This window comes from Panthera pardus, unplaced genomic scaffold (assembly GCF_024362965.1).
Source record: "Panthera pardus isolate Hobbes unplaced genomic scaffold, ASM2436296v1 HiC_scaffold_13, whole genome shotgun sequence".
NCBI lineage: Eukaryota > Metazoa > Chordata > Mammalia > Carnivora > Felidae > Panthera > Panthera pardus.
The window spans coordinates 202,270,555-202,535,523 of NW_026526688.1; the positions used below are offsets into that span (position 1 = coordinate 202,270,555).

Genomic DNA, 264,969 nt, shown 5'->3' on the forward strand with positions numbered 1-264,969 from the left:
CCCCAGTTCACCAGCTGTGCTGGGGCAGCGGGATTGGATCTGTGACCAGCCCGGTGCCGGCGAGAGGTCTCTCCCCTCGGCCCTCTATCAGCACCAGGCCTGCAGTGGTGTTACCCGCCCCAGTGTTCCACTTTCAACCCCCTTCCTGGCACCTTCCCTCCAGGGGCCCTCCGAACCGGCAGCCTGGCTCCACCCCACCGCCGCCTGGGAGCCCCCTCCCCGCACCCCTTCCGGAAGGACAGCCAGCCAGAGTCCTTCTAAAGCCAGGGTCGCCCCCAGCCGCGCCCTGCAGACCACGTCCCGTGGCCCCCGGCTGGGAGGCGGTGGGGACAGGGGGCCTCTGGCCTGGTGCTGAATCCCGACTCTTACGGACAGGCCTGGGCCCTCCCTGGAACCCAGAGGGGCCCCGGCGTCTGGGCGGCCGAGAAGGGCTATGTATGGACCTGGGCTGTCTGCCCCCAGGCGGGCCCCCGCGGGACGTACTGGGCGCCAGGCCACGGCAGGCCCCACCGCGCTCCCACGTGGGGAGAGATGCTAGGGAGGGAGGCTGGCCGCCAAAGCGTCGCTGCGAAAGGCAGTGAGTTGTCACTCGGGCGACAGCGTCCGTGTCTCTGAAAAGAAGACACGCCCTTTGCCCTTTATGGCCAGTCTTCTTCTCCCTGGTCTGCCTGAGATGTTATCTCTGGGCCTGGGGCCTGGGTTATATGTCCTCTTCCTTATGACTTCCCCTGAGACAGCCCAACGAGCAGCATTTATGGACCACCTCCTGCATACCTGGCCCTGGGTTAGGGCAGCATTTATGGACCACCTCCTGCATGCCTGGCCCTGGGTTAGGGCAGCATTTATGGACCACCTCCTGCACGCCTGGCCCTAGGTTAGGGCAGCATTTATGGACCACCTCCTGCATACCTGGCCCTGGGTTAGGGCAGCATTTATGGACCACCTCCTGCATACCTGGCCCTGGGTTAGGGCAGCATTTATGGACCACCTCCTGCACGCCTGGCCCTAGGTTAGGGCAGCATTTATGGACCACCTCCTGCACACCTGGCCCTGGGTTAGGCAGCATTTATGGACCACCTCCTGCACACCTGGCCCTGGGTTAGGGCAGCATTTATGGACCACCTCCTGCATACCTGGCCCTGGGTTAGGCAGCATTTATGGACCACCTCCTGCATACCTGGCCCTGGGTTAGGGCAGCATTTATGGACCACCTCCTGCATACCTGGCCCTGGGTTAGGGCAGCATTTATGGACCACCTCCTGCATGCCTGGCCCTGGGTTAGGGCAGCATTTATGGACTACCTCCTGCACACCTGGCCCTAGGTTAGGGCAGCATTTATAGACCACCTCCTGCATACCTGGCCCTGGGTTAGGCAGCATTTATGGACCACCTCCTGCATGCCTGGCCCTAGGTTAGGGCAGCATTTATAGACCACCTCCTGCATACCTGGCCCTGGGTTAGGACAACATTTATGGACCACCTCCTGCATACCTGGCCCTGGGTTAGGGCAGCATTTATGGACCACCTCCTGCATACCTGGCCCCTGGGCTAAAAAGAAAGGGGAGGTGCCACGTGTAAAACATGGTGTCGGGGGACGCTGCTAGTGTTGGTGACAGGAGCTGGACGTTGAGATGGCCAGAGGCCAAGAGGCCAAACCCCCGGGCAACTGTCGCTGCTGCCGATGGGAAGGTCCTGCCCTCTGGCCCTTCAGGACAGAGAGTGGCCTCCCTGCTCCCCAAGTACTGACCGCGGCAAAAGAAGACCCTCCAGCCCAGTCCCCCATCAAGACACGTGGTGGGGACAGCCGTGCCCCCCCCACACCCACACACGAGCATGCACACACCTGCTGCGGTCCTGTGTGCACGCGCACGTGCCCGGGGCACACACAGTCACGCGCACACGCGTGCTGAGGTCCTACACACAGGCTCTCCTCGCCGCAATCTTGGGGGAAGTGCCGGGAGACTGTGCCACCCGCCGCATCTCCGCGGTCTCCTTGGCAACCTCCCCGACGCAGTCTCGGCTGGGGTCCCAGAGCCTCCAGGAGGAGCGTGGCCCTTACCACCCTCTGCGGCCTTCCCAGGAGAAGACCTCTCAGGGCCGAGGGGCAGGTCTTGGGAGGGTTTCGGGCGCAGCACTGGGGGGCCGCCGCAAACCGCCCGCACCGAACCCGCTCTGACCCCAAAGCACCGCTCGACCCTCTGCGGGCCGAGGCCTCACTGGATCTCAGCCTCTGCGAGTCACGGAGCAAAGGCCTCCGCCTGAGCAGCTGGCCCGTGGTGGACCCGGCCGTGGCACCAGGGTTCTGGGCCGGCGGCCCGGAGGAGGGGCTGCTCTGTAGGGAGCCGCCTGCCCTCCGTCAGTGAAGGTGTCAGACGGGCTGAGGCCGGTGAGCCAGAGCCCCGGGCTCGCATCCCGGCCGTGCCGTGCAGGGGCTGGGCGACTGTGGCCACGAACCTCTCCGACCCGCCGACCGCGAGTCCAGGTCCGACTGGGGGAAGGGAGCATCTTTCGGAGACGAGTTCGCCGAGCCAGAAGGACCAGGCTGCGGGGAGCCGGGTGGGATGGGAGATCACGCTCCCGGCCGGACGCGTAAAGAGCTCCTATGAAATGTGAAAACAAACGACCAAAAGCTAACAGAACAACGACAGCAAAGAACAGAAGACGCGAACAGACCGGACACGGAGAGAGAAACGCAGACGGTCCTCCGACATCCAAAGTGGCTGAGCCTCACCTGGTGGGAACGCAAATGAAACTTCTTCCCGAGATCCCGCTCCTTGGGGATCGGAGCGCGGCTGTCCCAAAGCCTCACGGGCGCCCCCTCGGCAGGCGTGTGGGGACGCAGGCGGCCTCCCCCTCTGCGGGCAGGGACACGAAACGCTGGTTGATCCGGGGAACGGTTTGCGGCATGACGAAAGCAGAGATGCGGTGACCTTTCAACCCAGCGATCGGCAACTACCCTGAGGACACACACCCAAGCGTGAGACGCGCGAACACGGGGACACCGCCCGGGGTGTCTTCACAACGGGAACGTGCCCGCCGTCCTTCCACCAGGGCCCGGCTGGGGAAACCGAGGTCCACCTCCACGGCGGGGCGGGCAGCAGCCCCAGGAAGGGCTGGGGCTGGGCTCTGTGCCCCGGCAGACGGCTCTCCAGGATGCGGCCCGCCTTCCGTGAAGGCAGATGGCACACCTCTGGGCTTGAGTCTCTGCCTCGGCTGTGACAGAGCGGCCGGACGGGACAAGGCTCCGTCACACGTGCGTGTAAGTCGGGACCCGACCCGAGACGCGGCTGTTGGGGCTCAGACAGGCCAGGCAGGACTGTGGGCCCAAAAGGACGCGAGGAAGCCGCACGTTCTCCCCGCTTTCTGCCTGGAGGGACCGTCTGGACCACGTCCGGGGAGATGGGGCCCAAAGCAGCATCGTGGACCCACTGCGCTCTGTCAGAGTCCGGGAGACCGAGGGGCCGGAATCCGAGGGGCAGAGGACGGACCAGAGAGGAGGCTCAGGATGTGCCCGGGGTTGCCTCTATCTTCTCAACACCAAGCCCCCCGGGCACATGGCAAGGGGAGCAAAGCTGGATCGAGAGCGGCTGCCAGGGAACTGGGGGCCGAGGGGAAGGTCTGGAGGCCACGCGGTGCCGGGAGCCGCTCTCGTCCCGACCGGCCAGGCTCTCCCCCCGCCACCCCCCGCAGCGAGGCCCCGGCCAGATCCCCCACCTCCCCGCCCCGGCCAAGCTTGCGGCCAAGCATCAGGAGGACCGTGCGGACCGGCCGGGACGATAACTGCCAGGCAGGACACAGTCCAACTGTCCAGACTCAACACGGGAGGGTCCCCAATGTCCGGGCTGCATAGAAAGATGGGACTCGAAGAGTCAGGACCACGCGACCACCCCCCGCGGGGGAGATAACGAACAGGAAACATCGGCGGTGCTGGAAGCCGCAGTCCAGCCCCCCGAAACGGCCGTCACACACACGCTCAACAGCTCCAAGGCGTGGATGTCCATCGCCGGGAACCAGGGGGAGAATCTCGGCCGAGGGCGCGAGGTTCCAGAAAGAACAAAATGGAAATTCTCACACTGAGAAGTATCATCGGGTGAGCTCTCCGGCAGTGGAGGCTGCAGAAAAAAAGGGTTAGTGGACGTCAGACAGAAAGCATCCAATCTGAAGGAAAAGGGGAAAACAGGATTGAAACCCAGAGATTCAGCCCCACGGGGAGCCACGGCCACGTGGCCTCACACAGGCATTCGGTGCCGAGCCCGACTTGGGGTCCGGGAAAGAGAGGAGGGAAAGGATGTAGTAGGAAAAAAATAAGGATTGGAAGAAATAATGGCCCCAAATTTTCCAAACATGATGACAAGTACCAACCCACTAAGCAGAACACACACACACACACCACACCAAGGCACTTCATAATCAAACGCGGAAAACCAAAGCGAAAAGTCAAGTCTTAAAAGCAGCCAGAAGAAAATAAAAACATTTCATGTAAGTGAAAACTAAGAAGCAACTTCTAGCTTCTCGTTAGAAACGACGTGCTATATGGGGCACCTGGGTGGCTCAGTCGGTTAAGCGGCCGACTTCAGCTCAGGTCACGATCTCGCGGTCCGTGAGTTCGAGCCCCGCGTCGGGCTCTGGGCCGATGGCTCAGAGCCTGGAGCCTGCTTCCAATTCTGTGTCTCCCTCTCTCTCTGCCCCTCCCCCGTTCATGCTCTGTCTCTCTCTGTCTCAAAAATAAATAAAACGTTAAAAAAAAAAAATTAAAAAAAAAAAAAGAAAAGAAACGACGTGCTATGATTTGCATGCACATCCCACCAAAATTCACGTGTTGAACCTAAACCCCCAAGATGGTGGTCTTAGGATGGGGGGTGCCCTTGGGAGGTGTTTAGGTCATGAGGGTGGGCACCCAGGCCCCCCGGTGCAACGGAGTTCTTGTGAGAGACCCCAGAGAGCCCCTCGCCCCTTCGGCCCTGGGAGGGCTCAGCGAGATCTGTCTATGAACCAGGAGGAGGGCCCACGCCCTGATCTTGCTCTTAGGAAAACCTCTAAAAAGTTTTTCAAAGAGATATAAAATAAGTCAATAAGAGACAGAATGAAATATGAAAAATGTTCTAGCAACTCAGAAAAGGCAGGGAAAGAGGGGGGATAAGAAAAAAACCAAATGCGATCAACAGTCTTAAGTTGTGCGCCCCCTGAGTGGGGAGTAAAGGGACCCTCCACTCATGAAGGACTCTTTTTTCTTAAAATTTATTTATTTATTTTGAGGGAGAGAGAGAGAGAGAGGCAGGGGCAGAGAGAGGGGGACAGGGATCCAAAGCGGGCTCTGAGCTGTCAGCACAGAGCCTGATGCGGGGCTTGAACCCAGGAACCGCGAGATCATGACCTGAGCCCAAGTCGGACGCTCAACCGCCTGAGCCCCCCAGGCGCCCCACTCGTGCAGGTCTCATTCGTAACTTCCAGCTCACAGAACACGGGGCACGAGAGCTTGCTGAACAACACCAGGAGGGGACGCACGGTGCAGGGTGGTGTGGCCATTACCGGAGACAGCGGACCCGGCCCTTCCCAAGTAGAAGCGGGGCAAAGGGCAGAAGGACACTTCGAGCCTAAAACTTAATCGGGAAGGAACTCTTCTAGATTGAGGGCACGAAAGAGACAACCAAAGGACCCAGGGCATGATCTTGGTTCAAACTAACAGCCACGAAAGAGACTTGGGGACACGGGGGACGCTTTTCTTCTGGACAGGACATCAGACGCTACGCGGGAAGTGATTGTTAAGCTTCTCAGGTGGGATCATGGAGCCGTGGTCCTGGAGGGAACGTCCGTCCTTTTAACAGACGCGGGCTGAGGGACGAGGGGTCGAGTGTCACGGTGTCTACGGCCCACGCCGATTCGTCCCGCCGCGGTTAGAGGACAAAGGAGAGAAAGGACACGCGTGGCAGCTTGTCCGGTCCCTGGGCCCAGGCGGGGGCGCTGCAGGTGTTCATTGTGCTACCCTCCCATGTTATTCTTCCATGATGAAAATGTTCGTAATTAAAAAAACTCCTGCAGTTATCCAGACCAGATTTCCAGGAGACGCAGCCATCTGGTCCCCGGGCCTGCGCCCAGAAGCAGGGAGAGCGGCTCGGCAGCCACCGCGGCTGTCCCCACGCACTCCAGGCCACCACCGCCACGTGGGTCTTTATTGCCCAAGCCCCAGCATGCCGCGCACCTGCCCATCAGCTCTGATTGTCCTCGAGGGATCCGTGTGGTTTACTCACTTCACCCTGATCCGATCATTCTGTCCTTGGACCTCAGAGGCGAGTCGGGGACCCAGGATGACAGACTCGTCGCTTTGGAGTGGGCAGGAGGGGGCGAAGACGCCAGAGCCCCGGGGGCTGCCGGCAAATGGCTCCAGAGCACAAGGGATCCGCGCCAGGGCAAGCTAACGCTGTAGGAGCCGCACGCGGAGGTTGAGGACTGTCCTTGGTGACATCTGGAACCACTGGAGCATGCCTCTCCTGAAGCTGCCACTGCCTTTCTATTTGTTTTTAATTAGAGAGAGAGAGAGAGCATGCGAGTGAGAGGGGCAGAGGCAGACAGAAACAGAGACAGGGACAGAGAGGGAGAACCTCAAGCGGGCTCCGCTCTCCGTGCACAGCCCGACCCCGGGCTCCATCCCACGACCCTGGGGTCACGACCTGGGTGGAAATCAAGAGTCGGACGCGAGCCCCCGAGGCGCCCCCCGAGCCGCCCCCACCGCCAGGCTGGTGCGTCGCAGAGGCCAACGGATTCCCTTACCTGCACTCACTTGCACCCCAAAGCACCCTTCTGTGCTACCCAGTTCTACAGGGGAACCTTCCAGGACCTCACTTACAGCCTTCACTCAGGACACCGGTTTGGTGCGTAATCCCCAAATCTGTGTCTTGCCTCCCAGACCCCAGGAGTGTAAACCCTAAAAGGCAGGAAGGGGAGGGCGGGTGCAGGCCGGCGTGCCAACGCCACGGAACCGTGAGAGCTGGCGGCGTGCAGACCGGCTGTCTGCAGAAGGGAAGCCAGACGCTCCCCCGCGTGCAGAGCCAGGGGAGGGCGAACGAGAACCACAACAAGATATCGCTTCACGCCCACCGGGCTGGCGAAAGTTCAAAACGAAGATAATACCAAGTGCTGGCAGGGATGGGCTGTGCCTGGAATGCATGCACACCGCGGTGGGCGTGTAAATTTGTGAAGCGCACGTTGGAAGGCACGGGGCACAGACGCGCACACGTATATGCACATAGCTGTGTTATTTGCATGCGTGTGGGGGGTACGTACACGTGTATAGACGGCAAGATATCGGCAGCCGGTGGCTCTGCCTGGAGGGCATTCAGGCGATCGTGGTCCCGTTCCCTCAACTTTCCTGTTTGCTCGAAAATGCTCGAAAATAAGCCGGGGAAAATAAACTAGAAGAAGGCCGGTGGGGGGAGAAAATTCTACGCAGAACCAGTGGACAAATAGCACGAAACAGAGCAGAAGCTTCCAACTTAAGTGAACCAGAAGCTGCGCTAAATAGAAGTGGACCGGGGCGCCTGGGTGGCTCAGTCGGTTAAGCGTCTGACTTCGGCTCAGGTCACGATCTCGTGGTCCGTGAGTTCGAGCCCCGCGTCGGGCTCTGGGCTGATGGCTCCAAGCCTGGAGCCCGCTTCAGATTCTGTGTCTCCCTCTCTCTCTGCCCCTCCCCCACTCATGCTGTGTCTCTCTCTGTCTCAAAAATAAATAAACGTTAAAAAAAAAATTTTAAACAAAAAAAAAAACAAAAAAATAGAAGTGGACCAAGCTCCAGTTAAAACCCGACATTCGCGGGGCACCCGGGGGACCCAGTCGGTTAAGCATCTGTCTCTTGATCTCAGCTCAGGTCTCGATCTCGGGGTCATGGGTTCAGGCCCCGCGTGGCGCCCCGCACTGGGAGTGAAGCCTACTTTAAAAACCACAAACGTTTGCAGGTGGAAACGGTCGGCTGGAGTTAGAAAAGGCGAACCGATATCCAAAAGATTCTGCGCGCGGCATGCATCGGGAGCATTCCCTCCGAAACGACTCCGGGTCACTTGTGTGACAGAGGCCACCTCCAGACACAGGGAGAGCTGGGGTGGAGGGAGGGGCGACCCTCCCTCACCCTGCACATGGCACCTCTAAAGTTCCCTGGGCTTCTCAGTTGACTTTACAAGGGAAGAGTTCCCAGCAGGCGGCTTTGGTCCTTTCCTTCAAGTCAAACCTTTGTGGGTTCCTCTTCCTCTCACTTCACCTCCATGTGTGCTCCCTGCTGGCCTGGAAAAGCTCACTACCTAAGACATTGCTCGGGGCCAAAGGTCAGGAAAAGCCAGGCACCTGTGGAATGCAGTCTGGAAATTCACCTGGGAGGCTACATCTAGAAGTTTAGGGCGCCGTGAAGTCTGACCCGGAAGTGCAGGCACACCAGGGAACGTACACCCGGAAGGACAGGTGCACCAGGGAAATTACACCCGGGAGGACAGGTGCACCAGGGAACATACACCAGGAAGGACAGGTGCACCAGGGAAATTACACCCGGAAGGACAGGCGCACCAGGGAACATACACCAGGAAGGACAGGTGCACCAGGGAATATACACCCGGAATGACAGGTGCACCAGGGAACGCACACCCGGAAGGACAGGTGCACCAGGGAACGCACACCCAGAAGGACAGGTGCACCAGGGAACGCACACCCGGAAGGACAGGTGCACCAGGGAAATTACACCCGGAAGGACAGGTGCACCAGGGAAATTACACCCGGAAGGACAGGTGCACCAGGGAAATTACACCCGGAAGGACAGGTGCACCAGGGAAATTACACCCGGAAGGACAGGTGCACCAGGGAAATTACACCCGGAAGGACAGGTGCACCAGGGAACGTACACCCAGAAGGACAGGTGCACCAGGGAACGTACACCCGGAAGGACAGGTGCACCAGGGAAATTACACCCAGAAGGACAGGTGCACCAGGGAAATTACACCCGGAAGGACAGGTGCACCAGGGAACGCACACCCGGAAGGACAGGTGCACCAGAGAGTCTGCTCCTGAAATTGCAGGTGCAGCAAGGAATGACTCTGTGCCCAGCAGGGCATGGGCCCCAGGGACACTGCCTGCTTCACCTGGGGACATGCCTGGGCTCTCTTTCTAATTTCACAGCGCTCGCAGGATTCAGCTCATCCCTGGGCTGGCCAGTCACACTCACCTCGGAAGCTGCCTATTCGGAGAGACACAGGAGGCTGGGTCTGGCTTTCTGCCCGGTGGAGGGGACCCGAGAGGCCCCGGAGACCGAGGGGCCCCTTCTTTCCAGGGGCCCTGAATTTTCCGGGCCGCTGCTCCCAGGCTTGTGTCTCTGCCCCGTCTCAAAGTTGGCCCCACTGCCCCCACACGTGGCCAGGAGGTGAGGCTCCCCCACAAGCACCCAGCTCCACGGGAATGCGGCCCCGGTCGTCTCCAAAGACTGAAGGACGTGGCTGGGCGGGGGTCCCAGCTTTGCTGTCCCGAACCCGCAGAAAACTCGCCACCCCTCTTCTCTGAGCTGTGACGTCCAGGACACCTGGTGCCCCAGGGCGGGTACCTCCGTTCCACCCGGAAGCTGAGACTGAGGTGGGGCCACAGGTGCAGAGGGGAGAGCCCGCAGGGCCCCGGCCCGCGCAGAACCGAGTTCGAAGCCGGGCTGCCCCGCGGCCCACGGACGGCAGGCGGACTGTTGGACTCCACGTCCATGTTTACGGCGTGGCGATGATGATAGGTCCACGTCCCGTGCCGTTACGGGAAGTGAAGAGGGGGAGATACAACTGACGTTTCCGGCCGGGCAGTCGCGGCTACGGTGGGACCGCCCTGCCGCGCCCCTCGTCCTCACCGGCCTCACCGCCTGAGCCAGGTGGGCACTGAGGGACCATCGTGAGGCGTGCGGCCGCCTAGCTCCCAGGGCCGTCCGGGCCGTTGTGAGAGCAGGTTCCCCACGATCGAGGGAAGGAGGCCTTTCGCTGGACGACTCTGTGTGCCAGCATCTCCTGTTTTCCTGCGGTGGTGCACTCGAGCCCCCATAAAATACAAAAATATAAACACAATATAAAAACAAGATACAATGTCGTGGGTAAGATGTGAACATGTTCTTAAAAGTGACGATCCACTGGTGGGAAACCTTCTTCCCCGTCACCGGAAACCAGACGTCCTTCGCCGGGGGTGGGGGGCGGGTGGACGTGCAGTGGCCCGTCTGCCGTGGATACAAAAGAAATCGCAAGATAAACCTTAAACACTACCCCGGGGAAGCCAGACTCAGCCGGCTACATGTCACGTGAGCCCGTCTCTGTGACATCCTGGAAAGGCAAGATGATGGTCACGGAGAAGGGAACCGTGGGGACTCGGGGGGATGGCAGAACGGCTCTGTTTGGCGGGGCGGCCGGACGCACAGCTCGCTGCCCCCGTCCGAACCTGCAGGATCGCGCCCCACTGTCCCCATCGGGTCCGGCGGCCGAGACGAAACACCCCAGGTTCGGGGCTCGAAGCAGCCGAATTTTGTTTCTCACGGTTCTGGAGACCAGAGGTCTGAGGTCGGGATGCCGGCCGCCGGGTTCTGGTGAGAGCCGCTTCCCGGGTGGACACAGCATCCTCCCGCTGTGCGGTCGCCTGGCGGAGACGCGGAGAGAGCTCTCTGGTGTCTCTTCCCAGAAGGGCACTGACCCTGTTGGATCCGGCCCCACCCTTACGAGCGCTTTTCATTTTAATTACCTCCGCAAGGACCCTGTCTCCAAACACTGTCACCCGGGGGGTGGGGGGCTTGGGCATATGCATGGGGCGAGTGGAGGGCCACCCCGGAGCGCATTTTACCGTATGCAAATTTCTTTAATTTAACCACCTTACCAACTTCCCCTCCCTCCACTCCCTTACCTCCACCGAGAGAGCAAGGAACTGAACCGGACTGTCCTTGCCCTTGTCCGTGGGCAGGAGGGTGAGAACCCACGACCGAGACTGAGACTTTGGAACCACAAGCCAGCCCTTGTGACGGGTTCACAGGCTGACCTCACAAGACTGGAGGGGTCCGTGCAGGGCACTGCGCTGAGTGAAATAAGTCAGACAAAGACAGATGCCGTGTGATTTCACTTACACACGGAATCTAAAAAGTAAAACAAACACCAGACACAGAATCATAAGTACAGAGAACAAACTGGGAGTTGCCAGAGGATACGGGCTGCAGGCATGGGCAGAGCAGGTGGAGGGGATTAAGGGGTACTAACCTCCAGTTATAAAATAAGTCACAGGGATCAGAGATACATCGCAGGGCGTCTGTCACGCTGTCCGGTGACAAATGGGGAGCATGCTTGTTACGGTCAGCACAGCACAACGAAAAGAACTGCCAATCACTATGCTGAACACGTGAAATGAATGTAACACTGTAGGTTGACTACACTTCAATTAAAAACAAACTCACACAGTCCAACAACTCACATCAGAGTGGAGCTGGGCTGGCAGGCCTCTAGGCACCCGGCAGAAGCAAACACAAATCTCTCCACACCCCGGGATCACCACCAACTTGTACTTTATCTAGTGATGCCCCTAGAGTAATGCAGTGCACAGCCTGCACAACTGTATGCAGCCCCCCCCCCACAGGCCTACTTCATCTTAGGCTTCAAAGAATTACCACAAATGAATTTCACTTCCATGAGCAGCTTATAATCAAAAATGCCCAAATACACCAGGAGAAAGGCCCCCTGAACTAGAATGGGCAGGAGGGAAAAAACACAGCAGGCAGACCCTTGAGGACTTCAGATAATGGCATCGTGAGCTACGAACAACGAGAAACCAAAACATCAAAAAGATTTGAAAAATAACCCTGGCCGAAAGACTCGTAGACGGAAAATATGTAACGATGGAGATGCACACTTCATGGATGCATTTTAATCGCAGACGAGACACAGCAAAGGAACAGATGGAGAATCTAAAGACATCGTCCTGACCGCTGTGTGGCGAGTCACAGAGACAGAAGGCATGTGACAGAGAACAAGAGAAGGGGAGCTGGCGCAAAAGCTCTGGCATTCATCTACTTGGACCCCCGGCAGGCGGGAGAGGATGAGGCAGAGGAGACGTGAAAAGAAAGTGGCTGAGCACAGCGGCGTAAGATCGTGTCGTGGAAAATCCCAAAAGAGTCCATGAATAAGGCATCCGAATTGATCAGTGAAGTTGGCAGGCTCGCTGGATACAAATCAAAACACAGACATCTATTACCTGCTGTATGCCCCCAACAAACACTCAGAAATGGAATCTTTAAAAAGACACTGCGTTAGCTTTCCGCCCAAACGGAGCCCACAGATGTGTGTATAGAGAGAAAGGTTTATCTCAAGGAATTGGTTCGCAAGATCGTGGAGGTTTGAGAAGTCCAGAATCTGCAGGCTGGGAACTTGGGAACTTGGGAGTCCAAAGGCTGTCTCAGGCCTCCCTTCTCCATGAAGGAGATCAGTGTTTGTTGTATCGAGTCCTTCAACTGATTGGATGAGGCCCACCCCCCATCGTGAAGAGGAGTCTGCTTTACTCCGAGTCTGTAGATTTAGATGTGGATCTCAGACAAAATGCGTCTTTCACAGAAACATCCTGACCCACTATCTGGACGTCACGGCCCAGCCAATTGCACACATAAAATTAACCACCACAGATACCATTTATAAGAATGCTGATAACACGGAATCCGTAGCAATGACCCTAATGTGCAAGATACGGAGGGGAGAAAATGAAACTCCGTCACCTGTCACTAACGGAGGCTCGAGTCAGCGGAGAAAGAAAACAGGTGTGTGACCGGAAGACCCAAAAATATCGTAAAGACATCAATTTCCCCCACAAGTGATTTGTAGGGCCAGTGCAAGGCCATCAACAATCCCCAGTGCCTGTGTGCACACGTAGAATTTGACAACCTGATTCTAAAATTTCCACGGAATTACAAAGCACCGGGAAGAGCCAAGACACCCTTGGGGAATGACCTGCTGGCGGGAGAAGACAGAGATCAACGGAGACGGGGCAGGTTTTTCCTGACAAGCACTTTGGAGACCAGACCATCCACAGAGGAGAAACGATCCCTCAGCCTCCTGCTTCACTCTGTCCACAAAGTTCAATGTCAGGTGGATGAAAGACTTAACTGTGAACCACAAACCCACGGATTGTTTGGAAAGGCATGTGGGGGGCGGGGGGGGGGGGGGAGGGTGGAAACCACGTGACTTCAGGGTAGGGAGACGTTCTTTTAAAATTTTTTGTTTAATGTTTTTATTTATTTTTGAGGCAGAGAGAGAGCATGAGCAGGGGAGGGGCAGAGAGAGAGGGAGACATAGAATCCGAAGCAGGCTCCAGGCTCCGGGCTGTCAGCACAGAGCCCGACGCGGGGCTTGAACCCACCGGCCACGAGATCATGACCTGAGCCGAAGTCGGACGCTCAACCGACTGAGCCACCCAGGTGCCCCATGGTAGGGAGACATTCTTAAGCAAGACACAAAGGGCACCTGTAAAGAGAAGTAGGAATTAATTGGGCCACATCAAAACGGACTACTTCTCTCTGTTCACCAGACCGCACACAGGACATGAAGGCGCAGACCTCGGTGGTGCCCGAGGAAATGCGCGTCAAAATCACTAGGTTCCCCAAAACGTTAAAATCTGACAAAACCAAGCGTCGGCGGGGACGGGCAGGGACCGTCCGTCTCATCAGGGGCCGGGATGCCACAGCGGTGCCTGCAATTCAGAAACTCAGTCCACGGTCTCCGTCGCGTGGAAGGTGTGCACGGCGCGGACGCGTTTGCGGCTCCAGGGCACCTGTCACGCGTGCACCGCAGCGCTGTTTGAGAACGCGGTGCGGGCGTGCGACCGAGCGGCGCGAGCCCGGGGAGCGGGACCTCAGCGGCACGCGCCCCCCCGCAGCCCAGCCAGTGGCCGAGTCCCCGGGGTGGGGAGTCAGGTTCCGGGTTCCAAAGCTGGGGGCGGGGCGGGGGGGCGGGGCTTCTTGGGAGCGGCGCCAATCCCGTGTGTCCAGAACGCACTTCACTTCCCTCCTCCCCTTCCTGCCCCCCTCCTCCCCTCCCCCTCCCCCTTCTCCTTCTCTCCCTCCCCTCCCCCTTCCCTCTGCCCCCCCTTCTCTTTCCCCCCCACTTCCTCACTCTCTTCCACCCTTTCTCTCTCTCTCTCTGAAAACTCCCCTCCCAGGGACCCTACCAACCACATAAGCTGGAGCCTGGCACACAGTAGGTGCTCAAGCAATGCTTTCTCCCTCCAGCCAGTGCATCTGCTCTGCACACAGCCACTAAGCGCCTATCACATACAGGCTCCAATGACCCAGGGGTCCTCCTGGGACCGTCCCAAGCAGGTGGCCTGAAGGCGGGCAGAGGGGCCAGGCAGCTCCAGGCACGGGACCAGCCACGGGCCGTGGGATCGTGGGAGGGCAGCTGGAGCTCCCCATGCCACTAAGCCTGGTGTCCTTCAGGAAGGGGCGGGCTGGACAGGGGGCTTCAGGCGAACCTGGAGCAGACGGAGGTCACTGTGATGCGAGGGAACACAGGGGCCCCGGGACCCAGGGAGTCAGGCCAGACCCTTCAGGGAGGACGGCTGACCCACTAGGACAAGGCACGAGTTGTCACTGCTTCATCAGAGAGAGCAAACAGGCCATGATCCCCGACACGGGGCCGGCACCTGCCCCTTTCCCGCAGCTTCTCTGCCTGCCGTGTTCCGGGCGGGGACCGCAGGGCACGCTGCCCGGCTCGGGTTCCCAGGCCAGCTCACTGTCCCAGACCTGGCTCCTGTCGGGCCCTGGGGACGCGTGAAGGGCATGGGCACTGAGCGGCATTTGGGGATGGCCCCACTGCTTGACCGGGCTCCCCTGTGGCAGCGGGTCTGTGCACGATGGAGAGCTGCCCCTCTTCATCAGGTCACGGTCACCACGTTCCTGCTCCCGTGACGGCTGTGGTTTTACATCTGTGTCCATCGCCCCCGCAGACCACGCACTCCACGAATGCACACCCGTGCCGGGGCGCCTGGCCACGCCCCACGTGCGCCAAGCCCACGGCCCTCATCCTGAACCAACGTCACACGGCAAGTAGGGGGAGGAGCCGGATTTACATTGGAGGCCTTGGCACGAGGTCCCAGGCACCTACCACTGCACTCGGGATCCCAGATCTTTGTGGGGGCAAAGCGGCCCAGTGAGGGGGGAGGGGCAGAGAAGGGGGCGGGGGCCCATGCCTCCCAGCGCTGAGATGCCTGTGGGTCCAGAGGGAGCTCCTTTGGGTTGTAGATACGCTTTCTAGTGTCGTCTACCTGGTCCTTTAGTAAATAGTTATTGAACGGATGGATGGACGGATGGACGGATGGACGGATGGATGGACAGAGAGACAGAGGGATGGATGGATAGATGGATGGACAGACGGATAAACGGATAGAGAGATGGATGGGTGAGTGGATGGATGGATGGATGGATGGATGGATGGATGGATGGACGGACAGATGGAGGGATGGATGGATAGATGGATGGACAGATGGATAAATGGATGGAGAGATGGATGGGTGAGTAGATGGATGGATTGGTGGATGGATGGATGGACGGATTGATGGATGGATGGACGGATGGATAAATGGATGGAGAGATGGATGGGTGAGTAGATGGATGGATTGGTGGATGGATGGATGGACGGATTGATGGATGGATGGACGGACGGATAAATGGATGGAGAGATGGATGGGTGAGTAGATGGATGGATTGGTGGATGGATGGATGGACGGATTGATGGATGGATGGACGGACAGATGGACGGACGGACTGACAGATGGATGGATGGATGGATGGATGGATGGATGGATGGATGGATGGTTGGACGGACGGACGGACGGATGGACAGACAGATGGACAGATGGATGGATGGATGGACGGATGGATGGACGGACGGATGGATGGATGGACGGATGGACGGACGGACGGACGGACAGACGGACGGATGGACGGACGGACAGACGGACGGATGGACGGACAGATGGATGGATGGATGGATGGATGGATGGATGGATGGACGGATGGACGGATGGATGGACGGATGGACGGATGGATGGATGGACGGACAGATGGATGGATGGATGGATGGATGGATGGACGGACAGACAGAGGGATGGATGGATAGACGAATGGACGGACGGATAAATGGATGGAGAGATGGATGGGTGAGTAGATGGATGGATGGGTGGCTGGCTAGGCAAGTGGATGGTGAAGTAGTGACTAAATAAGTTTCTAGTCTAGCAGACCAGTGTCCCTCTGAGGTCCCGGTCCCAGTCCTGGCTCCTCCGCGAACTTGCTTTCTGACTGGAGTGAGCGCCTGCCCCTCCCTGGGCTGTTCCCCGGTCTGCTCCGTGGTGTCACGGCATAGATGCACTTCATCCGCTCCAGTCCTCCAGCCCAAGCCCGGGCGCCTGGGACTCCACCCCGGACACGGCCCTTGCCACGTGGGGCCAGGGTCAGCAGCTGCTGCCAGACTCCTCTCTGGGGACAAGCTCAGACTCAGAGAGAACGCTCTGCTCTCTGGTGCTTGCCATGGAAAACCTTCGCGGCTTGTTTTTCTCCTCCACTGATTAAGGGAGAGACTCATAAAGTGACAAGCGTCACTGGGCCTCGCCGCTGGCCGGCTCTGACTTATTCTCTGACGTTTCCCAAGAGCCGACTAACCTTTCCTGCCACAAATAGACGGATGTGGGTCCCTTGAGGCAGTCTGGCCTGCACAGGCTCCTGTCTCAGGGGAGTCGGGGACCCAGGGGACACAAAAGGGAGGCGGATACTGATAATAGTCAGGCAAGAGGGCAGACTGTTCTGTGGGGCCAGTGAGCACAGTGGGGGCCTCTGGGGGAGCCGCAGGAAAACAGACTCCTGACAGAACGATTGGCTATTGGAAACCTCTGCCTCGTGAGGTGGTGAGCTCCCCGTCCCTGAAAGTGTACAAGGTAAAGCCAGTCGACTGCCCAGCAGGCAGGTTAGAGAGTCCAGGGGACAGCGAGTTCTGGGCATTGCCCCCAGATCTCCCCTCCCTCTGCCCCTCCCCATCCCCTTTCTGCCCCCTCCCCGTTCCTCTCCCCCTTCTGCCTCCTCCTCCTCCCTCCCCCCACCCCCCTTCTTCTCCTCCTCCTTCTCCAGCTCCACCTCCCCAACCACCTTCTCCTTCTCCCCCCCCCCCCCCGCCCCCGCAACTACCAGGACTCGGCCAATCCCTGCCACATTCCCCACCCGTCCCTCTTTGGTGACGGAACAACAGCCCCTACCCCGGACGTGGCAGGGTTTGACTCTGTCCCCAAAGAGAAGGGTCCCCAAGGGCAAACGCTTCACAAGCCCAGCCACACGCAAGGCTTCCGGGGGAGGGGCGGTGGGCGGCAGTGGAGGACTGCTACGTCTGGGCTCAGGGGCGCGGGCCCAGCCGGGCCACTTGGGGAAGCCTCCGTCCCTCTCTGAGCCGCATGTCCCTCCCCTGAAATCGAAGCCAGCCTGTCTTCTGGGGAGCACCGGGCCGGTCAGCCAGGCCACAGCCGGGACAGGGCTTTGTAAGCCGTAGGGTGCCGTCACCTGCCGGGCCAGGCCCCTCGCCGTCGGGTCGGGTTCCCCGTGAGTGGAGTACACGTGCCATTCCGACAGGACGCGATGCGGATCCCCGGCCGGTATGGCCCACGTCCCTACGATTTTCATGATAAGACTGGAGACGTGGGAGACCCCGGGGGCTGGTGCCAGCCGTGGGGGCGTGACCCTGGGCTGGTGGCTGTGGCAGGCCGGCTGGCTGCGCCCTCAGAAGTGTGCCGGGCAGGTGCAGGGACCCGGCACACCCCCTCTTCCGAGCGTGCAGACATCTCCTTCCCGGCGTTAAATCTGTCTCTGCTGAGGCTCCCGCTCTGAGCCCTGCCTAAAACCACAGCGGCCTGGAGACCAGAAGCTTCCGTGCCACTGTCCCCCTGCCCCCCGTCCCCCCGCCAGCACCCTTCAGGCACCAGCATTTCCCCGCTGGGCCCACCCTCACCGCGTGGGAATGAAATACACGAAGGTGTGTCGGGCCCTCAGGTGCTGGGTGCTAAGTGCCAGGCAGGGAGGGGCGGGGGGGGGGGGGGCGAGCGGTGGCCGCGCTGTCCCGTCCCGTCACCCGCTGCGCCTTCTCAGGTACGGGCTGTGTTCCAGGGTCTGTGAGCGGCAGACACCACAGTGGATACAGAGCGTCAGGCCTTGTTGAAGGAACACCCCTAAGAGGTGTTGGGGACAGAAGTGTGACCTCACTCCAAGGGTGGGTCGGCTGGAAGGGCTGTCCTCCCTTCTGTCTGCAAACCTCCGCCCGTCCCTCTCTCCCTTTCTGTGGATAGACAGATGACAGATGATGAAGACAGACACATACATACGGCTGAAGAAAATTGCCCAGAATGCAGCACAGAGAGGCAAAGAGAGAGAAAGTGCGAGAAGCTGAGAAGCCTGGAGCCAGCACATCCCAGGGTCCAAGGGAAGTTTGGAAGTGTGAGCAGTTATGCTCCTGCTGGGGGGACCCTGTGAGGGAGAGGGATCCCCCGGTGGTTCGAGAGTGCAAAGTCCACCTCCGACTTGGTCCTGCCTCCAGATGAGGGCGCTGCCCTCGCGCCAGCCCGCCATTGGTCAGGGGTGACCCCCGGGGACATAAACCCCCAGCAGGAGCCACTCCCGTGGCTGGAAGAAGAGCCCCGGGGGAGCCCCAGGCACAGGGCAGCTGGCAGAAGGCCTGTAGGAGGAGTCATGAAGGGGAGACAGGGGTTCGGGGTGGGGGGAGCACTGGAAAGGGAGGCAGCGATCCCCAAAGAGCCTGAATATTTTAAAGATATGAATCCCATGGAAGGAAGGCTGAGAAATAAAAGTAAATCCAAGTCCAGATGCATCAGAGCGGACGGGAGACCCATCAAAGACAAAGGGGAGGTTTGCCCAGGCTGTGGTCAGTGCTCCCCACGCCCCTCCCTGCCCGGCTCCCGCCTCGAGGCTCCATCCGTCCTGGGGAGGGGCACGGGGCAGCGGCACAGACAGACAGGCTGTGGGAGCAGAGCAGGGGCAGTGTGGGAGTTGTGGGGTCACCCAGGCAAATGCAGGGGTCCCCATTTCACGTCTGTCCTGCTCCAGGCCTCTCTCTCCACCAGCAGAGAGGAGAACTGGCAGTCGCAAAATCACACGCAAACCACACATAAGCCACGACACGCAAACCACGTGCAAAAGAGGGGAACAGCCAGAACGGACTGGGGTCCTCAGTCACAGCCTGAGTGCTGGGTACCCGGAGCCACAAACCCCAGACCACAAGCCCCGAGGGCCACCAACACATTCTGCACCCACAGCCCGAGGGTCCCATCACAAGGAAAACCTTCCGACGTCACAGCCAGGAGGAGCTTGAGGGCCAGTGGCTGGAGGTGTGCGTCCTGGACGGGATCCTGGCCAGAAAAGGACATTAGGGAAAAACAAAGGAAATCTGTTAATAATAGCACACCGATACTGGCCCTTAACTGGGACAAATATGCCATGCTAACAAAAGGCAGTAATGGGGAAACTGGTACGTGGCGAATCTCGGCATTATCTTCCCGATTTTGATCTCAATCTAACCTTTTGCTAAAACATAAAGTTTTTTCTTTTCAGTATAAAATAATGCTTTTCAAAAGTCAACAATCCTGTAAACAGTCTCCTGCTGGAACCCTCTGGTGGGTCCCCCAGGCAGGGAGCCCCGCGGGCCTCTTCAGCCACAGGCGCCCTGCTCTGCCCACCTCCCTGCTCCTGCGCAGGTGGGCGCACTGTCTCCCCCGTGGGCACCCCCGGGAGCTGTGCCCAGGAGAGGAAGCCGCCGCTGGAAAGGCCAGCCTCCGAGGGTACCACGCGTCTGCTGGGGGTGGACACAGCAGGCAGAGACCTCTGCCTCCCCAAAACCTCACCCGGCAGCTGAACCGCAGCTGTAAGAGCCTCTGGGAACGGTCAGAAAGGCCACCAGAAGGAGGGTGGCCAGGGCACGAAGCGGTCACGCCCTCCCCTGTGTCGGGGCCTGGCCGACATCCTCAGGAGAGACACACACATCCCTGGGAACCTGCTGCAGCGGCCCCAGCCCCTTCCGCGGGACTGCGGGGAACAGGGAGCTTGGATAAGGTCACTGGGGACTTTAACGCAAAAGGGTGGGGCTTTGGCTTTTCATCCTTGACAGCAAGAAAATGGATTTTCACATAACGCCTCTGACCAGTAGTTGGTGGGATTCCATCTTGGAACTATTTCCATCCAGAGACGTGTTTGTGGAGGCTGGACGCCTCCATGCTGTTACGGAAGGCTCTGTGTTGTCGCTGCACGACCTCTTCCACGCAGGGGACAGTGGGGCAGACACAAGGCGGGGGCACAAATCGTCAGCCCCGGTACAAAGGGGCCTCAGGGCCGGCTTCCCTAACCCTGGGAGTGAGCCCGCACTGCGAGGACGCTGGGGACACAGGCAGGTGGCGTCCCTCCCAGCAGACTGCAGCGGTGGTGGTGGGGAACTTGGGGCCCTTCTCCCCAGCTCTCGAGGCTCCCTCTACGGAGGAAAATGGGTCACTCTAATTCCCGCCTCTGCTCCCTGTTCTCATCCCACCCCCATGCATTGGTGAATTGGGGCGGGGTTCACCCAGCTGCTCAGCCAGCGACCGCACGCCGTCTTATGCTGGGGTGGGAGGCCCACCTGGCCTTCACACTAAGGAATGTTCTCTGACCAGCCTCTGTCGGGAGTAGAGGGCAAACCCACATGGTGACCTCTGTAGCTCCCTTACTTTCAATGCAAACATCAAAAAATACATTTCACAACTGTGTTGGTACAAAGATGAACATAATCTAAGCTGGATTGTGTTTTCTTCTGCTTTTAAAAGGATTTCAAACGTTTCCGTGACCCTAAAAGTCTCATGGATGCTGGCACTGAGCCTGCTTCACTTGGGGAAGAAATCAGCCTAGTAAAAGTTTTGAGGTTTCCAGCTACTGCTTTTTTGACTCATTTCTCCATGGGTTCAGGATGCAGAACAGAAGAGCAGGCTATTTACTGAGCCCCTCAGGGACCTCACAACTCTCTATCCCATCTCACTATTTTATTTCTTTTACATGCTTCCTACCATTGGAGACCAGCTGCTAATTGTCTGTTCCCCCCAGCAGAAAGCCCAATACAGAGTATAGGACCAATGGATATCCTGAGTAACTACTGGGCCCCCAGCACCTTGGCATGGTGGGTGATCTGTAAATGACTGCTGAATGGATGGGGAATGGGTGGAAGGATGATGGATAAGTGGATGGGTGAGTGGATGATAAATGGATGGATGGGTGGATGGTGAATACATAGACGGATTGATGATGGATGGTGGATAGGTGGATGGCAGATAGATGGATGAATGGATGGATGGGTGGTGGATGGATGGATGGATGGATGGATGGATGGATGGATGGATGGTGGATGGACAGATGAATGGATGGATGGATGGGTGGTGGATGGATGGATGGATGGATGGGTGGTGGATGGATGGATGGATGGGTGGTGGATGGATGGATGGATGGATGGGTGGTGGATGGATGGATGGATGGGTGGTGGATGGATGGATGGATGGATGGGTGGTGGATGGATGGATGGATGGATGGATGGGTGGTGGATGGATGGATGGATGGATGGATGGGTGGTGGATGGATGGATGGATGGATGGGTGGTGGATGGATGGATGGATGGATGGGTGGTGGATGGATGGATGGATGGATGGGTGGTGGATGGATGGATGGATGGATGGGTGGTGGATGGATGGATGGATGGGTGGTGGATGGATGGATGGATGGATGGGTGGTGGATGGATGGATGGATGGGTGGTGGATGGATGGATGGATGGATGGGTGGTGGATGGATGGATGGATGGATGGGTGGATGGGTGGTGGATGGATGGATGGATGGATGGGTGGTGGATGGATGGATGAATGGATGGATGGATGGGTGGTGGATGGATGGATGGATGGATGGATGGGTGATGGATGGATGGGTGGATGGGTGGATGGATGGATGGATAGTTGGGTGAGTGGATGGGTAGGTAAGTGGATGAATGGAGGGAGGGAGGGAGGGATGGATGGTAGATGGATGGATGGTGGGTGGATGAATGATGGATGGGTGGATGGATGGGTGGTGGGTAAGTGGATGGATGGATGGATGGTGGAGGGAGGGAGGGAGAGAGGGAGGGATGGTAGATGGATGGACGGTTGATGGATGGAGGGACGGAGGGATGGTAGATGGATGGATAGTGGGTGGATGAATGATGGATGGATGGATGGATGGACGGATGGATGGATGGGTGAATGGATGTTGGGTGAGTGGATGGGTGGGTAAGTGGATGGATGGAGGGATGGAGAGAGGGAGGGAAGGAGGGAGGGACGAATGGGCGGGTGGATGGAGAGATGGGTGAATGGATGTTGGGTGAGTGGATGGGTGGGTAAGTGGACGGATGGATCGTGGGGTAAAGCACGGCACCTAAGCAATCGCTGTCAGTCCCTGCATCTCAGCCCTGGGAAGAGCACAGTGGGAGTTTACTGAGTGGTGATGGGAGACCAACCCAGGCATCAGAGGGACTGAGGTGACCCCCAGGGCCTACCCCCAACACCCATCCTTGGGGCTGCCCCAGGCTCTTCCTGGGTGGTGCCCACAGCTTTCTTGCTCCCATTTGCTCTCACTTCCTACCAGAAGCAGAAATTCGGGGTTGACAATGACACAGGGCCACACCTCAGTGTGGACATCTGCAGAGCCGACCGTGTTCATTTCTGCCGTGCTCCTGGGAAGCTGGACGGGGGTCTTGTGACTCCCCCACCCCATAGAGGGTCCTTCTCCAAGTGCCCACAGCTCTTCCCACGTGTCCCTCACGGCCGTCACTCTGTGCGGGGACCCAGCCTCCTCCTCAGGGCCTGGCTCAGGCCTGGCACAAAGCAAGCACTTGCACAGGAAGGGATGAACGGTCCCCGAAAGCCGGAGACTTTACACAGTGATGAAAATGTTCCTGGGGCACCGCCATGGCTTCGAAGGTCTAGGAAGAGAAGGGGGTTCTCCAGGGCGACCCCAGAAGCTACACGTGCAGCTACGCCCACCAGCACAGGCAGGTGGCACGTTTCCACCATCACGACGACGGTGTAAACGGCATAAGGGGCACAGGGCAGGTGCCGCTAAATGTGCACATCCTTGTCACCCGTGGAGGCCAGAAAGTGACACAGCAGTTATTTTGCCACAAGGAACAGCCCCTCGTCTCCAACGCCCCCCCCCCCAGCATCCCCTACTGGGTCCACAAAGTGGGCACGCCTCCCTTTCCGAAGCACCAGGAGGTGGCTCGTGGGCTCCTCGCTGCCCCAGGAAGGACTGACCGTGGCACTGGCTCAGTCCCCAGGCCGTCCCTGCGGACTGCCTGCCCCAGGCTGCTTCCCCCGCCCCCATGGGCGGCAGGTAAGCTTGAGTCTGCCCAGGAAAAGGCCAGGTAAGAAGGTTCTCGTTATCACTAAGCTCGTCTGTGTGTGTTTTGGGGGGCTGGGGGGGTCCCATGCTGAGCCTACCCTTATCAGTGATAAAGCTATCCTGTCCTCCATCTACCTGTCTCCTGGGCCTTACTTCTCAATCTGTCCAAACACAAGGAGGAGAGGGAAGTAATTCTCATAAAACCCGCTCAACAGCTGGTGGGGAAAAGAGCCTGCCCCTGAGCAGGTGCTCTGTCCCCAAACCAGGGGGCCCCTCCAGCCAGACTTCAGTAGCTAGGGGTGGTTTGCCAGACACACTGGCCATCGTGTGACTCACAGAGAGCCACCGCGTGGCCCCCAGGCCCGGGGTCCCAGGAGTACCGGGCAGACACAGTGAACCACGCAGACCTGGGCTGACCCACCACTTCCAGCTGTGTGACCTCGAGCAAGCGCCTTTCCGAGCCTCAGTTTGCCCCTCCAGTAGGAGCGCGGTCACGATTATGGTGACTGCCGACAATAACGTATCCATTACGCTTTGGTTTGGCTGCTCGTAATGGACCCATCACAACAAAAGAGACACAACAGGATAAAAACGCGTTTCCTGCCTAAGTAAAAAAGCGTGAAGGTGACCGATTCAGGGTGGCAGCTCCACAACGGCCTCAGGGACCCAGACTCCTGCCATCTGGTCCTCCCCATCCTCGGTGCACGGCCTCCATCCCCAAAGCCACTTCGCGGTGCAAGATGGCTGCTGGAGCTCCAGCCATTTAAGCCGTGGGACGGGCGGAGACGTTTGGAGAAGGACAGGACGGAAAAGCATGCCTTCTGCTGGTTCTGTCCCAGGGACCCATCTCATGGTCACTCTAGTGCCTGAGCGTGTCCCACGGGCACTGCAGCATTGACTGAGAAAGAGAGCCCCTCCCCTCAGATAGTTGTCATTTTGCTTGGTTATTCAAAGACACCTGAAATGTCTAGTTAAACGCCTAGGTTTTTTCAACGTTTTATCCTGCAAATCTTCCAGCGTGCAGAAGAGAAGAATCATTCGCTGAACACCCACATGCCCTACACCCAAACTGTCACCCCTTCTTAAACTTGCTGTATCTCATCTCTGTCCATTTGTCCATCCCTCTCTCTACCCATCAACCCACCCGATTTCCGTCTCTAAACAATTCAGCACGCGTTATCATTTCCTGGAGTTCAGCCTTTACTAGAGTCTACAAGCAGCGACCACGCCAGCTTTCTGGGGCCTCGGTTACTAAGTACAAAGTGCTTGAACAGCCGTGCGGAGGCAGGGGTCCAAGGTCAAGATGTGGGCAGGGCTGATTCCCGCCGAGGCTTCCCCGGGCCTCTCCCGGCTCCTGGGGGTTCGTTCCTGGCTTGTAGATGCATCCCCTTGAATCTATGCCTTCATCCCACACGGTGTTCTTCGTCCGTGTGTCTGTGTCCAAACGTCCCCTTCTTATAGGGACACCAGTGGTACGGGACTAGGCCGCACTCTGCTTCAGTAAGACCTCGTCCTAGCTAATTACACATGCAAAGACCTATTTCCAAATGATGTCACGTTCTGATGTGCTAGGGGTTAGCACTTCTACATATGAATTTGGGGGCACACAATTCAACCCGCAATGGGACAAATATCAGAGTGCAAATAAGAGAGTTTTGACAAATGCAAATCCCATGAAGATACAAAACATGACCGTCGCCCTGGACGCTTCCTTCGGGCCCTCCTGGCCGGTCCCCGCCGCCGCGAACAACAAAAATGAGCATGCCCTCCGCTTTTCTGTGGAACTCTGTGTGGTCTCCCTTTGGAGCTCAAAGGCATACTGGAATATTCTGTCCCAAGTTTCATCAGCTCGTGGCAATGCTCATCTGGTGAGTTTTCTGCATCTTGACGAGTAGCGCTCCTGGGAAAAGTGGAGGTCGTGCTCGTTTTTGACGCTCACGTCTCTTTGTTTTTTTAATTTTTTTGGTGTTTATTCATTTTTTTTTTAATTTTTCTTAACGTTTATTTATTTTTGAGACAGAGAGAGACAGAGCATGAATGGGGGAGGGTCAGAGAAGGAGACACAGAATCTGAAACAGGCTCCAGGCTCTGAGCTGTTAGCACAGAGCCCGACGCGGGGCTCGAACTCACGGACCGCGAGATCGTGACCTGAGCCGAAGTCGGCCTCCCAACCGACTGAGCCACCCAGGCGCTCCTGGTGTTTATGCATTTTTGAGAGGGGGAGGGAGGGGCAGAGAGACGGGGAGACACAGGACCCAAAGCGGGCCCCAGGCTCCGAGCTGTCAGCACAGAGCCCGACGCGGGGCTCGAACTCACAAACGGCGAGATCACAACCTGAGCCGAAGTCGGATGCTTAACCGACGGAGCCGCCCAGGCGCCCCTGTTGCTCATATCTGAACAGGAAGGGGTACTCGAACACCAAGGCCACATCCTCCCCCAAAGTGTGACCACTCAGAACAAACGCTTAAACTATTACTCAAGAAAGCTTCCTTGAAATAAAGGAAGATGTGTGTGCCCTGTTCTTGGGTGGCCGGCCCAGAATGGTCAACGGCAGGACCCCGCCACGGAGAGATGCACCCCAGCCGCTAACTCGGGCAATGAGCGGTGAGCCCTGGTGCTTCCCTGGCCACCTGCTTCCAACCCGCGAGGGGGCTGGGCAGGGAGAGAGCGCAGGTCCAGGCCGGGCCTGCCCACACTGTCGCGGAGCAAACTCGGACAAACTCATGGTAAGAGAAGCCAATAACTCGAGCCACCAGGTCTTGGACGAGACGAGGGGAGAGAGGTATTTCGGATGCAGCAGCTGGAGGGCATGCGGGGAGGCGGCGGGCTCGGGCCTTAACACCCGACCTCTCTGCCCACAGGATGGACGCTATTTTCCTAGGGGAGAGGTTCAGGGGGCACGGGCAGGAGAGCAGGCAGGGAGCGTGGTCGCAGGTGGGGCCGGAGGCGTTCAGCCCGTGACCTGACCGTGGGCAGGAACAGGGACGTTGGGTGTGGTGTTTTAGGCCTGCTGTCTCTATCAGGGCTTTTCTGGTGGGGGTTGGAATGTTCCAGTCCCTGCCTCAGGGAAGCAGGATAAGAAATAGCCACGGGGTGTGTGGCTGGGCGAGAGGGCTCACTGACAAAATTCCTGGACTTCTCAGGTAGAGACATAGCCCTCCGGGGGCATCTGGGTGGCTCTGTCGCTTGAGCTTCCGACTCTCGATTTCGGCTCCAGTCACGATCTCACGGTTCGTGGGATGGAGCCCCACGTCCCCACGTTGCACCCCATGATCTCGCGGTCCGTGGGTTCGAGCCCCGCGTCGGGCTCTGTGCTGACAGCTCAGAGCCTGGAGCCTGCTTCCGATTCTGTGTCTCCCCCCTCTCTCTCTGCCCCTCCCGCACTCACGTTCTTCTCTCTGTCTCTCTCTCTCAAAAATAAACATTAAAAAAATTAGACATGGCACACAAGTGCATGTGGTCCAGCAACGGTAAGCCAAGGCACCGGGGAGACACGGGGCTCCTGGCCAGCTCTGTCAGATGAGCCGTGGGTCAAAGGACAACGAGCGGACAGGCGGAAGCACGTTCCAGACGGAGCTAGAGCCTAGGAGAGCAGAGGAGGGAGGGGCCAGGAGACACAAGCTGGGCGCCACCCCTGCCTGCACCCAGACAGACACGGCCCCCAAGCAGAGGGGGGTAAGTGGAGGCCCCTCCCAAGGACTGCCCCGCGAGACCACCACCACCGCGCGGGCAGAGCGGGACATCACAGCTGTTGGCGCCAACCCCCAAACAGCAGGAACGGAACCCCCTTCTGGTCCAGAGACCTCGCCCCCCACTTTAATCCTGGGCTCTGCCCCAATCCCTCCCCGTGTAACGTCCCAGACACATGAACTCGGGGCCCACGGGAGCCGAAGGGACCAGGACCCCAGCATGGAAGGACCCCTCCCCCACAAGCTCAGGGTCCCCTGCCCCAAACCCAGTCATCACCGCCCGCAGACCGGCCACGTCTTCCTGGGAGCAGGGACAGTGAAGGGCCCTGGGGGGGTTCCCCCAGCAGGGGTAGGCTGCAGGCTCTGAGACTGCAGGTGGGGGGGGCGCCTCGCTCACGGCACGCGGGGCCACACGCTTACCATGAGTAAGGAGGAGACGCTCCTCCGGGGCCGCGGGGGGGCCCCCAGGCTGGCTGCCACAGCTGCCTCCCCGGGAATGCTCGGTGACAGGGCTCTGGCGTTCCCCAAGCCACCAGGAGAGGGAGCGTGAGCAGGGGCCGTGGACAGAAGAGGGGGCAGCAAGGCCTCTGCGCCCTCTGATGGGAGACGTACGCAGGCATCATCTTTGGCCGGCTGGCCTGGGCTGGGCTTTTCCGGTCGGGAAAGAGGGTGACCAGGCAGACCCCAGAGGCAGCCCTGCAGGGCCGCGTCCTTCCCCCGGGGCCAAGAGTGGGGGCGCAGGGCGGTTCCCAGAACTCAGCCAGCTCTCGGTGGGGAAAGGCCCGATTGGTAGCGTTTGCCTCTTTCCGGGGTGTAGACTCCCACCAAAGCTGATCAGCCAGTAGTGTGCCACCACTCACCGTCGGCTTTGAACCCGTTAGCGAAAGGCTGGAAGGAAAAAAACCTGCCTCTACAGAAGCCTGCCTATCACGGTTCATAGACCCACACGTGCCCAGCTTCCCTGGCCCCTGGCACCATGTTCCAGAAGCATCCACCCGGCCCGTCCACTGCAAGGGAAACAGAGCTGTCTTCCCCGGGGGCCAGGGAACAGAATTCAGGCAGCGAGCACAGGAGCCCAAGGTCCCCCCAGCACCAGGGCCTGCCCCCCCCCCCCTTCCCTCCAGCCCCTCCGGCCTTCCCTCCCAGGCTGTTCTCACTCACGGGTCATTGGAAGGGCACAGCCAGGGATAGGCAGGGGTCCCACCCACCCCCGAGGGGTCCTGGTGTTGCCCTGGAGCCTCCGCCCAGCCAGGAGCTACATTCCCCCCCACCCCCAGCTCAGTCCCTCCCTGACCTGAAGCTACTCTGGAGAAACCACCCTGCCTGCCCAGACCCCCCCACCTCAGGGCCCCTGATGCACTATTTACACTTAAGCAGCTGGTGTGGCACAGACGGGAAGACATCCCAGCCCCCTTTACAGATGGGCAAACCGAGGCCTGGCTGCAGAGCCGTGGAGAACAGAGCCCACACCTGGCCCTGCTCGCAAACCCCAGCCCTGCGCCCAAGGGCAGTGCAGCGGACAGGCCGCGGACAGGCCGACACACCCTGACGGGGAAGCCAGGCCTGGAGGCTAGAGCAGGCAGGGAGACCTCTCAGCCCTGCCTTGAGTGTGCTGTAGCCCAGGGGGTACCGGTGGGCCTGGACGGACCTCCACCACACCCTCATCCTGCTCCCCCTACAACTGCACCTCATGGCCATCCCGCAGTCTGGTGTTACACTTAATTCCATCACCCCTGGAAGACCTAAGAAGGCCCCGAGACCTCCTGAGGGTAATTTTCTTTCCCAATTAGCCAACTGCTATGTTCTGAGAGATCTGAGCAGCTCCCCCTTGTCAGGGTCCTGAACCAGGATCTCGAGGCCCAAGCTCAGAGGGTCTCCAGGACCCGGGGCACAGCCTCTGGCCGAGCAAGTCCTGGGGCTGGGAGCGCAGGGGGCTGGCAGCCGGCTGGGCTGGCGGTGGGAGGAAAGTTCTGCCCCGGCCCATTTTCCTCGCCTGTAAAGTGGGGAAAGGTAACTTGCTTTCTGAATTCCCAGAAGCTGAGAGCACAACATAAAAATGGTTTAGGAAGGTCGAGTTTCCCCACACACAGGAACCATTCTTGGGCAGAGTAACTGGGATTCAAACCCTGAGCTGTGGTGTTGGGCCGGCCACGGAAGCGGACACAGCCCTCCCACCTGTGAAATGGGACCTTGTCCCGCCACCACACTCTCCCCCGCGGGAAGTCAGACTGCTTCTGGGGCCAGCAGGCCAGGCGAGTGGCCAGAGCACCTCCAGCCTCCAGGCCCTGGGACCAGCCACGCCTCGGCTCGGCACGGGGGCTCCCCAGCCCGTGCTCCTGCTGCCGTGGCCACAGCCGGACGCTTAGCGGTGTCCCTTGCTCTACCCCTAGAGATCAGCAGCACGGCCTCCACCCGAATGCAATGATCAACTCATCTCCAGGCGATGACACCTGTCCGCTGGGGCAAAACTGCCCCCAGTTGAGAAGAAATGATCAGGAGCCAGACGGTCCCGTTTACCGTGTCTGACCCCTTCTGCAGCCTGGGGCATCTCCAGCACAGTCCTGGCCCAGCTCGGCTCCTTATGACCCCTGTCCAGCGTGTTGCGGACACCTGGCAAGGGCTTGGCAAGGAAGGAAGGGAGGCGCACAGGGAAGGTGGCCACCTCCAGGCAGGATCCCAGGACAGCCACTCCCACGTGGCCCAGCCGGCAGCGGCAGGCACAGGAGCCAAGCTGGTCCGGGGCTCCTGTAGCCGACGCAAGGCACCCTCTAAAGAAAAGAATACAAACCTATGGAAATGAAGCCAGGCATCAGAGTGGACGTCGATTCAGAGTCAGAAAAAAAACTAAGACAACTTCCAAGTTTAGAAAACCCAAAACATGGGGCGCCTGGGGGGCTCAGTCGGCTGAGCGTCGGACTTCGGCTCAGGTCATGATCTCGTGGTCCGTGAGTCCGAGCCCCGCGCCTCGGGCTCTGTGCTGACAGCTCGGAGCCAGGAGCCTGCTTCGGATTCTGTGTCTCCCTCTCTGTGTCTCTGTGTCTCTGTGTCTCTGGCCTGTGCCACATCTCTGTCTCTCAAAAATAAATAAACATTAAAAAAAAAAAAAAAAGAAAACCCAAAACATACAAAACGTGGAGGGAACGGCGTCTTTGCATCAACGAGCCGCCTGATCCGTCTCTATAATCCTTTGTCCTGCCCTTCTTGGCCACATGTTCTCAGTCATCTCGGCGTACGACAGTGTTGCGTCACGTTCCACGGAAGGAACAGAAACAGAGCCGCAGTTGTGTTTCTTCCAGCATGGCTGGTCGAAGCGCGCTGTCTCTCCTGCGTGGTCGGGACGTGCAGAACGCAGCGCCCGGCCCACGCCCAGCCTGGATCTGGCGCCCACGCGGGAGGGTCCCGCTTGCGCAGAAAGGCGTGGTGCGTGGCGCATTGTTCCGGCCACGGCGCTTCCGTTCTGACCAGGTGCGGCTGCGCGCCGGGCTGCTGACGCCTGCGCACATCCGCAAGCTGCGTGCTCGCCGCGGGGGGCACACGGATGTGCTCGCCCCAGCTCCCCATCTCCGCCCTTGCCCCGCGCCTCCAGGTCGTGATGCTGGAGGGGTGTCCTGTGCTGGGTCTTCATGTATAAAGGTGACTGCGTGGTGACACAGAGGTCAATGCCGCTGAAAGGTAAGCTCAGTGTCACAGATCCCTAGAGAAGAGAGGCCTGAGGTTCCAAGGGCCGCGGGGGGGGCGCCAGGCTTGGAGCAAGTGCTTTTCACGGGAAAGGAAAGGTAGGGCAGGGGAACCGCTTCGGATTGGCCAGGTAAGTACTTCCCGCAGGCTCTGCGCATGGGGCTTTTCCAGTTGTCGCTACTCGGCCCCAGGGTGACACGGACCGAGAGACGGCAGCTTGGTGCGTGTGTCCCTGGATAAACGGGTGGGTCGGGAACGGGCTCTGGATCACGAGGGAGGCACCTGTGCGAGAAAACGCAGCAAGGGAGGGGCTGCGGGAGGCCTGCTGGCGGGGGAGGGGCGCTTGTGGTCTTCACTACCCCCCCCCCCCCGCCTCCTCCCTCCCCCCCCGCCTCCTCCCTCCCCCCCCCGCCTCCTCCCTCCCCCCCCGCCTCCCTCCCCCGTTCCTCCCTCCCCCCCCCCCGCCGCCTCCCTCCCCCCCCCGCCGCCTCCCTCCCCCCCCGCCTCCCTCCCCCCGTTCCTCCCTCCCTTCCCCCCCGCCGCCTCCCTCCCCCCCCGCCGCCTCCCTCCCCCCCCCGTTCCTCCCTCCCTTCCCCCCCCCCGCCTCCTCCCTCCCCCCCCGCCGCCTCCCTCCCCCCCGCCGCCTCCCTCCCCCCGTCTCCTCCCTCCCCCCCCCCGTCTCCTCCCTCCCTTCCCCCCCCTCCCCTCCCTCCCTTCCCCCCCCTCCCTCCTTTCCCCCCCCACCTCCTCCCTACCCCCCCAACGAGCTGCGCTCCCCTCCCCAGACCACGAGGACGCTCAGGCACCAAGGAAGGTTCGCGCGTTCACGTGTTGACCGTCTCCGTAGACACTGAAGAAGCGTTCAGAAAACGCGATTTCTGCGAGAGCAGCCGAGCTAGAGGAGGGGCCGCGGCTGGGCCGGCGAAGGCCTCTCCTGGGAACCCAGAGCGCCGGTCCAAGTTAGCGGGGAAATGTCGAACGCGTTCCCTCTCGGATTGGCAAGGAAACCAAGAGGCCCGTCGGCGCCCGCTGCTCTCCGACGTCAGCCCGGATGCGGCGGTCGGCCTGCGCGGCCAGACAAAACCGCCTTTGCTCTCCGGACGTGACCGCGTGTGTGTGTAAGAGGCGCTAAGGAGTCTTGGGAGAAGTGACGATCGTTCGCAGTGGGTTCGGCAAAGGCGGGGGATACAAAGTCTATGTGCAGGACTCAAACTTTATCTCTATGTGGTAGCAACGCTGTTGGGAATGTAAAGTTTCATAAACAGACGTCACAGCAGCAGCGAAAATATCAAAAATCTAGAACTAAGGTATAAGATCACTACCAGGAAAATTACAAAACATCACCAGAGACATTAAAGGAGATCTAAAGAATTGGAGAGACCATGTTTGTGGAGTAGAAGACTCGATACAGATTCTCCCCAAATTCATTAATTTGCTCCAAATCAATTTATAGAACCACAGAAATTTGGGGGGCACCTGGGCGGCTCAGTCGGTTAAGCGTCCGACTTCAGCTCAGGTCATGATCTCACGGTCAATGAGTTCGAGCCCCGTGTCGGGCTCTGTGCTGACAGCTCAGAGCCTGGAGCCTGCATCGGATTCTGTGTCTCCCCCTCTCTGCCCCTCCCTGGCTCACACTATGTCTGTCTGTCTGTCTGTCTGTCTGTCTCTGTCTCTTTCTCTCTCTCTCTCTCTCTCTCAAAAATAGATAAACATTTTAAAAAAAATGAACCAAAGAAATTTCTATCCAGATCCTACCTAAGTTTTTGTGGAACTTAACATTCTGATTCTAAGATCTACATGGAAATACAAATTCGACTCAGCAAACATTTACGGTTCCTGGTACTTGGGATACATCAGAAAATACACTCATCAGAGACCCTGCCTTGTGCAGGTTTCGTCCCAGCAGCAAGACCCTCGAGGAACATCACCCCAGGAAGCGGCTTACCCAGCATGGCCGAAGGGTAATATAATAAAGACTTTGTGGAAAATGAACAGCGAGGCAGGGTGAGGGGCAGGTGGGCTGCTGGGGGTGCGGGGGTTGGGGGAGAGTTTGCCGAACTAGCAGATGGCTGAGGGGGACCTCACTGAAGGTGACCTTTGCAAAGCACGACAACAGCTCAAACACAAAGCCAGGAAAGGTGTGAGAAGACATGTTCCTGTGGATGCCAGGGCACGTCGTGAACCCTCATAATCAAGACGGTGTGGGGTCGCTGTGGGAAAGACTAACAAACAAGCAGAACACAATTGTCTGCGTGGACTCCTGATTTAAGACGACGGTGACACAGCCCCGTGGTGGGAAAAGAGAGGGCATCTCGGTAAACATCACTGGGACGACAGGTTGCGTGTGTGATGGGGGATGAGAAATTGTGCTCCCACCTGAATCCATCCTCAAAAATGCATTCCAGCTGGATTAAAGACCGAGCCATAAAAAGCGAAGCATTCAGAAGATAACATACAAGAGTGTATTCATGATCTTGAAGTAGAGGTTGGTAAATCAACGAGAAAAGGCAAAAGCAACAGGAAAACTAGAGAGCCCTCGGGTGGGATCTTCCCGGGGGGGGAAATCCAAATGGCTGGCCGGGGTGAGCCAGCGTGTACCTGTATCACGGCCGGAACTGTTAGCGAGCCCCCTGGGAACTGCAGAACCACGAGGTGGGGACGGCCTGAGGACATCAAGGGCCGGCGGGAACGTGGGTCGTCCGTCCTTTGACCCCCTCGGGAAACTCTGTTGCCCCATCTGCTGAACCCGAGGAAATGCAAACCGTGTGACCCAGCAAGTCTATTCTATGTGAACTCTCCGTACTCCGACAAGGCACGAGCTTATACAGGCCTGTCCTTAGCAGCATTGCTGACAGTCGCGAGGTCGGGAACAAGCCAGACGGCCAGCGGACAGGGTGAAGGGAGTGCAGTGTGTTCCCCAGGCCGAATGATGTCCGGGGGCCACGAGAGCGCAGGAACCAGCGCTGCTCGGAAGGTGGGTGAGTCTCACCGACGGGACTTTGACGGAGGAAGAAAAACACACAAAGGGCACACGCGGCACGATTCCATCTCCATAAAGAGCACCCCTAAACGGTGCCACCAGTGGTGTAAGACTACAAAGAAGGTGACAAAAAGCCACTACCGGTTACCGGTTACCGGCAGGAAGGGGAAGGCGGGGCTTTGTGGTGCAGAGGGGGTGGCGGGGGCCGGTGGCCTTCTGTAACTTTCTTAACCGGACTGGAGCAAGGGCTGGACCCTCCCTGGAAGGCAGGGGTCCTGATGCAGTTCACGATCACTGCTATTAACGCTTTCACCTGCGCCCCTTGAGGGGCCCTCAGCGGGCCAGCGGCCAGGCATCTCCACTTAGAGACCAAGACTCAAGTGTCAGCGCAGAGCACTCTCTTCAAGGTCCGGGTCTGGGATCCACAGCGACTCCCTCCATCTTGAGACGACAGCCGTCAATACCAGCTGGCAACCACTTACAAGAACTTGCGTTTTCCTACCTACTTGCCTTGGGAGGGGAGCCCCGTGAGGGCAGAGAATCCCGTGCCTGACACACAGGGAGTGCTTGGCAAAATCCGCCCTGAGGACGAACAGGCTCCTGGTTTACGGCAAACACCGTAGAAGCCGGACTTAGAAACGGGGTGCAGCGGGGCAGGAGGAGGTCGGAGAGAGTCGCCACCGTCACGCACCCTCGCCTGCCGGGTGACATCGGCCGACGTGGGTTCAGATCCTGCCTCTGCACCTGTATAGCTGTTTGACCGCCAACAAACAACCTCCCCTCCCTAGACCTTCATGTCCTCACCTGTGAGCTGGGGGGGGCAGTCCCGCCCTCACAGGATGCTTCCCAGCAGGGTACCAGACACAGCCCACCCCTCGCAGCCCACGCAGCCCTCACTGCCTCCCTCGTGGGCAGGAGGCCGGCGGCCCCCGTCCCCATTCAGGAGACGGCCACACGGCCCCAGGAGGGGGTGTGAGCTTCCTGAGACCATGCACACGTCCCTCCCTCCCGTCATCATGAAACGAAGTCCCTTCCCCACATTCCACAGCTCGTTGAGTCAGGGCCTTGGGCACCGGGCTGCTTCGTAAAGCACTGGGCGCCCAGGTGGCGGCGGCCGGGGCACCGAGCACAGGTTCACCCCGAGACCCGGCGGCACAGTGGGGACCTCGCGGCGTGGTGGGCCGGGGGGGGGGGGGGGGGAAGGGGGGCGGGGGGGCTGGGCCCAGAGCCATTTCAAGTGCACCTCGCATCACAAAGTCAGAGTCACACGAAAGGACCTAAGTATGTGCCTCCCTGGGGGAGGCTGGTGCGCAGAGGAGGGTGAACTCTTATAAGAACGTCAATTTTTTTAAAGCCTATTTTCAGTGATTGCTGTTCTGCACCAAGTTTCAGCCTGGTGGGAGTTTCATGTCGGAACTACGAAGTGGGCGTTTATAGCGGACAAGTTAATTGTCCTTGTGTGGGGTGAACAACCGAGCGATATCCAGGTACCCGGGTGGGGTGCTTCCCGGCTCGGTCAGCACAGGATGCTCCAGGGAGGGCGAGGGGCACTGGTGCAGGGGCCCAGGGGAAGACGGGGGAGGGGTCCCCACATCCCCTCCACAGCTACCTGCCCGGGGAAGGCGTCTCCAGGCCAGCCCCCACCTCCTTGGGAACATGATGCCTGAATGGGCAGAAGCACCGGGTGCAGGGGGAGTGGGGGACCGTCTGGAGCCTGGAAAAGGAAGCTTAGAGCTGCCAACCTCAACCAGCCTCCTTTGGCCAGCAGATCCCACTTGAGTCTCTCGTGGGCCCGTTCTGGATCTGAAGTGGGTATGAGATCTTCACCATCCATTCCTTTTTCCATCGTCACCAGGGATGTGGCACCTAGTTTTTGACAAAAGGCAGCCTATTCTAGGACTGAGCTGGGAACAAGGGAGGAATTTATCCTTCATCCTTCCATCTATCCATCTGTCTTCTGTCTTCTGTCTTTCCATCAATTTATCCATAGCCCTTCATCTATGCATCCATCCATCCATCTATCCACCATCCATCCACCCACCCACCATCCACCACCCATCCATCCATCCATCCATCCATCCACCCACCCATCCATCCATCCACCCACCCATCCATCCATCCACCCATCCATCCATCCATCCATCCATCCACCACCCATCCATCCATCCATCCACCCACCCATCCATCCATCCATCCACCCATCCATCCATCCATCCATCCATCCATCCATCCATCCATCCATTCTTCCACCATCCATCCACCACCCATCCATCCATCCACCATCCATCCATCCATCCACCATCCATTCTTCCACCATCCATCCACCACCCATCCATCCATCCACCCATCCATCCATCCATCCACCATCCATCCATCCACCATCCATCCATCCATCCATTCTTCCACCATCCATCCACCACCCATCCATTCTTCCACCATCCACCACCCATCTATCCATCCATCTACCACCCACCCTTCAATCCTTCCATCCATCCGTCGATCCATCATCTACCCATGTATCCATTCATCCATCATCCATCCTTTCCACAAACTTTCACTGAGCAATAATTCTGGGCAACGGGAGACAGAGATGCAGGAGAAACAACTGATCTCAGAGAGCACACGGTCCAGAGGAAAGAGGACGCAGACATAGGCACAAGACAAAGATGCAAAAATGGCCAGCCTGTGGTCCACATCCTGGGGGGACAACTTGGGTCACTGGTCTGAGGAACAGAAGACTCAAGGAACTGGACGTTGTTGCCAGCAGTGTTTGATGCCCGCCATGGCAGCTGGCAGGGGAGAAGGTGGACAAAGGGGGTGATAAGCGGTAAACACGTGGTGAGGGGGTCAGCAGTGGGTGAGATTGGGGTGTGGTGAGTCCCAGCAGCTGAAGTTGCCGAGGCTGGGCACGGGGCAAGTCAACCAGACAGAGACAGGGTGGTGACTGCTGAGTGGGTGCTTGAGACTGTGTTTAGGGAGCAGGGAGAATTCACGGTCACAGTCACAACGCCTGGTGTGTGGCCATGAGAGTGGGCGACTGGCATAGTTGGGGTTCCAGAGGAGAGCAGGCCAGGGTTGTGGAGGGATCACCCACCTGGGGATGGAAACCACCAAGGACCACAAAGGGAGAAGCATTAGAGAGAGAGCAGTGCTGTTTTTGAAGGACCAGCGAGCACCCGTTTTCCGTTAGAGCAGGGTCAAGGGCACGTTCCGACAAAAGGTTCAGGAAAAAGGGATGTTGCTCGTGGCTGGTCATCGGTTCAAGAGGGCACCATGGAAGGTTTTAGGGGCTAGGGAGTGGTGGGACAAGGGGTCAGAGAAGGGGGTATCCAGAGCTATAGGGCAAGAGCTGGCCTGGGGGACTTGAACTTGACATCCAGAGGGAGAAGGAGCAGACCCAGATCAGTCCTCGGGTCTGCCAGGCAGATGGCAACACGGGCCTCACTCCTGCCGGGAGCCAGCTGAGGGTGACCTTGCCACAAGGCGCCTCCTGAAGTCATGCGTTTGTTTTGCTCAGAGAGACGTCCTGCAAGCGAGCTGCCCCTGCTTTAGCAGGTGACACATTCGGCCTGGACGCACCTCTTCCTGCAACACAGGAAAGCCTAGCTGTCTGTCCTCCTGAAAGGCGGGGGCCCTCGCCCTGGGGCTCCCTGGCACCATGTTTGTGTCTGGACATACGCCCCTTCACCCTCACTCGGCTCCACCCGGAGCCGTCTGCATCCAGCCTGGGCCACGGGTGTGGGAGAAGGGTGGTTGTGCCGCTTGAAGAAGGCTTTGGCTCTACTGTGGCTTCTCTCTCCCTGCGAGTTTTAGGCCTGGTCTCCATTTTTTTTTAATGTTTTTTTTTTTTTTTTTTTTGAGAGAGACAGAGACAGAGTGCAAGCAAGGGAGGGGCAGAGAGAGAGGAAGACACAGAATCGGAAGCAGGCTCCAGGCTCTGAGCTGTCAGCACAGTTAAGAGACTCTTGTTGATATTTACATACTTTCTTGGTAGTGTGGCTGGGTATAGAATTCTAGGTCACAGGTCGTGATCCTTCAGCAATTTAAGATTCACTGGAACTGTTGCTATCAAAAAGTTGCTATCAAAAAGGTTATTTTATACCGTTTACTGATTTTTCTCCTCAAAAGCTTATGAAATTTTATTTTTGCCTCCAGTGTTCTGAAATGTCACATTAATCTGCCTCAGTGTGGGTCTATTTTTATTCATTGTGAAAGTCACTTGATGGGTCCTTTCAACCTGGCAACTTCTGTCCTCTGGATCTTGAAATTTGTCTCGAATTATTTCTTCAATAGTTCTACCGCTCCTCACTTTCTCTCTCCTTTCTGAAACTTCTGTTAATCAAGCTCCAGGTCTCCTGAATTGGAAATCTAGGGTTTCTTCTTGTCTATTCTTTTCCTATCTGTCTTCTCTTCATTCCTTCAATCTCCTTTATCAGAGATTTCTTCAATATTATTTTCCTATATTCTACTTGGGTTTTTATTTCTGCTCTCATGTTCGTAGTTTCCAATAGCTGCTCTCGTTCTCTGAATTATACATATTTTCCTTCTAAGACATCATATGTTACATGTAATTCTACAATTGCGTGTGCGTGCATGTGTGCGTTCTGTGGATCTCACACCTTCTCCTGTCTCTGTGAGGGTAACAATAGTCATTTTTGCCCCTTTTTTCTCCCTGCATGGTTTTTGTTTTCTCTTAGTTGTTCTGTTGTTATTGCCTATTTGTTTTAGCCCCTCTATCTGTACGTGTCTCTGCCTCTCTCTTCCACATTAGGAGCTGTCCTTAGATTTGCACGAATCCTTAGCTGACTGCCCATGACCCTGCATGCTTGCATGAGACTTGTTGACGTAGGACCTCTCAGCGTAGAGTGATCTTGGTGGGGCCTCGTTGGGTTAACTCTGCTACCAATATCTTTGGTTCTTTCCTATTGAGATGGTCTGACTCAACAGAAACATTTCTTCTAATCTCCGATCTGGAGGCTGAGGACCCAGCTGAGCAGGGAAAGAAGACAGGAGCCTCTACAGTCCGCATTCAGGATGATTCAGTCCCTGCTGTACATGTGCACGTGTGAATTTTGTCGTAAGAGAAACTTTATACATAATGAAACCACAGATCTTAAACATACAATTTAATGGATTTTCACGAAAAATACACCCCTCTAACCGATATTTCAATCAAAATATCAACCATTTCCATCACTCCAGAAAGTTCTTTTGTGCTTCCTTCCAGTTCATCCCCAACCACCCACCACCCCACCATAAGCAACTAATGTTCTGATACCTAGTATCATAGATTATTTTTGCCTGATCTTGAACTTCAGAAAACGCAGTCATATCCAGTGTTCCCTTTTGTTTCTGGCTTATTGAACTCTTCATAATGGTAAGACCGGTCCATATCACGTAGCAGTTCGTTTTTCATTTTTTTCTTTTTTTTATACGCGTCTACCACAATTGTTTAACCATTTTCCTGTTGGTGGGCGCTTGAGTTGTTTAAAATCTTTGTCTGTCATGAATAAAGCTGCCAAAAACATTCTTGTACAGTCTTTTTATAGATACATGTTTTGATTTATCTTGGGCAACTTAGGAGTGGAATCGCTAGGCTTGATGTGTTCTTTCCAGCTCAGCTCTTTTTTAATTAAAAAAGATTTTTTTTAAGTTTATTTATTTTGAGAGAGAGAGTGCATGCGCATGAGTTGGGGAGGGGCAGCGAGAGAGGGAAAGGGAATTCCAAGCAGGCTCCTTTCTGACACGGTGCAGAGCCTGATGCAGGGCTCCAGCCCACAAACCGTGAGATCATGACCTGAGCTGAAACCAAGAGTCAGATGCTTGACTGACTGAGTCACCCAGAAGCCCCTCCAGCTTAGCTCTTAACTCAGGCAAAGGACTCAGGGAGCAAAGCATCCTGATGGGAACCGAAACTTCCCCTCAAGCAATAGCAGCTGCCCTGGGGCTAGTAAGACCCCTCCTTTCCTCTCCCCCCACCCTGGCCACTGACCCCAAGACAGTGATCATCCTGACCTTCACTGCCCAGCCGCATGGACCCACCAACCTTTATCCCACATTTCCTCATAGAAAGCTGGCTGTATCTCCAGCACTTTGGAGACAGTGTTTGAGCCCCTCGTCCGCTTTCTTCCAAGTGTTGTCCTCCTGCAATAAATCCCTTTCCTGTTTCCCCACCACTCGGCTCTCTGCCTTTGGATTTTGTCAGCAGCCGAGTGGCCAAACCTGGTCTGTTTGGAACCCCCCGAGTCGGGTGCTCTCACACCCCTGCACCCCGGTTACAAATTCATAGAACTGAGCCAATTGGATTGGGTCATAGAATAGGTATTTAATTGTATAAGGAACTGACAAAGGGTTTTGCCAAGGGGTTGAGCAGTTTCCACTCCCGCCGGCAAAGTATGAGAGCCTTAGTGGATTCATATTTTTCTCAACATACGACGTTGTGAACCTAACTAATTTTGGCTTTTCTCGTGGGCATGAGGCAGTGTGCTGAATACTAGGGATACGGGGGAGAGCGTCCTTACATTCTTTTTAAGGTGAAAGTGCTCAACATTTCCCCAATGAAGTATGATGTGCATTCTGCATTTTTTGTAGATGCCCTGATTCAACTGAGAAGGTCCCCTTCCGTTGCTAGTTTGCTGAGTGGTTTTATCGCAACGAACGGGTATTGGGCTCGTCGAGCACTTCTGCTTATTTGTGAATGTTACCCATTGGGTTTTTTCTCTTTTATTCTATTAATAAAGAGAATTACATGGACCCATTTACAAATATGAAGCCAAACTTCTTTATGTACTGTGGAATCCCATTGGCTAATATTTTGTTACGCATTTTTGTGTTCGTGTCCGTGAGGAATGTTGGTCTGGAGTTCTTTTGATCAGACTTGTATTTTAAAAGGCTAATTCTGTGGGCGCCTCGGCGGCTCAGTTGGTTAAGTGTCCGACTTCAGCTCAGGTCTTGATGTCACGGGTTCGTGAGTTCAAGCCCCGTGTGCTGACAGCTCAGAGCCTGGAGCCTGCTTCGGATTCTGTCTCTGTCTCTCTCTCTCTCTGTCCCTTCTCTGCTCATGCTCTGTCTCTCTCTGTCTCAAAAATAAACACTAATAAAATAAAATAAAATAAAATAAAATAAAATAAAATAAAATAAAATAAAATAAAAGGCTAATTCTGGTTGCTGTATCCAGAACAGGACTCCTCAGGAAACAAGGTAGAAGCAGAGAGGCCAATAAGGAGATCTTGAATCTGTCCAGATGAGAGGCGGCTCAGTAATTAGGTGACTTGGCAAGTCAAACTCCATCTTGTGGCCTTCACTCATCAGTCTGTGAAACAAAGACGGAGTACAAAGGAGTTGCTTATAGGAAGCAGGGTAGGGCAAGAAGTTATTAGCAAAATAAAAGAAAGGTTTGTTTCAGGCAAGGTCACCTTCCCTTAGGCGAAGGGCTGGTGTCTCACTACATACTTGATCTCAACATCCTTTGGAGGATGGAGTTTTATTTCACTGGTGCTGACCGGAAAATTCCTGGCTGGCCAGTTGAAACTACATTTCTGGGGGAGGGTGGAACTCCAGTTAGGTTAGATGTTCAGCCCTGGTTTGGTGACCTGGCCTACCACGACTCCATTTTCGATCTGAAGTTTTCGTGTTAACAGAGGTGGCCATATGATTGCTTCTAGGCAGTAGAACGTGCGCAAAAGTGATAGGCCTGGCTCTCCGACTCCCTCCCCTGTGATATCCTCTGTGCGCTCTCCCCTCGTGCCCAAGGGGAAGCGATCTTAGAAGCCCCGTGTTGACAATGGGGCAGCCTGGGTCCCCTTATCACCACCCAGGGGACAACTGCCTGTTGATCAGTCTCGAGCAGGGAAAAGAAAAAACCTCTATCCTCTTGGGGCCTTTATGCATTTTGGAGTTTGTTATAATAGCCTAAGCTAAGTAATAAACAGGATAAGTGCGTTTAATGCTAACAGCAGCTGGAACTTGCGCTCTGGCTAGAATGGAGCACAGGGACTGAATTTAACCTTTGTTGGAAACAAAACTGAACAACTGAACAAGACATACGAAATGATTGCTCCCACGATGCTAGGCATCAGGCGGGAAGGGTAGCAAAGCACTCCTTGACCGTGACCCTTTCGGACAACACAGGGCCCAATTGTAAAGTCCCGGAGGCAGGATTCCTCCCAAGAGGCCCAGGTACTCTCCACCCCCTTCCTTTGTCCTCCTCTTCCCTCCTGTGGGGATGTCCTCCCTTCAAGGCACAACACTGCCACCCTGGGAGGCCTTTCAGGTCCTTCTTAGCATATGGGTTCACCTGCCCCTTCTCCAAGCCCCAAAGCCCCTAGCTGGTGCCCCTACTCAACCACCTACCTCAAGCTACCCGAGGGCAGCGGCCTGAGGTTGGCTCCAGGGCACCACCCAACCCCAACACGCGGGCTCCCTAGGGTGAACTTTGCTGTAACAGGGTGGGGAGAAATGAAGCAGGTACGCACGTATCTCTAACACAGAAAAAGTGCGCGGAGTTAACTGTTAGGGATGCAGTTCGAAGACACTGTTGGGGTGCAGGTGCCCCCCAGTCTGGGGGAAAGGCTTCGGCGGGGCGGGAATGAGAAGCCCACACACCTGGACCGCCCTGGGACTCAGCTTGCCTTCCTCTGTCGAGTGAAGGAGTGGGCTGGGTGGTTCGAAGCGTCCTGACCGCCAAGCAGGGGCCACCTTCCAGGAAACCCACAAGGAAGGCTCCCTGTCAATGCCGCTGACGCGGGAACATATCTAAAGTTTCAGCCAGACAGGGTCCCCGTCTCTGAACTGTCTACTCTCCCTGCGGAGCAGATGGGACAGGGGCCCGGGGCCATCCCGGAGTCCGCGGCGCGCGTGGTCAGGGCTCGACCCTCGCTCAACCTCGCAAACCCAGGGAGAGCAGCCCAAGTCGCACTCCGCCTAAGCACGGGCGCCCGGCATCACGAGGCCGCGGCGTGGTTGTCTAGGAAACACTCACGTGCCCCCGCAGGGCTTCGCGGGCCTCGTAGTCCGCCGGCGGCCTCGCCTGGGCCGACCGCACAAGGAGGGACTACAACTCCCAAGAGGCGGCGCGGCGGGGGCGGGGCCGGCGCGCGGCGGGGGCGGGGGCGGGGGCGGGGCCTCTTGGGCTCGAGACAGGGGGTCTCGGCTGGCGGAGGAGGAAGATGGCGTCGTCAAGGCTCGGAGTCGGGTCGCGCGGGCTCCCGCCGCCGCCGCCGCTCTTGCTGCTGCTGCTGCTGCTGCTGCTCGGGCCCTGGCCGGCGGCGGGCCACGGCGGCAAGTACTCGCGGGAGAAGAACGAGCCCGAGCCGCCGCCGCAGCGCGAGCCCGGCGGGGAGTTCCGCATGGAGAAACTCAACCAGCTGTGGGAGAAGGCCCAGCGGGTGAGCGGCGGCCGGGACATCCTGTCACCTGTAACCCTGGGGCCGCGGGGCCGGGGCGTCCTCTGTCTCCTGCGACCGAGGGGGCCGCAGCCCGCGCTGGCGCTGTGATTCCTCCTTTGGCACGCAGATGCCGTGGTTGGGGGTGGGGGTCCTTTGGGAAGACCCTGAAACTCCCTTCCGGTCTTGGGAGACCCGACCGGGGCACTCGTGCTACATCATCCCACCTCGGTGTCTTGACTTTCTGTGAGACTGTCCAGTTCCCGTTGGAGACCAGTGCTTAGAGCTGTAGCCTGGGGGATGGGAACCAGGGTACTTCTGTCCACCGCTGTGGTCTTGTGACATCTTCCAGTGTTGCAAGACTGCAGTGGGGGTGGCCGAGGGCTGTCCTTGGAGCTTTGGGGTTGAGCGGAGCCCTGGTGGGTGCCCCTGGGCAGGAGCCACATGCGCACTGATCCTCTGTGGTCGGTGTTGGCCCTGCTCAGGGGTGCCTGGTGGCCCGGTGGGGGGACACGGGACAGGATGGGGGGGGGAGGGGGACACATCCTGAGCAGACCCACAGAGTGCCAGACCCCGTTCTGAGTGTTCCTATCGGGTTCTTATCCTGGTCTTGTGATTAAAACGTGTTGAAGCCTTGTCCTCAGAGGTGGGAGGGCTAGAAGGGGAGGGGAGATGGAGTCTCCTGTCCCCTGTTCTCTGCACACCACATTCCTCTGCTGCAGGTGGGACTTAGGAAGGGCAAGCTAAGGTCTCTGCCCTGACAGCAGCTCAGAAGCTGGCAGACCTCCTTGAATGGTGCTCTGCACACAGTCACTTCTGGCAGAGGTTTGAGTGGACCCTGGTTCCAGGTGACTTTTTTGCCCCTTTATTGAGATATGACTGACGTATGAAAAACTACGCATTTAATGTATTCATCTTGCTAAGTTTGAAGTTAGGTACACACCTGTGAAACTATCCTCCCCACGTATGCCGTAGACATATCAGTTGTTTCTGATGAGTGGCTTTCTTCTTGTGTGTTTGCTTGTCTCTTAGTTATTGATGATTTACTTACCTGTTTAATATTGAACAGGTTCTGTTTTGCGTTTGATTTTCTGCTAACTAGTTCTTTTCCATGTGAGGCGTTAACATTTAACTAAGTTGAAGAGAGTAAAACAATCTGGGGAGTGTGCCAGCTGTTTGCATATGAATTCTTTTCCTTTTCTCCTCTTTTTTTGAAACTTTTTTTCTGGAGTGTGGTGGGTGCGGCCAGAGGGAGAGAATCCCACGCAGACTCCAAGCTCAGTGCAGAGTCCGGCGCGGGGCTCGATCCCACGACCCTGGGATCGTGACCCGAGCTGAAATCAAGAGTCAGACCCAGCCAGCCGAGCCACCCAGGTGCCCCCCTTTTCCTCCCTTTCAGTAGGACTCGATGCTGCCGTGTCTGGGGCGTTACACGTGGCACGTCCCACACTGAACTCAACAGGCCTCGGTATTTGGGAGGAAGGGCGGCACCAGATCAGAACTGATCTTTGTGAGATGCAGCGCGTAATTCAGGTCCCCAAAGGCTTCCAACCTGAAGCGCAGTCACACGGGGCGTGACCGTAACGCACAGGTGGGCCCGAGTCTGCAGCTCATGGGGCTCCTGGCCGGATGTAGGCCCACTGATTCCCCCCAGGGTCCCGGAGAGGCGGACAGATGAGAAAGTAGGAGGTGAGTGGGGACCACAGCGGAGCCGGCTGGCGGTCAGAGAGCACTCCGGTCCTCTCCCCCTGAAGTCCCCAAGAGGAACGCCAGTGCCATTGCACCATCCACACGGCACTGGGCCGGGAGCCAGGCCCTCGCCGTCCTTGGCCGTGGGTCCCGATGCACACAGCCCTGCGCTTGCAGAGGGGAGACCCTGTGGGTGCCTGGGCTTTGGTGCTGTGTCCTCGGCCTGGGTGGACTACAGGCCCGCCTTTCCCAACTCCTCACCACCCAGCGCCCGATGTGCCCTTCCTGGGAAATCGGTGTGCCCCAAACCGTTGTCCTGTTCCTCTGCCCCGGGAGCCACGCAGGTCAGGCAAGGCTGCAGCCCCAGCTCCCCAGGGGCCTGGCGTTCTCCTGCGAGTGTCCACAGAGGGCATCCAGGTGACCACGGGGCCTGGGATGGAGCCCGGGAGGGCAGGCGGGTGCCATTTGAGGAGACTAGGGCATCTAGGTGGGGGCACACCAGAGGCTTTGAAAGGAAATGTTTTGGGCTTGGGAGCGGTGGTAGGGGTGTGGGTCCCGGGGAGACTAGTGCCTGCCCCAGGACAGCCAGCAAAGGAGGTGGTGAACCCACAGAGCAGGATCAAAGAAACTTCTAGAGAGTTGGAAGAGTTTCCTGCCCTAGGCCCTGCCATTCATGTGGTGCCATCTTCTTACTCCTGAGGAACTTTCCCTGGCTGTTTTTCAAGCTGGTGGACGGGGCCTGAGCTGACAAGTCCCAGGGAAAGGCGGGAGCAAGCTCTGGGTCTCCTCTTGGCCTCCCTGGGGGTTGGGCTTCTTTCCGGAGCCTCGGGGCCACTTAAGACAGCCGCGGGGCTCGTCCCGCCTCACCCCAGGCTGGGTCAGGGAACAGAGACACAGCACCGAGAGCCTCTTGTCGTTGTGGCGTCATTAGCGAGTGGCTTGCGGGTGGGGGCATCCGTGAGCCTCGTTCACTAACTGGTTTTCTTTTCATGTGGACGTTGTCCGTAATTTAGTGAGCCGGTCCCCCCAGTCGCGGTTTATTTTCTATCCTAGTTACATAACACAAGGAAAAGGGAAAGGTTTCCTCCCAGTGCTCTGCATTCTGTCCCTGCATCCCCCCACCCCCGTATCGGGGGCCCCACGGAGGCCCCCAGCCTCCGGGTGGGAGGCGGGGCGTCCTGGTGCAGGAGCCAGCCCGTCGCCGGGGTGGTGTCCTCAGGAGGACTGGCAGCCCCCGGGCTCAAGCCGCTGGCGGTGGGCAGGCCCTCACTGGGCGTTTCTAGGTCATGCCATGCAGTGGACATCTGGTGAGGCTGGCGAGGCTCCGTGTGCGAAGGCCAGTGGTCCTCGTCCCGCAGGGCGGCAGTGCCCTGAGGTTCTCGAACGGGAGCACGTGGGACGTGTTGACTGCCCGGGACCCTGACTCCTGCTGCTCGTGTCTTGTTGTCTCCTGGCCACCCTCTCTCGGGTCGCCGTCTCCGGGACTGTCCTGCCGGTTCTTCCTGTGGCCGGTTGTCCGAAACCTTCTGCTCTCGTTCCGTAGCTCCAGCTCTCCCCCGTGAAACTGTCCGAGCTCCATGCAGACCTGAAAATGCAAGAGAGAGAGGAGTTCGCCTGGAAGAAGCTGAAGGCTGAGGGCCTCGACGCAGACGGAGAGAGAGCAGCCAAGCTCCTACGCAACCTCAGCGGTACCTTCCTTTCCTTTTCTGTGTGGGGGGAGCCCTGGCCGCCGATTCTGACGTGGTCCGGGGCGGGTCCTCCGAGGAGCGGCCTTCAGCCGTGGACACGGCTGCCGGGCCGTTTGGGGAGGCTCTCGGCAGATTGCGGGGAGAGTCAGGGCAGGGGTGCCCGGACGCGTTGGCACTCGGCGGCTGACGGCCCCGGAGCTGCGTGGCCTGGGAAGGAGGCCGGGGCCACCGAGTTGCCCATGGTCACCAGGCAGAGTCCATAAGGAGGTTCCCGGAGTCTGGAAGGTATGGGGAGGTAGATTTCAGGTCTGTACTGAAAATAATCTCTTTTTTTTCTTTTAAGTATATTTCTGTAATTTGAGGGGGGAGGGGCAGAGAGAGACAGAGAGAGAGAATCCCAAGCAGGTTTTACGCTGTCCGCACAGAGCCCAACGTGCGGCCTGATCTCATGAGATCACGACCTGAGCCGAAATCGAGAGTTGGATGCTTAACCGACTGAGCCCCCCAGGCGCCCCAAAGATAATTTTCTAACAGTTACGGTGGAACGTAGTGAGCTGCTTGCTGCAACTATGTATTCCAGAAGAGACAGCGGGCGTCTGCCTCCGTCTCCCACTGTGCAAAAGACCTGCATCCTCGGGGCCGAGAGGTCACCTTCCTCCTGTCTGGCATGACTCAGCTCGCCGCCTGCATGCCCCGGGTGCCCCACATCGGCTGTGTCTTGGGGTCTGCTTCCGAGCTGACCGGTCTGCTGTCACTGTAGCAAAGAGCAGAGAGTAGGAGTCACGTCCCTGTTCGCCTGCTCGCTCCCGAGCCTGGAGGCCAGCGGCGCCCTGGCCTGTCACCTGCCCCGGGACGTGGGCGCCCTCGCCAGTCTGAGCCTGCTACAGCTCCCCACAGCGCAGCGCCGGGGCGGGGACGGTCGTGGCTGCAGGGCCGTATGTGGCCGGGCCCGGAGGCTGCCCGGGAACGCCCCCCAACCCCTCACGCTCGCGGAGCCGGAGGCTGGCCTGGAAACACGTGGAATGCTCGTCCTCTGTGGAAACAAGAGTCCTTTCTTGAGACCAGGTGTTCTGTGTCCACTCAGGTCTCTCTGAGGTACTTCCTGTCCCTACTCACAGGTGACAGAGGCTCAGAGGGTAGGTAACTTGTCTGTAGTCACAGCCGTGAGCACCGCAGGATTTGAAGGCAGGGTTTTCTGACCCAGCTGGTGATGTTTACCCAGCTGCCCTGCATCTCTTAACCCCATGAGACCCCTGTGGGTTGTTTGGGTCGTACTGTGCATCTGCTTCTGTGGTGAGGAAAGCGGTCTAACTGCTGCTTTACATGTGGCCGCACTCGAACGTGGCAAGACACATAAAAGGCCAAGGCAAGGGGCGCCTGCGTGGCTCAGTCAGTTGAGTGGCCGACTTCAGCTCAGGTCATGATCTCACGATTGTGGGCTCGAGCCGCGTCGGGCTCTGTGCTGACAGCTCGGAACCTGGAGCCTGTTTCGGATTCTGTGTCTCCCTCTCTCTCTGCCCTTCTCCTACTCACACTCTGTCTCTGAAAAAAAAATAAAGATTAAACAAAATTAAAAAAAAAAAAACCAACCCAAGCTGAGAGGACACTAGGCATGACTGCCCCCGGCCAGTGTTTGGGGGGCCGCCCCCCAGGGCCTGACCTGGAGCTACCAGCAGGAGAGAAGGCACTAGAGGGCCCGGGAACCTTCGTACGTCCTCCTTTCTGGAAGGAAGCAGCCCCCAGTGGATGGCGCAGGGCTGAGGCAGGAGAGCGGGAGGGCGTAGAAAGGTGGGCCGGCCCCCCGGCTCCCTCCGGCCTCCGTGGCCTCCTGGGCGTGGCTCCCAGTCCCGGTGGAGCCATCTGTTTCTGCGCGGGTGGCACGGGTTGCTCACATGCTGAGGTGATGTGGAAGGACTCCTCGGACCGGCGAGCTGGAGGCCTCCCCCTGCGCAGGCCGCTGGCCGCATCCTAGAGGTGGCCCGGGAGCCTCCGCGTGCCCTCAGTTCCCCCCCCCCCCATCCCAGTGCCATTAGCACAGCTGATGCCACACCTGGGGGACCACAAAGTGCAGTGTCAGACCAAGACTTGAGACAGGAAAGGGAGGACCAGGCATAACCGGATCTGTCCCAGGCTCGCCAGCCTCGTGGTCACCCCGGCCTTGCACCAGCACCTTAGGGAGCAAACCACACTGGACCCGTCGCCTTGTCCAGGCCGTTGGTTTTGACGGAGGGCCCTCCTGTCCCACGTTGAGTCCTGGACGGGTGGGTCCTGTTCTGTCCGCTCTGCTGCCCGGCCCTCACCATGGCCACCACAGTGTCCCCCGGTGCCCGACGGGGACGTGCCAAGGCTCCAGCGGCCTCACCCGTGAGGTGGGCTTCCTGGTCCATGGGGCCTCTTCCGGCTTGAATGCTTGTCTCTGGCTCCACTTCATGCTGAACCCAGCACTACTGGAATCCAGAACCCTCTGCCTTCCGGGGTGCTGAATGCAGCCTGAGACTCACGTGACCTGTGTTCTGAGGGGGTCCGGTGCGGCGTCCCCGCTCGGACCTGGGAGGCTGGGGCCAGCCCGAGCCCAACGACATAGTTCTCCCTCCTTCCCCGTCGCTCCTTCCCGTGCTCGGGGGCTATTGCGACTGCCCTGTGGCCGGGTGTGCGGAGCCTGGGCCCAGGGTCCTCTCGGCGCCAGTCGGCCGGTGGCCGGACGGAACACCTGTGTCTCTCCTAGTGATCCTGGCCAAGTACGGCCTGGACGGCAGGAAGGACGCCCAGGCCGTGAACAGCAACTACCTCAGCGACACCGCCGAGGACGACAGCCTGGGAGACCCCAAGCTGGAGAAGCTGTGGCACAAGGTACCCCTCGGGGCTCCCCGAGAACCCCAGAACGTGCGCCCTGGCGTTGAGAGTCAAGGGGAGCTGCTGGGGCTGCCTCTCTCTGCATGGAAGCTCATTGAGAGGGACTCCTGGGGGGCAGTGGTTTCTTCGTGGACCCATGAGGCCTCCCTGCCTTCCTGGGCCCCCAGCCAGGGAATCCCACGAGCCGTGTAGCTGCCGGAGTGAGGAGAGCGGGCCGATCACTCGTGAACACCCGGGCTCACGCGTGACACGGCTTTGTGGTTTTCTGTGTCCGGGTAGTTGGGGTTTGAGCCTGTGTGGTGTCTGGTCCAGAGAGCTGTGCTCAGCGCGGGACGGGCGTGCCAGGGCGGTGCTCACCCCCTGTGGTCTCCTGAGGGGGGCGGGGGTGGGCAGTGCGGGCGGTGGGACCGGGCGGTGGCCGGGGCGAGTCCCTCCACTCCTTCATCCCCCAGCTTCGGTCTGGACTACAGTGAGTGGGGCCAGGAATCGGGATTCTCACGCTAGTCCCTTGTCCTTGGTCCGAGGGGTGGAGCCGTGCAAGAGCAGAGGGAGCGGGGGTCTGCTGTGGCCACCGTGTCGCCTCGGCCCGTGGGGCAGGTGGATGGCGAGGAGGTGACTGGCCTGAGGTCCCTCCCCGGGGATCCTGCCGCTCCCGCACCTTTGGTGACCGTGACCCCTCTGCTGAGCCTGGTGACGTTGCTTTGTATTTTCCCGCCACGTCCCCTGGTCGGACGGTCATCGGGGCGAGAACGGGCCGCACACTTGGCCCGGGAGCCGGGGTCCCGCCTGGTCTGAGGGGCCGGGCGGGGGCGCGGGCAGGCTCACAGAGCGCGCTCCTCCAGGCGAAGAGCTCGGGGAAGTTCTCCAGCGAGGAGCTGGCCAAGCTGTGGCGGGAGCTCCAGCACCACAGGGAGAAAGTGCACGAGTACAACGTCCTGCTGGACGCCCTGAGCAGAACCGAAGGTGCGCGCGAGACCGCGGAGCCACCCCTGCACGCGGTCCCGCCCCGCCCCCCGAAAGTCAGCAGCCCCCAGAGTTCCCGGAGGGCCACCGGGGTCGGCCCGAGTGCGCCACAGACGGTCCTTCCTGCGGAGGGCGGTCCCGGGCAGCGGGCGCGGCGCGGCCAGCCCCTCACGGCTCCTGTCCCCGCAGAGACCCAGGAGAACGTCATCAGCCCGTTGGACGTGAGCCGCGTCAAGGAGGACGTGCTGCACAACAAGCACGCGGAGCTGAAGGACAGGCTGCGCGCCATCAACCAGGGCTACGACCGCCTGCGCCAAGTCAGCCACCGGGGCTACGGCGCCGAGGCCGGTGAGCGGGCGGGCGGCCCCCGGTCCTGCGCCCCGAGCGCCCGCGGCCCGGGGGGCGGGTCCCACGCCACCCCTCTGCGTGCTCCGCCCCCGCGCTGGTCCGCCCGCCCACGGTCGGCTCCCGCCCACGCCCCCCGCCTCAGCCCGCGGCCGGCCAGGAACCCTGCCTGGGTGCCCCTCTCCCCAGGCTTCTGGCTCGTCCGTGTGTTCTCCGTCACGGGCTCGGGCTCGGGGAGCGTCAGTGTGGCAGGTGCTTTCCTTGACCTGCGGACGCGGCAGGTCGGGGACATGGTGCTGGGGCCGCCCACGCGGTGCGGGTAACTCTGACCGCCCCTCCCCGCCTGAACCACTCCCTCCCAGGAGGGACCCGGCCCAATGACTCTGCTTCCCCTGTGGTGCGCCGGGTCCTTCGAGAACACTCCCCGCGAAGCCCGTTGAGGGCCCAGGGCAGGAAGGGTCCGCTGAGGGAGGGGCGGGCGGCTGGGCCTGGCTTGCTCCGGGCTTCCTCCAGGGCTGGAGGACAGGTGACTGGCCCAGCAGGGCCCCATCGCCATGTCTGCACAGGAGTGCTGGCTGGGGTCAGGGCTCCCTTCCAGGTGCTTGGTTTTGCCCTGGAGACAGGACAGGCAGTGGCCTGAGTTTCAGCCCAGAACCGTGGGTAGCCTGACACAGTCCTGACCCAGAGGCCCCAAGACTCCCGCGCCCTCTCCCCCGACTCCTGCCCGAGGTGGCTGTGCACCAAGGGAGACCCTCCCTGTCAGAGGTGCGGGTTAATGCTCGTGCGCAACCCGGGGCAGTGAGAGCGTCCGTCGCCAGGGCCGCGTGCTAACGGGGCCTTGGAACGCACGTGGGAACAACGCTCAGTGTGCTTCCCGAGGACACCGGACGCACGCGTGTCCAGACGTGCACGCTGCCCCGGGCATCATGGGGGGTGCCGCCGGAGTCACCCGGCCTGCTTCTGCCTTTCTGCCAGAGTTCGAGGAACCCCGAGTGATAGATCTGTGGGACATGGCCAAGTCCTCCAACTTCACTGAGAAGGAGCTGGAGTCCTTTCGGGTAAGCAAGGTGCCGGGAGACGCCGGCTCACGGTACCTGGTAGCACCTTTTAAGCTTTGGGCTGGCGTGGCGAGACTCTTCCCCGCACTGGGATTGACACAGGCCAGGGTTTTCACAGGTTTTTTTCCCTGTTGTCCCCCACGTCCCTCACCGTGCTGGCTGGCAGCCATGTGGGACCTCCGTGTTCACGTCAGGACAGCGCTGGCCTCCAGGGAATGGAGGGTCCGGCTCAGCTTTGGGTGCGCTGGGTCTGGGGACAGAGGGCTGGTGAGGAAGCACGCGGGTCACGAAGGCCGGGAGGAGAACGGCAGACCCTGCCTGTGGCCCTGGCAGTGGGCCCAGGGGGAAAGGCCTTTGGGTTCCCTGAGTGTCGCCTCTGCGGGTCATGCTGTGACCAAGCCGCCACAGGCCAGCGGGTCGGGCATCAGAAGGGCACAGGCGAGAGGCCGCCGTTCGCTAGGACAGGAGCCTGGGGGTGTGGGGCTCCGAGTAGGGCCCGTGGGGTGAGAGGTCATTCCGAGATGTGGGCCCTGGAGGCCGCTGCTGAGCTCACGTGTGCGGGGTGGGCCCACAGTCCCGGGGTCGGGGAGGGCAGAAAGGGGGGCCTCCGAGGAGTCCTCGGCGGGCGGGAGAACCAGGACGCTACGGCAGGAGACGCAGCAGGGAGGGCGGCGGGTGCCCAGCAGAGGTCCCTGTACCGGCGTCCGTCTGCAGCTGGGTGGGCAGGCCCGTCCTTGTGGAGCTCGGCCCAGTTCAGAGGGAAGCATGTTGTTGGCTCTCGTGGGCCCTGGGCAGGGCGCTTGGCCCCCGTCTGGAGGTCCCGAGGGGTTGACCAGTTAGCCGAGATCAGGATGTGGGGGATGAGCCAGCGAGCCTGACCCGAGAGCGCTGTGCGGGCAGGAGAGGCAGGAAGGGCAGTGTCACAGAGCCTTCCCAAGCTGGTGGCTGCTCCAGAAGGGACAGACGGCCACGGGGACAGAGGAGAAGACCGAGCAGTGCAGTCGTGGTCGAAGCCCAAGCCCCAGGTGTCAGGCTGCATGTGGGGTCGGGGCCAGAGGGAGCCAGATGCCCGGCAGGTTCCGTTCGCTGAGGGCAGGGTGCAGGTGCCAGGTGTGGGCAGGTGGCCCGCGAAGGCCGTCAGGTTGTGGCGGGCGCCTCCGCCCGTGGGCGTGCTCCCCTTCCACCTTCCCGATCAGGTGGCAGTGGGGATGGCCCCCTGGAGCTGCCCCGTCAGGCCGCACGTGGAGGGGCTCGGTGTGTGCGCCCTCAGGGGGCAGCCCCCTGCTTCCCGCGCTGAGCCCCATCCCCAGCGGGACCGGGTCCGAGCCCCAGGCGGGCGGCTGCCGCCCATGTTCTGGGGCAGCGGGAAGGTCTGCCCAGGGAGTCCGCTGGGGGACAGTCGGCTGTTCGAACGTTATTCTAGGAGGAGCTTAAGCACTTTGAAGCCAAAATTGAAAAGCACAACCACTACCAGAAGCAGCTGGAAATCTCTCACCAGAAACTGAAGCACGTGGAGAGCTTCGGGGACCAAGAGCACGTGAGCCGGAACAAAGAGAAATACGCCATGCTGGAGGAGAAGACCAAGGAGCTGGGCTACAAGGTGGGCGCAGTCTGCGGGGGGCCGGCAGGTGACCGTCACGTCCGCACCAGGACTGCGGCCTCCCGGAGAGCATCCCTTCCCTGGCCCCGCGTGTGCACTGCTCCCTCCTCCGCGGGGGGGGGGGGGGGGGCGGCGGGGGGCGTCTGGTGGGGGCACCTGCTGCCACCACACACCTCCCACCGGGGCACGGCCGAGCCCTCTCCTCTGGGCCTGTTTAGAGCCAGGGACACCTGTGGACCAACTCGTACTCTCGATCGGGTGACCCTGTGTGGGACGTGAGCCAGGGCCCGCGCGTGTGGGGCCATGGCTTTGGCACATTCGCGTGCTCGCGGCAGGGGGTCCCCCGAGAATCTGGTGTGGTGCGTGTGGAGGCCTCGTTTGGTCTCATGAGGATGGGAACCGTCCCAGGGCAGCGGCAGGTGGCCTGAGCAGAGTGAGGTCACTCTGGGGCCAGTTCGGTTGTTCCCGGCCGGTGACCTACGAATCACGTGCCCGTCCAGGCACGGAGGTTGGGCTCTTGACAGAGGAGAGCCCCTGGGTCAGACTCCACAGGAAAAAGAGGCAGCAGGGCAGTGTGGACGCTTGGAGGAGGGCTCGAGCCTAGGCTGTTCCCAGGACGCATGGAACACTCTGGAAACAGATGGGATGGGTTGTCTCTGGAGGGAGGGAGGAGGGATCTTCTTCTGTGCCTCTGAATCTGGAGCCACGCGGTGTCCTACCTGTTCACACTCAAAGTTTTAAGTGAAACAGGGCAGAAGCGGCACCGAGCGTGTGTGTGGGTCTGTGCCTGCGTGTGGTGCAGCGTCGGGGAGGAGGCAGGTGCCCGCGGGGGGCATCGGTTGTAGAGTGACGTCGCGGGGCGAGAATTTGCGGAGGGGAATCCGCTGTCATGGGGGAGGGCAAGCGAGCTTCGCCGCCGTGGGAGAAGGGCACGTGCTGGGTGGGAAGCATGCGGAATGGACTCCGTGGGGCCGGGGCCGACGGCGGGTTCCCAGAGGGAGCCGCTTCTGAAAGCAAGCGGGGTGGACGACGGATACGTTTCTCTTGTTTTTCGGGGCAATCTGTCTCCCGCTGCGTGTCGTTAGTATTTGGTGGTGGTGTCCCGGCCGGTGTTCGCTGCTTTTGGGATTTGGTTTTGGCCGTTTCCGGATGGGTGCAATTGTAAGTTAAAACAAGCAGGGAGCCCGGGAGTTTGCACTTTGCAGACTGCGCGTGTGGTTGCCGGGCGGATTGCCGCTGGGCTCACGCTGTGCCCTCGTTTCCAGGTGAAGAAGCACTTCCAGGACCTGTCGGGCCGCATCTCCAGAGCGCGCCACAACGAACTCTGAAGGCCGGGGAGGAGCGGGGCGCCGGGCGGGGTCCGCCCAAGGACGGGCCCGGGCGCTCCGTGGCGACGCTTGACGCGCACAGAACCTTGGAGGAGGCGTGCGGGGGACTGGCCGGGCGTCCGCGGTGCGGGAGGACGGCTCCGACTGCCCGAGTGCCCGACGGGGGCGTGTCGGACTCGTGAATCTGCCCCTGGAGATGCCGCGTCCGGAAAAACGTGTCGCGGGATTTAAATGGTCTGACGTGATCTGACGCGTCTTGGTGGTCTCACTGCACCTGCGTCTTGTTTCTTTTTTGCCCCCGCACCTCACTCCCCGGCTTCTCCGTTACGTGATGTGGGAGGGGCCCGGGGCCTCAGGGCCTCAGGGCCCCAGGGCCACGGTCCCCCTGGTTTGACGATTTGGAGTTGAGTTGGGGGTGACCTGGCCCAGGCCCGCTGGGGGCTCAGCCGGCACCTCCCTGCCCACCTCTGTGGCTGGACTTGGGAAGAGCCCACGAGCCCACGGGGCCTCCGTGTCCAGCACGAGTGCCTGACTGTGTCGGGGGTGATGGCTCTGCGGGACCATTCCCTGGCCTCACGGCCGACGGTCCACACAGGGACCTGACACACTTCTCAGAGCTGAACCTGGAAGAGGCTTGACCCCAGTGCTGCCCCGCGGCATCAGCCACATCCGGGTCTCAGCGGGAACCCTGGGGTCCGCCAAACAGTCCATCCCTTTGGCGGTCACTGCGGGAAGAGTCCAGTGCAAGGGTGGCGTGCCAACTGGGTGTGTCAGGACACGGTAAAGCTGAGCAGGGGGGTGGCCCCACCACAGGCTCCTGCGTGGGCCACTGGGCGAGGGGCGGGCCTTCCTGCTGTGCTCCCCTGCCCAGGAGCCTCACCCCGGGCCCCTGTCGTGTCTCCTGACCGGGTCTGCCGGGGTGGCCCTCCCAACACTGCGCACACGGCTCTTGCCAGGCCTGACGGGCAGGGCAGGGCAGGGTGAGGGACGGCTCAGGTGACGGCCGAGGCCCAGAGAAGGGCCGGTCGCCAGGCCTCCGCACTCCAGGCCACACACATTCTGAGCGCCCCTGTGTGGGGTGCAGGGCCCAGGAGGAGGTCGGGCCCAGGACATGGAGGCAAACAGAATAGGACCTCTGACTCAGTTTACCATCCAAGAAACCGACTTGAGGGAGCTCTTGGCCTTCAGTCAGAGGTGCCAGAGAACCAGACGGGTCTTCATGGTTTGTCGTTGCCTCTGCCACTGGAGGAAGCCGGTATGTGTCAGGCCCCAGGCCGGGCCCAGGAGTCCTCCCGAGTGGGTGCTCAGGAACCCAACCCCAGGTCGCCAAGTGGAGATGACCCACCACACTCCTCTCCTACAGCTGACCACGCGGCCCCCCCACATTCATACACCAGAACCTAATTCCCACGGTGAGGGTGTCAGGAATGGGGCCTTGGGGTGATCAGATCACGAGGGAGGAGCTGCACACAGGACCAGGGTCCTTGTAAGAAGAGGCCCCAGAGAGCCCCCTGGCCCTCCACGGTGCGGGCACGCAGCAGGAAGTCTGCGTCTGTGGTCCAGGAAGCAGCCCCCGCCAGAACCCCGTTGCCCCCACCTTGATCGTCACTTCCGGCCTCCAGAACTGACAGACGCCTGCTGTTCGAACCACCCAGTCTGTCTCTGACCCAGGCATCGCTTTCTTGATTCAGTAAAGCTGGGCTTCCCTGTTTGAACTTCATGGGCAAGAAATGAGAGCGCACAGTTGTGTGGGGTTGGGGGCAGTGTGGCTTCTAGCTGGCGTGTCGAGATGCAATCGTATCATTTCACGGAAGCGTGTACCTTTCCGCTGTCGCGTAGTAGTCCGTGGTGCGCTTGTTGGACGTTTTGGAGTCGAGTTGTTTCCGGGTCTGGGTGGTAACACAGGCTGGGAGCCCCGTGGTGAACGTCCCCGTGTGCGCATGCGCCCTGCAGGCTTCTGGTGGTAGCGATGGTCCCGCGGGATGCGTTCACCCCCAGCGTGCAGGACGGCCCCGACTGCTTTCGCGGTGCCACTGGCCGGCAGGAGGCCGCGAGAGGCTTGGGGTCCAGTCTACTGGACGTTCTGGCTGCGCGTTGGAGGGCTCCGCTGGCGGGGTGGCCCGTCCCCGGGGTTTGGTTACTTTTCGAGCGCCGAGGAGGGGGCGCGCGCACCCCGCAGCCCAGGCACGCGTCGTTCTGCCCCGTGTGCGCTCACGGCCGCAGATGCCCGAGGACGAGCCCCCCGCCCGCGGGCGAACCCGCCTTTCTCCCCGGAGCTCGCTTCTGCCTGCGCTCGACCGTCCGCACACGGAGCCCGACCGCGAGGAGGCGCTTCGCTGCGCGTGTGCGCTCCGTCCAGCGGTGCCCTGCCCCTGACCGCACGCCCTCGGCCGCTGAAGGGCGGGGCCGCTTGCTTCCTTACGTTCCAGTGCCCTCTTCATACAGGCGTCTTCCTCTTTGTTTCCTGGGTTGGTGCCTTTGTGAAAACTCAAGTGACACACAGGTGTGGCTGCTTCTAGACTGTCCTCGTGCTATCGCCGTCCCCATTACGGTAGCCTTAGAACAAGGCTTGGAATCAGGGGGTGTGCGTTTCCCTCCTGTTTTTAAAGATTCATTCCGGGTCTTAGCATTTCCATGTGTATCCTGGAGTCAGCTTCTTGGTTTTTGCAAAAGCGACTAGAATTTTGACAGGGATCACCTTGAGTACGCGGCTCGCTCTGGGGAGAATCGACATCCCGGGAGCAAGTCTCGAGCCTCTCGCGTTGCGTGTACCCCGTTTATTTAGCCGGCCCTGTGTCTCTCTGTACACGGACGCTGCACGTTTTCATTACATTTCTCCCCGCGTGTTCCATACCGAATGCCACTGTCTGTAGTGTCTCCTCACCTCGGTTTGTGGTTTTCATATAATGACCTCACGCCCTGTGTGCCGGATCCCCGCGTGTCGGCGCGCCCTCTCGTGTCGTTTCTCCCTGAGCGCCATGCCTTCGCTTACATGTACCCACGAGGGACACGGGCCCGTGGGCCTTGTTCTTGCCGCGTGAAGCGCGTCACACTTGCTGTCACATCGGACTGAGGCGAGCCGGGAGCGTCCCTTGCCAGGCTCTGCCGTGGCCGGCGCAGGAGTGGCATTCCTTCCCCCTTGACGTGCCCCAGCCTTCCTGCTGGAGCCTCCTGGGCCCACGGTGTCCCTGGTGCCAAGAGTTTGATTAAGAACTCGGTTTTTAAGGCTAGATACAGGGCTGTATCTGAGCAATTTTATCTGAGTTGTCAAAACAGTTGGCGTAAAGTTGTCCCCTTGATGCCTGTCGGGTCTGCGGTGGAGCCCCATTTTTGTTCCTGCTGCTGGATTCTGCTGTCCCCCCTTTCCCCCACCCCCCGGTCAGTCTAGCCGAGGCTTTGTCGAGTTTTAGACATTTTCCCCCAGAGCCAGCTTCGGCTTCGCTGATTTCCCCCCATTGTTTGTTAGTTTTCTTTCATTGGCTTTTACCCTCTATGTCTCATTTGCGTTTAATTCGCCACCCCTGTGCCAGCTTCTCCGCACAGCAGCTCAGGTCACTGACGGAGGACACAGATGGATGCACTGCAGACAGCAGGTGTGATCTCCTTGTGCCCTTTGGAGAGAACATGTGCTTAGTGCACACGAGCATTTTAAAAGCTGACCGTGTACCAGGACACAGAAGATTCCAGTAAATTAGCAGCAAGGTTAGATGATACAGATCACGTTCTTGGACCTCAGTGCAACAAAGGAGGCCCTCAGTAACAAAGAGACAATTAAAATAAGAACATTTAGGAACTTTAAAAGCACACGTGGGCCAAAGAAGAAATGCTATTTGAAGTTAGGAAATACTTTTAATTGAATGTCAGTGAAAATACTACACATCAAAGGGGGGGGCATGGTCAGAGTGAGCCTCTGGGCAAATGTGCAACCACAGGTGACAGTGTGACTGGGCTAGGGGCTCTAACTCACTGCAAGGAGCCACCACACTGGGGAGTCGGCCTCCCTCCTGAGGAGCGGTGGAAATGGGACAGCCTGGGAAGATGTGACCAGGGCGAGACAAACCACAAGAGCCCAGGAAGGCAGTGCAGTGCGAGACCCCGCGTCCATCCCGCGGATGTGGACATCCAGGGCCATGAGCTGGGGTGCGGTGGGTGCCTAAGGGGAGGGCCTCCACACGAACCTGGACCCCTCCGCCTGCCCCAGGAAGTGGGGGCTGGCTGGCTCCTGTGCAGAGGGGGGGACTAGAGGGCCAGAGTCCGTGCCTGGGTCCTGGGCCTCAGACCACAAACAGCAGGTCTGGTGTTTCTGGGCCGGCAGACGTTAAAAGAACCCTTTCTGGAAGGAACTGCCCTAGTTCTCAAACCGAAGCATAATTGTTCACAAATGCAGAGTTGAAAACAATCAGGGGGGCGCCTGGGTGGCTCAGTCGGTTGAGCGTCCGACTTCAGCTCAGGTCACGATCTCACAGTTCGTGAGTTTGAGCCCCGCGTCGGGCTCTGGGCTGATGGCTCAGAGCCTGGAGCCTGCTTCTGATCCTGTGTCTCCCTCTCTCTCTGCCCCTCCCCCATTCATGCTCTGTCTCTCTCTGTCTCAAAAATAAACATTAAAAAAAAAATTTAAAAAAGAAAACAATCAGGCACGAAGACGGGAGTCAACACAGGCAGCCACAGGCTGAAGACAGATTGGAGTGACCATGATGATCCCAATGCGTGGGGATACAGCAGTCCTGTCGTTGTTTGTTTACGGAATACAGGACAGACTCAGAACTGTCTCCAAGAACAAGCTAACAGACTCCAAGAACCAAATAGAACCTCTAGATTCTGGAGGAAAGAACTGGAAACTTCTAGTTTGAGGAGAGAAACTTTTCAGTAAATGAAGTTGGAGAAACTCATGTTTGGGGGAAAGTAATCCATGGTGATTCATGGACCCAGCTGTGGAAGCTTCTAGAAAACAAGAGAGCATCATTCTGACCAGAGGGATGCAAAATAACCCACGGCGATTCATGGGCCCAGCTGTGGAAGAAGCTTCTAGAAAACAAGAGAGCATCTTTCTGACCAAAGGGATGCAAAATAATCCATGGCGATTCATGGGCCCAGCTGTGGAAGCTTCCAGAAAACAAGAGAGCATCTTTCTGACCAGAGGGATGCAAAATAATCCACAGCGACTCATGGGCCCAACTGTGGAAGAAGCTTCTAGAAAACAGAGCATCTTTCTGACCAGAAGCATGCAAAATAATCCACAGTGATTCATGGGCCCAGCTGTGGAAGCTTCCAGAAAACAAGAGAGCATCTTTCTGACCAGAGGGATGCAAAATAATCCACGGCAATCCATGGGCCCAGCTGTGGAAGCTTCTAGAAAACAAGAGAGCATCTTTCTGACCAGAGGGTAGGCAGAGACTTCTAAAACAGGCCCCAAAAGGCTCCAACCATAAAAGAAAAAGGAACAAAGACTGCATCTCATCAAAATCAGAAACTTCTCGTCAAGGTGTATCGTTAAGACTGTCAACCGGCCAAGCAGAGAATGAGGAGTGGTCTCAAGGCCATGTCTGAGACCGGGCCCAGGTCCAAAATTCCACAAACCCGCTTTTTTAATGGACACGAGACTTCAACAGGCCCTTCACCAAAGGACACATCCAGATGGCCAGCAAGCACACGAACAGGTGATCAAGGCCATTAGTCATCAGAAAAATGCAAATTCATGGGAGGGGACAGCCCTATACACCCACGAGGACAACTGAGATGAGAAGAGTCCACGGCCAGGGTCGGCAGTTCCTTCCTGAAGTTAAACGTTCGCTCACCGTGTGCCCTGCTGATCGCGTGCATTTGCGGGAGAGTTAAGCGGGTATGTCCACCAAAGGCCTGTACAAGAATGTGGTGCAACTTGCGCTCAAGTTTATTTCATCCGGTCCCACACAACAGGCAGAAAAGCTCCAGTGTGGGAGCAGTTTAAAAAGAATGAGCAGCTAAGGTAGCAATGGAGAGGAATCTCAACATTCTGAACAAAAGAAGAGGAATGTGAAAGAGACAGAGTCAATTGCTAGGAAAGGAGGTCAAAATAGTCACCTGCTGGGGTGGGCGTGGCCTCGAAAGTGCCGGAAGGAATTTCTGTGATGGGGAATGCCCTCTATCTCCTGGGTGGTGGGGACCTGGGTCATACATGTGTAAAAGTGTGCCAAGCTGTGCACTTTAGATTGGTGTGGCTTTCTGTTTGTAAATTGTAACTGAGAAACTCGTCGGAGAGAGAAAAGTGCATCCGTGCACTGTTACAGTGCGTAAGAAGCAGGGACCAGCTCTAGGGAATGTACGTTTGATGGCGGAAGTAAATCCCCAAACGGATGTGAAAAAGGAGGGCATCGCACAAAGAACCACAGAAGGAGATGGAAAATCACGTACAAACTGAAAGGACAAGCCAGTGGCCCAGGAGCCAGGAGAGGAGAGGAGCAGGACCCAGGAGAGACCAGAGAGGAGACCTCAAAATGTCCAAGAAAAGCCCCTGAAACTGAAGAGCAACTTTCCAGAATGAAAGACCCCAGTATAAGATGTGAAAGTAGTAATTGAAATTTTTTTTGGAGACAGGGTGTGAGTGGGGGAGGGGAAGACAGGGAGGGAGACACGGAATCTGAAGGAGGCTCCGGCCCTGAGCTGGTGGCACAGAGCCCAGAGCAGGGCTCGAACTCACGGACCCAGAGATCATGAGCTGAGCCGAAGCCGGATGCTTAACTGAGCCACCAGGCTCCCCGTAACTGGTAAATTTAAAGCAGTGGAGGCAGAGACAAGATTCTGAGTGTCCCTCGGAGAGGAGGACGGGGCTCAGAATGAAGAGTGGCGCTGGGAGCACCGCCAGCAGCGGGAGCACGGAGGAGCGCGGTCAAGAGTTTGAAGGAAAACCCTTTCCAATCTAGAATCGTACACCCAGCCAAGCTCACAGTAAGCGTGAAAGTGGAGGTAGACGTTTCCTGAGCACATAGGCTCTCAGACCTGCCCTCACACCCTGCCCTCGGCTCCTACCGGGGGAAGCGTTCCTTAAAGGAAGAATCAAGTCGGGAAAGAAGACACTGGACCCAGGAGAAAGGGATCCGACCCAGAGAGACATTGATGGGGGGGGGGGGGGGGTTAGAGCTGCACAGGAGGCTCCCAATGGGAGCAGGTCAGAACGTTCCAGAAGAGACTCATTCAAGAAGATAAAGTTTATCAAGAAGATAAAGTGGCCTCATACGTTGGACTATCCTGAGATGTACGCAGCCGTGGGACAGCTGAGCGCGTGCGGGTGGCGACCGTGAGGAGAGTGGCGCTCCGGAAAACCTGCGGTGGAGCTGGAATCCTCACGTGCCGACAGAACATGCCGTTGGAATATTGATCTGACCAACATCCCGGCGTAAATGCACCGAGGGGAAGGAGGTAGGTGTGCACTTAGTGTGAGGGCGGGCTGCGGGGGTGTGGGTCTAGAGATGAGGAGCCCAGACGTCCGGCGCGCGCGGGTTCCGTGGTGGCTCCGAGGACCTGGTGCGAGTGTCTGTGGAGTTGAAAGGGCGGGGGCGGGGCTGTCCTTGTAACAGTCCCGGTAGGAAGGTTTGGCTTGAAATCACGTGGGATGGATCTCCGGTACAAAATACTTAAACATCCCACAAGCCAGTGTTACTGTCTCTCGATAACTCAGTAGGAGAGCAAAAGACCAAAGTGGGCAACTCAAGGACAGAAAGTCCCTGCGTCCAGTGAGCGCGTTCGTCCCACTAGTGATAGGGGGAGGGAAGGGAGTGACCCGTGAGGTGCCCTCTGGGCACCACGGCGGCCCGTTCAGGGCTCTTCTCTCGGCATGCGTTTACAGCCGGCTCGGAAGGCGACGTGGCAAATCCCAGAAAGCCGGGACACGCGGGCTCCGACCCACCGCTCCCTCCCACTGCACCCCGGCCCGCCCGAGTGCCCACTCCCAGAGGCCGTTTCGGGACTTTGGAGCCACATTGTCCATGGTGGGGCGGGGCCCCTGGGTGTCCATGTGGACCCATGACAACTGGGTGGCACCTCGAGGTCGGGACTGCAGCAGGATGGACGCTGAGAAGAAGGGGGCCGCAGGGATTCCCACCGGAGGTGCTGTTCACACAGACCGACAGTGTGTGAAGGGATGGTGAGGAGGAGGTGCGGGGAAATGGGGGAGCACCGTCACCTCTGGGACAGAGAAGGGAAAGACCTGGCACGAGGGGCCTCGGCTTCCCCTCGGCCGGTGGGCGGGACACATGTGTGAATCACTCTTTATTCCAATCTGTGTGTCCTAGCATCTCGGCGAGGCTTCCTTGCCCCTCCTGCAGCCCCCTCCCCAGAGACCAGGGGCATGGTCCTCCTGCTGGGTCCTCTCCAGTGAGCACCCGTGTGTACAGGCGTGGGAACAAATGGAAGGCTGCTTGTGCGCCCCTGCACACCCCGCTTTGTTCCCCACCGGCGTCTCGTGGGGTTCTCCCATCCGGGCACTTAGCAGCCTTTGGTTGTAGCAGCTGCACATTGCTTTCACCGCTTTCCTACTGGTGGGCAGTCCCTCATATTCTGCTTTTCCAAGATGAGGTGTCCTCAGTAGAGGCCCTATGTGACAAGCCGGCCACCATATTCAAGTATGGATGGAGGTCCTAGCCGCGGCCGTCAGGTAGGAAACAGAAAGCATCCACATTGGAAAGGAAGAAGTGAAACTCACTATTTTCAGATGACATGATAACCGTATATAGAAAACCCTACAGTCTACACACACACACACGCACACACACACACACACACACACACACACCCCTGTTAAAGCTAATTAATTTCAGTAAAGTCACAGGATAATAACAAGCTGTCAGGGAAACTAAGAAACTCCCATTTATAATTGCATCACATACATAAATTGTGTAGGAATAAATTTAACCAAGGAAGCAGAAGACCTGCTCACTGAAAATTATAAGACATTGATGAGAGAACTTGAAGACACATAAGCAGAAAGATACTTTGTCCTCACGGATGGGATGAATTGCTATTGTTCAGAGGTCCGGACTACCCAAAGCAATCTGCAGATTCAGTGCAGTTCCTACCAAAATTCCAATGGCATTTTTCACAGAAATAGAACAAATCCTAATTTGTATGGAACCTCAAAAGACTAAGGAACCAGCACAATCTTGAGAAAAAAGAATAAAGCTAGAGGCATCGCCCTCCCTGATTTCTAACTATATTACAAAGCCGTAGTAAAACAGTAGGGCATCGGCATAAAAACAGACACATGGATCAATAGAACGTAATAAAGAGCCTAGAAATAAGCCCACAACTTAAATGGTCAATTAGTTTACAACAGAGGGGCTAAGAATACAATACAAAAATGAGAATACAATAGGGGAGGGACCGTCTCTTCAGTAAATGGTTTGGGAATACGGGACAGCCTCTGGACCCCTACCTCACACCATGCACAAAACTAACTCAGAATGGATTAAAGACTTGAAAGTAAAACATGAAACCGTAAAACTAGAAGAAAACACAGGCTGATAACTCCCTGACATCACTCTTGGTGGTGATTTTTTGGATTTGACACCAAAAGCAAAAGAAAAAAAGTGGGACTACATCAAACAAAAAAGCCTCTGCTCGGCAAAGGAGACCATCGAGAAAAATGAAATGACAGCCTTATCTGATAAGGAGTTAATATCCAAAATATATGAATAACTGAGACAACTTAATAGAAAAAGTCGGGGGGGGTGCCTCCTGGGTGGCTCAGTCAGTTAAGTGTCTGACTCTTGATTTCAACTCAGGTCATAATCTCATGGTTCGTGAGTTCAAGCCCCAAGTCAGGCTCTATGCTGACAACACGGAGCCTGCTTGAGGTTCTCTCTCTCTCTCTCTCTCTCTCTCTCTGCCCCTCCCCTGTTCACACTCTCGCTCTCAAAAAGTAAATAAACATTAAAAAAGGAAAAAAATTTTCATTAAAAAACGGACAGAGGACCTAAATAGCCTTTCTTCCCCAAAGACCTACAGATGGCCAACAGACACGTGAAAAGATGCTCAACGTTACTCATCATCAGGGAAATGCAAATCACAACCACAACAAGAAATCCCTTTACACCTGCCTGAATGGATGTTACAAAAAAGACCGGAAGTAACCTGTGTTGGGGGGGAGGCAGGGAAAAGAGAGCCCTCGGGCACTGTTGGTGGGAATGTAAGTTGGTGCATCTGCTGTGGAAAACAGGATGGAGGTTCCTCAGATCTCAAAAAATGAAAGAGGAAAGAAAGAAAGAAAGAGAGAGAGAGAGAAGAAAGAAAGAAAGAAAGAAAGAAAGAAAGAAAGAAAAAGAAAGAAAGAGAGAGAGAAAGAAAGAAAGAAAAAGAAAAAGAAAGAACTACCACATGATCCAGCAATGACTCTTCTGGGTATTTATCCAAAGGAAACAAAAACGCCAACTCAGATACCTGCCCCCCCATGTCCACTGCAGCATTAGCCCCTGTAGTCGAGGCACGGAAACAACCGAAGAGCTTAAATGTCCTTTGATGGATGAGTGGGTTAAGATCGTAGTGCATGTGTGCGTGCACACACACACACACACACACACGCGAATACCGTTCAACCATGAAAAAGGAAGTCCTGCCATTTGCAACAATGTGGATGGACCTGGAGGCCGTTATGTTAAGCGAAATAAGTCAGAACGATGGATACCGTATGCTCTCACTCACACGTGGAATCTTGAAGAAAAACCGCAGAGCTCATAGGTGCCAGAGGTGGGGCCGGGCAAAACGCGTGAAGGGGGTCAAGAGGTACAAAGTTCCAGTTACGCAACGGTGGGGGGACGTGCACAGCACGGGAACTGCAGCTGACAACACTGTGTCGTATCTTTGAAAGTCGCTAAGGGAGGCAAAGGGAAACCTGGTAACTCTGCCGAGGTGGACGGTTAAGGATGGACGCGCTGTGGTGACGCTTTCGCGGCACACACAAGTAGCGAATCCGGGTTGTATCCGAAACCGATGCCAGGTTGTGCGTCCGAGACGATGAGGTCTCCCATCTGACACGGATGTCCCAGAGCTAAGACACTAAACCCAACCCGGCCTCCAGCTGCGTGCGCGATGCCGCAGGGCCCCAGCCTGAGCCCGCAAAGGCCAGAGGGCACCCGAGGGCGCGACAGGGAGGTGGGGCAGGCTGCGGGGATCCGGGCCGGGGTCGTCTCTCACCTCTCCACAAAGGCGGGAGCCAGCCCTTCCCGGGCTCGAGTCGGGGTCCCGGTGAAAGTGGCAAACCAAAGCATTAATGGGACTGATCACAGCCGCAGCTTCTACCCAGACCTTTTCCTCCGCCTTCAGACTTCCCCCGACCCCCCTCCTTTGAGGAGGTGGATTCGAGGCTTGCCCCCCAACCGCCACCCCCTACCCCCTTCACACCCCCTCCCTCCACTCCCGTCTCCTCCTTTGGCTGCCTCTTGAACAAACCCCTTTTCCTGCTGCAAACCTGACGTCTCAGAGATCGTCTCTGCTGTGTTTCCGGCAGATGGAACTTGGGTTCGGCTACACAGGGTCCCCCAAACCCCTCCAGGGCCACACACAGTGGCCTGTGCACCTCGCCTTCTGGCAGCTGCAGCCGCTCTGCCGGATTGACCCCAGTCTTGGGCTCTGGCCACTGAGCGCCGTGCAGCCCTTCACGGCTCTGGAAGGACGGGGGGCTGTCCCCCTGCTCTGCCTGTGTGGCCGCCACAGCTGGCTGAGCCCCCCACACTCTGAGGCCTCCTGGGCTGGAGGGCGGTCACCCTTGGCCTTGGCTGAGGCCCTCCGTGCCAAAGCACACCTTCCTCACCCACGCTCATGGTGGCTGAGCCCCTCGGGGAGCTGTGAATGCCTAACACATCCATGACCCTGTTTCAGTGTCACAAAAACACAGCAGCCTTATTTCATTTTGAGTAACAGTGGACCCCAGACACCAACCACTCAAGGTCGCTGGTAAGGCCCAGGACCCCGAGTTGCCTGTCCCAGAGCTGATGTGTGTGGACATCTGAGCCCCTCTCACCCAGAGGGCAGCCCCTCACTGCTGGAACCCTGGACCGCGGTGTGCAGGCCACGCTTCCGCTCCCCACCTTGTAATTTGAAAGGGACGTCTACCCCAGAATCTTGTTCAGGGCGTGCTAGTGGGGGCCTCTCAGGCTGACAGCCTGACTTGTTCACAGGATCAACCTTGAGGCCTTGGCATCCCGCCCAGGACATTTGCCCCTACAGGCTCAGGGCTGAGCCTCCTTCCTTCTGCCTTGACTCACAAGCTTCCCCGGCAGTCAGGTGTCAGCTCAGAAGACCGGGCGAGGAAAAGGGTGCTGGTGTTGGGAAACCCACCAACCCGAGGGATCTCAGCTGAGGAGGACATACGGAGTGTCACCCACATGTGCTACCCTTGTACTGGCTGGGCCCTTAGTGGATCAGGGGTGTGGTGGGGGGGAGGGATATGAATGGATGTGGATGAGTGACGAGTGATGGGTAATGGGTGGATAGACAGTGGATGGGTGATGGACAGATGATTGCATGATAGATGGGTGGTTGGTGGACAGAATGGATGGTGGGTGGATGGATGGATGGTGGGTGGATGGATGGGAGGCATCTGAGGGGGCTATGGTGGAGACCCGGGTCAGGCAGAACAGACCCCATCTCATCTCTGAGATGAGGGTCAGAGGGCCCAGCCCGGTGCTTCCCTTTCATGCCTAAGGAGGAATGTCAGGAAGCCCCGGGAATGTCTGGAAACTTCCCAACACCCAGATATCCATCGACCAGTGGAGCCACGACCACCCCCTCCAGCTCTCTGAGCCATGAAAATGCCACACAACTTCCCCAAGGCCCCAGGAACCACTGGGAGGAAACACCTATGGACGCCCCACCCAGACCCGCCAAGGTCGGGGGTAACCTCGGCCCTGAGCACCTGTGCTGTTTCAAGATGACAGAACCATGTCCAGGGTCAAGCGAAGCCACGGCCCACTACAGACACAGCACAAGAAAGAAGTCGCCTCATCCTTCAGGAAAATAATGTGCGTATTAAAAATAGAACATTAACAATTTTGAACTATTTACATGACTCACTGTAATGGGTCTTAAGAAGCCGTGCAGTCAGGTGACCACATGTGGGGGCCACGCGGGCAGCCTGACAGGTCTGAAGGTGGAACAGTCCTCCTGCCCCCAGCGCTCATTGGCGCCGTCACCCCGCACGGGACAGGGGTGACCCAGGAGTGGGCGCAGCTGGAGGCTGCTGCAGAGCGGGGGCAACCGGGGGGACGGCAGGATGCTCGGCATAGGCGGGGCCTGGTCTGGCCTTGCTGTGGCTTGGGGACACGTGTTTTCCGAGGACATGTCTGTCATCAGTCGGGTGGCCACCACGCCCGTGGAACGGGGGCAGTTTGCATCCCAGCGCCACGGAAACTGCTGTGCGATCCCGCGGCCCCCTTCGGCTGAGACGCGGCGCCGGCCCAGGTAACCAGCGGCAGGCTGGCACCTGGACGCATGGCCCTTCCTGACCTGCCTGAGCTCCGGCGTGACTTACGGAGGCTGGGTCTGGGCGCCAGTGACCGCGGGGGCGGGGTAGCGCGTGGGGTCGCGGCCAGGAGACCGCCGTCACGGAGCCCAGACCACCGGGGATGCGGCAAAGATGACGGGCCCCCCGTGCCCTCGCCCGCCGCCCGCCGCCCGCAGGAGGGAGGCCTGCTCTGCGCGGAGCCGTCCTCACCGCGGGGCCCCCTTCCTCCTCTGCTCCAGCTCGGGCAGCCGCTCCTCCCGGGTCTGCGCGTGCTGGGCCCCCGCCCTGTGGGCCGCCTCGGTGGCCGTGATGTCGATCTGTGCGTAGCGGGAGGCGCCGGCCCCTGAAAGCAGCCCCGGCCTCCGGTCAGCCCCGCGGGGCCCACGCCTCCCGCAGAGGCCCCCGCCCCGACGGCCCGGGAGGGGCGATGGGGGGCAGGGGGGCCAAGCTGGGAGGCAGGTGGGGTGACGCCCTCAGGGGACACAGTCAGCAGGAGCGTGGACTTGGGGGCGTTGGGGGAGGAGCTCCCCCCGGAGGGGAAGGCCCCTGGGGCGGGGGGGGGGGGGGGGGGGGGGGGGGGGGGACCCACCTCGGACCCCCGCGCCGGCGCCCTGGAGCTCCAGGCCCATGTAGTGCAGCTGCGTCTTGGAGGAGGGGCTGACGGGGATGTTCACGTAGGGGGGCGCCTCGCCCCACGGTCTCTCAGGCCCCGCGGCTCCTGCGGGGAGAAAGGACAGTGAGTCTCCGGGGGCGGCCGAGGGCTGGGCTGACCCGGCCGGTAGACTATTCGGCAGAGAGCTCCCCACCCCCCACCCCCGGCACCCCTCCCGTCCTGCGCCCCTCCCATCCCGAGAGCTCCCCACCCCCCCCAGCACCCCTCCCGTCCTGCGTCCCCCCACCCTGAGAGCTCCCCACCCCCCTCCGGCACCCCTCCCGTCCTGCGCCCCCCCCCCCCCAGAGAGCTCCCCACCCCCCCCGCACCCCTCCCGTCCGGCGCCCCTCCCACCCAGAGAGCTCCCCACCCCCCCCAGCACCCCTCCCGTCCTGCGCCCCTCCCACCCAGAGAGCTCCCCACCCCCCTCCGGCACCCCTCCCGTCCTGCGCCCCCCCCCCCCAGAGAGCTCCCCACCCCCCCGCACCCCTCCCGTCCGGCGCCCCTCCCACCCAGAGAGCTCCCCACCCCCCCCCAGCACCCCTCCCGTCCTGCGCCCCCCCCACCCCAAGAGCTCCCCACTCCCCTCCGGCACCCCTCCCGTCCTGCGCCCCCCCCCACCCTGAGCCTGGGGGACCTCCTGGCCCCCGGTTCCTGGACTCCCCCAGAACTGCCCAGCACCCGCATCCCTCCGGACCCAGCACCTCCTTTCTCTCTCCTTCACCACTGAGCTGGAAAGGGTGTGCCCCTCTCCCCGCACCTCTGCACCTGCAGTGGGCTAATCACTGCTGAGTTGCCCCCGTGGATGTCCCCGTGGATGTCCCCGTGGATGCCCCTGTGGCCACTGCAGTCAAGTGACCCATCGTTCTATCTTCAGCCCCCCCACCACCCACACTCAACCCCCTCGGCTGTCCTCCTGGGTCACTCCCTGGCTCCAGGCTTCAGAGACCCCCCTCTGTACCAGTGCATCTCCACAATAAATCCCTCTCCCATCCACAGCGACACTCCTCCGGGATGGCCCCAGCCACTTCAAGTCCTCCCTACCCAAGAAATGTGTCCCTGCTCCTCCCCCATTTCACTCTGCACCGCGCCCCCCCCCCAGGGTGTTGGAGGGGCTGTGGCACGAGCCAGGGGACAAAGGAGTGCGGCCCCTTAGCGGGCTGCCAAGATGCACTTGACCTGGCCCCACGGCCCTGCACACTGGGCCACAAGGAAGGACCCCAGCCTCAGGGGACCCAGGGTGATGTCCTGTCTGGCTGTTGTCCAGCAGACTCCCCCACACTCCTGTCCTCAGGGTCCCCTCGGGGCACAGACACTTGGGGTGGGCCGGCCAGCTCCCTGCTCCTCGGATAAAGGCGGTGGAAAGCCATCCTGTCTCTGAGCTGCTGTCCGCGGGTCAAGGGAGCCAAACCCAGGGCTGGGAGCTTCAGCAGGTAGACCCCGGGTGCCTTTCACCCTCTTGCCCTTTAACCGCCCCAGCAAGGCCAGGGGTGGGGGGCACAATACTGCCTGCTTGCTCCCAGCGGGGAGGTTGGGGCCACAGAGACCCTGAGCTCCGGCCAAGGCCATGAGCACGTGGTGGCCAGGCAGAGCCAGACTGGGCCCAGCCGTGTGGGGTCACTCACCAGACTCCATGAGCCAAAGCAAGTCACACGGTTCCTGCCCCTCCCGGCCTGGGGGCCCCCGAGGGTCCCCCCTTCTTGCAGTGCAGGGTGGGACCCCCTCGGGATGCTGCCCCCACTTTACTGATATAAAACACATTAACACTGATGCCCGCGGCCCTCCAAGCCCCGAAAACTGCTCCCGTGTTCCTCTCACTGACCCCGCAGGGAGACCTCGAGTCCACACGCAGATGGGGCTGCCCGTCAGTGCTGATGAGCAGGCCTGGAGGGCGTGGGGCTCCCAGGAGAGGCTCCAGACCCCCATGGAGGCCTGTACGTGGCGGGGGGGGGGCGTGCAGGAGACTGGGAGCAGGGATGGGTCCCAGATGAGGGAGACCCACGACCTTGCCGCAGAGAAGGGGAGGGAGGGCCCGAGCATCAGGCAACGGCCGTCACTGACTGGCTGCACCGAGCTGACCAGGGTCCTCGAGGAGGGAAGGCAGGTTCCTGCTGGACGTGGGGTGGCCACCTTCCTGGTTTGGGCAAAGCGGGATGTGTTGATCCCGAGGAACAGGGAGAGGGCCCTCTGCACACTCAGCTTCTAAGCCAGGCTTGGGGCACTTGGTGCCCGGATCCGCTCGGGGCCCAGCGAGGTCATGCCACCAGGCCTGCTCTGTTTGGCGGTTTGAAGAGCGTGTGTGCCCTTATCAAGCGAAGAACGGGCTGTTTTCAGTTCCCGGAAGATCTCAGCTCCGAGGTGAGGGGTTCGGTGGCCCTGCTGCATTCGTAGCACACAGAAACTACCACAGGTGAGGAAGCCTCCTCCTAGCGGATGGTGGCCTTGGCAGGTGGCTCAGGGCCAGGGCCCTCTCCCCTCGCGGGCACCAGGGAAGGGCCCAGCCACACCGTGTCCACGCGGGCTCTGCACACCAACAGTGTGGGACTCTCCCCCAGCCAGCCTGGGGGGAGGGGGCTGGCACACAGAGGGTCAGATGCAGACCCTCCCCCACGTAACCCGAGAGGACGGGGGAGACACCTAGACTAGTGAGGCCAGGAGAGATCAGGGCAGGCTGCCTGGAGGAGGAGGCATGTACCGAGGGATAGAGGACAAGAAGGAATAACAGGTGAAAGGCAGAGGCAAAGGCCTGGGTGGAGCTGGGAGAGCCCCTCAGGGGCTGAAAAGGGATCTGAGGGGAGACTAGGCAGGAAGCCCGGCCTCTGCACAGGGGCTCCTCAAAACCAAGAAGGGGGCTGGGCCTTGGCCCGAGGTCACGTGAACAAGTCCCTGAGACTCCGCAGCTACTTTTGGGGTTAGACCCATGTCTTCCCCAGTTCACAGTCTACTGGGGGTAGGAAGCAGAAGGGTGGAAGGTTCTAGAAAGCCCAGAACTGTTCTAGAAAGTCCTTGGCTGCTCCTTCCTGGCCTCAGCCTCTAACTGGTGTTTGTCAGGGAGAGGGGGGTGCTGTGCCCTACCACCCCCTGCAAACTGTGAGCTCCCCCCTGGTTCCCTGCTGCCCCCCACTCTGCCCCCATCTCATCCCCCTCACCCCGCGCCCCCCTCCTGCTCCTTGTGTTCAAGCCGCTCCCACCATCTCAGAATCTCCTTAGATGCTTTCCGGAACAAAGCAGATCATCAGTGAGTGCTGCCCTGCCCCCCCATCCCCCCGACCACACGGCAGGCCCAGTCCTGCCTGCCCTGGGCGCCCCCCGCCGTCACCAAGGCTCTGGCCACACAACCCTGGGCCCAGTTCGTCTCTGTCCCTGCCAGACCCGGGGCCCCAGTCCCCAGCCCCTGGCCTCAGTGGGAAGGGCCCACATCCTCTAGCAGATCCTGACACCTGTGCCCCCGGCCCCACCTGCTGCTGCTGTGGGCACACCCTGTGCCTGGGTTACAGGCGGCCACAGGCCCCTATGAGGAGGCGGCTGGACAGCAGGGGAGGTGTCTAGGACGGTCTGTGAGTGGATGTCAGGGGACGGTAGGGACAGAGGTGGCCCCCCAGGACCCTATCCCCGCCCAGGGAGCCCCAAGGTCAGCTGGCGTGGGGCTTTCCTGTGGGCCCTGCTTGCCAATGGCCCTGCCCGCCCCCTCCTGCCCCCAGACGTCCCCTCCGGGTCAGCCTGCAGGCAACGGCCCCAACAGGTGTCCTGTATCTCCAAAGAAGGATGGAGAATCCGAGCTCATTAGGGTCCCCCAGCCCAGAGGCCCTGCCAAGAGCATAAGGTCAGGAGCCCTGACCTCCAGCTACCCCTCCCCACCCTGCCCGAGGCCAACCTTGCCCGAAGTTCAGCTTCCCCCAACTTCCCAGGCCTTTCCCGGAGTTAGAGCCTGCTTCTGCCCAGCGCTCACCTTCTAACTGTGCTTGGGGGACCCCAAGTCTTCCCCTCACTCCCTGCCCGTCACTGGGACCCCTCACCTCTGTTCTCCGTCACCTCAAGGACAGGGCTCCCTCCCGAAGGCTGAGGCTCCAAGGCGGCCCGGGCCTGCCCGCTCCATCCACACCCCCCCCCCCCCCCCCAGGCAGTCTGGCCACACTCAGCCACGCCACCCTCCCCTCACTGCCCGGGCCTGCCCCCCGCTGGGGCCAGGGCCCCTCCCGGCTGCTCACTGCTGTCCCACCACCCACAGCCCCCTCCGGCCTGGCTCCCACCACTGCCCCTCTTCCACGTGCTGCCCCGTCGGGTGCGGTTTCTGGCCGGCCGTAGCCACAGCCACCGTGACCCTCACTTCCCCCGTCCCGAGGCGGTGCAAAGCTGGGGCCTACCTGAACGCGTCATCAGAAGCCCAGGGGGTGGGGCAGCTGCTCCCTGGACCAAAGAAAACATGTGTCAGTCTGTCCGTCCGGCTCGCACTCATCCTGCACCCAGCCCGAGAAGCAGGACGCTAACCCAAGTGTGACATGGGGTGCCGGGGTCGGGCCACCTACCGGGGACACAGGCCCAGACTCCTTATCTCCCTGGGACCTCAGCTGGCCCACCAGCCCCGACACCAGCTTGCCCTGTTCTGGGGAGAGGGGTTGGCGACTGTGGCCCCCAGGCCGAGTCCGGGCCGCCTGTTGCGATAAACACAGTCTTGCTTACGGCCTCTGCTCGCGGCTGTGCCGCAGGGCGTGAGGCCACCAGACGCGCAGGGGCTGGGACCCGTACCCCCTCCAGACGCCACCGGCCGGCTGCCAGCAGCGGCCGCCGGTGGAGGGGCCACGGAGGCCACGGGAGATGAGCCAGATCCCCCAGAACAGCTGAGGGGCCTCTTGGCGCCTCATTCGACATGCGGGCCCGGGGGAGGAAAGGGCTTTGGTGGCCTCGGAGCTGAGGACAGGCTCTGACCGGGAGGGAGGGACAGCGGCCCATGACGCACATCCATTGCCACCTCGGCTTCAATCTCCGGAAGCCCTCAAGGAACAAGCCCCCGCCAGGGCCAAGGGCAAGGGACTGAAAAGGGTCCAGCATCGCCAGCGGTCTGGGGATCACAGCCCGACAGTGGGGCCTGGTGGGCAGCTGCAGATGGGAATGCGGGTGCGGAGGCCCGAAACGCCGCTCCCGGGGACACAGCTGGGTGCCACAGACTCGAGACACGGCACCCCAACCCTGGTCCTGGGCCAGGCTCGAGGACCCCTGAGCACGCTGAGCTGGTCTGACCCGTCACCTGGTGTTAAGGAACCCTTGTGCGGGCCTGGAGCTTGGGCAGGACGCGTCTGACCTCCAGCACTGCGACGGGAGGCCAGCTGCCCCCCAGGAGTCCCCACACACCGCCCTCCGACGTAGGAGGCCGGCCGTCTGCCCACAGGAGGCCAGGATCAGTCGCTAAGTGCCGACAGCCCCACCCGCGTCCAGGGGCCAGACCCGCAGGTACAGCCTCAAACCCAGCCCCAGGCATGGGCGGGACGCGACGAGCACCGTGGAAAATGAACAAACGACGACCTACCTCCCCCTCCTTGGGGGCCAGGACCCCTCACCCCCTGGTGCACACGGCCCCAGAGAGACCAGGAGAAAGGGCTCCTGGTCCGCATCTGCCCACTCTGGTTGCGCCCAGCCCCACCGGGTAAGGCCCCTGTGCCCCCACACACAGGACCACCGCGGGGTGCGGGGCGGCTGACGCACACGGCTGTGGAGGGCCCGGCCCTGCTCCCCGCCCTGCGTCACCCCATCACACCAGATGCCTGAGCCGCCACCGGCCCAGGCCACGCCCCCGGCCAAAGCCCCACCCCTGGGCGACCTGGCTCAGCCTGCCTCTCCTGCCTCGCCCCCCAAACGGATTTCCCCTGAAGTCCCAGCGGTCTCAGTGAAGGAGACCGGAGTCCGGAGCCAGGATGCCCGCAAGGGGCAGGTGTGGTGGGGAGGGGCCGAATCTTTCCACCACTGGGGCCTCTGTCTGCTCTGGGCGGAGGGACGCCTGTCCAGCCTGGCCGTCGGGGGGCAGCAGGCCCGAGCCCGGACGACGAGGGGCCCTGGCAGGAACAGACGCCAGTCACCGCCTTATTTGTCCTGCAGCAAGACTGGCCGGGGAGCCTCGGGGGCGGGGGGGACGATGGGGTGTCTGGTGACAGCTCCCCTCAACAGGCACCTACTGCACACTTGTGTCTGTCACCTCGTTGGACCCTCTCCGTGTGCCCAGGGGAGGAGGGACTGTTGTCCCCATCCATGGAGGAGGAAACTGAGGCTCAGAAAGGTGTAGTCACTGGCCTGAGGCGGCCCAGCTGGCGGGGCGGGGTGCCGCTCAGCCCCCAAAGCCTGGCCTTGCTCACACAGTGGTGCGGCGGGAACCCCGGCCAGAACTCCCAGCTCGGCCTCCACGGGGACCTGGGTCCTCCCGGCTCCCCTTGCGGAGCTGCCCCCCCCCCTCCCCCCGCCAACAGGGTGGTGAGCAAGGGCGGAGATGGGGGTGCCAGAGCAGGGCGTGCAGGCGTGAGATGGGGTCCCCGGAGCTCTGCCACCAAAGGGGGGAGTCGGCAGGGGGTGGGGGCCCCAGGCTCAGAGCCGGGACTCACTAGCCCAGAAAGCCCTCACTTGGACACAGGGAGCCACTGCCTGAGCCCGCGTGACCACCGAGGCCCTCACTGTGGTCGCGAGTGGACAGAGGAACATGCACACACATCACACAGACCACGCCCGTGTGCATTACACATCGCACACAAACCTCACACCACACACGACGCATGTGTGCGCGTGAACACACACACACGTGCACACGCTCCACACCAGACGTGCAAACGCCATGCACACACACGCATGCAAATGTACGCAGCACACTTACCACACATGCACACGCGCTGCACGTGCACAACACACACGTGCAAATGCATGCACACACACACACACACACAGACGGCTGTCAGGAGCCGCCTTTCCTTTTTCAGGTCTCTGGTGCGTTCACACTTGAGGCCACTACAAGGCGAGGCCTCATGCTGCTCCCTGGGACCCACAGGCCCCCAGATTTCAGAGCAGGGGCCCCGCCGGGAGGGCCGGGGCGCGAGGTGGAGAGGACGGGCAGACGGAAAAGAACGAGACCGTAAGAAAAGAAAATTTTATTTCCAGTCTAAGGATGTATTACAAACAGCGTCAGATTCAAAAATGTAAAAGAGCGACAGACGTCTTCAGCCGACGGTGAAGGTACAGAGCCACGTATTTACAGGTGAGCTGTTTGCCCCCCGATGGGGGTGACTCCGGACAGCGCGGGACGGCGCCAACCGGAGCCTGGAGCGGCACAGGCCCCGCCTCTCGCAGGTGCACGAAGCCGCAGAGCGATGGGCAAACCAGGCAACGCAGCCGCACCCCATGCAGGCGAGCAGACAGACGCGGAGGGCGCCCACGCGCCCTCCGGATGCCAAGGGACGGGCCCCGGAGGCCCAAGCTCAGCCAGGGGGTGGACGAGCTTCCCCAGGGGCCCCCTGGCAAGCTGGCCCCGCCGGGCTAGCCGGTGGAAGGGACATCACCACCCCGCCCCCCTGCTCCAGGGGCTGCGGCCGCGCCCCCCGGCCCAGCCCTCACCCCGGAGGCTGCAGGTTCAGGGAAAGGCTGGCGGGTGAGCCGTGGACACCCAGACCCTACAAGCCCCTGTACCTCCTGAGCCTCAGTTTCCTCCCCTGGTGGACGGGCCAGCAGTGGCGCTGCCTTGCAGAGGAGGGGCGGGGCGGGGCAGATCGGTAAAGCTCTCGCACGCACGACGTGCCGTGCTCCCGGCCCGGCAACCGGGGGTCTGCGGCGGCTGCAGGGGGACCTAACTTTTGTCGGGCGGGGTGACTGTGCACTGGAGGGGACGGATCTGAGGCGTGAGAGTGGCCGTCCAGCAGGCAGGCAGTGGCACAGGCCGGCGAGGGGCGCCCCCAGCCTTGCTCACCCCGAGGGCACGGCTTGAGCCACCTAGGACACAGCACCCTCCTGTGCCCCCAGCACCTGATCCTCGGGCTCTGGGACTCTGCCAGCCCCCGGCCTGCCCCGCTTTTCCAGAACGTACTTCCGGCCGCATCCCGGTCAGTCCCGTGGGCCCCCCCTGCAGGCCTCACGCCCAGAGAGGAGGCGGCTCTGGGGTTGTCGCCGCTGTGCCCTCCCCACCGCGCCACACAGCGGCTGGCTCCGCCAGCAGCACAAAGGGTGCCCCCTCCCCTCCTGTCGGGAGAGACGAACCAGCCCCCCGCAGCAGCGGGCCTGGGCCACGGCTCTCAGGGAGGGGGGTTTACCTTGAGTCCTCCACAGACGGGACAAGTGGAAAAGAAAGCCGGAGGAAGCCCCGCGTGGGGACTGCCTGCTTCCCAGGCCCCGCCGGGGGCCTCGCTGCCCGGGGCCTCCGCCGCCTGTCCCCGCCGCCTCACGCCCAGCCAGCCGGAGGGACACCCCGCGGACGCCTGGCCACCCAAGTCCCCGGCCCCTCCGTCGTCGGAGCTGCCTTGTGCGGTGGCGGTCTGGTCCCTGGCGTCCCGGCACAGGCTGCGTGGCGTGTCATAATGTGGCCGCAGGGCAGCGGGCACTTGGTACTCGGCCGTCCCCGGTGGGCAGGCGCACAGGCTGGGGTCGGGCACCCCGGCCGCGGGCGGCAGGCTGAGCGAGGACCCGAACTCGTCTCCCGCGCGCCACACGTCCAGGCTGCTGCCCGCGCAGGACGAGAAGCTGCCCGAGTAGGAGGAGTGGCTGCCCGTGGCGATGCCGCTGTCCGAAGAGCTCTGGCGGCCGACCTCCTGCAGCTGCCGCGGCCGCAGGGGCTTGGGTGGCGGCCTCGAGGCGCCCGGCGCAGCCTCCCCGGGGGCCTGGGCGGCTGCCGGCCCCGGGCCCTCCTGCGACGTGCCGGCCGAGGACGAGGACTGCTCGGGCCACGCCGTGAGCCGGCTGCCGGCACTGACGTCCGAGTGGCTGGCCTCCGAGGACGAGCTGGACAGGCTGCGGTCGTCCCCTGAGACAGAGGGCAGGGGCGGGGCTGTCGAGGCTGCTCCGGGGCTTGGGGCCTGGGGGCGACGGCAGGCAGCACCCCCTCTCCGGGCTCCCCCTCTGCCCGGAGGCTCACGCGGGTCAGGCCGCTGCCCACAACAAGCCCCTCACCTCCTCCAGCCCCCTCTACAACCTGAGCCCTCCTCCCGCCCCCTTGGCCACCACCCTCCGGGAACCGACACGAGCCGCCGTAAGGTCGCTGCTCGGTACAGACTGAGACTCTGCCTCCGGGGGCAGGCCTGGACGGGAAGGGGAGGCCCCGGTCCTCCCGGTGCCCGGCATGGGACTGGCAGCAGTCAGAGAGGACAGATGGGCTCCCCACCCCCACCCCCACCCCCAGGCAGGCCCCTGGCCGGCTGCCAGCCCCTTCTGTCTGTTTTTCCGAAAACCAAGAGTCGCCGGGAGCTGAGAAGGGGCCCTTCTGTCTCAGCACGAATGGTAAAGCTGAGGCAGGAGAGGCCACGGCCTCGTCAGGCCACGTGGCTGGTGGCCGGCAGGGATTCAGACCCAGCTCTCACCGGCTCTCAGGCAGCACCAGGCCTCTTCTCAGGGCCCAGGCTGGCAGGTGGTGTGTGTGGCATCACAAGCAAGGAACAAATGAGTGAGCACAGCAGAAGGAATGAACGAATGAGCACAGGGGAGGAACAAACAGGAGCCCGGAGGTCGACCCCTTCCCCGCGGCAGGTGCGGCCCACCTACCTCCGCTCCCCGGCCGGACCACATGGGAGAGGAGGCTGAGCCGCTTCTCCAGCTTCAGGGCCTCCAGGGCCTCCTGGGCCACTCGCTCCTCCGCGGTGGGGGTCCCCCCAGGGCTCGGGTCTGCGGCAGAGGGAGAGTCAGCAGAGACGCGGCTTCAGCCCCATCCCCACGGGACCCCCAGCCGCAGGCCGCACGCTGTCCAGGACATCACGCGGGACCAGCACCGCCGGGGCCACGCTTGTGCTGATTCTGCCCCGAGGCCGCAGCAGGGCCACAGGTGACCCCCAGGAGTCCCAGCTTCTCCCTACACCTACTCGCCAGCTACTGGACCCCAGTCTCAGGGCACCCGACCTGCCCCCTCCAGGCCCCCCGGCCACCAGCCTGTGTCCCTTGCCCGGAGCGGGCAGGCCCCTACAGGGGGCATGGGTCCTGGCAACGCCCGGGGCGGGGACGCCCGCGTGTCCTCCTGGCCACTTGCTGTCTGGCAGCCATTGGGGCAGCAAGACACCGGCATCAGACGGGCTCCCCGAGCCCCTCGTCCACGTCTGCAAAGTGGGACCGGGCCAGGAACGCGCAGGGTATACTCAGGGTGGGGCGGACCCTGCCCTCCCCTCCCGACTGTCGGCATGAGGAGGCCAGCCTCCCTGGGTCTTGGTGTCCACGTGGCTCCGACCGAGCAGGGTCAAGGCAAGAGGACCCTGGACAGCCCGGAGCCTGAGCTGCCGACACAGTGGAGACTGCATGTCAGGAGAGCCTGGTGATCGCGGGGCCTAGACAAAACTCCAGCCAGACGCACAGGGCAGACCCCACCGGTCCGTCCACACCGCCCGTCCGCACTGTCCTGTGCACCCCTCACTGTCCACACCGCCCATCCACACTGTCCTGTCCACACCCTGCTGTCCACACTGCCCGTCCACACTGTCCTGTCTACACTATCCTGTCCACACCACTCGTCCACACCTCGCTGTCCACACCGCCCGTCCACACTGTCCTGTCTACACTATCCTGTCCACACCACCCGTCCACACCTCGCTGTCCACGCCGCCCGTCCACACTGTCCTGTCTACACTATCCTGTCCACACCACCCATCCGCACCTCACTGTCCACACCGCCCGTCCGCACTGTCCTGTCCACACCCCATGTCCACACTGCCCATCCACAGTCCTGTCCACACCCGCCCATCCACATCCATCATCTACGCCACACCTGTGGTTGCAAGGCAGGAGGGTGCCAGCAGAGGGCGCCACCACACCGTCCAGCGGAGCCCAGACTGTGGAGGTTCAGGCCACAGGAGCTACCCCCTGGGTCCCCAGCCCATCCCCGCTGGGCCTGTGTGGGGTGTGGAGGTGGGATGAGGGGCCGCACCCTGGCTGTGCTGCCCACACAAGGAGGCCACAGGTGTGAGCTCACTGACCACGTGCTGCACGGCCAGGGGCTGTTGTCTCCCACCTGGACAGCGGGACAAGTGCCACCTCACGGGGCTGCGGGGAGCCCCGGCTATCCTGTTTACGTGCCACCCGGTGTGGCTCGGGGACCAGCCTCTGCCCCTCCCGCGGCAGCTGGGCCTCAGGCCTCCACACCGGCCCCGAGGGGAGGGCAGACCTTCCTCCAGTGGGAGAGAGGGGCCAGAACCTAGGGGTCCAGCCCTGCTCTGAGCCCCCCAGTGCCTGGGGCAGCCTGGCCCTTCTGGGCTCCGGCTCCGCCCCGGCCCAGGGCTCGTGACGAATGCGCCCCAGCCACACACCCCCCCCCCCCCCCCAGTTGAGACTCCGCACACCAGGCAACCTCACAAAGCAGCCTCCGCTCCAGCTCGGACCCGGCCCGTCCTGACCTCAACCCACAGCACCTACAGCCGTGTGGGGCCAGGCCCCCACCCCAGTCTGGCCCGGAAGGGCAGCGGGGATGCAAGCGGTCGCCCTGGGAGTCCGGCAGCGTGAGCCCTCACCGAGGTCAGCCCACCGGACCCGGCGTCCCCCCTCCGACACAGGCCACCCTCCTACACGCACCTGGGAGAAGCGGCCGCAGCCCAAAGGGGCCCTTGGTCGGGGAGATGCCGCGGACGATGCAGTCGAACAGGAAGCTGATCTGCTCTCCCTCGGCTGAGGACAGGAAGAAGACTCCGGCCCCTGCAGGGTGGGGACAGACCCTGCTGGCAGCCGGGCCCAGTGGCCGCCAGGAGGGACGGCGCGGGAGCCTGGAGCAGACCCGCAAGACGGCCACGCGGGGAGGGAGAGCCCCTGCCGGGCCCCGGCCAACCGCGCCCCGTCCTTCAAACCCACACGGCGCGTCCGGGCGGCCCCGGGGAACCTCGCTGCCTCTGTGCGCCCGGTCCCCACTCTTTCTGCCAGCCTCCACGGGCCAGCAGGGAGAGCTGGGCTGCTTTGGGAGGATGTGGCCGCAGGAGGAAGCCCGTGAGGACGCCCCCGGTCGCCGCAGGGGCAGGCGACAGGGCCGCCTGGGGCAGGGTCCACATCCCAGAACGCAGCCAGGAGACCTCCGCCTCGGCAGGTGCCCCCGTCCCGCTCTCCCGACCCAGGGCTGCTCTGAGGGGGAGGAAGATGCGAGAGCTGGGCCCGCCCCACAATCGAGGCGGCCACCGCCGCTGTGGCCGGTGACACGTCCCCCCCACCGCACAGGCCCCCTTCCCGGCCGTGTTCTGGGGCAGGAAACCGGGCCACGGCGTGAGGGCTGGGGCTGAGGTCTTGCCCACGGGGCCCCTGCCAGCAGAGGGCAGGCCGCGTGAGTCAGCACAGCCCACAGCCTAACCCCGCCAGGGTGAATGAAATCCCTCACCACCCGCCCAGTGAATGGGGACAGCGGGCCACGTGGACACTGGGCTGGTGTCACCACACAGGAATCCCTCAGCCCCGCCCTCTGCCCGCCGCCCAAAGAAAGGCAGGCGTGCCCGTCCCTTGGCTACAGGCAGACCGGGGTGGGCAGGGGGATGCGTGGGCCGCCGGCCACCATCACGGCCTGCCTTCTCGGGCTCCCAGGGACGCAGTCCAGCCCCGACACGTGGCAGGGCCCCGGTGCCCCTCAGAGGCTGCACCAGGGCTGGGGGGGCGGGGTGGGCGGGCAGCGCCCTCCAGCTGTGGGCGCTCCATCCGTCCGACACCCCTGGACCAGGTGACACGCCTGCTTTAACCATGAGGAAACTGAGGCCCAGAGAGGCCGCCGGGCCACCAGGGCACGTGCCGGCACCACGGGGCCTCGGGCCGGACGGATGGGCCCCCGAGCCGGGCCTTGCCAGCCACCGGCTCGCGCCCCGCCAGTGGCTGAGGGGCCGGGGAGAGGAAGGCCGGGCCGCCGGCGCACAAAGGGCCGGGCCTCTAATCCCGAGCTTACAGTCAGCTGGCAGAGGTCACGGCACAGCCAGTCCCCCGACTATAAAAAACCACGTTACGAGGGGAGCGGAGCCGGCAGCCTTCCACCAGGCGTCTGCTGAGCGTCACGCTCCCCGAGGCGCAGCCGGTGAGGCCCGGGAGCCCGGCCGCTACCCCCACACACGCCAGCGAGCTGACGCCAGAGGTTCCCTGGGGACGGCACACGTCTCCCGCCCCCGAGGGAGGCGAGGCCTCCGGGACACAGCTCGCGGGGCGCGGACCGCTGGCTGGCGCTCGGGCTCCCCTCCCCCGCCCCAGGCTCTGGGACACCCGGAGCCCCCTGAAGTGGGCGGCACACCTCCCTGTCCCTCAACACCCCCGGCCCCCTGTAATGCCACCTCACCTGTCGGGACCCTGCGTACGTAACGTTGCCTTTCCGGACCCCTGACCCCAGATCGCTCACTTGGGGCCGCTTTCGGGGAGCACCTCCTCTGGGGCGTCCCCTGTGACACCCCCTTATCCGGGTGCCGTCCTGGCCGCCCAGCCTGGTGTCTTACAGGCAGGGAACACTTCCAAGGCACTGGGCCCCAGTGTCCAGCCCAGGGGACCCCCAGCACTGGGGTGGGGGTGGAAAGAGGGAAGAGGAGGCAAGCCGACCCCGCTCCCCCGACCCACGAAAGCGTTGCTTGAATCTCATTTGCTTGCCTGTTTGCAGGGCCGGAGGACGTAGGGCCACTCTGCCACCTGGTCACTACAGAGACAACCCCTGCTCCGCCTTCCGTCCCCATCCACAAAGCCCCACCCGAGGGTCCGTGTCCGCGACCATCCCGGGCCTTCCGGCCGGGGCCGCCCACCGAATGCCACTACCCGAGCGATCTGTCTGCCACACGGAGCAGGGACGAGCCACCCCACCCAGACCCCTGACCCACAGGGTCACCAGCAATGAAAGAACCACCGAGTTCTGGGGTGTCCCTTGCTCTGCAATAATCAACACAGGGAGACGGGGAGGAGAGTCTGCTGAGCGGGAGGCCAGCCCTTTGCTGTGGGCAGACACTGTGGGCTCCAGGGGCCACAGGCAGACCTCACAGGCTTGGCAAATGCAATCACCCCCAGCCACGATCCCCAGTGGCGTGGGTGTTGCACCCCACGGAAAGGGCCGCCAGCTCCAAGGGGAAGAAAACACGCTTTCATCCAAACGTGCCATGTTCCCACTTCTGTGGGCTGATGCCCGTTGGAAGTTAGTCCTCAGATGACCTCCCGTGGCCTGACTCTGCCAGCGGGTCGGTATCCCGGCTCCGCAGAGACAAGGACCACACGGTGAAGTCCCACCGGGGAGAGAGTGTTGAAAGCATCTGGAGGACTTCCGTGCGGAGAAGGTTCTAGAAAGCTCTGTCCAGGCAGCACCAGACCTGCCTGGAGTTAGACTTTCACCTGTGAGATACCCATGGCCTGTGGGTTTCCTAACAGAGTCAAACCTCTACTGATTAGAATTTCATTTTTCTCTGCCCTTGTTTTGGGAGGAAGGATCAAAGTTCAACTAAAGGAGTTCACTTGAAATCAAGTTGTAAATTTCACCCGGTCATCTTGCCCACTAGGAAGACTCTGATTAAAAACAAAACAAAAACGGGGCGCCTGGGTGGCTCAGTCGGTTAAGCGTCCGACTTCGGCTCAGGTCATGATCTCACGGTTTGTGGGTTTCAGCCCCGCGTCGGGCTCTGTGCTGACAGCTCAGAGCCTGTTTCAGATTCTGTGTCTCGCTCTCTCTCTGCCTCTCCCCTGCTCATGCTGTCTCTCTCTCTCTAAGATAAACATTTTTTAAAAATTCAAAACAAACAAACAAAAAAGAAGAAAACGGGCATTGACGAGGCGGAGTGGGGGACCCGGAACCCCGTGCACCGCCAGCGGGAATGCACCCGTTCGGTGCAGCCCCTGCAGAAAACGGCGCGGAGGCGCCTCCGAAACTCAAACACAGAACCACCGTCCGGCCCAGCAATCCCACGTCTGGGGGCCCCAGAAGGAGCTGCAAGCAGGATGTGAAAGAGGCACCCGACCCCCACGTGCACAGCGGCATTAGTCGCAAGAGACAAGGGAGGAAGAAACCAGGAGTCCACCGACAGAGGAAGGCACACACACGGCGTGGTCCAGCCACACAGTGGGATGTCAGCCTCGAGGAGGGACCCCCTGCCACCTGCCACCGCGGGGATGGGCCTGGAGGTCACGATGCTCACGAAGGCACAGATACCGCGTGGTCCCACTGCCCCGAGGAGGAGCCAGGTCATCGAGACAAAGTGGACGGTGGGCGTCAGGGGCCGGGGGAGGGGACACGGGGGTTAGCGCTCACTGGGGCCAGTGTCAGCCGGGGAAGACAGAAGACTTCTGGGATGGAGGGTGGGGACGGCCGCATGACCCTGAATGTACCTGATGCCTCTGAGCTGTCCGCCTAACTATGGTTAAAATGGTAAATTCTGTGCTATGTATATTTTGCCCCAGTAAACAAACAGAACAAACCCCTCCTCCAGGAAGCAGGCTCTGTCCTGCCCGTGCCCAGGAGGCCCCCCGCACCCTCTTCACAGCCACCAGTGCAGGACGGAGCCCACACTGCAGGGCACTTAACGTCCTGGCAGCCACTCCCGCTAAGTGCCCGGCACGTGCCCTGATCGCTGTGACAACCCGGCACACGCACATGCACACACACGCACACACGCGCACACACCCACGTGCACACGCACACGTGCACACCCACATGCACGCACACGCACACACCCACGTGCATACATGCGCACACACACGTGCACACACCCACGTGCACACGCACACACGCGCACACCCACATGCATGCACACGCACACATGCACACACCCACGTGCATACATGAGCACACACCCACGTGCACACGCACACACCCACGTGCACACGCACGCACACACCCACGTGCACGCGCGCACACCCACACACACCCACGTGCATACATGTGCACACACACATGCACACACACACGTGCACACGCACATGCATACTTGTCCCTGGGGCACAACAGCCCGGGCAGGACCCAGCACCACCCTGGGCAGAGTGTAGGGACATTGCCGGGTGAGCCGCGGCACTGGGCTCCGTCCCCGAGTAGGGGTGGCCTGTCTCCCTCGACGCCCAGCTTCCTGTGAGGTCCAGCTGAGGCCGCTCCTCGGTGACCCACCTTCCTCTCGGGCAGCCGGGTCACCCTGGCCCCATGGCCACACTGGGTACCCGGGCACTCCCGGCTCAGGTAAGAGGCTCCTCAGGGCAGGTCTGGGATCTTCCACTTCTCTGCGTCTCCCCGGGGCCAGCTGAGGGCTCTGTCCGTCAGCCCGTTCTCTTAAATGGTGTCCTGAGTGACCCAGCAGCCAGGAGGCCAGAGGCACCCTCCCAGCCTCCAGAGGCAGCCCCCGTGCCCCAGGTCCGGTGTTCAGGGCTGCTGTGGGAGGGCAGCGGAGGGCGTCGGCCGGCGTCCTCCCCATCCCTGCTGTGGGACACAGAGCTGAGCCGTGGGCCGGGAGCCTCGGGTGGAGACGCCAGCCCAGGCCCTGCGCTTTCCACGGAGCCCAGGGCCTCCCAGAGCCACGCCAAGGCTGGGAGACTCAGACCGACTCTCTGCCACCAGGAACGTTGTATCAACAGTGACCTGCTGACCCAGAGCCATCGGGGAAGGCGGGGCTGGTCCCATCGCCCCAGTCTATGCAGGGGGCCGGTCGGGCTTATCACAGGGATCTCCCCCTGAAAGAGCGGGACTCGGGGTCCCCTCTGGGGTGCTGGAGTCTGTGCCCCACCCACAGCCGCCCTGGGGACCGGAAACGTCTCATACCTGTCTCATACGGGCTCTGAGTTCTCCCTGCCTGGCCACGTGCTCCCCAGCCCCAACCCCCACTTGGCTTGGAGAAGCCACCGAACACGTCCCCTCCTCTGCCCACATTCCTGGGCTCAGAGACCAGGGTTCCAGCCAGCTCTGCCGGGACCACCCAGCATTCAGACCAGCAGATGCCAGGGAGGCCGAGATGACTTATCAGCTGGACAGCACAGGTGCTTTGCAAGAGTTTCTCCCGGTTTAAGCCTTCGTCCTTTACTCACTTAAAAGTCATTTAAAAATGCTCACTGTGCCCCAAGAGGCTGAAGCAGTGAGCTGGACCCAGAGAGCGGGGCAAACGAGCGGAGGAGGGGCAGCACAGACGGAGGCCACTCCCAGGACATGGGCGGGGTGTTCCTGAGGGTCACCGTCCACGACGTGCCTCTGCCACAGGCTCGGGGACCTTTCTGCCACCTGCTGAATTCCTCAGCTTCCAAGGACCCTGAGCCTTTGCAAATGCAGCTGGCTCACGTGGATGCGGAAGTGCCCTCGAGATGCCCTTGACGGGGGTGGGGGCCGCCAATGCAGGGGACAGAGACCTCCTCTGGGCCCCTCCTGGACACTTCCACCGGCCTTCAGGCCCAGCTCGCGTGCCCATCCCGGGCTCTGGGTGGCCCCCTTTCTCCCATTCCCTTTCACGCCCCTGAGCCCTAACCACACACCGTGGGCCGTCCCCAGAGACAGCGAGGCCACACTGGGAGACCCTGGACTCCCAGCCAACGAGCCCACTCCCATCTGACTCCGAACAGGCCACTGTCCACGTGCAGGCCGCAGAGAGAAAATGCCCACCGGGAAGGTACCCAGAGCCGCACGGAGCCCCCACGTACCCGGCCTGATGCCCCCCTACGCCTTCCAGGCCAGGACCCCACCTCCACACCCTCCAGGGTCCTGACCCCACCCCTGACAGTCATACCAAATGTCTCAGCTCTCTGAGAATTTCCTGCCCTCTGGAGAATGGTCTGTGGCCGAGGGCCAAGGGGGTGTAGTCCTGGGGGGCGCGGCGGCCGGGCTCGGGCTGCACCAGGGGAGGGAGACGATGTGAATTCCTTACACCCCAGACCTCCCAGGACCCCCCATGATTCCAGCCCAGCTCTCTGTCCTCCAGACTAAACGCGCCCAGGGCCACGGGCCTGTCGGGATCCAAATTCTAAGGCCTTCACATCACGGGTTGAATGGTGTCCCCAAAGGTCGGTTACACCCGAAAATGTGTCACTTGACCCTATTTGAAAAAATGGCCTTTGCAGGCATAAGCGAGGGAGGCGAGGCGAGGGCATCCTGGCTCGTCGGGTGGCCCTAAATCCGGTGACTCGTGTCCCATGGAGTCGGAAGACAAGGCCCCGGGAGACAGCCAAGTGACGACAGAGGAGAGACTGGAGTCACGTGGCCACAAGCCCAGGGCCTCCTGCGGCCTCCAGGGGCCGGAAGAGGCGGGAGGGAGGCTCCCTGGAGCCTCTGGAGGGAGCCAGCCGGGCCCACACCCTGACTTGGGACAGAACTGCGGGGGAACCGTTTCCGTTGCTCTGAGGCTCCGGTTTGGGATAATTCGGTCCGGCGACCCCGGGACACCGACTCACGCCCCGCCCTGGACCTGAACTACCCTCCCTCCCCCCGGGACGCCCGGGCCCGAGTGGCCTGGTGGTCTGAGCACACGTGCAGGGGTGCGCCGTCCCTCCACCCGCAGCCCTGCATCGAGGACAGCGTAAAGCCCAGCTTACGTGGGCAGAGCCGCGAGAACTTGTCCCTGACAACAGAGCCGCACGCGACCTGTCCCCCCAGGCGTTTGGACGGCGGCCTCCGCAGAGCCGGGGGCAGCAGGGAAGCCTGAATCCCCAGCACGTCTGCGCTCCCGGGTCAGCGTCCCGCAGCGGGGCGGGCGTCCGGCCCGCCCGGGAACAGCATCAGGACGGCCCCAGAAGGGCTCCCACTGCATTGCCGGCAGCCCAGGGAAATCACAGCAGCCTCTGCCCACCAGAGCCAAGGCCCGACGTCTGGCGCTGTTGATCGGCAGGAGGGAGCCCACCCCGCTCTGAGGCCTCCGAGGGAAAACGTCAGTGCGTCCTATCACATGGCGGCTGGTCCTCCTGACCGGCCTCCCTGGGGGCACACGCCGGCACCACCCCCGGGCGGCGTGCACCCCGTCCTCAAAGCAGCCCCACATAACGCCCCCTCCTCCAGGGGAGACCCAGCGCACCGTGGCCCCCGGCTCTGACCACCCACACAGCTGGGTGAGGGTCCCCTGCCCCCCACCCCGCTCTAGACCCCAGAGCGCTGGGACCTCCACTGTGCCAGAACCAGGGGCCCCAAGGGCGCATCCAGCAGGGGGCACCAGCAGGTGTCTCACCCGTCCCCGATGCCGGCCCAGAGGAGGCTCCCCGGCAGCTGGGCCCACCCCGGGGCTGCAGGGGCCACCACCCAAACTGCCCCAGCCCGCGGACCCGCCACAGCCAGTGACGGACGCCCTGCTGCCCCGAGCGAGGGCTCCGGCCTCACCTGCTCATTGGTCTTTGAGGCTGATGACTTTTCTCCTGGACACAGGGCCCCGCGGGCTGCCTGCCACACAGGGCCGGCCCCCACCTCGAGACCTGCTGGGACACGGCCCCGGCCGGCCAGGTCCCCCCTGCCCACCCTTTGCAGAACGAGGGCCCAGCCGGCCGGCACGCACACGGCCTCAAGCACAGCCCCTCTACCGGGGGGATCCCGGCCGGACCCAGGTCCCAGAGCCCGGTGGACGCCACCCAAACCTGGCCGAACGCGTGTGCCAGACCCTGCTGTGAGCCCCTGCGGTCGTCACCCTCACATGAGCCTGTGGGGTGGGGGACTGGTGCCCCCTGTGGAGCACGCAAGGGAGCGGGCCCCAATCGCCATCCGGGGGGGTCCCAGGCTGAACGGAGATGGGGCGCACAGCTCCCCCCGCCCCCAGCACACCCGGCGGCCCTCGGGGCTCTGAGGGGGGCGCATCTGTAACATGGGGACAGCTTTTCACCTGCCCCGCCCCCGGGCATGGTGTGTCCACGGGGCATCCTTGGTCCACACGTGTCCCGGCATACCCCCCCCACACACACACACATTCATTCTTCCCCCCTTTTTTTGTTTCTCACTCAGTCCGAACACCGTGACTTCAGGCACAAGGCCACGCGTCGTGACAGGCAGGCCTGGCTGCAGAGGTGCGGGTGGGCTGCAGCCGGAGGGGCCGTCCTCCCTCCTCGGTGGCCGCAGCGCTGAGCACCGGGCTGTGAGACACCTGGCCTCGCCCACCACGTTTCCCAGACGCCAGCCAAGCGAGCACACGGGTGGGGCGGGCGGCTCCAGGCCGAGGGTTTTGGGGTGAAGCCGAACTCCGAGCGGCCCCGCATACTTACAGTACCCACACCTGGTCCCGCCTTCGAAGATGAATCCGCTGGGCACAGCCCCGTAGCGCCGGAGGTCAGACAGCTTCCACTGCCCCGTGACAGCCGGAGGGATGTCCCTGGCCAGGACGAGGACGTCGTTGCAGAGGTGAAGGGTGGCGGGGCCGCTCTCCAGCTTGGTGCCTGGAGCCACCGTCACGTGGAACCTGTGCACTGAGCGCAGGGCAGGGGCGAGAGGGCATGGCTGGGAGCAGAGGCCCGGCAGAGGGGGCAGCTCCCAGGCGTCCGTCCTGAAGGCGGGATGCCCTCAGCTCCCGGCCCGGGCACCCGTCACCACCTCTGTTTGGAGGCAGGCAGGCCCTCGGGGGGGGGGGGGGCTGCCCTGCCCACGCCACTCTCCCCCACCCCCGTCCTCACAAGCCGGACTCGGCCTCAGCCGGCTCCCGAGAGAGCCCCCTCCTCGGGCCCCCAATGCTCAGCGGCAGAGGACCAGTGAAACTGTAACGATTATTTTAAGCAAATAAAAATTAACGCAAAAGTCCGTGAGGAGCCAAGTATCAAAGGTTTGAATAAAGACGAGGCTGCTCAGGGTTTCGGGGTTGGGTCAGGAAGGAAGGGGAAGGGCCGTGCAGGCTTGCAACCTGTCCTCCCCCCAGATGTTGGTACTGCGTTCATCACGGGCTCGTGCGAGATCTTGACGTTTCTAAAGGCTGTGCTCCTTGGCGTCCGCTGTGAGGGCCGCCCGCCCTCATCCGGGCCCTCCTCTGGGCCCGGCCTGGCCACCCTGCCTCCCTGGCTCTGGCGCCCCCAGCGGGGTTGCAGCGGGACGCTGACTGTGGCCTCGCTCCCCCAGAACCTGGCTCCGGGCAGGGGAGGGGCCGAACGGCAGGCCTGTGGAAGCTCCCTCTGCTTGGCCAGCGCTCCGCTCGGGGTAACGGCTCTAGTTCTGATGGGATCGAGTCAGGAGCTCGGAACGTTCCGGGGCCCCGGCTGCTCCCCCCCCCCACGCCCCTCCCCTCACAGGCCCCGAGCGCGACCACAGGCCCCAAGCGCAGAGCCTGGTGGGGGTGGGGGGGGCTGGTGCTCGGCAAACCCTCCCGCATTGCACCCTGGAGTCGCATCGCGGCCCCTGCGGCCTGTGGATGAGGGCCCCGCGGGACGCGGGGTCTGTCGCCCTGGCCTCACTCACCCTCACCGAGCGCGTAGCGGATCCGGGTGTCCCAGGCGCACATGGCCTCGCGGCTGTCGAAGCCCAGCATGACGGCCTGGGACAGGCAGACGATGGCCAGCGTGTGGGCCAGGCCCTCGTAGGGCAGGCCGGGCTCCAGGCCGCAGATGTCCTCCAGCATCAGGCTGCTGCGCTCCCGCAGGCCCTTGGCTCGCTCAGACTTGTCCTTGTAGGCCAGCATCAGGAGGCAGTCTGCGAGGGCGCCGGACGAGGCACGGTGGGCCGGCAACACCACGCCCCAAGCCCCCGGCGTCCCCCGCCCGGAGAGTCCCGGCTTTGAGGTACGACCCCAAGCGAGCCCCCCAGCCGCCCTGAGGACGCACAGTCTCTTCATCTTCCAGGGGCGTCGCCCACCCTGCACGGCCCACGGGCCACAGGGGCAGAAGTGGGCCCGGGACATTGGGCCCGGCCCCATCCCCCCACCCTGCCCCAGGCTCCGGGACCCACAGGGGCCACCCTCAGGGGCCGCCGGGCCCACGGGAGCTGTGGCCCGAGGCCCGCGGGGACGGGCCCCCTTCCCGTGCACCTCCTGGGTCTCTCGTCCTCCGGGGGGTGTCGGGGAGGAAGCCACTGCCCCCTCGGGCCCACTGCCGGACCCCACGCCAGCCCGCCCGCAGGACTGGCAGGTGCCACGCCTCGGTCCTAGAGTCCCCGTTTTCCCTCAGCATCATGGTCGCCGGCCCCGTCATCCCAGCGGGACAGCAAGCCAGAGCCGCTGAGGCCGCACGCGGCCCCGGGCGCAGCCCCCACGCCGTCCACCTGCACCAGTCCAGGCACGCCACAGAGGATCAGATGGCCCTGGGCCCCCGCGGGCCTGCCTAACGGGGCGTCCCCACCTGTCTGGGCCCCGGCCACCCGTTCGTCTGTGAGGGTGGGGGGCTCGGGGGCCCGACGTGACGCCGAGGCACCTTTCAGTGTGAGACGCCCCAAATCCCACGAGAAAGCTGGAGGAATCAGGCCCCTGGCGAGAGCCAGAGAGGGTGGGGGAGGAAGCCGTGGGGACCCGCGGATAGGGGTGCGGTGACGTTCCCACTCTGGCCTCTGAGAGCAGGCCGCCCCAACCCACGTGACCACCAAATCCCGCAAGGACTCGACGCACACAGATCATTGAAGCCGAATCGGGGACAAGTCACGGTTGTGAGCCACGTGCTTCCTGCCGTGCGAGGCCCGGCAAACCACAGCAACGGCCCCCTCCGAGGGCCCACGGGGGTCCACAGACCTCCCTGGTCAGGGCCAGAGGGCAGCGCCAGCCCCCGACGCACCTCTGTCCTTGCGGCACGAAGCGGCCGCAAAGTCGGGGGGACCGCGAGCCGGCTGCCCGTCCCGCTCGCAAACCCGTCCTTCGTGTCTGAGACGCTCACATCAGGAAAAAGCAAACACGTTTCCCGTTTTTGAGGGGGAAAAGCCCAGAAGCCACAGAAACCCACGTGCTCCCCCGAGCCTTCCGGTGTGTGTTCTCTCCCAGGACCAGCCCGGGAAGAGGCTGTGGCTTCGGCCACTCCCTTTGGAAGCTCACCCGGGCCACAGAGAAATAAGGCACACGGGCTGCAAAGGACACGTGTCATTGCAGACACATCCCCTCACGTGTCACCAGAGAAGTCAGGCCCGGGAGCCAAGAAAAAGCCCGGGTAAGGGCCTCCGCACAGGACAAAGGGAGCCAGGGAGGGCTGCAGGGAGGAGGTAGCACATGTCAGGACAGCCCCGCCACCCGGCCCCCCACAGCCCCGCACACAGCGACAAACAGCTGCCACCCGGTCCCTGCGGCAGGCTCTGCGGTCCCTCACAGCACTTTTTCTAGCCAGGTCTGTGCCTTGTCCGTTTGCTGTCCCCACTCCCACCAGCCCCGCGGGTGGGCTCTTGAAGGCAGGCCCCCTTCCGCTTGTGCACAGTGACATCCCCAGTGCCCCTCATGAGGACGGTGCGGGGTGATCTGTCAAACAAAAGACTGTCACTTTAGGCCCGGCTCGACCTGCACGGCAGAGTGAGACTGTCACCTCCTTTGTTCTAGGAGTTATGCTCCCAGGAATATAGCCACAAGGAAGGGTCAGCACACCTTCCTGTAAAGAGCCAGACAGTAACTGTTTAGCTTCATGGGCCACACAAGGTCTGTCGCGGCGGCCCGACTGTGAGGACAGCAGAGTAACACGCGAGTGAGTGGCCGTGTTCCGATACAACTTTACTACAAGCGGCCCGCCGTGGCTCGGGGCTGCGGTTGGCCGACTCTGGGGCTAGAGTCGAGTCGGCTACAAGGGCCACGCCCTCCGGCTGCCTCCCGCGGCCGGGCGGGCGCCCCCATCCCAGACCTGCGCACCCGTGGGACAGGTTTTGGGGGCCCGCGTGTGAGCGCCACACGCGTCCCCGAGCCTGTCCAATCTCCTCGGGCCTGAGCAGCCGCCATCCCGTCCCGTACGGACACAACCGCGGGCACCCTCGCCCATCCGCCGGGGGCCGATCAGGCCCCGGAAGACGCGTCCACGCCTGACCCCAGAGCGTGGGAGCACCACCTTATTCGTCAAGTTAAGGACCTCCAGGTGAGGTGGTCCCGGGTCGTCTGGGGGAGCCCAGATCTAACCGCGAGCATCCTCACAAGGCACAGGCCAGAGGACAGACGCAGAGAGGAGGAGGCCACGTGAGGACAGTCGCAAAGTGATGGGGCCGCAGGCGGAGCGCCTCAGCCGCCAGGAGCTGGAAGAGGCGGGCGGGAGCCTCCCCAGGGCCTTCCGCGAGGAACGTGGCCCTGCCGACACCTTGATTTTGGACCCCCAGCCCCGGGGACCGTGAGAGAGCGGGTGTCTGCAGCCCAGGAACCTGGGACGTCCTCCAAGTCACTTGTCGCGTTTCTAAACGTGGACGGAAAGGCCGGGCACGGCCACGGCCACGGCCTGGGCTCGGCCGGAGCAGCTCGGGTCCACCCCATGCTCGGTGCTCCGAGCCCCCCGGCAGCTCGGCTGGGACCGTGGGGAGGGGGCTGGGTGGACGCAGTGACTGTGCGGCCCATGGGGCCCTGCGACTGCAGCTGCTCCCGCCACGTCCCCGCCACGTCCCTGGGGGCAATGAGTTGGTCTTATTTTTAAAGCCCGCCCCGGGGGGGGGGCGGTGCACCAGAGGAACAGAAATTCTCCCTTCCTGCCCGTGACAAAGCAGGGTCGGCCGGGGTGGGGGGGCACTGACACTGCCTGCACCCCGCAGACACAGGGCTGAGGAACGCACGCCCCCCGCCAGACAGCCCCACGGGGCGCCCCACGGCCGCGCCCCTCACAGGAAGCCCAGAGGGACGGGTCCTGCGGTGAGGCCTCCGGGTCAGCGGCCCAGGGAGCACACCGGGCCACCCACTGGAAGGACCTCCATCCAGCTCCTGTCCACGCGGGCCGGGTGCACCCTGCTCACAGCAGGAGGGCCGAAGGGTCTCTGTGACGTGGCTCCAGGCGCGGGAGACAGAGCCGTCCACGAGCCCGGAGAGGGCGTGGCCCAGGGCAGTGGGCGCCTCCCTGGAGCATGTGGGGCCATCACGGTGAAAGGAGGCAGAGGAGGCAAGGAGGTAAACCAAGGCACCGAGGGCTGACAGGCGCACACACACGTGCACTCACCCACACAACACGCACGGACATCCACGCGCGCACACACTTCCACGTGACTGCTGTGGCCGCCGGGCCCCTCCCTGTGCACGGCTTCCGGGGTGGGAGGCTGGCTGACCCCGTCCACGGCTGTCGACCCACCCCCAGCGCTCAGAGCCCCCGCTTTCCGCCCGCGGGATGGACGCCACCCACCGGGCCCAGGCCAGGTGCTAACACGGCCTCGCCACCCTGCCGGCGAGCTCAGGGTGGCCTGGCAGGGGACCTCAGCGCGGGCCTGGGACAGCCCCACAGCATCACTCGGCACTGGGGAGATGGCTCGCCCTGGGTCCGCCCCTGTCCTCCAGCAACTTCCACCTCGCCGGGACCCCTCAGGGCCTTCCCACACCTCCCACCCTGCGCCACAGGCTGGTGCGTCTCCCCAGAAGCCCTCGGCCCAGTTCATTGTGCTTGTGAGCAGACAGGGGACCCGGGGGACAGAGCCCAGCCCTCACAGAGCTGACACCCAAGAGGGGACAGGGTCAAAGGAGGCCACCATGGGAAGTACCGTTGAGGGGACGGCAGTGGCTGCGGGGGCCCCAACGCGGGGCCGAGACTCTCCCAGAGGGCACAACAAACATGACTCCCAAGTGATGCAAGGAGCCAGTGCAGCAGCCCTGCAGGGATCAGTGCTGTGCTACAGGGAACAGCCAGTGCAAAGGCCCAGAGGTAGGAACGCAGAGGGCCTGCGGGCAGGAGAGGGAGGGAAGAGGGGCCCACGCTGTCTGCTGGTCAGGAGGGCCTGGTGAGCCCTGGGGGCTGTAGGCAATGGGGGCTCAGCCTGGCTGTGCCCGGAGAAGACGCCTGGGGCGAGAGCAGAAGCCTCCAGGCTCCTGCGGCTGGTCAGGCAAGAGGTGCCATTGGCCCAGGCTGGGCGGGGAGAGGGGGCCAGGGGCAGGCTCTGCACTAACCATGATGACAGCCTGACGGGACCTTCCCCACAGGACTTCTCCGGGGGCAGGAAGAGCAGGCATCACACTGGATTGGGGGCGGGCAGGGGACGCCCTGGGAGGGGGCTGCGGGGGCGGGGCTTGGGCCACTCCGTCCTGGACACGTGAGCTGGAGAGGCCCATCGGACACCGCACACGCAGGCGGCTGGACGTGGGCGTCTGGAGATGTAAAAATAACCGTGGGGTCATGAGCCCTCAGATGCGCTTGCGGCCAGGGCCGGAGAGCCTCGGGGAGGGCCGGCTGGGGACAGGCAAACCTCCGGGCCTCCAGGCTCAGGGAGAGGCCGGCCCAGAGGGTGGAGACGGACGCGGACGCCCACGAGACGCGGCAGAAGCGGCTGCTGCATTCAGCCCTCGTGTCACGGTGACCTTGACACGGTGCCTTCAGCACAGCAGCTGGAAGAGCCCAAGGGGACCCCTGCTGAGGGGGCGGCAGCCTGGGGGCAGCTGGGAGCAGCCGGGAATGGGGCCGAAGCCGGGAGGGCCCTCGCTGAGCCTCAGGCGCAGGATGGAGTGTGGGCCCAGCCCGTCTGGGATCCGACCCAGGAAGGAAACAGTTCACGGTGCCGGAGGGGGTGGGGGGGGGGCGTGCAGGTCTGTGCGGCTCACAAGGACGGGCCGCCCAGAGAGCACAGGCATCAGCGGGGACACGCAGGCTGTGGGTGCTCAGCCCTCCCGCCCGGTGGGCCACACAGGCGCCGTCAGCCGGGAGCGCGGGGCGGCACTGAGATCTGAGCTCGGGGTTCCCTAACTCCCGGTCCTGAACCCGGGGCTGTGGGGACCCCAGGCCCCTTCTTCGATGTCCCCACGGGGACAGGAAGGCTGGCCACCACTCACACTCCGTCCTGGGCTGCCTGTCCGGCCTGGGACTGAGCCCATTCCCGTGGGACACAGACCCTCCCCGTCACCAGCACCTGGTGCCTGGCCCACCTCAGAGAAGCTGCCAGCTGCACGGGCCACGTGCCGAGGCCCCGCTCCCGGTGAGTCTGCGTGGCCCCGGGTGTTGCCACGGCAGCTGGGCTCACAGCCCCCACCAGGCTGCCTCTGGCTGGCGATGCGGGGCCCTTGCCATCCAGGACTGCGGGCAGGGATGGGGGTGGGGGGGGCCATCCTGGGTTCAGGGACACGAGGTGACAGATGCGCGGCCCAGAGGGGCGGGAGGGAGCCTACCTTCCATTGCCCCTAATCCCCTCCCACCCTGCGGGGGCTCAGGGGCTCTCCAAGGCAAGGCCCCGCCTGGGGTGTCCTGCCCTCTCTCCTCCCACGGCCCCCCTCAAATCCAGAGCTGGCTCCTCTGCCGGAGGCTCCTCCCTCCCCACATCCTGAGGTGCTCTCCGCACCGGCCCCGCACTTCCTACCGCTCCTATGCGCGTGGGAGAGCACAGGCAAGGCACCATGGACACCAGGTCCTACAGACCCAGATTCTGGGTGCCGGGGACCCCTGCACACTCCGCGTGTGCAGAAGGACCCTCCCTCCTCAGGCAGACCCACGCCAGGCTCCAGCAGGAAGCTCTCTTGGATCCGGAGGTAAAATCCACCACCAGGGGCTGCAAATCACACCCTCCCACGTGAGAGAGGGAGGAAGGCCACAGAGACCACCGGTGGGGCTGCTCCTCAGGTGGGGCCGTGCAGGTCCCCCCTGCTCCTCCCCCATCCCACCAAGCAACCTGCCGCCAGCCCCCCACAGCCACGAGCCTCTTCAACGTTTCCGAGGGCCTCTGCCCCGCTGCCCTCAGCCCGGGCCTGCCTCTCCATTCCCTGCCTTCCAGGGGCCACTCGGTGTCCCCACCCCTATGCCTCCTCTACCGGGCCTCCCTGGAGCTTCCCCTGGACAAGACCCCCGGGGCACCAGGCACAGGGTCTTTGCATGAAGAACTGACTGGCTGAACGAGCCGTCAGTCAAGCCCGGGACCCCTTGGAGGGGAAGCTGAGGCCCAGGCAGGAAGAGGGTGTCCAGGACCAAAATCAGGCCCTCGGACTGCAACTGTGGGCAGGCGCAGGGCAGGGAAGGGGGAGGGGACCCGGGAGGGGGGACCAGGGAGGGCGCCCAGCCCCCACCCCCTTCCAGGGAAATGGCAGACACCCCAGGCGGCCCGGAAGACATTCCAGCAGTCCCACATGGGGGAGGCAGCGTGCACTCACACCCCCAGCACCCCACACAGACCCCAGGGTGCTTGGGTCCGCTCCAGGGCACCTGTCTCCCCAGACAGCTGCAGCCACACGGCTGCCGATCCTCCCGAACGCACAAGAATGAGAAGCCCGAGTTCGGGGCTCTCCGCGCGGGCCTGGCCTTCCCCGCCCCCCCACCCCCCGCCCCCAGAGCTGCTCCCCCCAGCCAGGGCAGACTTTTCTTTTCTCGGGCACAGAGGCAACACAGTTCCCACCTGGTGGCCCAGCCTCTGCCCACCTGGGGAAGGTGGGAGCGCCCCCGGGTCAGCGCCGCCGGCAGTGTCCACGCTGGGTTCCGCGGCACCACTCGCCCCCCCCCCCAACCCAGGGCGCACAAAGCCGGCCCCTCCCCCCCGGGGCTCCCTGCTGCGTGTTGGGGGAGGGGAGAGCACGCCCGCACCGGCACTCGTGACCCCTCCAGCCTCCGCCGCCCCGCAGGCCCCCCCCGGGGAGGTGCGGGCGCCGGCGGGTCCCGGCGTCGGGCAGGAGCAGGCCGAGGCGGCGGCGCTCTCCGGTTACAGCCCGCGCGGCGCCGCCGGCTATTTCGGGCGAGCTGGCCGCGCTCCGGGCCGGCGCCCGAGGCCGCGGCGCCCCGCGTCAGCCCCGCGCCCCGCGCCCGCGCCCCGCGCCCCGCTCACCTGCCACCGGCGACGGCTTGCGCAGCACCAGCCACCTAGTCTTCCACTGCGGGGACAGAGGGAGCGTAAGCGGCCGCCGCGCCCCGCGCCCGCCCCGCGCCCGCCGCGCGCCCCGACCTTCTTGCCGTCCCGCAGCTTGACCTGGCCCTCCACCAGCGCCGCCTCGGTCATCTTCTGTCATGGTTCCCGCGGCGCCCGCCGCGCCTCTCCCCGCCGCCCCGCGGCCGCCCGGCCCAGGGTCACTTTCAAAATAGCTCCGGGCGGGCCGAGCGCAGGGCGGCGGGGGCGGGCCGGCGGGGGCGGGGCGCGGGCGGGGCGCCGGTCTCCCCCTGCGCCGCCGGCCCCGCGGGGCACCTGCGGCCACCTGCGGCCCCGCCCTCCGGAACCCGGCCGCCTGGGTCTGACGCCGCGCCCCCACCGCCCGGATGGGGGCGCGGGGTGGGGGGTGGGGGTGGGGGCGGCTTCTCGTCCAAAAGCAGAGGCCGCGACCTGGCAACCGGAGACACGTTCACGGGGCGTCTTCCCCCCACCTGGCTTCTCCCTCCGGCACCTGCCCCTCCCACCGCCCCAGGGCTGTCACCAGACACCCCTGACAACCCACTGACCTGGGACGACTGGGGCCTAGGAGGCCGCCTCGCCCCCCAGCCCTCCAGCCCCCTCGCCTCTCCCAGGCAGGGTAGTGGAGGGGGAGTCCATTCAAGCCCCCTGGCGGCATGGACCCCAGTGCAGGTGGGACTGCTGGATTGCTGGGGGGGGCAGGGGGGGTCCGGGTCTCTGTGAGTGGTCTCCCCCACACCCGGCTCTACTGCTCGGTGGGAGACCCACCAGGAGCCCCCTTCACAGCAGGAGGTGGGGGGCTCTGAGCTTCTGGATTTTTCCTCCTCCACCCTGTAAACCCTGTCCAGCTGCCCCTGGTTCTTCCAGAGCCCAGGGAGTTTGGGGGGCTCGGCAGGCCTACACTTTGGACATCTGCCCCCATTTCTAAGATGGCTTCCAATGCCCATGCCTCCAGGAGCATCACAGGATGAGGGGGACAGCAGCAGAGGGGACGGGGCAGTGCCCTGGGAAAGCAAGGAAACGCAGAGTGTTCCCAGCCTCAGGGAGGGAGAGTGGGGAGGAATAAACACTGTTCCGTTGACTCCGATCGGCACGGGCAGGGAGGCCGGCGTTTGTGGGGCATGTATGCGAGCCTTCGCCCTGTGCAGGCCCTTCGGGCTAGGGCCTCTCACTGAGGGGGATCTAATGTCAGAGCGGTGTGCAGGGGGTCTCATGGCCAGGACTGAGCCGGTCAGCAGAGTCTGTAGCCGAGGGGGGAGCGGCAGGGAGGGCCTGCAAGCCCTGGTTCGGAGTCCCCACTGAGCAGCCGCCATGCCGGGTGCAGAGAGCCAGGCTCACCCCCTTTGGGCACACGCTCCCGCTGCCCCTGGGGACCTGACAGGGTGGGTCCCCGGTGGGCCACGGGCTCGAATGTGGTGCCGGGGTGCCGTCTGGCTGGGGCCTGATGTGCAGCAGGGTCACACCAGGCCCCGAAGCGGCTCTGTTTCTCCCACGTCCCCCGGCTCCCCCACCCCCACATCACCTGTGCAGCCAGCAGCCGCCCTCTGTGGAGCAGTTGCCTAGCCACAGAGCCCCATTCATGCCCCCACACATCTCAGGCCCCCAGGGGCCGGCGTGGGACAGCCGGCGTGGAGCCGGATGGCGGCTGGGGGCTGTGGCCAGCAACACATCCGCCGCCCCAGGCGCCTGGCACTCGGTCATCCCTGCAGGGAGGGGCAGGGCCCTGCTGCATTCCCAAGAGCTGGCCGAGACCCAGGCTCCTGCCATGCCTGGCAGCTGCACCTGCTCCCGCACCGGCCGGAAAATGCGGGCTGGAGCAGGACAGACAGCCTCCTCCCCTCCACGTGGCCGCCGGGGCTGCAGAAGTGGGGAGAGCTTCCTGCCCGGCTCCTACTCCCAGACTTCGGGCCTCTCTGCTCCTCCGTCCCTGCTGTGGTCCACATGTTTGTGTCCCCCCAGATTCACGTGTTGAAGATCAAACCCCCGCTCGGTGGGATGGAGTTAGGAGGTCGGGCCTTTGGGACACGATTAGGTCATGAGGGTAGAGCTCCCATGACCCAATTACAGATGGTTCGACTTAGGATTTTTCAACTCCAGGACAGGGAGAAAGCAATCCACATCCCGTAGAAGCTGTACTTCAGATTCTGACTTTGGATCTTTTCCCAGGCCAGCGGTCTGTGAGGCACAGTCTGTAAGGCCCGAGGCCCCTGGCCAGCCGCTCCCGGCCAGCCACCCAGTCACCGGGGGAACAATCGGTGCACTGACAACCGTCTACACCCACAGAACCCTTTTCGCCTTCAATGAGACACGTGAGATGGTCGACACTGTTATAAAACAGACTTTGTGCTGGATGATTTTGCCCCACTGTGGGCTGATGTGAGTGTCCTGGGACAGGCAGGCCAGGCTGAGCCACCACGTTCGCTAGGGAGACGTATTCAGTGCGTTTTGGACTTCTAGTATTTCCACGGTAAGCTCATCGTAAGTTGGGGAAGATCTGTAGTGTCCTTATAGTGTCCTTGTACGAAGAGACGCAAGGAGATGGTCTCTCCCCGCTGTGTGAGCGCATAGCAGGAAGGTGGCCCTCCACGGCCAGGAAGCGGCTCTCGCCAGAACCCGACACTGCCTGTGCCCTCATCTCAGACTCCTGGCCTCAGCACTGTGAGAAACAGCCCCCTGGCCTGCGGCATTCTGGTACAGCGGTCCAAGGGGACTGAGACAGTTTCTTCAGCTGCTCCAGCCCCGGTTGCTGGGTGAAACTGACTCTGGCCGCTGGAGCAGGAAGGAATTTGCTGGAAGAATGTCAGGCCTCTAGTAGAACCCAGGGGAGGCTGGAGAGCCAGCAGGAGCTTTGGGAGGCAGGGCGGTAGGGAAGCACAGCCACGTTCCTAACACCAGATGCCGCCCCGGCCCAGCACCACCACACAGCTGGACTCACGGCCACGGGGCATGGCTGGCCCCTCCCAAGAACCCCATGGCCGCTAGTGACGTTAGTGACGTGTGGTCATCCCTGACTGACCACACGGCCGGGGGTGCTGCTGCTGGACATCACGGCCAGGGACACTGCCACTGCCACTGCCACAGACTTGGGCCACAGGACCTGGCCCCAGACACCGCACCTGCCACTCACTCACCACCCAAAGGAACTTTAACCGTCACGTGACCTCTGGTCTCTGTTTCCTCTTCTTGCCTCATATTATGATGATGAGCCCCTACGTGAGACAGTGTGTGTGAGGGTCTTTGAAAATGATCACGGGTTCACAAACACACAGCGACGATCGGGACCAGGGCCGGGCTGCCTCATCTGGGATCTCCAGGGGCAAACACCGTGCCCTGTGTCTACCCTTCCCCTGTGGATAGGTGGGGCTGTACGAAGGGGTCCTGGCCAGTGGAGTCCGGGCAGAAGAGATGAGCCCCACTTCCAGGCCCAGCTGAGGGCACCTGGCACCATCTCCCACACTCTACCTTCACCCCACAATGAGGGGGTGTGACATGGCTGAATCATGTCCCCCAAAACACTTGGGTTGAAGCCCGAACCCCCCACGTGGCTGTATTTGGAGATACGGTCTTTACGGAAGCAGTTAAGGTTAAATGAGATCATAAGGGTGGGGTCCCAATCCCACAGGACTGTGGCCTTCCCAGCAGAGGGAGAGACACAGCAATGTCCCCTCTCTCAGAGCACGCGCAGAGCGGGAAGGTGGCCTCTGCAGCCTGGAAGGGAAGCCTCACTAGAAACCGGCCCTGACGGACCTTGATCTAGGACTTCAGCCTCCAGAACTGTGAGAAGTAAGTTCCTGTTGTCTAAGCCCTACCTAGCTGGTGGCAGTCTGAGCTGGGACAGACAATGTGGGAGATCGTTTGAACAAATGGCTGCAGTGACTCCTCCCGCCACACCCGCACCCTGGAAGTGTGACCGTATACGTCCTCCCACTGAGGTTGGAATCTGTCTGTCCACCTGGAATATGGCTGGCTTCGACAAATGAAGCACAATGGAAATGCTCACATCCGCTCCTCTTTCTTTTGGAGCCCAGCCTCCACCACGCGAACAAGTCCAGGCTGACCCCCTGGATGAGGAGCGACATGTGGCCTAGTCACCCCATGGCAGGAGCCAACAGCCAGGTGACTCCCAGAAGCAGAAGAGCCCAAGACTCACTGATGCCTCCAGCTGTGAGAATGAGGCAGCCCCCGCCCAGAGAACCGGCCAGCCCCGCCCATGCCAGGTTGCCAGCCCCGCCCAGAGAACCAGCCAGCTCCGCCCACACTAACCCCACCCAGAGAGCCACCCAGCCCCTCCCAGAAAACTGGTCAGCCCCGCCCAGAAAACTGGTCAGCCCCACCCAGAGAACCGGCCAGCCCCGCCCATGCCAGGTGGCCAGCCCCGCCCATGCCAAGTGGTCAGTCCCGCCCAGAGAACAAGCCAGCTCCGCCCACACCAACCCCGCCCAGAGAGCCACCCAGCCCCTCCCAGAAAATTGGTCAGCCCCGCCCAGAAAACTGGTCAGCCCCACCCAGAGAACCGGCCAGCCCCGCCCACGCCAGGTGGCCAGCCCCGCCCATGCCAAGCGGCCAGTTCCGCCCAGAGAACCAGCTAGCTCCGCCCACACCAGCCCCGCCCAGAGAACCAGCCAGCCCCTCCTAGAAAACTGGTCAGCCCCGCCCAGAGTACCGGCCAGCCCCGCCCACGCCAAGTTACCAGCCCACAGAATGGTGAGCTCAGTACATGACTGTCGGATCAGGACCCTGAGTTTCGAGGTCAGTGGTGACACAGAAAAAGTGTCTGGGGGTGGACTCCAAGCCTCACCGGACACCGGAAGCTCCAGATACAAGGAGGCTGGATCCCTGAGTCACCACCCAGGCAGGGTGCCAGCCACCTTCAAGCTGAGTGAGGTTCCAACAGACAGCAAGCAAGGTAGGAGACAGGGAGGAGCCCCACGTCGGGGAGAAGCCCGACGTCCTAAAAGCCACCAGAGGATGGAGGGTCCTTATGAAAGAACAATTGATGTAAAGCAGATTTCTCGACCTCAGTGCGGGAGGCCAGGAGGCAGCTGACGCAAAGGGTGGGCTCTGGTCCGTCTGAATTAAGTGACGGGGGACACCGTCAGCAACTCCACGGCCACAAATGTGACAATTTAGACAGACAATTTCATAAAAGTGCAGCCTCCCATAACTGGTGCAAGAAAAAACAGAATCCTCAGGGCAGCAACTACTGACATACTGAACCAGCAGTAAAGAAAACTCTGGACCCAGGGAATTTTATACAGGATTCTACCAAACTTTCAAAGATAGATCATTCCAGAGTCCTCCAGGGAACGATAAAAGAAGGGATACTCCTGAAGTCATTGTGTGAGTCAAGGAGTGTAAGGAAGGCCGATCTCACTCAGGAGCATAATAAAGTCCTAAAAAAAAAAAAAAATGAGAGTAAATCCCAAAAAGCTTGTAAAAAGTAAGGCAGCATGGATCAGCCAGGGTCCCAACAGGGTGGCCCGGCATTAGGATAATCGGACAGGTGGTGTTGGAGGGGAGCCACCAAGGGTAACTCGGTGGCCCAGGGCTGGACGGGGGTGCGGTGGGGTCGATACTGGCTCTAGGCCAGAGGAAGAGGTCACCCCACGAAGGCAACGGTCATTCCCATCTTTGAAAGGAGCGGTGACCTTCAGTCAAGGGATCTGGGTGTGTCTGTCCTCTAGGGTCCCAGGACAAGGTGCCAGAGACAGGGCTGAAACAGCAGAAATCGATGGTCTCACAATTCTGGAGCCCAGAGTCCAAGATCGAGATAATCGTCAGGGCTGGTTCCTTCCGGGGCCGTGAAGGAGGGCCTGCCCCAAGCCTCCGCCCTTGGCCTGTCGAAGGCCACCTTCCACTGTGGCACTTCTGTGTGTGTGTGTATGTGTGTGTGTGTGTCCACGTTTCCCCTCCTTCTAGGGGCACAGTCATACTGGATCAGGGCCCACCCTGGTGACCTCGTTTCTGATTGATCACCTCTGTAAAGACCCTCCCTCCAAATAAGATCACATTCTGAGGTCCTGGGGGTTAGGACTTCAACATATGAATGTTAGGAGGACACAGTTCAACTTAGAACATCGAGGTGGCCCCAAAAGGAGGGAGCCAGGGAAATCGATATCCCAGTCTCACTCTCCTCCCTCCTCTGAGCTGCTGCGGGGGCTCCCCCATGTCCCGAATAACCCAGCGGGCACAGGAGCCCTTTGATGCTGTCCAGGGGATCAGCTTCCTGGGACGGAGCTCCAGGTGGAGAAGGCGGAGAGTGAGTGCACATCTGGGAGTGTGTACAGCAAGCGGGAGAGGCTGGCTCGCTCTGACTCAGCACAGTGCCCTCCAGGAATGCAAGGTCGGCTTCGTGCTAGACAGTCTATAATCGAGAGCCACCTCTTTAACAGATCCAGGCCAACACCCACAGGGGAGAAGGGGCGGGGGGTTATGGTGGGGCGGAGCCAAGCACAGGTGCCGGAGGCCCCACATGCCCCACGCTTGGAGCTCCTGTGGCCACGGCAACCAGACTCCGCGGCCCTGGGCTGGGACCAACACGTGGGGGCTTCAGCAGGGCACTCCGGCCAGCCGGAGGGGCCGTGGGGAGAGGGGCCAGGGCTCAGGACCGGGCTCTCTTCTCTGGTCTTGCTTGGAGCGGTGCGTGTCCATCGTGATGTGTCTGATCCAGTCCTGACAACCCAGTCCCCTGCCGTCCCAGCCTCCTCTGCAGCTACGTGTGGCCTTGGGGCCCCATTCGGGCAAATGAGAGCTTAGTGCGAGAAGTCTCAGGGAAGGGGGCTCTGGGGCGTCTTCCTCTCTCGGTACAGGAACGGATCGCTGGCAAACCAATGTCAGCAAGAGGCCGAGCGCCGCACCGGGTCACAGGAGGAAGACAAAGCTGCCTTTGTTCCCGCTGTATCCGCCCAGCCTCGGGATGCAGTCCTGACACAGGCTAAGAGCAGAGGCGCCTGGCAAAGCCCATGTCCTCTGCACCCACGTGCACACGTGAGGACGGGAACGACTGGGGCAGGACCCGACTAGCCTGGCCTCTCAGGAGCAGCCTCCACGAGTAACCTGAGCTCCACCGAGTGAAAGGGGGAGGGGTGGCCTGGGAGAGAACATTCTAGAAGCAGTGGGAACAGCATGAGTGAGGGCTCCGGTCAGTTGCATGGACAGAGGGAGGCCAGAGTGGCCAGAGCACAGACTGGGGGGCGGGGCGGGGACAGAAGAGGGGTGGGAGGTAGGTGGGGTCAGGCCACAGGGATTAGGGGAGGTTCCGAGGTAGGAGGGCAGTGACATTCAGAAAGCCCTGGCCTGTCACTTCAGAGAGAGGTGGTGAGACCTGGTCCAAGGCGGGGGCCGTGGAGACGACAGGGGAGAAAGAGGCTTCGGGGGTCGAGGAGCAGGAGAGGTGGGTGGGGACTGCGTGGAGGACCGTGCGGAGGCACTAAATGTGGGGCCATCCCCCGGCCTCTCCCCGAGACCAGGGCCCCCGGCTCCCTGAGGCACACGCTGCTGGGCACCAGGGCTATGGCGGCAGGGCTATGGGTCTGCTATGGGGCAGACCCAGGTCTCTCCCCCTGGCCACAGAGGTCTTTGCGTGTCCACCCTGCCGAAGCCCTGTCAGGGACCCCAGTGCGTACCTCACTGCAGCCCACAGCAGCCCCCCATCCCTGCCTCCTCTGGTCTCCAGCCACACTTCCTTATTTTGATTCAAACAAGCCACGTCCCCTGCCTCAGGACCTTTGCAGCTGCCGCTCTCTCTCTCTCTGCCTGGAATCCTGGGCTCTTCCCAGCAACTGTGAATCCTTTCCCAAGGTGTCCTGGCCAGCTGCTGCAGGAGCTTGGCTCCTGGAGGTACCTAGCAGTAGTGGCCCATCGCCCTGGACGCCCTTGGCGGTCTCTGGGCCTGCTGGTCTCCCTCAGAGGGAGTCCCTGGCCTTCCCCCTGGGGACAGCTGCAGTCAGGTTGCCCTCTTGAAGGAAAATGAGGGCCAGCAGCCATTTCAAACGAACCTGTCGTAAGTCTTAAGGTCCCATGCACTATTTGGCTTGGACTCTGCCCTGGGACAACGCGGGGAGCCTGGGCCCCAGCCCTACCTGCCTGGGGGTGGCCTGAGTGGGGTGGCTAGAGACAGCTCGGGCTCTGGACAGGCTCCAGACTAAGTCCCCTGCCCTGACCCCCCCCCCCCCCAGGTCTTGGGGCCAGACCCCTCCTGGGGGGTTGCAGGCTTCCTTCTCCACTGAGCAAAGGAAGGTGGGGTCCTGGCTCCGGGAGCCCTGGCCCTCAGCCACGCCACCTACAGACGTGGGCCGGGGGTCAAGGCCCGGGACGGAGGGCTGAGCCGGGGGCAGAGGCACGGGCAGCGTGGGCCAGGTTCGCGGAGACATCTTTATTGCAGGAGTTTGGGAACGGTGAGAGGCGGGACGCCCACGCCAGGGGTGGGGTGCCTCAGGAGGGATCCGCAGGCCGCTTAGGGGGCCGGATCCGGTCGTTGATCCAGTCCACGTAATTGGCCACACGGGTGTAGACACCAGGTTTGTTAAGCCTCCCACAGCCGTCGCCCCAGCTGATGATGCCATACAGGTAGGCCAGGCCGTTCTTCTCACAGGCCAGGGGTCCGCCTGAGTCCCCCTGCAGCAGAGACAGGCCGGCTCAGCCCCTCAGCAGCACAGAGGTGCTCCCGCTCCCGCCTCCCGAGCCCCAGCCCCGAGAATGTCTCCAGAGGAGCCTGTGGTGAGGACTCCCGGGAGCTCCCGATGCAGACTTCCTACCGCGTGGGGGACAGAAGACAAGGGTGTTTCAGGTGGAGCACTGTCCCCCCTCCCCCAGCCTCCTAGACACGAGGTCACCGGGTTCCAGGGCCGCTGTGACCGCACCCGTGCCATGGATCCCTCTCAGCCCCACGCCCAGCAGTGGGCTCCTCGATCGGGCTCCCGAGCCGGCCCGCCAGCACGCGCCCTGCACGGACTGGCGGGGGGGGGGGGTCCCCGTGTTCTGGCTCAGGCTCAGTCCCCCCCTTGAAATGCCCTCCCAGCCACCCGGCAGACTCCTATTCATCCTCCAAATAAGTGCAAATGCCCCCTCGTGCAGAAACCCATCCTGACTTCCCCCAAAGGTGCTCGTCCGATCATGTGGTCCAGTGTCAAGGCCCCCCCACCCTGCCGCTCCTGAGCTGTGTGACCTGGGAAGAGTGACAGGACCTCTCTGAGCCTCAGTTTGTCCGTCTATAAAATGGCAAGTAAAGCTGTTCCTCCGTCTCGGGGTTGACGTGTAGCCTAAACAAGACAGTGCTCGCGGAGCCCTCGATAAATCAGCTCTGGGGACGGGCTCGTCGACCGAGCCCACTTGGAGGAACTCTGGACGAAAAGGGACTTGGCCTTTAGTGTCACGTGCCCACCTGTGGCTGGGCAACTGGGACACGTCCAGGCTTTGAGACCCTGCCCCTCCCTGGGCCTCAGCCTCCCCATCATGTGAGAGGGACGCCCAGCCTGGGGGTGCGGGCCACTGACTGGGAGGGGCACGCTCTGCCCGGCTCCCCTGCTGGCTCTTCAAGTCAAGGTCCCTTTCGGGGTGGGGGGCCGGCATCTTTGAGAGCCCCGGCTCACCTGGCAGGCGTCAGACTTGCAGTCGAAGTAGCCAGCGCACAGCATGTGGGGGCTGATGTCGGCCCCATACACCTCGGGGCTGCTGCACTTGTGGTCTGCCACCAGGGGGACCAGCGCCTCCCGCAGGGAGCTGGAGTAGCCACTCACGTCTGCGGACAGGTGCCCTGAGGCTGGGTGACGCTTGCCGGGGCGGGCCGCCACACCCCTGGCCGCGACGCTCCCACCCCCACTCACTCTCATCCTGGTGGCCCCAGCCGGCGATCTGGCACTTGTGTCCGGCGGGGAAGGGGCTGCTGGGGTCAGGCAGGCAGATGGGCTGGACGAACTGGGAGCGGACGGCACAGCGGTCCCCCTTCTTCTTCAGCCGGATCAGGACTGGGCAGGAGAGAGACCAGAGGTCAGCCTGGGGCACGGGGGGGCCCTGCCGGACAGAGGGTGGTGCCAGAGACGGAGGGGCCGTGCACTGGGAGACCCGGGTCCTCCTCCCACCAGGCCAAGGCCACTCTGCCGTCCCGGGCACCCTTGCTGCCCTGCACCTGACTCCCCTCCCCTCCCCCATCCTCTCCCTCCCCTTCTCTCCATGCCCCTCTCCCCAGGTCGGCCTCGTGCCTACCCCTGCCCCTCTCCTGGCTCTGGCCTGTTGCACCCCAACGAGCCCCAAGCCTCACTTACCCAGGTCATGGTCACTGGGGTTGAACACTGAGTACATGGGGTAAGGGATGTACTTCTCGATGCCAAACGTCTGCGTTACGTCTGTTGTCTGGTTGAAGAAGTGTTGGCCTAGGACCACTAAGACACTTTCCCTGCGGGGGCTGTGTGACACGGCTGGTGACAGCAGGACCCGGGCCCTCCCCTCAGGCTCCTGAGGTTGGCTCTCCCCATGACCCATGATGGCTCAAGCGTCCTGGAGATCCAGGACTGTGCAGGCCCCCTGCAGCCCTTGGGGGGCTGAGCAGGGGCAGGAGAGTGCTGGGCTCTGGCCACACACACACACACACACACACACAACCTTTAGTAATTCTGGGGACCTCACGCAGACGGGGGCATGGGGGCCGTGCTGATCGGGGCCTGAGTGGGTGGAGACCCCAGCCCTGCCTGGCAGCCCTGACCCAGCTTCTATCTAGCCTGTGGGGACCCCCAGATACAGCCCCTCACTCCTGCTGGGCACAGCCCTGGGCCCCCATGGTCAGCTTCTCGGTCCCCTCTCTGGGCCTCTGTTTTCCCATCTCCTGTGGAAGCGGTCAGCTCTCATGCTGGCTTGGCCCTCCTGCCTTGGACTCCAGCTCCAGGCCACTGTGGGACCTTGGCCACTAGGCTGTCCCAGGCCGTAGGCCCTTCTGGAAGACGGGCTCCTGTGCCATGAGCAGCCAGCCAGATGCTCAGCACACAGTAGGGCTGGGTGCCTGGCCTCTGGACAAGGCCATCAACCCTATCCAGGGCCAGAGCCGGCCATTCTTGGGTCTTGCTCAGGTGGGCTCTCAGGGTGGATGGCCAGTGAACTGAGGGCTTGGAGCCCCCAGGCCTCCAGGGACAGGAGGAGGACCGGGCTGGCCCAAGTGCAGGGCAGGGAGGAGCGGGCTGTCTGCCAGCTCTGGGTGCCAGGTTCTGCCCTTTGCTAAAGGAGCATGCCCCTCCTGAGGGGCACCTGGGAGTCCAGGAACCCCCCTCTAACACCCCTGTCTATCTCATTGCCCCTGCCTGGCCCCTCCCCAGCCCTGCCATGGGTGGGAGGGGTGGGCCCCTGCTCTCCTGCCCCAGCCTCTTTTTTTTTTTTTTTTTTAACATTTATCATACTGCTGAGAGACCGAGCATGAGCGAGGGAGGTGCAGAGAGAGAGGAAGACACAGACTCCGGACCAGGCTCTAGGATCTGAGCTGTCAGCACAGAGCCCCACACGGGGCTCGAAACCCCCAAACCATGAGATCCTGACCTGAGCGGAAGCGGGAGGCTCAACCGACTGAGCCACCCAGGCGCACCCCCTGCCCCAGCCTCTTAAACCCTCGCCCGACTTGAGCCCACTGCCCCCCACCCGTGCCATGGTCCCTGGCTGACTGAGGGGGGCTCAGGCCCATCCCCTCCCACTGGCCTCCCCCCAGGGGGGAGCCTCCCAGTCTGGACGCCCAGATGGGGAACCTTGTCCCCATCACAGCGGGTGGAAGCTGGGGAGGGGCTGGTCTTTCCCGCTCCTCCGGTGTGTGCCGGTGGGCCCCACGCCCTGGACCCCCACTGCCCCAGCGGCGGCCCGAGCCCCAGCCCGCCTGCGGGCTCACTGAGTGGGCGAGGCCTCCGCGGCCCAGAGGGAGGCGGGGTGGGCGGGGTCTGGGTCGGGGAGGGGCGGGATCTTCACAGAGAACGGCCCCGCCCATCGCCCTCTCGGCACCGGGCCACGCCTCCGAGAGCCGCCCCGCCCCACCCCCGACGCAGGACTGCCCGGGCTCCCCGGGGCGCAGGGGTGGGGCTGGTCTCTGCAGCTTCCACGCCCTGCACCCCTGCACCGGGCTGATTGCCGAGTCCCTCCTGGGCCTGTGGGGCGACGGTCAGATGAGGGGCCAGACGTGGGGGTTACACGGGCAGGTGGGGAAACGTGGGGGCACTTGAGCGACGGGCGGCGTCAAGTGGGTGAGGACAGGCAGCCGGGTAGGTGGCAGGATGGGGGGTGAAGGGTGGACGGGCACACGGGCGGCAGCTGGCGAGCGCAGAGGCGTGGATGGACGGTGGCAGGGCGGCCGGGAGGGCGGAGTGTAGATGGTGGGAGGGGGACCGGTGGATGGGATGAAGCATGGAGTGGGGGGTCCTGGCCAGAGGCGCCCACCTGTTGGAGAAGCAGTGGGCCGCAGACACCACCCAGCAGGTGTGGACAAGACTCCCCGCGCAGAAGTCGTTCCCGATGTAGATGGCGGCCAGCCAGGGGTGGGAGCCGGGCAGTGAGGACGAGCCACCAATGATGCGTGGCCGGAGGAAGCTCCTTTTCTTGTGCCTCTTGCCACAGGTCTGGTGTCCCGTGGAGGCAGGCTCAGGCTGGCTCAGCAGGACCTCGGCGGGTAGGGGGTTAATTCTGGCCAGGGATTCTGGGAGCACAGGTCACTGGGTCGCACACCCCGGCTGCCATCCTCAGGCCCCCAGGCGGTTCCCCCCGCCTCCCAGCCCACCCCAGGCAGCTCATCTGGAAGAGGGTCCAGGGCTGAGCCCAGCTCCGCCCTCGCAGGCACCCAGCTTTCCTCCTCTGCAGGAAGGGGAAATGACACCCAATCACAGGGTTTTGTGGGAACCAAGGTGGGAGGGAACCTGGCAGGTGTTCCTGTCCCTCCCAGCAGCCTGGGACCTGGGAGCCCAGGAGGGTCAGACGGCCCTGGGGCACGGGGCCCCCTGCCCACTCCCAGGGGTGCCCGCTGGACCCCCTGCCCACACTATGCACCCCTGCTCGGCACTTCCCTGTCTCTGGGGGCCGTCGGGGGCCCCGTTGAGGCCGAGTGGGAGCCGCCCCAGGGGACCTGCTCTGACCCCTGGCCGCATGACCTTGGCCGCGCCCTGCTTCAGTGAGCCTCAGTGCCCCCATCTGCCAGACGGGGCAGTGGTCCTCCAAAGAGGGGAGGCCAGGCACGGGAGGGGAGCAGGGAGGCCCACGGGGGTCTCCACCCTTGCGCACCGCAGACGTCCAGGCGGCAGTACTCCCAGGAGAGCGCGCTGTCCTTCACCACGTAGCACCAGGGCCTCTGGTCCTTGTCTGGGTTTCTGGCGCGTGGAGAGGCGGGTGGGCGGGCGGTGAGGGGGGTGGGAGGACCCGGCAGGGTGGGGCCCCTGACGCCCCCTCCCCAGCAGCCTTCCGCTTGGGCGTGGACATAGCGGCCCTGGGCCCCGTGGGCCTGACCTCTGCCCCAGGACAGACCCCACCCACGTCGTCGCATGAGGTGGTGGGGGGTGGGGCAGGCCAGTGCTGACCGGCAGTAGGCGTGGGGGCCCAGGCCGAGCAGGGCGGCGGCGCCCACCGAGTCCACATGCAGCTCCTGGTACAGCAGGTCGGAGTTCCAGGCCAGGCAGCTGAGACCCGAGGCCGCTGTGCTGGCCACGCCTCGGTACTCGGCACCGCTCCCCACGAAGCAGTGCTGGCCGGGCACTGTGGGCAGCACGGTGGGCGATGAGCCCGGGGCCCCAGGCCGCGTCACCCCGACGCCGGCCCCGGGGCGCAGGCCACAGGCGGACGCACTCACCGATGTTGCAGAGCCGCCCAGCGTGGCCCGGGGGGCAGGCGCATACGGTGGTCCCGGTGGCCACGACCAGGTGGCAGGTGCCCCCGTTCAGGCACGGGCTGCTCAGGCAAGCTGGGGGGAGGGCTCAGAAGCTAGGCCTCAGGCCTTGAGGACGCTGTCCCTGGGGGACCCGGCGAGCCCCGCCCCCTGCCGTGGCCTACCTGTGTGGCGGGTGCCCTCGCAGCGGATCTGGCCCCCCGCACACCCACACTGCTCCACTCGGCCCTGGCTCACTCGGGCCCAGCGATCGCCCGCCTCCAAGTGCTCATAGCGCGTCTCATCGAAGCATCTCTCTGGGGGTCGCAGAGTGCCCTGCACCCCACTGCACCCGGGCGGCCGCCCTCCCGCCGCCAGAAGCCCCGGTGGCCCTGCTCACCTGTGCCACAGTTCTTGCCTGTGAAAGCCACGGGGCAGGTGCAGTGGTAGGACTCGGGGTCCTGGGTGTTGGAGCATGAGCCCCCGTTGAGGCACGGGCCAGAGGCACAGGGATCCAGGGCAGCTGGGGGGACGGGGGGAGGTGTAGGGGGCAGGTGTACCCCAAACCCTGCGACCCTCTCTGTTTGCCAAGGACTGCGGGGCCTTCATCGGACCCACCACCTTAAAGGCGCCCCTTCTGGGTTCCTTGGGTGCCGTTGTCCCGGGAAGGGGCGTAGACCTTCCCCCGTCTCCCAGCACCCCTGCCCAGCACTCAGACCCTGGGCAAGCGGGCCTCTGGCCCTGTACCGGTGTGCCGTCAGACAGCACCGTCCCCACCTGTGTGCCCTGGGACCCTTGTGCCCCGTCGACCCTACGGGCCCTCCTTTCTGTCCAGGACTCGGACTGTGCAGCCGCATGGTCCAGCCACACCACCAGGGGGCGCCTTGGTCCCAGCAATGACTGAGGCAGCACCGTGGTGGCTCCGAGAAGGCAGGGTCCTGTCTGGGAGGGGTCCCACCTTCCGCACTCCTGCAGGCCCCTGGGCTGATGACTCCTCTGTCCCCTCCCAGCCCCCCAGGGCTGCAGCGGGGTCAACCCCGAAGTCCCCTCACGTACTCCAAGCAAGCCCCCAGTTCCAGGTCAGCTCTGTCCCCCTGGCCCCTGCCCCATCGGCACGTTGCCCTAATAATGCTCCCCTGCGCTCACCGCCCCCAGCCCCCTCGTAGCCTGGGCTCAGGACCCCCCACCCCGTTCCCTGGGCACCCACCTGGGTCCTCCCTGGGCGCTGAGGCCTGCGCACAGTAGCCCCAGGCCCTGTCGCGGTCATAGTTGTGAGTGGTGGCGCACCTGGGGGAGAGGAGGCACCTGGGTCCCCCGGGCCGGGGATCAGCCCGCCCCAGTGTGATGCCCACAGGGTGGCCCCTCTGACCGCCCTGGGGCTCGTTCCCTACACCTGCTGTGTGCCAGGCTGTCTGGGGGCGGGGGGTGTGTGTGGAGGGCGGGAGGGTCTCCGGATTGGACAAGGGGCCGTGGGGACTGGGAGGAGGGGAGGCGGACGGTCTGTGCATGCGGGCCTTGTCCCCAGAGGCGACCCACCACTTCCTGTGGGCGCTCCCCTCCGAGGTGCAGGTGTGCAGCATACGGCCACCGTAGCGGAAGGGGAAACTACAGGGCTGCCCGTCCTCTGTGAGCACTGCAGGGGGAGGCGAGAGGGGTCGAGGGGCTCCCGTGCTGGGCACCTCCTGACCCCACACCGCACACCCCACTCTCCAGCAGTCCCCCGCGCCCCTCCCAGCCCGCCCATCCAGGTGCAGCCTCCCACCTCCGGGAGGTCTCCTGACCCACCTGGGCTCCCAGGGCTGCTGCTGGAGGGAGACCTGGGCGGGGGGCTCAGCCCCCTACCACGGGGTCCCTGTGTCTCTGGAGCACTCGTGGCCAGGGTCACAGGGGTCACCGAGGTTACGGGGGCCGTGGGGGTCCCCGGGGTCACTGTGGCGTTAGGTTCTGGGGGTTCTGTAAGGTTCTGGGAAGGGCAAAGAGGGCTGAGATCGCGTCGGTGTGGGATGGGCGCCCCTCACACTCAGGCCCTGCTGGCTGGGCTGGTCGCAGTCCCCGGCCTGGTTTCCACATGGCGGCTCTCAAGTTTTAGAGGAGAAACCAAGGGGACACTGGCCGTCCTGAGTTCCTCAGCCCGGCCCCGTCCCCTTCCCTCCTGCCGAGCCCACAGGGTTAGACAGGGTGGGCTCGGCATCTGCCCAGGCTGGGGCACCCCTGCCTTCTGTTCTGGGGGATTAAAGAGCAGCCGTGAGGCCCTGAGAGGTCCCCCACCCAGTCCCCAAACAGTGGGACCCAAAGACAAGGCAGTGGCCCTGATGCCCCCGGGCGGGGGCCCAGCAGGTCAGATCCCCAGGCCCCCAGGCCCCCTAGGCCAGCCAGCATGCCACCTCACCCGCCGAAGGCCAGCTTTCACCAAGTTGGAGCCCTCCCACGTTCCACAGCCCACCCCGGCCCCAGGACCCAGGGTGGGCCTAGGGAGGCCGCGGCCACCGTGCCATGGGCTCAGCGCTCACCCTGCCAGCCTGGGGCTGGGCCCCGCAGGGCACCAGCAGCAGCAGCAGGAGCAGGGCCATTCCGGGCAGGGGGCAAAGGCTGGGAACCCAGGCCCAGCGCCCTGTGGCTCCTGAGCTGGCGTGAGGGGCAGCAGGAGGCGGAAACAGAGCGGCCAGGGCAGGTGGGGGGTCAAGGCCACCTGGCAATGATTAACCTGGCTGTCTCCAGTGCCGGCCCCACGTGGTCCTCGTGTCTGCTGCCCCGCTCTCCCCACCTGGTCCAGCTGTCCCTCTGGCATCAGCCACGCTAGTCCTGGACCTGACAATATCCTCAGACCCCTGAGACACACAGCCAGTGGGGACCTGAACTCCTGGCCCCAGCATCCGGTCCCCGCCTCTCCGCAGGGCTGGTGGCGGTCTGTTAGTGAACTATCGATAACCAGAGTGGCCTCGAGTGCTGAGCCTCCCAGGCCTGGGGGGCGGGTGCTAGCCCAGAGGAGGGTGTGTGCGCTGGGCTGAGTGTTGCGGGCAATGAGCCCAGGACAGGGGCCCCTGCTGTCCCCAGCACTCCAGCTTGGCCCCTCCCAGGATAAGCCTGGGGTGGGGGCTCTCATGGGAGTAGAGCTGGGGAGGCGGGCAGCACCGGAGCCGGCAGTCCCCCTGCCCTAACTCTGCAAGCTGCCCGGGAATGTCTCCTCCCCCGCCTGGCCTGGACCCCCGGGGCACCTCCTCCAGGAAGCCTTCCCACCCCTGGACTCCCTGAGCCCTGGGCTTCCCCTTCACAGCTTAGCTGACGTGACGCTGTCCCCGTTTGTGTCTGGGTCTGCCCCCACCCCGTCCTGAGCTCTGGCTGGGGCCAGCTATCTCTGGGTGGCTCAGGTCCCCAGAAGAGCCCCAGCCAGGCACCCAGGGCCCCCCAAGGCCACAGAGACATGGCCTAGGATCCTGCCCATGTCTGCATGCACCTCGCGCTCTCCATCTGGGACCTGGGGCAGGCTGCCCCCTGGACACCATGGTAGTAGGTCCTCCCCACCCCTACGAGTCCCAGAACGCGTGACTGGAGGGCGCCAGACAGAGCCGCCCCGGGTTCCCTGTAGATTAGCTCAGTGGCCCACATGGGGAGGAGGCGAGGGCTGGCCCTCACTTTGGCCTAGGGATCAGCTGGGCACTGTGGCCACCTCGCTGTGTGCCCCCAGACCACTCTCTCTCTGGGCCCCATTTTGTCATCTGCACAAAAGGACGGAGAGTGGAAACTGAGTGTGCACCCAGCCTGGTGCATGGTGGGGGTGGGGTTCAGGGGTGGGGGGAGCGTGGTGGGTGCTGGGGGGAGGGGAGCATGGTGGGTGCAGGGTGGGGGAGTGTGGTGGGTGCGGGGGTTCAGGGGGGGCATGGGGAGCATGGTGGGCGCCTGGGGGGGAGGGGAGAGGGGTGAGTGTTGGGGGGTGGGGGGGACATGGTGGGTGCTGGGCCCTGCTCTCCCTTCTGACCCCTCCCAAGGCCCCATCCAGAGCACTGCTCGCTGGGCGCTGCCCCCTACAAGCATCTGGAACCACCCTGGGGGCCTTGCTGAGTACTCGAGTTGGGCTCCTCCCAGCAACCCTGGAGGGAGGGGTGCCGGGCCCCTCAGCCGCTCCATGTTGGGGTTCCACTGAGGCAACCTGGGCCGATGACCGTCTCTACCTGCTTCAGCCAGCACCATACGGTGGCCCTGCCCGATGGCTTGGCCTGCCCCCCCCCTTCCCTGCCCCCCCCCCCCCCCCCAATGAGTCTCAAGCCGCTCTGTAACCAAACTCACCACGGCCTCGGGCCGGCTGCGCCCAGGCCTTCTGGGCGGTCAGGTTTCCTCTCGGCGGTTCCTCCGCAGACGGCCCCGCCAGACCACCCCTCTGGGGCCAGGCGCAGGGGTTGAGGCGGGGCCGCCTGAAGAGTCCCCACTGCGCGTGGGAGCCACAGCAGCCCAGTGCCCCGCCGTCTGTGGGTCTCCCAGGCTGAGCCCTGCCCCCACCGGTGGTGGCCCCAGAAGGAACCCCGCACTGACCTGCAGGGCATGGTACAAAGCGGACGTGACCGGGAGCCCTGACCCAGAAGGGTTGCTTCCTCTCACGCTCCAGAGCACCACGACCTTGGGTCCCGTTAGGTTGCCTTCATTCTCTTTGCCCACCCTTGACCTCAGCACCAAGAGCCATTTTCTTCTCAACCCCTCCCCTGATTAGCCCCCGAGACGATGGCTTCCCGAGCACAGGGTCTATGGCCCCCGCACCCAGCATGAGGCTGACACTCGGGGGGTCCCCAAAGTTGATTTATTGAGGGAAGGCCGGAGCCAAGGGGCAGCAGGGGACAGGGTCCGAGGAACCCGCTGAGCCAGCTGTGGCCACCATCCGAGGCCGGGCCCCCCTGCCCTCTCCTGGTTTGGCTCCCGAAGGTGTGGCGGCCAAGGTGGCCCCTCCAAGGCCCTCAAGATGATATGGGGCTGTCCCCACGAGATCATGGGCCTCTGCACACGTGTCCAGGTGGGGAAGCTCAGACGCGGGGTCGGGCCTCGGGGCAGCCTCAGACGAAGGTCGCGCGGTGTGGGCCGGCCTTGGGCTTGGCAGGCCCACCTGGGACGGGGCTCGGGCTAGGGAGGTCCGAGGTCAGGGGCCCACTGGCCCGTGACCTCTGGGGGCCCGTCCGCACCCTGGGGATGCTGCTGCCTGGCCCAGGTGCCAAGCCAGCAACGCGGTCCACGTCGATGATGGTGTTGACTGGGAGGCCCTGGCTGCCTCTCGCTCCGCCTCCTGTCACAGGGAGAAGAGAGAGACTGTCACCAGCCTGCCCTGCCCTGGGCTCTGGAGCCCGGCAGGAACCCAGGGCAGCAGACTGCACCACCCTCGTCACACAGGCACAGGTGATCCGTGACCCTGGGCGCCCTGGGCCTGGGGCAGAAGTGCCGGGAAGGTCTGCCCTGCAGACAGCTGTCTGCAGGGCGCCAGCCTCAACCTCTTGTTAAGTAAGCACGCCCCCAGGCCCTCACGGGCCCCCCGCCACCCAGAATGGCGGGGGGCTCTCAGCAGATGTGTCGCATGGTGTGGAGGGCCCAGCCAGGGGGCTTGGGCCTGAGTCATAAGAGGCTGGTGCAAGGGGATGGCAAAGGTGGGGACCCTGGGTCGGGTCACCTGTGCCCTTCAGACACTCCCGTGGCCCTCCCGTGGCCCGACTGTGGCTTGAGAACAGAAGTCAGCTACCTGCTGAGGTCCCCAAACCCCTTAGCCCGAGCGAGTGTGGCCCCCTGATCCCTCCTGCTGGGGCTGTCTGCAGGGCTCACCCTCAGGCCGGGGTGGGTGGGGGGTCTCAGGGAAGTGGGGGGTGGGATGGGGCCCTTGGCCATGCAGGGGATTCCGGGGAGCAGCTCTCCCGAGGCTGGTGGGGGGGACGCAGCACTGGGTGGGGGCTGTTCCTCAGGCCAGGTGCTCCCGGCCTCCACCTGCGGACCTCAGTGTGGGGCTTCTCCGCAGGCTGGGGCTCAGGCCAGAGTCGGGCAGGGGCCCAAGCCTGGCTCCTGGCCACCACCACCACCCCCCTCCGCCCCAAGCCCTCCCATCCTGGCCACCTGGTTGTCCTCCGGACTGCTGCTTCGGGGACACGTCTTCACCCTCACAAAGTCTGGTCCTTCCCAGCCTCTCCTCCAGGTCCTGGGCACCCCTTGTCACCTTCCTTCCACCCGACCCCTGCCCCGGGCTGCCTGAAACCACCTCGGAAGCTTCTAGACCCTGGGGGGCGGGGGGGGAGTCACGTCTCCCAGCAGGGCCACTGGAGGGCAGAAGTGTGTCTTCCGGATGGAGCCCCGGGGACCAGCCTGGGGCGGCCGTGGGTGTGCTTGGCCACACCCTCGGCCCCCCTCACCACGCTCCCGGCTCACCCTCGGGGTGGGACCAGCGGTGCCACCAGGGCTACTCGCGCAGGCAGGACTCTAGGGCCCTCGTCTGCCCAGGGACAGGCGGGAGTGCTGTCCTATCTGCAGGGGTGACCTTGGACCCTCAGGTGCCTGTGGGGGGCAGGGGGAGCCCTAGGCCCCAAGCCCCGGCCCACAGTGGACAGGCTAGAGAAGGAGTACAGCCCCCAGGGACACGGTGTCCTGCTCTACTGACTGCCCGTCCCTGGGCCTCAGTTTCCCCAGCCTTGCCGTGGAGGGGAAGACTGTTCCCTCCCTGGTTCTAAGGCCTACAAGCAAGAGTGGGGATGACTGTGGAGGTCAGGAGTCCAGGCTTACCAGCGGCCCTGTGGCCCCCAGTGTCACCCGACCCCACCGCACCCCACACCTCTGGAGGCGCCTCCGCGCCCCCCCCCCCACCCCGGGGCAAGTCCGGGCTACGGGCAGAGGCACGCACCCCCCCCCGTGAGGGCGTCCAGCCCGACCTCTCAGCGACAAGTCAGGGAGGCGGAAGGAGGGCCTTTCACCTGGGCCTCCAGGCATCAGGCGCCTGGCCCGCGTGGGTCACCCCCGACCCACAGAGGGCTGCTCGAGGCCCATCCCGTTCAGGCAGGTCCAGTGGTGGCAGAGCAGTTGGGGGGTCGGTGGAGCTCCAAAAAGCCTGCCCTCCAGAAGGTCCGAGGGTCCACACGCCACAGCCCTTCGGGTGTTCAACAGATACCCTGCCGGGGCCTGCTGGGGTCTCCCCGTCCCGGCTCGTCACTGCGTTCCCACAGCCCCAGCACCAGGCTGCGGGGCCCGGGGATGATGAAGTTGCTCTTCTCCTGGGACTGGGGGCGGGCAGAGAGGCAGGGATTTGCCCCCCTTAATCATTTGCCCCCAGTGTGGGCATCTGTCCAGGGCATGAAAGGGCCTGTGGCCCCACACGGGCTCAGGAGCCCAGTCTTCTCCTGTCCGGCCCCATACAGACCCCCTGGGAACACAGGGAGCTTCGGGGGTGGCGGTCAGGTCTTGGCCGCGGGCCCCAGGGCAACTCAGTGGGCTCAGGATGGGGAGGAAGGAGTGACTGGTTCTGGAGACAGGGCAGTGGGGGGGGGGGGGGGTCCACAGGTCAAGGGCACGAGTGTCACAGGGAGGGTGACAGCCCGCCCTGCTCAGATTTGCCGCCCTGAGGGAGGGGCGGCCCCGGGCCTGTGACTCAGGGCAGGACCCGGGGCCGTGCAGCAGGCTTCCCCGGCAGGGCCAGCGTGGGGACCCCACAGGGCCACACGGCGGCCATTTCTGAAGGGAACCTGGTTCTGCCCCGCGCGCGAGGCCCGCGCTTGGCGAGGCTCATGGAGGTCCTCTGTCCCGTGTCCCTCAAACACCCAACACCTGGTCTCCTGCTCACTCGGGCTGCTCTGCCGACCCCTCCTTTTCTCAGGGCACTGGAGACCCTGCCCCCTGGCTGACCCCTCCGAGCGTGACCCTGCTGGAGGTCCCCCTGCAATCTGGAATGCTGGGAGCTCCCCTGCCCCTCGCGTGCCGTCCGTGGGCCGTCCGTCCCTGGGCCACCCCTCCGCTGTCCGCTGGCATTCTCTGTGCCACCAGAGTCAGGTCTGTTCTGATTCTCAAGGCTCCGAGTGAGGACACCGGGACAGCAGAGCCGGGCCCCTCCTCTCGGGGACAGCAGGGCACAGGGCTGTAGAGTGGGGCCGGACCCAGAGGCCTGGCTCGACCCCTCGGCCACCTCCAAGCTCTCCTTCGGGACCCAAGCCCAGCTGCCTGTCCCATGGCCCTCCCTGGCCAAGAGGAATCCTCTCTGTCCTGCAGAGCCTTTGCTGGGACTTCTGGTGCCCGTGCTCTGGATCACCTGTGAGGCTGCCCCCCAGAAGCTCCCACAGCCCGAGGAGGCGTGGGTGCTGCTGAACTAGCAAACTCAGGGGGGAGGGAGGAGACCTTGGCCCCGGGCCCTTCCCAGCCCTCTGCTGGCCCCGGGCTCCCTGTTCCACCACTTTCACAGAGGCTGACTGGGTCCCCAGGCCCACTGGACTACGTGATGTGCTGGGCGGGGAGGGGGTTACTGGTCTAAGGGTCTTCATTCAGCAAAAGCCTGTACCGAGCACCTGCACGTAGCAGCACGCAGTCGGGGGAGGGGATGACTTCAGGGAGAATGGAGGCCGTGCAGTCCCGGGGCCACGTGGGGTGCAGGCGTGGACATGGGGTCTTGGGGGGTGCCGCGGGTAGGTGCTCTGGCTGTGCCAACCCCAGGCGGCCCCTGGCGGCTTGTGGTTCCCACTCAGACCCAGAAGTCACGTGGAGCAGACCTATGCAGGCATGGTGGGAAGGACGCACAGAAAAGGCTGGTCACCGAGCATGGCTGCACCGCGGGGGTTCCAGGGCCATCTCGTCCTCAGCAGCCGGGAGGACGACGGACTTGTCACAGCCTGAGCTGGGGCTTGGGGGGGGGTGGGGGGCTGGGCAAACACAGTCGGCCCTGGGAAGCCTGCGGAGGCTTCCGCCCGGCATCCAGCTGGGGAAGGTCTGCTTGGGCCCACCCCAGCCAGAGCGGGGCCGGAACGCCAGAATACTCCCCTGGAAAGGGGTGTTCTGGCGAGGCCCCCAGCAGAGGGCTCCCTCCGACTAGTGGCCTGAGGTTGGTGGCAGGCCCCCCGCACCGACGTATCCCTGAGAAAGCCAGTCGCCTCCATGCACGCCACAGTTTGTACTGGGGAGGACTGGGCTGTCTGCCCCCCCAGGAGGCAGGTGTGCTCAGTGTGGGGGATCCCTTGGTCACCCGGACGGAAGGGACAGGCTTTTGCTGGAGAGAGCATTCAGAAAGAGTAAGCGCAGAGGTGGGGCGGGGCGGCGGGGGGGGGGGGGGAGGAGGGGGGAGGGTGAGACGGGGTGGGGGGGCCCTGGGACCATCCCAGGCCATGCCAGGCCTCCCTGTGGCTACCGTGGACACGGCTGGAGTAAGGCAGGGCTTCCACATCACCTGGGACTGAGCAGATGTGACCCATCAGGACTACGGCTGGGGAGGGGGAGGGGCCGACCACCGAGCAGCTATGTGCAGACAGGCTCCCGAGCCTGCAGCCGCGACAAGGGTTGTGGCGACCTTCATTGCCAAGGTCAAGGGCACGCCCCCCCCCCCCCCCCCGCAAGTGCACAAGGCCTCTGATGAACTCTTCAGCTCGTTCCCATGGAAACCACATTACTGGGCCACAGCGACCCCCACTGGATGGGCTACGTGTTGGTGGACCGAGAGCTCCAGGTGTCTGCTGGTAAGTAAGCTGTGGGCCCCCGAGGGCTGTGTGCCTTTGGGGACCCCGGACACTGGAACAGTGGAGCAAGGTGTCCAAGGGAGCCATTTGTGCCCCCCAGACTGCTCAGACGCTGAGCAGCGTCCCCTCACACCTGAGCCCCCCAGACTCCGGGCCAGAATGGCCAAGCAGGGCCCCCTTCCAGGGAGGGGTGCGTAGCCCCACTGGCCGTGCCCGTGTGGTCACCGAGGGGCCCCACAGTTGCTAAGGGCAGCTGGCCGGTGGGGTCCCTGGGAGCCTGGCCTCCTGAAAGGGGCCCGAAGGGGCTCAGCCAGGACCCTGACCCACACCCCCAACGCCAGCACGGCCAGACAGCGATGAGGAGGAAACCTGGGCTCCTCCCGTGACCGCCTGATGCCTGGGTGAGGGGTGGGGGCATGGGGCCCTCCTGGCCCGTCCGTCACTCAGACATGGGGGCAGATAGGGAGAGATTTCTCCCAGCCCAGACCATCAGGGAGCGGCTCCACACGTCCCCTCGCAAAGACCTCTCCCGAATACCACACGGTCAAGCCCTGTTCCCTGGGGTTCCTGGCCACTGACCCTCTTCTCACGAGCGGACCCCAGCCAAGGGTCCAGCACCGCCTGAGGGTGGGGGAGGGCTGGGGGAGGGGCTGCTGGGGCTGCCAGTGCCCTGCCGGCTCTGAGCACTCTCACCCAAGATTCACTCCAACAGATCGTTTTGCTGACTAGGAAGCAGGTGCCCCACAGGGCACATCCCGACGCCCTCCGTGAGGATGTGGACGTGGGCATCTTCTCACACCAGCCAGAGGCCGGCACCACCCTGTGCACGGCCACGGAGGGCCTACACTTGGAATCTGACTCTCCTGCTGGGACCCGAGGACACACAGCCCCCCACTGGTCCTCTGCAGGACAGGAAGCGCCCAAGGGCGCCCACGAACTCCCGGGGCGTCTTTGGGAATTAGGCTCAAAGCAACCACAGACTTCATTTTCAGGCTGTGCCTAGGGCAGGGGCGCTTTGCACCGGGCTCCCTTCTCAGTGCACACGTCCTTTTGAACTTCTATGCTTTGGCCACGCAGGCGCGGACAGCCTCTTGGTGCAAGGGTGCTGGGGACTGTGGACCAGGGTGGGCGGGTGGTGTGGTCCTCAGAGGGACACCCCCCTTGCCTGGGGGTGTGTGGCTGGCAGCTGGCCGACCGGCTGGGTGGCCTGGATGTGGCCGTGAGCTGGGGAGCCTGGGCCGCGGGGGCATCAGCACACTCTGCGTCTCCCGCGCGGATCCACAGCGGCCACCGTGTAGCTAAAAGTATGTCACGGCAATTGTTAGAATCTGAGAGCGACTTGAGGCGGAACCTGTCCTCCGAGCTGAGAAAATTCAGTGCTTAGCGAGAGACGCTGTCCGCTCACTTGACGGACGAATCTCGGGGGCGGGCTTCCTTCCATCGCGACAGGGAGGCGCCCGACGCAGGCCTGTCGTGGGGCCGGAGATCCTCATGAACAGAGAGCCCACGGACAGCCTAGCTCGGAGGCCCCCACGAGGCTGGCCCTCGTCAAGCTGGGTTGGCGCGTGTCGCACAGAAGGAGGCCCGGGCCCCCTCCCGGCTGACAGGCTCATCGGCTCCGGGAAGACACGGGTGGCCGCAGACCCTTCACCACCCCTCGTGGCCCGCGTCTCAGCGGAGCCAAGAGCTGGGGGGGCTGGGGAGGCCTGGCTCCACAGGCCGGAGGCGCCCAGCACAGGGCAGCTGTGACATCCCGGGGGCCACGTCCGGGGCACGGAGGGCGCCGGCCCGGATGCACTTCCCGAGCTGATGGTAGTTCTGTGGGAAAACCGCCCCCAGCGGGGTGAACCCTGCGGGCGGGACACCGCGAGGCAGCCTCGGAGCGCACAGCCCCACCCAGGGCCGGCCAGCCCGGCGGGCTCCAGGCGACTGACTACCACACGACGCCCGACTCTCGTCTCCTGGAGGTAATGGCAGACAGGGGAGGCCTAACTACCCACCGATGGCATCGGTGCTCTCGGGGAGAGGAGGCCCCTACCTGTCAGGCCACCGTGTGGCCGGGGAGTGGGGCCGGATCTCCCCGCACCCGCCCCGAGGGGCCCTCATTCAAACTGCCCCCTCGCCATGCTCACCGCTAAACAGCTGTGTCTGTGGGTATACAGGAGGCGCTCAAGAGTATCGCCTGAGTGAGTGGCACATCTTTATAAGCCACTGTACTAAGGCAAACCCACTGAAAGTGGAAAGAAACGTTCAAGAGAAAAAGAAGAGAGCTTTAAACCAGTCCGATGACAAGACCCAGAGTTTATTACTCTTGGAAGAACACAGACTCGGAACAAAGAGCAGAGAGGGAGAGTCAGCCGCCGCGCAGACGTGCGAAGGCGCGACACGGGGAGGGACCGGGCTTCTCCCGGTTTGGCGTCCGTTCGAAGTCCGTGCGAAGTCAGTGGGCAGGTGCCCGGCGAGCCTGCCCACGTGGCACGTGCCCTCCAAAGCGCCCCGATATGTACATATCTACAGAACGCACACGACAAGCGCTTCCCCGGCCCCCTGATCCCGCGGTACAAGTCGGACGGCCGTCGGCAAGGGGCCGGAGCAAAGGTTGGCATTCGTGTCACCCCCAACAGCCGACCGCAGCCCGTGTCCGCGCGTCACGGAGCACACAGAGGAGAAAGGACAGCCACCAGTGGCCCTATCCCAGCGTCCACTGAAAAGGCTCCTCATCTACAGCACAGAGACGAGGGCCGGGGGCCGGGGGCCGGTGACGCATGCACACACGTCGGGACACCGGTTCCGAGCGGGGCGGAGCTGCTCCGAAGGCCAGGAGCCCTGCTTCATACACCTCACACTCGTGGCTCGCGGGCAGCCGTATCGCTCACCTCCACACCCGCTAACTCGAGCATCCGTCCGGAGGACACCTGTGCACATTCCAGGCCCGGGAACCCCCAGGACTCCCGAGCCCCGGCCCGGCCACGCGGGGCCGGACACGGCTGCAGTCTCACGGCGTCGGGCGAGCGGGCGCAGCCCTCCCTACGGAGGACCTGGACGCCCTTCCGAATCACACGGGGCCTCACCACTTGCTCAAGACAAATGCTATTTGGTTTCCAGTCTCGAGACTAAAACACCAAAAGCGCCAGCTATGCGCGTTTTAAGAACGGCACGTACGTTTTCAGAAACTCCCCGGACCTTGCGCAGAGGCAGCAGGGGACCCGGGAGCGAGGAGGAGGCTGGCGGGAGAGCGCCGCCGTCTGTCCAGGCGGGGGCCACTCAGATGCATCACCACTCGCGGAGCATCGCGCGGCCTCGCCCGCTCGCCCTGAGCCCCTCCGTGACCCGTCCCGGACACACGCACACGTGCTCCGAAAGGAAAGGCAGAGGCGGCCGGCCCACGGGGACCGTGACGATAGCGGCCACGCCGGAACGCCTCATCAGCTAGAGGACTGGGGTAGAGGGTGACTTACCATAACTGTTTCTTTTTTTATTGGAAACTGAGTGGACAACAGCGGGCGGACAGCGGACTAGCAGAGACTCAAAGGTGAGGGGGGGGGGTCAAACCTGGAGGTACCTGGTCTCGGAGGTCCGGCCGAGTCCTGCGGGGTGGGGGTTGGCGGCAATAAAGTGCTGTTGGGGCTGCTGATGTCCCCCTCCCCCGTGAGCGTCAGGTCGGCCACGTGCTCGCCCTCCATGGTCTGGACGCCCCCGGCCTCGGCTTCCTGGGCGTGGGGCGTGGGGGTCTGGGGGGCACTGAAAGGTGGGCTGTCGGCCGAGCTGGGGCTCGTCCCCGGGCTCTCGTGGCAGTCTCGGACGGGCCCCCACGGCTCCTGGGCCCGGGGAGCCTTTTCCTTGCCGTTGCTGGTGAAGCTTCTCTTGCCGAGGCCCTTAGCCGCGGCGGGCGGGGGGAGGGCCAGCTCCAAGGGGCCGGGGGGCAGACGCAGGAACTCGGGAAGAACCAGGTCCTCCTTCCTTAGCAGCCCGCGCTGGTCGTCTGCTCTGTTGCTCTGAGCTTTGGAAATGAGCTCAAAAAACTCTATTGGAAAAGAACCCCACAGCGACCCAGTCTTAGAGAGGTTCAGAGCTGGGCACGCACAGCAAAAAGTTCACCGTCTGGAAAGCTCTGGTCGTGGGCTGTCCCACTGCCCTGAACTCCAGGCCACGGGCTGACCGGGCGCCGCCCTCCATCACCACCTGCACCCTCAGAACTGCGGGGAGGCCCCCTCCCCAAAACTAAGTTGTGTGAAGTCCAGACCCGAACAGACCAAAGCACCTGCTGGACATGCTGTGTGCGGACGGCTCTGGTGATGTGTTTGTCGCCCACACTCTGATTACACTTGGAAGCCCGGACCCTCCTGATGATTGGGGGGTGGGGCACCGGAGGCATGAGTGAGCCCGCGGCCCCCCAAGACGGCAGCGTGTGAAAGCTGGGCCTCGAGGGGTCACCACCTTCTGGCAGAAGGTGGTCTGTCTCCCAGCTTCCTGGGGGGGAGGCTGTGGACAGCCTGCCCTTTGCCCCTGGCCTCCTCCAGAGCTCCTGCCCTCTTACCTGGGCCTCCGCCAGCCGTCACTGGAGTTTACCGTTCAAAGTAGACAGAGTCTAAGCTGAGCTTTCTCCAGCATTTAAATTACACTCTTAGTTTTCAAAAAATGACCAGGAGTTTAAAATCTCAAATCGTAATGACTCTCAGCAGTGAGCAGGCGTATGTCTTACTTCTGCCTCCTCGGTGGCCAATGGAGGCCGGGGGAGGCGGAGCGAGCAGGCTCAGGTTGGCCTTCATGGGGGAGCTAGCTGGGAGCCCAGCTGACTAGGAGGCCCTCCCTGGATCAAACTTCAGGCCGCTGTAACAGCTGTTAGATTTGATTCTGCTGTTACAGGCTTTCAGAAGAAAAAGAAGTTCCCATGAGAGATCACCTCTCCTAGGGTCTCTTGGACCACCCTTTCTCTCCCCTGCAGGCCCGGGGAGTACAGGGCATCCAGCCCAACAGGCTAAGGCACAGCCTTCCTCAGGGCCTCTGACCGGCAAGGTGAGCGAGCCCAGGGCCCTCCCAGCTGCCTCCTCCCCACCTGGCACCCGCCCTGCTGGTGGGGACTCTGGCCGGGGCCCTCTGACACTAGCTGAGCCCTCATACAAGTGGGGAGGGAGGGGTGCAGACGAATCCTGGGGGACCGCTTGCTGTGCCCCTCAAGGGCAGTCCCTGGCTCCTCAGGGGCCTGATACTCAGTCTGAAAAGAGGGAAGAGTTACGTCGAGAGCCACAGGCTGATGCAGGGGTAAGGCAGGACAGCATCCTTCTGAGGTCACTAACTCAGAGAAAGTTCTAACGGTTGCCCTGGAAAACTGACATCGCATTCACTAGAAAACACGGAAGTTTTAAAAAGTACACATACCCTCTGCTTCGTCCAAATTAATTTTCTGATATTTTTTTTTCCCAATCTTTGCAATAGATTCTTCTCTCTTTGAAAGCCGGGGATCCCTAGCATTTTTTCCATTTTCTCCTTTTATTTTAATAGAATTAGACTTGCCTAGTGTTCTCTCCTCTCCCTGCATTAGAAGGAAAGTCAGAGTACACACAACCCATCAGTTAGAGACAGAAAGGACCCCTGAGACACATCGCGTCGACACACGCTTTACGTGCCTTGCGGAAAAAGCAGTCGCAATGATGAAGTTTACAAAAACACCCCACCCCCAACGCAGGGGAACAGAGAGCCGATGGCCCAGGGTCAGGGGGAGCCGGGCACCTGCAGGGGAGCAGGGGTGCGGGGCCGGCCCAAGCAGAGAGCTGGTGGGCACGAACAGGCGACAGACAGAGGGGCGTGAGGGGCCCGACCTGAGCTGCGCCAGCCAGGAGCGAGGAAACCGGGCGGACGAGGGCAGAGGGGAATTACCGTAGCCGAGTGATTTCTGGAACTGGAATTTACAGCTGTATTCTGTTTGACTGGTGCACTTTTCTGTTTATCTGTGGATACCGAACACAACGAGATAAGCTTTGTAATTACAGTGAATTGTAAGTCCGCCTGAACGTTTAAACATAATCACATTTATATCTTTTCGAGAAAAAGCTGTCGAGAAGCCAAAGCTATTCAAGATACTTCACTTCGTATGCACACACAGGCCAAAATGCCGGTTCAGAACAAGGGACGAGGGACCACCGTCCCCCACCCACCGCGTCTGGGGCAAGATGGCGGGACGGGGGGGGGGGGGGGGGGGGCGTGGCGGCTCCACCCTACAGTTATGGGGACTTCTTGGACGTGGTGAAAGAAAGGCTCGTTTCAGGTACTGTCTGGCATGAAAATTCTTTAGACAGCAGAAGATTCTCACATTTATGACCTATCTTCAAACATGGTTGTTGCCCCAAGTCAGGGCTACAGGCCAGCCTCTGCCGGCACCAGAGGTCCAAAGCCCACTCCGCTGGCCCGGAATCACCTAGAGGAATAACAGCGCTCCTGCCTGAGAGCAGCTTTGCAAACACGCTGGGTGCACCCGCCTGTAATGCCACCATCACCCCACCCCACCCCGTCTGGCCACCAGGCCCCGGAAAGAGCGCAGCATTCTCTGGGACGGAGGGTGGGCCCGGAAGATCCCTCCTCCGCCACCAGGGGGCAGAGAGGAGCAGGACACTGCAGTCAGGAAGGCCACCCGGGGTGGGGGACAGAGACCTGTGAGCCCAGCTACATTTCAGAGCAGAACACGCCCCCCGCCGGGTGGGAGCCTAGGAAAGGGAAGACGCAGCCCTGAGTCGCGTCCGGCAGCTCCTTGCAAAGTATCTCTGCGCCCGGGGACTCAGCAGACGGTTCCGGAAAGCCCTCTCCAGGAGGCATGCTTCCTACTGCCCTGCGCCTAGGTGGGGGCTGGGTGTTCTGAGGAGAGCGCCGGCCCCTGAGGCGTTGGGGCGAAGCGTGGAGGACTGACTGCTGACCCCGAGGCTGGGCACCCGGCTGTGGGGACCCAGCCTGTGACCCTCGGGCCCAGCACCTCAAGGCCTCCCGGGAGGGAGCACTCTGGCCAAAGCCCCGGACACGGGGCACGTTGGACCTGCGCAGCCATCCTGTGGGGCTCCTGGCAGGCCTGTCACCCGCCCCTCTTACAGCCGAGAGGACGCGTTCAGCCGTGCCAGCAGGCACGTGGCTCCTAGAACGAGGCCCTCGTGCTCGCGGTCCCCGTTGTTGGCCTCCTGCCCGCGGTCAGGGCTGGACCAGGCTGGGGTTGGATCCTGCCCTGTGAGGCCCTAAATGAGACCACGGGGTAGCAGGGCTGGGGGCTTTCAGGAGGCAGAGCAAAGGGGACCCCAGCAGGCCGGGGACAGGGGCCTCGCTCACCTTTTCCTCTGGAGGGGTCCCTCTCCTCCAAGATGACCCGTTGCCCGTCCAGACTGGATATGGGGGCGCCGAGGTCCAGGGGCTCCTTCTCTCCACTCTAGAAGCAGAGATGGTGCAGGGAGTGACTCACCCGGGTCAGAACTTTTTGGAACATCTGTGTGTGTTCCAGCCGCTGACGGGAAGGCCGTGCCGGGCCTGCTGGAGTCACGTGCCAGGTGCCCCCAGGCCCTATCACCTGGGCAGGGCTGCCTCAGAGGGCGCTCGCTAGGTGCCCAGCCAGCAACGCAGGGGACCGACCTGGGGCCGGCCACACACTGCCGACGTGGATAACACGGGTTCCGAGCAGTGGCTGGCCTTCGGGGAACACCTGCGGCCCGAGGGATGTGCGTGTGCAGGGCTGCTGGCCTACAGCTCGTGGAACAAGACCCAGGATGGGGTGGGGGGGAGGGAGAGCGCTCGGGGAACGCGGCGGACATCTCAGTCCACAGACCCGGCGTCTCACGCGTCGCATCCACTCCGCACACCTCTCCTCACCTGATGAGGCGAGCGTCAAAACCCGCCTCCCCGACCCTCAGAGGCGGTTGGGGGGCGAAGGGCGAGAGCAAACTGTTTCCTCTGCAGACAGGCAGAGGCGACCGCTCGCAGAGCCACTTGAGGTCCCGGGCGGCACCCTCAGCTGTGGCCACAGGGCCCGCCCTTCTCTCCTCGGGGAACCACCCTGCTGCCCAGGCCACACCGCTGTTCAAAGAAAGGAATCGGAACTGGCAGTTTGCCTTCCTAAGTTCCGTCGGTCGAGAGGACAATTAAAGTGACCAGATGCCAAGTCGGAGTGACTGGTGCCAGACCCGAGGAAAAGGACCGATGGCTGATGGGTCTGCCCCGCTCTCCATGTTCCCCGCCTAGGTGGCCCTATTCACTGGCGAGGCCACATCTGTCACAAGCCATGCCACAAGAACTGTCCGTGGCCGGAGCCCCAAGGCGGCCGACCCTCTCTTCCCAGTGAGGGTCTCAGCAGCCAGAAAGCAGCTCACCCAGCAAACAGGCCCATTCTACAGACAGGGAGACTGAGGCAGAGAGCAGTGAGGCGCCAGCTCAGGATCTCAGAGTGAGAGCAGGAGGCCGGGTGGCGCCCAGTCCAAGTCCCTCTCCGTCCGGCACAGTCTAGACTCCGACGGCGGCCCTCCCTGCCGAGCTGGGGAAGCGGCCCCGGGCTACCCTCAGGATCCCGGTGAACAACGTAACACGGCCCCCTCGTTCATTTCAAAGCTCTTGAACGATCTGGGGCCCAATTCAGAGACCATTAAAATCCTCAAAATACTCGAAATCATAGGTCGCTCTGATAAAGCTCCTTCTACGAAGCGAGAACACAGGGCAAACACTGTACCGTTAACCACCACGCTTCACGGTAAGCGGGCACAACGCGCCACAACACATCGGTGATTTCGGCACAGACCGGGTGGCGGGAGTGCCAGCCTCCTGCCCTAGGACGTCCCCCGCGAAACCGTCTGGTCACAGGGGGAAAGGACCCTGCCCTGGTTCACTCCGGCTTCTTTGTCCCCGCGTGCGGTCTCCCTCAGTTGCTCACATTATACCCCAGGGGCCCTGCCTGGACACGGCAGATTTTTAGGTCTCAGGAAATGTAAACGAGGGGGGCGCACCCAGGGCCGTCTGCCAAAGCCCGGCAGCTGCTCAGGGTGCGGGACGTACCCGTGCCCCTGGCTCCCTGCCAGCCCATCAGATCTGCAGACGGTGGGGAGATTCCAGGGTTTTTAGTGGTTGGTTTCTCATTTTTGTTTCTCTGGACCCAAACCACATCTCAGCTAATCACCCAGAGCTCCCTGGGAACCATCAAGGTGTAAAGAAACAGGGAGCATTTCCACTCACTAGGACACCTGCCCCCCAGGGCCTTGGCGTGCCCCCAGGTCACACACGCACGTACGGGGAGCTCCAGAGGCAGGCCTGCACGCCGCACCCCCTCCCACCACCCCCCGCCCCAGCCCCAAGCAAGGGCTCACACACCCGTGTGAGGAGTGCCAGAGGCAAGCCACGGCAGCAAGCAGGCGCCGGGCATGCCGCGTGGGGAACACGGCTGCAAGCCCCCCGGGTCACTCACCAGCCTGGCCACCAGCTCATTCAGGTGCAGGCCGTACTTGGCCACCACGGGCCGCAGGACTTCCGTGACGGGCTTGGTGGGCTTGGCCTTGAGTCCCACCGACCGGTTGATCGGGACCAGATCCAGCCTGGTTGGAGGGGGAGGAACACGAACATATCTGCCGCAAATATACACTCAGATGTTCCTTCTCAAGGACGGGATGACGTGGCACCCACAGGCGACCCGTGGCACCTCGGGGCTCAGCAGCTCGTGCCAGGCTGGGGCCGAGGAGCACCCTCAGCACGAGAAGGAAGCCGGGAGGGGCGTCTCCGAGGTTTTCAGTGGGCTGTCATCCCGGGCAAAGAGGGGGCCCGTCCTGGCGGATGGCCAGCACTGTGCTGTCCCGCCTGCCCACCCCTGGGGACACCTGTGAGGCAGGACAGACAGTGACCGGCTGCGGGCTCCTGGGGACTCGGTGCGGCCACCGCCACCCCCACCCCCCCCGCCCCACCCCACAAAGCGGGTGCCTGCCTTCCCTTCCCAGCCGCGCAGGCAGGGCTGGCAGGGACGCCCCCGGAGACGGACGTGTGGCCCGGGAGACCCCGTGGAACAGCAGCGGCGCTTTTCGTACCGAAACAAAGTCCGCTTTTCCAGCCGCAGGTCCCGAGACTCCAGGATGCTACTGTCTTGGTGCAGCACCAGAGGCTGTGCAACGCGTGGAAAGAACAGAGACCCGAGTCGGAGCGGGGGCGGGCCAAGGCCCCCGGGATGCGCCCCTGCGTCCCACGCGGCCGCTCAGAGAAGGCGGCCCCGCCCACAAGCTAAGGCAGCGCCACGCGTTCCTGCGACCGGAGGGCCCAGGCAGCTCTGGCCGGCAAGACAGACAGACAGACCCGCCGGCACCCCCGCCCCCGGGCAGACCCCGTGGCCAGCGCCCTGTACCTTGTCCCCGCCCACCAGGAAGAGGTCCACCGCCGCCCCGTTGAGGCTGTGTCGCTCACAGAGCCCAGCCAGGACCTCCTTGATGGACAGCCCCGCCTGGACCGCCACCACGCAGGACGTCCCGTCGGGGAGCTGGACGCTGCAGTGCCTGGCCGCCTTGTCCCGCTCTGGCACCGAGGTCCTGCAGGCGTCCGACTGGGGAGCCGGGAGACGAGCGTCACGACGGGTGCACAGGCACCCCGGGAAGCACCCCACCCCCCGCCCCCCCCACCCGGCCAGCACCAAGGAGCCGACCAAGTGGGCGGGGCTGCTAAGTACGCGGGAGAAGGCAGCTGCCTCTCGTCCTTCCCGGCCTGTGACCCACTCACAAGGGCCGGGCTTAACGAGCCGCTGGGCTCTGAACCGGACGGGCCCTTCGCGTGTTGTTTTCAGGGGGCTTGTGTTGGCCCCGGCGCTGGAAGCAGACAGGGCCGCCCTGTGGAGGCCGCTCCTGCCTCGCAGACGGTCGCACTGGGGACCCACGAGGCGGGCCAGATGCACGCGGGGGGCCTGAGGCCCCGCCCGGTCTGGGAGGCCCCTCGGCTGCCCCCCCTTATCCTTCTGGCCGTTCCCACCTGAGCCCCCACGACCAGAGGCCTCTGCCAGAGGACTGGACTGTGGACTGTGGACTGTGGAGGGCACGGGGGGCCCGAGGCCGGGGCCGGGGCAGGGAGCAGGGCAGCGCGGGCAAAGGCTCGCAGGCAGGAACACGCACCCGAGGGGTGACGACCCCTCCCGCGGACACCGGCCATCGGGTCAGAGAAGCCAGTGAGGGGCGTTGTGTCCTGACAGTCCCACACGCTATGCGACGCTCAGCACGGGACGCGCAGGGGGCGGGGCTGTGAGGGGCACAGTAGGAGCCTCGGCTCCACCCTCCTTTAGCGGCTGGCAGATCGCCCCTCGCCCCGGGCCAGTGTGAGGGACAGGACCGGGCCTCCTCGGGGGCCCTTTCGCCCAGAGGACGCTCGACACCCTCCCCGGGTGAGGACGTGGCCCCAGCCGGCCTGCCCGGCCCTCGGCAGCGAGACACCCGCGCGGAAGGGGGAGGTCGGGCGGGGAGAGGCGGGCTCCGGGGCACTGCGGGCCGAGGCTTTCGGAAACAGCAGTCTGTGATTTCATCGTCTGCATTATTCACGGACTAAGTCGGGGGCTCGGGAAATGGCTACTCAGCACTCGGTCCCGGTACCAGGACCCACACCCGGATGTGGGGGCTCCTGAGCGGGCAGGACGTGGACGAGGGGCCAGCCCGTGGCCCTGTTCTCGCGGCAGACCTCAGGTCTATCCGTGACGTCTCCCCTGGTCTCTGCGGGTCAATGGCGTGTCCCGGCCGCCAACGGCTCCTGCGCGTGTCCTTCTACCGTGCCGCCTGCCTCGGCCGCCACTCTCCCGTGGCTGTCTCCTCCTGAAAATCTCTGTGGCCCTGACACCGCTTCAGAAAACGGAGCCCGTAGGTGGTAGGCTGATTATAAAATGGCCCCAGCTACTCCCTTCCCCCGGATGCAGGCGCAGTAAGGAAGGTTCTTTGTTTCTTAAGCTGGAGTTTGGGCGGTTTGCTGGCCCGCGGCAGCTCACTGGCTCAACCCTCCCAGCTCTAAGTGTGGCACAGTGTCCCTGGAGAGGAGAGGATACTCTGCGAGCACAAGCCAGGAGGCTTTCCACGCCCGCTGTGAGACAAGAGCTGGCGGCCAGCAGGTGCCCCCAGCCGACTGACAGCAGGGTCACGACCAGCAGCCAGCCTGCCACACGGGCCGGGGTGAGGCCGGAGCGGGGGTCCCCTCAGGGTAGCCCCCGCGAGCAGAAGCACAGGTGCAAGGAGGCAGGAGGTGACGGGACGGTCACACGCGAGACCAACGGAAAGCTCTGTTGGCTCTTAGTGGGGCTCACACAACGGGAGCTGGATGAGAACAGACGTCAGCAATAAAGCCAGAAATAATCTAGTGCACAAGCAGCAGCCCTCCCCCGTGTCCCCACGCGCCCAGGAGCCCCGGCCCCACATCAGCGGCACCCGCGTTTGTTCGGCTTCACGAGTGGGGGCTTTGCGTGGCCAAACACGGAGGCGGATTTCACGAATCCGCTGTGGCCTTTGGGAGGGGGGAGGCGGTGACTTACCAGGTCCAGGCTCCCCGCGGAGGACACGGAGCCCTGTGACTCGCGGCGACCCAGGCCTCCGTTGGCGTGCAGGGGTTCTTGATGGGGAAACACAGTGACTCAGCACCGGAGGCCGGCTCTCCCCCTCTGCACGTGATACAGGGCCCGCCTTCCTCGGTCACATCCCCAACCTCACCCTTTCAGGCCAAGCAGACCAGGGACACGGAGAGGCCTCCCAGAGGCACCCCCCTCGGCTAGACTCCGCTCTGCCCTTGGCCGTACCCGGCCCCCAGACACACAAGGACACGCTCCTGGGGCGTGGAATGTTCACTTCGACACGTGGCTTCTGGGCCTAAATGGACAGTGGTAAGCACCCCGACCAGTGACCGCACCTCTACTCACGCTTGACTCCCATCTTCCCGCCAAGAGCTCAAGCGAGCCAACGAGCGCCCCATCGCCCCCACCGACTGAACTCGCCGTGACCTCTGGCTAGTCTAGAGATCCCGAGAACTGACACACACCGGCCCCCCTCCCCAGTCACGCCGCCCAGGGGACCGCGGTCCCTGGCCCCACTGCCCTCCTGAACCACCGGCCCACCTGCCAAAGCAGCAGATCCCCAGACGACCAAGTCGGAATGCCGGGGGAGCGCCCTGCAGTCAGGGTTTAGAGGCTGTTCCAGACGGCTCTCTAAAGATCTGCCGGGCGCAGGGACCCCCGGCCTCCTGGGGGGGCAGCCCCTGCTGTCTCTAGGTTCTCAGGGGTCCCTAGCCCCATCTAACTACAGCTCCTGCCCCTGCGACGGTCTCTCACTGGTTCAGTTCTGCAAGTCTGTCCGCCCACAGCATGACCCCAGGAACACTGGGGAGCCCGGGCCAAGCCCACAACCTTCCTAAGCTGCTGCAGTCTGTCAAATGGGCGCAAGAGGACTCGGTTCGCCGGCTGCTCTGAGAAGGACACAGAACGTACCCTACGCAGGCCGCCTGGCACGGCACGGGCCCCGTCCTGGGAGCTGCCACCACCTGTCCCTCTCCAGCGCTCCCTGCCTGTGCTCCCTCCATAAACGCGGTTCCAGGGCCTTTCCGCCTCATGCCTGCCCTGCCCGTGTAAACTGTAGACTGCTCTCTGCCTCGTCAGAAGCTGCTTTCAACCCTCTGCCCCGCCTCCCAGGAGGAGCCTGTCCCTCTGTCACTGCTGAGCTACATGTAAGAAAGAAGCCAACGGAGAAAATATCTAGAATGGGCGACCTACAACATCTACAATAATACAGAGTTACAATTTTGAAAATGCGGGATACCCCAACTATGGTACTACATTTTAAAAAATTACAAAGGCTCACACACCCCTACACACACCTAGAAAGCCGCCCAGGCAGGAAACCGAGAGGCTGTCTGGGTGCAGAGAAGGCAGGACACTTGTGTTGTCTCGTCTCCCCCATTTCCTACCGGGAGGGCCGGAGAGGATGTCACGCCAGGCCCACCCGCAGGGTGCCCTGGCCGAGTGGGGAGTGGGCTGGAATGCACCCTCACCCCCTTTTGCAAACGGCACCGAAGCCACCCTTTTCACTCCGGCTGGCCTGCCCCCAAAGGGCGACGCCCGCGGACACAGAGCCGCGCTCTGCGTGTGCCCCGGACGTGCCCTTGCACACCGCCGGCAGACCCCGGCCAGGCCACCCCATCCGCCACCACACACCGTTTGCGTGGTCGCCGTGCTCCTTCTTCTTCTGCGACCGCCCGGTGCTCCTGGTCCTGGACCAGGAAAAGAACGCTCCTTTCCGTTTCTTTTCGCTGTCCTCGTCCCCCAGCTCTTCATTCAGGGATCTTCCTGATCTCGATTTTCCACTCAACTATCATCAAACAGAGACGTTAAGACAGCGTAACATTACTTAAACTTTTTAAAATGTGTGTTTATTTTTGAGAGAGAGAGAGAGACAGAGACAGAGCATGAGCAGGGGAGGGGCAGAGAGAGGGAGATGCAGAATCCAAAGCAGCTCCAGGCTCTGAGCCCATGGGCTCAAACCCAGGAACCGTGAGATCACGACATGAGCCGAAGTCGGATGCTCAACCGACTGAACCGCCCAGGCGCCCCAGCATAACATTGTTTTAACGTTACGTCAAGTGTGAAGGGAAGCTGAAGAGGGCTGTAGGCGGGTCTGTGGGATGGCCCGGACCCTTCGACAGCCGGAGGGCAGCACCACCGCGAATGGAACCCCTGCCCCCTGCCCCCTGCCCCGGGCACAGGATGCGTCCCAGGAGGGCTGGGTCCTAGCGATCTGGCGATGCGTGCTACCCCTTTCCCATCCTCCCCCCCCCCCCCAGCCACACCCCCCCCGGCACTCCCCTCCGCCCAGAAGACGCAGCGGGCGCACGGGCACCTTCTTGGGCGTGGACACGCCGGAGTGCTCTGAGCTGACGCTGCCCTTGGAGGCCGGGCTGCTGGGCACCTGCTGTGCGTCCGGGAGCGAGCGGCCTTCCACCTCGGCCAGGATGCACTCTTGGTACAGCTGGGACTTGAGGAAGCGCGTGTAGCTGTCGAACTTCATCAGGTTGAAGATCTGTGGGGCACACGCGGCACGCTGTAGCTTGACGAGCCACTGGAGCGCTCGGCCCCCGGGCCCACCTGCCGCGGCCGCCGCACAGGGGTGCTCGGGCCACGCCAGCCTCTTCCTCACTCTCCGGCTCCGTGAACCCCAACCACTCACGGGAAGTCGGCACCAGGAGCAGACTCCGGGCATCTCCCGGGCGGTCCTGGACAGGCCCCGCTTTGTTAGATAAGAGTGAAACCAGACGTAACTGGGAATCTGGAGGAAGCGAGAACTGCCTTGGAAACACTTTCCTTCCTCCACTACTTTCCCCGCCATTCATACGATTTAGCAACAGGCGTGCTCCCTGGGGAGGCTGGTGGGTCGTGCGCCCTGACAAACAACGCTCGTTATTGTGATAAATGACAGCGCGCCCTTTTAATCACAGTGACATCCCGGGACTGAAAAAAACTCGGAACACGCCCACACGTCGGCACCCGCGGACCTGAGACGTCACACAAAGGTGTGCGTCCGAGCGACCACAGACAGGGCTCGTGGCCGGTTATGTCACGGCCCCACCGATGCCCCCCCCCCCCGCCCCCAACCGAGACAAGCCTGGTGGGAGACACAGGGCTCCGCCCATCGCATCCACCTCCGTGGGCACCCCTCCCCCCGGGCTGGCCGCCCGCTTGTGGGCACCCCTCCCCGCGGAGAGGACCCTGGCGAGGCGTCCCCGCGGGGAACCGAGGCACATTTACCTGGAGCTGCTGCTCCTTGAACATGTCGGGGTGCGGAGCACTGAGAATGTCATCTGCCAGCTGGGCCTGGCTGTCGATGTTGACGGGGGGTGGTGGCTTTGCTGCACAGGAACTTGCTGAAGATCTCGCGGGCCCTGTAGGAGAGCTGACAGGACACGGGCGTGGGCGGGAAGCGCGGGCCGCGGGCTCCCCCGACGTGCAAGCGTGCTGCTGGTCTCCGCGTTCCAAACGCCCGACGCGGGCCCAGCGGGGCAGACGCGCTTCCCTAGGGCCCAGTAAATACTGCCTGCTTGAGTAAACGAAGGTCGAGCCGGGAGGAAACCTCCCGCCGAACAGGCTCCTCCCTGACTTTCTCCAGCCGGCGCCGCTGGGGCCCCGGGGCACCGAGGGGCCGTCCCGCACGTGGCGCTTCGCGCGTGTGGTCTCAGCAAGCGGGGACTCATCCGTGCCACACAGCGTGTGCCGGGCAGACAAGAGGCCTCATCCGCGGCGGGACGGAGGGCCCGCGCCGTGGACCGGGGCCAGCGCCCGCGGGGGCTTCTCTGGTGGCAGGTGAGGCGTGGGCAGGGGAGCCGCACGAACACACACGCTCAGGGCGTGCTCCTGCCCGGGGATCTAAGTCCCCTTCCAACACGCGGAGCGGCAGCACGTCCGCGGCAAGAAGTTTCACGGGCGCTCACGTCAACCACGTTCAGGCAAAATTAAACATCACGTGTATTGAGCAAGTTAGGCTGAAAAAGAAGCGTCTCTCAGTAACCCCATGAGAACACAGTCACGTCGACCTCAGACCGCCCTGGGGTCTAGCCCACGGCGAGAGCTTCCCACTCCCCAGGCGTGAGCAAACTTACCTCCTTCTTGTCGTGTGCAGGAACATGGTTAAAGTATTCACAGGCCTGCCAGAATAAAATGTTTTCTTCACTGAATTCCTTCCTTAGGAAATCCTAAGAAAAACACCACCGATTAGCCTTCACGTGCGACCAGCCCGTCGCCGGCATCCGCCCTCCTCCCGAGCTGTCGCCTCGCTCCCGCTCTTCGCTTTGGTTTGCCTTCCACAGACACCGGGGGCAGAGGCGTCTCTCCCCAGCCTCCCCGAGGGCCGCGGACCACAGACTGAAAGCTGCCCGCACTTTAGGGACCGTGCTGGTGTTCGCCGCCGTTCCCTCAAAGGCAGGACACCCTTCCCAGCAGCCGCGCTCGCCATGTGGAGCTCCGCTAAGCATTGACAGGAGGCTCCGTGCTCGCCGCTGCGGGGAGACCCTCCACGCAGAGCCAGGGCCGAGCTGGGCAGAGGCCCCCTCCAGCCCCGGTCTCCCGTGCGACGAGCAGGGGGCCAGGGGGAGGCCCCCGCGGGAGGCCGCTCGGCGACTCCACCGCTGCCGACCTTGGGGTGTGCGCCCCAGGTCCTTCTTGAGGAGCCCCTGGCGGAGGGAGCAAACGGCCCCCGGGCCCCGTGACCACCCCCTACTCACAGAGAAGTAGCGGACGCCAAGAGGGTCCTGCAGAAGGCGCTCGAACGACACGGCCCAGCTGGCGGCCCTCCTCTCGCGCAGGCGCCTGCAGCTCTGGACGCTGGGGAGGCTGGCATTGCTGCTGAGGCTGTGGTCGCTCGCGCGGTCCTTCAGGTCAGCGCCGGCCAGCTCTGCGGGACCAGCACAGACCCCACCTGCACATGCGTCCTCCACGCCGCCCGGCAGCGCCCGGCCCGGCCTTCCGGGCGGCCGCCAGGGGCTCTCCCCGGGCGTCTGCTCTAAAACACACACTCAGCCAACAAAACGCACCGAGCGCCTACAGCGTGCCCAGCGTTGGCCTGGGCACAGGGCACAGGGCGAGACGAACCCGGCCCTCATGCGGCCACACGCACACACACGGAGCGGGCGCGCCAAGCCCACGCCGCAGACACAACAGGGCTCCCGGGCGACCCCGTCCGTGAGCTCGGGAGGTGCCGGGTCACCGTGGGCGAGCAGAGCGCAAGGGGTTCTGTGCCGGGGTGGGGGGGATGCGTGCCGTGGGCAAGCACACGCGTGTGTCCCGTCCTGCACACGGTCTCCCTGTAGAATGTGCGGCCTACCCTCCAAACGTACCATGACTCCGTGACCACGCGTGTTGTCGGGACAGCCGGTGAGAAGCCGGCCCGGCGCAGAAAACACCACAGTTCCCGAGCGTCTACAAAATAGCCCCGAACAGCCTGGGTTCCCTCACGCTTTACGCGAATCCCCGAATAGCCCGCTCCCTTCACAAAGGGCAGGGGAGTGTTTGGGGAGCCCCACGTCACCGTCTCCCACCTCACGTCAGCAGCGGGCTGGGCCTCCCCCCGACCCGGCAGTCCTGGTCGGCAAAACCCGAGGGGGCGGGTGCCGGCTGGCCAGGAGCAGGGCCAGACGCACACTGTGCCCCGGACGTGCTCCCTTCTGTGCGGACGGCTCGCCCCACGGTCCCACGCCGGGCTGCTCCCCCCACCCCCGGTCCCAACACCAAGGAGACCGGAGGCCGGGCCGCAGCCTGTGGACCCCAGATGACGCGGGAAAGGAGGGCACGAAGTCTAGAGGAGCACCCTGACTGATGCAACAGGGTTCGTGCGCTGCGCCCCGTGCCCCTCCCCGTGCTGCTGCGCGCAGTCGGCCCCCGGGCTGGCGGCGGGAGGAGCCCAGGGGACTGGCCGGTCGGCTCCGGCTCTAAGCCCAGCAGTGCAAATGTACCTCCTTGCTGCCGAGGGGCCGGACACGGGGAGAGTGAGAGCTGGCGGGGCAGCGGGGAGCCGCCCTGAGTTCTGATGCCCACCGGCGGCCGCACGGGGAGCAGTGGGCACAGGCCGCGCCCGCGGGCGCCACAACACAACCGCAGCCCAGATGGCCTCGAGGAGGCCCAGAGGGCGGAGGGCCAAGAAGGCAACCCCCCGGGGTCGGTCAAATCGGACCCGCTTGGTGGCTCGGGGCCGCTGGGACAGGACATTCGAAGTTGAAGAAGCACTCGGATGGGAAAAGAAAAGAAAAACATAAAGTCAAAGAGTAATAACTTAAACTGCTATAGAAAACACGTCAATGAGATGAGATGGGACAAGGTCGGAAGAAAGACAGCTGGGATACTTCTCCGGGGCTCCGTAGAGCCGCACATGGGACGTGTGAGCCTCGTGGTGCAGTGCACGCACCGCTCTCCCGGACCTGAGGCAGGCCCGGAACTCACGTGCGAGATGTGAAGCTCACCCCAGGGCCCGTGTGCACCACCTGCTACACTCTTAGCACGGCACGGCCGGCCGCGAGGGGTCCCGGCAGCTCCACCGTCACCCTGGTAACCAGTCCCCCGCGCACAGAACCGCCCCCTCCCCACCCCCACCCCCCCCCCCCCCCCCCACACGCAGAAAACTGGCCGTTTTACACTCACGCGATACAGGCCACACAGACTCGCTGGCTGTGTTTGATTTGGGTCAAGTAACCACAGCGATGAGGGCAAGACCCACACGTGGTAACTCTCCCTAGATTAACATATCACCCCAATACATGTCCCAGTAGACGTTTATTAGAATAGGACAAGCTGAGGGGCGCCTGGGGGGCTCAGTCGGTTGAGCACCCGACTCTTGACTTTGGCTCAGGTCATGGTCTCACTGTTGTTGAGATCGAGCCCCGCCTTGGGCTCTGTGCTGACCACGGATCCTGCTTGGGGTTCTCTCTCTCTCCCCCTGTCCCCCCTGGCCCCTGCTCACACTCTGTCAACAACAACAACAAAAAAAAACAAAAAACCGAGCCAGATGAACTGAGTGTAAAAGTTCACATGGAAAAACAAACCAAAGCAGGGCCGGGTGGCGGGCCGGCCCCTCCACCACCCCCGCCCTGCTGGCGCCACACGGCTCGTCCTGGGACGACTGGAAAACCACCTGAAAAATAATCAAGTCGGATCCCTTCCGGCACACTGAAATCAATCTCACCTGGACCAAAGATTTACGCGTCAGAAAATCGAACTGGAGACACTGTGGACAAGAAGACACAGCCCGGAGTGGCGAGGGACGAGACGCATCCACAGACCGCGCAAAAACCGCGGTCTGTGGCGACGGTGACGGGCGGTGAAGGGAGGTGAGGGGTCACAAGGTACAAGCTCCCAGTTACACAACAGTGCTGGGATGTCGTGCACAGCACAACGACCGCAGCTGAGAGCACCACGTTGTATCTCTGAAAGCGGTGAAGAGAGCAGATCTTAAAGGTTCCGTCACAAGAAAAGACTCTGGAACGGCAGGCGGTGACGACACCGTGGTGACCGTGCCACGACCCACGCACATGTGAAGTCACCACGTCGTACGCCTTCAACTAACATAATGTCGTGTGGGCTGGGCCTCGGTAAGGAATGAACGTGAAACAAACACCATAAACTAAGTCAAAAGACAAAGTGTGGGGAAATAGCCATGATCCATTACACGAAGGACTGATCGTCTTCATATTTGAGGGCACCTGCACATCAACACGACAAAGGCCAAAAGAGCAAAGAAAACCGGAAGGACCGTGTGGACAGTCACTGCGTAGGGGTTTGAGATGCTCCCCACCACGTGCAGACGCGTCTGGTTTCACCCACAAGGGGCTAAAGCTGACGTTAAACCACAAGCCATCTTGTATCTAACGGGTTGGGTCTGAGGCGCCTTTCTGCTATATTTTACGTTCATAAATGAGGTGATTCTCACAAAATGAAGTAATTTTTGAAGCAGTCTAGGGGCGCCTGGGTGGCTCAGTTGGTTGAGCGTCCGACTTGGGCTCAGGTCATGATCTCGTGGCTTGTGAGTTCGAGCCCCGCGTCGGGCTTGGTGCCGACGGCTCGGAGCCTGGAACCTGCTTCGGATTCTGTGTCTCCCTCTCTCTCTGCCCCTCCCCTGTTCATGCTCTCTCTGTCTCTCAAAAATAAACATTAAAAGTTAAAAAAAAAAACATAAGACAGTCTGTTAACGGGGCACCTATGTGGCCCAGGCGGTGAAGTGTCCGACTCTTGATTTCAGCTCAGGTCAGGATCCCAGGGTGGTGCTGAGTGTAGAGCCCGCTTAAGATTCTCTCTCTCTCCCTCTGCCCCTCTCCCGCACTCATGCTCTCTCTCTCTCTAAACGATAAATTTTAAAAAGCCAGTCTGTTAAGTACGAGCACCAAAACACTCTTCCTCCAGCTTTTTTCCTTGAGGCAATAAGGGCTGAACTGGGAACGGAAGGGTGGACAGAGGTAACTGGCCTCAGGGGAGCTGGAAAAGCCTTCCGTGAGGGACCAGATGTGCAAAGGCCCTGGGGCAGAAGAGGCTCGGCTCACAGCCCCACAGCTGGTATGTATGGGCTTAGGGGAAATGTGTGAGGGCCAGGAAAGGCGGTAAGGCCACACAGTGTGAACCATACACCCTAGGGGGCAGTGAAAAATAAGGGAAGGTCAAGAGGGCACTTTTTTCCTTCACAGGTCCGTTGGCCCTGAGCTCGGTCCCTGGGAGGATGCAGGTAAACGGGGTCGTGAGGACAGGGCGGCAAAGAGGCAGACGAGCTGCAAACTGACAGAGCACCCGAACCCCATCCATCAAGGGTGTTGGCGCTTCTGCTCCTCAAATAAAAAAGGTGTCTGGGCTCCAGGCACGCAAGCAGCAGCGATTTGGAGCACCCGCCTTCCTTGCTCCCCAGACACGCGGACCGCAGGGAGGAGAGACGCCTGTCGCCGCGCCCTGGGCTGGGCTGCGGGCTGAGGGCGAGGGTGAACGAGTGAAGGACACTGCTGAACGAACAGAGTGACAGATGACCCATATTTTGAGTAAGCTCATTTTTAGGACCCGGCCAATCCTCACTTTTTTAAGACTCACAGATCAACGACTGACACTGGAAAAGTCTAGCGGAGAAAGAAACTTGAAAATTAAAGGAAGGAAAATCCTGACGCCTGGCCAGCCCGCGTGTCACGCCCCACGAGGGGCTGGGCCGCTGCCCCGGCACACCTTGGGGTCGCCGGCAAGGACCGTCCCTTGAGAGAAGGCCGGGAAGACTCATGTGCAGGAAATGAGGGGAAGAGTCATGGTGGCTGAAAACCCACTTCTGCAGGCACGCAGGCCCCGGGCCCCGGCTCTCACAGGACCCCGAAGAGCTGGGGAGAATCATCCTGCCGCCAGGCTCCCCGCACCACGGGACCGAAAGCTGAGCCCCTTCTGTCTGTTCCTCATCGAAACACCGCAAATGCCCGCTGGGCCTCAGCCCCAGCACCGGTGGAGCTCGGGGAGGGGACACGGGACACCACGACCCTGAAGGACGCTCCCGGTCACCCGCGGGGCAGGCCACACGCCGATGGAGGCCTGGACGTGGCCATTTCTCTCCTGACGGCCCGGTCTCGAGGAACACGCTTGCTCTGCAAAGTGGGGACAACCGCGGGCCACACAGAGCACGTCAAGGCCGAGTTGTCTACCCGAAAGATCTCCCAGAAGCTTGTCAGGAGTGCGCCGAGGCCCGGGGCCGGGGGGTGGGGGGGGCGGTGCCGGCACCCCGGAGCGTGGCCACGCTAGGTGCTGTTCACGCGGGCTGCAGGTGCCCGCACCATCCATGCGTCCCCACCGCCAGGGCCAGGCACCTGGCCCTCTGCTCCGCCCTCAGATCGCCCCGGGACCGTTCTCGACACACGGAAAACAGGGCACGGTGCTGAAAGAACCCATCTCGAGAGCTGGCGCCAAAGCCCTGCCAGCCCCGGGCCAGACGGGAGGCGGGCAGAGCCAGCGCCGAACTCCCTGCCGGAGACTCTCTCCACGCTAACCAAAGGAGAAGGCGGGTCCACGGAGCACACCACCCCCCCCCCCGGGCTGGAGGGTCACGCTGGACAGCGTTTCCCAGGTCTGTTTTGTTTTCGTTTTTGCTGTTTTCCTCTGTCAGTGGACCAGGTGAAGCCGAAGAAACGCTTTCCTGGAGAGAAAGGTCTTTTGAAGTCCGTTTCAGGCCGGCCAAAAGCTAGGAAAGCCGCCACCTTCAAGCTGGCCGGGCAGTCGTGTCACAAACGGGGTCAACAGTGCCCTCGTACTAAAACTTCGTGGCCCGTTCTGCCACACCAGGTTCTGGGAGCCACCTCGCCGCACGCCCGTCCAGGCCGCGATCTCACACGCCTTAACGTACGTCCCTCGCAAGTCCGGGTCCCTGTGCGGGGTCACTGCCCCCGGCGACCCAGCCCCCTCCGCAGACATACCTGAAGGCTGCCAGCCAGCCCCCGACAAGAAGCCAAGGCGCGCAGACCAGAGGGACTTTACCTGGGTGGAGCCGATAAGAGCCACTGTGATGCCACTTAACCAAATACTTCCAACCATTCACCGCAAACCACCCCTCCGAATCCATACCAGGGTCAGGCGGCTCGGCCCCCGGGGCCCCGGGCAAAGGCTCGGGCCACACACAGGGACATTGTTCCCGGCTCACGCTCCCCCAGGAGGCCGGTCAGCACACTCCCCAGCGACCCCAGGCCGCGGGCCGCGGGCCCACAGGGGCGCCTCTCCCCCTCCAGGCCCACGCAGAGGAAACCAATAGCGTCCTCGCACAAAGCAGCCCGAAGACACATGCATAATTCACAGCGGGATGTTCGGCCCGCTGCTGCTCGCGGAACGTGAATTATTTAGTCTGCCCGAGCCCGGCTACAGAAGCTGTGTGCTGGGAGGGCCACGTGCCCACGGCAGGGCCCTCCGACAGGCGACAGGCTGCTCTCCTTCCGGGTCTGCGCTCTGTTAAACCGGCGGTGGTAAAGGGAACAAGTACCCGTAGATTTTTATAATAATCACGAGGCTTTCGAGCTCGTATTTCCCGATGTATCTTGAAAGTTTTGGAAATCCCGTAAACAGACCGATCTTTTAAAAATGGGAAAGCGTTCAGCAAAAACTGCCTGGTACAGGCTGGGGAACGAAGGGCCGCACTTCTGGGTCAGAGCAGAGCGGGACTGCGTCGCTGGAGTTTCATCTGCACGACCCACAGGGGGCAGGACGTGGCTCCGGGCTGTGGTCCGCGGATGCTCCTGCGGACGCACCGGTGCACACACGGTCCCACCACACGGATGTCCAATCCCTCCCGACATCTCCAGGAGGGCACCGAGATGAAGCCTGCCCACGGCTCCTGCCTCCCTCTCAACGTCCTTTGTGCCCTCACGTTTCCGAAGCCCATGGGGACGGGGACCGCCACAGCAGCTGGACTCTGCTCCTCTCCGGCCCCCGTGTCTCCGGGCCCCGGGCCCCCGTGTGCACCAGGGCAGCACAAGACGCCAGTGTCACTGAAGCCGCAGCGGGATGGGCCAGGCTCTGAAACTGCCCCTTTCTTAGGGCTCTACGTGCCGTCCTGGGGGGGGAAACGTTTCATTTTCCTATAACTTCAAACTTGCACAAGGGTTACAAGAGCACATCCTTTACCCAGATTCACTGGACATCTGTGTACACTCTGCCCGTTTGCTAGATCATCCTGCCTCTCCTCCTTGTGCCCATCCTTTCTCTGAACACACGCACACACACACGCACACACACGCACACACACGCACACACACGCACGCACCCTCCGAGCTGTTGGAGATCCAGGTGGAGACAGCCCTTTACCCCTAACTACCTCAGTGTGAATTTCCAAAGAACAAGGACATTCTCTGTCACAACCACAGTGCAACTATCAACATCGGGAAGTGCGACACGGCCTCTGTTCCAATGTCACCAACAGAGTCCCGTGCAGCTGTCTCCCCAGCTCAGGATCGAGCGCAGAACCACACAGCTGTCAGGTCTCTTTAAAAACTCCCAGCCGCCGCGCTTCCAGATCTCCACCGAGGCCACTTATCTTGTAGGCTGTCCCTCAGTTGGGGCCGTCTGAGGTCTCCCCATCACTTGGCAGGAATCCTCAGGAAGTGACATATGTCCTTCTCGGGACTTCTCATCGGGAAGCACGTAACGTCAGTGTATCGCAACGCGGGTCACGTTTGGTTTGGGCACCAGGTTGCCCACCGCAGGGCTGCGGTCTCCCTTGGGACGAGATGCACGCACCTTGTTCCCAGTCCAGCCTGTGGCCACCACCCCTCCCCCACCCCCAGCTGCCAACTCCACAGCAACAAAGAGCTGTCCTCCCCACGTTTACAAATTCATTTATCTCTACGAGTAGGCGTTCCGCGGAGTTTTAGCTCATTCAATGACTTATAATCCACAAATATCTGGGTTTTTTTCTTTCCCTTCTCTCTGTCTCTCTTAATTCTCTGCCTCTCTTTAAGCCGGTATCTGTATCTTTCTGGTAAGTCCTCATCAGGAACTCAGTGTTGTTTTTTTTTTGTTTTTTTAATTTTTTTAAAATGTTTATCCATTTTTGAGAGAGAGAGAGACAGAGACAGAGAGAGAGAGACAGAGCAGAGTGGGGGAGGAGCAGAGAGAGAGGGAGACACAGAATCCGAAGCAGGCTCCAGGCTCCGAGCTGTCGGCACAGAGCCCGATGTGGGGTTCGAACTCACTAACTGTGAGACCATGACCTGAGCCGAGGTCAGACACTTAACCACCCAGGCGCCTCAGCGTTTCCTTATTTTTAAGTCTAAAACAAACTAGCAAACAGGGGCGCCTGGGTGGCTCATTCGGTTAAGCATCCAACTCTTGATATCGGCTCAGGTCATGATCTCATGGTTCGTGGGTTCTAGCCCCGTGCTGGGCCTTGTGTTGAGTGTGGAACCTGCCTGGGATTCTCTGTCTCCCTCTCTCTCCGCCCCTCCCCTGCTCTCGCTCTCTCAAAATAAATAATATAAATATACTTTACATCAAACAAACAAAACCTTGGGCCAGGCTCACTGTACTTGCCCTGCTCCTGCCCAGCAACTGAGGCTTCGCTTCAAGGATCGCTGGCTCCTGGGGCACCTGGGTGGCTCAGTCGGCTAAGCGTCCGAGTTCAGCTCGAGTCATGATCTCGCAGCTCATGGGCTTGAGCCCGCGTCGGCTTCTCTGCCGTCAGTGAGGAGTCCGCTTTAGTTCCTGTCTCCCTCTCTCTGCCCTTCCCCAGTCTGTGCTTTCTGTCTGTCTCAAAAATAAATAAAAACATCAAAAAAAAAAAAAAAAAGGACAGCTGGTTCCCTGTACCGAAGAGTGGTATTTAGGCACCGAGATCTGCACACAAGGGGTACTCGCTTCCACTGGCAGGCTCACTGCTTCTAGAACTTTGCGGCGGACACACCTAGGGAACGGACCACACCTGCCCACACTGATATACAGGCGTCTCTGCCTTTATCTCTGCACCTATTAAAGCCGTGACTTCATACGGGCACCTCCAACTCTGACCCAACCCCGAGCGCACTCTCCTTTCCTACACTTTACATATTTTATATACTATGTTCTAACCTCTCCGCAGCAGCGGGGGCTGGGCTCCCATTGTCCTGGACATATTCCTCATTTGCTCGGGCCCAGAATACACCTGCACCGTCTCTACAAGACAGTTCAAGAACGACTAACTCCTACCAGCGCAAAAACCAAACCCGCTAACTAGGGTCCCTCTTTGTAATCCTTTTTTACATAAACGATACGTCTAGATATGCACAATCTCAGGCGTAAAACTCACTGTGTTTTACGATCGGGTCGCCTGCCTTTTAAGGCCTGAGCTTGACCACCAAGTGAACTTGTCCATCTTCAAGCCACCAGGCCTTGAGAACGCCTGCCAGCAGGTCACTTATAACCATGACATTCAGCTGCAGGGGGAAACCTGGGGGGAGCCTCGGGCCCCAGGACAGTCCTTCCGTCTCTGGGTGGCGGGATGGGGTAGACCGGATGGGCTCGGAGGCCTCTTGATTTTCTCCTTGGGGCAGAAAATAGCATCTGCAGGGTTTGGGGCCAAAGCACAAATAAAGGACTTTGTGTTGTGTATCTAAACATTGAAAACGCAGTGGAGCTGACATACTGTTAAATAAGCTACGTTCTATTAGCCCACTTCCAACAACACAAAAGACCAGCTTGAATTTAGAATTCTGGAACTTGTCTGACCTGTGCACGGAGACGTGGCAGCATGGTGGGGGGCTGCCTGCCCGCCCCCCGCCCTCTCTTCCCACCCTAGCTCCGTCCCCACCAGCCGCACACCCCAGTCTGTCACATCATCCCCACCACAACGGCCACCCTGCGGACCTGGGTGTTCACTTCATTCCCCAGTTGCCAACAAATGTAGAGCAGCAGGGCCGTTTTTCTGAAAGAAACCGCACACAGAGTCCTCTTGGGTGGTCTGGCTTGGCTGAGGAAGGGAGAGGGCACAGAGGACAGCAGGTGGGGCAGACCCCAGGTAGGCCCCATTCTGCTCCGCCTGGCACAGCTCCTCTCCTTCAGGAAAACTCCTGCCGGTAACGACTGAGCCCTACTGATAATCAGAATAAAATGTTTTTGGAACCTACAGCGCTTCCTCAAGACAGGTCTAGAAATCACTGCTCTAACTCAATCGGCCCATTTTACGAACAGAGCTGCTGAGGTCAGAAGACGCCCCGTGGCCTGCCTGACGGTGGCCAGTGACAGGGCCAAGACCACAGGCATGCCCTCCAACGGCGAGGCCCCCGTGCCACCACAGCCAGATCGCATAGCCCCGCGATTCTTATGGAACTTCAGGGGCATGAAGACACGTGGGCCCAGAGCCGAAATCTAAATTCTGAGTCTATCCTGCAGTCAGTACCCGAAGTCGGATTTATCACTTTCTGGCAGAGCAGAGCAGGCACACTTTCCACGTCTGAAATGACACAAGTCCTTCTGGAGAGTGAAATGCCAAGCAGATGGGGGGAAATGCCGGGAGAGCTCACGAGGCCACACGAGTGGGCAGAACAGTAACCGAAAAGGGTCAGTGTGGGAAGTGTGAGGCGACAGGCGGGGACGGGTGCCTCTTGTCACCCGTCACACTGAATTTTCAGGATTCCGGTCTCAGGGCCACCCGCGACGACCACACGTGGCTGGCAGACTGAAGGTGGCATCTGACCACAGGGAGCCTCCAGGACCCCCCAAAAAGGGACACGGGACATTTCCCAAAGATTAGCCCTAATCAAATGCATTTATTCCGCTGGTTTCAACCTAAACCCTGTGCCTCACTCACTCACTCACTCGTTAACTCTCTGTGAAAGTAATTCCCTCCGTTCCAACGGGTAAGACACGTACACTGCGCGAAGGCAGCCTTCTCTCTCGCTCGCCCCAACGGCCACACATAAACTGCACACCTCCCGGCCACATCCTGTCCCTGTCTACAGCACACTGCCCGACGCAGAAGCCCAGGGACCCCCAATCTGGAGCTCCGTGAGGAAGACCCAAAATGCTGCTAAACTGTCCCCACAGCCAGGGTAGGGCCGCCCACACCGGATACTAAAGGCACCGCCAGGAGCCCCAAGCCTGCACCAAGGCGGTGCAGGTAGAGATGAGGCGAGGGTACCTCCCCCAAAAGGCCTGGGGCTGGAGGGCTGGCCCTCAAGGAAGAAGCCTCCAGGATACACAGTCATGAAGGAGGCTTGAGGCAGGAAATGTCCTTCATCAGAGGCAGCACCTAGGGACCGCTCCTGCGAGAGCAAGGAAGGCCATACGGAGACGAAGGAAACGTCCTACTTCATACGTCAGGCATAAACTGTGCGGCCATAGCTGGGGGTTTCCAGGGCAGTTATGATTTCCCATCGCTTTGACGAAGGTGGCATGGCAGACGTGAAACTAAACACAATGTAATAGCCATGCCTGTTCTATGGTTTCCAAAGAAAACAATCAAATACAATCACGAATGAAAGAGGAGAGATCACAACCACCACCGCAGAAATACGAACAATAATAGGAGAATATTATGGGCAAGTATACGCCAATAAAATGGGCAATCTGGAAGAAACGGACAAATTCCTAGAAACACATAAACTACCAAAACTGAAACAGGAGAAAATGGAAAATTTGAACGGGCCCATATCCAGTAAAGAAACTGAATCAGTAATCAAAATTCTCCCAACAAACACGAGTCGAGGGACGGATGGCTTTTCAGGGGAATTCTACCAAACATTTAAAGAAGAGTTAAAACCTATTTTCTTGAAGCTCTTCCAAAAAATAGGAATGGAAGGAAAACTGCCAAACTCTTTCTATGAAGCCGGCATTACCTTGATTCCAAAACCAGACAAAGACCCCAATAAAAAGAAGAACTATAGACCAATATCCCTGATGAATTTTTGTAGATGCAAAAATTCTCAACAAGATACTGGCAAACCAGATCCAATAATACAGTAAAAGAACTATTCCCCACGACCACGTGGGATTTATTCCTGGGATGCAGGGCTGGTTCGATATCTGCAAATCAATCAATGTGATATATCACATTAATAAAAGAAGGGATAAAAACCACATGATCCTCTCAATAGATGCAGAAAAAGCATTTGACAAAATACAGCATCCTTTCTTGATAAAAACCCTCAAGAAAGTAGGGATAAAAGGAGCATACCTCGAGATCACAAAAGCCATATATGAACGACCCAACAATAATATCATCCTCAATGGGGAATAACTGAGAGCTTTCCCCCTAAGGTCAGGAACAAGACAGGGATGTCCACTCTCGCCACTGTTATTCAACATAGTATTTGAATTCTTAGCCTCAGCAATCAGACAACACAAAGAAATAAAAGGCATCCAAATCGGCCAGGAGGAGGTCCAACTTTCACTCTTCTCAGATGACATGATACTCTATATGGAAAACCCAAAAGATTCCACCAAAAAACTGCTAGAACTGATTCATGAATTCAGCAAAGTCTCAGGATATAAAATGAATGCACAGAAATCGATTGCATTCCTATACACCAATAATGAAGCAGCAGAGAAATCAAGGAATCGATCCCATTTACAATTGCACCAAAACCTAAAATACCTAGGAATAAATCTAACCAAAGAGGTGAAAAATCTATACACTGAGAAGTATAGAAAGCTTATGAAAGAAACTGAAAAAGACACACACACAAAAAAAGGAAAAACATTCCACATTCATGGACTAGAAGAACAAATATCGTTAAAATGTCGATCCTACCCAAAGCAATCTACACATTCAATGTAATCCTTACCAAAGTAACACCAGCATTCTTCACGGAGCTAGAACAAACAATCCTAAAATTTGTATGCAACCAGAAAAGACTCCGAATAGCCAAAGCAATCTCGAAAAAGAAAACCAAAGCAGGAGGCATCACAATCCCAGACTTCAAGCTATACTACAAAGCTGTCATCATCAAGACAGCATGGTACTGGCACAAAAACAGATTAATGGAACAGAAGAGAGAACCCAGAAATGAACCCACAAACGTATGGCAAGCTAATCTTGGACGAAGCAGGAAAGACTATCCAATGGAATAAAGACAGTGTCTTCAGCAAGTGGTGCTGGGAAAACTGGACAGCAACATGCAGAAGAATGAACCTGGACCACTTTCTTACACCAGACACAAAAATAAACTCAAAATGGATGAAAGACCTAAATGTAAGACAGGAAGCCATCAAAACCCTCGAGGAGAAAGCAGGAAAAAGCCTCTTTGATCTTGGCTGTAGCAACTTCTTACTCAACACGTCTCCAGAGGCAAGGGAAACAAAAGCAAACATGAACTGTTGGGACCTCATCAAGATAAAAAGCTTCTGCACAGCGAAGGAAGCAATCAGCAAACAAGGCAACCGACAGAATGGGAGAAGATATTTGCAAACAACACATCAGATAAAGGGTTAATATCCAAAATCTATAAACAACTTATGAAACTCAACACCCAAAAAACAAATAACCCAGTGAAGAAATGGGCCAAAGACATGAACAGACACTTCTCCAAAGAAGACATCCAGATGGCCAACAGACACATGAAAAGATGCTCAACATCATCCATCATCAGGGAACTACAAATCAAAGCCACAACGAGATACCACCTCATACCTGTCAGAATGGCGAACATTCACAACTCAGGCAACAACAGATGTTGTCGAGGATGCGGAGAAAGAGTGTCTCCTTTGCACTGCTGGTGGGAATGCAAACTGGTGCAGCTGCTCTGGAAAACGGTATGAAGGTTCCTCAAAAAATTAAAAACAGAACTACCCTACGACCCAGCAATTGCACTACTAGGCATTTATCCAAGGGATACAGGTGTACTGTTTCAAAGGGACACATGCACTCCCACGTTTATAGCAGCGCCATCGACAATAGCCAAAGTATGGAAAGAGCCCAAATGTCCATCAAGAGATGAATGGATAAAGAAGATGTGGTATTATATATACAACGGAGTATTGCTCGGCAATCAAAAAGAATGAAATCTTGCCATTTGCAACTACGTGGATAGAACGGGAGGGTATCATGCTAAGCGAAATAAGTCAGAGAAAGACGAATATCATATGACTGCACTCATATGAGGCATTTAAGATAAAAAACAGATGAACATAAGGGAAGGGAAGCAAAAATAAGATAAAAACAGGGAGGGGGACACAGAGAAGAAACTGAGGTTGCTGGCGGGGTTGTGGGTGGGGGGATGGGCTAAATGGGGGATGGGCATTAAGGAGGACGCTTGTTGGGATGAGCACTGGGTATTATATGTAGGGGATGAATCACTAAGTTCTATTCCTGAAATCACTATTACACTATATGTTAACTTGGATTTAAACTTTTTTAAAAAAGAAAAAGAAAACGATCAAACTTAAAAAGTCACTTGTCCAAAACTGCGTTCCCCAAACCCGGTCACCACGCTGGTCCCGTGTTCCCTGGGGGCCTTAGCAAGTCCACGCAGAGAAGGCCGGCGCTCCCCTGCCCCTCCTCCGCAGTGGGGACCGCTGATGGGCAGGGCCCCAGGGCTGCAAAAGCACTCTGTCTTCCAGCGGGTTGTGCTAGAGACTTGAGGGGCCCACCTCGCAGGCCGGCCATAGGGACCCGTGAAGCCTGACCCTCCTATGCGACGAGCAGATGATCGGGCCTCCACCATACGGGAGCCCACCCTCTGCATTTTCTTCCCAAAGCCGGGTGGGGACAGCGAAGATGAACAGGAGGTAAATGGGCTGCCCCTGGTTCTCGTTCATTCAATAGATACTCGTTGGAGGCCCATGCTGTGGCAAGCTCTATCCTAGGAGCAGGGGCCTCCGACCCGGCGCCACCTGGCACAGGTGTGGTGAGGCACAGGGTGGTCCCTGGGCTCACGTTGCCCGGTTCCCAGCTTGGGCAAGGTGCTCACCTTGTGTGAAACTGCGCTAAGAGCCATGTACTGACCGCAGGGATACTGGGAGAACGCCACTGCTGGCCGAGCATCGTGACGAGCAGGACCGGGCGCGCAGGAGGCACTCAGTAATACTGGCTGAATAAGTGGGTCGTGTGTCCCAGATATGAGCTAGTGCTACGGTACAGGCTAAAAGGCACGTAACTTCCAATTACATACATCTTGCGGTTTTAATGCACGATTGATTTTCTCCTTTAAAAAATTTAAACATAAATATAAAATCGCTGTTAATCATCACCTAAAATCCTGGCCCTAACTCCCCTCCCCAGAGAAAACCCATCTTATTAATTTGAGGTTGATTCCTCCCAATATTTTTAATGCTTTTACCAACATATACACATCCCCATAGAAACAATGTATATTGTTTAGGAAAGCTACTAGTTTTTATCTCTCTAACAGAAACTAATTCCATTAGTTCTAAAAGGTCTGGCCAAGCACATTGATGTGCTTTGGGTTTTCTAGTTGGATGCTAATATCGTTCGAGAATAATGATCATTTGGTTTCCTCCTCTCCAAGTCTTTTGACTTTATTTCCTCTTCTCGCCTAATCGTGTTGGCCGGAATCCCCAACACAATGCCACATAGTTGCTGAGACAGGGAACATCCTCGCCTTATTCCTGGCTCTAATGGGATGTTTCTGATGTTTAACTGTCAAGTGTGACTTTTAAAAATCCCAGTGGGCAATTCTATCAGATACTCTTCTAGCCTCTATTGTGATAGTCATATGGTTTGACTCCTTCACTCGATTACCACAGCCCACAGCGCGATCTGTTCCTGTGCCTGTGATGTTCCACCACCAAATGTAATTAAGCCCCACGAAGTCAGGGATCTTGTTTTGTTCACAAGTGTGTCCCCAGGGCTCAGAACAGGTCTTAGAGGAAGGCTGGAGAAAGGAAGAGCTCAAAATATAATTGCTAAATGGATAAATGGTTAGTTTCTGCCTGATTATTTCCTTCACCTTCATTTCATTTCTTTTCTTTTCTGTTTTCCTCCCTTCTTATGCCGAAAGATCAGCTCCTGTACTTTCTAACTGTTCATTTTTACAATATATACATTTAACGCTAGGAAGTTTTCTCTGAAAACCACTCTGGCTATGTCCCACTGCTGTCAATATGGAGCATCACGATCTCCGGGCGGTTCTAAATTGTACTGTAATTTCCCTTTTAATTTTCTCCTCGACCCATGGATTATCTGGAAGTAAAATTTTGAACTTCCAAGTGTCTGGATTATTTTTTGTTGTCTTTTTGTGATTGACATCTTTTGAATTATACTGCTGTCAGTAGACGCGCTCTGTAGGCTATAAATATTTTTAAAGTTCGTAGCAACTACGTTTCTGGCATAGGACAGAGTCAACTTTGGTGACTATTTCACACACCTTCGCAAAAAAAGTATTTTTTCTATCGGGTATAAAGTTCGACATATGCCCGTTAGATTTTATTTTCCATCTTCTCATTCAAATACTCTGTAGTCTTACTGTTTTGTTTTGTTTTGTTTTTTATTTAATCAGCTTAATCTCGTAGTTTCTGAAAAGGCATGTTACAGGCGCCCCCCTGGGAGCACTGTCCACTTGTACTGCGGTCCCATCTCAGTTTCCTTTATGAAGGAGATGCCCTATTTGTGGCGCACGGAGCCCCTCTTTGTTCTTCTTATATATTTTTTTCCACCTTGAATCATTTTGTCTGAGATTAATATTGTCATACCAGCTTCTTTCCCCTTAGTATCTGCCTGTTAGATCTTTCATTTAAGTATTTCAATCTGCCAGTGTTGTCTTAAAGGTGGACTTTTAACAAGCTAGGTGGAGAGTGGACAGTGTGTGCCGTTTGAGGCTTTCTCTCCCACTGATCTCCCATCGTCTTCAGGACCTGTCCGAGGCTCCTCCTCTGCCCGGCCCCTCCGGGCAGTTTTGTCTCCTTCCAATGTTCAATGACCCCGAAATGCGATCCAAACGGCCACAGCAGCACTAATGAAGGCAGCTCCCGATGACGCGCCGGGTGCTGCTCTCAGTGAGCCGCGTGCGTTAACTCCCCTGACGCTCACGAGAACTCTGAGATTGGTCCCAGGACCCCACTGTGCAGATGGGAGAACTGAGGCACACCGCCAGTGACGGGGGCCCGCTGCCTCTCACCCCTCCAGGCCCCACTCGGCCTAAAGCTTTGAGACCCTTCTTCCCTGCACCATCTTTAATTTTCCAAGCTTACCAAGGCATTCAATCCCACCATCACACCGGTGACCCCCAAATGTGTTTCCAGGCCCAGCTTTCCTGCAGTCTATACTCGCGTATCCAACTGTATACACAACATCTCCCCTTGGAAACTGATGAGCATCTCGAAAACCCCGGGTCCAAAGCAGAACCCTGGTTATCACCACCGCCCCCCCCATCCGTTTCTCCCCATCCACTCCTTCCTGTCCCTGCAAATGCCATGGTCATCCCCGCGGGCACCCAAGCGGAAACCCAGGGGTCGGCTTTGGGACCCTCTCACCTCACTCCACTCCCCCTCCACGGTGGTCATTCTCTCAGGTTTCCCGCTGCTCCCAGCTGCCCCTTCTCGGCTTTTCCTGACTCCTCCTGTCTCCCCGAACCTGCACTAGGGCGAAGCCCAATTCAGGTTTCAGGCTCGGCTTTGCTTGGCCACACGACCTCTGGCTGGGCCGGGCCCCACACCCCTGCCTCCCCAACCGGCATCACACCTGACCACAGTTTGCCAGTTACCCAGAGGCAGGTATGGCCTTCCCACCGGCCTTCCTCTGATGTGACAGGTCACCTTACGTGCAAACCCTCGAAAGGTCACGAACATTGCAGACTTCTCCCTCACCTTCTTTTGGACAATGGAATCTATTTGAGGGTGACGCATTAGCCTGAAATCATCTCAATGAATCCTAGCTGAAGATATTCAAAGGGCCAGTCATCTAAAAGAAGTCGTTTTTAAAAGACAAATCAACCAGACCAGATTTAGTATTTATTGCCGGGGCAAAGCAGTAAGTGGCTACGTACTGAAGTTCACAAGTGGATAGTTGCAAAACAATTCTCTTAAGCCCAGCTGTCTTAATGTCAACGGCTGTCTGTGGCTTTCTAGTAACATTTCCAGCGAAAGCATCACACACAGACTCCCGAAGTGCTAGGTCCCAACCAGCTCGGACAGAAGTGAAGACGACCCCAAAACCAAGACCGCCAGTGGCTTACAGGTCGGCTCCAAACCCTGCAAGAACATGAGAAGGGCCTGGGAGAGCCACAGCAACCCCGGAGGCACGCAGAGACGAGACTACGACCCAGGTCTCAGAGCGCACTGAGAGCGACAGTAATTACAGCAGGAAGCGTCAACCCAGTGACAGACAAAGAGGCCACTGGAACAAAAGGCAGGGGCCAGAAACGGACTCGCAGATACATGGTTACCTGATAAGGGTGCAGCTTCGGTTCAGTGAGGAGAGGAGCAGCGTGGCCACACGTGGGGCTGGGTCCTCTGGGTCTCGGGCGGGGGAGAAGGAGTGTCGGCCCCTAGCTCGCACTGGGCACAAGGAAGGAACTGGTTCCCGGTGATCCGAGATTTCCGTGTGAAACACTAAAACAATGGTTTTACCCTCATGGTCAGGGGAAGGGCAAGGCCTGCTCTAAAAGGACAGAAAAAGCATCACCAGAAAGGAAAAACGATAAAATTGATATTACGATTAAAAACTTAAAAAATAGTTTTTTTAATTTTAATTTTTATCTATCTTTTTTTTTACATTTATTTATTTTTGAGAGAGAGAGAGAGAGACAGAGCACAAGTGGGGGGGGGGGGGCGGGGCGGAGAGAGAGGGAGACACAGAATCCAAAGCAGGCTCCAGGCTCCGAGCTGTCAGCACAGAGCCCGACATGGGGCTCGAACCCACAAACTGTGAGATCATGACCTGAGCTGAAGTCGGACACTTAACCGACTGAGCCACCGAGGCGCCCCAAGATTAAATCCTTCCGGTCAGCGAAAAGACTCTGCTAGGGGAATGATCAGGTGCGTTGTGGAGAGGGGCTTCCCTGCACACGTAAACTCAACACAAAACGTATTTCTAGAATATATTTTAAAAATTTTTCTAGAAATCAATAAGGAAAGGCAGACAACCTGACAGGCGCTTCACAAAGAGGATATCCAAGCGGCCAAAAATGTGAAAGGTGCTCGATTCGTTAGTCACCAGGGAGCCACAAGCGGAAACCAACCTCGATCCGGTGCCCGTATCCCCGTTCAAGGGCTGAAATAAACAACGTGAAGCGTGGCGGGGGGTGGGGGGGGAAACACCCAGAACCCCACACGTGCTGGTCAGCACACACGCCATAAAGTCGTCTGGGGACACCGTGTGTCCCGCCTGGTACGCACCAGCACCGCGACCCAGCGTGCCACGACACAAACGCCCACCGCTCCCCCCCCCCCCCGCCCCGGGTGTCATCCGTGAGCCCTGCCCACGCAGGCGCCACAGCAGAGCCCCTGGCGGCAGCCAACAGTCAGAACCCGCTCGGGTACCACTGACGGTCCCGTGGGTGCGTGGACAGTGACGTGCTCGTAAGGTAGCGCCACGCGGTGAGGAGAGCGCACAGCTATTGACACGCCCAACACGCACAAAACTCACGAACCTCAAGTTCAATGAAAGGAGCCGGGCGCTGGGGAGGGCGCAACGCGGGGCTGCGTTGTGTTTAGGTTCAAAACAGGCAACGCTTCCCGAGGGGGCCAGCGGTGGGGCTAATGGTCCGCGCTGGGCACAGGGACTGAAAGGGGGCCCGAGGGGCCTCCGGGTGCTGGTGACACAGTGTGTTCACTTTGTGAAAAGTCCTCAGGCCACGACGCACCTGCAGCATGTGGCTGATTCTCCAACAGAAAGTTCTCACGGCTTAAAGAACAGTTGCCACAGAAACACATCCGAAGCGTCTGAATGAAACGAAATCGCGAAGCGGGAGAAGAGAAGGAAAAGCGGACTTTCCCGATTAGTACCACTTAATGCCAAATGTAACTTGGTACGATGAAACAAGTGATTCCCATTAGACCCTGTCATCGGCTTTCCTTTCTAGACTTGTTATCTACATTTAATATATTCAAATTGGCCAAGACTGAGTTTTGGGACTTGTTGTTAGGGGGGAAAAAACGGGGAACTCTCATAGGTGACTGTCCTGTGTTGTGTTCCAAGCGGATGTTATCAGGCGGGGGGGGGGGGGGGGGGGCAGTAACCGTGCATCTGTGCTTGGCGTGTCCCCAGCACCGGGGGACGGGACCGGCATACACGATCTGCAGGAGGGGACAGCGGTGCGCCCTGAAACAACACGGGTCTGAGGACGGGGAGGCCAAGCGTGAGGGAAGCTGGCAGAGAGGGCCGAGGGCACACCGGGCGCGGCACGGGGCAGGGGCCCTGGTTCCTCGCCTTCCTCTTCCGGCCAAACCCAACCTGGGGCAGACCCTTTCCTCCCAAATGACGGCCCCTCTCCACAGCGAATTCTTGAAGAGAAGTCACTGCTGCCTCAGTGGCCGGAGCTTGACTAACGTGAGCCAACTCGAAGGGAGGCCTGCGTAGAGCTGGGGAAACAGGACGTCGTGTCAGGACCGTCGGGTTCAGCTGCACTTAAAACACCCACAGGAGCCTGTCAGCACCAACGAACCGGGACGAGCGAGAGGCACACAGATTTGCTTCTAGCGCTAGGGATAGGCCGAGCGCCAACACACCTGAGCCGAAGCTACGGGACAACCCGTCACGGGCCTCCTGTCCACACGCTGCTCCGCGGGCAAGCGCGAGCGCAGCCGCCAGACCTCCGGTCAGAGGAAGGGCGCCTCCCGGGGCCTCTGGGGTCCCCTGCGCTAATTCCTGGAGACAACTGGGTGCTGTTGGCCACAAAGGATGTCCCCCAAACGGGCGGCAGAGCCGAGTTATAAGGAGTTAGGACGGCCACAGGGGTCCCGCCGCGGTAGAGCCAGGGCACGGCTTCCTCATCCACGTCACTGGTTCACTCCGGTGCCGCTAAATTCTACCAGAATATTACACGCACGTGAAGCTAGCCAAAGCTTGCTGGATCCCAGAATTAGGTGCTCGCTCATTCACTGGCTGTTCCAAGTGCCCGAGACTGAGCCAGGTATTGGATACAGCGGGGACAGGGCTGGGGTGATGACCGCCCGCTCGTTCTGGGTTGTGAGGGCAGCTGTTGCCCTACAGGTAATGGGAAATCACGGAAGTTCCTTGTGCAAGAAAGTGTCATGGTCTGAGTTCTGTTCAGAATTTTTAAGAGACCATCTTAAGAGACCGCAGGGCTGGGGGATTTCCGAGTCCCAGCCAGTCCTTGTGTCCTTGTGGGATGCCTGCCCCTCGAAGGAGACCCCGCCTGTGTTAGGCTTAAGTAGTATGGCTCACAGAGCCTACCATAAAAGCTACGTTAGACTTGCCCTAAAAAAGCCTAAAAAGAAGCCTCAAAGGGATCAAACCAACCCACAAATAGCTTAACTGCCCATTACACAAACTTCCACACTCTTCAAAGGAAGACAACAAAACCCAGCACACAGCTGAAAATCTCTAGACAAGTGAAGACGCAGAAAAATGTGACCTGTAACCAGGCAACAGAACAGACCTGGGAACGACAGTGATGGTGAGTCAGCAGCCAAGGACGTGAAGACACGTAGCGATATTGCAAACACGCTCAAGGGTGCTAGGAAAGCAGCGAGGAGAGAGATGACGGGCTGTAGGAGGGACAGGGGCGCTGCTGAGGCAAAGACACAGCCTCTGAAGCGGGTGGGTCACGGGATGGCATTAGCGTATATTAGACACCGTGGAAGAGACCAGTGAGCTTAAAGACAGAGCTAAAGAATCTACAAAGGGTGAAGCATAGGAGAGAAAAAGAAGGGCTGAAAATGCACATGTCTCCACGGCAGTAGGAAAAGCTCAAGGGGCCAATGTTCTTCTGATTCAAGTAGGAAATACCTGATCCTCACGAATCCCCACAAAGCCAACTCAAGAATTATCCTAGTTAAGTTGCTGAAAACCAGTGATAAAGAGAAAATCTTAAAAGCTTTCTAAGTGGTATGCCCAGAACCATACACTTTATATTCTTACAGTTTATCTACCACAGAGATAAGGGTTCTTTTCCCAATTTGCACAAAAACTACTCTACTAGGAGAGCCCCTGGGAAAAGGGCCCTCAGGGTCTACTTAAACTTTTTTTTTTAACGTTTATTATTTTTGAGAGACACAGAGAGACAGAGTGTGAGCAGGGGAGCGGCAGAGAGAGAGGGAGACACAGAATCTGAAGCAGGCTCCAGGCTCTGAGCTGTCAGCACAGAGCCCGACGCGGGGCTCGAACTCACAAACTGAGATCATGACCTGAGCCGAAGTTGGATGCTTAACTGACTGAGCGACCCGGGGGCCCCCAAAACTTTCCTCTACATTATTCTAGCGAAATTTCTGACGCAATCTATAAAATACTTTCTCTCAGCAACTTTATAAATATTCTGAGAGTGAACATACTAGAATTTTTAGACCATTTTGAAAGTCCTTTGGTAAAAGCCCTCCAGCATGTCAAACAATATTCTTCAGCAGACTCTTTATGAAAGTGTAGCACGCACAGAAAAATGCACAAATCGCAAGTGCACGGTCAGATCTGCACGAGGGAACGCAGCCCCAGCTCCCAGATCAAGAGGCAGAACCTGAGTGGCCCAGAAGCGCTAACCATCCCCTGGCGGGAACAGAGGACTCACTGAAACGGTCCGGTCCGTACACTCCACTCTTTTCACACCGCAGATTCCTAAGAGAGGCGTTTTCCACCAAGAATCGAAGTAATCCATTTCCTTGGCGTAGGAAGGACACACGCCTGCTTCCAGGGAGGGCCTCTCGGGGAGGACGAGGAATGGATGGGTTGGGGGGCGGGGAGGGGGCCTCCCCTGTGATTTTCATGCTTGAGAAAAAAGGTCTAAAGCAAATATGCCCAAATGGTAACATGTATCACTTCGGGGAGGCAGGTATGTGCTCCCTGGCTTTATTAACTTTGAACTTCTGTTTGCTGGGAAAAAAAAAAATCACAACAGAAATAATTACTAATAAAAACGCTCTCCAAACATCTCGCAGGACTGAAGGCAACGAGCACACTGGAAGGCATCTCGGCAGAAAGCAAGTCCCCGTGCTTCCCCGAAACTAAAATCTACTGTCTGACTGGTGCTTACAAATACTTAGTACTTCATACCCTATAAATACACTCTGTTATTCTGGGTATAATTTTTCAGTTCTAAAACAAACCATAAGGAATGTGATGTATTAAACCAAAATAAAGAACTCTGGTTAAAACAGCCCCTCTCGCACAGCAAATTACAAACTAACATTTCAGCTCTTCTATTTAGCAAACAGTTTTGAAAAATGTGCAATTAGGCTGCACCGCCTTTCTGATGAGGAAAGTGGGAATCCACCGAAACTGGACAAAAACACACGGCATCCCTCTGAAACCTTTTACATCTTTCTCGTCCATCATTTCATAGACCACAGTTCCCCTGGCCACAAACACTCAAGATTCCAGCACTCTGCTCGGAGGTCAGCCCCCAGTCACTCTATCGGCAGGGGTCACCTCCTGTCAGGGCTCGCAAGCAGCCTGACGCTCTGTGCCTGCACCGCGATCCCCCAGACGGCGGAGAAGACAGGACACAGACGGAGGGGACGTGCCCAGAGGGCGGCCTGGGAGCCGTGCGGCTCCACGTGGCAGGAGCCCAGGGAGCACCCGTCACGGGATCCAGACGCGTGTGGAGTTTCACAGGAGGCGCCACTTCTTTCCAGGAACAAGCACAAGCAACAGGGAGTCTGTCTGTGAGTTGCAGGAAGAGGTCAAGGCAGAGGCTCTCCAAATCCCAGCACCCGAGACAGGAAGAGTCACTCCTGGACACCAAAGTTTACTATGAATGTGAAGCCGGTGGAACTCAGAGCCTCGAGGAAGAGCCACAAGGAGAGCTGGAGGAAGGAGAGGCCCCAGAGACGGGAAATGGGGGTGCTCCCTTGGGTCTGATCTAGGCCACACCCACCATCGTTCACTGGGTGTCCAGCCGGGATGAAGGAGGGGACAGAGCCTGGAAAGACACGGACAGCCCGTGAGCTGTGATCAGCCCTCATCAGGTGTGTTCAAACTTTCAGGGGTGGGTGGGTCCCTCGCTGAGCCCTGGAGACAGAGTGGCCAGACCCAAGTCCCTCACCACCCGTCCAGGGGAGCAGGTGAGAAGGAGGATTGTAAAACTCTCATCTATAGCAACATACTTTCCTCTTTCATTTCCTAACTTTGTTCTATAGAACAAAGTTCTACTTAGAAACAAAACAAGCCTGCACAGGGCAGCTCCCCAGGGACGTATGGCAGGTGGAACAGGCCCGCAGGCTCCCCTTTCCCACACACCTCCAGGGAGGGGTGGGGCAGCAGATTGAAAATCAGACACAAACTGAACAACAGCAACCAAAGGAGGAGGCAGTCTCCTGCCATGAGCTTCAAACAGGAGAAAGGAAAAAAAAAAAAAAAAAGGAGGGGTAAAAAAGCCAAGGAAAGATTAAAAAAGAAAAAAAAAACCAAAACACTTGTGACAGGTTCTATGCCTGGCCCACCCCTGAGTGCCTAGCAGTTGTCCTGGGAAAGGAGGTGACGCAACAAGACCCCAAACATTCTCAGTAAGGCAGGATAACGGGGAACCTGGGGACAGTCGAGCATAAACCGTTGGGGGTGGATTCCTCGCTGGCACCGAGGATCTTGCCTGGGCGGGGGGGGGGGGGGGGGGGGGGGGCGGGGCGCGGGTAGGATACAGAGACTCAGTGCTGCAGCCTCTCTGGGCTTGAGAACGTCGTTGCCGGAAAACAGCGATCCAGGTCACGGGGGCCTGCTGACCTAAGTAGATGGGAAGATGAATTGACAGATGGGTAAATGGATGGGTGGGTGGAAAAACCAATGGATGGATGATGGATGGCTGAATGGCTGGCTGGCTGGATGGATGGAAAGACAGATGGATATACGGGTGGGTGGGTGGATGGATGGAAAGACACATGGATGGATGGATGGATGGATGGATGGATGGATGGAAAGACACATGGATGGATGGATGGATGGATGGATGGATGGATGGATGGATAGATGGAAAGACAGATGGATATACGGGTGGGTGGGTGGATGGATGGAAAGACACATGGATGGCTGAGTGGATGGATGGATGGATGGATGGATGGATACACAGGTGGGTGGGTGGATGGATGGATGTGCCCATGGATGAGGGAAGACATATAACATGCAAGAGACAGAGACAAAGTTTGGTCCAGAAGGAAACACGACCTAAACAATGTTAAAACTCTTCCTGTTCTATGAGAGAACAGAGAGAAAACACCACTGATAAAACAAATTGAGGACAAGATCAAGAAATACTATTATAGAACCAATAAAAAGTAAAAAAGAGAAAAGTTATGCCTGAAAATCAAATTAATGTCATAGGAAAAAAGACTTTTGCAACCAAATTGCCTTTTAAGTATGGTGAGAACAGACTGACTCTCGATGAAGCAGAAACGTGAGGAAAAGAGAGCCTGTGGGCTCAGGAACCTGCCAGTGAGACCCAGTAAAAGAGTGACACTGAGAAGGCTGGCTGAAGGGCTGAGGGTGGGCCTCCTCTCTCCCCCTCCACACAGGACCCTCACTGCTCTCCCCCCCCCCCCACCCCGTCCACACAGGACCCTCACTCCTCTCTCCCCCTCCACACGGGACCCTCACACCTCTCCCCTCTCCCCCCGGGACCCTCACTCCTCTCCCCTCCCCCCGTCCACACAGGACCCTCACTCCTCTCCCCCCCCTCCACATGGGGACCCTCACACCTCTCCCCCCTCCCCCCGGGACCCTCACTCCTCTCCCCCCCCCCTCCCCCCGTCCACACAGGACCCTCACTCTTCTCTCCCCCTCCCACCGGGACCCTCACTCCTCTCCCCCCTCCACACGGGACCCTCACTCCTCTCCCCCACCCCCCCCTGTCCACACGGGACCCTCACTCCTCTCCCCTCACCGTCCACATGGGACCCTCTCTCCCCTCCCCTTCCCCTCCCCCCGGGACCCTCACTCCTCTCCCCCCCCCCCCCCCCGTCCACACGGGGACCCTCACTCCTCTCCCCTCACCGTCCACATGGGACCCTCACTCCTCTCCCCTTCCCCCCTCCCCCCGGGACCCTCACTCCTCTCCCTCCTCCCATCCACACGGGACCCTCACTCCTCTCCCCCTGTCCATACAGGATCCACACACAACCGCAGCTCACAGCCACGGGCCCCAATTATGATGTTATAGCTACGCATTCTGCCGGCGAAATGTACCCTGGGGCTAGGAACCCAGGAGAGGTGGGAACAGAGGAGGAGGGAGGGAGTTGCGAGCCGCGCCTCCCACCGGGTCTGAGCCACCGAGCAGCCTGAGCGCCCCCCGCCTGGTCCTGCCTGCCTGAAGGCACACCCCCGGAGAGCCCTGATCCGCCCTCGCGTCCTGGCGTGTCTGGCGCCCTGTCCACCTGCCTCAGCTGCTGTCTGTAGGGACACCCGTGGGGACACTCGCCTGTTTCAGGCTTGCCGGGTTTGGGTTGGTCTTTCAAAACCGTTTTCTCCGTTGCTTTTCTTTTAATGACTTAACGTATTTATAATACACATGTCTCATTTTACCCCAAAAGGTCGTTTTCCTCAAGGATGGAATATGTGAAAATAAAGTGGGTATTAAATGCCAGGGGCTGGGAGGAGAGACGTGGCGTCGGAGTCGGGTACATCTGCTCCGAGCCACGCGGCTGCCGTGATCCCACACACGGTCCTCCCTCTTGGAGCCCCAGCTCTCCCAGCCTCTCGCCTAAACGGGTCGCCGTCTGTTTCCGGGGTCCGGCTTCCCTGGCGGAGCACCACCTGCGGCTCACCGGTGTCGACGTGTGCAGCCGCAGGGGGCGTGATCTCAGGGCACGCGAGCGACTCACCTGTTCTGACGCACGTCTGCACCTGCCTAATGGGGCGGCCACCAAGACGGAAGCGGAACCGCGTGCACCGTGACAGGCACGGCTGACACACAGCGTGGCTCCCTGGGGACAGGCTCCTCGGCCCTCACCGTGCGCGGCTCCAGCCGGGCCGCCCCCCGGGCTCTTCCAGGCCCCGCGCCTCGCTCAGAAAATGCCAAGGCTGACGGTCTGATCCGCCCGGTGGTGGCCACGTGCTCACGAGCCCCTCCGCAGAAGACTCGCAGACCACGGCCGGTAAAGGAGTCACAGCCAAAAAATACACGCAACTCGCGCGATTCAACAACAAAAGATACAAACAACCGGAGAAAAAAAGGACTTGCACAGACGCTTCTCCAAAGAAGAGCCGCCGACGGCCAACAGGCGCGTGAGAAGGTGCAGGACATCACTCATCATCAGGGAAACGCAAGTCAAAACGACGGCGAGGGATGACCTCACCCCCATCGGAGTGGCTATCATCAAAAAGACCAGAAGCCACAGGGGTTGGCGAGGACGCGGAGAAAGGGGACCCTCTTGCGCCGCCAGGGGGAGCGCGAACCGGTGCGGCCACTGTGGAGGACGGGATGGAGGACCCTCCGGCAACGAACTCTAGAACCACCCCACCGCTGGGTACCTGTCCGAGGGACTGAAACCGGATGTCCGCGTCCCCACGTTCACTGAAGCGCTGCTCGCCGTGGTCAAGACACGGAAACAAGTGTCCGTCCGCAGGCCAACCGCGCCCCTTCGAGGCAGGCGAAGAGATAAGGAAACGCTGGGGCATCCACGCGGTGGAACGCCACCCGGCCCTCGAAAAAGAAGGACTTCTGCCTTTGAGACACACGGACGAGCCCAGAGGACATTACGCTGCGTGAGACGAGCCAGACGCAGCCGCTGCGCGTTCTCCCCTGTGCGTGGATCTAAAATACAGCCGACGCCTGATGGGGCGCCGGGCTGGCTCAGTCGGTCAGGGGCCCGACTCCTGGTTTCAGCTCGGGTTGTGAGTTCGAGCCTCACGTCGGGCTCTGGGCTGACAGTGTGGAACCTGCTTGAGATTCTCTCTCTCCCTTTCTCTCTGCCCCTCCCCAGCTTGCTAGCTCTCTAAGTAAACAAATAAACTTAAAAAAAAATAATAACATACACATGATGCTTGAACAGCATGGGGGTTGGGATGCCCTAACCCTAACCCCAATCCCCACATAGTCGAAAATCCGAAAATCCGCGCGTAACTTCCGACTCCTCAAAAAATTAACTAGTGACGGCCTACTGTTGACAGGAAGTCTCACCGATGACGTAAACAATACACATTTCATATGTTGTATGTATGAGATGCGTATTCTTACAATAAAGTCAGCCACAGAAAAGAAGCTGTTACTAAGAAAATCATAAGGAAGATACGCTCACAGGACTGTACTGTATTTATTGAGAAAAAAACCCTGTACCTAAGCAGGCCTGCGCGGTTCAAACCCACGCTGTCCAAGGCCCAGTGGAGTCCGAGGCAGAATGGTGGTGGGCGAGGGGACACGGGAGACGTTGGCCAAGGTTGACAGGGTTTCACTTAAAAGATGAGTAAGTTCTGGGAATCTAAGGCACAGACGGTGACCACACATCACAGGCTCGTATCGTCCACCTGAGAGTTGCCGAGAGAGTCAATCTTACGGTCCTCGCCCCCGCCCCCCCGCCTGCCAACACACAGAGGGAACCACGTGAGGTGATGGGCACGTTAATTATCTCGATTGTAACGGTCATTTCACCACATCGCACACCTTAAACACATACAATTTTTATTTGTCAACCATGCCTCGATAAAGCTGGGAAATATAAAAACGAGATAATTTTGGAAAGAAAAACCAGAAGCCCCTGAGCAGTGTGGGTACTGGTAACAGGGACGTGCCAGAACGCACACAGGCCAGGCACCCAGCGTGGCCGAGGACGTGACGCCTGAACAGGCAGCCCTCCTTCCAGACGGCACCCTTCCCAAGGCCCAAGGTCCCTCCCGTGTGTAACCCTAGTGACGGGCTAAAAATGGCACCTCTAGGGACGCCTGGGTGGCTCAGTCAGTTGAGGGTCCGAGTTCGGCTCAGGTCACGATCTCGCGGTTCGGGAGTTTGGGCCCCGCGTCGGGCTCTGTGCTGACAGCTCGGGGCCTGCAGCCTGCTTCGGATTCCGTGTCTCCCTCTCTCTCTGCCCCTCCCCCACTCGTGCTCTGTCTCTCTCTGCCTCTCAAAAATAAAGAAAAATCATAAAAAAAAAATATTTTGTAATGGCACCTCTAACCGCACTTCACTCCGATTAGCTACTAAATGATCCTAACCTGCTGCACAGCCTCTTGGCCACCAGTGACAAAGGGACTAACCGGCAGGGGACATCTCCCCGTGTCCCCGCGACTGAGCTCCAAGGACTGAGGCAGGGCAGTTGGCAAAGCCAAGGTCCGCGTTTAGGGCAACAAAGCCCACCCAGTGCCATAGGCTCGGGCCACGTGGGGCTCCTCAGCGGCCTGGTGGCAAGGAGCTCGGTGCTCGGCCTTCCCTGCCACTCCGGGGACACGCCCGCTACCTTCCTGCCGCCCTATGGCTTGTCTTGCTTGGTGTGTGCTTGAACAGGGCGGACAGCAAAACAGGAAAGAGAGCAGGCTTAAAATCAAAGGCCATCTGCATTCAGAAAGCAAACAAGAATTAAAGATCACATGGCTTTCATCTGGTATTATTTCTGGTTTCAAAAAGGTTCCAGCTTCGATGTTAAGAGAATAACCAAAATTAGCAGAATTAAGTGCTATTAGTTTATGGCATGGAGTTTACAAGTGACTTCAAAACTACGTGTCTTTGCGGGGGTGTCCGGGTGGCTCGGACGGTTAAGCGTCTCACTCTTGACTCCGGCTCAGGTCACGATCTCACGGTTCGTGGGATCGAGCCTGCATGGGATTCTCTCTCTCCCTCTCCCTCTCTGACCCTCCCCTGCTCGTGTTCTCTCTCAAAATAAGTAAATAACCTTAAAAAAAAAAAAAAAGTGTGTCTTTGTCAGTAAGGGGTGACGGATGGCAGCTTCTGGACAAGGACAAAGGGGATGGCCCAGACCTGCCCCGTGTGGCCGGCGCCTGGGTAGGAGACGCCCACCAGCGCCAGGGAGGCCACAGCCTCAACCAGCCGTCTGCGTTGGCGTTCTATCGAACGGGGTTCTCCTGGCTTGTCTGCTTGTGTGACCGGAGGCTTTCGCCACGAAGGGAAAACTCTGAAAGCCACTGTTCCAACCCGGGCTCCGGCCCGCACCCGCGTGTCCTGTGAACGCCTTCCTTCAGACGCCCTCTGCACCGCCCACCGTGCATGGCACCGGGCCCACGGCGCGGAGGCCGTACGGTGACACAGGGGAGTGACCGGCACGACGGCCCTCGTCAGCAGTGCCGGGCGGCAAGGAAGCCCAGGCTGGTCTCACGGGGAGGCCGGCAGCGGCCCAGGCCTCTCAGAGGCACTGCCACGGGACCCGGAGTGCACTGGCATACAAGGGGTCTGAGGGACACGTGAGACCGGGGCGGGAGGACGGGGTCACCACCACCCCAGCTCTGAGCAGGCAGGGAGCGGGGCCAGTGAGGTGTCGGGAGGGGAGCAAACCTCGAAGGGACGGCAGTTTAGGCGAAGGGGGTGCGGCCGCAGCCTCCTGGGGCCGGGATGCAGGGCAGGGACGAGAAGGCGGCAGGGGACATGCCCCCAAGGGGTCTCTGAGACTCTGGGACCAGCACGCTGGGAGAGGGGAGAAGTGGGAGGCTCGCGCGGGTGACGCAGCGAGCGAGTGAGCGAGCCCGCCGTGTGCCCGGGGTGGGGGCGCTCGCACGGCTCCCTCACACGCCGCGCCTCTCCACCGCGAAAGCACATCTAGGGAGGGCAGAACGCGGTCTGACCTTCTGAGGATGTAGGAGTCGGGTGGGCAGGGACTCCTGGCAAAGCTGCCTGGTACAGAGTGAAAAAGAGAGAGAGAAAGCAGGAGAGCGAGCTTCTGTGACAATAAAGCCGCAGGGCTCCGTGGCCCAGGACGGGAGGCCCACGTGCCCCGCTCGCGTCTACACTGCAGGCCCGCGCATTCCCACCGGCCCACGGCCGCCACGTCCGCGCTTCTGCTCCTGGGCCGTGGGCCTCCTCTGTGAGCAAGTGTCTGAATAACTTCCCAAGGTGTGGGGGGGGGGGGGGGGGTCATTACATTTTTAAGCCTCTCTTTAATGCTAGAATGTTCTTCCTTTCCTCGAGGCCAAATCTGCCCCCGGACTCACCCCAGGTCCTGGCGTGCCCTCCACGGAGGCTGGCCTCCATCCAGCCCTGCCTTCACAGGGCGGTCTCTGGCTGCCGGCAGCAATGAGCCCCTCTCCTTCCGAGAAAGCGGGTGACACTCAAGTTGCCAAAAGTCGCACAACAGCATTGTCCAACTTCCTCCAAATAAAGCCACACAGCTAGATGGTGAGAGGTTGTAAGACACAGGGAGACGCGGGGACACCGCGGGAGGCGGAAGGCAGCCGCGACTGCCGGTGCTTCCGAGTGAGTGACTCACCCGTCACCAGAGCCACGCGGGGTGTCCACGTGGACACCGTCCTAACCTGTGAACGGGGTGCTTTCCAGACCGGGTCCCCAGTCCCTGCCCCCCTCCCGTGGAGACTGTGGGGCTGGAGCTCCTAGAACTAGCCCGCGAGCGCAATGAGAAACGTTTTCTTCTTACGCTCGGAAGAGAATCGAAGGTGGAAAAGTGATAAAAGTATGAAAAACTAAATAAAACACACACGGGCTGTCGGTGCAGTTCCTGAAATTCGGGGCGTGCTCAAGAAGTAGTGGGCCCTTCCCTACCCACCTCTGCCGCAGAGGGCCTCGCGGGGCACGGGGGCCATCCCCAGAGACGCTGGGGCCCACAGGGCCCGGAGAGGGGGCCCCCCCCCGCCACCGCCAGGACACTGCTTCCTTAGCAAGGACACACCGGACCCCAGGTCAGGGGTCCCCCCCCCACGTGGGAGGCCTGGCTTCGTAAACACTGAGTGGACGTCAGGGCCCCCACACCCACTGCTCACGGGGGGAAAGTGTCCCAGCCCGATCAGGCCTCGTATTTACGGTTAAACTGAACTTCTCACGTGTGTAAGTTTCCTGCAGAAACGAGCATCTTCTACCGGGAAGCATAAACTGGAACAGCAGAAAGGGAATTTTATAAAAACCACTTTTATCCTGGATTTGGTTACCGGTCCTCTTTCTTTTCATTAAGGAAATGGTTCCTGCTCCCAGCTGAAGACCGATTAAATGGCATGACTATCACCGTGTGTGAAAAAGGGAACGTAATTCCTTTTATTAAAATGAATCAATCCCCAAACACAACCTTCAGGATCCATGGTCTCCACCTCAGGTATCAGCACGTTTGTAATTCAAGATGCGCTCCGCGCGTGCCCGCGACCGGCGGCGGCTCCCGGCCCCACCTGCCCTCCGCGCCAGCAGCCCCGTCCAGGGCCCGCCACCCCACCAAAGCCAGCAGTTGTGGGACAACAGAAAGCGTCGAGAAAACCACGCTTCGTTTCTGTCTCCCGGGCAAAACCGGGGCAACCTCGGGCCCCACGGCCGTCCGGCTCCTGCTGCTTGTGTGCGTCAGACCTACGGCCAGCAGACAGCGAGAACACAGGGCTGAGACCTTTCGATAAGCTATAAATCCAACTCTCCAAAGACAGAAGAATAGATTCCTTAAAACATGTAAAACACACACACACGGCTTGTGAGCATAAGGACTTTACGAGTCTTACGAGCGACAGGGAACCACCACGGAGCAAAAATGATAAGGTCACAGCAGGGCAACTGCCAGTGGGAGGGGACATGCCCGGCCACCTCCTTTCTGGACGGAACCCGTGACGGAGCTCCCACACGCTATTCAGAGGCGGGAAGAGGGCTCTCACCTCCTGTCCAGCCCGCAGGCCTCAACTCACCCACTAGGCTGTTCCTAAGAAGGGAACGTATCGCACTTCAGTCTCACCCGAATTTCCAGAATTGCTCAAATTCGGCAAGAGCTTTGAAATCTTCACTCGCTGGTTAAAAAGACGGCGTGTTTTAACTTGTCAGCACAGGTGGGAGGAGACGTGCTGCAGCCAACGCCCGGACGGCCGCAAGGGCTCCACCCGCTCAAGGTCAGGTTCCTAACATGTCTCTGCAATAAACGGCTTCCAGAACTCGTGTCTCGGTCACCAGGGAGCCATGGGAAGTTCCCCCAAGTCAGCCCTGACCAAAACCCTCCCCCAGAGGACGGGGAAAAGCAAGGAAAACATCTCTTCTGAGTGAATCAATGGCAAATACACTTTCACAATGTGAACAAACACTCGATAAAAATAATAAAAATATACATCAGAAATTGTGACTTACCACCATCAGATACAGTTGCAGACTGAAAGAAAAGAGAGAGAGACATGAGTTAATGAAGCCTCATGACCAAGTCGGGCAACAGCAGGCCTGTCGTCTGAGGAACAAGCCGCCAGGTCCTCCGGAGGGGCTCCCGGCTCCCAGTGTGGGCGTCCGAGGACGACCAGACACCTCAGTGAGTCAGGAGCTCTGCTCCCACTTCCTGGGTGAACCCCGCCCAAGCCGGGCAGGCCGGGGACACGGGGCTCTGCGGAAGTCATCATCCTTTTCATTCGAAAACAACAAATCCCGGCACGTCTGGCATCATTAATAACACGCTGGAGAAACCCGGTTTGGGAGCCCGTCGGTGTGCATCGCCCACAAGCCACACCGGCCCGCGCCAGGCCGCTCTGGCACCTCCGCTTGCCGCGGGGACCGGGCCCCTCCCGGTGACGGTGACAGGTGCCCGGGTGACGGCACGGCAGGGGCCAGGAGGGCGCCCGCAGTGGGTGAGAGCGGAGGAGAGGAGGGGGGCCGCTCAAAGGCACCAGGGAAAAGACCCGACGAGTCGGGCAAGGGCAGAACAGGCCGGTAGGAAGGCAGCAGGAGGCTGTGAGGGGGGGGTCCCGGAAGGACAGGCGGTCGGATGAACAGAACGGGCCCGTCGGAGGAGGGCTCCGGGGAGACGCAGGCAGGCGGGGAAGGAGGGAGGCGGGAGGAGCAGCTGAGGAAGGACAGGATCCGGGCGCGCGCCCACCGGAAGCCGGAAGGAGCCGACGAGGGCGGGACCGAGGAGCCCGCGGGGACACCCTACAACCCTGTGGGACGTCCCGGTCACAGCAGGGGCCCAGCTCTGGAGAGCAGGTGCAGGCCAGGCCCGACGGCACTGGTGCTGGGCCTCCCCCGGCCTCCACCACGCGCGGGACCAAACCCCGCAGCTCGGGTTCCGCGGCAGGATGAAGGCCGCACACGCTCCTCTCAGTGGCGGCCGCCGCCCTCCCTGGCTCAGTCCTGGGAGCCCAGCGCGGAGACAGACTTGCACTCGGGTCCTCTCCGCAGAGGCAGCCGAGACCCGAGCGCGGGACTCGAGGAAGCTCTTGCCAAAGGCGCGGCTGACGGCCCATCCCCAGCGCCAGGCCCCCCGAAACCTCACCCCCCAACCCGCGTGCAAGATGGGGGACCCCCTCCCATTCTGAGCCCCTCACCTCGTGGGTCTCAGACCTGGAAGGCTTGAGGGCCCAGCTAAGGGACGGATGGCCTTCTGCCCCAGAAAAAGGGCCTGTCCTCTGACAGCCCGGGGTTTTGGAATAGGGGCTTCTCGCTGTTTCAAACCATCGCGGGTCCTGGGGCAGAAACGCCCCAGAACTGTATCCTGGCACCTTATCGGTACGTTTCCAATAGTAAAACCACACACCGTTGTGTGTCCGGTTTTTACACGTCCATCTGGCCAGACGGGCAGGCGAGCGCGGACTCTGGCAAACCGGCCTGGGCCGTCAGCCCTCGCCCCCCAAGGGCGTGACCTTCCTCACACAAGCCCCCTTCCCAGGCCGACACACCGCGGAAAGCCGTCCTTCCGTACTCACGGTAAAGCACCAGCAACCACGTCATAAAGTCAAATTATTCCCTTGAGATTATGAGAAGAAAACCCACAAGGCCACACATAACGTCGGAAATGCTATCGATAATAATACTGGAAAAACGAATCCTGAAACGTAAACCTCAGAAATATGAAGGCCATGGCTGACTCCACGCTGTGCTCACGATGGAAAGTAAGTTCTGACGTGTGCTACAATCTCTACGCCCAGCCCCAAAATGAACTCGAGGCACGTCCCCGAAGCCAGAAGAGGCGGAAGGAGGTCGGACAAGAGAGGGGCGTCATGGAGCGTCGCAGGGCAGTGCGCACGGATCCAGGTAAAGCTCAACCAACGTGCTTTTCACAGAAGTATATTTTAGGGGCTCCTGGGGGCTCAGTCGGTTGGGCATCCGACTCTGGGTTTCGGCTCAGGTCACGATCCCAGGGTCGTACCCACGGCGTGAAGCCTGCTTGGGATTCTCTCTCCCCCCGTCTCTGCCCCTCCCCTGCTCCCAAAATAAATAAATGCACTTAAAAAATATATACTCTTTTTCCAGAATAATTTTAGATTTACAGAAAAATTGTGCAGACGGTATAGACACAGACATGCTTTCAACATACTGCTGCTCCGTAAACAGCAAAGGAGCCACTAGGCGGGACCGAGGGGCGGGCCGGGCATCGAGTGCAGGGCGCGGGCCACACGCCCCGGGACTCCTGGGCAAAGACGGCTAGCTCCCAAACCGCCTGGGAGGAGAGCGGCCCAACTGAGGCCCACAGGAGTTCCAAAAAGTGAGCCTGCCCCAGTAAAAGCTCACAACTCAAGAATCCCCCCAAACCCAAGGGAAGAACCCATGAGGAGAAAGAGCTCCCCGAAACAACTAGCAGATCCTCAGACGCTGGGAGGCTCTGACACAGAACGTCGAATAAAGATGAAATCGTGTATCAAAGTGGTGACGGAGGAAAGAGGAAGCGAGGCGGCAGACGTGGCCAGTAACCCTTGACGAGATGCTCACAGTGAAACTGCACTCGTTGAAACGCGACGCTCGGTGCAGAGATTAGCAGTGGTAGGGCTGAAAAGAAAATCTGGGAATTGGAAGACAGCCCCGGAAAAGGTCACACTTGTGGCAGCTCAGAGGCCAGACCGGCCGGGAGGGTGCCACGGGGTGCCACGGGGGTGCCTGGGGGTGCCAGCCTGGACACGGGCCAGCAAAGTCAGAAAGGAGCGCTGTCCTGCGGGTGCGCACCCTCCATCCAGCCTGGAGAGCCACCCCCTCGGGCGCCCCTCGCGCACGTCCTCCGGGAGAGGGGCTCGGGCACTCCGTGCGTCACCCTTGTTCACCAGGCTCCGGGAGGGACTCAGCATCTCTGAGCCACGGCCTCAAACGTGTGTTTCCTTCCCTTTCCCCAGTTTGGGGAGCTGTGCCCAAAGAGTACTTTCCAAGTTTAAAATGCTAAGGAAAGTTCTAGGCGTCTGGAAAGCCGGGGGCTCGTGGGCTCTGTGTGCTGAGGGTCCTCCCGGAGGGGCCTGTAAGGGCTCAGAGGTCACAGATGTCCCCCACCCACCCCACATTTTGGAGAAACAGGTGACGACTTTTCCTGACCACATTATTTAATTTATAAATAACGTACAATTACCATTAACCTAACTCTTCTGTTTACTGTCCAATGTTTATTCTACTTGTAAGCACACACCACCAGGGAGGGGCAGAGCTGGGCCATTACGTCAGCCGATCCCCGCTCGGCACCCCAAGTCCTCAGCCCCTGACGTGGACACGGGAGCAGGCCGAGCACGGATCAGGGGCCTTCGCTCCAACAGCGGGGAGAGCCGAAAAAGGTGAAGCGGCCTGCCCACGGCGACAGGTGCCGGCGGGGAGGAGTCTGGGAGGTGCCCTGTGGGGAGCACAGGGCACAGCACTCAGCGCTCCGCATTGTGGGAGGGGGTGGGGAGGCCTAGGCAGACAACCTGCCAACAATGGGGCAGTGGGAAAGACGGGGAACCCCCAAATCATTTCTATTTGCCTCAGGACCATGACACGTCCGATTCTGCTACCCTTTTAAAGCCTGGTGTGCATTTTTTTTTTTAGCACATCCTGGCCGCTGGAGGGGGGGAGCAGTCCCAAATGGCAAAGCTTCAGAAACTCCCACAGAACATTCCCAGAGAGCAGCTCCCGCAAAAGGGGAAGCCAGCTGCTCAGTGTGACTGAAAGTCAGGCTTTCCCGATTTCTCGGCGTACGGAGACCCCGGGCCACCGTAAACGTTTTTATGAATTACAACTTAACATTCCTAATGTTTGTTCTGCACAATTTGTGTTAAGAAGTTGATTTCATTTGCCCGCATTTTTGGGTTCTTCCCAAATTCCCATGCCTACATGTGATCCTTACAAAAGAAGCAGAATCGTAAAAACCAAGCTTCCAGGGAAGAAAGGTCCCGGTAAGTCAGCACTTTTCCGAGCGCTGTGCCGTAATCGTATAGCTCTAAAGAGTTCCAGCACACTCCTGCAAGACTGGAATTCAGTCTGTTTTAAAGAGACTTACGAAGTATTTGAGATACGTGGTTTAAGTTCAAACAATCTCCACTCCTCGGGTCAGTCTCGTAAGCCCGATGGTTCAGTAGAAATCACGTTTATTCCCAGCAGGGAATGTGTCTGGACCACACACATTCCATGGATATTTCATTTGGAATTAATGGTGTGCCAGTTTTAGACCATTTACACGAAGCATACTGGATGATGAGTCTAGCCTTTACCAAGGTTGAGCCTGCAAGCATTAAACTATATCATTTCCAAATCACTGTGATCTATAGTAACACACAATAACATCCGTTTTTCATGTTGAGTCACTGACAAAATTTCCCGTCTTAGACACAAAAAGCGTTAGACACCTGGTCGTATCTGAGTCCTAAAGAAGAGACCAGGGCTGCAAGCTGCCCAAAGGCACCAAATGTTCTGAATACAGAGAGAATGTAAATAACCCAAATAACGAAAACCCCGAGGAATTGAACAAGTCTCCTTGCATCTAATATATGTTTATGTGACTTTTTAAAAACTTGATCGTTTCCGTTTTAAGTGAGCCCTCGCCGGGCCGAGTGCAGAGGAGAGCAGGCGCGTGTGGGGCCTGTTGGGCTCATGCCCGAGGGCCCCAGCTCCGAGACTCAGCTCCGAGGGCCCAGACGTCTTCACACCCAGCCACGACCCTCGGCGTTATCAGGTCAGGTCAGTGGCCACCAGCCACGGGTGCGGATGACGACGACGACGTAAGATGGACAGGAAAACGTGAAACCCAAGAGCTTCCCGGATCTATGCTGCGCGCGAGCCCGGCCTCAGAGTTGCACGTGTGCGCGCGCGGGTCCTGCCGTGTCTCCCTGACTCTGAGAGCCGCTGTGGGAAGCCCCCAGCCCCTGCTGTCCCCTCCCCTGGCCAGCCCACCTGCACCTTGTCAGGGAGGCCCTCCTCGCCAGGCCCCTGAGTGGGCCCGCACAGCCTCCACGTCGGCCCCTGCAGGCCGGCCCCCAGGTCCCTCGGTGGCGAGACGCCTGTGTGACCTCCCACAGACCTCGCAGCGGCCTGGCGAAAGGGCCAGGCTCGGAGCGCATCCCCTCGCGAGGATTCCACGGCGTTCCATCCCAACCCCGCCCTCTCCGTGCTCACACACGTGAGCACGCAAGCACACCCCCCCCCCCCCCCCACACACACACTACGGCTTTCCAGCAGGTTCCACCAAGAGACACCTGGGCAGAAAGCTCACATAAAGGCGGGGGGGGGGGGTGCGCACAATTTCTAAGGTTCAAACTATCACGTTCACGGTAAAGAAGTTCTGTGACCTAGGAGACAGGGATGACACACGGCACAGGCACTCGGGTGACAAACAGGACAGCTGGACACAGTCACGGGCGAGGGCGAGGGCGCAGCCATCACGGCACGGCACACCACAGTTTGTGCGGCCCGACGGGGAGAGGCGCTGCAGCAGTGGGGGACCTTCAGTCGGCTCGCGGCTGAACCCGGGCCTCTCTCTCTAAAGTGTGCCTCAGAGCCACGCGTGTGCACGCACATCCCGTGTGCGGGTCCTGATATGCACGTGTGTTTGCGCGTGGGCACGTATGCACAGGTGTGCGCGACCCAAAGGCTTCTTCGGCCTCCAATGAAATCACAAGAGACCAACTGAGGCCAAACCCACAACGACAGCATCCTCCCAGGGACTCAAGAGCGAATATTCCTGTCAAGCACTTGGTGGAGCCTGACATAGTTCCTTTTGCAAAAACCCTGACGAGCGAGCGGCACGCGGGCTCCACGCTCAGGCTAGGGGATTGATCCGGCGTGCACATCCGGCCTCGCACAGAAACCCTCCGACCTTACTGCTGACTGAAGACTGCAAATCCCCCCTCGTGGCCGGCCGGCCCGGCTTAAGGGAGACAGGGTGGGAGGCGGCAGAGGGTCTGGGAAGACGGCCACGACTCAGCAGGCCGACAGGACAGCACGGCCAGCGAAGCGGAGGGAAACTCGCCTCTCTGGAATGCTCTGTGGGGGCGGCAGCGCTCAGTCTGGCTCTCAGACAGACACCGTCCCCGAGGAGCTCCTTCTGCGGGCCTGGGACACGCAGGTACACGCTGGAGACCGGAATCCAAGCCCCGCTCTCGGGCGAAGCCGAGGCCCAACCCCAGGGAAGCTCTTTCTCATCAAGGCCGAGATGCCTCAGGGGGTTCCCAAACCTCCACCCAACGGAGCGGAGCGGAGCCTCAAGCTGGAGCCGTCCGTGCGTCCTTCCATCCTCCCGGGCTAGCTCCATCGGCCCCGGCAGCCCCACCCTCAGGGTCAGGCAGGGCCTGGGAGTGGGGGGGGGGGATCCCGCTGAGGTCGCCTGCACTCACTGAACGCCTCCTGCACACGCGGGTGCGTGTGGCACGGCCGCACACCCAGAACGGGCAGCCCCGCCCCCAGGTGCTTATGCTGGGGGCTGGAGGTGAACCCAAGACGTCACGTCCCCGCTGCCTCGGCAAGTCGACGTCACGTCCCCGCTGCCTGGGCAAGCCAAGTGCTATGGGAGCGCGTGGCGTGGAGAAGGGCACGCGCGGTGTCCCCTCGGGCTGGAGACGGGCTGACGCAGGGCAGAGCGCGCACCCCCAGGGCTGCCGGCAAGAGAGCGAGGTGGGGGCGAGGAAGTAAGGACGCAGGGACACACTTGGAGGGCTGAGTCCTCGGGCTTTGGTGACAGGGGGCTCGAGGGATGGCCAGAGCGAAGGGCAGGGGACACCGAGGGAGAAGCCCGACTGGAACACTACTCCCTACCCGCCTCCTGCACATCCAGAGGGAGCTGGGAGCAGCGGGGTCCCTGCTGCCGTGACAGGCTGGAGGGCTGTCGCTCGGAGGCACCTGGGGAGAGAAGCCAGGGGGCGGGGTCCTGGGGTAACCGGGGTCCCCGGGAAAGCCGGTCAGGATGACCAGCACGACCGACGGGTGGTTCTGGGATGGAGGGTGGCAGGCGCCCCTCTCGGGATCACGGAGAAAGGAGCCCGCGTGCCGGCTGCACCCCAGGACCGAGGGCGGCAGCAGCCAGGGCACACGGTCAGCAGGTCACCCAGCTGCCAGTTCAAGGCGACCGACGTCTTCACAGAAGGGAGGGGAGGACGTGCAGACAGAAGCTCGAGTCTCCCTCACACGTACCGGGAGGTCTTCTCACACAGATGGCCAGAATCAGAGCCTCAGAAAGTGAGAGAAGAGTCTGTGCAGCCACTGAGTGGGATACACGCAGACCGCCCCCACGCAGCTGCGGCCCCCCCTCCACTCGCCGTCAGGGTCCAAGGAGGTCTGGGGCGAGGCACACGCGCGCTGAGGGACAGACAGCCCAGCAGGGCCGGCCCCATGCAGAGGATGGAGCCCGTGTCCCACCGCGAGTGGCACAGGCCAAGAGCGGAGACAGGCACTGAGCACCAGCCCGCTCGCCTGAGCTAAAGAAGGAAAAACCCAGGCAAAGGCAAAACAATCGAGCCAGCCGGGCGTCGGCCCACAGAAGGGCAGGCCTGTGCGCTCGCTCCCGTCCCACGGCCACCCTGGCAGCCGGGCCTGTTGCCGCACCCCGACACTGCCTCCGGGGCCCGCTCAGCCCCCCACGTGTGCCGGTCCGGGCCGAGGGGACCCCGCCCCTGCTCTCGGGTCGCCCCTCACCGCCTCCGCTGCCCACCCGGTGGGCCCGCGAGGGGACCGGGACCGAGTCCTGGTCTGCGACAGGGGGAAGGAAGACCCGGCTGCCAGAGCTGCGGCCGGCCCTGCCTGTGTGGCCCGCTCTCCCTTCCTCCCCCTGCCTGCACCTCCCCAGGAGCAAACCCGGGGCGGCCCTCCTCACCACCGGGGTCTGTCTTCCTCCAGCCTGTCCAGGCCTTTCTGCGGGGCTGGCTCGCCCTCCACGCACCTGCCACCGGGCGCTGTCACGGCCAAGTGGAGCCCTGAGCGTGGCCGCCCCCACCGCCGCCCCGAGCGCCTTCAACAGAACACGGGACTCTGTCTTCCCAGCGCAGCCCTTCCTGTTTCCAATCTTGCACGGGGCTCAGTGCACGGAGAGGTGGAAGCCCCTTGGTCTCTGGAAGGTTCTTTCTCTCATACTCTAGCAGCCTGAAGGCAGCTGCCTGGGCAGACAGACCTCACAACACATCTGTGACACGAGACATGCTTCCAGGCCACGGAACCACAGACCTCGGCCGAGCACAGCCCAGTGCCATCTGTACTTTATGAGCGGGCAGGGGAGGACGAGCCGCAAGGGTGACTAACCTCCCGCGCAGCCCTGCCCATCGGCGTGGAAGCCTGGCGGGGCCGGGCACGGATCCCGTCACTCCTCCCGGACGGCCCGGCCCCGAGAAGGGCCACAGCGGCGGTGGGGTGACGGGTCCACGCGGGAAGCTTGTCGAAGCTTTCTTCTTGTGACAGTTCGCGTTCCTTCTAGGCTGTGGGTCTCCGTGTCTCCCCCCACCGCACCTCACCAGCACCCACCGCTCACGCCCACCCCGACGTGGTCGGGGCTGATGGCTCGCTTTGTTGTGACAGAGGCGCATACCCACACGTGCAAAGTCTACTTATGCTGAACTTCACTTCGTAAACGACGGGAAAACTGTGATCTGCTCATGCGGCCGGTGGGAGCCTCACACTTTTTCAGGGTCAGCGCCCACCGGCTCTCCTTTGTGCTCCAACGGCCGTGGGAAATAGCCCTCCGCCTCCGGATAAAAGGCGCTCACGAGAGGCACGCCGCGCTCACGGAGCCCACGTGCGCTGCGGATGGAGGCTGGCCTCCCCGGGCACCCCGCTTACAGACCAGCAATTAGAGGCGCTAAGACAGCAGAGCTGGTGAGGTGTGGAGCCAGCCTTCCCACACGGTGCCCCCGAGTTTACCCCCTTCACACCGCGTGGCTGCAGGATCGCCCCCTCGCAGTGGCCCTCCTTCTGCCCTCTTCCCCACGGGCCCACTCTGAGCCAGAAAGAGCTGCGGTGCCCCCACCACTCGCCCACCACCTTCTGATACCACCCTCGGCCCCGGGGAGGAGAGAGCTGCGCATTTTCTGTTGCTTAAAATACAACCCGCACGCCCAGATTTTAACACACTCACGCGAACAACTTATTTGCCAGTTTGAGCGCTTGCAAAAATTGCAAAAGGGATCCAAATCATTTATACGGGCAAGTACAAAGGCAGCTTTTCAGAGACCTTTCTTCTCACCCGGCATAAAAGCCAACATTTCCTAAAACTTGCCTTTATGGATCACTGAGATGAGAGCGTGGTGCACGGGTATGTGTGGGTAACTAACTGGTTGATCGGTCCATTAAGGACACGGTACACCCCAAATGCACTTTTCCATCAAGGACGAGGAACAGGGTCCTAGGAACACATCGGCGTTTCTGCACCAGGACAGCCGGGGGCGGCCACGCGGCAGGCACGCCCGTAAACATCAAAGCCACCCCCCCACCCTCTCCGGTGAGCTTTAGTAGTGCCTGGGCTTTTCAGACTACACACTGCGTGGTTTTAAAATAGATGAAAACGTGCACTGACCGCGTAAGGTTCCTCCCGGACCGACCCAGCTGACCTATTTCTAGCTTCCATTTAAAAGGGAGGATGAAGCCCCCTTTCCCTGCATTTCACCCCCAAACCGGTCACCTCTGAACCGGCTCGCCTGCAGCCGCCGCCCTGAGGTTCTACTTAGATATCACGAAAACCGCAAAATGAAACAGCCCTCAGAAAAGAACGAATTTAAAACTGGTACCCTGCAATCAGTGACATTTACATCAACACAGCACAGCCACAAGAGGAAAATAAAAATTATTCTTTTTTTTCAATCTCAAACCTTCCTTTTGCCTGGCTCCCCAAACCTTTTTTGAAAAAGTTTCCTAGTAAGTTCAACTTTATAAGCTCAGATAATAATCAATCATTCAATAGGATTATCAGTGATTCCCTATGTACACGTATGAAGCAAAATCAGTTCGTTACATTTAAAAATATTAGATACAAAATAGTAATTTAAAGAAGATGATAGATTTGGATAATCCGGTTGAAACTTAATACTTCCCCCAAATTAGCTCCCTCGCTCCTCTTTAAAAGCTGTTAGAATTACCGCGGGAAGGACAAGATCGCTGCTGCTCTCCGTGGGGCTGACTTACGGCGCGAGCAGCCGGGGTGCCCCGGGGGCTGAGCTGGACCCCCCGCGACCGACCCACCGCCCAGCCTCGCTCCGGGTGTCCTGTGGTCCCAGAGCCGGGCATTCGCCGCCACAGGACTCACATTCAGCTCCATGATGGAGGCACGAGAAGAGCTTTCAAAGTTTACCCTGAAAATCTACCATTTGCTGAATAGTCTGAAAACAAAGCAATAACTGAGATGCCAAGTTGTCTTAGAAGAATTCTGCCAAATGACAAGAAACTTACCTGCTGATCGCTTAAAATGTGTGTTTCCTTGGACAACGCTTTGCCCAGATTCATCTTCAGACAAGAAGACTTCTGCCCCACACCAGGCACGCAGATCTAAACTATACGATTTGACCCAGTAGCAAGCCTGTGCATGCCAGGGAAGTTTAAAGACATTTCAGATGAAGTTCCACTTGGCTCTCCTTGTAACCCATGGCAACAGGACACTGCAGGAAGCTGTGGTTTGCCAGGGATTCAGACTCCATCTCAATTGTCTCAGATTAAAAAAAAAAAAAAAAAAAAAAGGCCGTTTACATAAGTCACGCTGTGAGATCATTTTTCAAGTATTTCCTCTACCAAATCAGAAGAATCAAACTTGAGCTGATAGGGGTAATTCTCAGTCAGTCCAACAGCTGCAGAGAATTTGTTTTTTTAGCAGCGTGGCGCAGTTCACAGCCTTAATTACAGTTGCTGACGGTTCTATTATAAGCCTCCATATGCACGAGTCTGTGTGGTGCCAACCTGAGGAATCGGCCGCGTTCCTAAAACCCGTCTCGGGCATCTATCGCTGTTCTGTCTGCCTTGTCTGCCTTCAGACGCCTGACACAACCTCAAAGCGAGGGAACCGCGGCGGGTCCTCATACGCACAGGGGGCAGAAAAGAAATAAGACACAGGTTCTAGAACCTAGGTACCACTGCAAAATTACCCGTCAACGTTCTGGAGACTCCAGGGTGAAGTGCTCACCACAAAGTGCTTCTTCACTGCCAAAACTCTACAGCCCTGGAGGTAGGGTCTCACGTGCACGGGCTCCAGCACTCAGCTCACCCTGGACCGTCAGATCGGAGCCGACCCCGGGAAGCAAACGCGATGCCCAAAGGGCCAAGAGGCTGGGATGCTGGCCCTCAGGTTTGGGGTCGGGCCATCAGCCGGCCACACTGACCATGCGGAGCCCATCCTTACTTTTGCTTTTCCGTGGGAGAGACGGGAGCATTCCCTGCGTAAGCGTGCGGTACGGAGAATCCATAACACGGAGCACGTGACTCTGTGTTTCATGCACGACTGTACAAGACCTGCCCGAGAGGTGAAAATCTTACAGACCATGGGCATCAGCCCAAGCTTCTTCAGACTGCTTTTCTCTAGAGATCCACACGCAATGAAAGTATGAACCGACAGCACAGGGCTAGGAAGGGGCAGAAGCCTCCAAGACCGTCCACACCACCACCGAGTGCAGGAAGCGCCTGGCCCAGCGCACAGGAGCCGCCGGGGCCCGCGAGGGAGACGGCACCACCCAGGACTAAGGGGAAGGGGGTCCCAGTGAGACGGGGGGACAGGAGCAGCGGCCTTCAGCCCGGGCCCCCAGGAGGTGGGCAGGGGCGCCCCGGGCTGCCCCACCTCCCCCCTGCTGCATGGGGCGGGGCGGGGGATGAGCCTCGGCCGAGAGAGCTCCCTCCAACCCCCCCACCCAGGGTTTCCTGGGCTCCCGCGGTTGCCCCGCCAAGCCCGGAGGGGCCTCATGTCCAAGTGCCACGGCCTGCCCACTCCACCTGTTCTCCGGGCCATAAGAGCAGGACTCATCGTCTTTCCCAAGCAGGCCAGCCAGCCAGTGTGAGGGAAAGCGGGGGCCACGGCCTGCAAACAGGCCCCGCGGGCACACGGATGAGTCGCCTTTCCTGGGTATAAATCAAGTCTGGCAGACAAGGCCGGCAAGCCCACCTCCTTCCCCTGGCGGCCGGGAAGAGAGAAGAAGCCGCGCCCAGAGCACCGTGTGGTACAGACCGCAGGCTGGCAAGGCTGAGACAGGATCTGGCCCGGCCCAGTGGGTACAGGCCACACACCACCCCCCCAAGCCGGACACGCATGCCCTGATGTCACCCTCCAACACGCACACTCACACCCCATACGTGTGCACGCACAGACGCATGCACACACGCACCCATACACGTGCACCCATACATGTGCACACATGCACACTCGTACATGCACACACATGCACCCATGCACCCATACGTGTGCACACACCCATACACGTGCACCCATACATGTGCACCCATGCACACTCGTACATGCACACACATGCACCCACACGTGTACACACACCTATATATGTGTGCACACACACCCATACACGTGCACCCATACACGTGCACACATGCACACTCGTACATGCACGCACATGCACACATACGTGTGCACACACCCATACACGTGCACCCATACATGTGCACACACGCACACATGCACACACACTTTCAGAGAAAACACACTGGGAGGTTTTCATAGGTGGCCAGGCCAGCCGGCGACTCTGTGACCAGGTTATCGTCCTCACTGATCTCCCAGGGGCCTGTACTACTTGTAGGTTTGGGGAGAGGACAGTGGCCTCCAGGCCAGAGTGCAGGCCAGCAGCACCCGGGCCCGGAAGGCCTGCCAGACCCGGGACGACCACCAGCGACCACCGGAGACCACCGGAGACCGGAGCCGGACTGCGGGACTGGTAGGCCACACCCCAGGGCACGCAGCAGATCCCGAAACCCAGCACCCGGGCGCCGAGTCGTGCATGCCGCCGCTCGGGTGCCGGACCTGTTCTCACTCTCACCGCCTCAGACGGAAGCGCCCATACCCCACCAGAGGAAGCTGACCCCCACTCGTGCATGTGGCCGTCGCGTGTGGCCCACACAGCCGCCCGCCGCCATCCGGCTCCACACGGCACGCGCTCTCGTGTCCCTTTGGGGCCTTCTGTGTCTCCCCGTTTGCTGTCAGCCTGCCCTTCTCTGCCGTCCACAGGGCAAGGAGAGGGAGGGGACGGGGGCAAGAGCCTGGGGACAACCCCCGCCCGTGCCGCACGGTGCCCTCGGCCCCCAGAGCCCGGCTCACCTCCGGGGGAAAGGAGGGGTTCCTGGCTGTCAAAGTGTCCAAGGGCTCCCGCAGGGCGCCAAACACGCCCGCCATCGCATCCTCCCTATTCTGACGAGCGTGCTGACTCACGGCCAACTGGGGACTAGCCCCTAATAAGACCAAGCGTGGGTCTGGGCACGACGGGAAACGCCGGGTGGCAGTGGCGGTGTGGCCTGGCACTGCACGGGCTTGGGCTCGGCAGGACAGGGAGCTGCCCAGAGGCAGTGGGGAGAGGGCCAGCTGAGGTCGGAGCCGTCCTTGGCCCCCAACCCCAGGCCTGCCCGGCCGCGTGAGCTGCCGGCACTGGTCCACCCCAGCGGGAGAGCTGCGGGCCGTGGGGGAGGGTGCTCTGGCCCAGGAAGCCAGACAACAGGAAGCAGGTAGCAAGCAGCTACAGGCGCGTCACCGGGCTGGAGGGAGCCCAGAGGGCCTTTGTGCCCTCTGCCCGAGCCTGCCCAGGGGTCTGTCCTGAGCTGAGAATGCAGTGCAAGCACTCGGGGACGGCAGCAGAGGGCCCGTGGGGGGCTGGGTCGGGGCAGCTCAGGGAGCATGTCCGGGGAGGGTCCGGCCAGAGCACACAGATGGTGGGGGGGGGGGGGGGAAGCAGCGGGCATCCCGGGGGGAACACCGGCAAGCCAGGCAGAGAGGAGCCTCGTTCTCTAGACCCGGCCACCTAGAAAATTCTGGCGAACGAGCCCACCAAAGAGCTCCTCCCGTATCCTGGATCCCCTTGCAGCGGCCGCCGCCTCCCCAGGTGCCTCTCACTGGTTCCTGCCGCAGCCCCAAGCCAGTCTCGGGAGGGCGAGGGGCATCGTCCCCTAAATGCCCCGGACCCGTCATGCCTTCCCTGGTCTTCCGCCCATCCCGGGCACGGCTGGACCCAGAGGGAACACACCCACTCCTCTACAGGTTCAAGCGTGGCAGAGGGAGATGAGCGCAGACAGCAGCCCAGCCTCAGGTGCAGGGGCCGCTCCCACCCCCCACGCCCCACCCCCCACGGAGAAGTCTGGACAAGTTGGGAGGAAAATGCGTGGCCTCGGCGCCCCCTGCTGTCCAGGCCCTGAACTGCCAGTCCTTGCTAACCACAGCTGGGCCCTCTGCCAGCGGCCTTCCCCCCAGCACAGTGCTCCCGGGGGAGTGCGGTGGGGCCGGGGTGTTGTGAGAGCCAGAAGGAGCGGCGGGGAGCTCCCCGCGGGGCTCTGGCTCCAGCCAGAGAGGCCCCAGGGGCAGCAGGGCAGGTGGGCCTGGCTCTCAGCAGGGGGCCCGTCTAGAAAGGCCATGAACTGAAGGACCCCGCGGTCTAGAGAGCAGCCAGGTCCCCTCCCCTCCCGGGGCCACAGCGAGCTTGGGCACCATGGCTGTCACTAGGGTGCAGCCAGCTTGCTCGAGAATAAACATCCAGTCTGTGGGTCACTGTCTGCACCACCCAACTCTGCCACTGTCCCCAATAAAGCTTTACTCACAGGACAAGCCCATGGCCTGAGGGCCACGGGGTGCCGACTCCGGCCCTCACCACGGCCTTTCTGCCCGGCCCAGATCCCTCCCCTCTCCTGTGCCCCAGCTCCCAGGGCTCCTGCAGGGTCCCACCCCCGTGTTCTCCTGTCACTCAGACACTTAGGGGCTTCCTCCTGAAGCCCCCGGAGCTCCTGAGAGCTGGAGCAAGGCTGGGCCCCGTCCCTCCTGCCCTGCCACACGCCACGCCCCTCTCTCCCTCAGCTCCCTGTTGTGAGTTTCGCCAGAAGCTTCCACCACACTTAGAATAACACCCAAGTCTCAGGCTGGCCCTCCCTCCCTCCCTTCTGTCCCCAGGGCAGCTGTGCCTGTCTTGAGACCTTCATGTGCGGGCCCCACACGTTGGGGGACTGTGAACATTTCCTCCTGAGAGGGGCCCATCTCTGGCCCACAAACCTATTCCAGCTCCCCCACCGCCATCACCTTGCCACCGATGTGCCGCGGCCACCATGCCTCCTTCCAGGATGTCCCAGTACCACATGCCTCACACCGGGTGCCCCAAGTCCTTCTTCTTCACCCTACTGACCCTCGAGCCCCTCCCTGGGCCCTGGCCAAGCAGCTCAGTCCAGGAGCCTTCCTGCCATGCCTGCACCAAATCACAGGAACCGACGGTCCCAGAGCCACCTTTCTCCACTGACCTGTGCCCTGGGGGCTCGCGGGCCACGTCCAAGCCCCACCACGACAACTGTCACCGCCGTGCTGGAAGAGCACCTTCCCCATGCGCTCTGCGGACCCCACACGCTCACCCCCTGTCACACACACAGTCTTGCACATTCTGTGCCATATAAAACTTCCTGGGTCACCGGTCATCTTGGGACTGTCTCACAAACGCCAACACCGTCGGTCCACTTCCTAAAAACCTAAACACCTGCCTAAACACCTAGAGGGCGGAGACGTCCCCGCTGTCCACGCTGGGCCAACAGTGCCGGCTGTTTTCTCCGTGACCCGCCTCTCAGGCCACTGCCTCCTCGGTGACCGTCCGCCACGGTCAAGACTAAAACGGGCACCTTTTCAAAAACATACAAGACTCCCCTCTGACATTCCTATAGCCTGACTCATTCCCTGACCGTCCCCCCCACCACCAGGACCTTGCCCCCTTCCCGCCATCTGTCAGTAACTCCTCTCCCCGCTCGGAGGACAGGCCCCCCGCCCCTGCCTCCACGCGCCCCGGCTCCTGTCCAGCCTCCTCTCGAGGGCTCACCTGCACAGCCCCGGCCCGGTTCCTGCTGACACGTCAGTCCTCACTGCAGCCCTCCCGGGGTGTTGACCTCACCACGGCCGTAAATGCACCTCCCTGATGGTGAACAGGGCTGGAAACCTTCTCCCGTGTGACGTGCCATCAGGCCGTCGTCTGGTGAAACACCCGCCTGAATCTCCTGCCCACTCTTCTGGTGGGGCCTCCCCCCACCCCCCTCCCCCGTAATCTAGCAGTGGTGTATCTGCACGCATGAAGGGCCCTGACATTCTCCGGGCCTCAGCATCAGCCTTGGCCTCTATGGCTCACGCCCCAACACCATGAGGCTGTGAGCCCGCACTGCCCTCAGGTAATGCTCTTGTGCTGCCCTCCGCGTTATAGCTGGATTGAGCTGTGTTCGTAGGGCACGAGGACCTTCTTTCTTTCTTTCTTTTCCCCGCGTGGATCTCTTATGCCAGCACCACTGAAAAGACCACACTCGGCCCTGCTCTGCACACAGCTCACGTCCACGGGCACGGGATCTACCTCTGTGCACGCCCTCCTCCTACGGAGGAGGGCCAACACGGACCCTGTTTGGAGTTGCTTCCACTATAACACGTTTCGATGGCGAATGGCGGACCTCCTCCTACCTATTCTCCTTCAAGAATATCCGGGCTGCTACGGGGCGCCTGGGGGCTCAGTCGGGTGAGCGTCCGACTCTGTTCTGGCTCCGGTCCTGATCTCAGTTTCGTGGGTTTGAGCCCCTCGTCAGGCTCTGTGCTGACAGCACAGACCCTGCTTGGGATTCTCTCTCTCGCCCTCTCTCCGCCCCTCCCCCACTCACGCTAGCTCCGTCTCTGTCCAAAAGAAGTAAATAGACTTGAAAAATTGCACTGAATCTATATGCTATTTTCTAACCATACCCACAACTGATTATTGTATACTGACTATACCCAGCAACCTTGCTAGGTATTCATTAATTTTAATAATTAACCTCTAGATTCTTTTAGATTTCCTATGAATACCATATCATGTGAGAACAACATTTTCTCTAAAAAAACTTCTTTAAGTTTATTTATTTTGAGAGAAACAGAGACAGCATGAGCGGGGGCTGGGGGCAGAGAGAGAGGGGGAGAGAGAGAGAGAGAGAGAGAGAGAGAGAGTGAGTCCCAAGCAGGCTCCACACCGTCAGCAGAGCCCAATGTGGGGCTTGAACCCACGAAATCAGGAGATCATGACCTGAGCCAAAATCGAGAGGCGGACACTTGGCTGACCGAGCCACCCAGCCGCCCCTGAGGAGAACATTTTCGTCCTTCCTTTGTGGCCATTAAATATCGATTGTTTTTACTCTCTTAGTAAACTCAGACTGGCAAGAAACATTTGAACAAAATGGTAACAGCATCCATCCTTCTCTTGCTTCGATCTCGAGGGGAAAGCTTAAGTGTGCTGCCCGCTATGGGGACTTTTTATGACCTCATCAGGTAAGGAAGTTCCCTGTAATGCCTATTTTGCTAAGTTTTGTTTTGCTTTGTTCTTGTTTTTCCCATGAACGGATGCCGACTTTTACCAAATGCTTTCCCTGCTTCTGTTGAGAGAATATATCATTTTTCCACTTTACTCTGTTACTGTGGTAAATTATATTGATCTTCAAGCGTTAAAAAAATATCCTGTCCTTGGAATAAACATGAACCTGCGCTCACATCGTGATGTTAAGTGCTTCACCTGTGCTCACCTGTGGACAGCCGGCCCCTCTCCTCCCCTCCCCCTCCTCCCCCTCCTCCCCCCTCCTCCTCCCCTCTCCTCCCCTCCCCCTCCTCTCTCCCTCCTCCCTTCCCCCTCCTCCCCCTCCCCCCTCCTCCTCCCCTCTCCTCCCCTCCCCCTCCTCCCCTCTCCTCCCCTCCCCTCCCCCTCCTCTCCTCCCCCTCCTCCCCCTCCCCTCCCCCTCCTCCCCTCCTCCCCTCCCCCTCCTCCCCATCCTCCCCCCTCCTATCCTCCCCCTCCTCCCCTCTCCTCCCCTCCCCCTCCTCCCCTCCCCCTCCTCCCCTCTCCTCCCCTCCCCCTCCTCCCCTCCCCCTCCTCCCCCTCCCCCCCTCCTCCTCCCCTCTCCTCCCCTCCCCCTCCTCCCCCTCCTCTCCTCCCCCTCCTCCCCCTCCCCTCCCCCTCCTCCCCATCCTCCCCCCTCCTATCCTCCCCCTCCTCCCCTCTCCTCCCCTCCCCCCCTCCCCTCCCCCCCTCCCCTCTCCTCCCCTCCCCCTCCTCCCCTCTCCTCCCCTCCCCCTCCTCCCCTCTCCTCCCCTCCCCCTCCTCTCTCCCTCCTCCCTTCCCCCTCCTCCCCCTCCTCCTCCCCTCCCCCTCCTCTCCTCCCCCTCCTCCCCCTCCTCCCCTCTCCTCCCCTCCCCCTCCCCCCCCTCCTCTCCTCCCCCCTCCCCCTCCTCCCTTCCCCCTCCTACCTCCTCCCCTCCCTCCCCTCTCCTCCCCTCCCCCCCACCCTCCCCCCTCCTCTCCTCCCCCTCCTCCCCTCCCCCTCCTCCCCTCTCCTCCCCTCCCCACCCTCCCCCCTCCTCCCCTCCCCCTCCTCCCCTCTCCTCTCCTCTCCTCTCTTCTCCTCTCAGTCCGCATCAGGTTTGGGGGTCAAGGTTCAGGGGCCTCATAAATTGAGCTGGGAAGTAACCCCTCTTCGTGTATTCCTCTGCCCGTTTAGTCTGTTGATTTCTGTGTCACCGACTTCTGCTTCTGCCCTCATTTCTGCCAGCTTCCCCTTCCCGCGTGACGTTTTTACAGCTCTTCTTCTCACCCCCAGACGACTTTCCACTTCCCTTCCCTTCTCGTACGGGCATCGTGACACCACAAACGTCGCCGTGGGCACCCCGTACCCGCACGCCACGGGTCAGAGGGGAGGCCCGCAGCGTCACTCCCGACCCCCACAGTGACTCTCCTTGGAGCGACGGGTCGCGTTCTCCCACATGCACGGGCACCACCCGCTCGCCGCTGGTTTCTAGTACGCTGGCTGTGGCACAGGACACACTGTTGGAGAGTCCTCCGCGCCTACGCAGACCGGCTTTATGGCCCAGCACGCGCTCAACGTTCAAACGGTCCAGGAGGGGTAGAGAGCGGGCCATCGGGTGCAATGCCGCACGTCCGTCCGGGAGGCCAAGTTGGGAGTCGTGCTGCCCAGATCCTCTCTCTTCCAGACTTTGTTCTCCTGCTCCAGCCGCCAGTTGCGAGGCAGGGAGTGTAAAAAACCTCCCGCCGTGTCAATTAGTCCACTCCTTCTCCTGCTTCTACCCATTTTTGCTTTAGGTACGTTGAGACCATGTTACTGAATGCATACAAACTTCAGGATGAGAACTTCTCACTGCCTCTTACGATTCTGAAGGCTCCCTTTTTAGCTCTAGGGATGCTTTTTGCCCGAAAGGCCCCGCTGGCATTAATGCGACTGCCACTGTTCTGATTAGTACTGCTCAGTGTGTCCTTTTCCAGTTTTTTGTTTGCTTTCTGTGTCCTTAACTTTTGGATGTGTCTCTAGTAAAGAAAATAATCAGATTTTACATGCAGTCTGACAATCTTTTCTTTTTAACTGGTATATCTGATTCATTTAAAATCGGTGTTCTTGGGGCGCCTGGGTGACTCAGTCAGTTGAACGTCTGACTTCGGCTCAGGTCATGATCTCGCAGTCTGTGAGTTCAAGCCCCGCGTCGGGCTCTGTGCTGACGGCTCGGAGCCTGGAGCCTGCTTCCGATTCTGTGTCTCCCTCTCTCCGTTCCTCCCCTGCTCTCACTCTCTCTCTCTCTCAAAAAAAATTTTTTTTAATAAAAAATAAAAGCGATGTTCTTGGGGCATGAGGGTGGCTCAGCTGGTTAAGAGTTCAACTCCTGGTTTTGGCTCAGGTCACGATCTCGCGGTTTTGTGGGTCCAGGCCCCGCGTCGGGCTCTGTGCCGACAGTGCGGGGTCTGTTTGGGATTCTCTCTCTTTCCCTCCTTCTCTTGAAAATCAAGGACAAACCACACCTTCACCCTCTTCCTGAGCACTGACATCCCCTGGGGCTTGCAGTCCACTCACCTCCCAGCGCTCACACTCGTGGCCACGCTGTGATTTACTCGTCTACATTTTAAACCAAACAAAAAAACAAAACAGCTATTCTCGTTTTATGCAGTCGCCACTCATTTGGACTGACTCACACGCGTACTGTTTCATCACCCCAGTTGACGTGGGTCCCCAGGCCTGCAGAGCTCTCCACCTGAGTCTCCCTCCGGGGAACCCAATCCGAGCTGCTGGTGTCCCGGACGAGGACGCGAGACAGGACTTACGCAGAGGAGCGGGGCTGCTGGTGGCCGGGGGGGCAGGGGCCCCTGGCGGGGTGCAGTGAGAAGAGAATGTTCTGAGAGGCCCAGGATGATCAGGCACCACCTGAAGGCTGACGTGAAAGCCGGTGCCTCTGGGGAGGGGACCGTGCGAGGGTGCGAGGACCAAGAGGTCGGGGACGGTCTCCCAGGCTGCTGAGGACACCCGCTAAAGAGTAACAAAGAGAACTACAGAGAGACAGTGTGTTCAAAAAGCTTCCCTTAGAAACAGGTGACCAGCGATGAGTGTTCAAGAAAGGTATTTGCAGCTTGTACATTTTGAAACCTTTAGGCAAAAAACAAAAAAAAAACAAAAAAAAAACAAACTTAGCAAAGATTCACTCCTATGTCTCCTATGCTAAAATGTACCATTTTAACAAAAGCGAGAGGTCCCACACGTGGTAGAAAGACCACGGCTTTGCAGCCTAGCGTGGCCTAGAAGCTGCTGTTGGAAGTCCCTGCGGCTCAGCTTCCTGACCTGTAAGACAGAGAGCACGACGGTCTCCTCGCGGAGCTGACCTGAAGGTCAGAGATCAAAGACTGAGCTGCCCGCTGCCCGCTGCCCTCGATCAAGGGCGCAGACACTGGTGCACACGCGGGCGGCGGGCGGCAGGAGGGCCCAGCGCTCTCTCTTGGGCGAGGAGAAGTGAGCGGGAGTCACGGAGCCTGGAGGTCTGACCGCGGGCTGCCACCGCGAGCCGGGCTAGGGCCACTTGTCACCCCTGGGAGGCTCAGGCCCCTCCCACGAGCCTTCTCCCAGAAAAATGCAGCCAACGGCTGGCCAACAGGCTGACCCGAGAACGCGGGCTTCGCCGAGACCCCCCTTCCCTGGGAGCCGTGTGGCTCCCAGGGAACACACAGCGGAACACACAGCGGAACAAGGCCCGCACTCGGCACACTCACCTCTCTCCTTCCACCCAGCGAGGGGCCGCACCGGAGCCACTTCTGACCGCTGCTGACCCAACGCGGCCTGCTGGCCTGCACTGCCCCCCAGTTACCACGACACCACGGGCAAGGTGCCCCCCCCCAGCTCCAGCCTCCAGGCTGCGCCCCGCTCCTGCCTCTGTGACCCACCCCCAGACTCTTACGACCCTCCCACATCCAGCCTAGAAGACAGGGCGGCTTCAAAGACCCCTTCCGCCTCTAACATTCAAGCATCCCGGTTTCACATCAAAACACAAACGAACCTACTACTTGAAGCAACAATCAACCGAGGCCTGTTAGTTCCAGTTTATTGTCAATCAGTCTGTAAGAACTTATCTTATTTAGAATTAATTTTTAAGCTAGAACCAAACAGATGTTTGCATAAGTGTTCACAGCGCCAAACGGTGGGAGAAACCTAAGTGCGCGTCGTCAGAGGGATGTATAAACACAACGTGCGATGTCCACACGACGGATCACGTGGATAAAAAGGAAGGACGTCTTGACGCCTGCCAAGCCGTGGACAAGCCTGGAGGACGTTATGCTCAGTGAAACGCGCCAGACCCGGAAGCAGAGAGCCCATGTGATTCCATTTTCACAAGGACCCAGTGTCGTGAAACACTAGAGACGGAAAGTGTGGGGCTCCAGAGACCAAGGGAGGGGGCGGGGAGCCAGTGTTTCACGGGCACAGAGGTTCAGTGCTGGGGACGGAGGGTGGGCACGGCCACACAACACTGTGAATGTCCTTTTTTTAATGTTTATTTCTTTTGAAAGAGAGGGGGAGAGAGAGAGAGAGAGAGAAAGAGCTGGGAAGGAGCAGAAGGAAAGAGAGAGAATCCCAAGCAGGCTCCATGCTGTCAGCACAGAGTCTGACATGGGGCTCGATCCAACGAACAGTGAGGTCATGACCTGAGCAGAAACTATGAGTCACAGGTGCCCTGACGCCGTGACTGCTCTTAATGGCGCTGAACTGGACACTTAAAAAGGGTGAATTAGACATATGTGTAACGAATGACATCCTGAACAAAGGTGGGAATAAGCCACAAAGATTTTTCCAAAACATTCACTGACAAAGGACTCGTGTCCAGAACATACACACACACACACACACACACACACACACACATATACGTACATACAAAATCTGAAACTAGGAAAGGATATGAATAGGCTAATGCAAAACGGAGAAAACTCGGACAGCCCAAGAGCCTCCCACGGACCACTCGGCCTCACGCACCATCAGTGAAATGCCGGGTAAGACCAGACGCCATTTCACCGAAATGGAAACTTCCCAGCCCGCCAGCACCAAGGGCGGAGAGGAGGGGTGACGGGCTCACACGCCGGTGACCCCAGCCTGCGTGAGAAGGGTCACCGAGACTGGCGCGTGGCCACGCCTATCACCGGCATTCTATGCCTGGGAAGCCCTCCCTCCCGCATGTGCCCACGGGGCCCCGGGCTCAGGTTTCCAGCTGCCCAGCGGGGGGCCGTCCACGGCGGGGCGGATGCGAGGCCGGGACGCTCACAACAGACGCCACAGCACGACACGACGGGACTAAAGCCTGCGGGTCAGGCGGCGTTTGAAGGAGGCGGAACAAGACAGCCGGTGCCACGGCCCCTGTGCGGACGGCCAGGCCGAACGCACGGTGAACCGCAGAAGGGTCGGGGCCGCCGCGGGTCCAGGGAGAACGGAGGCGGCCTAGGCGGAGCACAGCGGTTCTCAGGGCCGCGAAACCCCGCCTGTGACACTGTGATGGAGGCGGCGTGACATCACACACCTGTCCACAGCCCGAGAACGGAGAGCACGGAGAGCGGCCTCTGACGCGAGCCGTGAACCTCACAGGGACACGTCCGCACCGGCCCGTCGGCCGACATGCGCCACGCCGGTGAGGGGGGGAACAGCCGGGGTCACGGGGGGTGGGGGGGTCGGGGGCTCTGCACCTTTCTGTGGTCCTAAAACCGCTCTGACAGCCAAGTCCATTCATCTCTTTAAGGAATATGGATAAAAGAAAAGAACTCGGTGTCTGTGGATCGATATGCTGTCTTTAGAGGGGGGCGACGAGAGGCCCTCCCTCGGGATTCTTGTGAGGCCGAGTCAAGTTCACGTCTACCACGTTTACAGCAAGGCACAGTGATGTCCGCAGACTCGTGGGGCAAGAGGGGCAGCGATGAGACAGGAGACGGTCCGCAGACACGGGCGGGGGGTGGGGGGGGGCAGGGAAGGTCCGGATGTGCAGGAGAGGCCCCCCACACTTGAAGATCAGGGCGACAGCAGGAGAAGGAGGGAGGGAATGGGTGAGGGTGGGATTCCAGGAAGATTCAGGCGTATCTGCACGACCGACGTTCATTTTTAAAAACCTGATGGAGAAAGAAAATAACTAAAATTCAATTACCTCAAGATCATCAAGGGAGCGAGTGATACTAAATCTCTTGGATCTTCCAATGATCTCCGAGCAGAAGTGCGCTGAGAAGTCTGAGTGAGTCCAACTCCCCGCCCAAACTTTGAGCCCTAAACACAAAGAAAAAAGTACATCACGTTACCTTCTCGGGAAGAGAGGCTGAGTTCTGCCTGACACCCTGCCGTGGAGACGAGAGGGTCGTCCCGGGTTAATCTCATGCTCTGTACGAACGACCCCGATCCAAAACCCAAAGTTGAAAATAAAAGTCACCCCAGGATCTCCACGCATCCGCTCTGCCCCTGAAGCTCGGCGCCCGGAGACGAGCCCCGGCTCACGCCTGCAAACCGCAAGGAGGGTTGTGCCGGCTGACCGGCCCCCAAAGGCTCTCACCAAAAGAGCAAATGAAGAACCACGGACGAATAACTGGGGAAACATAAAGGGTGTGGCCAGAGAAGTAACTATTAATGTAAACGTTATGCTTTTACATAATTTCACAGGCATCCGAGGAAATTGAAGAATCCCCAGATGGTCAGCTGGTGTCTAAAGACCAGACCAACTCAGGTGCACAGGACAACAGGCCATTAACACGTCTTGTTCTTTCTCTGGGAAATGACCAGAGTTAATTCACTGTCATTATGGGATTGTCACTTCCCCAAATGCGATCTGGGTCCAACAAAGAAGGCCTCCCGTTTTAAACGTAAAAAGCCTCACAGCTGAAATCTCTGATGTCCTGGGTACTCGAAACCCTAAAGTGACCAATTTCAGGCACAGAGGAAGTGAGCGTGTTTTCTGCAAACTGGGAGGCAGGCCCTGACCCCCTCTGCCCTCCTCCTGCACGAGAACCTCGGCCGTCCTGCAGGGAGGCGGCCTCGCCTCACCGCCTCGTACAGCTCTGGGGGCTGTCTCGGCACCAAGCCGTCCCCACACACGCCCTCGCTCACCCCCCTGTCCCCGGACTGCACCTGCACCCGGGCCACTCGGCTGCCTAACACTGGGACCGCTGTCACCCGACATTCCTGACACAGACTCGAGGGGCCCTCTAGTCACAGTGGCCTCCGAGGGGGCAGCGGCCCTGAGGCCACCGAGCCCTGGCTCTCCCTCCTTCCCCTCCCGGCCTCCCCCCGGCTCCTTCCAGCCACTGGCCGCTCCCCTCACGCTATGCTGTACTGACACCCAGAACCCGGCTTCTCACCCCTGCCCCCCAATCACTCAGGTCCGAACCAGAGAAATGAGCACCTTATTTTGAATCCTTTCATTTTTATTAAAAAGTCACATAGGTGTCGATAGCAACGGCCTTCATTTCGCCTACTCCGTGTGGCCACGGGGCTCTCCACAAGTGTCTCCAGCACAGTCGCGGGCACAGGAGCACGGGGCGCCCGGGAGGAGCACACGACAGGTCTCGGGCTCCAAGCAACTCCCCGTCTACAGGTCCCCCTGAGAGGCTACCCGTGGCTGCGGGCCACACTCTGGAAGAAACCAGAGGCCCCTGGAGGCTACACTGAGGACAGTGACTGCGGGTCAGGACCGCTGGGAGGCTGAGAAAGGGCCTCACTCCCAGGGAGAAGAGAAGGCCGGGCTGGCAGGAGCAGAGGCCAGGCTGGAACGCAGCGGTGGGACAGGTAGGGCAAGGCCACGCCGCACACGGCACTGGCACGGACGCCTCAGCGAAGTCGTCCGAAATACAGCGCGTAAGCTCAGGAACCGGCAGCCTGTTGGCCACGGGGAGCAGAAGAACTGACCCAAGAAGCAGCGGCAGAAACAGCAAAACGGGGCAGAAGGGGAGGGAGAGAGAGAGAGAGACGGAGAGGGAGGGAGGGTGAGGGAGAGACAGGGAGGGAGGGTGAGGGAGAGACAGGGAGGGAGGAAGAAAGAGGGAAAGAGGGACAGGGGAGGGAGGGGGAGGGAGGGGAAAGAAGGGAGGGGAGAAGGAGGGGGAAGGAGGGACGGTGGGGGTAGGAGGAAGGGATGGAGAAAAAGAGGGAAGGGGAAGGACAGGAGTAGGGGAGGGAAGGGAGGAGGGAGGGAGATGGAGAGAAGGAGGGAGGGCAGGAAGGAGGACAGGAAGGAGAGAGAGAGGGAGGGAGGCAGAGGGAGGCAGAGGGAGGCAGAGGGAGGGAGGGAGGGAGGGAGGGACTGTCTCAGGGACAGCATAAAGGGCAGGTGTGAAGAGAAAGGGCGGGACATCCGAGGGTCGCACCTGCAGCCGCCGCTCGGAGTCCTCGGGACGAGTAATACAAGTACCTCGCGAGCCCTAACATCCCACCAAGAGCTCGAGAAGCCGTCTGTCTGCACGCTGTCACAGCAAAGGCACCTCTCCCTCTTCCTGTGCGCATAGCGGATGGTGCTGTGCGCGGGGAGCAGGACAGCAGCTAAGTGTAACAAGGGACAACGGGTGCAGGAGCACAGAGAGGTGACCACGACACCCACACCCCCAGAGAGGAGCCCAGGGGACAGCGGGTGGAAAGCCGTCACCCTGAGCGGTCCCCCGGTGAAGCTGTGGGAGCCGCGACGGGCCTCCCCCGTGGACCGAGCCGGAGCTCAGCCGGGAGCTCCCGCTGAGAAATCAAGTTGCACAGAAGATCCGCTCGTCCCCTGACAGGGCTGGGTGGCCTGTGCGCACTGCCTCTATGCTGGTCTCGGGGACACTGCTGGGGGTGGGGGGGGGAGCCTTGTGGCTCCCGTTCAGACCCAGGTGCGTCCCGGCCTGGTGGCCGGCACCCCAGGCCCTGGCTCTCCGACACTGTCCGCACCCGCCCGGCCTTCTGCCTCCTGCTGTTTGCTCACCGGGCTGGTTCCCTGCCAGCAGGTGACCAGATACGACCCATTCTCGAGAAGAATTTGTCTAAGAAATTTCTTTTTCAAAAAATAGGCAAAAGCTGATTCTATCTATAAAATGTATCCGGAGCCCGGCCATCTCTTTCCAGACCACTGCTCCCCCTGGCCCCAGGGCCAGTGTGGGGTGGCCAGCCCCCTCTGGGGTCCTCCCCCTCCCCTGCCCTGCGCTATGTGCTCCCTGACACCTGCCCGGTACCCCTGCTCAGCACCCTTCAGGGGATGCCACGCAGCGGGTGAGGCCTGGTCCCTGCCGTCCAGACACTTCCGGGCACCCGCTTCGCCACCCCGCCTTTGGCCATGGCCCCCAGGCTCCTCTTTTCAGAGGCCACCGCTAACTGCACTGGCTGCGGGGCTGCCCTGGGGCCCCCTCCGAGGCTGCTGGTTCCCCCCCACCCCCGCCCCCGGGGCACAAAGTGGCCCAGGAAGCAGGGCCCTCTGTCCTCTGAACACCTCCTGCCCAGCACAGGGCTGGGAGAAGAGCAAGAGCCAAGGAAGACGAGTCATGCGGGCACCTAAGTGCCCAGCATCAGGGGGCCCAGGGCCGATGGGCCAAGGAAGCCAGCAGCCGTTCGAACGCGCGGCCACAGCCGAGGTGAGCACGCGGCAAACGTCAGTCCGTTGCTAGAGCAAGGGCGCCTCCACACGCGTACGAGGCGAGCCCTTCGCACAACTCACGTGTGTGCTGTTCCAAATCCTCATCTGGGGGGAGTGGGTAGGGAGCACGTGGCTTTGTGACAAGACCCAAGTGTAAGTTTTAAGCCCAGGAGGCTGCAGGCGACACCCAGGCCGGGACCGGGCCACCGCATCGCAGCCGACACCTGGTCCCGCACGCAGACCCGCGGGCTTTTGAAGCGTAAAGGAGAGAGAGAAGCTTAACAAGCGAGCGGACAGAAGAAAAGCCCTGCCCAGAACCGACTGGGGGTGGCCGCACTCCAGCAGTTCACCGACGAGCAGAACCTCGGCATTTGTTTGCTTGCTTCCACCGCCCCCTTCCCGTGTGAAGACAGAGAAGTTCCTGCGGGAACGACCAGGAAATGCCCGCGGACTCAGCATCCCTCGGGCACGGAGTATTCACTCTCCCCACACGGCGCCAGAGGGGACATGACACGGCCAGGACACCGGCCCCCCTTCGGCACCAACTCCCCTCTTCAACTGCTGACAACTCAGCACAAGTACTGAGCGCTGTAGTAGTACTCAGCGCCAAGTACTACAGGAGGCGAGGGGCGACGCCAGGTCACATGTCACGTCCGCGTGGCCCAGCCACAGGGAGCAGGCTCCGTCTCGCTGCCCCAAGAGCCACCTACAAAGCCTGACTCCAGACGTCGAGATCACGGCCGGACCGCCAGCGTCACCTGCAGCAGCATGAGGCCAGGCTTCCGGAAGAACCAGAGGGCCCTCCCGTGCACCGGGACCCCGCGTAGGATTCGGAGAAGCCGCCCACCCGCTACGTCCGCCTCAAATCATGAACGGCGGAGGGCCCCTCGGGGATGCCTTCACGCGTCCCGGCCAAGGCTGAGAGGTGTCGGGGCCTCTCCAGGGTGGGAACACCAGCAAACGGGGGAAGGCAGAACCCCACGGCCCAGGGTGCCAAACTGCCTCCGCAAGAGTGCAGCCACACTGAACCGTCCCACCGAGCCACCACTGGAAGTGGCTCATTTCAGCACAAGCAGTGACCTAGACCAGCCAGTCCAACCTCCTCAATCTCCCCGCAAGAACGCGGGAGCCAGTGAGGCACCCGCTCAGGGTCGCCCAGCCGGAGGCCCGGGGCGAGCCGGGGACCTGCGTGTTTCACTTACGATTAGAACTAGAAATTCCGAACCCAGGGTCTAAACGCTAGACCGTCAGCCCCAGTGGGGCCAGAGCTGTGTTTGTCCTGCTCGCATAACGCCCCCCACTTCCCACCGGGCCGGTACACAGCAGGTGTCAGGAAGCACTTACCGAACAAGTAAACTCTCACAAAGGAGACTATTTCTCTTCCGTGTCTTATTTATGTGTTTTTGAGAGAGGGAGAGAAAGCACACAAGCAGAAGAGGGGCAGAAAGAGAGAGACGGAATCCGAAGCAGGCTCCGGGGTCTGAGCTGTCAGCACAAAGCCCGACGCGGGGCTCAAAGTCACAAACTGTGAGATCATGACCCGAGTCGGATGCTCAACCGACTGAGCCCCCCAGGCGTCCCTAAAAAGGAGACTATTTAGTTCAAAATGGAGACCAGATCCTCTGAAGGTTTTTCTAAAAAGAGGGAACATAGAGAATTTGAGAGGTAAGACTTCCAGCTGACATATTTACGGCTCCTGGCGTATCAGGCAGCGTCTAGGCAGACAGCAAGACCACACCACGTCTTTCAACAGGGACAACTTCATGGAAAGAACCTCTAACCAGGCGTCAGAGACCCGGAAAGGCAGAAAAAGATCCTAAGAGGTCAGGAGACGGCCGCCGTGGGAAGGGACTGCACCCCCAGGGACAGAGGAAGCAGTGATGTAAACTCAGCAGCCAGATGGGGGGAGGGAGGGGAGCGCTGGTGGGGGACCCAGACCTCGGATGTGGCCACATGGTGCCTGAAGGACTATGAGACTGGCCCAGGGGGAAGGGGGAGCTGAAAACTGGTCTCAGAGGCTACAGGAGGAAGAACTGCTGGGCAGGGGTGAGGAGCTGCAGGGAGCAGACAGGAAGGGTCTGGACCTTCCTCCTCCCTCCTGGCCACTCCCCCAGGACCTCTGGAGGCAGAGCCAGAGGGGACCCTGCTGGCCAGGGGAAGGGGACACAGACCCCAGTGTCCCAGAGCTGATTACAGAAAGGAAGCTCTAAAAATAAATCTAATTAAATAAATCTAATTTTTAAAAAAGGGAGTTATAGGGGCGCCTGGGTGGCTCAGTCGGTTAGGCGTCCGACTTCAGCTCAGGTCACGATCTCGCGGTCCGTGGGTTCGAGCCCCACGTCGGGCTCTGGGCTGATGGCTCGGAGCCTGGAGCCTGCTTCCGATTCTGTGTCTCCCTCTCTCTCTGCCCTCCCCCGTTCATGCTCTGTCTCTCTCTGTCTCAAAAATAAATAAAACATTAAAAAATATATATATAAAAAAAGGGAGTTATAAAATTTTACTGAAAGAAAATGAAGCCTAAGTAAATGGAGACAAATACCAATTTCACGGATAGGAAAACTCAACATTCTAAGGATGTCAATTCTCCCATGGGTCTACAGACGAAAATACAATTGCAAAAATACGTCAGTGGCGTTTTGGAGAATTTACAAACTTACTGTAAAATCTTACGTGAAAGAGCAAGGCTCAGCATAGCCAAGATAAAGTAAGGAGATCTGGCACTTCGGATCCAAAGACTCATTACCAAGCCTCAATTTCAAAAGTCAAGTATTGGTGGAGGTACGGACATGGGAAACAGAGCACACGTGAGTAACAGCAGCCCCACAGTCATCCGGAGAGAGAGGAAAAATCAGCTTGCCACCCACCTTATTCCATTCTTAAAGATCACCTCCAAAACAATTTTAAGACAAAAAGAAGAATATTCCTGACCTCGGGATAGCGATGAGGTCAGGAATCAACACTGAAAATCGTGAGAGGACTGACAAGTTGGTTGACATTAAGGTCAAGAGCTTCTGTTCATCAAGTCCCCACAGAGCAAGCGGAAAACACAAGCCACAAACGGAGTCAGTGTATGTGCGACACAATCGTTGCAGGATTAGCAGCCGGTATCTGTAGCTTCTACAAATCAAGAAAAAAGAGAACCCAACACAAGTGGGCACAGGTGTGAGTGGGTCCCTCAGCAACGTCTTCACGGGCAAAGCCACGGTAGAGTGTCATCTCCCATCCACTAGACGGGCAGGAAAGTCAGAAGCCCGGCGGGCGAGTTCCGGCAAGGACGTGGCGCCGTCTGGCGCTCACGCTAGCGGCCCGGGACCGTCGGGAAACCGAGCCGGAGAACCTGGACCCACAGTCTCCCGGTCTTGGACTCGGCCGCTAAATTACGAGGGAACAGACAGGGCAAACTCTGGGACAGATTCACCTCCCCGGGGCCAGTCCTTACATCTCAGGGATGAGGTGAGCATATCTGGGGAGGGGCCGGCCGTGTCCCCCTCCCTCCGGACACATCTGTCTACACTGCAAAGCGTAGGAGGGAAAACCCAGAGTCCTCCCTTCTGTCTCCAAGGTCACTTGCTCAAAGAGCCAGGGTCTCTGTCCCCTCTCAGCGTGCGTATAAGCTCCCCGATTCCTGTTTTCAGGTCTCCTCACCTACAGCACAACCCCGGTGCGTGTAGGGCGACACCCGACGTGGCTGCCGTTGCAACGGCCCAGGGGTAAGGATCGAGCGCCAGGAACGAGTGTGGTCGTTGTGAGTCAGTTATTAAACCTGTCCCCGCTCCGGAGACCCGGCGTCTCCCGTCAACACGAACGAGGGCGGATACTAAAAACTGTGCGAAGGTGAGCAAGCACCGGAACGGCCCCCGGGGGCCTCCTCCGCCCGCACAGCCGGGGACGCAGGCGTGAGCAGGAAGCTCAGCAGCAGCACCGCCCCGTCTCCGCCAGCTCAGTGCGCGTGCGAGTGTGTGCACTGCTGCGGTCACGGTGGAGACGAGGGAGCTGCCGACAGCGTCGCGGCTACAGCGGTGGAACGACACGGAGCGATCACCAAACAAGTTGTCACCACTGTTTCCAAAGCCCAGAGGGCAGCACAGCTACAAGCTACATAACCACCGCTGCGGGACTCGAACCCTGCTGACTCCCGCAGGAGCGCCGCGGCCGCTGAGCTCTCAAGGCGCTGGCCTTCCCTGGAAACCACACAAAACCACAGCAGGGCGGTAAGCGGTGTCTCTGTCCCTCAGCCCCCGGTCCTGCCTCCCCGGGAAGCTCCCCGGCACCTGACCCGCATCCCCACAGGGCCCCGATCCCCCCCGCGGCGCTCCGCTGCTCCAAAGGGGCTCCTGGCGTGGAAGGGGTGCGCAGACCCACGGAGGCTCCCCGCACTGTCGGGTTCGTGGGCACCGGCCACCCGCTGACTTTCCCGGCCCATCTGTTTGCTTCCCTTCCCTCCGATTTGGGGCGTTGTTTACACAGGGTAGGTAATGAGCAAAGCCGCTCTTTGCAGAAGGATTTAAATCACTGAGCCTTAGTTGTGGCCTCTTCAGTATTCTCTGGAACTTTTATCTGCAATCTATTTTAAAACTTCCTCTCGGGGCGCCTGGGTGGCTCAGTCAGTTGAGCGTCCGACTTCGGCTCAGGTCACGATCTCCCGTGAGTTCGAGCCCCGCGTCGGGCTCTGTGCCGACAGCTCAGGGCCTGGAGCCTGCTTCCGGTTCTGTGTGTCCCTCGCTGTCTGCCCCTCCCCCGCTCACGCTTTGTGTCTCTCTCTCTCTCTCTCTCTCTCTCTCTCTCAAAAGTAAATAAACATTAAAAAAAATAAAAAAACAAACAAAAAAACTTCCTCTCATTGTGCTGGGAAACTGCACAAGACCTGTCTGTCGGGCCCAGTCCCCTCCTGGCCTGACCCCTGCCGAACCCATCACTGGCTGGGCCACACGAACCCAGCCTCGGGCATCCAGTGCCAGGCCTCGCACTCTGTTCGTAGGAAAAGAATGAAGAAAAATCATTTTTTTCTCCAAAGGAATTATTTTTAGCAGGTAAAATATGTTCGTATTCCCGTGATAAAAACTCAGAATAACAGAAGATAAAACAAAAATGTCCTGGACCCATCCCCAGTTTTGCCTTCCACCCCCGAGGTAGCTCCCACTATCGGTTTGGAGCACTTCCTTTGAATGTTTTCCCGTGTATTTATATATAAACATATGCACACTTTATTTTTTTAAACAGATGTATCCTGTAAAACATAGGTTTAGTTGAGGGGTGCTGAATTTTTTACACAAAAATGGGATTACGTTGACTATGCGTATTTCTGTGGCCTTTTTCACCTCGTGTGCCGGGAGGAGCCTCCCACAAGGTGGTGCGTGGACCCACCACGCGGGGCGGACGCCTGACACGCCACGGGAATCTTGCTGAGCGGCTAACGACTACCTTCCAGCCTCCCTGCAGCGGGGCTGTCCCGGGACTCGGCCGACCCACCCGGCACCGCAGGAACAGGAACACACTCCGGCCGTGGCTCCCTGCCCGCTGCAACGTGGGCATGACGCTATTTTTTTTTTTAATTAATTAATTTATTTGAGAGAGACAGACTGAGCGGAGGAGGGGCAGAGAGAGAGGGAGAGGGGGCGACTCTCGCGAGCACGGGGCTCAAACTCACGACCCTGAGATCATGACCGGAGCGGAAATCGAGGCGGATGCTTAACTGATGGAGCCCCCCCAGGTGCCCCCGCATGACACTGTCTTGTACCTGGAGTTTGGGTGAGGGTCACGGGCAGAGGATGGCAACACAACACAGAAGGAACAGGTCCTCGTAAAGGCGCGGCCTCTACGCCAGCGTGGCCTGCCCACACCTTCTCGTCACAGAGGACGCACTCCACATACAGCGTTTAGGACACTGTGAAATTAGTCCTGCGGTAACAGTGCTGAAACTCCTATTACTTTAAACACTTTTTTAATGTTTTCTTATTTATTTTCAAGAGAGAAAAAGACAGCGAGCAGGGGAGGGGCAGAGAGAGAGGGAGACACAGAATCTGAAGCAGCTCCAGGCTCCCGGCTGTCAGCACAGAGCCCGACAAGGGGTTCAAACCCACGAACCATGAGATTACGACCTGAGCCCAAGTTGCATCCTTAACCGACAGCCCCCCAGGCACCCCTACTTTTAAATGAGTCCATGAAGTTAACAGCATTTTTTTCCAGCATTTTTTCATCTTATTTGATCAGAAAGGTATTTTTTAGGCTCTCACCAACACTGCCAGTTTGGAAGGACTCAGCCCTAGCGGGGCCCTCCTGCAAAGCGGCAAGCCTCTCCGGGGCAGCGGTCCCCAAACACTGTGCTCCCAGGATGCCCCTCATACAAAGCACTGAGGCCCCAAGAGCTTTGGTCTCCGTGGGCATCATCTATTGACAATTTCCATATTAAACCGATATATTTAAAATTTTTTATTAATTCACTTCAAAATAACAACAATAAATCCTTTAGGTAGTATCAAAAAATAACATGTTTTCATTTAAAAATTTTTCAAAATCCATTATGTGCAAAGTTTAACAACGGATTTTGCTACTTAACCAGATACTTTAATTAATGTTAGTCTGAGGATATCAGTTTTCAAAAAAGCAGAATTAAACATCCTTAATTCGAGTTAAATGTAGCTGAATCATTTTGATGACACAGACAGCATTTCAGGGTCTTGGGTTTTCTCTTTCCCGTCAACCCCTCTCTCAGTCACACGCTCCCTTAGTGCATCCTGGCCACGGACACCCAGCAAAAAGAAAATCAGAGTAAACAGAGCGGGAAATCATCTACTTATAAACACCACTTAGCTCTCCCACAGTGTCACCGGCTCAGGTCGCACCTGCCCAGGCCCCACCTGCCCGGTCTGTGCCTCTGCCTCCCCTCTGGCCTCTCCACAGGAGGAAGAGGCAGAGCCCCCGGGGCTGGCACTCCTGTTGTAACCAGGACAGGAAGCCCCTTCCCCGTGGCTTGCTGGCCTCCAGGCTTCCGCTGGGCGGGGGGGGGGGGTCCCCCAGGCCTTGAGGGAGGGAGGTGTCACAGTTCCAACAGGAGCTTGCTCTGGTTTTGGACGTCTTCCAGGCAGTGGTGAGCGGTGCTGCGCCGTTTTTCTTGGGGACAGCCGCCCAGTCCTGCAGTGGTTCCGACGGGTTTCTACACTGTCTCCGTGGGGACAGAGCGTTCGGTCAGCACCCAGAGGCGAGGCCCGGCAGCGTGGCCCTGAGGGGCAGCCTCCCAGCTTGCAGCCTCTCCCCTGCTGGCCTCTGCCTCGCCCCTGCTGTGGGGCCTGCCCCAGGGTCCCAGAGGTTTCTCCCTCCAGGCAGCTCACTGCCTTTGGTCTAGTTAATACTTGTCCACTCTGTTTCTCTGCTCCGATCCTGGTGTGTTTTCTGTCTCCGGGCTGCAGCCTAATTCTGCCAAGAAGCATGGGAGTAACTTGGGGCCCCCACTGTGTGGCACCCCACTCCCGTCCCCCCGTCCTCATCCTGACAAGCCTCCAGGAGGGACACCAGGAGACCACCCCCCAGCCTCTGGAAGCTTCTGCTGCTACAGCAAGGGAGGCTGTGGGATTAGGCTGAGCTAATGAAGGAGAAACCCTTGAGCAAGGTAGAAAGCAACTGATAACCTTCAAGAGATTATGGCAGAACCCAATAAAACACCATTCATTAGCACTTATTTTGAGATGAACTGGGTGTCCCATCACCACTGCAGAGGAGACAGGTCACAAACCAGTCTATGCAGGACAGACCGCGAGCAGTCTCAGCGTGAGCACTTATTTGCACTGGAACTTGGGCAAATCCCCTGACGCATAAAAACCTGACTGTCCTTGTCAGTAAGATTTAAAGATAAAGACACCCAGCCCGACGAGCTCACAGAACCCCTCTCGGGTCAACTGGTGAGCGCCAGACTGTCATTTTCCAACAGGAGAAACACACCGATGCCACTGCGCTCTCTCAGCCTCTCGTCACGGCCCGAGTGACGACAGCCAGCACCTCACTGTCACCACGCTTGCGCTCAAGGTGAGAGATGGCTACCGAGCAGCCAGAGACCCTCACAGGGGCACGCGCGGGTCTTGACAAAGGAGCGAAGGCAGCGGGGTCGACACACAGCGCCAGAACCCTGGGACGTCCACGTGCAGAAAAATGAACGTGGACACAGACCTTCCAGCCTTCGCAGCAATCAACCCCAATGGGGTCATTCACCTAAATGGGAAATAAAAAACTATAAAACTCAAAGACGACACAGGAGAAAAGCTAGACGACCTTGGGGTTGGTGGGGCCTGTTCAGAGACAGCACTGAAGGCACAATCCGTGAGCGAGAGCCGATCAGCTGGGCTGCGTCCAAATGGAAAGGTTCTGCTCTGGGAAAGACCACGTCAAGAGAACGAGACCAGCCTCAGGCTGCAAGCACAAGACAGGGGAGCATGGAGAAGGTGGTCAACGTCTTGGTCACCAAGGAAATGCAAATCAAAGTAACAGCGCGACCCCCACTGCACACCCGTCCGAACAGCCAAATCCAGGACTCTGCCCCCCCCCCCCCCCCCACACACACACACACGTGGCGAGGACACAGAGCGACAGGAGCTGCCGGTCACGGCTGGCGGGAACTCAGGATCGCGGTGCGGCCGCTTCGGGAGATCGGCGGCGGTTTCTCAAGGAAGTAAACATCCGCCACCGGATCTCGCAATCGCGCTGCTTGGCGTTTACCCAAAGGAGCCGACGGCTTATGTCCACACCAAAAGCTGAGCTCGGGTGTGAACGGCATCTTTATTCATAATCACCAAAACCCAGGAGTAACTAACGTGGCCTTAGCAGGTGACGGACGAATAAGCCGCGGTCCCTCCAGACGGCGGGATATTACCTGGCGCTAGAAAGAGATGAGCCATCAAGCCGGCAAGAGACCCGGAGGAAGTGTGGACGCGCATGACTGAGGGCGAGCGGCCGGTCTGAAAAGGCCGCACGCCGTGTGGCCGACCATCCACGGGACATTCCGGAACAGGCAGGACGGCGGGGACGGTAAGATCAGCGGAGGCCGGGGGCTGGGGGCCGGGGAGGGCAGAACAGGTCGGGGCCCAGGGGTGTCGAGGGCAGTGGACCGCGCCGGGCGAGACCGTAACGGCGGGTCTGCCTGCCATCACGCGTGCGTCCGAGCCCGCGGAAGGCACATGCCGAGAGGGACCTTGACGCGAACTGGGGACTCTGGGTGATGACGACGCGGGGGTGGAGGTCCGTCAGTCGTAACGAGGCAGCTCTCTGGTGGGGGTGCTCACAGGGGGGAGGCTGTGCACGTGTCAGGGCAGAGGGTATGTGGGAAGTGTCAGCACTTTCTCAATTTTTATCGCAAGACTAAAACTGCTCTAACGACATTAAATCTTAAAAAAAAAAAAAAAAAAAAAAAGCCCACGGTTTGAATCATGACCCTGCTTCATCCTGTTAAACCTTAAACCTTAGAGAAGTCACTCAGCCCCTCGAGGACAAGTCACCTCACTTGCGGAACGGGGGCCACAGCACCCCTGCCCCACGGGTTCCCCGAGGTCAGAGCTGCACCGGGAGCGGTCTGAGATGGCGGGAGCTCCACAGCGTGTAGACAGGGCCTTCACCTCGGACGAAGGGCGGGCGAGGGGGCACCCGGTCCACAGAGAGCCGCACAAATCCCATTTCTGTCCACCCGTGTGATCGGGCGCTGACACACCAGCAGTGGGGCTGGAGAGTGCATGCACTAGTGGGACACGTGCCCCAAGAGGTGCTGACGCGTCTGATTTCGGGAAACGGTGGCCACCTTCCGGGCCTCCGCTTCCCAGCTCACCCCAGCTGACGGGAGGCTCGGGTGGGAGAAGCCCACGCCACAGCCGGCTCGGCGGGGGCAGGTGGGAAGGAGCCGGGCGGGGGCGGCCGCGCCCCGAGAACACAGGCCCCGTGCGGTTCAGCCCCGGGGCGGCGGGGGGACGAGGGATGGGGTGTGCTTGTGGCAGAACCACAAGCGCCCGCAGTTTAGAAACAGGAGTCGAAAACCCACACGATCACAACTGTTTATAAAAACAAACATCCATCCTTAGATACGTGGAAATGTGGCCATGGCCTCCTGGAGGAGGTAAAGTTGGGGGGCAGTCTGTCCGTTCCTCCCGCTTTCTATTGTCTTTAACGTGTTTTAGGGTGAAAACTACGACACGGGAAGGGTGTGATTGCCAACAGAATATTCGCCAAGCCGCCACTCCCCTTTCCTCTGTCCCGGACCCTGCCCTCACCTGCCAGCCGCCCTCGGAGGGATTCGTTGTGACATTTTCCACTGTTGAGAACCAGGACGCGGACCCAAGCAGAAAAGGAATTTTACAATCACGAAAGTCCTCCGAGGAAAGTGCCTTGGAAACACCGCTCCACGGTTACAGCGACCGCCACACGGTGGCTCTCGGCCTGTCCCACCAGTGCCGCTGGCCACCCCCCTGCTGAGCAAAGTCCCGCACGCTGACTCCTGCCCTCGGGCTCCACACCGAGCTCCCGGGGGGGAGGCAGAGGGCCCCAAAGGGACACAGGCACGTTCAGGGCAGTGCCGGCCCCGGCGGGTCCCCCTGATGCTCATCTGTGGCGAGCAGGGAGCCGAGCCACCAGCCCACTGCTGAGTTCAGCTGCCACTTTTTTCACAGCAGGATTTTCCAGATGAAGGACACAGAGCAAGGGTCCACACCCTGGGAAGCATCCTGTCCTGAAGTCAACAGTCTCTGTGCTTCACGAATTTTCTCACCTCAGGGGCGCCTGGGTGGCTCAGTCCGTTAAGCATCTGGCTTCCGCTCAGGTCATGATCTCGCAGTTTATGAGTTCGAGCCCCACATCGGGCCTGCTGCTGTCAGCGCAGATCCCGCTTCAGATCCTCTGTCCCCCTCTCTCTGCCCTTCCCTCGCTTACGCTCTCTCTCTCAAAAAAATAAATAAGTGAATAAAACATTAACAACCAAAAAAAAAAAACAAAAACAAAAAAAACTGTGTTCTCACCTCAAAAGGGCGTGCTGCCCGAGCCCACAGATGGCATCGGCTCCGAAGGGGCCAGGGACAGGACCGTCCCAGGCACCGGCAGCAGGAAACGGCCCGAAGGAAGGAGGGCCTCAGCCCAGGCTGCGTCACCCGCCCCGCCCAGGTGTCCCGCCCAGGACCCGAGAGAGGGGGCAGCACCCAGAGGGCTCCCCGGCAGGACAGAGCCTGCAGCACGTGACCAAACGCACCCCGTGGTGGCGACAGAGGCACAGGGCAGCCCGACGGAGCCGGGACTGGAGACTCGGCCGTCAACACGCTCCGCTCCACCAGGGACAGAGCGCGTCACAAAATCAAGCTCACGTGTGTAGACCGCGCCCGGCGGGCTTACCTTTTTGTCCTCCTTAGTCTTTCTAACTTGTCGATGGGGGCCGAAAAGGTTCTGCACCCCAAAGGCCTTCCTGGGCCAGTCCCTCTTCTGGGTGCTCAGCGGCGCCTGTGCCAAGCTGCCCTCCACCCGGTAGCGGTCCGCGGGAATCTTGCTCATGGGCGGGGGCAGCGTGCCGCAGTTGACGCTGGACCGCCCGTCGGTGGAGTCCGTGTACGACTCCTGGTCACTGGCGTGTCCGCACGGCCACTCCTGTAGGACGTGCACCGGAAGCCACCGCTGGCCATGGCCCGCGGCGCCCCTCTTGGAAGGGGGGACCGAGCTCCGCGAGGAGGCCGGGGGCAGCTCCACGTGAGCGGCGGGCCCTAGGTGCTTACCGAAGTCCCGGCACCTGTCCGCCTGCGGGGCGGCCTCGAACGGGGGGCCCCCCTCGGGGTCGAGGCAGAAGGCCCCGCCCCAGGGGGCGCCCCGGGGCTGGGAGCCCCTCCCGCCCGCGCCCTCCCAGCCGCCGCCGCTGCCGGGGCCGTGCCTGCCGGAGCCGGCACCCAGGTCGACCACCAGCACTCGGCTGCTCCTTTCCTCCTGGTGGAAGTTGCCGATGCCGCTGTCGCTGTTGCTGCTGGTGCTGGTGTTCTGGTGGGCGTCCGCGTCCCCGTCGGCAAAGGCCCGGGCCCGCACGCCCTCGATCAGCTCGCCCATGTCTCTGTACAGGACGGAGATGAACTGGAGGGCCGGCAGGCAGGATGCGGGGAACTCGAGGCAGCCGCCGGTGTCGGGGTCGGCCGTGCACTCCAGCCCAAACCGCCGAGCGATGCCCTGGTGGATCCTGTGATTGAACAGGTCTGGATCCACCATGAACACGTGGCAGGAAGTCCGCAAGGCGCCCTCGTCCTCGTGTGCCAGGCTCCCGTCGTCGCTCGTCTGCATGGTCACGAGCCCGAAGAGCCGCCGGTCGTCTGGGCACACGGCGCTGAAGGCCAGCTTCTCGGCCGGGTACTCGGCCAGGACGGCAGCCTGGTCGGTGCAGAGCCGCACGCGGTCGTGCAGGACCCTCATGGCCACCAGGGAGTGGATCTTCTGCTCCGCCCGCAGGCGCCGCAGGCAGCCACGGATGGCCTGTAAGCTGTCGGACTCCAGGTTGCAGCTCGTGGAAGGAAGTTCGATGGACCCCAAGTAGCCCACGACCATGGCCACGTTTAAAATACTCGCATCTAACGCAAAATCTTCGTGATTCTCGGGGCCGATACTGAAAACGGAATCGTCATTCATAACTTTTGATATTTCCTCCTTAGAAAGCAGGTTGGGATTCGGGTGATTTACGCTTTCACGTCCAAGGTCGAATCGCGCGGCAGCTGACTCCGAAAGGGATCTTTGTTTCAATTTCAAGGGCTCGGAACTGCTTGCACGGAGACTAGGATTTTCAAAGATCATATTGAAAATCCCACCAGACTGCATTTCTTCCACGACTCTCTCGGCTCTGTTTATACCTAACGCTTTCGAATCGAGTTTGGGCTTGAGCCAGCCTTTTCCTTCGTAAAATCCAACCTCTTCATCACTGGAACACGACTCCACGTGGCCGAGGCCCTCGCCAATCACCATGTGCAGGACACCAGAACATTTCCCGATTAATTTCACCACGTCCTCATGGGATGCTTTCTTCACGTTGATTTCGTTGACGGCAAATATCTGGTCTCCGGCCCGGAGGCCCACAAAGTCCGCGGGGCTCCCTCTCAGGACACAGCTGAGCACGCACGGCGCCTGGCCAGAGAGCGTGAAGCCGTACCCTGCCCGTCCTCTGGCCACCTCCACACTCCTCAGGCGAGGGGGCGCCGGCCCGTGAGGCGGATGCTGCACCGCGTCCCCTGCTCTATACATCTCGCCGGGCCTGCGACACCAGGGGCATAGCTCGTTAGTCCAGGGGCCGCGCTCAGGGAATGCCTGAGCCTACCGTGCTGCTTCTTGAAGTGACGCCCTGAGGGAGAGAACAGACGGCCTGTTATTAAACATCCCGTGTTCCCGTTGCTTACCGGTATCTCCTAAACATAAAAATGTAGCTCGTGACAAAAGCCACCACAGGAAGAGTCTCTGGTCACCACACAAATGTCCGAGTGAGAGAGAAGCAGCAGCCTGCACAGGGAACCTTCAGGTCAGCCTAAGAAACTTCCCACGAGCAGACAGCGTGTCTCCCGGAAGGGACGCCCGTCCAACCGTTCAGGGCCGAGGAACACAGGGCGGTGGCAGTGCCGCCTGCCCGGATGGGAAGTCCGAGGGCCGCCGCAGGGGAGGCTCCCAGCTCCTGCGCAGGCCCAGGCACCCCTCCCGGCCACCCCGACGGCGTCTTAACCGGAGGGGAGGAGCCAGAGCGAAAGGCAGCGCGGGCCACACACCTGGGGTAGAAAGGCACCTGGGTGACCTGGCCGACCCCCCGTTTGATCACAGCCCCTCCGTCACGACCAGTTCTCCCTCAGGGAAGAGTCAGCTTGTGTCTCTCATATCCCGCCACCTCCCTCGATTAATTGCCTTCGAACAAGATACCATGTGGGGGAAAATACGTCAGTCTGAAACCACCTCAGTCAACCACAGAGGCCACCGGACAGAACAGGTAAAACAACAAAAAAGCGAATAGGAACCTTAATCCTTCCAGGGGATGACTTCATCATTAAAAGTACTGGTTGTCACAGAAAACACCTGCGTCAGGGTCCCAGGCCCAGCCCAGACCTGATGCCCCACGAGGAGGACACACAGGACGCGGCACAGTCATGCTCACGGCTGGGATTTACCCCCGTGAAATCGAGGCACCATCGGCACAGGGTAAAGCGGGGGGGGGTGGGGGGGGGCAAGTCCCGAGGAAGCAGGCGCCAGCTGCCAGCATCCTCTCCCGGGGCGTCAGGTGGGGCGCGTTGTGACAACACGTGCGGGGTCTCGTCCGCCAGGGGAGCGCGTTAGAGATGGAGCTGGAGAACAGAAAGGTTTGCTCCGAGGCGGCCCCACGGGCGGACGTGGCGACACAGAGAACGTGGTGTGCGGGACGCGGGTTTGAATAAAATCATCCTGGGAGGTAAGAGTCACAAGAGAACACTTTATTTCTAAATTGCCATATCGCTTAATACCTAAGTGGCGATAAATTAATCATTTCAGGACTATGGACATCCAACTATTCGCTAGTCGTCACTAGAAACGCGTATATTAAAGTTGGCCAAGAATAGTGTCTTAGGGTCTCTCATTGGGCCTCTTTCTTCCAGGCCGAATGGTGCTCCCCCACCAGATATGCCCAACCCCCGACGCCCCCCTCCAGGAGCCGCCATCCAGGAGCTTATCCTGGATGATCCGGGCAGGCCCCAGGGTCACAGGGTCCTCACCAGAGGGAGGCAGGAGGCTCAGAGTCAGAGAGAGGCCGAGGCCAGAGCAGCAGGCTGTGAAGGCAGAGGAAGGGCCACAGAGCGCACAAACAGAGCGCCTCTAGAAGCCACAAAAGGCGAGGGGACAGACTCTCCCCTGCGGCCCCAGGACGAAGGGCCCTGCCCGCACTGTGACCGCAGCAGGTGACACTGATTTTGACCGGCCACCCCCAGAACTGAGGGAATAGAGGGAACAGAGTCGTGCCGCGGTCACTGTTCCGCAGCCACGGAGCCTGCGCTAAGGCAACCAGCCTGGTGCTGGGGGAGGGGGGCGCACAGGTGCAGGCGACAGCATGGGGGGGGGGGGCGTGACCCCTCCCAGGACAGGGGCCAGCGAGCCCCTCCTGCCCTCCTCGGTGACAGAAGACCTCCCGGCCACCCGTCTGTAATCCCTCCACACGCCAGAGTCGTGGCACTGAGACGTGACCCAGGGTGACGGTCCTCTTTGTGGCCTGCCCAGATATTTCTGGTCGACTCGCACTGTCGTGTCCCGCTAACTCCTTCTAATTCATCCAAGTCACGTCTCCGTGCCTGCAGCCACACTTTAGAAGCACAGCCTACACGTTAACTTTTCCCTAAACCGCATCAGCTCATAGTAGAACGAGCGGGGCAGACGGGGAAATCCAGAAGAAACCACAGGGCACAGTTTCCAACGCCCACGGGCATTTCTGCCATCTGGGCCACTCAGGTGCCTGTTCTGGGTCCCTTTCCCCCACCAGGAGATTCGGGGTTAGTGAGTCCAGCCGCCTGTTTTGACAAGGTCCCACCCCCACCCCACACACCTTCTGGGTGATTCTGACAGGTGGCAACACCCGGATGGGCTGCTGTGGGCTGAGGGCGTGTCCCCACTTCACAGGGTGTTGAAATGCTACCCCCTGGTGTCCTCGTAAAAGAGGAGAGAGGGACCTCGCCCCTCCCCCCGTGGTCCCTGCTCTCCGCCTCGTGACGACAGGAGAAGGTGACCATCCGGAACCAGGAAGTGTCCCCGCCACACACTGGCTCTGTGAGCACCTGGACCTTGGTGACAAACAGGCTGTGGTTTAAGCTGCTCCGCAGGCGGTGTCCTGCAGCAGGCCGAGCGGACAAAGACACCGTCCAGTCCGGCCTCCTCCTTGCACGGAAAAGGTGATCGAGGCCAGAAAGGAGCGACAGCTTCCCAGCAGCACAGACAGTAGGACACACGGTCCCCTTCTCACTGCGCCCACGACCAGGATCAGTCCCTCCGAGTGACAATGTCACTCCTTTACCGACTCATCCCTCAGACTGGAGGGACCTAGAAGTAAACACACACCGGCTGCCCGGATGCTTCCCCTCCTGCCCCCCGAGGTTGAGGTCGGGATACAACGGTCCCATGTGTGCCCAGCCCGGGCCGGCAGCGTCCCAGACCCAGAAGCCACAGACGGGCCGGGCCCTGAGCAGCCCACAGGCCCCAAGGAGGGAGGCGCGGGAAGAGGCAGACAGTCCCCAGACTGCGCTGTGTGCTCGGCGCCCGCAGGAGGACCGGCAGTCCCTCGCCCCACGGCTCGGCCCCCACCCCTCCCCGTGCAGGGGGGCGTTTTGTGAGGACGGCGCCCCGGCTCGCCACGACTGCGCCACCAGAGTCACATTCGCGGTGCGACAGGCACGGAGCTGAGCACGGGGCCGAAAGGCCAAAGCCACACAGCACAGCACCCACGGTGCGCGGCGGCCGGAGGGAGACCGGGAACTACCGGGCGGGAGGAGCGGGGAGCTCGGGCACAGCGCCGGGCGCGGAGGAAGCGCTCGCGGTGGGGGGCCTTCCAGGGCTGTTCCCGGGACTTTACACGTAGCAACACGCGTGTCCGCAAGCCACGGCGCCCTGACGTGGGTACGACCGTTCCCACTTTGCAGATGAGCAAATGGACACACGGAAAAGCCGAGTAACTTCCTACGGCTGCACAGCTAGTGAGCGTCACCGGTGGATTTGAACCCAGCTCTCTCCGTCTCCACACAGAGGGGTCCCTAGAAGAGGCAGAGGCAGCCCTGGGGCTGGGACAGCAGGCGCTACCCGTACGCACAGCCCCTCCAACGCCCGATCCCTCGATCCCTCCGCGGCGGGAGCCTGGCGGCACCACGCCACGCCCTCCGACTGGGACCCGGCCAGCAGACCCCGCCCCTCGTACCCTCCCCCTAAGCCACCTCCAGCCACCGAACACCACCAGGCGCCACCTCCCCGCAACGTGCACGGGGACCCGACGCATCCCCCGCGCAGTCACGCACCCCAGGACGCACGCTGACCGTCCCTGCATCCCGGCCTCACCCAGTCTGATCGCTCCTCGCGGCCCGCCGCCTGACCTCCGGAAAGCTCCCTAGAACCCAGGACACGCTCCCCGCCCTCCCCGAAACCTACACCAACCTGGGATCTGCCCTCCCGGGCACGGCAGGTCCCCAAAACGCCCGAGGACGAGCTGGTGGGGTCCTGGCTCACCAAGACCCCTCCGGGCCGTTAGCAGGCACCAACAACCAACGTCCCCGCTGACCTTTCACCCATAAGGGGCCCTTCCCGTTGCCCTTGACCTGGCCCACCCACCCGCCCGATGCCTGTGCACAGCGGGGGCTCCAGCGGGACTGTGGGTGGGACCTGGGCAAGGCCAGGACTGCCACGTGAGGGAACGGGCCCTTCCTTGGAGGACCCCACGGCTCAGGGACAAGGGCACTGGGAGGCGCCCGCGGACTCGCCGGCTGCACACCTGCGGCTCAGGGAGCGCCTCCAAGTGACCCGAGGGCACAGCACACGCAGCAGGGACCGGAGGGCAGTCTCGGCCCCCACCCGCTGTGCCCCACAAAATGGTGCCACCAGCTCCATGCCCCTGTCCCTCCTCCCTCCAGGACCCCTTTCCTCTCTAGCTTCAAAGTCCTCCTCTCGTGGGTGACCCTAAGGCCTAACAGCTGAGAGCCCTCCCCGCAGCTACGAACCCATTTCCCACACTCGGCCACCTACCACCTCACTCTGCCCGACAAACACGCCTTTTGCTAGAAGCACCTCCTCCCCCTCCCCCACACCCCCCTCCCCCTCCCCCCACTCCTCCTCTTTGGTCCCTGACTTCCACCTACCCCACCCCATCCATCTATGCACCTAGGACGCCACGCCTCCCCTGGGCCCAGGCCGCACCCCCCCACCCTACCTGCAGTCCACCAGCTGTGCCACCCCCAGCCTCCGCCATCCCTGAGCCTCCTCACCCCAAAGCCTCCTCCTCCTCACCCTGGCCAGCCCTCTCAGGGCCACCTGTGTCCCACCGGCTCCTCTCCGACCGTGGCCTCACCCCTGCTCCCTGGTGACCCCTGCCCTTCCCCCTCGGCCTCCCGTCCACCGGGAAAGAGCCCGCTCAGATCCTCATCCACGCTCACATCCTCCGCGCCCACCTGGGGACACCCCACCCCAGGGGAGCTGGCGGCGGGCTTTCTCCACAGCATGTGCTGTGCGGCCACCGTTGCCCGGGGGGCCTGGGCCCCGCCCCGAAGTCATGCTCCTCAGCCCCTGAGGGGTCCTGCTCCGCTCATGAGCACCCAGACCCACCCATCTTCGGCCCCCTGCTGCTCTCCTTTGCAGGGAACAGACAAGTCCCGCCAGCCCAGCGGCCACGCGGCCGGTGTGCACAGCCTCCCCCCTCCCCCCCGCGCACACCCTCCCACTTCGGGTTGGCTTCTCCGCCTAGGCCTCCCCCCCAGGCCCCCACTCTCTCAGGAAGCTGCCACGCCCACTGCCCTTCTCCCCTGGCGTGACGTGGCTCCCTCTCAAGTGGGCCACCACACAGCTTCTCACAGTCCCCGAGCCCCCCTGAACTGGAGAGGAGGAAAGCTCTCGCCGGACTCACCTTCCCGCAGCGCCTCTCCTCCCCTCGGCAGCGCCTCCAAGGCTCACCCTCCTGGGGTCTCCGCACCCCGCCTCCCACCCTCGCCCTCCCTCTGCAAACGGGCCTCCGGCCCCTCGTGCCCGCAAACACGCTCGCCTGGCCACCAACGAGCCCAGGGAGCCGCGTCCCACGGACTCTGCTGGGTCTGCATTCCCTGGCTTCTCAACAAACTCAACACGCTGCGCCTCTCTCTTCCGGGTCCTGCTCTGCTTGGCCTCGAGTGTGGGGGGTCCCAGCTCGCTCCCTCCACCCCGAGCGACTGGACCCCTCGAGGCCAGGGTCTCCCACATGCTGATCTCCCACCCACACCCTCCCGCAAGTCTGGGGGCACCTCAAACTTAACGGTCGAAACAAACTCTTCCTCAAAGCTGCTTCTGTCTCAGTGACCAGCCAGACACACGGGCAGAAGCGGACACAAGCGGGGTCCCAAAGAGACTCCCAGAACCCCAACCAGGACGCACACACATGCACAAAGAGGCGGCCTCAGGAAAAGGCTACCACAAACAGAAGAACAAGTGAACAGAGTCTACAAAACCCCAAACACAGGGCAGCCTCTAGAGGGAGCAGGCAGGCCAGGGGGACCAGGGGACCAGGGGGACCAGGGGGACCAGGGGGACCAGGGGCAGGATCGATACAGAATAGGCTGGAGCAGGAAGCCGCCAAGGGGACAAGCGGGACTGGAGGGGAATTCGGTGATAAGTCTCTCTGTTCGTCTGTCGCTACATCACCCACAGAGGGCAGCCAGAAAGGGTTCCCCAGGTTGGTAGGGTGCATTTGGGTTGTAGGACTTAAATTGTACATTATGTGGAAAACAAAATTCTCTTCAGAGAATCTTGGAGACAGGTCCAGAGATGGGGGGCAGGGCATGGAAGTGATGGATGGATGGAGGGAATGGGGGGGGGGGATAGATGGAGAGATGGATGGATGGATGGGTGGATGGATGGACAGATGGAGGACGGAGGGAAGGACAGATGGATGGGGAGGGAGGGGGGGTGGACAGATGGATGGGTGGGTGGGTGGGTGGATGGACAGACTGACTAAATTCATTAGTGGTAGTCAATGTTTACCCAATAAAACCTGCTTGGTTAGTTGGTCCAAAAATTAACGGACTCTTTTCCCGAGCTACAGACAAACGGGAACCTTCAAACAAAGTGGCCACCAAATGCTGCGCAGGGTAAGTGAAATGAGTCCCATCAAACTGTCAGAGAGGGGCGCCTGGGGGGCTCAGTCGGTTGAGCGTCCGACTTCGGCTCAGGTCACGATCTCGCCATTTAGGAGTTTGAGCCCCGCGTCGGGCTCTGTGCTGACGGCTCAGAGCCCGGAGCCTGCTTCGGATTCTGTGTCTCCCTCTCTCTGCCCCTCCCCTGCTCATACTCTGTGTCTCACTCTGTCTCTCAAAAAATGAATAAACGTTAAAAAAATAAAATAAAAACTTTCAGAGAGAGAAGACAGGTCTTGTATGAAGGAACAGAACCTGCCAGAAAACACCAGAGGACGGCAGAGCCCAGGGAGCTTCTGCGGCTCCCCACAGGCGGGCGGAAGAACAAACACGCGAGCGGGGAGAAGGCGGCTGACCGGCAGGCCCGGGTGTGGTGTCGCGGCAGGGTCACGGCGGCCGTGTCCCCACGCTGTGTCCACAGGGCGCCCGCGGCCTGGCCACGCTCCCCACGTGCGGCCGCCCCCTCCAGCACTCGTGCGAGCAGCCGAGCCGTAAACCCGTCCCCGAGACTTCAAACCTGTGGCAGCTCCACAAGGGAAGGGTGGCCTGTCCCAACACGTCTGTGAGCGCGACGGTCAACGAACGGCAAGGGAGGCGCCGAACGAGGCATTCTGTGTGTGAGTCTGCCCGTGGCGACGGCGGTCGCGATGAACTGCGTGTCCCTTGTCTGGGAGCAGCCTCCCGTTCGTGCCGTTTGTTGGACTCGCCGGGCGCGTGTCTTTTTATTCACCTGTGGCGCAAGCTCGAGCCGGCGCGGGGCTGCCTTGGGGGGGTCGGGCCGCTGCCCCCACGTCCGCGTCGGCAGAGGTGCGGACCGAACTCACCCGAGCCAGCCGGCCGGGTGCGTGGCGGGCGATGCTCCCAGAGGACCCCACCGGCGTCCACGGTGCGGCCCTGACACGAAGAGCCCGAGAGACACCAGCAGTGCGCCGTCGACGAGCCCCCGGACGTCCTAGAGGGGTGGGCTCGCGCCCCCCACGGACCGGGCAAGGGAGATTTCCCGTGCCCTCCCTAAAAGACATCTTGGACTCGGGGGCGAAAGAAGGACACTCTTCTAAAACGGCTACTGGACGGCAGTGCCTTCCGCGTGTACAATCTCACGCTTTCCCCTAAACACCCGAGGCCCTACAACGGCTCTGCTGATACAACGGAGCAAGCTGGTGCCTGTCCGCATCCGTTCCACAAATCCGTTCCACAAATCCGTTCCACAAAGGGCCTGCGGGGACAGGATGGTGCCCAGCGGCACAGGTGTCTCCGGCCGGCTCCCGGTGTCCCACCTACAGGCCCCGGCCGGCTCCCAGCAGCAGTTCTAACCCAGGACCCAGCCGGGCACCTGCACACCTGCCAGGCAGCACTGACGCACCGAGGACCCCTCGTGCCCTCGCACGCCCTCGTCAGCAGCAGGCGTGTCTGCAGCGGCCGTCCCACGCTCCGCTGTAGGTGGAGGGGCTGAGAGCGGCCTCCCCAGGTCAGGATGGGGAGCGGGGGCGCTCGGGGGGCTGTGCCCGGGAGCGACATCCGGGCCGCCGACCCACGCCTGGAGTCCGTCTACGTGGCGGGACTCGGGACTTGGAGCCGGCGCTGCCGTGGGAGGGTCTCGGGAGGAGTGTTCTGCACGTGGGGGGGGACGGGGCTCACTGGGGCCGGAGGCTGGACAGTGACAGAGCCCCCTGCCGCCTCTCTGTGTTTGTGATACAAGTCGATGGCACCCTCCTAGTCGTCCCGCCCTCGGCAGTCCCTCCCCGTGGGATCCGGGCTGAACTTGGCGCCTCACCCCTAGTAAACAGGGCAGAAGGCAGGAGACGTCACTTCCTAGAGCACTACAGACACTGGTTTTTGTCTTCCTCAGCTTTCCCTCGCTCACGCCGAAGGAAGTCAGCTGCCGGGTCGCGAGCTGCCCTAAGAAGCAGCCCCCGCGGCAAAGAACGATGTCTCAGGCCGCCAGCCGGCGAGGTCACGAGGCCTGCCGGCAGCTGCGTCACGTCTTCCGGGGCCGCCGCCCCCACGAGAGCCGAGCCCGGATGCAGACCGTCCCCCGCTGCGGCCTGGCCACCACCGCGGGCACAGCCCTGGGACAAAGGACCCAACTAAGCCTCACAGTGCCGACCACAGAAGCTGCGAGGTGAGAAACGCGGGTCGTCCTCTGCCGCCACGTGCCAGGGACTACCTGTTACGCAGCAGTGGTGACGAGCAAAACCGTGAACGATTTCACTTGACTTGCTCTCACTCCTACTATCGACACAGAGCAGCCTGCATTTGTTTCCGGGCAGCAACGCATGCTTAACGCTCCGAAATACGTTCCCTCAAACCTAATCTGTGATGTGCTGAGTCAGGAAATCGTACCGTGCACACCTGAGAGAAACGGACGACCGAGCGGAACACGCTGGCTGAGGGAAAGGGCCACCGGATGACTACCTCCCCGCTGGGACCTCGCAGGTCGCGCCAACGAGGAAAGCGAGGCTGCCCAGTCATGACTGAACACACTCGGCTAATTCCGCTTGGGCCCGTCGGCACGCCCCCGGCCGCCTCTCGCTTCGCTGTCAGCACGTGAGACGCTGACCTCCCTTGAGGTTTTTCTACCGACAAAATTACTTACCTGGCCCTCAAAGAGTCTGTCTCGGTTCCTCGGTGGCCTCGTCCCCCAGTGTGACGCCAATCCAGCCTGGGGGGCAGCTCAGCAGCCACGGGGATGATTAGCGTGTGTGCTTGTTGACTGATTTATGAAGGCTGAACAGAAGAGCACAACACAGAAAATGCTCCAGCTCAGCACTTTGTGATTACGCAGCCTTTGTGCGTGGGGCTTTTTTTAATGCCGGTTCCCGAGGTTTCAACGCTTCACGTCCAAAGAAACCAAGAGGCCAAGCCGCAGGGACCTCGGATCTGAGAGCGCGACTTGTCTGCCCTCCTGGCCGGGCTCCCCACTCCCCAGGAAGAGCCTGCCCCTCGCTAAGCAGCCCCCCCAGCCCCCCCCCACCCCCGCGGGGATCAGCAGGGGAGACCAGAACTTACTCCAACAGCAAAGCAGCTCTCGGATCAGGAAACAGGGCGATTATAAGCAATCAGGAAAGAGGAGAAAGAAATAAGAAAAAGAGAGAAGAGCTTAAACCCTGGCAACTTGAAGGTCTCGTCTCTCGGAACACATCAGAAAAACGTATGTACAGTTACTACCCGCAGCCTAATAGCATTAGGAATTCCGAAAACACCGAAAATACCGTGGAGTCGAAGAAAGAGTTATGCTAATGTCATACTGACTACATAAAGAAAGCTTGAAACACTAGCCGGAAACTTCCCCAGCCTCCTCCTTCAGGAGAACTTTCGTGGCCCTGAGTGGGCGGTGGTGCGAGTGGGGGTGGGGGGGCGGCTGAGCCCCCCTCGGCCCCTGCTCCCCAGTCCTAGTCACGGGCCCCAGTCATGGCTCGGTGGCCGCACAGGGAGGCCCGCGACCACCGCAAGTGCCCAAAGCCCTCCAGACACAAGGGCCTGCGGGGACAGGATGGTGCCCAGCGGCACAGGTGTCTCCGGCCGGCTCCCGGTGTCCCACCTACAGGCCCCGGCCGGCTCCCAGCAGCAGTTCTAACCCAGCACTGGCCCTTTTCCTAGCGTGAGGAGGACAAAGTCTACATTCGGCAGAAAGACTATCATTTAAATTACACAGGTCCGTTTTACTGGCTCAAAAACACTCATATATCTCCTGAGGGATTCTAATCTTTTGGGACATAAAGTTTACATCAAGCAAAATCTGTGGGCGAGCCCATCAAGAGGAGCAAACGTCACATGCTCTCTCATCTCAAAGAGAAATCAACACGTGAGACCTCGACCACTAGGGCAGTGCGCCCTGTCATACCGGGCTCACAGGGGCTCGGGGGTGGGGCAGTCTGCAGCCTGGGACGACACCAGGCATGGGCGTCCACATCCACAACCAGCGTCCCCCGAGCACACGCAGGGGCCCGGTCACTGGCCTGCCCCGCGGACTCTCCCCTGTCGTTCTGCACTCCCTCCGCCGTGCTGGACGGCACAAAGCTACTGAGGCGGGGGCGCCGCGACGTGACTTCCTTTATTCACGTCACATGAAGGACGTTTTCCACACAATAAGGAGTTTAAGAAAGACCTCGATTACGGAAGGAAGCTCGGCAGAAGGGAGGCGAGCCAGACCCCCAGCGCCCCGCAGCAGCCCGCCGTCACCTGGCCTCCGGGGCAGAGCTCAGCCCCGCGCCTTCTCCTGCTCACTCGGCACCTGCCCTGAAGCCACCAGGCCCGCCTCCACCTGCCCGCACCTTCCCTCGGGCTCATCTCCAACCACTAACGCTGGCCCGCTTCTCTGGGGACCCAGCCTGCCTGCCGAGGCCAGCCCAAACCGCAGTGTGCCTGGCGGGCAGGCCTGTGGTCACCGCCTCGGGACCGTCCCGCGCCTGCCTCACCCGTGGGCGCCTTCATTCGTTCGGCGGCTGCGGACCGGCTTCTTCGGCAGCACAGGAAGACCGTTGTCAACAGTGACAGTGATGGCCCCGCCTCCCTCCCGGTGCCAGCCGCGGCTGGCGGACGGCACGGCCACCCACGGAAGGTCAGGGGGACGCACGGGAGACCACGCAGCCCGACTCCTTCGGAGAATTCACTCCTCCCCATCCTTCACCGCTCCCCGGCTCAGCTCGGACCCCACTATCTCCTCCAATGCCCACCGACGCCCCAACTGTCCTGCGGACCGGCGGGCCCCACACGCCAGCCGCGTCTGCTGTCAGCCTAGGGGTGGCACTAGGTCACCTCCGACGTCCTTCTGAGGGAGCGGCACCCACACTCGGAGCATGTGTGGGCATCGGGACCCATCCGCGAGCAGGGGAACGCGGGGCCAGGCAGGATCCGGATCCACTCAGGGTCCACCTGCCAGAGGGGAGGACACACCGAGGCCGTGAACTTCAGAAGTCCTAACGGAGGGGAAGCGCCACGCCGACCAGGAGCTCAGAGGAGGGCCGGAAGCCGCAGCCCGCCCCCGCCCAGCCCCCACGGCCAGGACCAGCAGGACCCAAAGGGCAGACTGAGGCCAACCTACCCCCGCAGCCAGCGGGCAGACCTCCCGGGAGCCCGGCTTGCTCTGGGCACCTGCCTGACCACTGCCGAGAGTCAGGAGCAGGCCAAGCGGGAACTGCGACCCTCCGGGATCTGTAGCTGATGGGCCTGGGGGGCTATTCTCCATTCCAGAAACAAATTCTAGCTCAGTATCTTGAAATACGGGGGCTAAGCCATCTCGATTTTCCCTTCCTGTTGTTAATCGACTTTCTTTTTTTAAATATTTATTTATTTACTTATTTATTTTTAACGTTTTTTTATTTTTTGAAGGAGAGAGAGAGAGACAGAGCAGGAGCGGGGGAGGGGCAGAGAGGGGGGAGACACAGAATCCAAAGCAGGCTTGGGGCACCTGGGGGGCTCAGGCAGTTAAGCCTCCTACTTCAGCTCAGGTCATGATCTCGCGGTCCATGAGTTTGAGCCCCACATCGGGTTCTGTGTTGACAGCTCGGAGCCTGGAGCCTGCTACGGATTCTGTGTCTCCCTCTCTCTCTGACCCTCCCCCACTCAGAAAAAAATAAACATCAAAAAAAAAAATTAGAAAAAAAAAAAAAAAGAATCCAAAGGAGGTTACCAGGCTCCAGGCTGTCAGCACCGAGCCTGACACGGGGCTCAAACCCACAAACCACGAGATCGTGACCTGAGCCACCCAGGTGCCCCCTAACTCTCCTTTCTTATCTCTACTCAATATTTATTGTTTGTGGTTTTTCAACCCGGGCACAGCGGGACTACGGAGTTGTCGGCTTTAGCGAGTTAAACATACAGGACACCCGGTGAAATGTGAATTTCAGGTAAAAAATGAGTAACTTTTTAGTCTAAATATGTCCCAAATACCGCACGGTGTTTTGTCTGACAAATCTAGCCGAAGGGACGGAGGAGGGGGAGGCCCTCATGGTGACTCAGTAGCCCTTGGTTCCTCTCTGCGGGAGCCCGGCCGTCTCCCATTACCTGCACCCGGACTGTCACCTCCGTTCCCGCCCCCTTCACCCTCCCCCTTCGCCCCCCCCCTCCCCGCACCTCTCCCGACCCCTCACAGCCGCTTCCTTGGGCAGAGTGGACGGCGGCAGGCCAAGGACAGGAGGGGACGAGCCAACCCTGCGTCCACCTGCCCGCCGGCCCCCCTCACTCAATCCCCTGCCCTCGCCTGCCTCCTTGCCTCACCCCTGAACACCTACGAAAGGCTGAGAACGATTTTCCTCGTCAACAAACGGGCCTTATGTCAGGCCCCCCACGTGACTTTCTCCTGCCCACATATAGTCTCGGCCATTCCCTACAGGAATCTGGAGGAACAGGCAGGGCTGACAGAAATCCTTCTGCTCTCCACATCTTTCTCTGTCACTCCCAGGAAGACAGGACAGGCCCCAAACACGCCCAGTCCCGGTGCCCACGTCAGCGTGGGGAAGGCTCGGTCCCGCCCACGGGGAGGCTGAGGGCAGAACCTCATTTGGAAGCAATGGAGGAGGGGTGACCAGAGGGGGTCGCGCGGGCAGGAGGCCCCGCCCCCTGGCGACCCCACCTGGCTCCTCACCTCCCAGGTCCTGGCAGGGCGTCGTGGGCTGATGGTGGCCCCAAGGACGTCAGGCCCTAATCCGCAGAACTTGGAAACGACCCCCTTTGGAAACAGGGTCTTTGCGGGCGGGCGGGCTTACGTTAAGGATTCTGAGACAGGAGATGCTTCTGGATGATCTGGGCGGGCCCCGGACGCCATCCCAAGTGTCCTTATGAGAGGGAGGCGGAGGGGAGGTCCGACGCAGGCAGGGGAGAGGTCACGTGAACACGGAGGCAGAGGCGGGGCGGTGCGGCCACAGCCCATGACCACCAGCGGCCCCCAGAAGAGCCCCGAAGGGAGCACAGCCCTGCCGCCACCTGGATGCGGACTCCTGGCCCCCAGAACGGCAAGAGAACAAATTCCTGCTACTTGGAGCCCCCGGTTTGTGGGGCTTTGTCACCACAGCCGCAGGAGACTACCACGACAGACGGGCGCAGGGAGCCCTCCTCCCCCTGGGCCCCGGCCGCCCCGGCTTCTCAGCGAGGAAGCCGACGGGCTGCTGAATGCTGAACCCCACAGAACCGGCTGTCACTCTGAATCTGGCTGGATACAGAATCTGGCTGGACTCCAGGCAACCAGGGACGCGGGGCCCTGGGGAGCGGGTGGTCTGGGCACCTGCCCAGTACCTCCCGGGGAACATGTATCCCGGGCTCAGCTCCTCTGACCGTGTTCAGAGAGGAGCCACAGGGGCGCCTGGTAGCTCGGTCAGTGAAGCGTCCGGCTCTTGATTTCGGTTCAGGGCACAGTCTCATGGTTCGTGAGTTCGAGCCCCGCACTGGGCTCTCTGCTGTCAGCTCAGAGCCCACTTCGGATCCTCTGTTCCCCTCTCTCTGCACCCCACCCCGCCCCCCGCTCGTGCTCACTCTCTCTCTCTCTCTCTCTCTCTCTCTCTCAAAAACAAATGAACATTAAGAAAAAAAAAAAGATGTGCTCCACAAGGTCTGAGCCTCCCACCTGGGCACCTCCGGGGCACATCCACTCAGGCAACGACACCGCAAGCCCAGACGTGACGTCACTAACGGTCACCGACAAAAGTCCCCCACGTGAGACGCACACACGCTATCCTAGCTAATCCTCACAGGGGCCCCATCCTTCACCTTACCTTCGACGGAAACCGCACACGGAAAGCATTTTGCCCCAGGTCTAACTAGACGGTGGGGTGGAGGACACGGTGCCTGAGCCAGTGGTCTGCGTCCTTCCGCTCCGGCCTCAGATGGAGCCCCACGCCCAGGCAACTCAAGCCGGGCCCCGGGGTCGCCAGCCCGAGAGGTCACAGAAGAGCCAGCCCTGGGCTTTACGATGTCCTGGGTTTGTTAAGGAAAAGCTTTTAGACTAGAGGCGCTCACTCCCTGGTTCCCGGATTCTCCTGACGAGAAACAAGTGAACCCAAAGATCGATGCCTGGCTACTCAGCAAAGCACAAGGAGGTCTAGCAGTGAAGCAAAGAGCCTCACGCGTTCTCCTATGCTGCTAAATCAAGTTCCGGCCGGTTACAAGATACGAAAGCCATCCATCTGAAGGCACCTGAGAACGTGAAAAGCAGGTGGAAAGCAGAGGGGTCGTCCCCTAAAAGAACGGGTTGCCCTGGGTAAGACACGCATTCGTACAGACGGCTGGAACTCTGGTGGAAGGCAGCAAGCCTCCTAGCTTCACGGCCGAGAACAGAGTTTGGGCACAGCTGGAAGTGAGGGGGACACCTCAATGTCTCAGAAAGGAGGCAGCGTGGAAGACAGATAGCCCTGAGGTGGGTCTGTAAACTCAGCCCAGGCCCTCGGCCAGCCCCTGAGCTGCCCCAAGGAGCAGAAGCGAGGAGCTGGTAGGCCAAGTGCGTGAGGCAGAGACGAGAGCGGAGATCTCAGTTTGAGTCAAGACAAATTAACCTCCGGAACAAAACGCAAAACTCTCCAGAAACGAGAATCACCACAGTGGACCGTCCACAACGCTCAGCACATGATCAAGGATTACCCGATGTTCACAGAAACGGGAGGATGACCCACAGTCAAGAGAAAAACGAGTCCACAGAAATTGATCCTGAGAAACCCAGGGGTTGAAATTAGCAGATAAGACCTTAAGGCAGCTAATATAAAGTGAAAACTTTAATGCAAAATATGATCACAATAAACAGATGACATATCTCAGTAGAGAAATAGAAACTATAAATAAAAGTAGGCACCAGGCTGGCTTAGTCACTACAGCATGCGGCTTGATCTCAGGGTCACGAGTTCAAGCCCCGCACTGGGTGTAAAGCTCACTTTAAAATTTAAAAAAAAATTTTTTTTGTAAAGCAAGTGGAAATTCTAGAAATAAAAACTACAGTAACTGAAATGTGGAAACTCACCAGATGGGATTAAGAACAAACTGGAGGCAGAAGGAGGGGTGAGTTAACTTGAAGACAGATTAATAGAAACTACCCAATATGAAAACTGGCAAAAATGATTTTTAAAACGGACAGAGCCTGATGCCCAGTGGGACAACATCAAGCACCAACAATAAATGTAACAGGAACACCAAAAGGAGAGAATAAATGAGATAGAAAAAAATACTTGAGGAAACCATGAACGAATTTTCCCCAGACTTGGTGAAAAATTACAAACGTATAGATCCAAGAGGCTCAACAAAGCCAGGGCAGGATGAATACCAAGAAAACCGTCCCACGCATATCGCACTCAAGTGCTGAGAGATAGGGGTGCCGGGGGCTCCGTCAGTGAAGCGTCCAGCTTTTGGTTTTGGCTCAGGTCGCGATCTCATGGTTCACGGGTCCGAGCCCTGTGTCGGGCTCAGTGCTGACGGCACGGGGCCTGCTTGGGATTCTCTCTCCCTCTCAAAATAAATAAATAAACTTCGAAACACGAAACAAAACAGAAGCGCTGAAAGACAAAGACGAGAGCTGGAAAGCAGCATCGCCACCTAACACACGGGACGCCACGGCTATGACAGGGTTTCATACAAATGCAGCAGCCAGAAGACGCTGGCAACCTGGAATTCTACATCCGGCAAAGAGATCCTTTAACACTGAAGGAAAATAAAGGCATTTCAGAGAAATGAAAACCAGGAGGATTTGTCACTGAACAGGCAAGAAATGCTAAAGCGTTTCAAGCGGAAGAGAAAGGATACCAGACGGAGACACAAATCTGCAGGAAGGAAGGAAGCACACCAGAAGCGGTGGACGTGTAAGTAAATATTTTAAAATATTGGTGTTTCCCTCTTAATTTCTTTTCCGATGTTTTTTGTACATTTATTTATTTTTTGAGAGACAGAGGCAGAGCACAAGTCGGGGAGGGACAGAGGGAGAGGGAGACACAGAGTCCGAAGCAGGCTCCAGGCTCCGAGCCGCCAGCACAGAGCCCGACGCGGGGCTCGAACTCACGAACTGTGAGATCGTGACCTGAGCTGAAGTCGGTCGCTTAACCGACTGAGCCACCCAGGCGCCCCCCCCCCTCTTAATTTTTTTCAAATACATGAGTTTTCAAAACAAAAATTATGGGGCACCTGGGTGACTCAGTCAGTTGAGCATCTGACTCTTGATTGCAGCTCAGGCCATGATCTCACAGTTCGTGAGTTCGAGCTGACAGCACAGAGCCTGCTTGGGCTTCTCTCTCTCTCTCTCTCTCTCTCAAAATAAATAAATTAAAAAAAAATTTTTCAGGGTATTCCAAATAGGGGTGCCTCGGTGGCTCTGTCGGCTAAGCGTCCGACTCTTGCTCTCAGCTCAGGTCTTGAGCTCAGGGTCGTGAGTTCAAGCCTCGTGTTGGGCTCTGCTCTGGGCGTGAACCCTACTTAAAAAAAAAAAGGAATATTCCCAATATTATTTATTCCCCACCCCCAAGTTGCTTTGGAGGAATTTGTGTTTATTATTTATCAGCTAATAAAAAAATTCTTCAATTTGGGGGAGGGATATTTAAACACTGAAAAATGTAAATGGATAAAACGTTCACATTCAAAAGCCAACACTGTCAAACTGGATACATGATCGGGACTCAACCGTAGGTTTTATAAGAAGCTGACTCTGAACACGAGGACACAAACAGGCTGAGCACAAAAGAACGGAAGAAGTGTGCCGTGCAAACAGTAAACGTGAGGAAGCTCGGAGGGCTGACTTAATATGAGGCTTCAAGCCCCATTCATCAGCACAATCATCCCCACAAACGTGTGCCAACTTAATAACAGATTCACACACATGAACCAAGCGTGAAGGAGCAAAAAGCGGAAACGGACCAATGCAGTCGGTGTTGGGAGATGCTGAAAACCTTTCTCAGCAACTGGTGGAAACCCCCCGAGTCCCTCCCACCCAACATCAGTAATGACACAGGACATGTGAACACTACGTGATATTTCTACGCGCCCGGCAGTTTTAGGTGTTTGAGATCAGCCATGAATGCTATTGAGGAAGAAACCCTGGTCTCATGGAAGAGATGGTCTTATGGTCTTAGGAAAAATGGGGGGGGAGAAGGAAAAAAGAAAACCAGAATAAAAACTTGAAGTATGTTTACTATCTTCCAGAAAAGAAGGTCCTAAATCTCTGAACAAAGAACAAGATGATATTTTTTTTTTTTAAAGAAAAGGGAAACCAAAACAACTCTTGAAAACGGAAAAGGATAATGGCGATAAAGGGACTAACAGAGGGCTGGGAGACAATGGGACACAATCTCCCGAGAGCTGAGCAAACGTCTCCCAGATCAACAAGAGGAGAAAAGAGATCAGGGGATTAGCAGGTCAGCCAGGAGATCCCAATTCCAGATACACGGAGTTCCAGAAAGAACTCAAGATTGAAAGCAGGAAATTCTCACGGGAGTAACAGAAAAGTCAGTCCCCAGGCCGAAGGGCCCCACCCCGTGCCCGGCACAGCGGCACAGCGTTGAGAACAAGCACCATCATGGGCTAGTTCGGGGCACGGGGGGAGCAAGGGAAGCCCCCGTGAGCTTCCTGGGGCCAGATCACAGACGGGACAACTGAAGTCAGAACGGCACCCGTGATGGAAACGGAAGACCACGAAGCAACATCTTCAAAAACCGGAGAAAATAGGGGCACCTGGGTGGCTCAGTCGGTTGAGCGTCCGACTTTGGCTGAGGTCATGATCTCACGGTTCCTGGGTTCGAGCCCCACGTCGGGCTCTGTGCTGACAGCTGGGAGCCTGGAACCTGCTTCTGATTCTGTGTCTCCCTCTCTCTGCCCTTTCCCTGCTCACACTCTGCCTCTCTCTCTTCCTCCCTCTCAAAAATAAATAAACATTAAAAAAAACTTTTTTTAAAAACTGAGAAAATATTTTTCAGTATTTTCAATATTCTATACCCAGCTAAACCAAAAGTAACTGAGGAGTGAAGATATTTTCAGAACCAAAGATGAGAGTAATATCTACGTAATGTCCCTTAGCTATCCAGAATACCTCCTTCAGCAAAACGAGGAGTGAGCCCAGGCGGAGAGAGGGGTCCAGAGTGCGGGGACCGACACAGAGGGACAGTGGCACAGGGGACGCTGGGCGACAGCCGTGCAGGGGCCTTCCCGGGACCAGAACAGACTGGGGCAGGACGCGGGACCCCGGGAGAAGACGCCCCAACAGCAGGCGCCGCCACAATGGGGGTGTAAGGCAGGAGAGAGTTCTGGAATAGGCGGGTGGCAGGGCCGGGTGGGAAAGCTGCTGCACTCAGTGTCCTGGCCGGTCGGTGACAAACCATCCCTAGGGTCAGAGGTTTAACCAAAAGCTACGACTGTGGTGGGAGGTGGAGGGAGAGGAAGGGGTGGAGGGGCCTTGGGAGAGCAGAGGTTCCGCCGCACCTGTGGCAAAACGGAAAGCTCAGACGGCACTGCAGGAGGCGCGGACGATCTGTCGTCTTGGCCCTTCGCCCAGCGTCCTGGAGGGGTGATCACGACCCAGGTTGAGGGACAGCAAGATGCAGAAAAAGGTGAGTAGCACGGTGTGTGTGTGCACGCGTGTCTGGGGGTGCCTCTGTGTCTGTGGGAAGGTGTCCGTGTGTGCCTCTGTGGGGATCTGTGTGCGCGTGTGTACCCCTCAGTATCTGCGTGGGTGTCTTGTGTCTGTGTGGAGGGATAGGTCTGTGCGCGTGCGTCCGTGTGTGGGTGCACATCTGCGTGTGTGCGTGTGTGTCTATCTAGAAATGACCGTGTGAACAGGAACACAGCCGGGGAAGGGTGTAGCTCGGGGGTCACCATGGTTAGAGGCTTGGGGACAGCCGAGCCACGGGATGGGAGACGGAAGACGGCCAGAAAGGACAAAGCACCTGTCGTCTGTGGGAAAAGCTCCGCCCGGTGCACAGGGACCAACGGATCAGGTGACCTTTTGAACGCGTGAAGCCGGAAATCACGGGTAAAAATCCCATGCGCCTGTGTACAGAGAGCGCGTCTCAGGAGAGACTCCAGTTTTCATCAGACGGTCAAGGGAGCAGCGACCACGCCCCACCCCCCAAGCAGTAAGAACAAGTCGCCTGAGGCCGATCTTCTGCCCGGGCCACCGGCCCCACCCCAGAAGCTGTGTCACATGAAAGGCGGTCCTCCCAGACCCCGGGTGCGGAGCACGGCGGGGGGCTGGGCAGCGTCCCGGGACTCAGGTCCCAGTTCCCGGACCGGGAACGCCACCGACAGGCAGCAGGGACTTGGAGGTGTGACAACGTGCAGGTGGCAGAGGCCCCGGGTCTGCAATGGCAGGGGCCCTTGTGGGAGGAAGGCAGGGAGCCGGGGAGCCGGGGACGCGGGGCCCAAGGACGGAGGACGGCCCCCAGAAGCTCAGAGGGGACGGACTGGGCTCTCCCGGAGCGAGGTGTCACCCAGTTTCGGCCCAGTGACACCCATCTCGGACTTGTGGCTTCCTATGCGGAAGCCCCGAAGTTTGTGGTGACTTGTTACAGCAGCCACAGGAAACTCTTTCAAGCGCTAATTCGAAAAAGCAATGTTTACAGGACTTCCACCAAGTCAAAGAAAAGGTAAAATGTAACAGGGCACCTGCTGCACCCACCGCCTGCCGCCCGGACACCCTGTTTTCTCCTGCGTCCTCACTGTCTGCCTGGCCCGGTTGGTTCTGACACAGACGGCGGGAGACCACACAGTCGCAAAGTGAACCCCTGTCGTCTTCCCTGGGAGGGTGGGAGGGACGGCCGCCAGCACGCCTGTCCCTCCCATTCTCCCGTCCCTCCCACGTGCGTCCTGCAGCCTCAACCAGCCTCCCCCCGCCCCTCCCCCCCCACGCCCTCCGGCATCCACAGCCAGCGCCCAGTCCCGGCCCTACAGCCTCATCTGCTCCCCGGCCCTCCCTTCCCAGCAGCCTTCATTCTAGAAAGTGGGAGCGAGGCCTGCCCTTGACCCTGGGGCTGCCAGCACCGGCAGCTGCCCTCTCTCTGCCGCGCAGGCCTGCTCGGTGCCCCTCTCCTCACCCCGACCCACCCCACGACACAGCCACCACGGCCGCCCCGCGCGTCCAGCCCAAGTCCACGGCCTTCCCTCTGGCCACCACGGCCTCCCTCGCCCCGCTGGTCCCCATGGCCCCAGAAGTGCCCACGTCCCTCACTGCCCGTCGGCCAGGGCCCTCGCTGTGGGCACCCAAGCACTGGGCCGTCCACCTGAGGAGCGTCCCTCAAGTCCGGGTCCCGCGCCGAGCCCTGCGTGCCTGCGGTCTCTGGTCGTCAAACCCACCGGGTGGGGTGGCATTTTTATGAAGTTCACACGGTGACAATTATGTTTCCACAGTAAAACTTTAACCACGCTCTACTCCCCCTCCCCTCCCCCACTGCCCGTTCCAGACGCCAGGACCCCTCCCCGTGCGCTTCACCCCACGGCCAGGGTGGGGGTGCTGCCCCCTCCGCTGCGCCCCTCCTCTCCGGAGCCGGCCCCCTGCGGGACCGCCGGCCTCCCGCGGGCCCCGCCCACAGCACACGGTGACCATCACTGACACGGGCCGCTCCCAGGGCCCCGGACAGACCCCTCATGACCAAGAGCGGCCTCCTGGCAGGCCACGTTCCCGAGCCATCCTCTAAGGGGAACTGAGGCACGAGTGGGCGGTCACCTGCCCAAGGCCTCATCCCAGGAAAGTGGCCGGGCGGGTGCCAGGCCAGGAGGCACACTCGGAAGCCCCTGTCTGCGCCCAACTCTGGGGCTGCTCTCCATCTACACCCCACAACCCTGGGGTTGTGTCTATACCCCACAACTCTGGGCCGCTCTGTCCGCACCCCACAACTCTGGGCCGCTCTGTCCGCACCCCACAACTCTGGGCCGCTCTGTCTGCACCCCACAACTCTGGACCGCTCTGTCTACACCCCACAACTCTGGGCCACTCTGTCTACACCCCACAACTCTGGACCACTGTCTATACCCCACAACTCTGGGCCACTCTGTCTACATCCCACAACTCTGGACCACTCTGTCTACACCCCAAAACTCTGGGCCACTCTGTCTACACCCCACAACTCTGGGCCGCTCTGTCCGCACCCAACAACTCTGGACCACTCTCTCTCTACATCCCACAACTCTGGGCCACTCTCTATACCCCACAACTCTGGGCCGCTCTGTCTATACCCTACAACTCTGGAGCACTCTCTGTCTATACCCCACAACTCTGGGCCACTCTGTCAACACCTCACAACTCTGGGCCACTCTGTCAACACCTCACAACTCTGGGCCGCTCTGTCCACACCCCACAACTCTGGGCTGCTCTCTGTCTACACCCCACAACTCTGGGCCGCTCTGTCCACACCCCACAACTCTGGGCCACTCTCTGTCTACACCCCACAACTCTGGGCCGCTCTGTCCACACCCCACAACTCTGGGCCACTCTGTCCACACCCCACAACTCTGGGCTGCTCTCTGTCTACACCCCACAACTCTGGGCCGCTCTGTCCACACCCCACAACTCTGGGCCACTCTGTCCACACCCCACAACTCTGGGCTGCTCTCTGTCTACACCCCACAACTCTGGGCCGCTCTGTCCACACCCCACAACTCTGGGCCACTCTGTCCACACCCCACAACTCTGGGCTGCTCTCTGTCTACACCCCACAACTCTGGGCCGCTCTGTCCACACCCCACAACTCTGGGCCACTCTGTCCACACCCCACAACTCTGGGCTGCTCTCTGTCTACACCCCACAACTCTGGGCCGCTCTGTCCACACCCCACAACTCTGGGCCACTCTGTCCACACCCCACAACTCTGGGCTGCTCTCTGTCCACACCCCACAACTCTGGGCCACTCTGTCCACACCCCACAACTCTGGGCTGCTCTCTGTCCACACCCCACAACTCTGGGCCGCTCTGTCCACACCCCACAACTCTGGACCGCTCTGTCAACAGCCCACAACTCTGGGCCGCTCTGTCCACACCCCACAACTCTGGGCCGCTCTGTCCACACCCCACAACTCTGGGCCGCTCTGTCCACACCCCACAACTCTGGGCCGCTCTGTCTACACCCCACAACTCTGGGCCGCTCTGTCCACACCCCACAACTCTGGGCCGCTCTGTCCACACCCCACAACTCTGGGCCACTCTGTCTACACCCCACAACTCTGGGCCACTCTGTCCACACTCCACAACTCTGGGCTGCTCTCTGTCTACACCCCACAACTCTGGAGCACTCTCTGTCTCTACCCCACAACTCTGGGCCGCTCTGTCAACACCCCACAACTCTGGGCCGCTCTGTCCACACCCCACAACTCTGGGCTGCTCTCTGTCTACACCCCACAACTCTGGGCCGCTCTGTCCACACCCCACAACTCTGGGCCACTCTGTCTCTACACCCCACAACTCTGGGCCACTATGTCTACACCCTACAACTCTGGGCCACTCTGTCCACACCCCAGAACTCTGGGCCACTCTGTCCACACCCTACAACTCTGGACCACTCTGTCCACACCCCACAACTCTGGGCCGCTCTGTCCACACCCCACAACTCTGGGCCACTCTCTCTCTACACCCCACAACTCTGGGCCGCTCTGTCCACACCCCACAACTCTGGGCCACTCTGTCTACACCCCACAACTCTGGATCACTCTGTCCACACCCCACAACTCTGGATGACTGTCTATACCCCACAACTCTGGGCCGCTCTGTCTGCACCCCACAACTCTGGAGCACTCTCTGTCTATACCCCACAACTCTGGACCGCTCTCTGTCTACACCCCACAACTCTGGACGACTCTCTGCACCCCGCAACTCTGGACCGCTCTGTCTATACCCCACAACTCTGGGCCGCTCTGTCTACACCCCACAACTCTGGGCCACTCTCTCTCTATACCCCACAACTCTGGGCTGCTCTGTCCACACCCCACAACTCTGGGCCGCCCTGTCTACACCCCACAACCGGGAAACCCTCCCGGCCGCTGCACTGACGTTGCCACAGTTAATCGCTGGAGTTAGGGTCCCTGGAGACACCTCGACCCAAACAATGCGGCCGCCTGCTGGGGGCGACCAGGAAACTCCAGACCGGACGCAGACACGGGCCCCCGGACTCCGGCCCAGGTCTGGGCGAGCGCGGTGGGCACGGCGGGCCCCGGTTCTCGGCCCATCCGCCGCCCCCCACCCCGACTCCGGCCCGGGACCCTCGGGTCCTGCCAAGGACCGGTCGGCCCCTCGGAGACCCCACAACCCAGGCTCCGGCGGGGTCCGCCCGCGCGGGCCCACGACAAAGTCCTCGGCGGAGGGCCCAGGAACAAAAGGAGAGCGGCGGGCGGCCGGGCGGCCCGGGGACGCGGGGACCCAGACGAGCGGGACGCCGGCCGCCCCCAGGACCCCTCGACCCTCGGCCTCGCTGGGCGGGGCCGGCGGCCGGGCCGCGGAGCGCGCGAGCGCGCGCCCAGAGAAGAAAGAAACGGAGGCGGGGCGACCCTGCGCCCGGCCCGCAACCTACCGGCCGCTCGCTCCGCCGGCCGCGATCCGCTCCGCCCGCGCGCGCAACGGTCGCTCCGCTGCCGCCGCCCGCCCGGGGGGCGGGAGCCCCGGTGGGCGGGGGGCGGAGGGGCGTGGTCTGCGCGGGGGCGGGGCGGGTGGAAGGCGTGGTCTCTAAGGACGTGGGCGGGTCCAAGACCGAGCCAGAATGCTTGGCCTGTGGGGCGGGGCCTCGGTGACGGGGCGGAGCCGCCAGGGGCGGGGCGGGCCTACGGGGGCGGAGTCTACAGGGGTGAGAGACTGGGCGCGCGGCCAGGCTTCCAGGGGACGAGGGTAGAAAGAAATGAGGGGCGGGGCCTCAGCCGGAGGCGGGGCCTGCGCGGCGGATATGGGGGGGCGGAGCCTCCGGACCCGGGACAAGACTTCCGCTGCCCGCGCGGAGGTGGACGGAGACTCCCGCGGTGGAATCCTTCCAGATACCCCGCCCAGTCCTCTCTTTTCTCTAGGCCCCGATCCCCTCCCATTCTGGGGCTTTTCCTGCGCCTCCTCCCCGGGTTCCACCTTACACACCTGCCCAGGTCTCCCATCTCCTCGGCCCCTCGTGCGCCCCCGCCAGGACTCCCCTCCCGACCCGCCCACCCGAGTCCCTTCCCGTCTCCCCCGCCCCGGTTCCTCCACAGCTCGAGTCTCCTCTCGCGTCCCTGCCCCGGGTCTCCTCCCGACTCCCCCCTTCCCAGCCCGGGTTGCCTCGAGTCTCCTGGGCCCCGTATCCCCCCCAGCCTGGGTTCCCTCCTGCCCCACCACCCGGGTCCTCTCCCGATTCCCGAGTTACCCCCTCAGGGTTCCTTCTTGCCTCCTGGGCCCCCTATCCTCCCCGCCAGCCCGGGGTCCCAACTGCGCCCCCGCCCGGGCCCCCCTCGCGAGACCCCCACTCTGGCCCCGATTCCTCTCCAGCCCGGTTCCTGAAGGCGACTGGACGCTTCCTCCATGCCCCCGCCCAGAGTCTGAGATCCCGCACCCTCTCCAGAGGACCTTGATGTGCATCTAGACTGAATTCCACCTGGAAATAAGGGAGGGGAGCAGATGAGAAGTGTGTTGTCCCCCCGGGAGCACAATCATCCCCTAGTCCTTCCCACAGGTGCGAGAGCCAGGCAGGCTTTGCCGGGTTGCCCTGGAGGTCCCCAGGGGCACTGCCCCAACCCTCCCCTCCTGCCTGAGTCCCCCAGGAGACCCTCCAGGGTTACCTCTCCCCTGCCTCCTGTTGTCTTCTTCCTCAGCAATCACTGTTTCTTTGGAAATTACTTTCTCTGTAGTCATAATGACCAGCTAGAGTACTTTGGGGAAACAGTCCCCTGGGCATTTGCCCTACACTCTAAGTGGGGAAAAAAAATCAAGTGCAGGATTCCTGACTAGTTGGGTCCTGGCTTTCAGTTACACAGCCAGCTCTCAGACCTGGCCGAAGCCTGCTGGGTTGTCTATTAAATCATCACGACAAATACACTAGCCATCACGCCTCCAGTCCCTCTGTTGAATGGAAAAATCGGAGAACTAAGCCGCGTTTCATATTCCCTCCAGAGCTCCCAAAACGATACTAAGGGGGATTTTCCCCCTACAGCGTATTGTCAGTACGCGTCTTCCCCTTGTTGCAAATAAACCACCTAGCTGGACAGAGTTACAGAATGTGGAGCCGGCATGGTGGACGCGGGCGGGCCACCAGGAGAGCTGCCACGGGGCCAGAAATGGGGAGCTCTGAGACGCTGGGGGTCCACTGTCTCCACAGCAGCACTGCCGTGGCCCGTGTACTTGGGGAACTCATGTTGCGGCCTCGCCCCCAGTGCAGTGGTGTTGGGGATGAGGCCTCTGGGAGGTGATTGGGTCATGAGGGTGGAGCCCCCACAGATGGGACTCGTGCCTTATGAAAGAGACTCCGGTGAGCTCCCTCATCCTTCGCCACCGGCTGGCTGTGAACCGGTGAAGCTCTCACCAGACACTCAACCTGCTGTTGCCTTGATCTTGGACTTCCAGCCTCAGGAGCTCTGTTGTTGATAAGTGTCCCCCTCACCAGTCTGTAGTATTTTTGTCATAGCAACCCAGGTGGACTGAGACGAGCACCCAAGCCTACCTCTGCTGTATGTGCAGGGACAGGTGCAGGAGAGCAGATGGGCAGTGTCCCGCCCAGTCACAGGCCTCAGCCCCTTCTGATCGTATCACGTATCCCTCCTGCCTCCCGAGATTCTGTCTTCCCTGCCTTGTCTCAGCTGTGTCTCAGCTGCCGGCTTAAGCCAGGGTCCCTTTTTCATCCTCTCGTTTCCTTTCACCAGCGCTGGGGCCCCTGCTCCTTCCGGCTTGCCCTGGACTCCTCCTCTTGTGCCTTCTTTCCCTTTGAAACAGGCCCCTCACTGCCTGTCCATCCTCCACGCGCTTGTGTCCTGGACCCTGTGCAGCGCCGTCCCTTCTCCCGTCTCCCTCTCTTCTCAATGTATCACCTGTCTTGTGTGGCTTCAGAAATACTTGTCTCCCCTCTCCATGCCTCCCCACCGCGTTTTCCTGGTTGGGATCTCCTCCTCATTAGGTCTTGTATTATTTGTTTCGGCCCCAGGAGGAAATTTGAGAAGAGTCTAACAAAGCCCCAGTTGGTAGGAAAGGCAGAGAGTGAGTGCAGAGCCAGGACCCACAGTGTGGAGGGAACAGGTGCCGCCTCCAGGGCTGAGGGAGCGTGGGGACAACCCAGAGAGACAGGGAGAGACGGAGCAGCCAGACAGGACCCAGGGGAATGGCTCCACACAGAGAAAGCTGGGAAATAGCCCCACCCTCACCCTCCTCCCGCTTTCTCGCCTTCTAGGCTCCTGCTGAGTCCCACCAGTGGAGGCTTCCGGAGCAGGGAGGAGGAGTGGAGAGCCGCCCTGGGAGGTGGGTGGTGCAGCAGGTCTCTCATTGCCTTCGTCTTGCTTCTCCGCACGTGTGTGCCGGGTCCACGCAGGCAGGCAGCACGCCTGGGAGAAGGGAGGGTGCTGATGCAGCAGGGGTGGGGCGGGGGAGCTGCTTCCGTGCTGGCCCATCCCTTCGGGGCACTCAGGACCCCTGGAAGTGGGGGAATGTCATGCTGAGAAGGGGTGGAAAGGGAAACTGAGTCTCGATTTGAGAAGACAGGTCTTATCGATCAAGTTCCCTCTACCAGTCAGGTGCTTTACAAGAGCCTCCGGCCAGGGGTGCCTGGGTGGCTCAGTGGGTTGAGCGTCTGACTCTTAATTTCAGATCAGGTCATGATCTCACAGTTCGTGAGTTCGAGCCCCACGTCAGGCTCTCTCCGTCTCTGCCTGTTCCTCCCCCACTGTGCTCTCTCTCAAAAGAAATAAATAAGCTTTACAAAAACAGAAAAAAACAAGAATGTCTGGTCGTGGCCCTGGGACACTGTTCCCACTCCCTGTGAAGCCTGACGCCCGCCTGACACGCCGGAAGTGACGTTTGGCCCGTGTCTGGGGGCCCCGGGATCCAGGCAAGCTGACTTCGAGTTCATCACAGGCACCCCTACGGCTCCGCCTGGCACACACCCGTGGTCTTCGTTCTTTACCTGTGTTTTCTTTTTTTTAATGTTTGTTTTTATTTATTTCTGAGAGAGAGGAGGAGGAGCAGGGGGCGGGGCAGAGAGAGAGAGAGAAAGACCGAGAACCCCAAGCCGACTCCACACCATCAGCACAGAGATCAACGTAGGCCTCGACCCCACAAACTATGATATCATGACCTGAGCCGAAACTGAGTCAGACACTCAACCGACTGAGCCACCCTGCCGCCCCTATTTTTTTTAATTTTTTTTAATGTCTGTTTTTGAGACAGAGAGAGACAGAGCACAAGCAGGGGAGGGGCAGAGAGAGAGGGAGGCACAGAATCCGAAGCGGGCTCCAGGCTCCGAGTTGTCGGCACAGAGCCCGACGTGGGGCTCGAACCCATGAAACGTGAGAGCATGACCTGGGCCAAAGTCGGACGCTCAACCGACTGAGCCATCCAGGGGCCTCGCCCCTGTTTTTTTTTAATGTTTAGTTTATTTTTGAGAGAGAGAAAGAGATAATGCCGAGGAGGAGCAGAGAGAGGAGGGGGGACAGAGGATCCGAAGCAGGCTTATAAATAGCTCCCCCTTTCTCTCTAGGAGTCCGTTTGGGGCGATAAAGCATCTGGTCACCCAGCCTCAGAAATGTCCTCTGAGGAGCGCCTGCCCACAGGCTGTGGGCTGAGGCCCCCGGGGCGCAAGGGGGGAAGTGGGGGGCGCCTGAGTGAGCAGCCGGGTGGGGGCCGGACCGCGGGGCTCTGTGGCAAGCGGGCGCTAGAGGTTGGTTGGCTCCCACGATGGCAGAAGAGGAGAGCTGGTGGGCAGGAGGCTGCGGTGCCCCCCCCACCCCCGCCCCGTGGAAAGCCACGGCCATTTCCGTTCTGTTCCCGGGGCCCAGAGCCGGCCTGAGGGGAGGCGGGACCCCTCGGCGGGAGGACCCCTCAGGCCAATGCGGGTCTCTACGGCAGACGTGTCTCCCGCCTCCAGGGTCGCTCTGTCCCCAAAAGAGGGCTGCCCGGACTTCATGAGAACTGTCCCTTTCAGGGTTTGAGCAGACACTGGCTCCAGGCCACCCAAACCCCGTCCTGCCCTGAGATTAGAACTGGGCTGGCATGGAGGGGCCCAGTCCGTAGCACATGCACCAGTGGGTCCACAGCCCCGGTGGTTGTCCCCCTCGCCCCTAAATGTAAAATCGTACAGACGCTACCCGGCAGCTGGCGGGACCCCCCCCCCAAGCAGTCCCCGGCCCTGTGGGTTCTGGGACCCCACGGCTGTCCCCTCAGATGCAAAGCCATCCAGCAGAAGCCGAGCCACACTCCGAAGGACGGCGATGCGATCCGTGGTCCTCGCGGGGACACGGTGGCTGTGTGTGTCACATTCTACCCCTGCTCCCCGCTCTGTGCATTTTCCAATTTCCCGTGTCATTAAAAAGGGGGGCTTTCCTGCACAAAGCGGCTTCTCAGTCACTAAGAACACTGACCTAGGAAAGGAGGCACAGAGCCCTCCCACCCCCAGCTGGGCAGGCCCAGAGCTCGCTCACACCCTCACACCGATGGTCAATGCCACCGGGGGAGGAGGCCCCAAGGCCACCAGTGCGGGGTTTGCTGCGCTCCTGGAACTCACCTGCCGGTGACTACAGGGGAGTCGGGATACCGTTGGGGGGGGGGTTCTAGGGGCTGAGTGCTGATCCCCCTTCCCCAGCTGGCCACCAGGCGGCTCACCAGTGGGAGTGACTGCCCACAGCCTGTGGTCTCTGGGGACACGCCCCCTCCCTCCCCCGCCCCCCACCTCCCCCAGCAGGCATGGACTCCGGAGAGGAGGCCTGGGGCTTGTTCCTGGCCAGGCCCGTGGGTGGCTCCCCCTGGGGGCGGGGTGCCTGCCCCCTCCCCACTGGTCTGCTCCTCCCTGCGGTGGGACTTGCTACCGGGGGGTGGGGGGCGAGCCCCCCCCCCATCGGCCTGCACCTCGCTCACCTTCCTACTGTCCCCTGGGATGTAGGCAGCGCTGGGTCAACCCAGAGGAGAGGATGTGGCGCTCTGGGTCACCCATCTGGAGCCAGGTGGGCACATCCACCTCACCTGCTCTGAGAGCAGGAAGGATTCGCTGGAAACCCCATTGCCTTCTCCCACTGTCCCCGCACTGTCCCCTCACTGTCCCCCCACTATCTCCCGCCACTGTCCCCCATCACTGTCCTCCCTCACTGCCCCCTCACTGTCCTGCACGGTCCCCTCACTGTCTCACACTGTGACCTCACTGCCCCCTCACTGTCCTCCCTCACTGCCCCCTCACTGTCCCCTCACTGTCCCTTCACTGTCCCTTCACTGTCCCCCTCACTGTCCCCCTCACTGCCCCCTCACTGTCCCACACGGTCCCCTCACTGTCTCACACTGTGACCTCACTGTCCCTTCACTGTCCCCCTCAGTGCCCCCTCACTGTCCTCCCTCACTGCCCCCTCACTGTCCCCTCACTGCCCCCTCACTGTCCTGCCCTGCCCACCCCATCCTTCTGTACGTCCGGTCAGTGTGGTCTCTGCTGGTCCTCCCAGCACTCCATGCAGCCCGGTTGCCCCAGCTCCTGGGGGGGGGGGGTATTCTGTCCTTGACCTAGAAAGGCCTGGCCACATGAGCCCCTCCCTCAGACACACACCTCTGGTGTGGACGTCACCAGGTCAGCTTCCCTGGCTCCCACCCTGCCCCTGACACCTGTTTCCCTGCACCCACCCCCTGAACCCATTCTGCAGGTGGAGACTGAGGCTGGAGCAGGGGCGGGTAGCAAGTCAGGACTGGGTGACGGGGTTGGGATTTGATCCCAAAGCCTGACTCGGCCCCTCCCCTTGAGCCCTGGGCCACTGCCCGAGGCCGGCCACACACATTGCCTGGTCCTGTTCACAGTCCCACGGCCTCGTCTTCTGCAGGACGAAAGCCGATTGTCCTCAACTGGCCCCTGTGTGCCTTCCAAGAAGTCATGAGACGGGACGTGGGGGCCTCACAGCCGAAAGCCCTTGGTGCCAGGAGAGACGAGACCGGACCCGGTGCTTGTGGTCAAGTGTCTACTGGATGGACTCAGCCTGGGCCCGGGGTGCCCTCCCCCTCCCCAGCCCGTGCTCCTCCTGCTTTCCTGTCCTCCGTGGGCCTGCTGGCGAGCCGCCCCGGCGGCTTCTTCCTCACCTGCCAGGGATCAACTCACCCCACACGCGCTGCCCGGGTGGAGACGAGGCCCATACACACACCTGTCTCCATCCTGCCATGCTGCACGGGCGTCAAGTTCACGTCTGTCCCACGGCCCCCACCCCGGAGCTCCTGGATAGAAAGGACCACAGCTGGCCATCGGCAGGGTGCACTTCTGATTGCCCCCTGCACTGGGCACGTGCTAGGCTTGGGGACACAATGTCCAGGGCAGGAGAGAGGAGGCTCCAGGAAGTCCAGGTGTGGTGGCCCAGCAGGGCCGCTTCGGGAACCACACCCAGGAGGCTGGGCAGATCTGTTCCAGAAGAGCCCTTGGCTGTGTGGAGGAGGGGACAACAAAGGGCAGTGGCAGTCATGCACGGAATGGGGACAGTGGATCTGGGGGCCTGCGGTCAGCGGTGTGGGCCAGGGAGGGGTGCGGACCCCAAAACAAGAACCAAGGGGGCAGGCACGACCAGAGAAGGACAGACCCACGTGGAACCCAGAGGGTTTGGGCAGATGAGGGGTCACCAGGGAGATGGACGTGGGTCTCGGGGCCCCCAACCCAGCTCGACTCACACCCGCCCCCACCTGAAATGCTCCGGCTCCAGGCCCCCTCCTGAGGCCCTCCCTGACCTTCCTGGGGGGAAAGCCACCCCTTCCCTGAACATCCACAAAACCGACCGGCTGCACCTCTGTGTTTTGGAATTCATTACGGTCAGTGCACAGGGGAAATACGTCAAATGAAGCATAATGTTTTTACCCAGAACACATGAAATTAATTAAATAGAGTACATGGCTACTAAATAGAACTTGTATTAATTAGGGATATTGTTACCAAATAGAACATGCAGTAATTAGATAGACCACATCGTTACCGAACAGAACATACACTAATTAACCGGAGCACATTGTTCCTGCGTGAAAAGTACTTGATTCTTCCTGGGGCTCCAGGGAGGATCGCGCTGGTGGCCAGGGACAGGGAGGCCCCACAGGCAGGCCAGCCTTGGGCAAGTCCACAAAGCAGGAAAGGGGGTCCCCCGCGTGGTGTGAACATCGCCCTCTTGTACAGACTCGACTTTGAAATGTCTCTTCCTATTTGGGGGAGATGTAGCTTAGGAGAGTGTCTCCCTTCCTCGGAAAATGAACATGAAATAAATCAGAAAGCATCATCTCAAAATAGGAAAACGACAGTGTAATACCTTGCAGGCCTCCCCGGCCTCCCCATCCTCAGCCCGCACGTGCCCATTTACAGGTGTGGAGACTGAGCCCAGGAGACAGGCGCCGGCCGCGGACGTAGCCCTGCCCAGTGTCCTTGAGAGTGTGGCACCCCAACCTGGCCTCCAGCCCTCCCTGCGGCCCCTCTTGCCCCCCTGAGCTGGCTGTGAATGCTGCGGACCCACCGCAGGCCTGCAGTGTCCCCAGAGGAGTAGCCCAGCCAAGCCGTGTGGGCGGAGGAGGGCTGCTGGACCTGTTAGAGGGGCCACCCGGTCTCGTGTGTGTCCTTCTCCGCCTGGGACCCACGGAGCGCCGAGTCTGGGGCGGGTGGGCGAGCACCGGAGGGCCCGAGCGGGAGACACTGGCCTCTGGAGGGTCAGGCCTCCCTCCCACCTCGGGGGCACAGAGATTGACAGGGTGGCATCGGGGCTCAGGGACCCTGGCGGCAGCACCAGAGACAGAGACAGCGCGGAAGGAGGAAGGAGCCCCCACACCCACCCCAGTGGCTGACCGAGCGGAGCTGAGGGGGCCCTTCCCACGTGCTTCCTGCGCTTTCTATGGTGACACCTGGGGTACAGCGTGGGGAACCTGTGGGCGCTCCCCTGGTCACCCGGCCTCAGAAACCGGGCAGGACCAGTATGACCCCAATATTAAATGGTGAAAAGGAGCAATGTGTCCCCAACACCCCGCCGTCCCGCAGGCCAGAAGAGCCAGGCCCCCCCAGCCGACCGTAGCAGGAGGCGGTCCCCCCCCCCCCACCCCGCCCTGTCACTCGCTGCAGAGGGCGAGGAGGGTTTGGGAGTTACTGGGGTGAAAGTGTGACCTTTCCCTTTCGCGGGGACCAACTGTCCCAGTGCCTGGGCCTTGCTGGGTTTTGGCGTGGGAAGTCCTGCATCCTCGGAACCCCCCAGCCGCAGGTCCCCCCACCTCCGGGCACCTGACGTGTAAGCAGGACGCCCGCCCTCCACACTTGAAGGAAGCCGGAACCTCCTCCACACCCCAGTTCTCCTGCTCTTGGTAACACTGCCCCCGCGTGCCACCGACACGGCCGCCTGAGTGCTGACAGCAGGCCTGGAAGGGGCAGTGCCCTGACGACATTTCCCAGACGGGAACACACGGTCTCTGTGGCAGGAAAGCCCCCTTCCTCCTCCTGAGAGAACAGAGAACTCTACAAAGCCCTGCCCCAGCCCCATGTGCTCCCGAGGGAAGACCTCAGACAATGTCTACGTCACCCCCTTCAGTCCCGCTGTGACAGTTGGGGTTCCAAGGATCTGCCCCCGGGCAGCAGGGCGACGCTGGGGCCAGCGCCACAGGAGGGGTGAGGCCTCGTGGCGAGGGCACTGCTGCTCCCTCGCTCAGAATCCACCCACCCAGCCACCCACAGCTCCTCCCAGGAGACCCCCGCTCCTCCTAGGCCTGGTCCCAAACCGAACAAAGTTTCCAGTAAAATATCGCCCAGACAAAAATTCCTATAAAACAACAAACCTGAAAAGCAGAGGTAAAGCGATGAGGTCTTTTCCCCCATTTTGTTTAACGTCATAAAACAGACACACGAAATCTGCTGTCTCGACCACTGTTACGTGTCCAGTTCAGTGGCATTAAGCACATTCGTAACACACAGCCGAGCCCACCCTCCATCCCGCAACCCTTCGTCCCGCGCAACTGAACCTCCCAGCCCACGAACACCGACTCCCTGCCCCTCCCGCCCCTGGCGCCCCCATCCGCTTCCTGTCTCTGCCGCTTCCCTGCGGGAGGCCTCCTGTGAGCGGCCACCCAGCGTTTGTCCCTCGGTGTCTGGCCCAATTCACCGACCCTAACCTGTGCTCGAGATTCATCTGTGTGGTGGCCGGCGGCAGGATTTCTTTCCTTTTTTAAGGCTGAGTACCATTCCGTTGTGTGGCCGGCCCACGCTGTGTCTATCGTCCATCGGTCCGCGGACACTGGGTACCTTCCACACTTCCACCATCGCGAACGGTGATGCTGCGAATACAGGTGCATCCGCATCCGCTCCGGTCCCTGCTCCCGCTCCTTCGTGGACACACCCGGACGTGGCATTGCCGGAGCATCCGGTAGCTCTGTGTTTAATTTTCTAAGAAGCCTCCACGCTGCTTTCCGCAGTGGCTGCACCAGCTTACTTTCCCACCACAGGGCACAGGCTCCCAGTTTCCCCACATCCTCGCCAACACGCGTTATTTTCTGGGTTTTTTCGAAAGGATCCATCCATCCTTCCAGGTGTGAGGCGGCATATCATTGTGGTTTTGATTTGCATTTCCCTGATGGTAAACGAGGTTGAGCGCCTTTTTGTGCACGGACTGGCCATCTGTATGTCTTCTAAAGCTATGCTTTGGAGGCGACCACACAACAGCAGAATACCAAAACCGTTTTGTTGCTTATGTCTAGAGACCGTTAATGGTCAACTGTGACCAGATGGGTAATAACAGACACACAAAATTCGTAACTGCTCACACACTTATTCCAGAAAGTACCTTTTCTTGTGTCCGTTTCTGCAACATCTATAATTAGCTTGTTATGATCCAGATTTCCACCTAATTTGTGTTGTATTTTCAGTTTGGTGAAACTTTCTTCCGCGGAGGCAGAAGCCACCAGGGCCATCCATAAAATTCTTAGAGCAAATATTTATAGTGGGAAAAGAATCACAGATTTCATGTATTATGTTCAAACATTGTGATGGGGTTGCATATGAAACGTTATCACGGAAAATAGGGCCAGATACTTTAATTTCATTATAGAAATCACCATAAGAGCCAGATTTTCAGGGTGCCTGGGTGGCTCAGTTAAACATCCGACTCGATTTTGGTGCAGGTGATGATCTCACAGTTCATGAGTTCAAGCCCTGTGTCAGGCTTTGTGCTGATAGCGTGGAGCCTGCTTGGGATTCTCTTTCTCTCCCTCTCTCTCTCCCTCTCTCTCTCTCTCTCTCTCTCTCTCCCTTCTTCTGTTCGGCTCCTCCCTGGTTCTCTCTCTCTCAAAATAAACACATTTATTTTTTAAAACTTTAAAATTTAAAAAAAAGCAACATTTTCACCATACCTTAAAGCAATAGCTAAATTAATGCAGGAGGATTTCTAAAGTTCTTCTTCCAAATTTGTTAACACTGAGACATTATTTCACAAATACCAAAATGTTTTTCAGTTTACTCAAATTTCTCTTCAATCTAGATCATGTCTTCATCTAAACTGACGGTAACTAATCTCTACAGAATTAACGTTATTTTTATATGAATCGACTTCATCTTCGTGCAAATTATCTTCATTTCCTTGTTCTGATTCCCTTACATTTACTAGAATGCCATTGTCATTTATTTCACATGCAACTGTTTTTTATTTGTTGTGGAGAAAAGCTATTTTCTCTCCAATTAAAAAAAGGCTTAATTTTTTTTTAACGTTTATATATTATTGAGAGATAGAGACAGAGCATGAACAAGGGAGGGGCAGAGAGAGAGGGAGACACAGAATCCGAAGCAGGCTCCAGGCTCTGAGCCGTCAGCATAGGACCTGATGTGGGGCTTGAACCCACGAGCCGCGAGATCATGACCTGAGCCGAGGTCAGACGCTTAACCGGCTGAGCCACCTGGGCGCCCCTACTCTTTTCTTTTTTAGCAAGCTTTCCTAATATTCTCAGCAGCAACCAACACACCAAATGGCTGCAAGAGAGCACACGTGAAATCAGTTTCACTTTCCTCCCAAGACCATGATTCCTCTTTGTCTGAGGATGTTCTATTTCACTTTTCTATGCAGCTTGAGTCTTGTATAAATTAAATCTAATTGTTTTGACAGCATCTAGTTGACATTCTTTTTGCATTTCTGAGGGTGATTATAAGGTCAAATATGATACATGTTTCATCAGGATGCTCCATCTTTGGGCAGATGCAGAAAATATCAAATGTCATCCTTGAATTATTCCAAAGCGTATCATCACCGCTGGCATCCTCAAAGCCACGTCTCCCGATAACACACTCGGACCCTGTGCCACAGTTGGCACAGAGAAGGCTTCTGGGTTTTCGGCCAAAATTCTGGCTTGTTTCCCTATTCCTTTACCCGCTGTGATGGCATTGGTATTCCAGTCTTCCCTTGATAAAGTATTAAGTAACGGTAACATTGTGTTATTTGATTTTTAAAAATTTAGTGGACTCTTCGTAGGTAAAATGAGTCACGACTTCCACATCCAATGTCCATCTTGCTGCCACTGTTCGGTGGAGGTAGGTCACTCCCATTCGGTCTAACCCAGCACGTATGGGGACAGAAGAGGAGTGTGAATGTTCAGTTTGCTCCTTGGCTGCCGTGTGAGGCTGTCACCAATGTTCTGCTAATTTCTGAGAACCTCTGCAAACAATCCCGAATAGAAATAGGAAGAAAAGCCAAGACAAATGGCACCATGGGGAAACTGTGTTCAGGATACGAGAATCCACGGCATTTCCTCCACCTGAGAAGAATGGTTTGCGAGTCTGTCAGTCTTTTCCACCAGCCCAAGCACTTTCAATGCAGAGAGTAATAAATAAAAGAAAACGGGACCTCTTCTGCCCCCACTGGGGTGGAGCAGGACGCAAAACACTTTCACTCCCGTGGTACAGTGGGCACACCAGGAAAAAAATTATTGTACTTTTCTATCAGGTTGGTAGGCAGAACATGCAAGGAAATTTTAATGAGCCGAGTTCCGGAGAAAGGTGAGCTCTTCCGAGAGAATAGGGTGTGGTGGCAACGTCCATGCCTGGAACAGAAGTCTGGTTCTCATACTGGCAAAAGGAGGAGGGCTGGTGAAGAGAAAAGACACGGTCTTGAATGATGAGCCAGCCCCAGAAGTCTACCCTCTCCCACCCTGACTCAAATTTTGCAAGGAAAGTGATAAGGAAGTGTGGGAAGCAAAGTGAGAGCATTTACTCGTCCACGTTCTCACGGTGTGGGGATCCCAGGGCCATGCCAGGGTTAAATCCAAGATGAACCACATGGATGTGAAACTGTAGCGGGACTCCTAGATCGAACTCTGGCAATACGGAAAAGGCTGCAGAGGAAGGGAGGGAGAGGGGTGGGGTGCACTCGGGTGAACTCAATACATTTAAAGCTGTGTCACAGTTCTGGAGTCAACTTGACCCTTGGAGGAATCTGACTGGTAAGTCCCTCACCCAAACTGACGAAATGGTTTGCGTTTGGGGGAAATAAGAAGAACAGAATAAAAACAAAACATTACACAGCAGTCTCCACCGCTGACTTGTGTCTGGAATGGAATAAAAAAAATTATAGGACATGCGAAGAAGTAGAGAGATGTGACACGTCAAGAGAAAACACAGTCAAAACCTGTAGAGCCTAGATGTCCCGTAACTGAAATTAGCAGGCATATAATGCAAAAAGAATAATACGAATTTGTAGAAGAATTTGTAGATAAGGATAGATATAACGGATAAAGAGATGTGGTATTTGGAAAGATAGATGGAAACGCTAAAATCTCAAAGGAAGTTCAAGAACTGAGAATTACAATATTACAGTATCTGAAATAAAAATGTACTGGTTAGGGGCGCCTGGGTGGCTCGGTCCGTTGAGCATCCGGCTTCGGCTCAGGTCATGATCTCACAGTCCATGAGTTCGAGCCCCGCGTCAGGCTCTGTGCTGACAGCTCGGAGCCTGGAGCCCGCTTCCGATTCTGTGTCTCCCTCTCTCTCTGCCCCTCCCCTGTTCATGCTCTGTGTCTCTCTGTCTCAAAAATAAATAAAAATATTTAAAAAAAAATAAAAAAAAAATGTACTGGCTAGGCTTCTGGTCACTGCAAAAGAAACTTCCAGCGAACTTGAAGACAGATCAATGTGAATAATTCAAACTAAATTGCAGAGAAGAAGAAAAGATTGAATAAAATAAAAAGAGCACTCTTGACCTGTAGGATAACATCAGGTAATGTGACATATGTGTGACTGGAGCCCCAGAAAGATAATGTGGCAAAAATGTATCGAAGAAAGAGTGGCCAGAGTTTTCTCAAATTTTATTTAAAAAATAACCCCACAGATCCCCAAATTCAACAAAGCCAAGCAGGATAAAGACAAAGAAAACACACTTGGGCACAGATTGTTGAAGCATCCAGAGGAGAGAGATACATTACATACATTACTTAGCACAATAATAAAAATGGCTGAGTTGTTTTTTTTTTTTTTTTTTTTAATTTATTTTGGGGACAGAGAGAGACAGAGCATGAACGGGGGAGGGGCAGAGAGAGAGGGAGACACAGAATCGGAAACAGGCTCCAGGCTCCGAGCCATCAAGCCCAGAGCCCGACGCGGGGCTCGAACCCACGGACCGCGAGATCGTGACCTGGCTGAAGTCGGACGCTTAACCGACTGCGCCACCCAGGCGCCCCAAAAATGGCTGAGTTTTTATCGGAAACAATGGAGAACCAAAGACAAAGGAACAACATCTCTAAAGGACTGGGAAGAAAAACTGTCAACTGAGAATTCTATATCCAGTGAAAATACACTTGAAAAGGAAAGGCGAAATAAAGGCATTTACAGATGAAAGCTTGGTGAATCCATTGCTAGTACACTCGGGCTGTAAGAAATGCTAGAAGGAGTTGTTTAGGCTGAAAGGAAATGATGCCAGGTGGAGACGTGGACCTACACAAAGGAACGCAGAACACGAGAAATGGTCAATGTCTGCAAATATGAGAGACGACACTTCTATTTTCTTCATTTCTTTAAAGACAATTGAACATTTAAAGCAAAAATAATAACAACGTATTTGAGGCTGGGGGGCGTGGGTGGCTCAGTCAGTTGAGCGTCTGGCTCTTGATTTCAGCTCAGGTCATGATTTCACAGTTTGTGAGGTCGAGTCCCATGTTGGGCTCCGTGTTGACAATGTGGAGCCTGCTTGGGATTGTCTCTCTCCCTCTCCCTATGCCCCTCCCCCGCTCTCTCTCTCAAAATAAATAAAAATGCAAACAATGTATTTGAGGTTTATTTTATTTTATTTTAATTATGAAATTTATTGTCAGATTGGTTTCCATACAGCACCCAGTGCTCATCCCAACAGGTGCCTTCAATACCCATCACCCACCCATCCCCCCCCACCCCCCTTGAGGTTTATTTTATAGGTACATGTAAATTATATGCAACAACAGCACAGAAGATAGAAAGGAAATGGAACTATGTGTTAAAAGGTCTTTACCTTACACACGAAGAAGCATGATGTGATTTCAAAGTATTCTGAGGTAAACGAGGATCCATATTGGAATCCCCAGAGCAAACTCTAGAAAATAACAAAAGGGTATTGTAGATGAAAACACAACAGAGTAGATAAAATTTTTAAATTTTAAAATCAGTTAATCCAAAAGAAACAGGAAAGGAGGAACAAAAGAGCAAACAGGACAAGGAGAAAACAACTAGGAAGATTATAAGTAGATGTTAACCTAACTGTATCAATTATTATATTAAATATAAATGGGCTAAACACTCATCAAAAGGCAGAGCATGTCAGGCTGGATTAAAACAAACAGCTATAATTTGTTTAACAGAGACACACTTTAAAAAGAAAAACACATTTATACTGAAAGTAAAAGGTTAGAGGGGCACCTGGGTGGCTCAGCCGGTTGGGCCTCTGACTCTTGATTTTGGTTCAGGTCATGATCTGACTGTTCGTGAATTGGAGCCCCACATCAGGTCCTGTGCTGACAGTGTGGAGCCTGCCTGGGATTCTCTGTCTCTCTCAATAATAAATAAATGAACATTTAAACAAAGAAGAAAGTAAAAGGATAGAAAAAGCCTGATGCGGGGCTCAAACCCAGGAACTGTGAGGTCATGACCTGAGCCGAAGTCAGACACTTAACCAACTGAGCCACCCCAGTGTCCCCAGTGACTTTGTTTTTAAGTTTATTTATTTATTCATTTTGAGAGAGACAGAGCACGAATGTGGGAGGGGCAGAGAGAAGGAGAGAGGGAGAATCCCGAGCAGGCTCTGAGCGGTCAGTGCACAGACCCAACACGGGGCTCAAAGCTATGAAACTGCGAGATCATGACCTGAGCTGAAATCAAGACAGACGCTTGACCGACTGAGCTCCCCAGGTGCCCCTCAGCGAACTGCTTTCGGACGACAGCTCTGGAAAAGCTCAACGAGGGAAAGGGAAGACTTGTAACAAATGGTGCTGTTGTCACTGGGGACTCACCGGGAAGCAACAGCCCTGGACACCTAACTCACATCGTGCACAAGCCTCCAGTCGAGACGGATCAAAGACCCAGACACAAGCACATCCTCCAGAATCCGATATGAAAACACCCTCCGGCCCTTGGTCAGGATTTCTCAGGATGCAGGACGTTCCAGCCACAGAGGAAAAATAAACTTTTGATTTTCTCAAAAGCAAAATCTCCACCCACCAAAAGGCACCATCAATGTATGTCCACTTTCCACTGTGGTGTCTCACCGCCCCAACCACTCCACTCTGAAAATCGGACAAAACGTGTGACAGGGCTGTTTTCGGACGCGGGACTGTCCATCTGAGAGGACAGACAGGAGGGCGGCAAGCCTCGTGAGCCCCTGGCTCTCTGCGAGGCCGGCACAGCCCCAGGCGTGGTGGGGACACACCAGACCTGCCATCCCGCTGGGAAGAAGCCTTCTGCGGGTGCGGGCCGTGGGGACCTGGGGTGGGAGGGCTCCAGCTGGGGAGGGGAGATCTCAGATCCAAGCAGGGAGGCTGTGGGCAGGCTGCATTTCCAGGGGGAGACGCCTGAACTTGGGCTCCAAAGCCTGGGATGCAGGACCTGCTCCATGGGACTGATGAGTCCCAAGGCCCCCAAATCTCACTCCCCCCACCCCCGGGCCCCACAGAATGTTCAGCTGCGGCCTGTCCCCCACCCACACCCCCGCTCCTCCCAGAGGCCAGCGCTGCGCGGGGCTCCTGGGTCCAGGCTGGGCGCAGCGTTACTATTCTTGGCTGTAACCTAAGCAGCTGCCCATTAAAATTCCATTAGTTTCGAAGGCTTGAGCTGCAGTTGATATTCCTAATTATTGTGAAATTAAAATTGTCCCTGTAATTTAAGGATAATTGCAGGCAGTGCCAGCTGGCACCCCAGGGAGCCACGCTGTTCCCAAGCAGAACTTGGAAAGTCTCTGGAAAGTTCTCTGAACAGGCGTTTCTGAAAACGAGGGGTGGGGGGGGGGGCGGTTAGGCACATAGTTGGAGTCTGAATTTCAACGTTAACGGGTTCTGGTGATCTAGCCCCCCGCCCCCTCCCCGCAGCAGGCAGGCTTCTCCCAGACCTTAGCTGTGGCGCCCAGAAGAAGGAGGGGCTAGACCCTAGGTTGGTACGGACCGTGACCCTGGGGGTTAAGGAACACAAGTCCGGGGCTGGCAGACCCTTGTGGGGTGAGGTGGCAGCAGGAACAGGAGGGGCGGATGTCTGGATGCCCACCCCTCACACTGCTCCCCTGCCCAGGTGGGGGCCAGCACCGCCTCTGCCCTCCCCTGGAACAAGGCCTTGGGAGGTGCTACCACTGACCGTGGCCGCTGCCCCCAGCCCCAGCCCCAGCTCCAGAAGGACAGAGACCGGGAGGGGGCAGGGCTGGCTGTGTCCCGTCCCCCACCCCTCAACCCTCCAGCAGGCACAGAGCTAACCTGGAGCCCCAGGCGCCTTGGCTTCTCTCCTCCTCCGATTCAGGGGCCGTGCACACATGGTGGGGGCGGGGGCGGGACATCAGCCATCACACCCTGCACACCTCCCAGCTCCTGTCCCCCTGTTGGGTCCTGACCTCTCCCGAGCACCCCAGAGAGCCAAGCTGGAGGTGCAGGGAAGGCCTGGGCCTCAGGCTCGCACTCACTGCCTCCTGACACGCCCAGCATCCCTGCCATCCAGTCCCTCCCATGCTGGTCACTAGCTGGTTCCTTGAGGGCAGGGCTGTGTCCCTGGAGGTCAGCCCCCCTCGGGGGCCCACTGCAGCTTTGAGAGATAGCAGGTGGTGACAGAGCTCTAGGGCTGGACGTGCCTTAGGATGAGGGCTGTAATTCTGGGGGCCGCTCCGCAGAGCCCCAGGAGGGCCCTGGGGCTGCCTGAGCGGCAGGGGCACGGGGAGCCCTCCCCTGGATGCCAGGGTGTCCTACCCTCCCTGCAGCAGGCTGGGGGCTCCCTCCACCTTCATTCTCCCCTTGCAGACTTTGCTCTAAGCGCCAGACAGGGTCGGCACCAATCAGACTTGTGAACGATTCCCAGCCATTTCCCCTAACGCTGCTGCCTCGATCTGTTTGGTCGGCCTGCCAAGGTGGGCTTTGACCACACGGTGCCCACGACGTGACAGAGGCCACCAGCCTTCCAGCCAGCGATGGGCAGGTCCTCACCATCCCCCCGCCCCCCAATCACCTGCCTCCACTTAGCACTCCTGCCTTGCCGGTACTAAGTTCTCTGTGGAAAACTGAGTTCGGCTGCAAATAACAGAGGCTGGAAATAACACGGGACGGAATCTTATTTCTCCCTCACACACGAGGAGCCAGGCCCAGGCAGTGGCCCAGAGGTGTGGTCAGACCGGAGCTGCTGTGTTCCCGCTCTGGCGGGCTGCACCCTTCCTCCTCAACCTTGCCTCGTAGTGCTGGAGAGCTGCCGGAGAGCCACACATCTCCTCCCTCTCCTCTGTTGCTGGACAGGAGATAAGGAAAAGCAGGAGGATGTCAAGAAAACCCCGTATGCCTGCCTGCCTCTTTCTTAAGGACGATTCCCAGATTTTGCACCCAACTGCCACTGCTGTCTTGTGTGAGTGAGGTGGCCTCTGGAAAGCCCCCGAGGATGGGGGCTGGGGGAGGAACCGACCATGTGACTGGAGGGTCTCCCCCTCCCACCCCTGCACCCCGGAGGGAACAGGGGCTGGAGACAGACCCCTCGGCCAGGGCCAGTGATCCGTCAGTCGGGCCAGGGTCGTGAAGCCTCCGGGACCCACCCCCCAGCCGACCCGGGGCCGCGTGGGAGGGCTTCCAGGGCGGTGAACGCGGAGCCGCGGAGGCCACGGGCCGGGGGAGGGCGGGGAGCTCCGCACCTTCCTGTGCACCTGCCCCACGCATCTCTCCCGTCCGCTCTTCCAGTGACAGACATCCTCTCATCATAAACCAGTGATCCAGTGCGCGACACGTTCGCCCGAGCTCTGCGAGCCGCCCCGGCCAACGATCCAAGCCGAGGAGGGGGTCGTGGGACCCTCTGCTCCACAGCCAGTCGTCCTGCAGCCCGAAGGGGAGGGGGCGGCCCTGGGGACTGAGCCCCCGCCCGCGGGGTCTGACGCCATCTCCAGGGAGCCAGAGTCGGGACCGAGTCAGATCTGGGGGACGCTCAGCTGGTGTTGGAAAACAGATGATGTCAACGGGAAAACACACCCATCAGAACTGGGTCCTGGCTGCCTGGGTGGCTCAGTCGATTAAGTGTCTGACTTCAACTCAGGCAATGGTTTCACTGTTCTTGAGTTCCAGCCCCGGGTCAGGCTCTGTGCTGACCGCGTGGAGCCCTCTTCAGATCCTCTGTCTCCCTCTCTTTTTGCCCCTCCCCTGCTCAATCTCTCTCTCTCTCTCTCTCTCAAAATTAATAACTATTAAAATTTTTCTAAAAAAAGAATTGAGTGTGGAATGGTGCACTGACACCCCTGACCTCACACCCTTGACCTCCAGCCTGACCACCCAGATCCCTGACCACCCACAGGCCTGACCGCCCAGAGTCCTGACCACTCGCACCCCAACTACACATAGCCTTCAGAGCACCATGGCATCTCCATCACTTCTGCCTCCCAAGCCTCACACAGCCTCACGTTCAATCCCATCTGCCCCAGAACTGTGCAGGGGAAGGGTTCTGGAAAAGGTGGCTCCCAGCACAGAGAGCATGGATAGAATAGTCCAGAACACAGCGTCAGAAATCCACCTTGGGCCTTAGAGGGCGCTGCTGCAGGAGGTGGAGGGACCTGGGAGAGGTGGTGCCAGCTGCTCTTGGGGGGGGCAGAGGCAACCCTGGGGGCTGGGGAGGGAGTCCAGCCTTGCCTGGGGTGGGCGGGGCTTCAGGGGCACAGCTAACCGGCCCCCCCACACACACACCGCGGCCCTCTCCCTGGCACCCTTCACCCCCCTGACCTGGCCGGGCCCCAGCGCCCAGCCCCGTGCACACTCGAGCTTCCCTGTCGTCAAGAGCTTCCCGTAGGGAAGTCCCAGGTCCCAAGTCCCGCCTCCCATAGGCTTTGCGCGTCTCCAGTTTTTAAGGCTTTTTGCCGCCACCGCAAATTAGGCCATTTTTTCCTTTTATGATTTGTCTCATCAGAGAGGTCTTGGCCCCAGGGTCACATGTGCTTCCAAAATTTCTTCTAGAAGCTTCCCACTTTTCACATTTAAATCTTTAATCCACCTGAAATCAACCCGGTAGAAGGTTATGAGAGATTTGTCCCTGTTCCCTGGCCTGTTACATGCAACCGCTTATCACCGAACGTTGGACGTGTGGGTCTCCTGTCTGTCAGATCCCAAGTCCCGAGGGAGTTGGCCTGTTCTGGATCTTTGCCCACCAAGGCTGGTCTGTCTCCAAGGCAAGTCCACGTGGCCCCGTGTGCTTGGTGCTATCTATGAAAAAACAAAACTCAACTGAGTACATTTGAAGAGCTAATTGGCTTTACGTGATGATTCATGAATCGGGCAGCATCTCATCTCAGAAAGGAGTCCAAGCACTGCACAAGATGGAATGACTTCCCTTCGTGTGCACGAGTGGGGAGACAAAGAACGTGTCGTTTCAGGCAAGATTCCCCACAGGGACATCTCCCCTCCGGATGTCCTCCCCACAAGGATGTCTTACCCCTCCAGGGACATCCTCCCCCCAGGGAAGTCCACTCCCCCCAGGGACATCCCACCAGGGACGTCCTCATCCCAAAATGTCCTTCCCCCCTAGGGACATCCCTTCCAACAGGGACATCCTTCCCCCCTAGGGACATCCCCCCAGAGATGTCCTTCCCCCAAGGGTGTCCTTCCCCCCAGGGACATCCTCCCTGCCCAAGGATGTCTTAACCCCCAGGGACATTCCCCCCAATAGGGACATCCTACCCCCCACAGGGACGTCTCACCCAGGGACATCCTCATGCCAAGACTGTCTTCCCTCCCAGGGACATCCTCCAGGGATGTCCTCCCCTCCAGGGATGTCCTCCCATCCATCAGGATGTTCTCCCCCCTCCAAGAACATACCTCCCCCCCAGAATCCTCCCCCCCTAAGGGACATCCCCCCTCCAGAGACCTCCTTTCCCCCAGGGACATCCTCCCCCACAAGGGACATCCCCCCTCAGAGACATCCTTTTCCCCAGAGATGCCCTCCACCCAGGGATGCAGTTCCACACCTTTGTTCAGGTGTCCTTTCTATTCTTTAATGTGACTAGAGTCCTCTCCGGTTTCATTTATTCATGAGCATTTCACAGCTTTTGTTGTTATGAGTGGGAGTCTTCCCATTTCTAACTGGTTATTGATAATATAGAGAAAGGAATTTTATGTATTAATTTTATATACTTGTCTCTTATTAATCTAGCAGTGTTTTTTTTTTTTTAATTTTTCTTTCAGGTTTCTTGGTTTTACAATCATGTCACTAGCAAAAAGAGAGAATCATTGCCTCTCCTTTTCCAGCATTTGCACCGTGACTTTGTCCTTGGCTGATGCTGACCCACAGTGACAGTCCTACTGGGTGTAGCTGTCTCTCCTTTGCTGGTTGGGGTGGTCTCGTCATCTGTGTCCGTCTCCCTGCAGGTCCTGGTATGCGGGGAGCTTTTCAAGGGGCCGTCTTCGTGATGCAATCCGCTGACCTCCCCCATGCCGATTCGGCGGGTTTGGTGAATTCTGTGGGCGGTTCTCTGACAGCAAAGTCCCCCACTTTCCTGAAAGAAGGCGTACTCGGTGGTGCGTGTCTTATGTTTGCTAATATTTTACTTAGAATTTTCACTTTATCTTCCTGTTTTGTATTATTATTTTTTTAAATCAGGTTGATATTAAGGCTTTGGTTGGTTCAGACACGTTGGTTCAGGGACGTTTTCATCTTTTTTAGGGTTTGACAGAGTTCAGATAGCATCTTGTGAAGGCATTTTGGACAATTCCTGTCCTTTTGATCCTGCAATGTCACGCATAGGAATTTATTGCATAAAAATACTTGCTAGCTACAGCTGAATTGAAAACACAATCGAATTAAAAAATGGGTAGGAGGGGAGCCTAGGTGGCTCAGTCGGTTAAGCGTCCGACTTAGGCTCAGGTCATGATCTCGCGGTCCGTGGGTTTGAGCCCCACGTCGGGCTCTGTGCTGACAACTCAGAGCCTGGAGCCTGTTTCAGATTCTGTGTCTCCCTCTCTCTCTGCTCCTCCCCTGTTCATGCTCTGTCTCTCTCTGTCTCAAAAATAAATCAACGTTAAAAAAAATTTTTTTAAAAAATGGGCAGGAAATCTGGGCAGATATTTTTCCAAAGAAGACACACAGATGGCCAACATGAGAAGATGCTCGACATCACTAATCTCAGGGAAATGCCAATCAAAACCACAATGAGATGCCACCTCACCCGTCAGAATGGCTATCCTCAAAAAGATAAGAAAGCAGCCGTGTTGGTGAGGACGTGGAGAAAAGGGAGCCTCGTGCACTGTGTGTGGGGGGGAATCCAAACTGGTGCACCTGCTGAGCGAAACAAGTCAGACACGAAAGTACAGACACCGTACGACCGTGCTCACGGGAAGCCCCCCGAGGAGTCAGCTTCCCAGACGGGAAGCAGGGCGCAGGGTGTCAGGGGCTGGGAGAGAAGGGGAAGGTGTTGTTCAGTGGGGACAGGGTGTCAGTCAGGGAAGGCTCTGTAGGCGGAGGCTGGGGATGCTCACAACGGGAACGTACTTCCTGCCACTGCACTGGACACCTAATGTGGCCAAAACAGGTTTTATCTTACGTGCATTTTGCTACACTTAAAAAATCACGTGGAAATGCTAAGGACTCAAAATATCCAGTTTATAGAAAGAACGGCACAGCCGAAAGATTTATTGTATCAGAGCTCAAGACTTACAGTGGTTAAGACAGTACGTGTTGCCACAAAAATAGAAATCACTGATAAGGGACTGAACACAGACTGGAGATGTAGACACACGCGTTTTGGGGCAATTTATTTGCTCGTTTTTGAAGTTTGTTTGTTTGTTTATTTACTTATTTATTTATTTAACTTTTAGCGGTCTCTACACCCAACGTGGGGCTTGAACTCACGACCTGGAGATCGCGAGCCACACACTGTACCGACTGAGCCAGCCTGGCGCCCCTGGGCGATTTGCCGTTAAGAAAGGTTCCAAGAGTAGCAGTGGAGGGACAGGCTTGCCCACGCACGGCGCTGTGGCACGGCTCTGCGTGGGAGACGTGAACCGGGCCCCTCCCTCGCATGGGAGCCATGGAGCAGAATGTGGGGGCTTTTGTGCTCGACTTGTCCCCCCCTCAAGTTAACTATCTTGTCTGACTTAAAAACTGCGTGCTAGGGTGCACAAGCACACTCGGGGACACCCCCCGCGCCACTGCCTACAGAAAGCCTGGAACAGGACGATCAGCCCGTGAAGCCACGGCCGCCACCCACAGACCGTGGTGCTGCCCTTACAGGGGAGGAGGGCGCTCGTCTGCGGTAACACGGGGCTCCTGTGAGCGTGTGCTGTGACCCTGAACAGGACGGTTCGGAGCTGTGTTGAGGGACAAAGTCTGGATGGGGACAGACACGCTGTGCAGGCCAGCTTCTCACTCCGACCACGTCACACACACGTCAGGTGACCAAGAAGAGTTCACTGGAGACCAGCAGTAGTTCCGAGGGCCACACGAGGGTCAGAAACTCTGGCTCAGAGGGACACGCACAAGAGCTGTGTCCAAAGGAGAACAGTAAGCTTCCAAGGACAGTGTGGCCACTTCCTGAAGCACAGGGCCTCCTCTGCCACGTCCTGGAGTGGGTCGGCCACGACTCCTCTCAGCTGTGGTCGGAACGTCTGAAGGATGTAGAATGAGGGGCGTGTGGCTGCCCAACCCCACAGAGGGTCAACGCACCCCGTGCCCTCACCCCAGCGAGTGGCTGTTGCTCTGGAGGGCCCTCCTGACGTGGCCCGGGCCACGGACGCCCCACAAGCCCCTGGGGAGATGGCCCTGCACCCTCCCAGGTTCTCTCCTCCCTCCTCTTCCGACGTGCATGTGTGGTTCCACGAGAGGTCCGTGCACCCGCCCCCTCCTCTTCCCCTGCTCTGACTGGTGGAGGACAAGATGGGGGAGGTCCCTGGAGACGGAAGTGGCAGGGGCAGGGGATAGACACTGCCTGGGAGGAAAGTGCGGGCTGTGGGCTGCTGACCTGCTCCAGTCAACAGGCCTCACGTGCAACAGCAGCTGCAAAGGTGCCTCCCCCTGACCGAGCTGACAGAGCCCCCTGTTGTCCTCGAGACTCATCTGCCTCCGAAACTGAACGGAGACGCTCCAGGGATCCACACTCCCGCCCCGGTCGGGGCTTCAGTTTTGGAAAGTAAGGTGGTTCTGGGGCCACTGGGGGATTGGGCCTGTTCTTTGGCCCAAAGAACCTTCAGGAAGTGGGTAGGTGACCTCGGGTGGGTGCGGGGTCCCACTGGGCCCACCAGAGACGGACCTGGGCCAGGTCTGGGTGTAACACCGTCCCTCACGAGCCCCGCCAGGTGTCTCGGCTGCGTTCGCTCAGCCTGGAGACAGCAGCTGACTCAGAGCCGGTGCCTGGGGGTCCCCGCCCAGCCAGTCGGCGTGGGGACTCCCGACGGGGACCTGACTCCCAGTGGAAACCAGGACAGCACGTCGACCCTGCTTCCCTGGCGGGAAAATGTGGGCTCCCGCCTCACCGAACGCCCGCCCCAGCCTGGCTCGCTGCACGCAGGCTTTCTCTCTGCCGGTGCATTGCGATCCAGAAGCCCCTCGGGGGCTATTTCTCTCTCAGGCGCTGACCATTTTGTCTGCTGAGGGCGTCCCCCCCTCCACCTCCCGCCGTAAAGCCTGTAAGAACAGGGATTTTGATCTGATTTACACCCAACTACTCCCCTGCTCCTGGCACACAGCGGTCAGAAGCGCTCTTAGGTAGAGGGGAGCAGGGCCTCCTTCTGAGCACTCTCAGGGGAGCAGCCCACCCACGGGGACTTTCAGGTATGGGGAGAACACACACACACTGGCCGCGGCCCACCTCCTCACCGCTGCCCCAGCTGTGCGACACTCGGGAGCATCCTAGGATGCGATCCGGCACATATTCTCGTCCCGGTGGCCTCGCGCCCACTCCGGCCTCCCTAGGGCAGTTCTCGATCTGTGGCCTGTGGACCCCCGAGTGTCCCTGAGGCCCGGATTATTCTCCATTATCACGAAAGAAAAATGTCCCCCGCTGTTTTCAGCATGTTGGCATTGGCAGCGTGGGTCCAATGGCTGGGTCCTCAGCAAGAATCAGGGCGGGCACCTCCCTCCCGCCACATGCTCTCCACAGAAAACGCCAATTTCCCTGAAGAGTGACCCTGGTGAGGCAGTAAGAAATTACTCAATTTTATTAAATCTGGATCCTTTTAATATTCCTTGTGACACATGGATAGTACGTGTAACACACTCCTGTCCACCCGTGTCGACGTCTGGGAGAAGCACCTGCGGAATGTTCCAGCTGCCAGCTGAAATATAGCTGAAAACATTTCTCACTGGAACTCAATTTTCTCTTGAGAGAAGGACGTGGGCACCTGGTGGACATTCTCTTGGAAGTGAGCAAAGGGAGCTGTCCCTTCAAAAGGAAACCAACTCACATGGTGACCGATGGAAACGTCTAGCTTTCACACCAAGGCCAGAAAGACTTGCATCCACCACCATGAGCTTAACGTCCCACAGGAAAGGCTTCGCTGTGAGCGTGACCCCGCCAGTGACAAAAGTGAGTTTTCGAGGATGTTTAATGCACTGGGTCGGCGAAGAAGATGGGCATAACTCGGTGAACCAGTCTTTTCCAAATGCCTAACGCACGGTGTTCCAGAAGCCCGGCGAATGACAATCCGCCAAAGCGCGAGACGGACGGATGGCTGCTGCTGCGACACAGCTCTGCCGGCTCGTGATAGGCTGATTCCACGTCTCAACAAGCCTGTGGGGGTCCTGCCGGGAAAGAATGTCCGCGTGATCCATACACGTTATTAGAAGATCCGTCGTTTTTATTGGTCGCCTGGGGGGCTCAGCCAGTTGAGCGTCTGACTTTTGGTTTCGGCTCAGGTCATGATCTCACGGTTTGTGGGTTCGAGCCCCGATCGGGCTCTGCGCGGACAGCGCAGGGCCTGCTTGCGATTCTCTCTCTCTGCCCCTCCTCTACTCATGCTCTCTCTCTCTCTCTCTCAAAATAAATAAACTTACAAAAAAAAAAAACAAAAAAACAAGAAGAAGATCTCTTGCTTTTTCAAACACCTATCCGTGTGACCCTGGATTTTGCACAGACACTTGCACACTTACAGCCGAGCCACATCCCGCAGCAGACTGAGTGTGGAGCTGGCTTCTCTCAGGCCGGATATTTGAGGGTATGTGACACAACGCCACTCTTTTGTTTTGGAAAACGCTAAAACCTTTTGTTTTGGAAAATACATTTTTCCCGCGATTGTTATTTATGTTAGCATGTCATGGGTTTATTGTTATCTTGAAAGGACTAAGATCTTTTAAGTCTCAGGTCTAATTTCTCATAAGGTCATCTATGGGGTGTTAATGCTGGCGGTTAGAAGGCACGCGGACAGAAGCTCTGAGGCCTTCAATCCCTGGCGTGCGCGGAGGGCCCCTGAGAGCGCTGGGGCCGCGGCAGGCCTGCGTGGCCTCAGCTGTGCGGGGTGAGGCCCAGCTGCTCCCGAGCATTTGTACCAGTTCCCACTGCCCCTGCCAGGGTGTGCGTCTCCACGTCCCCACGTTTTCCCAGCTTCAACCACTAATGGAAGGCTCACTCCGGTTTTATTCCGCATTACCTGGCGCTACATGAGGCCGAGCACGCCTCCTCACCGTCTTTGGCCTCAGGCCCTTTGCCCCTCTCGGTTTTCATATGAGCTCAAAACTATTTCCTTCCATTTCAAAACAAAGAGAAAACCATAACGTTATTGAAAATATAGTTGGAATTATACTAACAAAGTGATGACACTTTATTCTGGAACTTGGAGGAGTATGCCGTTTCCCCACATGCTCAGGAACCGTTTCAGATTTAACAATAAATCGCAGTTTTCTTCCTGTCGATCCTGCACCTTTCTGGTTAAACTCACTCACAGATTCCCTGTAGTTCTCAGTCATGACCGTGCATGGAATGCTCCAGTCTCGGATGCCACAGGGTCAGGGTAGTTTACAGAGCTCCTGATCTGTATGTTTGGCTTTCTGGGCATACGAAGATCTCACCTGAAAATAAGGTAATTTTCATTTCTTCGTTTCATCTCTCATCCTGCCCATTTGTCTTAATGCATCAGCTATCAACATCAACGCTAACTAATAACAGTTAGTTATTAGTTCCTGGTTCCTGACTTGTTTTCAGTGTTAACATGTTGTTTCGCTGAATCTTATCAAATAGCTTAGCGTTTACCGATACGGCCACTTTCCCCCCCTTCACGGACCAGTAACTACAGAACAAATCAGAAACTCGCCGAGGACACGCTGTCCAGGAAGGGCGCGGCCCACGCGGTCCTACAGCTGAGTTCCGCTGACCGTCCGGATTCCGCTCCAGCCCACGGGACAGGTGGGCAGTGCCCACTCGGCAAGACACAGAAACAGCACTGACCCCCCACTCAGAGAGGGAGCTGGGAAAAAGTGCAAATTATCTCTAAACACAAATGCAGAACTGCGCCTGCTGCCCCGCAGTTACCCACACGCCGACACGCCACAACCACGGTGCCAGCAAAGCAAAGACGTGTAAGGGGAGGGACCTCCCGCCTAACTTTGTGGCCACCTCGGGCGCCCCTCTGGCACGGCCGCTCTGACGGGGTTCTGTCCTCGGTGTTTGCGAAACAGCTGAGTTCTCGCGGCAGGATCTCGTCTCAGAGACTGGTGGGTTCCGGTGGGCATGCCCCCCACTCAGGTCTTCAGCATGAGACCCCCCAGGTTCTCCTCTGCCGCGGGGTGCCGGGGCCTGCTCTGTGTGGATCTCTCCCACGTGGGTCCAGCGACGTCACGCCGGTAGCCGAACCGGCCTTGGTGGGAACGCAGACACCGTGCGAACTGGCAAGTCTGCGCTTCAGCAGAGCCGCCTGTGAACGTTCGCCAGACCGCTGCCTTCAGTACCAAAGCAATATGGTTTGAGTCCACGGCACGCGCACTCCGGGGAGGTCCCCGAGGCGGCTGAGCAGGGGGCGTCCTGCCAGTCTGGCTCTGCCCTCTGGGCTCCACAGAACACCCAGCGTCTCCCTCACCGCAGCCAGGCCGAGGGCTGGCCTCTGCACCACGCGGGCGGCCACGGGTGGCTGACTTCAGATAAGCTGGTCACTGTCACACCGAAGTCATGGTGACAGCCTCCTGGCAGGACCTCTGCTTTCGGCCCCCACCCCACCCGTCTGCCCAGGAGCAGCCAGAAGGAGCTTTTCTAGACCGTAAGGGAAACCACAGCACTTGCCCTAACCCACCTGCCACGTCTCCTCAGAGCCCTGTTGTGTGGGCAGCGACAGGCTGGTCCCAGGGGTGAACCAGACGGTCCTGTGCCCAGCACCCTGTGCAGCCAGGGACCAAAAGCCCAAGGAGCCAACAAGACTTAGGAGCAATTCAGCAGAGAAGCGTCTGGACAGGTTTTCCTGCTGGTGAAAGGGCAGAGGCAGGGGAGGTGAGCTCTACGTTGCAGCTCTGGACCCCGCCACCCCCAGCTCGTCCCTGCACCGCGGGTCCGGACCCAGAGCACCACAGCCAGCACGGCACGCGAAAGCTCCCCGTGCCTCTGCGGCCCAGTCGCGCGGTCCGGGGCTCCTGGAATCTGGTTGCTCCCGCTGGTGGTTGGGGCGCCACAGCTCCTCACGCTCGGGGCCAGCCTTTCCCGTCCAGCGCTGACCACAACCCGCTCTCCCGTCCTTCCCGTCTTCACTCGTTTGCCTCCCCGGCTGGAGCGCGAGTGCCTGAGGCCCGGGCTCCGCCCCGTCAGCACGACATCCCTGGGCCTGGAAAACCGGGCGGCGTGGTGCACGTGGACAGCCGTCATTGCTTCGCCGGCGTCCTCACGGGGAGGCCTGACGCCCCGGGGAAGAGGGATGCAGCGGCCGTCTGGGGTCGGCTCCACCGTCGGAGCCCATCCTAGGAGGTGGGCAGCAGACCCCGTGAGCGCGAGGACAGCCGTCGCCCCTTGGAGAGGTTCCGTC

The 264,969-nt window shown here is 60.0% G+C and overlaps 5 protein-coding genes across 10 annotated transcripts; 2 read left to right on the forward strand and 3 right to left on the reverse strand.

Annotated features, from left to right (window-relative positions):
- The first annotated feature begins 42,898 nt into the window (after positions 1–42,898).
- Positions 42,899–54,940, forward strand: LRPAP1 (LDL receptor related protein associated protein 1). The gene is made up of 8 exons (XM_019453814.2): positions 42,899–43,174; positions 46,404–46,548; positions 49,274–49,398; positions 50,244–50,364; positions 50,554–50,712; positions 51,685–51,767; positions 53,191–53,367; positions 54,633–54,940. The coding sequence occupies exons 1-8, from the start codon at positions 42,956–42,958 to the stop codon at positions 54,693–54,695; spliced, it is 1,092 nt and encodes a 363-aa protein (XP_019309359.2). The 5' UTR covers positions 42,899–42,955; the 3' UTR covers positions 54,696–54,940.
- A 20,987-nt stretch (positions 54,941–75,927) lies between these two features.
- LOC109269738 (protein Dok-7) lies at positions 75,928–98,020 on the reverse strand. 5 transcript variants are annotated; one of them, XM_053901745.1, is made up of 7 exons: positions 97,818–97,997; positions 97,677–97,722; positions 90,270–90,500; positions 89,093–89,293; positions 80,543–80,662; positions 78,536–78,655; positions 75,928–77,801 (listed from the first exon to the last, which is right to left on the reverse strand). In XM_053901745.1, exons 1-7 carry the CDS (start codon positions 97,845–97,847, stop codon positions 77,077–77,079), a joined length of 1,473 nt encoding a protein of 490 aa, XP_053757720.1. In that variant the 5' UTR covers positions 97,848–97,997; the 3' UTR covers positions 75,928–77,076. The 5 variants fall into 5 exon arrangements, with proteins under 5 accessions (XP_053757720.1, XP_053757719.1, XP_053757723.1 ...); XM_053901744.1 differs by having other exon boundaries at positions 97,794–97,994; XM_053901746.1 differs by having other exon boundaries at positions 77,232–77,801; positions 89,104–89,293; positions 97,794–98,004.
- An 8,072-nt stretch (positions 98,021–106,092) lies between these two features.
- HGFAC (HGF activator) lies at positions 106,093–114,211 on the reverse strand. Of its 2 annotated transcripts, XM_053901742.1 has the most exons (14): positions 114,057–114,211; positions 113,332–113,509; positions 113,083–113,179; positions 112,754–112,833; positions 111,947–112,069; positions 111,732–111,863; positions 111,532–111,642; positions 111,263–111,437; positions 110,970–111,055; positions 110,136–110,391; positions 107,996–108,135; positions 107,558–107,698; positions 107,324–107,472; positions 106,093–106,349 (listed from the first exon to the last, which is right to left on the reverse strand). In XM_053901742.1, the coding sequence occupies exons 1-14, from the start codon at positions 114,114–114,116 to the stop codon at positions 106,167–106,169; spliced, it is 1,911 nt and encodes a 636-aa protein (XP_053757717.1). In that variant the 5' UTR covers positions 114,117–114,211; the 3' UTR covers positions 106,093–106,166. The 2 variants fall into 2 exon arrangements, with proteins under 2 accessions (XP_053757717.1, XP_053757718.1); XM_053901743.1 differs by lacking the exons at positions 112,754–112,833; positions 113,083–113,179.
- Positions 114,212–116,321: 2,110 nt separating this feature from the next.
- On the reverse strand, positions 116,322–235,907 carry RGS12 (regulator of G protein signaling 12). Its single transcript, XM_019453817.2, is given in 20 exon segments — positions 116,322–116,812; positions 124,771–125,232; positions 126,588–126,741; positions 127,086–127,156; positions 128,517–128,613; positions 130,630–130,756; positions 131,240–131,313; positions 131,551–131,745; positions 133,699–133,775; positions 135,367–135,520; positions 136,049–136,228; positions 136,954–137,040; positions 137,042–137,098; positions 137,802–137,894; positions 138,423–138,592; positions 171,408–171,429; positions 195,061–195,110; positions 195,113–195,176; positions 209,848–211,816; positions 235,784–235,907. Coding segments are annotated over 19 exon segments (4,233 nt in total). The 5' UTR covers positions 211,720–211,816; positions 235,784–235,907; the 3' UTR covers positions 116,322–116,585.
- Positions 230,828–243,465, forward strand: LOC109269743 (uncharacterized). The gene is made up of 4 exons (XM_053900725.1): positions 230,828–230,839; positions 231,289–231,459; positions 238,604–238,671; positions 242,220–243,465. Exons 1-4 carry the CDS (start codon positions 230,828–230,830, stop codon positions 243,214–243,216), a joined length of 1,248 nt encoding a protein of 415 aa, XP_053756700.1. The 3' UTR covers positions 243,217–243,465.
- The last annotated feature ends 21,504 nt before the right edge of the window (positions 243,466–264,969 follow it).

Excerpts from the sequence above, each read along its gene's own strand:
- LOC109269738 (XM_053901744.1), bottom strand. The coding sequence starts at position 97,847 with ATGACCGAGGCGGCGCTGGTGGAGGGCCAGGTCAAGCTGCGGGACGGC. Across the intron at positions 97,723-97,793 it reads AGCTGCGGGACGGCAAGAAG|TGGAAGACTAGGTGGCTGGT; the intron begins GTCGGGGCGCGC and ends CTGTCCCCGCAG. Across the intron at positions 77,802-78,535 it reads GGTCCGGCCGGGGAGCGGAG|GGGACGACCGCAGCCTGTCC; the intron begins GTAGGTGGGCCG and ends CCTCTGTCTCAG.
- HGFAC (XM_053901742.1), bottom strand. The coding sequence starts at position 114,116 with ATGGCCCTGCTCCTGCTGCTGCTGCTGGTGCCCTGCGGGGCCCAGCCC. Across the intron at positions 111,056-111,262 it reads GGCCCCCACGCCTACTGCCG|AAACCCAGACAAGGACCAGA; the intron begins GTCAGCACTGGC and ends TCCACGCGCCAG. Across the intron at positions 108,136-110,135 it reads GCCCACTGCTTCTCCAACAG|CCCCCGCAGGGAAAGTGTCT; the intron begins GTGGGCGCCTCT and ends CGTGTCACACAG.
- LOC109269743 (XM_053900725.1), top strand. Across the intron at positions 231,460-238,603 it reads GCGGTCCTCCCAGACCCCGG|GCTCCTGCTGAGTCCCACCA; the intron begins GTGCGGAGCACG and ends CTCGCCTTCTAG. Across the intron at positions 238,672-242,219 it reads GTGGAGAGCCGCCCTGGGAG|GACGAAAGCCGATTGTCCTC; the intron begins GTGGGTGGTGCA and ends CGTCTTCTGCAG.
- LRPAP1 (XM_019453814.2), top strand. The coding sequence starts at position 42,956 with ATGGCGTCGTCAAGGCTCGGAGTCGGGTCGCGCGGGCTCCCGCCGCCG. Across the intron at positions 46,549-49,273 it reads GCTCCTACGCAACCTCAGCG|TGATCCTGGCCAAGTACGGC; the intron begins GTACCTTCCTTT and ends TGTCTCTCCTAG. Across the intron at positions 53,368-54,632 it reads CCAAGGAGCTGGGCTACAAG|GTGAAGAAGCACTTCCAGGA; the intron begins GTGGGCGCAGTC and ends CCTCGTTTCCAG.